Source organism: Artibeus jamaicensis, unplaced genomic scaffold (assembly GCF_021234435.1).
Source record: "Artibeus jamaicensis isolate MK-2021 breed Jamaican fruit bat unplaced genomic scaffold, CSHL_Jam_final contig_415, whole genome shotgun sequence".
In the NCBI taxonomy this organism is placed as follows: domain Eukaryota; kingdom Metazoa; phylum Chordata; class Mammalia; order Chiroptera; family Phyllostomidae; genus Artibeus; species Artibeus jamaicensis.
Window position 1 is genome coordinate 37,391,729 of NW_026521823.1, and position 233,700 is coordinate 37,625,428.

Here is a 233,700-nt window from a genome sequence, read left to right on the forward strand (position 1 = left end):
AGGAGGAGGGTGTGAATTCCTGGGATGAAGTGAATAGTAGAGGGACCAATACGCAAGGTGGGTGGGGGACAAACTGAGTCTGTCACCAGAGCTGTGAGGAGGGGGACAGGGGCTGAGGGAGGGCCCCCTGAGAAGGGCCCTGCTGTGGCAGAGTGTCTCTGGGGAAACCTGGAGCTGTGGGCCCCACAGCTTCATCTTCATTTACGCTTTATCCAGTACTTCCTTTCACTGCCTTAACCATGTTGCCTTTCTACGCTTGTCCAAGGAGGCAAGGAAGAAAAGCCTGGGGGGCCCTCCAACCGACCCACTGGTCTAGTGGTTGACGGCCCTGTGAACGAGGTTTCCGCAGTCAGCAAGGTCAAGAGTGGCCTCGTGTTGTTGTTGTTGTTATTTATAGATTTCCTCCATCAGTGTTTTCTTCCCTCTTCACAAGAAAAAGAAATAAAGGCCGGTCTCATTCCTTCCCACACAAAGCCTCTGTAATACAGCAGAAGTGGCATTTTCACCAGGGAGCTCTCTCTAGGATATTCAGCTCCGTGGAAAAAACCCACTGAAGGCAAAGCACAGGAGGGCTGGGGTGTATTCCAAGTGCTGGCACCGAGAAAAACCCCAGGCTCCCGCGATCTGTGCTGACGTGTGGCCTTGCGGATAAATGTGCCGGCCTTGCAAATCGTCTTCATCTCAGCACGGAGGCTGCGCCGAGTCATTTGCGCTTCTCTGCAGCTTGTCTTTTCTATTTTCATATATGAATTTGTCCTCCTGGAAAATATCAAGGTCAATTTCTGCCATTTGTTGCAAAATGCGGTGGGTTTAACCGAAGGTGATGCTGATCATGCACCCGAATGGAGATCGGGGTATTAAATATTTATTTAAGAACCGAAAACACTTAGATGGGAACACATAGAAAGGCACAAAGTAAACAAAACAAAAAATGTGGAATAAAGTCTGAAATATGTTTCCTTCACACTCAGTGTCACACTGTGGGAGGCAGAAGGATTTCATCTCTGCAAAGACCGACTTGCGGTTAATAATAACAGTTTAGAATGAAAATTTGAAGGTAATACATAATAGCTAACAAATTACATTTTTGAAGAAATAGAGGTTTTTATTTACTAGATGTTTTTCTCTTCTAGAGATGCACATTTTATCTTTGAAGAATAGAAATAACGAATCCAATTCCAAACCTATTTTGCAATGCAACAGAAATTCAGTAAAACCTTAAAATTTGGACAACTTGGTAATCCCTTTTTTTATATTGTCAGGGTTTAGCCCTGGAGTTCCAACAGCTTCCTGGGAACAGTAAAGAGTACAGGCTCAAACGCAGTCGGAAAACGAGGGGTGAAAACATCCGCAAATGGCGTTCACCAGCTCTCTTATTAATTTTGCAAGCACACGCATGTGGGAGCCATCTTCACATTAGCAATCAGATCCAGTAAAACCTGAAGGCTAGAGACCACACGTTGGGGCTGAGGTACGTGATAACAAAGGCGTAACGGCCCGACTAGAAAGCTTTGACTTGGATGCCAGGAGCACATGGAGAAATACCTTGAATACTCCGAGGACGACTGAACTGCAAGTCAGCTAAGGGTGAAACAGAGACACCGTGGAACATGCGAGGACTTAGAGGATTTAATACAAATGCATCCTTTTGTAAATAATATCCACCAAAACAAGGGAGTAACTCAAGAAATAGATTCAGGAAGCAGAGGCTCTGGCGGTCGAGATGGGAAGAGAAACCCTTGGGTGCCACTGGGTTCCTGGCAATTGTTAGAGATGGGGACCAGGGACCCAGGAGGAAGGTCTGTCTCACAGGGGAAAAGGGAAATGGGTGGGTCACGTGGCTTAAAATATTTTTTCAGATTTGACTCCTTCTGGGGACATTTTTATTTTTGTTGGAAGTATATGTAGCATACATGTACCACTTTAATCATTCCAAGTGTACAGTTCTGTGTATTAAGAACATCATGTGGCTGTGTAGCCATCAGTAATCACACCTCTCCAAAACTTTTTCATCTGAGAGACAGAGAGAAACATCCAGTGGTTGCCTCTCATACGTGCCCTGACGGGGGATCGAACCCAGAGATCGAACTCCAGTGGGATCTGAGCCCCGTCCAAACGAATTAAATTTGTATCTCTGAAAATTAATATTGTTTAAAAGCTGAGCGGTGACTCTAAACAGCAGCCAGGATGGGAAAGCGCTGGGGTAAGAAGGCAGGCGAGAAAGAACAGAAGCCCAAAGCAGAAGTGTGTGCAGACGGCAGAACAGGTCAGTGGGGTCGGACGGCCAGGCCGGCCGTGCAGTGTTACGCCACGTGCTTGTCTTCTCCCCGCTGCAGTTTCCGTACATTGGACATTTACATTCCATAACTGGGTTAGCAATGGCTCCATCTTAACGGAGTTGTCCTGAAGATTAAACAAGGCGACACGTGGAAATCCTAGCTCCTGGCACTTAGCAAACAGTCATCACATGTTAGCGTAACAATGGCACTTCAGTGACTTACAGCATAAGATGTGAAGTAAGCAAGTCTTCAGCGGGGGAGGAGCAGGGTGGAAGCATTTCGTACGAACACTGGAGGAAGACAAAATCGCTTCGATGGCCCTCACAGCTGGCACTGCTTCCCCAACACGGATGGGCTTAACACAGTTCAAGGGTGTGATTCAACAGGGTGTCTTTGTTTGTGTATTTGTTTCTTTAATCCTTGATGGAGAAAAGGCCCCATGCCAGTAGATCTGGCTGGCCCGAAAGGGTTTTTGGCTACTGTGGACGGCTTCAGAAAGGGAGTGTTGGTCTGAACACTAGAGCTTTCACGTCCTGAGAAAGGCTCCGCTGAATTCGTGACCAGCCAGGCTGGCCGTCCGGCATACACAGCCCAGTCTACTGCTTGTATGTAAACTTGGCCTTGGAGATATAGCAAGTATGAATCAGAGGGTTCTATTCATCAATAAAATATTGGGAGAAGAGGCAACACCACCACAGAGTTACTTTCCCAGTCAAGTGGAAGAAACAAGAAGGATAGACAGAAAAGCTAGTGTCGGCACCAGGTAATACTGTGGATATATGGCAAGTGCCTGGTTACTTCAGTCAGTGTGGAAAAATCAAGGACTCTTTCACATCATCTATCTTTACTGACTAACGTCTTCAATTAACATATCTCTGCATTGTGTTGGGTAGACGAGTAATCAAAATATGATTAAAAATGTTATAGCATAACAAAAACGGTGCAGTGTAGACTGACAATCAGAACAAATACTGGTCCAGTCGGATCCAATGTCACCTGTAAATACTCAATATATACCTGTGTGCACGCACTATCAGCCCCTGGTTTCCTTTTTCCCCACCACTCCTACATGAAAATGGGCTCTGAGATGTTTTATCTAACATTTCAAGCATCCCAGCTGGCTTTCTGCTCTCCTCATTTAACCACTTCACATCCACAAAAATTTCTCTCTTTTTTGTTTTTGCAGAGATATCTGAGAGAGGAAGAAAAGACTTTTTAAATTATTAATGTTAATAATGCTCTAGGTCCTTTCAAAATCAGTCATTTAAAATACAACTGGAATCACAGAAAACCAGCAGCGTGAAACAGCAAGGAGCAGTAGAAAGGCAAGCTCCACCTCTGACCGATCAGGAGATGTGTGTGTTCACGTGCAGAGCTGGCAAACCCAGTAAAAGTCAGGGCAGGTGGGAATGTTCACCGGCGCAGACCTCAGCGAATCGGCAGAGCCCAGGTGCATGAGGTTGGCCCCTCACGGAGACAAAACCCACGATCTCTTGTCTGAAGAAGTATAGGCACCCTCACTAGCTCCAGGAAGCATGGAGGGTAAAACTGCACAAGCAGTCGCGGATGAGCCACTGGCAGAGAACAGTCCGCCCATCAAACTAGGAGGTACAGTACTGAATTCAGCTGCATAGACATAAAGCTTCAATGACTCACTTACACGCCCAGTCCTGAATATGAACGGGATCCCCACCAGCCTAAAGCATGGCATCGACTCTTTTCCATGTACCTCTGTGCAAATAGCTGCTCCAGAAAGAATTTAACTCCTTCGAAGGTACCATGAAAGACAGAAAAGGAGTTAAACAGAAATTTAAAATGTACGGAAAGCCCTTACACCAGGAAAAAAGTATCCAATCTATGGATTCATGAATACTAGATTCGTGACTCGTGAAGAATAGAAAGAACAATGGAAAATATTACAAAGGCCAGAAATACTAATAAATAGAGAAACAACAATAAGTAATGTTATTTAGACTTTATTTTATGCAGTCAGTCCTCCATATATGAAAGGACCCAGATCAGCAGATTCAGCCAAGGATCAAAAATATATTTTTTGAAGTTACACGGTTGCCTATATGGACTATGTTGTTTGATCTAGAGTGGTTACGTCTGTATGGAATGTGTACAAACTTCTCTTATCGTTGTCCCCTAAACAATACAACGTAAGAACTGTTTACACTGTACCAGGGATTGTAAGTAATCTAGAGATGATTTAAAGCACATGGGAGGAAATGCCCAGATTTCACGCAGATACTACAGCATTCTCTGTGACGGACTTGAGCATCGTGCATTTGGTACCCATGGGGACTTGGAACCAGTCTCCTGAGGGTATCGAGCAGGGACTGAATCAGGCAATTCTGTGAGCCTTGAACCATGTTTTCTTTTCATTATGTTATCAGTAATAGTATGGAATCGTTACTATCTTCATTCTCACTTATGAGATGAGAAAGTTGGGGCCAAAAGAATAAAAAGTCTGTTCACGCGTGAACCATTAGTCAGGGGCGGCACTAAGTCTCCCGCCCAGACCGACCGCATAGTCCTCGAGCTCAAACACAGCTCGCTGTCTGCACACATGGGAGAACCGAGTCCATGATGAAAGCGTCTTTTGAATCTTTGGGGGAAAGGACAGATTATTCAACCCATCATATCTGGTTAAAAAAATAAGGCTGGCTCCCTCCCTCAGATTTACTAAAATAATCAATACCGGGTAGATAAAATATTTAATATTTAAATGACCAAACACTAAAGAATAAATGTGTCATCACCAAGTTATTTGTAATAACAAAATTAAAGTTATCCATTCAATAAGAACTGGACTGTAAACCAGAGTAAATCAATGCTATGGAATACGATAGTCATTTAAGATATTGGGCATTAGAATACCCTCAGGAATGGAATATTACACACCTCTGCGCCCAGAAAGGAACGGAACACGCTAAATACCGTGCGATCGCTTCTGTTCAGCCTACACGTGGACAGTCTGAGCGTGGATGCACGGATTCCCTCTGACACACGCACGAGAACGGGGGCGGCCCCTGGGAAGCGAACTGGGATGGCTGAGGTCCAGAGTGAGAGGAAGACTCAAGTGTCACTCTATGTGCTCTTGGACCTCTGGGATCTGTTGCGGGACACGTGTCATTACCTCTTCACAAATAATAAAATTTAAAACCAGCAACAGGTGAGGACAGTCGGATTGTCCTCTGCGTAACACTCTCTGCCCGTTGCAGTCCGCACCTTCGGTGGGAACACACGGGGCAACGATGAAGCGTAACGGAAAAGGAAAGCACGGTGAGAGAAAAGTGGTTCCGGAAGTGCATCTTTAGGGTTTAATTTTCCCTCGGTCGTTCTCTCTTTTGACAAGCTATGATCACGAAAGGCTTCTAGAAAGTAACACACACTCAAGACAAAAAACGTGACTCAGGCTAGTGGCAGCGGTAACGGCTCACACGCGTGGTGTGTACAGTTAGCCAGACCCAGCCTTTGGTGTCCACGCTGTATGTTGATTCGTCAACCCCTCCCAGTGCTCCTACGTGCTGTGTGTGCATGTTAGCCTCTGCAGTTTTCCAAAGAGCACGTCTGAGTTTCCGGTTGCTCCATCCCTCCCATTTCCATTCCACCGAGAGCTGCCGTGTAGACGAGGGCTGATGACAAAACCATCTGGCCCTGTTTCCACATGCCGGGCAGCATTTTCCAGGACCCCGTCACTTCCCAGGCCTGAACCGGTTCCAGAAACACAAGGTCCTGCCCGGGTGAGGATGGTGGCCCTTGGGGGCAGCCTGACCTGAGCAAGTGTCAACATTCGGAGACAATTGTTGCTGAGGGTGCAATTTCCTGCTTTGAATTCTCCACATTCCTGAGCATTCCCGGTGGGGATCAACACAGAGATTTATCTGAGCCCTCTGGGGTGACGGGCTTGTGAAGATAATGAGGGCACTCTGCTTCCAGCTGATTAGTGCCCTGACAGCCGACAGCTGCCACACAGGGAAGTCCCAAAGTGTGGCACTTCAGGACAATCTCACTCCACATCTTTCCTCCACGCCTCTGTCCCAAGTGCCTGAAATTCCACAAGGAGGCCTTGCTGTCTCTTGTCAGCCAACGCTGCATTTTAATGTAAATTATACACATATAAATATATACTAAATAAATGTATAATCAATATACATCTACATACAGAGAGTGAGCTAACAGTAAACGGAAGAGTGAATTATTTCAGAATAAAAGTGCAGGAGTCAGTGTCAGAGACTTGCCCTGTCCGCTCAGCGCGGCCGCACCACCAGGCGAGTTTACTTAACCTGAGTGTTGCCTCCCCTGCACAGTGGGGCCACTAACCCTCATCACACACGGCTGTTGTGCGGATCAAACACAGACACGCACTCAGCCCACTTGATACAGAGTCCAGCTAAACGTTCCACTAACATCAGTTTCCTCCTACACTTTCCTATGCAATTAAGCCCGTCTTCTTGGCAGGCAGTTCAAGAGCACGTTGCCGAAAGCCAACTCGAGCATCTTACCCGAAACCGGCCTTTGGGGGACTGCCGCCCACACCCTTTTGTTCACTCCACTCCCCTGACCCCGACCCCGTCTACCCACTGCCATTCAGAGCGTGGAGATCCAATCGCACAACCACCGACCGGACGTTTCCTGTCTCTGAGAAAAACAGGCAGAGGCCCAGCAGACTTCTGGTGCCTCCCATTCCCCACCTGTAAATTCCTCAAAACACTGTCCAGTCAGCCATCTTTCAGGGCTCAGAACAAGATTAATAGTGTCAAGTGTCTCCGTTGGCTGTAGCATTTCAGATGAAATAGCGTGTTAAGAACATACGGTCACTGAATCACAAACGGGAGGGAGGCGGCGCAATCTGCTCGCTGTCCATCCACGTGCCTGCTGCCACCTCAGAGGGGTACAAGGACCCACTGGCCATAAGCCAGAGTTTCCCTTGAGTCCAGCAGTGAATGGACAGGGCAGCTGTGGGGGAAGTCGGGTCGCCTCTGGAACCAGGAGACCTCACCTGAGCAGGCCTCAGCAGGACGGTGTCCGAGCACAGCCCATCCTGGGAGTGCTCCCAAACGGCATTCTCAGTTTTGTGTGCGTCTGAAATTCTATAGCTGTCGCATGGAACTCTAAAAAGCAGTTCCATGGCTGGGAATATACCCAAAGAATCCCAAAACACCAGCTCCAAAGAACCTATGCACCGCCAAGGTCGTAGCAGCATTATTTACAAGAGCCAAGGTTTGGAAACAGCCTAAGTGCCCATCAGTAGATGAGTGGATTAAAAAAAAAAAACAAAACTGCGGCACATCTACACAATGGAACACGACACAGCAGAAAGGAACTCCTACCTTTTGCAACAGCATGGCGGGAACTAGAGATGATTAGGCTAGGTGAAATAAGCCAGTGGGGGAAAGAAAAATACTGTATGATCTCACCTATAAGGGAAATTTAATGAACAAAATAAGCTAATGAGCAAAATAGAACCAGAGGCATAGAATCATGGAGCAGACTGACAGCTGTAAGAGCGAAAGGGGAGGTGGGGACTGAGGAGTGAAGGGATTAGTCAAAAACCATGTATGAAGGACCCATGGACAACGGCGAGGAGACTGATTATGGAAGTGGGGATGAGCTGGGTGGAGGGGGACGAAGGGGGGAAGTGGGACAGCTGTAATAGCATAAACCATAAAATATTTAAATGAAAAAATAAATAAAATGTGCAAGTATAAGTGAGTACAATGTGCTCTCTGCAACACCTGCCCCAGTATCGCCCTACCGGGATGCTTTATCCCTAGAGCTGTGATTTTTAAACAGTCCAGTCCTGGCAGCGGTGCACTCCAACCGGCGCCGTGAGCCCCCACTGCCCCTGTCAGGGCCCCAGGCCCTTTTCTGAGCCCCCATCCTCCTTCCTCGCTACTGTGGGCAGGTTACAGCCGGCAGATCTAGGGCTCAACCCTGCAGGTCGCCGGCCTTCCCAGTCCCTCCTCTGCCTGCCCGCCCCCCTGCAGGGGTCCGGACCAGCTTCCTCTGATCTCGGAAGGAAAACCACCCCCATTCTGAGCCTGGTTGCTGGAGGTCACTGATTTCCTCCTCTCCTCTCACAGGCATTCACTGGCTTCCTCTGCTTAGCCTGCTCCCCCTCCTGCCAGCGTCAGGAGCTGCTGCCAGCCCCGGGGTTTCAGCCCGCTTCCCCTTTTCCTGCCCTGGCAGAGCAGGATTTCCTGAGCCAGGGCGTAAACAGCCCTGACCCGCCTGCCTGGGATCGCCCCCACTCTGTCCAACACGTCGTGTTTCCGTCCAGGGGCACGGAGGTCAGCCCGGCTTTGATAAAGTATTTCCTTCATTCCTCAAAGCTGAGCAAAACGGAAAATCCTTTATCTTCCAGCACAAGAGCCCCTGTTCTCTCCTGCTTTCGTTGGAGAATTTTTTTTTTTTGCCTGAATCTCTAAGCTGAAGGATTTAGTAAGAATTATGGATATGTCAGTAGCTAGACAAGCAAGATGTTGCATGAGATATACTATTCCAGCTGGAAGCTCTTCTGAGTATCCTAAATGTTCAAAATGTTGAGTAATTTGAGACTAAAGGATTCTCAGATATACCTGGATGGTGGAGAGTGTCAGTAGACACTTTGAACAATTCAAAATACGTATTGCCTATATGAGAAAACTCCTGAATAGTAACAGAAAAATAAATCACTGTAGAGATATGTGCATTTTAAACCTGGGCGGGTAACCTCTAGCAGTGGAGACAAAGGCCCAGCCATGGCCCCGAGACAGAAGCACAACGCAGCTGGTCGTGACCACAGCCGTGGCCTGAGACTGGCCTTTGCCTGAGTCCTGCCCAGTCCAGGGCAGTTCCTTCTTCCCAGCGCCGCACCCACAGAGGGGTGCCCACGATCACAGGAGCCTGGGGTCACGTGTGAGCCTTTCCGACTCACTTCCTCAGGCATTTCCTGGGGCTGTCAGACTGCCCCCTGGGGGTGGACCCCATACTCACACTCTGGGGGCTCCCAAAGGCCCATCCCTCCTTCAACAGCTAGTTTGGGGCAAAAAATGGCCCTCAGGCTCCTCTCCTGCTTCCCTCTTGGGGAATTTACTTGGAGCAATCCCCTGTTCCCTCCTGTCCCTGGGCTTTGGTTCAGGACACCATCTTCATCCCGACAGGTTTCTCAACTTTGAACCTTTAAAAGAAAAGGAGCTGGAAATCTCATAGGCACGTGGACAACCTGCTATATGGATGATTCATTCTCTCACGGTAAACGTAAAATTCTTGTCATTTAAATTTTTTAAAACAATCTTATTTATTTTTTAGAGAGAGGAAAAAGGAGGCAGGAAAAGGGAGAGACCCACGCCCCCAGTCACCCAGGCATGTGCCCTGACCGGGAATCGAACTGGCGACCTTTTTGTTCACAGATCGGTGGTGAGGCACACTAGCCAGGGTTAAAGTAGATCGATTAACTCCAAGTCATTGAGGAGCCTGCCTCTGTGCTCTCCCCAAAAGCAGGCTTCTTGACTTCTGTGTCCAATGCTTACCACCCACAGAGCAAAATACAGTTCAGTAAACACTGATTGGCTGGCTGTGGTGCCCAGTGGCCACCGTCCCCTCCCAGGTGGCTGTGGTCTCCTCTAGTCTCTCTTGGAGTCTTCCAACCAATCCAGGCCTCTGCTGCTTCTGAACCCTACACTCCTTTCTCAAGGCTGTTCTAAGCAGCACCCTGGCCCTTCAAAGCATGCTTCTGCAAGGTCCCATGCACACGCCACTCTTTGCAGGTGAGGCCAGGTGGGCTGTACCCCGACCTAGGCAGACGGATGCTTTCAGGTGGCTCCTAAAATTTCCAAAAACATGAGCTCCCAGCTGACCATGGAGGTGATGGCAACTTTTGCTGGCACAGCCTGCTCACGAGCAGACTCTGTCAAGGTTGGGTGTCCCTCCCAGAGTGGGCCAAATGGCTGCAGCCCAAAGCGAAGGCTCACTGAGGCCACCTGGCCTCCCTGACCACCAGGGTCACTCCCCAGGCTCCATGCTGCTTGGGGCTACCTCCTGTACGGCTTCCTCGTCCTCTGGGCTAGTTAAGAAAACCAATCTCACTTGGTCGGGGGTTGCCTTTATTTCCAAAGATCTTCAACCGGATGGCAAAGAAAAGGTCCTCTCAGCAAACTCAGAAGCCGAAGTTCCGTGTGAAACGGTATCACTATTCTGTGGGGCTCTGCGTAGCTGGAGGGAGACCCCGTGAGCAGGTGAGCAGTCCTCAGGCATCCTGGGATTGAACCCACACATATTCTGAGTCCAACCAGGGACCGTGTTTCATAATATCCGGTGTCTGGACAGGCAGGGTTTGTTTGAACTGGTCCGTAGTCTAAGAGACCTCTGGAAAATATTGTCTGTTTAGTGTCCCCAGCATGTACGTGGCACTGGCAACTGTAAAACCACTTTAGCACAGAAAAAAACACAGTTCCAGACTCCAAGACCTTCACAGGACACACAGAGGAGTGTAAGACATTTTTAAAAGCCTTATTGTGTTCACTGAGGATGTTAGGAAGGAAAAAGGGAAAACTAAAATCTAAAACAAACCACAATGAAGATGACCCCATGCAGCCATTGAAAAAAGCCAGGTTTGTATGTTGCTGAACATTCGTTCGTTTCTTTAAAAATGCCACACCACTAGCTCAGAGCAGCACGCTTTGGTCAATGAGCATATTTGCTTCTCACAGAGGAGGAACAGCGGACATGGGTTTGAATGTTATAGCTTTGTCTCCCCCTGCAGGAGCGGAGACTGAATTCCTTCCTGTGACTTGAACATATGGAAGGGCTCTAGTGTTGCCATCAAACATTCATCTACAATGAAGAAATAATTGGATCAAAACGGGGGTCGATTAACAGAGATGTCATCACTATGGACCACCATACTTTTTTTGTGACTTCTTACACACAGAGGAAATTTCACAGTCTTCAATTTACAGCTGGATAAACTGTCACAGAGCCTAAGAGACGGGACATCAGCAGCACCCTGAAGGGTCCCGCACGAGCTGCACCCATTTATAAAGCCAGGATTCCAACCTCAGTCTTTAAGCGATCCGTCCGTGCACCCCAAGAGGGAAAGGAAGCCGCAGACCACAGTCGCTGGCCCCCTAAGCATTCCGTCCAGTTACTGCCGGCCCTGCTCTGATGGGGGAAGGCAGCAGCTCCCTGCTTTCTATGGCTCCGGTCTCTTACCGTGGCTCCAAACATGATCACCTCATGCTCAAGTTCAAGGGCGGGTGCAGTACTCATCTCCATTAAGCTAAGATCCTCTCAACATGCTAAATGCAGGTAAACATACAGCACAGATTGAGGTTCAGCCTCGCCAAAACCTGTTTCTGGTATACTGCTTACAAAATTCGGTATTCTGGGGTGGGGGGGGCGGCCTCTGGTCTGACCTGATCCCGATAAGCGTGGGGAGTACCCACGGTTACACAATCAGCATGCGCAACGTTCTACACCCACACCACACGACAGATTACAGGTGGCCCGGACTGCAGCTCCCAACTAAAATAAAGCTGCATCCCGTCTAAGTTGTCCGAAGCTGCCTGTTGCCCGGGGTCTCATAACTATGGTTTCATACCGTTTTTAAATTAAAAAAAATGTATATATTTATTGTATTTAAAGAGAGGGGAAGGGAGGGAAAGAGAGAAAGAAAGAGAAAGATCGATATGAGAGAGAAGCATCGATTGGTAGCCTTCTGTATACGTCCCAACCAGGGATCAAACCTGCAGCCTTGGTGTGCACCATGACCGGACCGAACCCTTGACTTTGTAACGTTCCAGAGGAGGCTCCAGTCAACTGGGCTCCCCGGCCAGGGCTCACAGAGTCTGTTCTGAGTTTCGGTTGTTCCAGACAGGAGAGCACATCCAGTGCCCGTCACCCCCTCACGCTTGGAAGCAGAAATCTGAGGACTTACATGCTGGTAGGCTTCTGAAGGTTTTCCATTTCCCAAAACACAAAACCTTTGATGATTCTTATGCTTTGCTGTGTAATGGGTTTTGTTTTTTTTCTTTACCAAGTACATGTGGTTGCTTGTTTTATAACCACAAAGCTATTTCCAGACTTAGATTTAAGAGCAATTAATAACCCCATCTCTCAATGATTCAGCCTGGGAAGAACAAATTTCCATCTTAATGAGAGGAACCCATGGGCAAAGACCAGACGAGAGGAAGAGTCGAAAGGAAATTGTGAAACTTAGGGAAAGAGCACAGGCTATGTTGTCCATCCAGTTTTTAAAGCACACGTTCAAATAGTTTGTTAGAACATTCCTCATGTTTGCTAAAATCAGTGTCAAAATGTATTTGGATGTTTGTTGCTCAAAGAGTTAAACCAGAGTCCGCAGAGGGAACTGAGGAGGCCGAGGAGCCTGCCGGGTGCTCTGGGGGAAAGGGAGGTGACAATGTGCCTAGTACATGTCCATTGTGGGCACACTCCAGCCATTCAAACTCACACAGAGGAAACCGGGGCCCGGGGTGAGGGGGTAGGGGAAGGATGGGGCTTAGAAAACGAATAAAAGGAGAAAATGGCCCCAGATTCCCTGCTCTGGCTCTCTGTGCCGTGAAAGCCTCCATTGTGGGGAGCTGTAAGTCAAAATAAGAAGGTTATTCAGTGGTTGCAGGCTGCATCTAAAATATGAAATAGTTCTCTTCCAGCTGTTTAGTTTCTCACACTGTAAAAAAAAAAAAAAGCCTCCTCATTAGTGATCACTTTCCCCACCCCACCCCCCGGTGGCACAAGTCCATTTCATGCTTTTAGGGGGGAAAGTGAATTTTCTTAAAACCTCTCTTCTCACAACTCAAGTGAATCTGCATGTTCCAGTGAATCGGGTGAACGTTTGGACCTAATTTCATGTTTGCCAGGAGTCCTCTGGCCCTCCAAGTGTCCACCTCTCCGTCCCTTCTCTCCAGCAGCCCTCTGTGTCCCTGTCCCCACCCCCAGGTCCTTCCCTGCCATCTATTTTTCTTGGATGAGAGTCTCCCAGTGAATAGGGGACATTTGAAGAGTGGGGAAGAGGGGTTGTGAAAGAGACTCAGAGGCCGCCAGGGCCCTTGGAGGAAAATGAATTCGGAACGGCTGGTACCACTCAATAGCTTTCAGTGTTGCCGAGGGTAATGAACATTTCACTTAGCAGCCGCCCCTCTGGTGTCCTCGGCTAATTGGAGCCCATTCTCCAAGAAGAAAAGAAGGGTGTGTGGAGAGCCATCCGTCTCTTCCTGTGCAGACTTCTGTGCAAGGAAAAAACTCTTCTTTTGGACGCTCTGTCTGGTCCCCTGGGGTGTCATTCTTTCATAGGAGCGAACCCACGGGGAAATAAGATGGTTTGCAATCCACTTTACAAAGGTAAATCCTGCATAAAAATTATGTGCGATAACTCGATCGTCACATTCCGCATCCAAACATCTTCAAACATGTAAAATACACAAGTATTGATCCTGCAGCTGAGTCTTCTGCCAAGTTAGCCGAACATGTGGTACCTTAGGAAACTATGGATTGTCTTTTTTTTTTCCATTTCTTCCAGATTAATATGAACTCTTAACCAGAAATAGTAATTTTCATCTGTTGTATTAAAATCTAAATAAGATAAAATCTATAAATTACATCTCCCTGGATACTGCCTATGAAGAGAAGGGACATTTCCTTTCGGGAAGGGCATTGCATGTCTGGGGCAGCACTTAACGCTTCCCGGTGGTCTTGCCTTCCGAGGGACCAGCCCTTATGTTGCTTTATACATTTAAAAACAAAGTTCTGGACTTTTAACTTCATTTGGTCAGGTTTTAGGAGTTGGGTTGTTTGAACACCCTCTAGGATTTCTCCTCTCTTTTTGGTCTTCCTCTTTTCCCCAGTGTGAAGGCTGCAACTATGAGGAGTCGGCAGTGACATTGGTTTCCAGTTTAAACTCAATGTGCTTGTAAGTAAAGAATTCAAGACTCTCCCCTTAGTGAACTTCCCAACATGTGTTCTTGAAGTAGCACTGCGAACTCTGACTGCAGCAGAAAGCAAATGATCTAAGATCCTCCATGGGTTACCATTCTGCTCATTCCTCAGAAAGCTTCTTCCAGTTCAGGAACTATTATAATGTACTAATTGTAGATGATACCTAATAAATATTTATTAACTGCCTGCAGTCTGAGATAACATCTCCAAGGACGGTTTGGTAGCCGGGTTCTCAGAACATTCCTGCAATATTTGTTCCTGGTAGCTCAATTCCCAGAGGTGAGACGGGGTGGCTGATTTTGGAATGACTTCTGGCCCTGGATCACTTTCTGTGAAGCCAGAGACACAGCTCTCAAGAGGTGACTTCAGGACAGAGCCTTGGAGAGGCCCTGTCTCAGTGAAGCCACCCTAGGAAGCTGAGAGAATCTATTCAAAGGTCCCTAGAGAGCTCCCAGGGGCTCAGCTGGGACACATACCTCTGATCTCAGCGGGACTGCTGGATGTAACTAGCAGTAGTAACTGCTAGTTACTACTATACAGTTCTGCCTGTAGAGAAAAAAGGGTGTTATTTGATGAGCTCAGATTCTGGAAGAGTAAGTGCCCAGTAATGGGAAGGACTATTTCATTCAAGCTGCAGAAAATTCTGGTGTGTTCTTAGACGTCTGGAAATCCAGCAGTAGCGCGATACAGCCGCCCCCTCCCTTGGACGTTCTCAGTGAATGGATGCGGATCCCGGTCTTTTGTTCTACCCTGCTTTTTCTGGACTCTGGGCAGACGATACCTCTCCATTAGCACATGACTTCAGACAGGCCTGCTCCAACGTAATTAGTCAATTATAGCAGTAACCGTGTGTTCCCCACTTCCCACTTTTCAGTACCAGGCTTCCTAGAACACCCATTCGGAGATTCGGCAGATCCTTGCTAAGTCACCTCACAATTACTTAGGGTCAAGCTGGGCAGGTGGCCTTCAAGCTGCTCCAACTGAGAAGAGCTAGGCTGGCCCAGGAGTCCTGACGCTGGTCACCCATCGTCTGCAGAGGTGGCACAGTCATAGCCGCTCTGCCCCTGCTCCTGTGCGTTCCCTGCACAACATCATGACGATCCTCTGCTGAAGACCCCGACCGAGGTCCTGTTTCCTGCCAGGTAACACAGAACCTGCCACAGTCCGACCCTGGCAGCTGTATTTCCCAACAAGCTTCACTCATGCTTTCCAACCCAGTAGCACCGGACTTTGTGGGCTTTCCTGGGCAACCTCCTCTCCCACGGCAGCCCCCCTGGCGTCCCCTTAGATCTCATCGCACCCAGGATGTCATCCTCCCGCTGCACCTGACCTCTGCGCTTGCTCCGTTCTCTCCACTGCTGGACCGGGCCTGTACCCCCTGGGTCCAGCAACACCCTCCTAACGGCCCCGCGTGGAGTGTGCCGTGTTGACGGGGTCTGCGTGAATGCTCTCCCTAGGTGGTGAGCTCCTTGGCAACAATGGCAGGATCCTATGTAGCTGGGCATTCCTGGTGTCTGGCAAACAGGGGCTGCTTAACAAATGAGAGAAAGTACACAGAGTCCGGAGCACCACACCGGACACGGGAAGGGATCCACTTGTGTTGTTGTGGTTGTTACTTGGTGCAGGGAAACCAGTGGTTAACCGCTCCCGTATCCGCCAACTAAAACGTGTTGGCTTTCGTCCCGGCAACTAGCGAGAGGAAAAGAAACAAAAAACACACGTAGAAGACAATGAAAGTCTGAAGACACTAAGATAAGACATAAAATAAGCTAAATCGAGTGAGATTCATCAGGAAACTAACCTGAGGAAGGGGAGCCTGATAGATTCTCCTGGCAGAGCAGTCTTTCCTAGGAAAATGGGTTTGAGGGGAGTGGTGAATTACCAGTAAACTGAGTCACTAAGAACTAGGACGGGGGCATGGTGGGCATGGACTTGGCTTCTTGGGGCCGTGGAGACCTCTCCCGACCTGCAGGGGCCAGGCTTACATTTCCCCCCAGACAGAATTGTTTTTCACTCATGTTTCAGAGTATGTGTGTATCTGAACCTTCTAAAGTAGAATCGAGCATCTGTTTAGCAATCTGGGGTCTGTCCAGACACTGAAGTCCTTTTGATAACGAAGTCTCACAACTAAGAATGCTTTGCTTTGGTTGGGCGGCTGCTGCGGACCCTCTGTGCGCACCGCTGTGTCCACTGCGTGGCGAGGGTCCGCAGCGCCCAGTCTGTATGGGACGGGGTGGTGCCTGCGAGTCTGAACTAATAAGCCAAGAGAGCATACGTGAAGTCAGGCCATGGTGTCTGACTTTGGTAATATGTTTTTGTGGTTTAGAGGTTCTTATTATGGTAGAATTTATTTCTGAGGACTTCACTATATGGTAAAAATTAAGTTTTGTGTATTTTTGTTGCCCTGACATACTCTGAGGTGATAAGCTCTTCTATTTGTGTATCTCTATTACTTCTGCAATTCAATGGAAATTCAGTTAATAAGCAATTAATTAAATGTAGATCATTATTTGGCAATTTAACGGACAGCCACTAAATTCAGCTTTTTGCCAGTTTGTAATCTTATCTGTTTGCAATAACTTACCATTGCAACATGGACCCTGGAAGCCAATAAATCTATGCACTTTCAACAGTTGGGGATTTTCAAGTTTCTTTTTAGTAACATTTATTCCCTGTAATTTTCTAAGCGATCGAAACCCATGATATTTTATTATGTGGCTTGGCTTTCACTCTCTACCTTCCAGTTAAATAATATTCTATCAGTAACAGAAAATTTATTTTAAAGGTCAAGCAGTGCAAATTACTTTCCTTTTTCCTTAAGAGCATTGAATAAATTGAAAAAACACTTCAAAAAAAAAACGAGACCAGCCTACCACGGAATGTACAGCATTAGACAACCAGGGTACTGGCTGAGTTACTGGTTGTCTTCTTTTTCATCTTTAATTTCCCTGTTTCATAAAATATTCATAAAAGGCTGTACAACATTAGTTATATCTTTTCTCATTTGTCTTCATTTTTCTGAGGGAAAAGTGCACAATATTAATAGTTACTTAGCTGGCCTTACCAAGCACATGGACAGTGCAAACCCAGGGTGGCTAATATTTAACGAGAACACTGAGAAAATTGGAGACAGGCGTTTTCACTGCAAACTTTTTGTAACACAACCTGATTATTTTGATTAGGTCTATATTGGGAAAAAGAATTCTTGGAGCAGATTGCTACGGGGTGTTTGTTGATTTATTTTTTGAATCAAATTGGTCAGAATACATTTTCTTAAAATAACACCCGTGTACGACATACAAGTTGTCCTTTATTTGTCTTCCTCCCTCACCGCCTCCTCTTCCTCCTGCTTCTCCCCCCGCCCTTTTTTCTATCTAATAGTTCTAGAAACAAAGGCAGACACTAGAAAAAAAGAGCTGGCATTATTATTTTCTTGTAGTCATTTTCTTCAGCTTTTTAAATATAGTCGTATTTTTCCAACTCTTGGTTGATGAGAACTTTTCTGGAAAACCATCTTTCGGAAGTCCAGTTTACCCCAATCTACCCAAACTTCACATGCCTTTTTGTGTGATTCATTTTTTAGGTTCATTCCGAGCAGTGGTTGGACATGGTGGAATAAACAGAAATACCCGTAGGTGTCTGATGTCCATCTCCACCGCACCGAGCCTGGGACAGGGAGTTACGAGAGGCGGCCCAGGGACTGACAGCTCAGTAACTCTCCAGGCAAGTGGAACCAGTCACGACAATGAATGGGGACACACGCATATGTGATCAATCTTTTAGGAAAGCAAGTGAAAGGTGAGGACAAAATTCTAGAAACGGCTCCCTCTGAGGATATGCAGGGCTGGGGTCACTATTCACAGACATGTCCAAAAGGATGGGGCGGCCACCACATAAACTAGCTATGCTACCTCGAACGAAGTAGACATCTCATACTCAAAACCTCATTTTCTAAAGTTACCAGCAGACTCACCTGCAAAGGTAGGATGGGCATACATACCACCTCCACCTGTCCCACCTCCACCACTATAAATATATATTTCAGACCAAGTTGCATGGCTCTGATTATCCAAGTCAGTCCCTCTGGCCCCTCCAACCTAGGGGCCGGCCCAGACCCGCGAGCCTGCCAGTACAGCAAAGGAAGACCAGGCTCCCCACGCAGCCAGCGGCGGCCCTAGGGCGCGGGCTGGCCACCGCCGTTCTCCCTGGCCTGCCGCAGCACTGAGTCACCTGCTGGAGAGGCAGGGTGGAAGGACAGTCAGCGGCCCAGTTGTCCTGGGGGCCTGGCCGGGCAGGAGTGCCACCCGGACACCCACACCAGGTGCCCCGGCTGAGGCCACTGATGTGAGTGGATAATTGCACATAACAGAGTTCAATATAATTGCCTTGGGAGGATGGGTTCCTGAGCCTCGTTCCGTGTGAGGGCGAGAGAGAGACACGTGTTAAACAGCCAAAGAACAAAACTGCCCAAATGAGTGTGAGTGGCAGTGATCTGAGACTGCCCACCTGCGCCACCCTGGCGACAACAGGGGTCTTCTGGATGGATGATTTGTCAAACCCACCTGGGTGGCTGCTCTCGAGCAATGAGGACCCCAAGTTGGGGCTGACAGATGGTCACCAGATCTTTTCTGCCCCCTGCCCTGTCTCCCGAGTGCGCCCTGGCACGGCCCCCCAGTGCGCTGCCCAGTTGGCGCGTTTTGTGCCCGGTGGCCTCCAAGGCAGAGTCCAGAGTGTGACCGGGAAACCTAAACATCAGAGAATGACTACAGCGGGGACAGTCCCAGCAACCGCGCAAGCCTGTGCCCACCTGGAAGGGAGCCTGTCCCGACGCCGTCTTCCTCCAAGGCCCTGGGAGTGTGCGCACCAGCAGGCGAGGCTCCGAGCCCGTCCCGTCCCCGCCCCTAACACGCAGTGAAATCACACTGCTCACCCCGCACAGGTGTGGTCAATAGGTTGCTCCCTAACCTGCCTCCCCCCCTACCCCCAACCCCCAACCCCAAACCCCAATCTAAGAGCCCCTAAATGGAGAAAGAAAAAAAAAGTTTCTCCTGAAAATAATTTTGTATTAGTCCAAGAGCCACAAGCAGTCATGACTCCCTCTGTTCTCCAACGTCCACCGTGCACTCAATTTCGCAATTAGAACAATGTAGTGGAGGAATAAATAGGAAGGACACAGGGACGAGAACTAAGGGGGGTGGAAATGGGAGGGAGGTGGGGAACACGGGTCAGGAGGGGCTGGGATGGGAGAAATAGACAAAAAACTGTACTTAAAAAATAACTAAATAAAATTAAAAAAAATAAAGTGCTAAAAGAAAAGAAAAAAAAAGAACGTAGTCTGGAAGAAGCAAAGTCAAGTTTCGTCTCAGAACCCTCGCACATTTAAAATGCCAAGACTCATGACGTGTTCGCTTCTTAGGATTAGCAAACAGATAAACATCAACAATCCGGTGACAGTGTCAGGAACAGGACTCCACACCTGTGTCAGATGCCTGCAGGCCGGGCTGTGTACTGCAGACTTGACTTAGGCAAGGAGATGGAGACAGGAAGCAGGAGGGGTCAGAGCGGGATCCACAGCTGGCCCACACCTGGGGGAGCCACACGGGCTGTGTCCAGCTCCCCCTGCTGGTAAACCCGGGACTTCGAATGCAGATTTTCACTCACAGGGACAGATCTGTTTTTGTGCATGATTTAATACTCTCTCGATTCCTCAGATAAGTTCGGAAGAGCACAGGAGGAGGAGTATAGGCCTTTTTAATTGCAAGCAATTCAGCCTGGCAACGAGAACCCTCAACCTGTCCAAGTCCCGGACTTCTGAGTCTTGCCAAAATCCGCATCTGCTTCTTCCGTGGAGGCCTGGGGAGGGATGCTGATTCGAGTTCCCACAGAATTGGAAAATCTTGGGCCAAATGCTTAGTTGTAACAAATAAAGAGCCTCAGTTCTGGATAAAAGTCAGGTTGTTAAGATATTCCACTGCTCTGGTGTTTTGTCGCGTTTGGGGGAAGGGCAGGTTATGAGACAACAGAACCCGAGTTCAGCTCCTCTGGATGAAATTCTGGTTATAAAGGCTACTCTTGTTCCCACGGGGTTTTGGGGGTGCAGGTCAGGGGAGGATGCCCATCACCCCCATGCCCGGTTTCCTCGAGTGCCCGGGTACTTCAGGAGGAAGTGGGGAGGCACAGTGAAGGTGGATGCAGGGAGTCAGCTGGGCATCGTGGCTCCACTTGCGTGGTGCCCCTGCTGGGCAGCCAGTGCTGGAGGGGCAGGCAGATGGCGGGCAGATGGGCAAGAAGGGTGGGGGCAGAGGCAGCCCTGGGGAGAGGATCTAGAAGCTAGCAGTGGCCAGGTGGCAGCGGCTGAGACTCGGCCGGGCTGGCACAAATGTCAGGAAGCCTGGAGTGCCACTCTCTGATAAGCGAGCCAGGGGCTGGTGGCAAAGTCCTGTAACAGACCCCTCCCTACGGGTGCTTGGCATTTGTGCCTTAATGGTTCTGGCACCAGGCCTAATTGCTCGGTTAAAGAGTAATTCCTTCATTGCATCCGGAGAGTATCTGTTCACAGCACGCAGACTGTGACGATTTTATGCCAACACTGCGACCACCAAAACTCTGTGAAAACTTCACGGAAGCTATTGGGTGTAAACCAAACTGAGTTTTGTGTTATGTTTATACTTCAGATAATGGGTACTTTGGTGAACGGCGGAATACCCACCCACCACGGACATCGCCTCCTTATTTTGTTCACCATCTTGAAGGGGCGTTGCAACATTCAGTGATAGAAAGGACTCCCCTTGCACTGTCTGGGAAAGCTGGAGGGTGGGCATCCATGTGGGACACTTGCTAATACTGTTAGTGCGGTTATGTACCATAATGCACTTGGAGATGTCACTTCCGTTCATGAAACCAGATTACCGCCAGGGCCTAATACCAATGTCTCCTAGAGCTGAAAGTCATCCAAGTATTAAAGAAAACCAGTCAGAGCTGACAGAACCCGAGTCACCCCACACAGGGCTTGAGGGAGGAGGACAGAAGTAACAGAGTCCCCAGAAAGCGGACCAGCCCGGAGCGGGCCGGCCTCCGGCTGCTGGTGGTGCATGGGCTGCTGACTTGGTGCAGGGAAGATTTCACAGCGTGAGTCCAGGTGACTGGGAGGCTGCGTTTACCAAAGCTGGGAACAGTGAGACAAGGAAGGGCCGGGGGCAGAAGCGCCAGGAGAGCCCAGGCGAGGCTGTTGTGGCTCCCTGGGAAGGTTGGAAGGAAGAAGGGAGCCTAGTTGGGAATGCTTCAGCTCACTGGAGTCAGAGAAAAGGGGGCCTCGGGCACAGGGACAAGGTGCCACTGCCCATGCCCCCCGCCCCCGGCTGGAAGTCTCGTGGTCCCTTAGAGTTTAGGAGACGCATGCCTGTGGGGTACGGAGGAGGGAGGGAGAGCACCAGCTGGGAATCTCTGTTCCGGGGATTTTCAAGTCTGGGAGTCTAGGGGGGGGTCCCAGGAGAGGGTCTCAACTGGACACTCATCAGTTCCCTAGGTGTGTCCTTTCAGGGTGGTAGTCTCCACTGACTGGCCTGTGCCAGGGCCGTGGGTCATTAGTCAGTGCCGCTGACCCTGACTTTGCTGGTTTTCTGGGCCTGGAGCTGAAATACAGCTGAGGCCGAGAAGTTATTATCTCCAGGGACGGGAGGCCAGGAGGCTCTAAACCACGTGGCCAGTGAGATATGCCAGGGGAGGAACGGCCACCCAGGTGGAAGGTCCTATGCCAGTTTTGCCGGTTGCTAGGCACCCGGGGCTTCCCGGCCTGAGGACCATCTGTATCTGGCTGTAAATTTCCCTCGTTGTGTTCAGCTATCTGTTTCCACTTTCCCATTCCATTTGCCAAGAAATTTTCCTAGCTCCTACTATCCTGCCTCAACAGAAATTAACACTATGAATGGTATCTCAACGTGCTGTGAGGATTTAGCTGAATTTATCATGGGACCAAAGCAACTGGAGCTGCCAATAGCTCATATATCATGGGGTGGCTTAATTGGTGAGTATCTGTTTATTTTTATAACTCTGGAGTAGAACCCCGAGGGAGGGATATCATAGTGGCATTATCAGTGAGTATTCTGTTTAAAAAACAAACCTTAACAGAAAATAACATACTTAGAAGTAACTAGTGCTTCAAGGAAAATGTTACAGTTAATAAAATTTAAATATCTAGCCCTGGCTGGTGTAGCTCAGTGGACTGAGCGCAGGCTGTGAACCAAAGGGTTGCTGGTTCAATTCCCAGTCAGGGTACATGCCTGGGTTGCGGGCCAGGTCCCCAGCAGGGGGTGTGCAAGAGGCAACCACACATTGATGTTTCTCTCCCTCTCTTTCTCCCTCCCTTCCCCTCTCTCTGAAAACAAATAAATAAAATCCTTAAAAAAATAAAATTTAAATATATAGAAATAGCCTCAAAACATATAAAGTAAAAACTGAAAATAAATATTAAGAAATCCACAATCATAGTTAGAAATTTTAACACATCTCTCAGCAGCGGATAGAGCCTGCAGATCAAAATTCAGAAGGGCTATACGGATGATCTGAACAAGACTGACAAAATGTATCCTCTTAATGTATGTAGAACACTGCACCCAGGAAGTACAGCACCCATCGTTTTCCAGTATACAGGGGACATCATTTATTAAAATAGATCCTACTGGACAAAAAGTAAGTATGAACAAACATGAAAGGACTGGGGTGCCATATGTACAGGGTCCAGCACCAGTAATGCTGCTTTTTTATTACAAAACCTTTATTACAAAATCATAAGCATGTCATTCTGTAACATAATATCACACTCAAGCACACCACATGGCATTTTAGGTGACATGTTCACATTAAAACTATAAATTATTGCACCCATATTGTTACCCTACCAACCACACTGGAGCAGACCTTCCTTCTGGACCCTGTATTTGCTGGCTATACTGAAATAAATAGGAAATCTTCATATGTTTGGACATACATTTCTAAATAATCCAAGAAGAAACCATAGTGGAAATTAGAAAAAACGTCAAAGTGAAATACAATGAAAGTATGACATAAAACTTATAGCTAAGTCTGTGTTTAGATAGAAATACAAACATATTAAATGAATGAATATATTATAAAAGAATAACTCCAAAAATTGATGGCATAAGTTTTCACTTCCAGAAGGTAGAAAAAGAGCAAATACAATACCAAGAAAAGTAGAAGGAAATAAAAATAGAGTTAAAATCAATGAAATAGAAAATAAACATAAAATAAATATAATAAACTAGATTGTTTAAAAAACAGGCTCTTTGACAAGACTAACAAAGTCTGTAACACTTAGCAAGACTAATCAAGAAAAAAGATAGAAAGAAAACACAAATTACTAATACCAAGTCCACAGACAGTCAAAGGAGGACATTATAACAATAAATTTAGGTAAAATGGACATATACCTTGAAAAATAAAATTCACCAAAACTGACACATGAAGAAGTGGAGTATGTGAATAGTCCTGTATCTAGTTTAAATCTTCCCCACAGTCATCTCCAGGTAAGTTGGCTTCACTTGGATTTTCTCAAATGTTTAAGGAAGAAGTAACAACAATCTCACATAAACTCAGATAACAGAAGAGAAGATAATAGGACCCAGGAGGCCAGTATAACCTCATTCCCAAGATTGGAGAGGGGCATTAAAAGAAAGAAAAATAACAGGACAGTCTCTCTCATGACCACAGATGAAAAAATTCTAAATAAAATATTAGTAAACCAAATCAAGAGATATACACAAACTATAAATTATGACCATTGAGGTTATTTCAAGAATGCAAGGTTGCTTTGACATTCAAAATTCTCCCCAGTAAGCAAGTAAAAGGGAGGGGGACTACATGGTTATCTAAATATATATAGAAAATTTTTAAATAAAATCTAATATTCATTCATGGTTTAAAGTAATTACAACAAGCCAGGAACAGAAAGGAGCTTTCTGAACTTGGTAAGGCTTATCCCCAAAATGTCTACCCAGTGGAAGTTTTCCCTCCTTCCCACATTTTGGAGAAAGACAAAGGTGACCAATGACTATTGTGACTGAATTCATAAAGATTACCCAAAAAATCTACACACAAAGTTTAATAGTAAATTTGGCAAAGTCACTAGTCAACATTAAAAAACAAAACTAAATCCAGTGATTCATGCAAAAAGAGAAAACAATATGATCAATTTAAGATTATCTGAGGAATACAAGAGTGATTTATTAGAAAAACTATAAATGTCACTTACCACATTAACAAATAAAAGAGAAAAACCACATGACCATCTCAATAGATTCTGAAAGTCATTTAATAAAACTTAACACATATTTATAATTAAGAACTAAGAGCATACAAGATTGGGAAAAACTTCCTTCTGGCAATATGCTGAAAAGCCATGGCAAACATGATTCTTAATGATGAGATGTTGGGAACATCTGTCATATCGTCAACAATTTAATAAATCAGACAAAAAATCCGATGTAAGGAAAATGTCCATTATTACCTGTATTAGTTAACATTGCGCTAGAGGTTCTAGCCAGTTTGTTGAGAAAAAATAAAAGGCACATAGATGCAATGAGAGAAGGAAAACTGGTATCCAGTCTCAACCCAAAGCAAAATCATCAGCAGTAACATGAGTTAGAAAGGTGGTTGGATGGATTCTAACCAATATACAAAAGTCTATTCTATTTCTACATGAAGCAGTGAATAATTTTAGAGTATAATCAAAAGTACATACCATTTATGCTATGAATAAAACTTTAAGTTTCTTAGGAATACATATACCAAAGTTTTCTTAGATTTCTACAGAGAAAATTACTGAAAAACCTGATGGACACTACTTCTTTAATGGGGAAAATTTAACACATTGATGATTTGGATTATTGAATATCATAAAGACATTAATTCTACACAAACTGATATATCGATTCAAATTCATCCGACCACATTCCCAGTTGCTGTGGGACTCTCGACGAAAAAAAATAAAGTAGAACATCCTGCCAGATATCAAGACTTACTACAGAGCTTGAATAATAATTAAGACATTCGCCATTGGTGCAGGAATAAATAAACCAATGAAAAAATGCAAAAAAGATCCAGAAAAGTCTGCCCATGTATGGAAGATGGATTCAGGACAGAGACGGCCCCACGGCCCCAGTCATCACACACAGAAGGCAGGGGGCAACGTGGTTCTGCACCGGCCCCGGGGACCTCTGCTGCAGAGAGCCACACCATGGCTAATGATTTCCCACTTGCAAACAGAGAGGCTTCCGGTAAACCCTAAGAGGGTATTTGCACATTTTTTGGTTTCTGCACATTCCATTATGGTTTGTTATTAATATGATTCATTACATTAGTGACCTGTTCCTATGCCTCAGATGAGTAATTTTCTTCTCTGTAAGATTCAGAACAAAGGCATGGTACTTAGAGAGGCTGTTTTCATTTTTATTTTTAACAACAGCTTTCTTGCCTTTGAATATTTGCTTTGCTGACATCTTTAGGAAAAGAAACTAAAAAAAAATTTTTAAGCAAGAAGATTCATGGTCTGCCATGAAATATGCACTGCAAGTCTGTGCAATATCAATCAAATCTTTGGTTTCCATTTTTAATGCTTGGCTTCTACGACAAACGCATTTTTCTACTCCATCTCGGTCCTCATCACCATCACACATTCCGGTCCGAGTCCTGCAGACTGAGGTCCCAAGGATGGCAGCCCCAGAGAGGCCGGTGGCCTTTCCACACAACGTGGGGTGGCGACTCGCACAAGAAAAACTGCTCCTGGTTATCATTTTGCTTTTTGCGAGCAAAAATCTAATGCTTACTCCCGTGGAATTTCAGATCTTGACACTGATGGAATTTAAGTCAATTAATTTCCTGGTAGCAAAGCTATACACTTGGAAAATCCTAGATTGGCTTGGACTTTCGCTGCTGGAAGTCCACGATGACAAGATATTAAAAAATGATATATCCCCTCAAAGCAAGTATTTCATGTGAAAACCCTTGGCCCTGTCAAAAATGTTTCCCAATTCAGCTCATTTTTATAAGCTTAGTACCAGTTATTTTTACTGACTAAATTACCAGTGCTACAGACATTTTTCCTTTTAACATTCACTGGTGTTGATTTAGTTGAATTCGATAGACGAACATGCTATTATGAATATGATTATTATATTCTTAGCTAATATATAGTAACTTTATATTTGGATCTATAAAAATACATATTATATTATCCATAAATGCAAATTATATTATCCATCTCCAAAAGCACATTCTCTCTGAGGAGAAATAAATGTGTATTTTCAAGCTGGTTGCACTTAAATACAATTGTATCCTCCAAATAACCATATGTTGGCCCATCTATAATATTTTATACAGCATATTTAACTAAATATAGAAACAGATTACTGCCAAGTTTTTAACATTATTATGTTAACATTATTATGTGATTGCTTTTTACTTAGACATTTATTTCTCAACCCATATTGTATAAAAGGTAAAAACTGATAGCCTAATACAAGGCTAAAAAGATTTACATCTGCATTTCCTCATTTTACAGTTTTTATTAAAATTTGTATTTAGATCTTTGATATGAGTTAATTTTTGTATATGGTATGAGATATGAGTCCAACTTGAATCTTTTGCATGTGAATTTCCAGTTCTTCTGGAACCGTTAACTAAAATGATGATTCTCTCCCCCATAATGGTCTTCGCCACCATGTGAAAGGTCAACTGGCAACCAATGCATGGCCTGCTTTGTGAACTTGAATTCTATTCCATTGAACTACATGTCTGTCTCGCCAGCATCACACTGTTGTGACCATTGTGGCATTGTTGTGTTGAAACTGAGAAGATTCAAGACTGTTTTCGCTGCTCACGTTCCCGTGTCCCTATTTACTTTTAGGGTCAGCTTATCCATTTCTGGAAAAAATAGGACAGATGGAATTTTGAATTTTGATAGAGATCGCTTGGAATCTGTTATCAGTTTGGAGAGTGCTGCCATTTTACCAATATTAAGTCTTCCAATCCATGGCACTAAAATGTCTTTCTAAAATGGCACTAAAATGGCACTAAGATTTGTCTCCATCACTTTTCATTTGACAGTGTTTTGTAGGTTTCAGTGGACAGGTGTTTCACTTCTTCAGTTACACCTGTTCCTAAGCATGTTGCTCCTTGTGGGGCTACTGTAAAGGGAGCTGGTTTGTTACCTTTCAGACTGTTCACTGCTAGTGTATAGAAGTACAAAAGATCTGCATACTGATCTTCCGTACTGCAATGTCGCCGCACTTGTGAGTTACAGTGGATTTTTTTCCTCTTTAGGATTTTATGTATATTTGACCCTGCTGTCTACAATAGACATAGCTTTACTTCTTCCTTTCCCCAAGTGCCTTTTGTTCCTTTTTCTTACCTAATTACCCTGACTAGAATTCCTAATACAACATGGCCCGGAAGTGGCTAGCACGGACATCCATAGCTTGCTTGTGAGCTCAGGGGGGAAGCTGTGTTTTTCACCATTGAGCGTGATGTGAGCTGCGGGTTTTTCATAAATGTCCTGTAACAGTTTGAGGACTCTCCGTTCTGTTCCTAGTTCACTGTTTATTTTTTTAATCATGAAAAGGTGTTAGATTTTATAAAATGCTTTTTCTTCATCTGCTGGGATAATCATCTTTTTCCTTTCTTCTGTTAATGCATTGATTAACTTTCCTGTGTTAAACAGACCTAAACTGTCCCTGAAATAAATCCATTGGTTGTAGCAGACAATCCTATTTGCTAGTGTTTTAAGGACTTTGCATTCATAAGGGATATCGGTCAGTAGTATCCTTGTGATGCCTTTGCTGGCTTTGTTATATGAATAACAAATAATGCCCTTATAGTGTAAGTTAGAGAGTGCTCCCTCTGGTTTTGTTTGTTTGTTTAACTCTGGGGGTAGTTTTTTTTCAAAATTTGATAAAGATTCATATTACTTAAACATTTTGTAGAATTCATCAGTGAAGCCATGTGAACCTGAAGGTTTTTTTTGTTGTTGAAAATGTAGATTACTGACTCAGTTTCTTTGCTATAGGTCTATTTAGAATCTCTATTTCTCCTGGAATCAGTTTAGTTTGAGGTTATATAGGTATTTGTGAATTTCATCTCTATTATTTACTGTTGACATATAATTATTCATCATTCTGTTATCCTATTTATTTTTGTACGTTCAGTTGTAATGTCGCCTCTTTCATACCAGATTTTAGTAATATGAGTCTACTCTCTTTTTCTTGGTCCATCTAGCTAAAGGCTAGTCAATTTTTGTTTTATCATTTCAAAGAACCAAATTTCCTTTTCCTGTATTTTTTATATATAGGAATATTTTTATATTTTTTAATTTTTATATCAAATTTCCTACAGTTTTTGTATATACTTAAACACCTTTCTACATGGTAATACTTTACCATGCAACACTTCACGGTAAGCACACCCAACAACTGCAGTAACACTGTTCTCCACATGACCGAGCAGGGACCCCTCCCCCAGAAGCATCTTCTTACACGTGTCTTTAGACACTTGTCTGTCTGCACCACATGATGCTCGGCACAAACAGTCTCAGAAATAACACTCTCCTCAACAGCTGTGCGAGAAAAATTTTAAAACAGCATTTTTACATGTGTTCAAATATCTGTATTCCAACATGTGTTACAAAATAGTTTGAACACCCAGTCACTGAAATGTTATTTTTCTGTTCTGTATCTTCTCTATGTCTGTTACAATTTTATTTCCTTTTTTGCTTCTTTCTAGATTTTTATGGTGTGAGATTTGGTTAACTTCTTTTTCTTTAATGTAGGCTAAACACTTCCCTCTGGGCACTGTTTTGGCTGCCTCCTTAAGAATAGACTGCTGTTGCATGCCAAACTTGCATCCATCTCAAAGTTTTCTCTGACTTCCTTTGCGATTTCTCCTTTGACCCCCTGCCTATTTTAAGGGTGTCTTATTGAATTTCCAAATATTTATATCCCTTCTTACTGATCTCTCATTTCATGTCATTGTAGCTGGAGAACAGACCTGGTCTAATTTTAATCTTGGAGATGTGGATTTTGTCCTAATGTGATCTTGGAGAACATGGCACGTGCACTTGAGAGAAATGCGGACTCTGCTGTTGTTATATAGACATCTATTAATTCTAGCTAGTCTATGGTGTTGCCCAAACCTCCTATTTCTTTGCTACTCCTTGTTTTATTGATTTACTTTCTATATATTTTCATTTCAGACTCAAGAACTTCCTCTGACATTCATACAGGCAAGGTGAAGTATTCATCTGGGAATGTCTTAATTCTGCCTGTACTTTCACAGGCAGTTTTCCAGGGTACAGAATCCTAAGTTAACAGCTTTGTTCTTTCAACTCTGTATCACCCAATGCCTTCCAGCCTCTACAGTTTCTGATGATAAACTGGGTGTTGATCTTAATGAGAATCTTTGAGATATGATGGTTATTTCTCTTGCTGTTACCAAGATTCCTTGTTAGTCTTTGGCTTTTGATAGTTTACAATATGTATCAGTGTGAATCTCTTTGAGTTTATCCTACTTGGAGTTTCGTGAACTTCTTGAATATGTATTTTAATGTTTTTTAAGTGAAATTTGGAAAGTTTGCTGTCGATATTCCTTCAAATAATCTTTTGGCCCCTCTCTTCCTCTCTTCCCCTCTGGAGACGCCCACTGCATGTGCACTGCTGATGATGCCCCGCAGGCCCCTGGGAACCTGCTCCTTCCCTTTTGTCACCTGTCCCCCCGTTTCTCAGACGGGAAATCCCAATGACCTCCCTCCAAGTCTGCTGATTCTTCTTCCCGCCTGCGCGGATCTACTGTTGAGCTCCTGTAGTGAATTTCTTAAATTCTGGTTATAATTTTCAATTTGAACATTCACTTGTTCCAGGAAAGGCCCAGAGAAAGAAATGGAAAAGTTCAACTAGACTTTGCCAAATACCTTTCTCTCTGAAGGAAAGAGCTGGCCTGCATCGTCTAAGGTTCTACTTACGCCACTTCAGAACAGTTCAAATGTGAACTACAGAGAGTTATGGCAAATGAAAGTCTTACACTGATGAATTAACACTTATAGTCTCTTACTTTGACGTAGCATCAAGGTTATATTGATACCACGTTCTCCACATCAATCTTCCATTGGTTATTTCAATTTGACCCCATATTGTACTTCCTTTTCCATCAGTACATTTTCTAAAAAATACTTTAAAAAGATGTAAAAAAAAACACTGCTATAATCACTGCTCTAGAAGTAGTTTAATATTTTATTTGGAAAAGCAGGTAAAAGGTCAAATCCACTTTTTTCCTTAGAAAACCAAGGAATTCACTATTAATAAGGTAGTCATCTTTTTTCACAGTAAAAATAAATTATCTAAAATTTAAGCTCTTGATTTATATACTACTTTATTTTCTATCTTTTATATGTCACACAAAGTAATTGAAGGAAAAAGACTGAAAATACAGATTTATAACAAGAGGGAACATTTACTCTTCTTGCTCCCAAAGAATCATATTAATATAAACAATTATGAAGTTCAGATAGATGAATACACCATGTTCTATAAATGCTAATTTGTTACATATTTGTTATACAAATTTTAATTTCACGTTACTGCTTTTCAAAATATCTTAATCCAGTTAACTTCTCCCTATGCCTCAATTTTCTCATTTATAATTTGGTGAACTACTGCTTTCTGTGGATTTACCAGAAATTAACATATTTTGCTAGTAAGAATTCTCCTCAAAATATTCCCAACTAGGCAAGGTCACACGAGAAGTACTAACCTGACAACCCGACTGTCCCCGGTAAGAGGCCTCCACGGACACAGACATCCGTTCTGTCGATCGGCAATGGCCACACTGCCATTTCCCCCCAGTGTCAGAGCAGATCATTATGTCTTTGGTCTGAACTTCAGACAGAAGCTGTGCCTGGCTGAGTTTCGAGTCTGCACTGTATAACCAATACCTATCTTTCAACGTGAGACTCACATGCTGCACACCTCAACCTCACACTGAACTCAGCCCAGGGCATATCGTGTTTCAATGATTTCTCTCTCTTTTCCCCTGTTTTTCTCAGTGTATATTTCTGCCCCTCAGTTCAAGTACACTACTCAGATTAATAACTAATGAGATCAAAAATGAATTTCTAAGTAAAGAGACATTTATTAGGTCCTGTTAAGTTTAACTTTTTATGGACAGTTAATGTAAAATCAATCTTAGAAGACCCCCCAAACCTCTCACACTGCGGGCCCTCACGGCGTTCTACTCCAGAAGAGGGGAATGGCAGGGGCGGAGAGGCGGCCAGCGGAGAGCAGAGCATCTCTCCACGCAGCGGACACAGAGCAGCACTAACGCGGATCCGCGTGTGCTACGTACCCGCACGTTACTGTGACCAAAGAAAGCAATTACTGGGACTTACAATCTTATGATGCAAAGAAAACTGTAATCACCAAAGCTCAACGTGAAGATGAACAGACTAGAAACCGAGCAAACTGCCCCGGCGCTTTAGGGGGGCGGCGTTCGGCTACCGTCCCACGACGGGATCAGGAGAGGAGGGTCTGCACTTGCTGCGGGGACCGGAGCAGAATGCTCTCGGGGTCTCTGTAGCCGCTGGCCGGGCTCGTCACGGCAGCGTACACCTCCCGGTAGGCTCTGCAGACCAGCTCTGTCGACTGCTTCAGGATCTGCTCCCTGGGCGGGAAGACGCGAGTGTGAAAACACAGCCTTCAAACGCTCCCTCAGAACTGGGGGAAAGATCTGTAGCTGAACCTTGCACTGCACATTGAGAATTACTGTTGGCAATTATTATTGAAAATATTATCGATGTGACGGTAATTATCACATTGGTAATGTTAACAATTCCCCGGACTTCTACAGAAGTTACTTATCCTGGTTGGGGGTTGAGAACATTTTTATGTTCGTTATTTCTTTGTTAAATTTTCCCCGTCCACATGCAGGCTTCAGGAGGGCAGGGCTGTGTCCATTCACTGCTGTGTCCTCAGGGCTGCAGGAGCGCCCCGCACGTAGCGGATCACACACCCGCGAACCAGCAGCGCGACCCACCACTAATGCACTGAGTCTGCAAACGGGACCGGTAACACGTCACAGAAAGAGGCTTATAACCACTCAAACTTGTCAACACTTCAAATCCCAGAATAACTTATAATAAACTGCTTTTCTTACTTGTACAAACTGACCTTGTTTTATTCTGCTTTGCCTAATTGTGCTTCACAGATGTTGCAGGTTAATAAAATGAAGGCAAAACCCTTCACCAGAAAAATGATTATGACTCAATTTATTGCGATACTCACAATATTGCGATACTGTTCACTGCAGTAGAATTGGGGCTACACACCACTCTTTGAAACACCTTAGAATCTCCCCTCAAACTCTATCTTATGAAAATAACAGCATCTTCTCTATTCAGTGACGATTCACACAACTGGACGTTCCCGTACTGAGTACTGAAACATGCCTGGGCTGCAGGCCAGTTCCCAGCAGGGGACACACAAGAGGCAACCACACATTGACGTTTCTCTCCCTCTCTCCTTCCCTTCCCCTCTAAAGATAAATAAAATTTTTTAAAAAATTAAAGTCATCACTGCAATCACATGAACCACACTTGATAAGGGACTTCCCTACGTCTAAGAGAAAAACAGTCCAGCCCATCTTCAGCCTGTTGTAACCGATAATTCAATTCTTCCTCCTGTTGCATGAAAATCTGCTTCCTTGCTCTTGTTGCCGCTGTGGGCTGCTCTCTAAACGCCAGGAGACACGTGCACCACCTCCGTGCCGCCGCCCCCGTCCAGGTGTCTGAAGTATCCGAGTCCACATGTCTAACTGACCCATCCCACTTTAATCTCCATGAGGACAGTGCAGACGTCTCCTACATCTCAATCCCGACTGCCCGTCACTCAGAAAGCACGTAACGCACAGCTGGTTGAGCGGACAGAAAAGAAACGGACTGTTGCCTAATTTCCTACTTGTGGACAATTTTGATTTGTCAATATTTCTCTTAAAATTAAACACTTCGGAAAATATGATCTCCTCACTTCTCCCAACTGTAATGTCCTAACGCTTTAATGTGTGTAACCGTGGTTCTTTGTCCCGAACACGTTCCTGATAAAAATACGATACTGAACAACTGACCGTCCATCCACAGACCCTGCAGAGACCCCCACAGTCCCGGAGGCGGCTTGTCTGCACTGCACAGTGAACACACTCCTATTCCACGACACACTCCATGTCACTCAGTATTATGGCTACATAGCTCCAATTATATTCGTGCTAATCTAAAAAATCAGTCACTGAATAAAGATTTTGGAGTGATACACATGCAAGAAATAAGTATGAACAGGGTAAGATAAAATCTCTCAGAGGTGCTGAGGCAGAAAAAAGGTTGAGAACTACAGATCTTCAATACCAAATCTCCTGTTCATACAAATAAATGTTTTTTCAAAGAAATGTGCTTGGTATATAAAAATACGCGGTGCTTCACCAACTAACTGGGACCGAAACGCACTTACTTCACCGTGGCGCTCAGGAGGAGGCTCAGCTGCGGCATCAGCAGGCTGTCGGGGGCGGAGAGGTAGCGATCGAACTGGACCTGGGGACACAGACACGTGAAGGGGACGCGTGCACTCGCTGCCGGGGGCACGGGCATCTCAGGTACCCTGCCATGTCTCTCGGGGGGCTTAAGTCTTAGCCACAGTCCCATATCCCAAATGGCAAGTTCTTTGTGATCAAAACGAGTTATTTCTTAAACATTTTAACTACACTCCCTTTTTAAATTGGCCAATATCCAGCAAGTAGCACCTACTTTTAAAACTCCGAGTCCAAGCCCTTCACCTTCATCTCCCGCACCAAGCTTCTGAGCAGTAATAGAACAAGAAGCCGAGTCACCAGATTTCTAGTCTACCTTCCTCTCTAAAATCCACCGTCTGTCGGTGACAAGGATGTGAGGTCCAGCACGGGGAACCCACGGGAACAACTACGTATCATGCACAGTAATGGACAACAGCTAGTGGGCACCTGAAATATCAGGTGGGTCACTTTGTAAAGTATGTTATCATCTGACCACTATGCTTTACACCTGAAAGTAATACAGAATAACGTTGAATACAAACTGTAATAGAAGAATAAAATGCAAATCGAATTTTAAAAAGAACAGCATTCCGTAAGGAAACCTGTACGGAAACGCTTTATGGCACACTCACCATCGCGGCCTTCAGGGCCACCGAGTCGAGGTTGGGCAAGTTAGCTAAAGCACCCTAAAAAATAAAAACAGGCCAAGAGAAAAGACAAGATGTGGAAAACACGCACTTCTCCTCATTTACGAAATACAGTCTGTTGGTGTCCTGCCCGCATTGGGACGTTTAGCTCATTTCCAGAGAACCCGGGGGCCACTTCCCCCACCGCAGTGAGGAGACGGGGGCCCGCTCGTCCTTGTGTAAGTAGCCCGAGAGCTGTGGGAGTGACGAGCACGTACGGTTACTAACAATGGAAGAACCGGGACACCTCGGACTTACTCATGAGCAAAAGGAAGAACAAAAAGGGAAAGAAGCTCTCAGGAAACGACAACGAGCCACGGAGGCTCTGAGGTTAAACTCGGACGATTTTCGATCGTAGTGAAAAGACAACAGAACTGGTTCCTTGTGGCAGGGACCTGCCTCCTTCTTTATCAAAAGAAAACATTAAGAACTTGGGATTTCTGAGAGCTTCGTTTGGGAACCCTGGGTTGTAAAATATTCTTCATATGAACATGATGGAAGAGCGTTCTCTGGATTTTAAAGATGATGTTTCCCAGGTTTTTGAGAGTCCCCCCCACTCCATCACCTACTCACACTGGGGGTCTGCAACTTAACAAGGTCGTGAGCTGCTGGCCACAGAAGCCTCCACCTCCCCAGAGTCGCAGACCAGGATTCACTACACAAACAGGCACGACTCTGTGTACACAGCGCATCCAATCAACTGACAGTTACCCGAGACACAAATGTTTCCCGAATGAGCAGTCTTCGTGTATTTTATCACACTAATCTGTGTCTGTTTTCATTACTTCGAACCTGGGCTGTCAATAATAAAAAGGGCACTCCATCCAGGTTCGGGGCATGCCAGTAATCGCCCAAGAACTACGAGTGCATTATACCGCTCCCAGCACCAGCCTAGACACACAGTTCATTGCCCCTCACCTACAGGGGAGGAAACACAGCAACGCCATTTTCTGAGTGAAAATCAGCTAGCAAGTGGCGGAGCCAAGGTTCAAACCTGAGTCTAGCTCCAGAACCCAGACTCTGCGCTGGAACGTGCCTTCCATTAGGAACATCTCACACTTACCTGCTCCGGTTTGTGTTGCTGGATGGTGTTATAGATGTAACTCAAGCCTGCTCTAGTTAACACGTAAGAAGCCTGCTCATTTATAAGGGTGTCCAAATGTGCTTCAATCTAAAATAAAACACATAGAAAGAGACTATTTTAAGAATCATAAGACAAGAGAAATAGACTGACTACCTTGCAGTCGCGGCTCTTCGCCACGGGGCTGCTCCCTGAAGTGGCTGTGAGACCAGGCTGTACGGCGCAGGGACTGCCCCCGTGACACAGGCACCTCCTTCCCCTAACGAGAGAGTCCTCTAAAAGGAGGGAAGGTCTTGCTTTCAAAGATGACAGTCAAAGAGGATACCAACAGCAGCCACTCCTCAGAAATTCTGGGCTGCCTCTCAGCTGTTTTACAAGCTGGTAGTAAGCAAGACACGAACAAAGGAGCAAAAACACTAATAAACGGCAGTGTAAAACACAGCACTTAGGAAGAATTCTGGAAGACGAGGACCTGACGTTCCTAACCTCCCCCCACCAACCCACTCCTCCCAGGTTGCTGGAACCACCCCAGCAATCAAACGCGCCCTCTGCAAACGCCTCTGTGCTGTCTTGGGGGCCACCTGATACTCATGGAGGCGAGGCCACAGAAGGGAACTGCCCCTACTAGGGTGAAGTAGCCCCTGGGGGAGAAGTCTGCTGCTCCCTCACTTTCGCCAGTCCAGGCCTGCGAGCTGCGCCGCCGGTCTGTCCGCCAATGACACAGCACTGGCTGCGCCGCCACCACCCGAGTGCCTGCCACCCAAGTCGCTCCATGAGCCGAGCCACAGAGTCACGGCCGGTTTGAACGAGGTGAGCAGGTACTAGGAGAAAGCCCATCTCAATAATCAGACAGGTATCTCTTTGTGAGGCAACGCTACTGAAAAACAAAGTACTTTATTTTTTTTAAGTGATGCCCAAGGAAGTAAAATTAGAATCCTTACTTTACTAGACTTACCGGAAATCTAAGAAAAACAAGACATGCAAATGTGAACATGTAATGACAGGGTTACAGATAAAAATCAAATTAGTATCTAAAAGAAAAATGAAAGAAAAGTAATACAGAGTAAACATTAGAGAAATTGGTTAAAGTAAAGAGATTTAAAAAGAAATTGGAACATAGATTCAGGAGCTAAAGCCAAGGAAGGGCAGGAGCTTCAGGATACAAAAAGTAACAGGAGGAGCAGTGATAATTAACTGAAGAGAATGGAAAACCTAACTGAGCAGAAGAAAGGGTTGAATCTTCTGGCTGAAATGGCTCCGAAAAGTCCAAGATGGAACTAACGGGACAAGGGACACACCAAAAAACATCCTGAGGAAACGGCTGAGCCCAGAGAAAACCCTTACACTCTTCCAGAAGGACGGGACAAATGACCCCACACAAAAGAAAAACACCAGCCTGCACTTCTCACTTGAAACACTAAATGAAGCTAAGTTGAGAATAGAAGAAAGTTAACAGGATTAGAAACGAAGGTCTGAAAATCGAGGATCTTTAATTCAACAAGACAAGCCGCTACTCTGCAGGGTGAACCAGCCCAGGCTCCTGGTTTCCACGTCCTCCTACGGTCCTTCCCCACACCGACCGCGGGCCCGTCCAGGCGGCTGGCCAACAGCCGGGAGACAGGCAGGATGCAAGTACATGTTTAATGGCATAGACTCAGCAGGGCCTATTCTCCTGAAATGCAAAAAAGAGTCTATGAATATTAAGAAATGCAGGGGACTGGTGAAAAGCAGACGACAGCCGCCTGGTAATTACCAGGACATCTTGAGAAAAGATTTAGACAAAAGGAAGAATCTGGAGTTGCATTAGTCATAAATGCAGTAAAAAAATAACAATTTGTAAAAAGACTTTCATTAACTCTACGTTAAAAAGTTATGCGAGAAAGGAAAACTAAGCATACTTCATTATATTTCTTGTCAAACAGAAAACATCGCAGATTTAGACGGAGGCACTCGTCCCCCTGAAAAACCCCAGAACCTTACAAATGCATTTCCTGCTGCAGCCACTGCCATGCTATTTACGCAGTGGTGATGATACAACAAAGTTTCTTAAAAACTGTATGTGCCAAAACCACTGTTTCAAAATCAGAACCCAAGCATCTGGTAAATTTTATAAAAGGCTCTGCTTTAGCCATTTTATACAACCCCAAGAGACACCACTGGGTTCAAGGACTGGAGTGAGTGGTATAAGGAGGTGCGCCGTTTCGCCGGACGCTGGTTCACAAGCAGACAAAAACGCACCTGTCCTCCGAGACATCTCCTGCACTGGCCTCCCAGCTGGGAAACATGGCGTGTTAGCCACAGCCCGAAAGGTGAACTCTGCACACAGAGCAATGGCTCACACTCACCAGAAAAGCTTCTGCCACCATCACAAACCGTGGTTTGGATACAACATGACCTCACCCACCACACAACCTGACTCCTCCAACACGAGACTAAAATAATGAGCACACACATGCATGTGTGTGTGGACAAGTGTGTGTGGCCTTCCTCGGACTAACAGAGGCTTTGCAGGAATTAGGGCGTGAAGCCGGTAACTGAGACCGCATCTCGAAAAAGGACTCCATCACAGTGAGCTGTCACTTTATGGCAAAATCCACCTGAAACTGTAGCATTTCCAGGCGCCGGTCAGTGAATTCGAACATGGCCAGTGTTGTCTTCATCATGTACAGCGAGTTGACCATGAACGTGGCCATGTCGGCAGTGCCTAGACTGCTGGCGGACACAGTGCACATCTGGAGGAGGGGGTCCAGGACACACGATAAGACCTACCGAGGAGAAACAGAATAAAGCGATCTCTTTAACTCCCCACCAGTGACACGGGCCTGGGTTCGGGGCCATTGAGAACAAAGCCAGACTATAACTAGGAGGGGCCACTCACAGAAGCACCTGAGAGCAAGAGCGATGGGCACGATTACCAGAAGGGTTTTTCAAATGAGCATCACTGAGCAAACACTTTTTAAATTAGAGAGAACTGATTTAATATTTGCAGAAAAAATCAGTGAGAACGTTTGCCAAAAATATATGGGTCAAAAATACCCGAATTTCAACAGCATTTCCCACAGAGGAGTAATAAGCAATCATTAAAAATAAATTTATAACATACCTGCACAAAATCAGCTTGGCGGGCATCCAGCGGTACAACTGAAGAGTCGTGAGATGCCAGGACTTCACGCAGCAACGTGAGCGTCTGATTTAAGGCGGAACTTGGCCCAAGATCAGGCGGGGGGAGTTCGACCTAAAACGAGGTATGGTTAGTTATCCACTGCTTACGTTTTCCCACTGAATGTCAGCGTGTAAGTAACTGCCTCTACACAGGTAAACATAACCAGAATTGAATGACCGTTAGTCACTTCCTGTGCAAACAAAAACACATAAAGCAGGAAAAAATGTAAGAGAAACACTCCAGCTCCACACGTCGTGTTGCCCTCCAAATGGGTCTGATCAGTACGGCGCCAGAAGGGAAAGCGCCCCTCAGGCGCTCGGGGGAGAGGACACAGAGCCTGGCCCGGTGCCAGGACGGGACTGCCACGCTCTGCCCTGCACTCTCCTACCAACCGGCGCCTGACCACGCAGCTACGCACACAGCACTGTGACTAAGGAGAAGGAGAAACCAGCGTAGGGCTCGGATGAACCCATTAAAAACCTGAGTCCTTAAAAATTACGTGGAATGTGTTATAGCACAGTTGTTTTTTAAAAGAATAAAACAATAAACAAAACTAAGAGTTTGATCATTATAAACCCATCCCTCTGGTTCTGCCGCATGACACTGCTCGACTTAAAATACTAGCTCTGGTGGGATTCTTTCAGGCTCCGGCTGTTAACTGGTTGTATTCCTTGGGGGCAAAGTTGTTATTTTGTTTGTTTTCATAATTAATTATAGTACCTAACTCAAAACAGCATAAATTTCGTAAGGACAAAGCTGGATCATCAGAGAGTAAAAATACAAGTAAGCCGCTTAGAAAAAACATTTACTAAGAGTTCCAGCTTTCTGGTCTGTGTGTCATTTTAGCCCTGACCTCAATATAGTAAGTCTGGTTTAGTTACACAATTTTGGTTCCAGGAAAACAGTGGTGAATCTCTAGCCCTACTTTCGGGCTTGAGATTCTATCTCCACTTAGGACCCAACGTTTTCTGCTCCCGGAACACAGGCTGTTCACCTGGCTCCAGTTGGCCATCCCAAAATGAATCTGTGTTCACAGGAAGAACTCAGAAGAACAGCGTACGGAACGGGTAAACATCGTGACTCATGTGAAAAAGCAAAACATTAAATGTGAAAGACGTGCGTTCGCGCGGTTTGAGAAATGCTTTTCAAACACACCTTGTCCATCAATTTGCCTGCGTGAAGACTCAGGCTGTTGAAGAATATTTTTTTGCCGAGCAAATGCATTTCTTCGATGGTGGTCAACAACGTACTTGCACTGTTCCCAACGATGCCACTGAAAGCGAAGGATATTTCAGGTTGCAAAACAGGCTGAAACAGCTCAGCTCTCTGAGAAGAATTCTTTAGAAAGATCTAGACTTAAATCAGAGTTTTTATACAGACGGGCACCTGTCAATTGAAAACAATCACACCACTGCCCGTGCCCATTAGTGTTCCACCTCTTTTTAAGTCATTGTTGTTCATTTGTATTTGTAAAAATCATTTTTAAACAAATCTTCACCCGATGATTTGTTCACTAAGTTTTAGAGAGAGAGGGTGGAAGAGAGAGAGAGAGAAACATGGACCTGCTGCCTCCGGTACACGCCCTGACCAGGCCATCAAACCTGCAACACAGCTATGTGCCCTGACTGGGAATCGAACCCGCCACCTTTTCGTGTGCTTCTAGTAGAAGTAACCTCCGGGCTGAGACATCTGGGAGGTGAACACCAGCCCCTGGAAGGCAGGGGCATCGCCGCCAGTCTGCAGGTGGGCTGCCAACTGGTGACCCCCGCGCCCCTCCCTGATCTGCTGGCTACAGTAATCCAGTGATTGGATTTCAGCACCTGGCATTCTGTCCCTGACGCTGCCGCACCGGATAAAAGTAATCTGTGAGTCATTTTTAATCGACTAACATGGAAACTACCAAAAACAAAGCTTGACGGACTCTGTTTTAACACAACTACACACATCACACAGTCCTTCTGATTTAATCTTCACTGTACTTTTCCCCGTTACCATTCAGCCCCTCACCCCACCCTTTGCCAGCCATCCACACACTGCCATGCAGTCCCTGAGTCCTCCTTCCTTACGGTGACATTTATAACAAAGCTCCAATGTGTACCACCAGCAGACATACACAGAGTGAAATGAATGCAAATTTTGGAGTCAAAATTTAAATTTTAAATAAGTGGCTCCTAATCAGATAAAGTAGATTTTATTTAGAGATACTAAGGCAGCTTTTATTTAGAGATGCTAATGCAGCTTTATTTAGGGAAGACAAAGCTGCGGTTCTGTTTTGTCACCAATAGGAAACTAGGTGCTAAAAAAGAATTTGTTATCACATCCAGCACAGGCTACTTCTCTCATTATATCCTGTTCTGAGTACAACACCTCACCGCTCTGGGTGCCACGGATCCCTTTAACTGATCGCTAGAGACTCACACGGTCACGTCCATGGTGTGCGCGTCCCTGTGCGGGTGCGGGGGTCTGGGCTGTTTGCAGAAGAAAGGCCAAGGGGAAGGTCGGGCCTCCCGGAACAGCAGGCGGAAGAGCAGACGGCCGGCCCCCGTCCACCCACTGCTGGGGCTCCACCGGTCCCACCCAGGCGGCCGGCAGGGAAAACGCACACGCACCTCACGCCGTCCTCACTGACACAGGCATCGGGGGCTCAACGAGCACGTTCAGCCGCTCCACTCACCTGATTGTGTGATGGTAAAATTTAAGGAGGTTAGAAATTTTATACAATAAAACCGCTCCAGGTTCAGCAACTATTACTTGTTCAATCCGAACCTATTAAAACATGTGAGAAAAATATTAAACATTTCTGAAAAGCACAGCTTTTTTTCACTAATCACATGTTATGAGAAGCATTAAAAATGGCAACATTTTATTGCTGCAGAAACCACAAAATTCCTTCTAAATAAAGCATTTCTGAATATGAAATCATAGGGGACGGTAAAATAACAAAAACACTTCAACACAGATATACTCTCCAGAAAACTGCCCATCACCTACAGAACTAGGCTCCAGGCAGTTGCTACCAGGAATAATCAAAACAATAATGAGAGCACTTTGAGGCTTTTCACCTGTAAATGATGGAATTTAGTTCAGCACTAAACTGCAAAGAAATCGTTACATCTCTAAAATCAGATTCTCAGTGCAATGTACCCTGCTCTCACACTGAATAGTCGAGAAAGAATGAAAGAAACTTTATCTTTAAACTATTACACCCAGCTTCTTTTTATATTAATTAGAGAATAGAAGACCAGATAAATCTTAAATTAGCACCAACGTATTTGTCTAATTACAAGACTGACCAGGGCTTTATTAGCTCTAGTTCAAGATTAATTTGATCTGTCTCGAGATTAACCAGCAGGAATCTGTCCTAACTGAACACCCCTCACCGCTCTTTCCCTTACTTTCTATTCCCTAATTAGCGAGCAGAACCTAAAGCACGTTGACTTGTGCTTATTCATGGACCACACCTGCTCTGAAGCTGCCGCTTCCACTGCATCTCATTCCCCAACCAGACGGGAGCCCTGTCCTCTGCGTCCTTCCCTACAACCCCCGCTGAGCAGCACACACGCAACAGATGCTCCATAAACGCTCTAAACGCTCTGGAAAGTTGGTTTCTCTGTACGTAGGTTGTGAATGTCACAATGCCAACAAGTGGGATTTGCTAGAATAAGACTTTATAAACGAATGTATGAGCATACCAATAGTTAACATTTTTGATAATGTAACTGTCAATGTAACTGATGTATCTGTTGGCATAAATTAATCTAGCTAATACCACAATATTACAAATCATGAACAGCATCTGAATTTAAAAACCAAAATGTTCATAGGAAAACTTCTTTCTAACGCCAAGGCTTCGATAGGGACTTAAATTATATCACTAATTAACCCCGTCACCCAGTCCCTGCCGGAGACCACGTGCGCTCCACCGCACAGCCGTCTCAGTCGGTCCCCGCAACCCTCGCTGGCAGGTGTTTGTCCAGCCAGGTGCGACGGACGTGAGCAAACTCAGGTGCAGAAGGCGTGGGCGATGGGAAGGGGCAAGCACAACTAATCTGCAGTGCGGGAATTCTAGTTCTGACTTCGAGTTCTCTCCCCTGTACTATAAATAGTATTGGTGATCACACAGATGTACTATGCTTGGATTAAACATTATTTTTTGCTATAATAAATTTACTATACTTGAAGCAATAAAGTAAATGGAATATGTCAGTAAATCTGTTATGGGTTCAGAAATTAGTTACTTCAATTTAATGAACTTTTTCTCAGCTGACTGACAAATTACTATGGGAAACATAATCGGTAATATATGCAAACAGAGAATGCTTCAAGTTTTCTTTCCTAAAGAGAAAACTGACAATAATTATTTTTAAATGTATCTTATTATCCTACATTAATGTGTTAATTTGGCGAAATCACAGCTTTAATTCAAGCCGTTATCAGCATGTTTAAACTCGTAATAAGGCAACCATTTAGCCCGATACCACATAACACACAAAAAACTGCAGCGTTCACCTTCAGTGGCCTGCACACGCCCTCAGTGACGTGCCCGACAACCTCCTGGATGTCTTCTTCAACACCTGCAATGAGTTCTCGAGTCAGAGGAAGACTCTTTCCACAGTGCACTCTGCTTCACAGACACTTACAAACCAGCAAACAATGATGCAAACGATGGGGGACTGGGGGGGGTGGGCAGGGGAGAGTAACGGGGGAAGATGGGGACAGCTGTAACTGAACAATTAAAAAAATCAGTTTATCAACTTCAAAAAATAGTGCATATGATTACTGGCACTAATAACAAACATTTAAATAACCTTATTCATAGTTCATTCAGTTCATATCTCTTAGGACATGACTATTTATGTTAACAGCTGAGCTTAGAGCCACGTCAATTCATCTAACTGTTGATGAACAAAGCGCTGCTTTGTGAGAAACTGAACACATGAGTCACAGGGAAAGACGGCTGTAAAATGTAGTAACTGGAGGAAGAGACGTGAAGATGTATCAGCTTTTGTTCTACGAACACCTCCTCCCAGGCAGTGAGGAACAGCACACTCACCGAGGTCAGAAGATGAACACCACACCTGCGAGCTAATGAGAAAGCTGACATCTCCTAGATACTGTTTATCAAGCTCGGTGCTGGAGACTTGACATTTACTGCTCACAGCCACCTTCTCTGTGTTATTTATTAATGCTTAGAGAGAGAGGAGGGGAGAGGGACAGAGAGCGAAGCACGGATTTGTTGTGCCACTCAATTACGCACGTGCCGGTTGGCTCCCGTGCGTGCCCCACCCCAGGACCAAACCTGCAACCGAGGCGAATCGAGGGCAACGCGCTAACCGACTACGGTGCCCGGCCAGGGTCTGACCCACTTCATTTTTCAGATGGTAAATCCAAGTCCTAGACGAGCTCGGCCACGCCCGCAGAATAACCTGTTTCATGTAACCCGTGTCTTTTCTTCGCACCACTTAACGCTGCCTCTCACATTAACTTCACTGGAACAGCTTTTAAGAAATATACTCCCTTACACTAGGTAATCGGGAACACAGAAAACACCTTTAAAAAGCACAGACTCTGCGTCACTCCAACAGGTTTGCGGCTGGTCTAACCCTCGCATCAAGGAGTTAAAAATGGGAGGTTAGGCCTTGCCACCAATCCACACCTGGCCGCCTCTGCAGAGCTCTCCTGAGCCAGAATGGAGGGGAGCCACGCTACGTAGAGGCCGAAGTGACACCAGTCACCGTGCTTCTCTCCACTTCCCAGCAGAAATAAGACATCTTGCCTGACTGGGGTGGCTCAGTGGGATGGGCGTCGTACCAGGACCCGAAAGGTCCCAGTTCAATCCCTCATCAGGGCACATGTCTGGGTTGCGGGCCAGGTCCCTGGCTGAGGGGCATGCGAGAGGCGACCACACATTGATGTTTCTCTCCCTCTCTTTCTCCCTCCCTTCCCCTCTCTGTAACAGTCATTAAATAAAACCTTTCAAAAGAAATAAAAAACCCAGAACACCTTCACTATCCGTCAGTCCCCTTTACAGCACTCAAGGTAGTCACAATGAAGATCTGTGAGCGAAAGTGTAAGCAACTAAAAAAAGTCATTTTTCTTCCTTGAAAGGAAAGCTGAAACTGCAGTTGGAACATAGGTAATTATTCAAAACAATTTTCACGCTGCCACGTGACCGTGAAAAGGGGGGTGGGTAGTGTGAAAGAAAGAACTAGCAGCGTAATGACTGTAATACGCCTGCAGTCTGTCCCCTCCCCGCTGAAGGGCCGGTGACACCGCCTTTCGCCCTCACAGTGCGCGGCGTGGAGGACCTGGGACAGTGTGCGCCGAGGCAGCGTCCTGTGCGTGACACAGAGGAGCCCAGGCCTGATGCAAAGGTCGTAAGGGGCCACCACGAAGTGTGAAGGGCTGTGTGACGGGGTGAAAGGTGTGGAGAGCCGGCTTATCAGCAGAGACGGGGACACCAGCAGACGGGGACCAGGCAGGGAGCGCACTGTGCACACAGGTGTGAGAAGCTGCCTCCGGGACGAGTCAAGGGCAAGAACAGAAACAGACTCAGCTGTGCTGTTGTCTGCGTTTAGGCGTCAGCGACAACACTTGGGCGCCCACCTTGCGTGGTCACGTGCTTTAAGAGAGCTTCCAGGTGTTCCTTCTCAGACGCGGTCGCCTGGTGGAGCCACGCCAACATGTCTCCCACGTACCTGGTGGAAAAAGCACGCATCAGCGAAGAGTCCCTTCCGAAAACATCGGGCACTCCGACACCGCCCGGGGACCGTACCTCAGAGGGTCGTGGGAGTGCATCTCGATGGGCCTGGGCGTGCCCCCCGGGCCCCCTCTCGTCAGGGCGTCGATGAACCCGCGGACCACGGTGCTCCTTCTGGCCGTGCCGAACTCATCCAAGGTGTACCTGCAGGGAGCGAGTTACAGGAAGACCAGCTGCAGCGAACAATTCGCATGGTGTCTACGACACGCAAGACATCTAACGCCTCTGTCTGCAACTCTCTCAAGCAGCACTGTTTGTAAACAACAAAAAAATGGAAATACTAATTTATCACAATGACAATTCAATCTACAGGCACGTACTGGAGTAATCTTTCACTCCTCACAGGAAGGATGCAGGGATCCGGGATCAACCACGGGGGCAGTGGCAATGAAGCAAACGCCCAAACAAAAGCCCAGCGGCACTGGGCAGAAGCAGAACTCAAGGCTTGGCGGGGACTCCGGGGCTGCCCAGGCCTCAGGGGCCCCCAGGCCCAGGGCGAGACGCTCCATGGTTCACATGAGGCCATGTGGGCGGGCCCCCAGGCCCAGCGCAGCCCTGCAGGCCTAACACAAGCCTTCCCTTCTGCATTGGAAACCTCCCCTCACACACGTCGTCACAGGTCACCACCGAGATCTGCTCACTCTGACTCCGACAGCAGGCGTGCTTCTTAAATTTACGGGCCACCCAGGCAGACACAGCAAAAACCTTTTTCCCACACACGTTTACACGTCATCAATTGTAGTTAAAAATGGGGGGAGACTTTCTGAGGGGAGGGAATGCTTAGAGAAGGAGACTTTAAGCTGGGAGATCGAACAATCTGGGGTAAAATTATAGGAAGACTTGGAGTGGCCACAGGCACCCATTTCTCCAACCAAAACCACCCTTTGTCCCCCATTATCGCCACCACTCCTTAAACCCATCACCCGGCTGAAAGCTCCTTGCATTTTAAAAGCAGTAAAACAGAAATCTTTTCTCACAGCCCAGTGGCAGCAGATTCTAGACCCAATAACTGACAAACCCCTACACAGTATTTAATAGACTAAATATTAAGACTTATTTTGTTACTGTACATATAAACTAAAGTTACCAGAATTTCTCAAAGGTTTCCAAAGGATTAATTTCTTAAGCTACAATGCCTTCTTTGTTATGATTTAACGGATCATATTTTTTATAACACAAGCTGGGAGAGAGAGTATTTTTAAGTAAAAGTGAAAGTGCGGCAATGTGGTTGGTAACTAAATTTTTAGGAATCCGAACCTTTTAAAAAGACTGTTCAGCAGTGACCCATCGCAGCCATTCAAGCTTGTTTTTGGTTAAATGGGAAGGACTCTGCAGTTCCCTGTGGTGACAAGCTAGTGATAAGCCAACACGGAGAGATGTTGAGCTAAGTTTCCTTACACTGTGCAGCTGCCTTGAGTTCACTCTCTACTTTGTAAAACAAATGATAACCAAAAAGATTTCTTACTGCCATTTTCTCCCTCGTGCCCTTAAATTCTAAACATTTTAGTGTGAAACTGCATTTCTTGACCAATTCTAAGAAATAATTTTTGATTAAATGACTACTTATCACAGAGCAAAATTCACAAACTTCCAACTTTTTCAAAATTCACGGACTTCCAGCTTTTTAAATATGGAAAACTAACCCTCACTCTCAGGAGCCAACAGACAGCACTGAATAGACACAGGACTGCTCACCGTGACCAACAGTTATATCAGAAGCCACCTGACACACAGTGGCATCTCATCTACATAATACTATGAAACATCATACACATTAGCACTGATCGTACTGCGATAACAGATACAATTTGAGCAGGAACAACGTGTGCTACGATAAACACTCAGACACCTCCCCGGAGACGGAAGAAAACTTTCTGACCCAAAACAGACTCTTTTCCAATGAAGGTCAAAAACTCACAAAGCTACACTGACAAAGGCAAAGTGAAATTATGTGAATATTCCAGAATGTCTCTAGTAAAATTCTCATTAAAACCCCCATTTTTATTTTATCTGGCTATAGTAAAAAAAAATCTGGTCAAAAGGCAAATTAAAAGATGAAAACTGTTGCTCAACATAAATTAAAAAGTAAAAGAACAGTGTGGAAGCCTCTCTAAGAAACGCGACATTGTGCCTATCACAGTCTTCAGTAATTCACATTCCGAAGGTTTGCCAAAGGAAAGAAGACAACACCGATTTTTCTCATTTCCACGTGTGATCAATTTCTCTGTAAAGAAATCTCTATACTCGATCTATCAAAAGTTAGAAACGCACCGGCAATCCGGTCCAACGGACTGGACATACTGTCCAACGACAACTGACCACGGCCGCCTCCCCGGGGGACTCCAATAACTGCCATTTTTCTTACACACCACACCTACATGTTTGAGACACAACACTGAACAGTGACGCTGTTACACTTCACTTAAATACAGTTCATGTAATGCCATCTGGTGGTTAACATGACACATTCAGTCTTTGCCAAATTTAAAGAATCTACCACTTTGAAAACACACAGTTACTTAACGAAAGGCGGATTTTCTTTTCTTTGGCACTCTCCCCTCCCCCGTGGCAGTCGACTGGCCTTGAACCCATCCTTCTCCACCTGTCTTCCCTCGCTGGTCCCCCTGGCATGCACCCGTCAGAGATCAACCTCCTCTCCTCTCGGTTATGGTCCCGCCCAAGCTGTTCCTGGCTGTCACCACACGCTCCTCCTTGGTTGACAACTTTCAAAGAAGTTTACCCCTTTTCAAAATAGAAATAATAGCTAATATTTAGTGATGAGCAAAGCACTGTGCTAAACGCTTTACGTGGAAAATCTAATTTAATCTTCACAAGGACCTTGTAATACAGGCACTGTTTCTATCCTCGTGTTACAGCCAAAGAGACAGAGGCTTATTAAGATGCAGAGGCCTGTCGAAACGCTAACTCAGAGCCCACCTTCCAAACCACTGCACAGCATGGCTCCTTTCCAAGTGTTGATCAGAAACTAATATCTAGTGAAAATCTATTTACGTGGTAGAATTCGGCTGACCTCTTCAAATGTCCAAAACACACAAAGATGTTTTCTTTAAAAAAAGATTGCCCTTGTGAACAAATATGAATCTGGGGGCGATGCCACACTCACCGAGCTCAGGGAGCTAATGCTCTAATAACGCGTGGATTCCCGTTCAAGCGTTACCACACGGCTCTGGGCCAGCCTAACTCACGGGGTCAGAGACCTGGAACCCCATCGGCACAATTTAAACGTCTTCCCCTCTCGGCCCTCCACCTGCCCCCAGTCTGCCAGGGAAGTGCTGCTACGGGAGCTCCACGGACAACTCCAGGGCAGCCCATGAGCAGGCAGACTGGGGAAATGCCCTCCAACCTGTGCCTAGGGGCGAGGGGCAGTCCACACGCAGGGACACCCTGGTCTCCCCTCCATGCTGCCGCCTTTAGCATAGAACAGGCCAATAAACCCACACCAGCATTGAGACATACACATAATACGAGATAAAAATATCAGTGTAAGTTATTATAAACGTCGCTCAAACTACTGTATTTAATAATACCAAAAGTTAATGTAAATTATCAAAGCAAGAGCAGGGCTTCTCTTCTTTAATTAGGAAAAGTCACCAACTTGTACAAGACAGGCCTGTCCTGCAGGGCTCCCATCGCCTGCGTCACCACGGGAGAGACGTCGCAGGACTCCTGTGTCAGCGCTCGGCACTCGCCTGGGAGACAAGGAACAGACGGCCCGTGAAGTCAGTTAGGTCCCGACTGGGTCTCCGCACACCCGCGTCTAAATCCTACAGCAAACATCGCTTTAACACCCTGCCCGGGAAAACCCGGAGGACACGTCTACCAGGACTGGTTTCTGCTGCCAACCAAGCCCAACACTTAAGCCCACGTATTCACGTCAGTTTGAAGGACCACGGAGGCTGTCTGGTACACCCCAAACTTCTACTTCATTATTATTTTAAAAAAACTGCAGTTCTAAAAAGCCAATCAGTAAGAAGGTGTCCACTGAATACTGCTACGCACTGGGGACGTCTGAGGCAGGGGGAGGTGCGAACACACCACCGGCTCCTTCCCCTACAAGTGAGCTGTGTGCAGCACGCTGAAAACGTGCGTGTGGACGGCTCAGATACAGCGGTAAGGTTTAAAGTGTGGATTTTTAACTTTCAAAAGTCCCTACACCCAGGTTTCTTTACTTCGCTATACTTATTAAGGGTCCACTACATCCAGAGAACTTCGCGCTTGTTCAAGAATCCCCGACTTTCGGTGCACGAGGACCTCACACTCACGCTGCGGTTTCAGCACACGTGCACATCTTCACAGATCCGCACGCACGAGAACGGAGGCACCTACAGCTCCCAGGCGTCGAAGGCCCACAGTTTGGAACCACTAGGTCAGAGGTCATGGGAGCGCAAAGAAATCTGAGGCCATGGCCTTGCGTTTGAGAAAGAAATCTAACTAGACAGCAAAGATATACGTGCGCAAAGAGTAATGACAGAGTGTAAGTTACTGCATGTCAAATAAGTATGTCCAACGCTTAGTGTTCAGAGATGGGGAAATGCCAGTGTAAGTCAAGGCAGTCATGGAGAGTCCAAGCAAATACAGAACCTGTACTCAGCTTCGAAGACTGAGGCATGACTCGTACACGATACACAGAAAGAGTCGACAGTCCCAGGAGGAACAGACAGTGCACACGGAGAGGGAGAAGAAGAAACCCTGGAGGGGTCTGTTCCAGAGGCAGAGTGAGCCTGCTGACCCGGACACCCAGGTCTCCGCGGCGCGGTGCGGGGCTGGCTGGCCCCCCGCCTCCCAGCAGTCAGCTGGTCACACCTTTGAAAATACCTGTGCTCCCGTTCCTTTGGTTTTCACAGGCAATTCTGTGAACTTTCTGAAACAAAACTACAGCAACCATGTGTGGTGTGTGCAAAGTAATGGCCCGCAGAATATCCTCAGTCCCTGGAACCTGTGAATGGGTCACCTTCGTGGCAGAGAGACTTTGCAGATGCAACTAAGGCGACAGAACTTTCAATAGGGCAACTTTCCCAGATTAGCTAAGCGGGTCCAAGGGAACCACCCCGGACTTAAAAGTGAAAGAGGCTGGCGGAAGCCTGACTCGGAGATACAGAGGGAAGAAGACTCACGAGAGAATCCAAGTCAGAGAGGGACTCCATCCCCCGACACCGGCTTTAAAGACGGAGAACTGCAGGCTGAAGCCCCAGGTGAGCCCTCCGTGGCAGCCAGCGGGCTGGCTCAACCCCGGAGCCCCACGCTTCAGGGCCTCAGCAGTGGGGGAGCCAAGCCAACCCCCCGGTGCCAGTGCAGTGGGGACCCCATCGGATTTCTCGACCACCGCACACAAGAGAGTAAGCTGGTGGCGTCTGCGTCACTTGTGGCAACTTGTTACACTCACAATGAAAAATTATTTCACCATTTATAATAGATGTATGTAAGTAACAAGAGATATCTAATCAACTTCAAAATAATCTACATTAGATAAAACAATCTAAAAATACTGACTTCTTTTTCCCATTTCCATCCTTAATCAACATATGGCTTGAATGGTTTAGGTGTTCATAATACAAACATAAAGACAGTATGTTCAAACGTAAAGTTTGTTCTTCCTTTTAAAAACTTTTGTAAATATTTTCTTTATTTTTAGACGGAGAGGAAGGGAGGGAGAAAGTGAGGAAGAGAAACATGGGTATGTGAGAGACACATGGATCAGTTGCCTAGAGCGCGCCCCGAAACCAGGGACCTGGCCCGCAACCCAGTCCCTCAACCTGTGGGTTCAAAGACCGGCCCTCAATCCACTGAGCCATACCGGCCAGGGCTAAAAATATTTTTGATAACTAAAATCAAAATATTATATGAAATAAAGACCAAGTAAGACAAGAAATTCTAACACGGACACTCGCAAACCCGGACCACCTGAAAGACACCACTCACTCTGAGCCCAGCGGTACAGTCTCTCATAGGCTGTCTCCTGAAGCAAGGCCATCTGCTCCATGATCTCTAAGCTAAAAGATAAACAAATGAGAATGTATTCGAACTTAAACTTGTAGCCAACAGCCCACATCTAAGAACCCAGTTATTTCGTTTAATTACAGAAGGATTTGGTTACGTCATGTTAGCTTTTTATCATTGTACAAAATGATTTTTCCACTTTTTATAAGTAAACAAATGTCAGATTTTCTTAGTGTCACTCTGTTATCCAATGGCTGTTTTACTCTAAGCACATCTGGCTATAACCCCTCCTTACCCAAAGATACATAAAGTGAAACATTTTCAGCAAGAACCCAGAATGTTTTTTAAATTTTGGAAATATAAGAGGCAAGGCAATTGCGAACCGAAATGGTTACTCACCCGGCTGTTTGCTGGTTTGTACGCAGGAGAACTTTGACATCATTATGAATCTGTTTTACTCTTCCCAGTGCCTTGAAAAAATCCTTTAAAATTAAGAGTGCAACTTTAAAATGTCAATGTTTTCAGATAAAAGTACGTTACTCTAAAATGAAACATCACTACAAAGGAAAAACATACTTTCACCTACTCTGATCCTTTCTATACTGTTTTCAACTTTCTCTAAATTTTTATATAAAGTGTAATACATTGATTCAAATTTTAAAACATACATTAGTTCAATGTCTACTATATGCCAAATTGTGTGCAGCTGCCAGGGACACAAAACTTAAATGAAAAAAAACCCTGTCCTTAGCAAGTGCATAGTCTAGTGTGAGAGAAACCCAAATCTAAAGATTATGACATAAAGCAAAATATGCTACGTATCACACATCTTACGACTTAATTAAGTGCGGCTTTCTCGTCAATAAAGGTGATGTTTTGTATCTCTTTTGTATACCTGCTGTTGCCCTCACATCCAAGAGCGACTGCAAGGTTGGGTGCATAAAAGATGCTCACTAAATATGCAGGAGCTGACAGCTGCTGGCCTCCAAGCTATTTTTAGGAAAACCTAACTGGAGCCACAGCTTCCAGAGAGCCAAGAAGTGTTCCAAACCTAAAAACAGTGAATGTGCTATTTTTCTTTGAAGAATAAAATTTAAATAAAAGAACATCTCCTCTAATACTGTTTATTATTTCTACCAAATGGAGGAAAGGCGAGATGTCAAATATTTGACATGGAGGAAGTGCCTCAAATGACAAGGGCAGCAAATACTGGTGAGGTTCCTACCCATCCTCTCCCCTCCCCCACTCCCTCCACACAGGTGCAGCTGCAGGTGCAGCTGCAGTCGCAGCCCCTGGGGAGGCCCCGCCCCCACCTCAAGAGCTCTTCATGTAGCTCCTCCCAGGCAGGAGAAGGAAAGATTCCTTCCTGGAAAAACGGAATGTCTTTCAAGTAAAAAATAAGTAAACAAAATGTTTCTCTGTTTTCAGCATTTTGAGAGGTTTTATAGTTGTGTCGATCTGGAAAGAATGGTCTAGGTTAAAAATTAATTAGAGGAAAAACTAAGGAATTTCTAATTCCAGGAAAGACAAAGAGGTGTGAACTAAAGGACAGGTAACCATTGTAATGTCACCGTCCTGCAAACAGAAAGTGCCACGTCACTGGACACTGAAGCGCGACAGAAAGAGACCATCTGCGCCAGAGAGGGGTCTAGTGGGGGCGGAGTCCTCGGATTCCATGATAGGAAATCAACAGAAAATAGTTAACGCAGGTCATTAAAATACATTTTTTAATGGAAGAACATATACTTGATTTTTATAATTGATTTAACACCCTACAGAGCCCCTGCCCCAGGATAAGAGGAGAAAAGCACTAAATTTAGTACAAATAACTAACAGTGGGAAGAGCGATGGGGCCGGGAACAACTGTAATTCAACAATTTTTAAAAAGTTAAAAAAAAAAGACAAAACTAATACTGATCTTTAATGTGTCTGCTTGGGGGACTTACTGCCTTTCCATTCCCACTACATTAAAAGCTGATTATTTCTAACTATAGACCTAGAATGCAGAATTTACAAAAGAAGCATTTAACACAGTTGAAATAGATGGCAGGAGTGGACAAGGTGATGTGGATTTTCTTTAAAAGCCTGGTACTGTGCTTCTTTGTAAAAAGTACACACATACTGCTTTGAAAAAAATAAAACATTAAAGTAATTTAAACTATGCATCTTAATTTCCAAACTGAAAAACATTTTTGATGGTAAAATAAAGTGTTTACTTTTCTCTGTAGCACCCACAACTGCTACCCTTTAAATGACTGTAACCGAAACAAGATACCTCAGTGATGGGTCCGTCTCTCACACCTCGGAGCAGACTCATTTCTTCTGAAGTGAGCTGGAACTTGGCCAAGAAAGCATCGGCCACTTGCGCTCTTATTTCTAACCTTTGACTGTAACATGAACAGAAACAAGCAGTAAAAATCACGCACACTGTGCATCTGCACAGCTTTAACGCAATCACGTCTCTGACATTCTAACTTTAAAGCCAAGGTGTGAAAGATTCTCAATGTCTTCCAAAGTCCCATTTCTGCCTCCAATCCTGGAAGCTCATCGGGTAGGTGATAAAATTAGCTGATAACGTTCCACCCCAGGTACTTGCACACAGTAAGCAGTTACTGATTATGAAGTTCATTCACAAAAGGTCCCTATGTTACAAGTCCTCAGTCACTTACAGGCACCTGAATAGTTCACTTGATAATAAGGTTGTCTTACTGGAGAGAAATATGCCCATTTCCAGCTGTTTTCATCGCAGGCAGTAAAAGTTCCTAAGCCTTTGAAGTTTTCACGTGAAGTACACAACCACCAAATATCAGGTCTGTTGTTTTTTTGTTTTGTTTTTATTTTAGGATAGAGACAGAAGTCAATTTACTAATTCCTCATAACTCTATAAAGTCAGTTCTCCCCTTTTGTCTGACTGGCTTTTTCTGCATACTGTGGCAATAAAAAAGTCTTTTAAAATATATTAACTGAATGCAACCTACTGGGACGAGCTGTAAATTAGGAAAAGGCGCACCACACCCGGGAATGCAACCTGCAAGGGGGACCTGACAGGTGAGGAATGGGAGCTGCCTTCGCACACCCTCGCCACCCCGGCTTCCAGGGCACAGATTTGCAGAGATGAAGCCGTGGGTGTCTCGCCAGCAGTGTTCACAGGGCGGCGATGTTCTACAACCTAGTAACACCCAAAAGAGACTGACCAAAGATGTAAGTGGCAACACTATTTCCAGAGACAATTCAATGTGTGTTATCTCTGTTTTGTTTGTGCCTGTAAGGTTTTTAAGCCACAGTCAAATATCCTGCAGAATAATATAAAAACAGAAAAGGAAAATTCCTCCAGGTGGCAGTAATGTTCCGTTTATATCAAATGATAACTTAAAACACCTAATTAAATCTACACAGATTTAAATGGCATATGTCCTTAATCATCATATTGCTGATTATGCAAATGTACTTTAACAGGTTTTGTTAATACTCCTTTTTAAACTACTTTATTTCACATTAATGTATGAACTGGGTAGTGAGAGCAAATCTGAGTGCATCCAGGGACATGACTCTAGCCAGGCATGAAGCTCAGAGGGGAGAGAGAAGGCTGGAGGTCAGGGGCCTTTGTTCCAGCCCACCCAGCAGCCCCCCTGGCATCCTCGGGTGCACTGTTCAGTTGGTGGCATCCAGTTCCAGAAGCCCCTTCTAGATGGGAAAGAGGAAAGGCAAAGGGAAATGAATTCCAGAAACTCTCACAGGAAAGCAGAGGCGCTCTGGCCTCAGCGGCCTGTTCCTGGGAAGCTCATGCTAATGCCCTGAAGGTCACAAAGCGGAAGAACAAGGACAGGGCAGGGAAGACAGGAGTAACTACGCTGGAGGGTGGCCGGGACGGTGACAGATAAAGAGCTTCCCAAACAAGAAGAAGCCAAAGGAGTTCATCACCACCAAACCAGTATTATATGAAGAAGAAAAAAAAGATTAAAAATATGATCGATAAAATGGCAATAAGTATAAACCTAACAACAACTGAATCTATAAAACAAAGTAAACAAACAAGCAAAACAGAAACAGACTCACAGATACAGAGAACGTTTCGGTGGTTGCAGATGGGAGGGGGTGGGGGACTGGGTGACGGGATGAAGAAGAACAGACTGGCAGCCACAGAACAGGCACAGGGACGTGAAGAACAGCACAGGGAATAGTCAGTAACATTCTAGTATGTTTGCTGTCAGAGTGAAGAGTTTATTGGGATAATCACTTAGGAAGCTATACAACGTCTAATAATCACTTGGCTGTACACCTGAAACTAATATAATAATAATGTATGTCAACTGTAATTGAAAATTTTTTTAAACCTTAAAAAAATGGCAAAAATTCAAGGTGTGGTTCATTTCTTATGTTTTATCTTACTAAGAACACAAGTGTTCTTTAAAATGTTTTATCTTTTTTTTATTTTTCAATTACAGCTGCATAAGTGTCCTTTCTTTAAGAACATGTGGCCCTCACTGTGGTTGCTCCCTCCCATTCTCCTACCTGACCCTGTGCTCTCTCGAGCTCAGATGCTCAGCCTCCCAGCCTCCGCGCTGCTCTGCGTGAACTACTAACACGGAACTGGCAATGGGATGAGGGCCGTCCTGATGTCCTGCCTACGTGTTAATGCAATGGCCTGAGCTGCAGAATGAACGACGTTCTGGGTGTCAGTTCAAATACGGCAGGCCAATGTCGCTGGGGTTCTCTCAGCCCTCTGTCATGCTTTTCACCTCATGGTCACAGAATAGCTGCTGCTGCTCATTGAGTTCCAGCATCTCTTAATATCACCAATTAAATGGTCAGTTTCAGATTTTCTTGATCACTTTTTCCACCGTTGGTTTATTTGAATCAGAGTATTACATTTGGTTTCTTTAACAATATTACATACCTTAAGCTCCAAATGTCTTTTTAGAAGATAAAAATAAATCCTCACTTGTTAAAAAAAATAGCCAAAACTATTTAACAGTTTTGAGAAGATAGGATTACAAGCACAATGTTCTAATATTGCACTTGGAAACACATATATGTCAAAAACTCCATTACAATGCTTGTTTTTCCGTTTTTGCTTTATGTTCCCTTCCTGATGTTAAAATAGTTGCATTCCATATTCATCCACTCAAAAATTTTTTAGGCACAGGAGACACAAGGAGCATAAGAAATTGTCACTGCTCTCGAGGAGCTCAAGTTTGACAGGAAGAGAGAAACAATCAACCAACAGGAAACAAGGGACTGTAACATACACGTCTGTATTACACTCACCTCCAGTCACACATCTAATCAGTGAGCAAATATTAGTGTGCCTACTTATAAACTACTCCAAGAAGAATCGATACCATTAACTTTTGCTTGTATCAGAGAATATTAGTCATAAGTAAAAAATAAGAGAAACTCATTGTAAAAAAATTATTAAAAATCTAAAAATATCTACATTTCTAAAAGAAATCATTTTTTTTTACTTCTACAGAAACAATACCAAAAAAAAGGAATAATCCCTTAACCTCAAGATCAAGCTTAATGTTCCTAAGCTACTGTTTAATGTTTATTTTACTCTTGGACAATAATAGCTCAGAACCTTATATGTTGTATCGATTTTGAATCAGGTTTTTTATTATTTGAACTTTGATTTAGTTTAATCTATCATTTTCTTTCCATTTAATCTTCAAACCAATGAAGAGTGACTACACAAGGAAAAACTTACCTTTCAGCTTGAAGCTTAGTGGTTTTGACTATTAAGTCTTGCGTCTGCTCCTTGGCTGCCTAAAATTGTGAACATATCTAATATCAGTACATTTCAATTTTATTACACTTCAAAAAATGAACAGTAATACTTACTGGAGTTCAGACTCACAGCAAATGAGATCACACTCCAGAACTCAAACGTTTCTATACCACCCCCCGCCCTGCCAGCCAGCACCACCAAGTTCTGGGCCCTCAGACGCCTCATCCCAGATTGTCAAAGAGACGTACTGTCACCTCCCGCCAGAAAGTCACAGTCCCACCCATCTCTACTTGAAGCCATTATGAACCTGTGTTCCTTGCAACCAAATCAAGAGCCCAGCAAATAGTCGGTATTTTTAAGAAAGCAGATTCGAACCGAGATGGTTCAGCAGACTTTGAACTTCTGATAAGGGAGCCGAACGTGGCAGCTCCCTCGGTACTCTTCTGAGACCACCACTCTTTAAATCTAGTAACTGCTTCAAGTGCTTATCTCCCCCAGGGTCACTCTGCTGGGAAGATCTTGTGTTGTATGGTTTTTTAAACGTAATATTTCCTCAATTCATTTCTGCTGGACTTATGGGACATTCATAGGGAAGGTTTACCAAAATTCTACGCAGTGAGATCAAAATATCAAGGCTTCTGGAGTTACCAATATCCGTAAACCATCACGCAAAGAAGTACAAATATTTACATTCAATATTTACATTCAAACTTCCTGCAGAGCACTGTGTGGTAGACGGCCATACATTCTGTAAGCCCACTCAACAATCTCTGAAAGCTCACTCTGTGCCAGGGACAATGCTAAAGCCAAGCCATTCCACAGCACCTGTAGGCGACTTGTCATATCTTGACAGCAGCTACTCATCGCTTGGACGTCTTCATTTATGCTCTCCAGTTCCTGGCAAGGAGAGAGACGGCACCGTTAAACGCACTGCTAAAGAAGTCCTCTTCTCTTCGCCGAATCCTGACTTCCCACCCATGAATTTTTCCACCAAAACACGACAAAAGACCTCACATTTAAGCCTGAGAATGAATAAAGAGTAACTTACAGTGCTAAAAAGATGTATTAAAAAACTAGTATATTCTTCCCCTGGCTGATGTAGCTCAGTGGATTGAGCGCGGGCCTGTGAATCACACGATCGCAGTTCAATTCCCAGTCAGGGCACGTGCCTGGGTTGCAGGCCAGTTCCCAGTAGGGGACTCACCAGAGGCAACCATACATTGATGTTTCTCTCCCTCTCTCCTTCCCTTCCCCTCTAAAAATAAATAAAGTCTTTAAAAAAAACTAGTATATTCTTTGTAGATGGTGCAGCAATAAAAAACAGCAAATATTTAAATTTTTAACACCTCTTTGTTCAGAAACGCCAAGACTTTAAGGAATTCATCGGCTGAGTGTGCAGCAAGGTACGAAAGAGCACAACCAACCGAGCTGCCTACAACAGACGGAAAGTGTGAAACCTTTCCAACCACACAACAGAAATCTGTGCAAACGTTAACACTGATTGTGCATGTGCACGTGTATGTTTACTGACCCAGCAAAATGCCTGTATAGGTGAGAAAAGTGCAATGAAACAACACACAACACCTCCCCACTTTTAGGATAATATGTGCAAAAGAACACAGGGAAGGCCGTGCATTAAACCACTGCCAACGGCTGTTTCTGGGCGACAGGCTCCTAAGTAAATTGTTCTGTTTCCACCTCCAGCCCCCAAACCCACATGAACTTAACCGGTCACTCAGCCCTATCATTTACACCCCTGGTGTATACATCACTGTATTTTCATTATGGGATGATTTTCAAAGATGTCTAAAAGTTGAGAAAATATGAATGCCTAAGTACATATCACCCGATTTCTACAGTTACCAACTCGGGACCACTTCTGTGTCCTCTCCCCCATCTCTTCCTACCTCCCCATCCTCCGCTCCTCCCCTACACACTGAACCACTTTGAATTCCAGATATCACATAATTTCACCCACAAACACACCCATATGTACTTCTAAGAGGATCAAAAAAACACAACAATATTTTCACATCTAAACACATAATGATAATTTCTTGATATCAAATATTTAGTCAGTGCTCAAATTTCCCCACTTGTCTCAATTTTTTTCAAGTCACTCTGTTCAAACCAGGAAGCAAAAAAGATTCACAAATAGTAATTAATTGAATATTTCTCTTATTTCTTAATACACAGATTCTTACTCCTCCCTAGTTCTTTTTCTTTTTTTTATGATTTATTTGTTGAAGAAACCAGTTCACTTGCCCATACAGTTCCTGACATTGCAGATTTTACTGAATGAATCTTCACGGTGTGAACACACCCCTCTGCCCCCTGTATTTCCTATAAACTGGCTATTAGATCTAGAAGCTTGATTATATCTGGTTCAATTTTCTGGCAAGAAGTCTGGTGTTGTATACCTTTATTAATAATCACATATATGGTTCCTCTTTTTGTGAGGTTAGCAGCCAGAGATGACCAAAGGCTAGATCAGGGGTTCTCAGCCGGGGCAGTTTGGCCCCCAAGGGGGCATCCGGCATTGTCTGGAGACATTTTTGATTGAAATAACCAGGGGGAAGGTAGTGCTACTGGCGTCTAGTGAGCAGAGGCCAGGGATGCGGTGGACCCCTCCACAGTGCAGAGGACACCGTATTATGCCATGTGTAATGCACTCCTGTCTACAATGCACACCCATGTTTCTGGCCCAAGCTTTCCGGGGAAAAAAATCTCTCACCTTAATTTTTTAATTCAGTTATTTATTTATTTATATTTAGAAGCAAAATAAGTGACTATATTCCAGGGTATTATTTTGCAGACGGATATTATTATTACTTTCTAGAGTTACACTTCAAACACATAAGCATAAATAAAAGAATCAGAAACATTTTTATAGGTATGTAATTAGAACCACTTATGTGTAATACACATCCTTATTTTCCCCTCAAAAATCTGGGCAAAAAACTGTGCATTATACATGGCAAAATACAGGTAGTCCTCAAAAACGCCAATCATGCCAAGGCTGACAAAGAGTGGCCGCAACTTCTAATCTAATTCTGCCAATAATTCTTTCCATTATTGAACATTTCTATAACGGAAACCTTGCCCTCAACAACTGCACACAGTTGGTGCAAAAGTCAAGATAAATGTTCCTTGTACTCAGCAGTTTTCAAAACAGTAAGTTGGTTCCCGTATATCTCCCAGAGATAACCAACCAATGAAGGTTCTGTTCAGTTTTCAGTATCCTTGTGAATTCACGGTCTTAAGCATGTTTCATGGGCTTCAGTTCACTGAGTTATTCTTACTGCTGCTCAAACCATCCTAGGGTTGGCCAGTGGAAGCCCCTCCAAGTAGCTGCAGTCTTTTTGACACCTTCCCAACAGCGGACTGCTTCCTTGTGGGAAGGGTGTTTGGAAAACACCGTTTAGATGTTTTCCACTCATCACTGCTCCTTCTCCCCATCTTGGTGAACACTACTAAGCTTGCCTTTCAACCTTCCAGATTATTACTCTTGAGTCAGTGAGATCCTACCAAACTGTTAACAATGTTTTTATGAAGTACTCATCGAAATCATGTATAACTCTTTCATACAACTCACACAGAAATACTAACTAGGTAATATTACTATGTGACATAACAACATACTACATCATGAAAAATAGAATATAAAAATAAAAGCATTGTTATCCACTGATGAGTAGACTGCTTACTCGAGTACCATGAATCATTATGGTAGTATTCATAATTTACACATTGTAGCATTCATCTTCATTATTCTGAAACTTTTATAATATAGGATGCATTACAGTAACCCAATCTTAATTATCGCCAGTGGAGAAGTGCTTATCCAAGGAAATTTTATTCAGTGAGGGAATATCACTAGTGGAAAACCATTTGGAGAAATGTTATTTTTTTAATTGTTAAAGAAGCTAAAATTCCTAAGAGAATATCCTATAACAAATGTTATAATGTCCTAAGAACCAGCATTAGTGGAAATCACAGATTCAGAAACCATACTAATCCAAAGACAGACCTAGATGCTTCTGGAGCAAATAGTTACGTTTTCTACTTGAACATGGTATGTGTATAGCAGATATGTCAACCTAATTCATAAGTATACTTAGCAAAAAGCCAGGCATATAGTACATGTTCAATAAAAGCTTAATGAAGAGTTTTCTTACTTCCTTCACCTCCTTGAAAATGCTTACAAATTCTTCGTTGATGGCTAAGCTCCTGCGTTCAATATCGCCACGTAAATTTCTTCGAGTCCGCAAACTGTTTTCAACAAAAAAGGTTGAAAGGGCCTTGAGAGCTTCCAACATCTCCTAAACAATTGATGACAGAAGAAAGTGATCGGGATCAATTTTCAAAGGTTTTCCTCATCTAACCAAAATTCTATAAGATCATTTTCAAATCGTGTGTTTCCATGAAACAACCTCCAAAATGCTGAATGAGCTTCACACCCCTGGACAGGAAACATTTCTGAAACACCATGAGGATTTACTGACTTGTGCATTGCAGCGTCTGAACGAGGTTACTCGCTGCAGAACCGTTCGAATTGCAAAAATCAGAAATAACCTTAATGCTCGATCATTACCACCCCTGACCCCCTTATCCTGCCCTGGGCTCTGCCCTCCTCCCCGCCTGCTCGGACCCCGAACCCGGCCGAGGGGGCAGGGGCTCCACCACTGGGTCCCGGAACCTTTGTAAATAGAAGTAATGCCCAGGGCCTCCCCCGCCCCCCGCAAGCTCGGGCGCGGGGCTGGGCTCCCCTCCTCGCAAGGCGAGGGGCGAGGGGAGAGGGGCGAGGGGCGAGGGGCGAGGGGCGAGGGGCGAGGAACCCGGAGCCGCCCAGACCCCGCCCCGGCCCGGCTCCGCCCGCGGGCCGCCCGCGACCCTGCCAGCCCCGGTTACCTTGTCGTTGTCCAGCCGCGTCTCCAGGATCTTATGCAGCTTCCGCGACAGCGGATTGCTGGTCTGCGCCGAGGCCGCGCCTGCCCCATTGCTGAGGCCGCTGGCAGCCCCGGACGGGGACACCACGACGACTTCCCCGCTGGCCTCGGCCATAGTGCAGCGGGGCCACCCCCAACTCAGGGCAGCGGCCACCTCAGCCCGACAGTGCCCACCTCAGCCCGACAGTGCCCACCTCAGCCCGGCAGCGCCAGAACTGCGCATGTGCAGCGTGTGCTGCCGCGCATGCGCGATAAGAGGTTTTAAAAAAAAGGAAAAAATGGCATGGGATTTAAAGGATTTTGGAATCTTTAGTCTATGAAAGTATGAGCTAAGTATTAGTAAAATAGGCAGAGACTTATGCCTGACATAAGTTCACTAAAAGTTAATTCAAATTAAATTCACCTTCCTTAAATGCTTTCTTTTGTTTTTTTCTTTTTTTGGGGGGGGAAAGTATTGATCGAAGGCATTTTATGAGCCAGATGCTGTGGTAGGCGTTGGAGGATCCATATTTTCTGTCTGAGACAAGGGACTTAATCAGTGTTACTAGACTGTGACTAGTGCAGAAGGAAACAAAGTACTGTGCAGTGAATCTAATGGAGAGAGGGGCCAACTTCACCCAAGAAGGTCTAGAAAGTAATTGACCTTTAAGCAGTTTGCAGGACAGTATGAAACCACAGTCCCCCTTCTCCTTAGCTCAAGATGGCATGTAAGCCTCGGATACCAGATTTGTCCTCTGGTCCCATATTCTCACTGAACCCCACATATGCATACATGATAAAATGGGTTATTTTTCCTACTCATCTGTCTCCCGTCAATTTCATTATTAGACCAGCTGGAAGAACTTAGAAGAGTAGAAGGAAAGTTATTATTTTTCTTCTTCTACAGTAGGTAAGAGAAGAAGAATATTTTCAGGGAAGGAAATGACACTGTTACATCTACTCACAAAACTAGCCACAGGCAAAATGAGGGCAAAGATTGTACTTTTTAACTTTATCAGTTCTCCATTCCTGGTTTGAGGCTTCTCTTCTGCCCTTCCATTAAGAAGTTAAATGCCCTGAAGTAAGGCTGCCCCTATAGGGCTCAAGTCTTCATAGGAAAAGTCCTGCCATCTCTGCTGAAATACTGCATTAGCCAAAAAGTCTGTCAAGTTTTTTTCCATAAAAGACCAGACACATTTTCCGTTTTCACCAATAACTTTATTGATTTGGATATTTGGAGTATGTGGGCTATCTCCCATGTGGTAGAACATTGGTTGTTTTCAATTAACTTCTCGATTTGATTGCTATCAAATTCAACTGGTCTACCCAACCATGGAGCCCATCCAGCAAAAAATCTCTAGCACGAAGCTTCTCAAACCACTTCTGACAGGTTCGACCAGTTGCAGCACCTTCTCCATATGCTGCACAAATCTCTTTTTTTTTTTTTGCATTTCAGTTGCATTTTTACCTTTCTTGAAATAATGAAGCTTAATATGTCAAAAAATGTTGTGTATTTTCTTCGATCCTCAATATTAAAATGGCTACACAAAAATTCACCAATTTTGGTAAGTTTTTTTAATGCATGCTGATATGACAGCTGTCACAATACAATCTAATGAAATTATTTTGAATGAAGTTAAAGACAACTAAACACTACTAGAACCATCTTATGGCAAAAAAACAAACTTTTTGGCCAACCCAATATTAATGGGTTAATAGCATTAGATGCATTTCAACTAGGACTCAATACTTAACATTTCAGCTGTCAGAAGAAATGTATATGATAGGTTTTTGTATGAGCTTCATATATGTAATTTATGCTACTACATGTAACTTTGCCACTTCACATCTTGTCATGTGAAAACTGAACGAATTAAAGAACATTCCATCAAAAGTAAGAATGTCTCCATTTTTAAAAAAATATTTTTATCCTCACCCAAGGACATTCTTTTTATTTTTTAGAGAAAGAGGAAGTGGGGGGAGAGAAAGAGCAAAACTTCATTAATTTGTGGCCCTCTTGTACACCCTCCTGACCTGGATTGAACCCGCAACCTGGATATGTGCCCTGACTTGGAATTGAACCCATGGCCTTTTGGACGACACTCCAAACAACTGAGCCACACCAGCCAGGCTCCCTTTTTTTTTTTTTTTTTTAGAATTTATGAAAAGAACAATGGTTGCTTGCTGGAACTATCATTATAAGTTTAAGGTCAAGGGCTGCTGAAAATTATATCATGGAGTAGAAATTTAATTTTAGACTCTAACTCATGTTTTTTAGCTCTTTCCTATCCCTGGGTGGCTAGTTCCTCCAAATTTGTATGCTCTGCTCAGTTTTCTTATCTTTGCCTGTTGTATCTATCCAATAGTTTAAAGAAATCAAATTTTAACATTTACATTAAGGTTCACATAACTAATAATAACTTAATATGTCACTTGCTAAGAGATACTCATTTTGAATAGAGAACCCCTTTTTAATTCAACGCAAGGATGTTCAGTAGTAGAATTTCTGAAATGAACCCCAGGTTGCTAGCACAGAGGCTCTTCTTCTTTTTTTTTTTTTTTTAAGATTTTATTTATTTATCTTTAGAAGGGAAGGGAAGGAGAGAGGGAGAGAAACATCAATGTATGGTTGCCTTTGGTGTGTCCCCTGCTGGGAACTGGCCTGCAAGGAACCGGCCTGCAACCCAGGCATGTGCCCTGACTGGGAATCGAACCACAATTGTCTGGTTCGCAGGCCCGCGCTCAATCCACTGAGCTACACCAGCCAGGGCTGAGGCTCTTCTTAAAAATCTCTCAAACCAGTATTTTATGTTGATACTAGTTGTGACCCATTATTAAAATCAGAGGCTGCAAACTGGCCAAGTTGGGGCCATTTATGACTCACTTAGCAGGCTCAGAATTTTAGCTAAATCTAAGCCAAAATGAAAAAACTGGTTTTACATAAAAATTAAAATTTCAACCTTTACTTGAAAATAAAATAGAGGGTATTTAGCAATACTGTCCTTGATTTCCACAAGGCAACAGGTATTCGGAAGAAAATACCTCTGCCCCTTCAAACTGGTCATCCGCTTTCCAATTTGCAACAATTCACATCATCCCCTGTGATTTATACACATATACTGAGGTTGAATGTTACCATTTATCATCAAGTGCAATTTGTATTAGAAAAATATCAGTTTTTGTTGGTCTACCAAAAGTGGGAAAATGAGAGACAGGCCACTTGACTTTTCCCATACTTGGGCCTATTCTCTCTCACCCGTCTCTATAGACATTTGATTGTGAGTCTCCTAATTTAACATGCTCATCTGCATTGAGACATTCGGCTAGAAAAAAAATGAAATTTAGAGTTAAATTTGGGTAGAAAAGAGGTCATAAAGAAAGGAGAGATGAGAGCGTCATTTTATACAAAAATATGAATGTATATTTCTGATATTTATGCCACTGCCCCCTACCCCCAATAAACCCACCAAAAGAGGCAGGACAGGGGCTACAGAAGTGCAGCAATTGGAAAGTCGTGTGCTGTGTACACAGAGGGGAGCCCAGAGGAAGAACCCACAAAATAATTCTCGAGCCAAGTCTCAAAGGATGAGAGGGAGTTTTCTTGGCAGAGAAAACTTTATTACTTCATGATGAAGTCTGGGAGTAAATATTGGAAGTCGGACTTCTCCTCCTCCTTTTCAAGTTTCTTTTCTATGGTGTTCTTTACTCTTTACACTGAAGTCCTCACACAGAGGGGTCAGGATAACGTGGGCACATTAAATCCACATTCTCGCCTCAGTCAGTCACCCCCAGCACAATCAGTTCTACTGGAATCTAAAGGGGAGAAAAGTGTAAGAAGTGGAAAGAGCCCCGGAGCCATGAGTCCTGCGTAGGCATCCTGGCGTTGTGATCTCACTGTGTGGCTTGGAGCAGGACAAAGCTTCAGAATCTCTGCATCCTCCTATGTACACTGCAGATGGCAATAATTGCATCCTGTCTGACTCGAAGGGCAGATAGTAGAGGGGAAATCTTACTAAAATATAGCTGCCATTTACTGAGCAGTTACTCTGTGCTTGTCACTATAGTAAGTACTTCACACGTGTTATCTCATTTAGTCTTTAGAATAACGCTGTGGGCCGATACTGTCTCCACTTTTACATTGTGGAGATAGTAAGTTTTAAACAGGCTAAATAATTCGCACGTCTGAGAGGAGAAAAGCAGAGACAGCGCCCATAATCTGCCTGCTCTGCCCCATAACAGGCCCTGCCTCTGGAAGGAGCGTTTCTACAGATAAATCAAATCCAGATCAACCTGTCTTGGTGGCAGCAAGTTGTTCTGCTAAATCTTATACATGTATTTGCCTTTATTATACAATACTACGGTGCTTAATTCAAAACACTCTGGAAAACATCCAGAGGTGGGGAAAACAGTCATTATTCTCTTTAGTAAAGAATGAGAAAAACAAGTGCATTTGGGTTTGTATGCTGTGTTATGAACCCTAACATCTTGATCTTTGTGTGCTACTGGAAATAATCACACCCCAGACTGCATCTTAGAGGAGTGGGTCGGGTCAGACTTTTATTGTAGGTTCCACTACACATTGGCTTCTTTGTTGCTAAACGAATTCTAAGATGGTAGAAGAGAAATACCGCAGAACCTGGCTAAGGGAAATAAACGATCCAAAACCAACAGTTTGGATTCGTTCATTCCACTGGGAAGCCTCATGCTAGGTTATCCCATCACTGATCAGTACGGACAATTGTTATTAAGACTTCAAGGTGCCATTTTTATCTAAGACATTTAGGATAAAAAAAATAGAGGAAAAGTTAATCCGTGGCAAAAATGGTGTGACTTTCCAGCTATAGCCCTGTTGGGGTTTGTTGACCCCAAAAGAAGTTTGTAACATACAGGTTTCGCTACTATACTACAGCAAGGAACTTCCTGGTTTCCGGCCAGATTGGCAGCTGGTAATCACCTTGTGACCCTCATTACAGAGCCATGAAGCTTTTTCTTAGAGGAGAGAATAGGATGGTCAGATCCCTCATTTCACAAGGCTGCCTGGCCAAGGTCAAGCAACAAGGTCAAGGTCAAATGTAGCCAAGCCCAGAACAGTTCTCGCCTCTGCCGCTGTGCTTTGATCTCCTGTTGCAATGCATGCCTCTCTGGTTTCTCTCTCTTCACAGAGAAAAATGAAGCTGGGGAGCATCAATCAAAACACAGATGTTTATTCTCTATGTCTTCTGTGTCGCCAGACTGAAGGCTCCTTCGAATCCAGGAAACTAGGTCTTTCTTCTCTTCACTGTACTATAATTATTTGCTTTCCAGGCAACATCCAAGTTCAAATAAGACTTGCAACACAACTGGATGAAAAGCAGGTGATAAGTGAAAAGGTAAAACTTAGCAGTAGGTGCATTGTGCCTAATTCCTGACTGGGCAGCGTGACCATGACAGAAATAATGGCCATAAATGTGAACACGAAAAGAAGGAAAAGAACATAAAGGAGCTTCCAGTCAAGACAGAACCTAAACTTCCCCTGACCTAGTGCCACTTTTCAATGCCCTCCACCAAACCAAGTCTGCTCCCGGGTCGGTGGGCAGGTTAGGAGCAGAGACCCGAGGATGCTAATGAGGTATTCACGGAAAAGCCAGACCAGGTTAGTCTGAAATCTGACATGCAACTTACACGGAGAAGGAAAATGGAAGGCCCAGTCTCCTTGTTGCTGCATTTCTGCCACCAGGAGGCTTCTGGTTTAAGGAAATAAATACTTTGCATTCAGGAAAAGCACATTCTAACCCAAACACTACCATTCCTTCGAGCCCTACCATGAACTAAAATGATTAAGTTCATTGATTCATTTCACCTCAGCCAAGTGGGCAGATATGATGGTGAAGGCCTCACTCAGGGTAGCCCAGGCCTTGTCTCTGTAAATGGATTATAACAGCACAGGCATCTGAGTCAGACTGGGGTCAGGTTCCTTACTCTGGTGGGGTCTTCCACTCCCCACCTGGTCGTCTTTCCTCTGCTGAACCCTGAGGGTTGCAATCAGGATGCTCAGAAGCCAGCTCTGCCTCCTCCGGGAAAAGAGGAGAAGAGTAACTTTTTTGGAGGCAGGGTAGCAGTATGGTTCATGTTCTTTCTTAAAGCAATCGTAATGTGGGCTCCTTACTCTGATACTTTGGCTCAGAGGCGCGTACAACAATATAAAACTCTAGCTGAAAAGATGAAAAGTTGCTTGTAAAGAAGGACCCTCTGGAACGTGGTCTAACAATATATTTTAAATGACCTCACTTTATATTTCTAAAAAGCAGATTGATGTTTGAGTCAGTTAACACTTGAGGAAGGCAAAACTCCAAATCTCCTCAAAAAGAGAACATTCTTATTTTAAATTTGGTTCGGGGGTGGATGGCATTGTAATGCCTTGGGCCGTGCTCACCCCCAGAGGCGAAGAACTGCAAGACAAACGGAGAAAGCTGAGATGTTCAATTAACACAGAAAGCAGACACTTCCATTTCCAAGAGAAGCCTGGGAAAGACTTGTTAAGTGGTGTAGAAAAAGTTAGGGGTGTAGGAAGCAGCAACTGAAGGAAGATCTGAGAAGGACCCAGCAGCCGTGAAAAATGGCAGCAGGCAGGAAGGTGATGGTACCCCCTGTGACCTTCCCCATGGGGTGCAGGGGAGTTCAGGGAGTGGGGGGGCTCCAGGGTGAGGAAACCCAGGACTCCACTCCAGGTTGTGTGTTCTAAAACGCAACCCCTTTCCCAGTCCTCCTCAAAGTCTTTAAGGAACTGTCACGTGGGGTTCTGACTTTGGAGAGAAAGTAGACGAGGTCTTTTGCCACTTGGGGTACGAGAGCCTGCAGTGACAGAGATATGAGATCAGGGCTGAGTGAGAGAGACAAGCCTCCTCCAGCACCTGCAGAAACGCAGGGGCCTCGTTGGCCATGGGTCTGAGCTGTGAGAGAGGTGTTAAAGAGACAGGTAAGCCCAGGAGAATAGAAGGGAACAGAGAAGAACCCGGTAGAACTTCAGACCAAGTCTGGGTTGTTTTTTACGACGTTCCTTCTACAACACAGATCTGCTCGGTGAATACTTACTATGTCGGACTCCCTGAGGTTTCACCATGCATGTTCCACTTCAGAAACCACTCCTTTCCTTCCCCGCTCTGACCCGAAACGTGCTTCTTCATAAGCAGTTGTGTCCAGTGGATTAGATTTCGTTATTCTCTGTCTCCGAGGGCTCATTCAATTGATAATTGGTTTCTACGTTTCATTAAACATAATCTGGGTTATTTGAAAAAAATTAGGAAATGCAGAAAAGCAAAAAAACTCCTTCAATATTACCACATTTTAATAGTTTCCAAGTAATTGCTATTTCAATGACCTAGTAAAAAAATTTAACTGCCAATCAAGGGGTAACTGATTTTAGCTAACAGCTTTCTAGATATGTAAGGATTTTTCATTCCAAACCTTCCATTTTTGCTATATGGAAATATTTCCAAAGTATGTTGTATAATCCTGTGCCTTTAAGAAAACATAGAAATATATAATGTAGTCTTTTATATGGGGTCTTACATTACTTTTCTCTAACCAAGTATTTATTCAGCACGTTTCAAAGTGCCTCCTACCCACCTCGTTAATGAGGAGGAAGTCTGTCCAGCTAAATAGGGTGAGATGGCTGAACACGTGACACCAACACTGGACAGAAGGGGTGACAGCAGTTTATCAACTGTATATCCCACTGCCCGGGGAGGGAGGTCCCCACAGGGCCTGCAGGGCCGTGCCTACCTTGTACTCAGGAGCAGAGTGACCCAGCAGAGGCTGTGGGAAGCAGGCTTTGTAGCAGCAAGAGGGGGAAGCAGCCCTGCCTGGTTCCCAGGGCGGATGTGATTGACTTGTGTGAATAAGTCTGGGAGCCGGTAGGGAGGTAACCCATTAGGTTGAGGACCTCGTGGGGTGCAGCCAATCTGGCTGATAGGGAGCTTGGTCAGGTGGGCACCTTTCTTTCTGGGTGGGGAGGCCCTGTGAGACACCAAGACCTCAAGGTGGAGACTCCTGTGAACGTTTAGGCCTGACCGCGGAAGCACCTGCTGCATGCTGAGCAGACGGTGTGAGCTAGTTCTTCAAGAGCAAATAGTCAAGTTTGGGGTCCACATTTGCAAGCAAATAATTATCCTGCATTCTAAGGATCCCAACGGTGGAAGTAGCTATAAATTGGTCGCAAGCATAGAGCAAGGCCTGGCTAATTGCCTGCGACAGTTAGAAAAGCCATCATATCAAACACCTGTCATTACTGGAGGTCATCACTGTATTCAAGTTGACAAAGGGTGGGCAAACAGAATTTAGCATCTCCCTGCGTGCAGTGAATGTCCCCCCCCACCCCCACCCCGACTGCTAATGCCTCCGAGTTGACAAATGCATTCCTCCTGGCACACCAACACCCACGCAGTGGCAACTGAGTCGTTGCCGCCCTCTTTGCCCCATCCCTGACCAGACATGACAAGTACCCTCTGTCCGTGCCTTCACGGTGGAAGACTCAGCATAGCTACATAGCCCTGTGTCCCTGGACACGAAGGAAGCCAGAACCGAAAACTAGGAACGGAAGAGGTGTCTTCTCTCTCTGTCGGTCTCCGCCCTTCCCTCCCGCATTCCCTCCCCCGTTCCTGCTCCTCCTCCTCCTCCTCCCTCTCCCTCTGCTCCCACACCTCAGCCGGCCACTGACCACAGCCTCATCACTTCTCATGTCTGCCTGCTGACATGGGCGATGTCATGCGCTGCTCTTCGTGCTATTTTTACATCTTCTGCTTCTGGTCGCTTCTCCCATGCTCTTTGGCTTTCAACACAGACACACTGCTCTCAAGAGGACGCAACTGGCCAAAGAGCGCGCTCTCTCCACTTCCACGTTCCATGGAGCTGGCAAGTCAACCAAGCACAGCATTTAAGATACAGTCCCCCGTGGTTCCACGCAGCGTGCTCACTGCTGAAAATTAGTTCCCTCTTCTCTCCTTGACCCCATTCATGCAGACCTGGGGTTGCTGGCGTCTTAGTCACAGCATAGTAATATGTAATAAATTTTGTCATGTGCTTGCTTTTAGTTGGTGATAGCTTGAACCCCGGTCTCTGGTGGAGCCAGTAAGGAGCACGTTCCCTCCGCAGCCAAATCTGGACGAGCGGAGGGGCGAGTGGCAGGGGGAGTCCACGATACCACAATCCGGACTGAGGAGGGCTGATGTGGAGGGGAAGCTGGAGCCCGTGAGGGGCCTGCTGACCGAGCCTCTGGGCCCTGGACGCGCCCCCTCACTCGGCCTGGACAAGGGGCCTGGCTGGAGTCACAGGGGTGCCCCGCCCACAGCAGAAGGCCAGGGACCAGCAGGCATGCAAGCCCACGTTCTCCCGGCACTCAGGCGAGTGACAGAGGCCACTCGAGAGAAGTTTTCCCGGAGGAGAACCTGAGAGCTGGGGAAGAGGCTCTTCCCTGGGCCGTCTCACAAAGTCTGCGATAGAAATTAGGGACTTTAGACAAATCGGCGTTTAGGTTCCGTTAGCGTTAAAACGCCTAGTCAAGTGTTTATGAAGTTTGGGCTTTCTTCTGTTAGACCATTTTATCGGTATATTCAGTTCTGGAGACACATCGTATTTAGAGAAGAGAAGGACTTAAGGTGTTTAAAATACTTTTGAAATAAATCTTTTTGAATTTCCTTAAAGTTATGAGTGATTGATGGCAAATACTATCCGCAAAAATTCTGTATCTTTCCCTGCGAAGCACTATACTCAACTCTTTACCTATTCTAGAGAATTTAGAAAGAAAACAGAAAATGTTTGCACCACTGAAAAGCCTGAGATGACTTGATATTGTAAGGGGAAAAAAAGAAGACTTTGAAAGTAGCAAAGGCATCACACTGATTCAATATTAAACGTAATTATGTGCAGCTTTAGAATGCTTACCGGGTCGTGCAGAGAAGACGCACATGTGATGTCCATAATGGATTATGGACGTTTTCCATTTTGATGGTTTAATGTGAAGTCTTCGCTATGTTAAGTGCGATTTCACACTTTACATTTTTTCTCATGAATAATGTATTGATTTAAAATTTGTACGCTACATTAATTCATAAAATAATTACGGAGAGGAATCATGTAGCCCTTTGTATTTCCACCGTAATTCTCGAAGTTGAAATGAATAACACAAACAGCAGCCCTGGGACAGCCGGGGCACCGCTCACCCCCAATTTCCCAAGAGTCCCGAGGAGCGCGGCCCTGCCGTCACTAAGGTTAGACACTGCAAGGAACCGGGCTACACAGTTTCTACAAGCAAGAGGCGTCTGCGTCCATCGAACATTTGCAAGGAAGTTCGTAGAAAAAGCAACCCTGTTGCAGCAGGGTGTTGCGACGGCCATGACAAATGTGTCTATAAAACCGGGAGAAGGAACATTGTAAAAGCAATACAAGGTCTCACTCAGAGACCGCTTGCGATGGAGACCAGGAAACCTGAGGGGTCACTTATCCTGAGAGATTTTTTCCCCTGTGTTTGACAGAGGGACACATGAAATAAAATACCACAGTGATACCCATTCCAATGTGTCTTTTAAATTTTTTTTTGAAATATTTTTGTTTATTTATTTTTAGAGAGAGGGGAAGGGAGGGAGAAAGAGAGGGAGAGAAACATCAATGTGTGGTTGCCTCCCACGCACCCCCTACTGGGGATCTGGACTGCAGCCCAGGCATGTGCCCTGACTGGGAATCAAACCAGTGACCATTTGGTCCACTGAGTCCACTGAGCCACACCAGCCAGGGCTAAATGTGACTTAAAAAGGGATATATGAAGAAGGGAAGGGTAGTTTAGGAATGAAGGACAGGAGGAAATAGCATAAAGGAGAAACTTACCGTGATCTCAAATTACTTATTTATACTTTTCTGTACTGAAGACCGTGATGCCTGTTGTTCAGCTAGGGGAGCATGTCTCGGGGTCTCGGAGCATCCACACGGGAACAAGAACTGATGAGCTCCATGGCCAGCAGCACTCAGGGAAAATCCTTCCGCCCTGGCTGTTTAGGGCCTTTCTCATTATCCTCCAGTTCTCTTGCACCTTATACCTTCCTGCATCTCTCTCCTTGCTGGCCTGTATTCAAGGTGCCTCTTGTACGGGGCCAGCTTACGATGACCGAGAATGTCTTGCCTTCTCTGATTTCTCCAAGCTACGACTTTAAGGAGCCATGTTTTGTAAGCTGTGTTCTTCACTGTTCCTGTTTCTATCGCCCAGTTCTCAGGAAGGTCCATCCTCTCTAATGCACACTGGGGACCGTGGACGCCCACGGCAGCCACCATTTGCTGGGGGTTCAGTTCTCCCATGGCACCGTCCTGTCCTGTCTTTGCGATGCTTAGTCCTCGGTGTTCTGTGTCAAACCCACTTCGCCGTGGGCTGGCTCCAGGGCTGCAAGAGCGCAGTTGGTTTGAACAGTGCAGCGGGCCAGTTCTCACTGCTAACGACAGGGATTTAAACAGCTAAGGGCTATTGTCCTCCTTCAAGAGCTGTGTGAGGGTAACACAGATGCCAAGTATCCAGACTCTTCCCACTGTTTCTCTCCTTTACTCTTACTGTGCTGGCTTTTGTTTCCAGCCATGTCACCTCATGGTTGAAGGACATTTCCATGCTCCCAGGTATTTTAAAGTCAGGCGGGAAGAAAGAGGAAGTGGGGGTGATGGTACCAGCACCCCCCCCCTTTCATCTTATTGTCTATGGCTCTCACACAGTGACTCAGACTTCAAGGGAGGCTGGGCAATGGAGATTTTTGCTTTCGCTGCTTCTATTGGAGGCAAGGGTATGGACGAAGAGGGTTGGAGATGAACATTGTGTCAGCCAACTGGTAGTGTTTGCCACAAATCTGAACCAAAGAAGTCCTCTGCTAAACTCTCTCCAATGGTCAAAAGTGACTGGCTCCATGGTGTATCCGTATATTCCACGATCATACTCCTTCTTTACTTTCATGTGGCATACCCCATTTCTTAAAAAGTTTCATTCCCACCCTGTAGGCTGCAATAGAACAAGGTTAATAATCACAGTGATACTCATTTGCTCATTAATACCTCAGCTAATGTTGAACTACTAAGTATCTATCAGGGAATGCAGTCTTCCCCAGAGGCCTCCTTGGTGACCTTGTTGGCTAGAACAAGGTCATGTTGCCCCCCTAGCTCTAAGAGGGATTAGAAAAGTATCCCCATGAACGAGGGAGTGTAGGTTGGGAATCAATACTGGGTAGATGGCCAAAAGTGTTATCAATGGTTTGCAACTTTCCTTGCACTTTTGCATCATGATTGCGTCTCCTGAGTCTGCGAGACCACCCTCCAACCACTGAGAAGCTCAAACCCAGGACAAGAGGTAGAAATGGCATCTGCAGTATGGGAACTTCTGGCTGGGAAATCATTCAAAGATCCTTTGAAGGTGAAAATTTAATGAAAGGGTTTTCATGATATAATGCATTCAGCCTTTCAAGTACGCATACAACAGCCCAAAGAGTAATAAGGAAGATTTTATAGTTTGAGAAGATAATTACATGGTGGAATGAAGGGACAAATCAGGATACCTGGGTTCTAGGCTCAGCTTTGGGTAAGACACTGGAAGAGCCTCTACTTCCTCATCTATGAAACTATGCCCTTGAACAAAGTTAGATGACCCCTAACCCCTTCTCACATATGAGTACCTACCTAATGATGATGCTAGAAGTCATGAGATAGAAGAGTATTGAAAATCATCTATTCTAACCTCTTTTTACAAATGAGATCATTTAGGCTCTGAAGACCGTCATTTGTCCAAACTCACTTGTCTGAGTTAGAATTTGAGTCCTGATATATGACACACTATAATTTCACAAATAACTGATCTCCGCCCGAATAGATTTTTTTAAAAAAAAATGCAGCCTCTTCCTCTATCCTTCTTTTTCATCTTAGGCAAAATCTCTCCAATAGCATTTGCTCTGTTTAATAGAACACAGATAATGAAATAACCTCTCCGTAAAATAATAATTGTGCCTTTCTCGTGGTTTTTTTGCCCTTCTTCTTTGTTGAGGGATAGATAAAGAAGTAATCGGTTAGGAAAAGTTAGTGAAGTGAGTAACACAGCAAGGGGCTAATCCCAGCCGCCCACTTCAGGGCCCGAACCCTTCTGAGCACGGGAAAGGTCCCAGAGCCACGTCCCACGCAGGCTGAGTGAAGGGCCAGTCAGCACCTCACCATCACAATTTTGGGGGCACACGGTCCCTAAGGAGAGTAGGAGGGCGTGTCGTGTAACTGGAAGCCAGTTACTGTGCTGTCACCCAAGTCAGTGTCCAGTGTTTTGTACCAGACAACATGAATCACTTCAGTCGGGGCTTCCCAGTCTGAGGTCCAATGTTGGGCTGCCGGGGACCAGGGACCCATCTGACATTTCACTGAAACGTTTTTCCCCACCTTGGTACTGTGGACATTTCGGGCCCAATAACTCCAAGGCGCTGTCCTTCACATGCCAGGGTGGTCAGAAGAACCCCTGGCCTCTAGCCACTAGACACAGGGGTAATAACACCTGCCTGGCCACGGTCATCAAAAACAGGCCCGTCACCCGCACCAGCTGTGCGTGGGGAGCGGAATCTCGCTTCTCCCCTTCGAGAATCACAAACTTCATATGTACGTGCAGTTTTTTCCGTCTGGGAGGCTTACCAGTTGCGTTGTACCCTTACAAGGGTCTATGCCCTGAAAGGAGCCAGTAACACACAGCCTTTCAAAACAGTGATGGAAGAACGCTTGCCTCCTGTAAGTACACCATTGTGGCCAGATCTGACGGCCCGGTTTGAAAATGTACCATGAGAAACACACACCTACAAATTTATTCCTTTCAATTACCCCAAAGAAGCACTTCACAAACTATATCCGGGGACGTGCGTGCTTCAGACACGATTATTCCCCGCGGCGTGATTCTTAAAGCACTGCCTCCAGCAGCGACTTCCGCAGTATCCTACTGAACAGAGCCACGAACTTCCAAAGCGGTTAGCGCTAATGACAAAGGAGCGCGCACACACACACATACACACACACACACACACACACACACACACACACACGCTCAAGACTGGAAAGGAAGTGAAACATCAGTTGTTTCTTAGAAAAGAAAGCCAGTGGTGGCACTGACTGCAAGATTGATTGGAGGGATGGAAGGGAAGGGAAGGAGGGGGAGAAGGTGAAAAGACAGGGAGAGAGGGAGGGACAGAGAGACAGAGAGAGAGAGAGAGAGCCACATCTTGAAAGAAGTTCCCAAAGGGGCAGAGTCTTGGGCGAGGCTCTTGCTGGAGTCTCTCCCAACCTCCTCCCTGGCTGGTCTAGAAAGAGGGCTGCCGGCCTGAACCCCTGAGCCTCGGGCTGCCTATTTCTCTCTCGTTCCCACGCCCGCATTGTGCGCCCCCTCCCAAGTGACCACCTCCCAAGGGGCTTCTCGAAGCTCACTTGACCCCAGGCTTCCAGGCCCTGGCTCTCATCTGCCGGCTCTAACGGCGGGAGGCCGCTGGGACTTAGACCCCAAATACCAGACCCACAGAAGCAAACGGGAAACGCGTGCTACTCGGGAGCACCCCAGAAGACAAGCAACTTTCTCCCCGACTTCTCGGTCTGCCCGCCTCCCCCCTCTCCCCTTTGAAAGTGTCGCAAGGAGCGGAGAGCAGGAGGGGGGCTCGGGCCCGGGGAGGCGCCCCCGGGGACGGCTCCGATCCCAGCGGACGGAGGGGCGCGCCCCTCCCCGCGCTCTGGAAAGGTCCCCGCCGGCCGGCCTCGTCCCGGGCCGTTGGCTCCGGGTCCGCTGGGCGCGAGGGGAGGGGACAGGAGAAAGAGGAGGGCCGGGCGGCCGCGGAGGAGGCGGTGCGTGCCGCGCCTGCCAAAGCGAGGTCTTCGCCTCTGCGAGCGAGTCCCCGAGCCCCGCGATCCGCCGGAGCTGCCGCCGGAGACCCGCGGGGCGCGCTCGGGGCGCACTGGGGGCGGCGCAGCCGGTCCTCCCGAGGCGCCTCGGCAGCCGGCCGCTGCCCTCGCCCCCGAGTCTCCGTGGCCGTTAGGGACCCGGCTAAGAAGGAAGGACGCTCCTCCGGGCGGGGGACGTTCCGCCCGGAAAAGACAGCAAGTTGAGTGCGCGCCCGGGCCCAGGGACCGAAGGCGGCGCCGCCCGCCGGCCATGTGAGTAGAGCGCCCGGCCGCCCGCGGGGCGTGGGCCCCGCTCCCTGCTGCCCGCGGCCCCGCACCCCGAGTCGTGCCGCCCCCGGGGTCCCGACTTCCTGCGCTGGGTGCCCGCCCGGCTCCCCCAGCCCGCCGCGGCCGCCGTGGGCGTCTGCCTCCGGGGGTGGCCGCCTTCCCATCTTTGTCCCCTCCCTTCACAGGCCGGCTGGAAAACGCCTCGCTCCCTCTTTTTGGAGCGGGGACCCTCTGTGTCTTCGGGTGTGGGCGGGGTGGGCGAGGCCGCGGCAGGGGGCTGATGTACAGGAGCCAGTCTCCGTGGCCCCCCGGTGCCTTGTCCTGCTCTCGCTGATGGCCCTTGTCACCCCCACTCATCTTCCCCTGCCTCACGACCCAGACAGACAAGTTTAGCCGCTAACGCAGACGCTGACTGCAGTTGACAAGATTTAAAAAAAACACCACACTAGCCAGATCTCCCCTGGAGTGATACAGGGACTGTGCAGGGGGCGGTGGGTGGAGAGGAAGCCGCGGAGGCGAGGCTTGGGAAGGAGAAGTGAGGGAAGGGGACACTCGCTGGGGACGCTGCAGGCTGGAGTTGAGAGTTCTGGCACTGGAACTCGGGGGTGCGTGGCCTTTGTGCTTTTGTATGTATTTTGTATATGGAAAGAGTGGGAAATGATTCAGGAACTCTTTTTGAAAGGGAGGGAGGTGGTGGTCGTCAAATGCATGTGGAACTATGTGAAAGATTTTATTAATTTATCTCTAGAGAGAAGGGAAGGGAGGGAGAAAGAGAGGGAAGGAAACATGCGTGAGAGAGGGAGAGATACATCTATCGGTTGCCTGTCCTATACGCCCAGTCTGGGACCCGAACCCGCAACCCAGGCCTGTGCCCTGACTGGATCTCCAACCAGTGATCTTTTGCTTTTCCCGGAGGATGCTGAGGTGCCTGAGCAGCACCCGCCAGGGTGCAGGTGGAACTATGTGAATGACTGGGGTTGAGTGTACAGTACCAGAGAGTATGTGTTACTTTTCAATTAGACACTGATGACCATTGACCCGGAGAGACAGTTCCAGTAATTTTATCAGAACCAGTGAATCAAAACTGCAGCTACGCAGACAAGTTCTGCACCGTCTTTCCTTCTTCTGCTCTAGGAGGGGACAGTCACAGTAGAAGGGGTTCCCAAATGCCACCGGATGGGCGCTGAAAGGTCAAGAGCTCTATCCGTTCCAAGTGTGTAGATGTTCCATAAAGTTTGTTCCATTGACCGTGCTTTGCGGTTGTGAAAATTATCCTAATTATTTTACGTGGGCTCCCGCAGGGAGTTAATGCACCCAACGGGACACCGAAAAGTTAACGACAAATCATGAGCATGAACTTGCAAACCGAGCAGACAAACCATGGTGTGGTTCATTTGACTATGATATTTGGAATTGTGTTTACTGCCAATAAAAATGCTACCTAACTTTTAACGTGAGTCTGTGAAATGAATGCACTTGTAAATAGAAGTCATGCATATATATATTTTTTTTAAGTAAATAGCTGTCAGAGTTCATTTGGGAGCATTTATAGGAGATCAGGACACGGAGGTTTCAGGGAGTTTGACAAAACTTGAATTAAAGAGACGTTTATAGAGAACGTTAAGTTCTTCCCACTTTGGAAGTCTTGAGGCAAGTTTGAAGGCGTGTTAATTAAAAGGTGGGGAGCCGCTGAATTGGTGTTATCACTTCACTACAAACCCAAGACCCTCACTGTTTCTTGTTCTCCCAGGGACTGTCACTGCCCTTTCTGCAGCGGAGGGGACATGGGGGCCCAGGAAGACTGAAGAGCCGTGCTCTTCGTGGACACTGCGCAGTACAGGACAGGGGACTGTCACCCGCGGTCCCCGTCCCCAGTGGTGCGACACCTTCACCCACTCCTGCAGCCCCGGCAGCCCCAGCACAGTCCCTCTGTGTCCTCATCGCCCCGCCTGGAGAAAGATGGCATCCAGCCTGACCTGCACTGGGGTGATCTGGGCTCTGCTCTCATTTCTTTGCGCCGCAACCTCCTGTGTGGGGTTCTTCATGCCTTACTGGCTCTGGGGGTCCCAGCTGGGCAAGCCTGTGTCCTTCGGCACATTCCGGAGGTGCTCGTACCCTGTACACGATGAGAGTCGGCAGATGATGGTGATGGTGGAAGAATGTGGGCGCTATGCCTCCTTCCAGGGCATCCCCAGCGCGGAATGGAGGGTCTGCACCATCGTGACCGGCCTGGGCTGTGGCCTCCTCCTGCTGGTGGCTCTCACGGCCCTCATGGCCTGCTGCGTGTCGGAGCTCATCTCCAGGACGGTGGGGAGAGTGGCTGGAGGCGTCCAGTTTCTGGGGGGTAAGTGACTGGCTACACTTGATTTGTTTGCCGGAATCCCAAAGCAATATTGAAAATTATGTTCCCGTTGTCTACTGAGATTATTATAACTGACACTTGGAATGCTGTAGAGAAAGAGACCAAATGGTTTTGGTGATAGACAACCGGAGTCAAAGGTTTTTTACCAGAACTGCTGACCACTTGGAGAGTTCTTCATTTCCGTACGTCCTTGGACACACATGCACCATTTGCCTGCTATGTGCCACCTACGTGCGGCAGTAGCATTTAGGTCCTTTATGATGTAGCAGGGGAGACAGTTTGCATTGCATCACTTCTTGCTCTTTGTGTCCAACAGTAAGTAATTAGATTTTCTGTGTCTTACGGGAATTCTCAGGTCTTGCATGACGAAGACGTCAGAGAAAAGTAGAAAAGGCTTTTGGTTCCACATAGTCGTCTTAAGTCTGTAATTCTCCGGTAAAATCGACTCTTACCCAATCTTAAACTCTGTTTCTAAATAAGTGATTACTGCTTTAAATAAGAGATCTGTTTTATGGTAAGAACTGTGAATTTCACTACAAGGATAGCTGTAGGGCCTCAACTGCCTTGTTAGGGTTTCATTTCCCTGGGTACCCCTGCTGTTAAGGGGGAAAAAAAAGAATATTTAGCAAATGATGTGTGCTTGTCCAAATGGACTGGATAGTCTCACTAACACCAGAAAAGGTTTGATTTTTACTTGGGTTTTCTCCAACAAGTACTGCTTCAATATCTCCAGTCATATGGTTTTAATTATACTTTATATATTTTCCGCTGTGCCTTTCACCTCTATTTTTCAACCTGAAAGGCTGAACTTGTCTGATTTATAATCTGCCCTGATGAACTATGACAACCTCCATAGATAATACAGAGTGAAGGGGGAAAAGCCAGGAAAATGTGTAAAATATATTTGTAACTTCATTACAAAGGAAAAGTCTGTTACTATTCCATTTGCTGTTTTCTTCCAGTCTTCTGTGAAAAACCCAGAAGAAAACAATTAAAAATGGATAGTTTTGAGATGGAGTCTACATATTGGAGAAGCCCCAACAGCTGATTTCAGATTATTTAGTGTAAAACTTTCAATAGTGTTTTCGGTAAAAAAAAAAAAAAAAAAAAAATCTCATGATGAAACTGCAAGTGGGCAAAGTGTTGTGTTTGGAAAGAGGGGATAAAGTTGTCTCCAGTTCTGTATTTCCTCACCGGATGTAATTTTGTTTTCATCTGTTTTTTTTTCTCTGTAGTTTTCCATCTCACGCTGCCCTAGAAGGCAATTTGGGGCACTTCCCCGCCTTTCTTTATTGCCTTAGTGTTTGCATATTGACACATGCGCGTGCTACATATATTCGTACAGAAATACAGCACCGCTGCTATGAAACAGAAAAGGCCTGTTGGAAGTTGCAGTATAAATCCAGGGTTTGAAAACTTGTTGATGCCGTGGATGTTAAGAATAAAACGAATGCCAGGAGTATTTAAGTCTTTTTCGTCGAGAATACACTTGATTGGCTGTTTTGGTTTCACTTGGCTCTGGAAAAGTGCTTAGGTGGTTTCTTTTTCGCCTCTTAACGGTGCACGTTACGTCCCTCTCTTCCCCTTCATCTCAGGGCAGGGACTGCTATTATTTCTGGCAGAACAGGAAAATGCTTACAAAGAGAAATCATTTCTTATTGATTATCTTTAAACATACGATGAAGGAAGGCAACAGAAAGCGAATCTGAGGCCCATGAGATTTATGCTTCCTTCTGTAAACTGTGTATAGATTTTCTGGATGATCGTACAGAGCTAAATGCTTAACTTTACAGAAAAACCCAAGGAGAAAGACCAAGGAGGGAAGTTATATGTATATGTTTAAAAGGGACTGGCTTTTTTCTTTGTGTGTGCTCTTCATGAACCCTGGCTTGGTAAGTGTACTGACATTAAGCTAAGAGTGTAATGTATGACCAACGGTTGGTATTCTCTCACTTCCCATATATATTTTTCATATCTGTCAAAAAAAAATGTCCAAATGCAAAACCTAAGAGGGTTTTTCTGAATCGAAGCTCGTGAGGGCTCAAGGAGGTGAAGACACCCTACTGCTCAAAGTGATAGTAAATTTAGAATTAGAAGATAACTTGAATTATGGAGAAGGCTTTGGGAAGTCTGCCCTTAATTGCCGTCGTGTCATGGTAAACCAGCTGACAGAAGCAAAAAAAAAAAAAAAGCATCAAAGAGAATTCCTCCTGTTGTTCGTTTCCTAGGGGGTTGTGTTTTTATTCATATCCACTTCAGCGGCGAATCGTTTCATTTTATGAAATGTTTCCTAAGCTGGGTGGGTTTCATGAAGATCGCAGAAGCCCACCGCAGTGAGTTCTATGAGTTCCGTGAGTTCCACGATGGCAGAGGGCAGTGCCTGGGACCAGAGTCAGCACGGAGGGTACGGGGCCCTGGGGCGGGTGCTCTTGCTAAAAATGGTTCCCCCGGAGGGTTATGTTTAGCTAAAGTTAGGGCCGTTCCAGCAACAACAGGAAGCGGCAGGGTGGCAGAGTCCAGAGTCATCCTGCTTCATGCCAGCTGCCTGCTGGGTCCAGCGTGCACACATATGGTGTGGCATCGGGCAGCAGACCCCGGCGGCACTTGGGGACTAGTTAAAGGACAAAACGCCAACCTCAATTTTGAATAATCCTGCTATGGTTGATTAGAGGTTAAAATGTCACCCGTCGGCCGACAGAACAATACAAAAGGGGACTCTGCCCCCGGACAGTTGCCACCTAGGGGAGGACGCTTCCTGTGACTTCCTCCGAAGTAACTCGAACATAAACTTTGCAGGCCACCGTCTCCCTCTTATATTTTAAGTCGTATTTTTTGTCATCGTTTGTAAAAACAAGTCTGGGTTGAGTTTTTACCCCTAACTGAGTTTTTAAAAGGCGTGTTGAAAGCCTTTGGGAAATAGAAGGTATAACAAAGATGTTAGCGTTCGCATAGTGTGGGCACGTGCTGTGAGCAAGTGGAGGCTTTAATGCTGTTTTTGTTTGTCGAATAGAAAATTATGTGCTTTCCAATACTGCTGTCGTCGTTAAGTACTGTGACGGAGATGTTGATGGGTGTGTTGGTAAAACATGTTATTTACATGCTCTGCCAATGAAGCCTGTAGTAAGAACGTCGTGAAGACACCGTAAGGAAGTTCCATCCACTGGGGCCCGTGAATGCCAGCATCTGAATTTGCCGATTTCAACTCCGGAAACTGTCGTGGGGAGGCCCCGGAGAGAGTCCCAGGTTGAGAGCAATCCGCATGTGGTGTGGATAGGCGCCCCACGTGTGCAGAAGATGGGTGTCGAGCGCGCCGCAGCGGCAAACAGCTCTTCTTCCAATGCAGACACTCCCGTGTTCTAAGCAGCCGTGGGAGAACATCTCCTTGGTTGGTGGGTAGTGTAGGGCAGCCCAAGCCAGGGATGCTGACAGTTTCTCTGAGCATCACTTCCTCTGTCGCTGAAAGCATCCCTGCCTTTCCAAGGCCCCCTCACAGCGCGATCCCACCTGGGCCTGTCTTTCACCCCTTCAGGATGAGGGCCTAGGACCCCCGCCCCCACCCCGCTTTAAACCTGACCTGTCAAAGGATACGCCTCCCTTTACTTTTCTTCCTACCCAGGTTCTCTGTCAAGTGGCAGCTGAGGAATAAGATACAGGATGTGTTGGCATATTAATGAGCAGAGTGGCTTTATAGTGACAGTGTCTTAACTGGAGTCGCTCTAATTTTAGGAAACCCAGGCCTTTCTGGGCCAGTGGGAAGAGCGGGCAGGTCTCTTGCTGCACTGTCCACAGCATCTTGTAGATGCTTCATTTGGCTCCCTCTCACCTACAACCTAAGGTGCCGGTGAGTTGTCTAGAAATCCAGGCCAGTGGTTCTGAAACTCTAGCATGCATCAGAATCACCTGCAGGACTTTATAAAACACAGATTTGGGGGCCCACCCGGGAATTTCTGATCCACTAGGTTTGGTGGAGTGAGGGGACCGAAAATTCGTATTTCTAATACAGTTCCCAGATAACGCTGGTTCTGAGACCACTTCCTGTTCTCAGTTAACTGTTTCATGTTTTTTAAAATGTGACTTCTGGTAGACAGTTTACTTCCAGAACTCAGTTCTCTCTCTTAATACATATCATATACATATTATAAGATATTATATATACATTACATAATCTGTATCATATATGTTCTTTCATTTACCATTATCCTTTACCAGAAACAAGATTTTATAGATGGAGAACTAAGAGGGAACCTTAATACATCCTCTGTAGCTCTCACACAGTGGATTTTCAGTGAGGAATTACGAACTGAGAGACATGAAGACCATACTGTGGACCACAAAGTCCGGCCCGGGCAGCCCTTGGCCAGCTCAGTGAAGCCATGCACATTTGGGAGAAGTGGGATGACGAGGCCAGGAAGGCCTGCAGGAACCAGCCCGTCTAAGCTGCTGCCGCTGGGCAGGGCGATACCTGAACCAGCTTTGAATAAGGGCAAAGCCACCTGGTCTCAAACATCCGTAGGGAAGATGTGGCATTCTCACTGAATAATAGTAATTTCCAGGGCCACAGATCACACCTGCCACCACACCTGCCTGTCCCACACACACTGATAATAAAAAGGAACCTGCTTGAGATGGAGAAGGCAACAGGGTGAGCAAGGTCTGGCCAACCAGGACTGAGTGGGGGGGACATGTGGGGCAGACGGCCAATAGCCTGCGCCACACACAGCATGTGGCCTGGCTCTGCTTTTGTTAAAGGCACTGATCTTTAATAACATCTAAGGCATGACATTTTACATGGTTGTGCCTAATGATGTTTTAAAATTATATTTCCAAAAAAACCATTGTCACCAGGTTTGGGGGGTTTTTGTTTTGTGTGTGTGTGTGTGTGTGTGTGTGCGCATGTGCGCGCGCGCGTGAGAACTTGGGCTTTAAGCCTTAATTTGGAAAGTTTTTCATGGTTTTCAGACTTTCCTACAAAGCTTCCAAGTTCTGCATATGAATAATTGATGTCAGAATTCAGCACAATATTCTTTTAACTCTGTAGTGGCCCTAAAAGTCACCTAAGAGTTTATTCCACGTAGGGAGTCCGAGGCCCTGCCCAGAGTGTCTGACTCAGTGGGCCTGGGTGGGGCCCACGAGAAGCACTTTCCACGAACCCCCCTCGGGTTCTGGACACATTTTGAGAAAGGTGAGCCAATTTCATTCAGTAAAACCTTCCAGGACATACACTTGTATCAACTGTTAAGCTCTGTGTGGATTATCAGTCCCGTTCCGTCCAGTGTTGTTATTTGGGGATAATGTGCTCTCAGCAGTGAGGAGCAGAGTCAGAGCGGAGTGGCTCCTAACTCTGTTCTCCTTTAAGGCGCTTTGCCGACCTGAGCTGGTCCTGGTGATGGGCGGCCCGGAGGCGGAGTACCCACATCTTTTCCATGCTATGCTTAGATGGAAATGCTTATTTTGACGTGTGACTCCAACTGCAAATTACCAGCCGGCTGTTATTCCAGTGCTATGTTTTGCATCCAGGGCCCTGAACAGGGAGCTGTGGCCGGCTCGAGGTCCCTGAGGATGTGCTCAAATCCCTGGTTTCTTTACTGCCAAGTGTGCTCAGTTTTTCCTTATTCCGAGTTACTAGTTTTTACTTCCTAAGACTGTGTCTCTAAACTCAAAAATAATAATGATAATTATTCTCAAAACTGGTGGAAGAAGGAGTTATCCATTGCACTTGAGTCTGTCATGTTTGAAGCCATGCAAGGTTTATTTTTTGAATTGTGTAGATTGTTTTATTTCCTTAATTCTTGGCATGATCAAATCTTCCTTTTCTTGATGCAGAGTTTTTCTAAGAGACTCGTTTGATGTTTAGCTTTCTTCCCTTTGGTAGCAGCAGCTGACACAGCCACAGCCACGTTCGGCTGAGGCCAGGGTTACTAGGGACAGTCAGCCTCGCTGACTCACGGGCTGCAAATGGGTCCGCAGTCTGGCAAACTCATGTTGTTATTCACAAAGAAAACCAACAGAGGAACGTCAGTTTGTGACTCTTCCTACTTTAAACACTTAAAACACACACCCAAGAGCTTTACATCATTTCGTGTTGCAGTTTCGAATCATCAGTGTTACACGGTCAGTCCTCCAATGCCCCTGCTCCCTTCATTTTCCAAGAGCAGTGTGTCGGGCATAATGGCAAAGGATAGCGGAGTCCGGTTCAAAAGTTCTCCTTGGGATGTCTTTCAGGTCCACCTTTGGGTGCTCTGAAGGTGTCACCCCCAAGTGTGTTCTGGGGAACACCGATTCCTGGGTGTCCCCACAGGCGTTAACAGGAAAAGGCAAAATAATTTGGGAAACGAGTAGGTCTGAGGAGCACTTAGCTGTGGAATTTCATAGATCTCATCGCAGCAGAACTGGCAGAGCCTTTTAGTAACTTGATGGCCTCTCACCAACCTCCTTGGGGGGAGGGGAAGGGTACACTGTACACTAAGTGTAGTATTAAGTGTTTTTCTAACTCATTTGGGCCCCGCACGCCAAAGGGACCAGCGATCTGTGGAATCTATTCAGTTCTCATTTCACCCCAGTGAGGCAGGTAATTTTTTTTCTTTACAGCGGAAGCCACTGCATTTGAGAGAGTGACGCCCCGAGTCATCCATTAGTTATTGGCTGAGCCGTGAATACTGTCACCATAATAGAGTATTCATTGAAATTCCCGTTGTATTACGTATTGAATTCAGAATTCCTGACCATTTTGGATAAGACGTCCCTTCACGTGACGTTTATAATGTATCTGTGGTCCTCAGTTTCTGTTTGTAGTGCAACAGAACTGCTTGGAGTGCTGTGATAAACTAACTAATTCTGCCAGTTCTCGAGAAGTAAGCACATGATAGGTGGATGTTAATAATGTTCTGTGTGGTAGGGAGACCGCGAGAGCAGTAGGCCGACACACCTGACCCAAATGAACATACTGTCTTTTAAAAATTACTTAACAGGAGAATCTGCTCTTTCATTATTGCACGCTGGCCAGGCTTTCTAGTGCACACGCCTCACTGTCAGAAGCCTTCGTAATAATGCTCCGTTAAGAGTGAAGATGATGTTAATGCCGGAGGACCCTCTCCTTAAATAACAAGACCCACAGCCTCCTGCCTTTCTTTAGAAGTGAAGGATGATGTTCTGGGTTGTCAGTCTTGATCAATAAAATATTAAGATCGAAATGAACAGAGTTCTAGCCAGATCACTCTGTTGGAGCCTGGTGGTTTCCCAGGGACTCCGAGTGGTTATTTTTAGAAGATCACAGTGTCAGAGTCACTTGGCCCCAGTTCCAGAACATTGACGTCGCTGACTCATTAGTGGGGGATCTCATTAGCCTCTCTCTTCTCTATATGGTGGACATCACACCACTTCGTGACTTGCTCCTGGAGTCCATGAAGCTCAAATCCTACTGTCAACTCCAGAACCGACCTGTGTATCATATTTTTTAATAATCAGGCAACACCGAGTACCTTGATGGTCAAAACAGGCCTAAAAATAGTGTTGGATAAGAAGAAAGCTCCTTTCTCTGGCTCGCTGTTTTTCTTGTATGCCTCCTCTTCAAACAGAGCAGGAACTAAATTTATGTTTTCCTTCTAGCCCTGCAGTGACTAGAATAGCAAACAACAGCTTATATTTTCAATTATTACTGGAAGTATTATTTAGTTTCAATTATTTATTAGCCATATTTTTGTATCTGTAAGGTGTGACCTTGTTCTTCTATACCTCACAGAAATACTTCAAAAGTGAAATAAAATAATGTTAACAGATGGGGACATTTAAAGCAATATCCCCTTAACTAACGTGCCCTGTATAATGTTAGTCCTTTGGAAAAGCGTGTTCTTCAGTTACATGTTGAAATGCTACCGTATAACAGGTCTTCCTCTTCAAGGACATTTTAAAAGCCCTGAATGAGTTTTACTTATTTTCTGTAATAAAGGAACCAACCGCCATGGTTTTCACATTCCTGTTCCCCACAGACTCATTCGGTGAAATCCCAATGCCCAAGGTGATGACGTTAGGAGGCAGGGCCTTTGCCCAAGGTGATCGGGTCATGTGGGTGGAGCCCCCAGGAGTGAGACCAGCGCCCTTACGCTGGAGGGTGGAGAGAGCACCCTTGCCCTTCTTGCCATGGGGGGAGACAACAAGGAGTCTGCGACCCAGAGCAGGTCCCTACCCCGCTGTGCTGGTGAGCTGATCTCTGTCAACCTGGTCTGTCCTGTTTCGTTACAGCAGCTCCAATGGACTAAAATAACAGCTTCATTTTAACACTGTTTTTCAAAAAGTAATATGGAATGGCAGAGTCCCCTCCACCTGAAATATGCATTAACACCCATTTGAATTAATGGCCCACAGAACAAGCTTTGGGAAATGCTCAGTTTTACACCGGGGGATAGTGTCTATGGGCGCCTAGCAGTATTCATGGAGGGCCTACGACACACCAAATACGGTGGTAGGTGTTCGGATACAAATGGAGACAAGGGCTCTGCACTTCAGTGCACAGCCTCACGCAGGAAACCCACGTGAGAGCTGTGATCACAGCCCAAAGACTCATGGCACAGGCTCACACTTCCATGTTTGCCATGCACAGTGGTGAGCAAGGCCCACTCAGCAGCCAGGTGGGGCAGTCATTGTGCACTCTGCCCTTCTGCTTGGCCATCCATGTCAGGAGATGACAGCTGGCATCTCAACAACATGCAGCCGGTAGAGGCGGGGACAGCCAGACGTTTCTCCCTCTCTAGCTATTTCCTGGGCAGTACCTTTGACAGCAGTGGTCTCTCCTCCCAGAAGTTTTCGAAGCCAAGGACTTAGGAAAAGATCTTATGGGAGTTCAGGGACTGGCAATCGACCAGGTGTGACTTAGGGAGGATGGGACAAAGGGTAAAAGTGGAGGGGACAGATGGAGTCAGGTTTTGAAGGTTCCTATTTACATTCCATGCAATGAATGGAACGAACTCTATAGTTAACCGAACTTCAGCTTTTGAGTGGCTGTGGTTGACACTGACTTAGGAACTATGCAATCTAGTAACAGTGGAGAGTGAAGATTGATTTGGGGAACTCCCCAAACCAGAAAAGGCAGTGAGCGCAACCAGTAGAGTAAGATGCAGAGAACCTCGTTAAAGCTGTGGGAATACAGAGAAAAGGATTGTGAAGACGTTTCTGAGGGAGAGGCTGGTAGGTCTCGCTGCCCCTGTCTTTAGAGGAACAGGTGAATGAACGAATGAATGAATGCCTCGGTCGTTCTGTATTTCTGTTCATGTAAGAAACTAGGCGTTTTCATTATTTTCTAGCTCTCATGATTAAGGAAAACATGACTTGCAATAATACTGTCATTCCAACATAATTTATAGTTCTCATATATGTGTTATATAAAATCTTTGAGAAACAGAAGCGTGTCTTTGGGTTCTAAAACAGTGCGATTTTGCAGCTGCGCGTCATCCTCATTGGATATAGTTGCTCCTAGTAGGGGCTGCTGTGTAGGAGACACGACCGTGTTTCTCCAGGTTGTGTGGGCCGGGCCCGCACACAGCAGGTGCTGGGCTCCCTCCAGCACCTTGACGTTCCAGCATGTATGTGGCGGAGGCGGGGCAGAGGGCACAGTCAAATTTGGTGTAGCTTTTCCTTACTCCGGGCCACAGTTGGCTCCTCGGGACAATCCAAGGCTCCCACATTATCTCTCCTCCCCTACTGTGTGTGCACAGGGGTCTTGGATTAAAAATAGAAGATTTTTCACGTTCTCTTCCATGAGGCTAGGACATCATTTTTGCTGCTGGTCATTTGATTCACTTTTCTTATTTGGCATTGCAATACCTAACTTCAATGGAAAATTATAATTTTTAGAAATTAAGGCAATGTCTTTCTCATCTCCCTCGTCCCTTCTAAGAACTGAGAGTTACTTCTCCTGACAGTGCTCTGAGGAAGAACATCAATTCCAGCCTTAAGGGAAGTTACCCAGGTATTTACAAGGCTTAAAAGTGTAGCCATACTGCATGCAACAACATGAAGAAAAGTTACTGTGGTGCTTTTTGTTCGTTTATTCAACAAGTGATTTTTAAGTGCCTACTATGTGCCAGGTTCCCTTCTAGGCACTGGAGCTAGAATGCTGATCAGACAGGTGTGGATCGTGTCTACCTGGAATTTTAATAGGAAAGATGAACATGAATCAAATACTCCCGCAGATGAATGTACAGTTACAAGTGCGCTGAGTGGTAGGAAGGAAAGGGGCACCATAGGCAATTGTGTCTGGATGGGGTGCCGGGGACAGTTTCTCTGAGGATGTCAGGTTTGAGCTGAGACCTGAAGCACAGAGAGGCAGGGGGGGACATGTCCCAGGGAGGGACCATCGGGGACAAAATGCTCAGGGTGAGCCCGCAGAACAGGCAGAAAGCAAGAGGCAGAGTGCAGCTAAGGCTGGAGAGGTGGGGCCAGAAGGGTTAGTGGTGAGGACGCTCATCAGATAAGAAACCCGAGACCAAGAGGCTGAGCGGGAAGGGGCTGTTACCCTTGTACAGAGGAGTCTGTTCATTTAAGGCAAGTGAAGGGGAGGGAAGTGGTAGTTGGCTGGAAAGTTCCTGGACGCTTTGACCTCTAGCCGTCCTTCCAAGGCAGAGGTAACCAACCATTGCCATCTTTCGAAAAGGGAGAGTCATTATGGAATTTCTCTGTGTATTGTATGTGTGTATGAGTTAAGTGATACTGATGCCTAGGTATTTTGTTCTGGGGTACAACTGTTAAAAGTTTTGTACCCTTCAAACAAACGGAATGGAATAAAAAACTAATGGAAAAAAGCACCCATAATACAGTAATTTTTTATGGTGTTGCATCTAGTTCCATCACGGCATTTTGTTCACTTTTGTTACTTCATTTTTGCAGATGTGTGGACAGTGTCTTTGTTCTCTGATCGCTTTAACCCCCTGATGGCAGAGGCCTCTTCTGCCTCACTTACCACACTATTCCCAGAGCCCAGCAAAGTGCCCGAGACAGAGCAGACAGTAAAAGTTTGCCGTCTGTCTGATACTTCACATAACATGGTCTCCTTGGAAAGCTGCCGCATACGTGTTTTTAATCCGGTTCAGCTTTGCAGCCATCGAGCAAACTCCTGTTTTGGAGAGCGGCAGGTGCTGAGCCTGGTGTTGAGTCCTGACTTGAAGGTAGGTAGCGTCTGGCTTCAGGAGGCGCAGACTCTAGGACCAGGAATTGTATGGACAAATGTGATGCGGATGCTCCGATGATTCAGGGAGCTGGTACCGGGTTGATGTGCTCAAGGCCCTGCAGGACCGCATCCATATTGAACAGGCTGCGGGACAGGTCGGCTGCTGCCAGCCTCAGCCAAACACAGCCGCAGACCCCGGGTGCCTTCTGAGTCGTCAGCATTGCTCATTGAAAAAGCCAAGAGGACCAGATGGCTGAATTGGAAGCTCCGTAATGATTTGCTATGGATTGAGTTCTTTTGTGAAATACTTTTCTATTTCTGGGGGAGGGGGGTTGTCCACTGAGGCAGCTACACGGCCATGGAATTGCAGTCCCCTCCTGCTCTCCTGCTGTACAGGATTGGCTCGCCCCGCTCTCCTGGTTTTCCTGAACCTCCAACCTCCCCACCCCCGCCCAGAAGGTGAAGGCTCACCCAACTGCACTTCCCTTGGTCGGGCCTTGCGGACCCTCCCTGGGGGTTTGTCCAGTGAGACTCTGGACCCTGGGAAATGCAAGAGACAAAGATACAAAGGATGGGAGGAAAACCACCTGTGGGAATGCGCGTCAGTGGCGGCTGCTCCGTTTTTTGTCTCTGTGAGCATCCTAGAATGAGGCTTCCCCCTGGAGACTGGGGTGCCGGCTGCTGGTGTGGCGGGGGGGCAGGGTGGTGAGCAGGGGCTGGGCAGGTGTGGGTCAGGTTCCGGTGGGAGTTGAAGGTGGAAGGCCAAGTGGCCGGTTGGAAACAGGGGCCAAAATCTCATGAGAAAGAACAGGTCATATATATATATATGAATTATATATTTAACATGAAATTGAATGTATAGATTCAATTCATATGTGAATATACATATAATATATATTCAATATTCAGTTGAATAGATATTCAATTCATATATGAAAATATACTTTTTCATATACATCTATGAAAATAGTATCTTTGAAAACCTTCATGTGAGAGTGTTACTTCATTTACTCTTTTTTCTCTTATTGATTCCAGAGAGAGGGGAAGGGAAGAGGGAAGAGAGGGAGAGAAACATCGACTGGTTGCCTCTTGCACATGTCCCAGCTGGGGACTGAATCCGCAACCCAGACCCATTCCCTGACTGGGAATCAAACCAGCAACCTTTCGGTTTGTGGGATGACACCCAACCAACTGAGCCATACCGACCAGGGCTGCTTCATTTACTCTTAAAAAGACATGGCTTTTGAACCCTGACACTTTCCTTTACCATCTAGCTGTACTGATGGGAAGGCAAGCTCCTAGCTCTGTATAACGCAACCAGCAGTTCTAAGCCTCCCTTAGGATGGTGTCCAGTGCGTAATAGCTACTCTGCAGGTGGAGCAGGATTCTGAAGTTTGCTCTTTGAAGGAATACGTCCTATTTTTCTGGCATAATGACAAGAAAATTCAGGTAGGGAAAAAATCATTCTTCATGATGTTCACTGCCATGAAGAATCTAGGCGTGGCCATGCAGTGAACAAGCAGAGGTGTGAGGGTATGTGTTTTAACCTTTTAATTTTTCTGTGGTTTGGGTCTCATGCATAAAGATGGTATTTGATTGAATATTTTGCTCTCCTGGTGAAAGGCAGTCTAGTCTGTTCATTTATCTCAGCCTCCCGCTGGTGGCTCTCTGATTGTAGTGTCCAGGGAAGCACCATTTAAACCTCAGCTGCGCTGTCTGTTGCTCATGGTGCCCAGTAGGTTCCACTACATCACGCAGCCATGAGCTCGTCCTCCCCTGCATGGGCTGTTTCACGTACATTGGACTTCAGCGAAGCCCCACACACCTGAGTCTGGTGTGGCGTGGGCCTTGCCGTCCAGTCAAGGCAGACCTGGCAGTCTGGTGAGATTTGAAGATGACAGAGAATATTGGACAAGGCAAATGTTTTGATTTCTCTCTACGTTCTCTATTTAGCTGATTAAGCCTGTAAATTGTGGCAGATTGTTTTTGTGGCATTACTTACAGCCTAAGATCAGAATATCAACAGGTTTTTCCCACGTGGGATGCTTCCAAATTCCACATGCAATCAGATCCCGGAAAAATATGTTTCTGTAACACCAAATAAAATGAAACGTTAGTACTTTTTTCTTACATTAGCAAATCTCCAAGTGCTGCCTTCTGTTCGTGTGTTCAGCCTATTCTTCAGCCATGTGGTGTTCTGCAAGGCGAGTGAACACCGGGTCTGGACAGATGGAGCTGGATTCTGGCTCTCGGCAGCTCCACGGCCCTGTTTCCAAACTCAGGGGGTTCGCCACTTGGGGTGCTCCGTTCAGGAATGAGAGGTGCTTGGTTGCCTTGGCCAGTGTGGCTCGGTTGGCCGGAGCTCTGTCCCGTTCAACAAAAGGTCACGGGTTTGATTCCAGTTAGGGTACATGTGTAGGTTGCGAGTTCGATCCCCAGTTGGGGCACATGCAGGAGGCAACCGATTGATGTTTCTCTCTCATATATATGTTCCCCCCTTTCTCTCTCTCCCCTGCCTGTCCCCCACTTCTCCTCTCTCTGAAATCAATAAGCATGTCCTCAGGCGAAGATTACAAAAAAAAAATAACGAGTGGTTGTCAGCAAGGCCTTTTATTTTTACTTACAGCAAGTAAGGAGATGGGGGTTTCCTATCCAAAGCTCTGTCTCCCTGAAGGGAGGCTTAAGCACCACTTGTATGTACTAGTCAATTACATAGTGATTTCTTCTTAGTAGTTGGCTACACTCATCCAGTTGGGTTCTTGCCCAGCTTCCCCCGTTTATGGCAAAATATTGTACTGCATGTTAACACTGAGCAAGAATAGCACGTAGTGAGCATGACCCAGAGCTGGAGGCTCTTGTCCTGCCTGACAGTCCCGGGGAAGGCACTGACGCTCGGCTTCAGTTCCTGCACCTCGAACTCACAGTCACACTAACTCACTGGGTTGTCGTGACGGTCAAATACGTGCGAGTCACACAGCGTCGGGCCTGGAAAACCAGGTTCCCAGGGAGTGGCGGCTATTCTTAATAGTTAACTTCAATTTTCAAACTTCAGCTTACCTGAACAAGTTTATATGCTTCATTCTTTACACAACTATGTACGGAATCTCGCGTGGTGCTGGGCAGCATTCCAGATATTAGGTATAAAGAAATGAAGCGGGCTCAGAAATGACTATAGAAACGATCAGGAAAGAACTTTGGCTATGCCGCCATCTACGTCTAGCTTGCTAGGTACCCGGCTTCGTTGGCCCAGCCAGTCTGTGAACCAGCAGGGCTCTTCCCCACAGGCTTTCCACTGGCTCCGTGTGACTGCCACAGATCGCACATTTGGGGTGCAGCAGACACATCTCTGTAGAGATTCTCAGCATGTGAACAAGTGGGTTTCTTCTTCTAGCATGTGCCCCCGTATTGTGGGTTTGCTTCATCCTGGTGATTCTTTTATACCACCTTAAACACTCCATCTCTTCTTTGATCTGATCCCTCATATTCGTAGCCTGGCTACTACCCGTCTGTATTTGTATCCCTCGTGCATAACCAGAGGCTAACTGAAGGTAAAAGTGTTTCGAGTTCAAGTCTGCTTTTAATGTAGCCTTTTACAACACCCCACACACTCTTGTGCAGATTTTCTCAGTGAATCTGACAACCCCGCTGCAGCCTTGCACTTGAAACCGTGACAGTCTACTATGGAGGAAAAAACAAGTAAATACAGTTCAGGCGTGTGAGCCAGAGAGCCGTTTATCAACTCCTGGCTCTGGTCACTAGACTCCCCCTTGGAAGGACATCATCGCCGTCCCGCCAAAAACAAGCCTCCATACTGAGTTCTTCAGCTGGATCGCTCTTTTATCTTTGCAAAATAATCCTGCCGGCGGCCTTTGCAGGTGACGTCGAGGTGAAGTTTCCTAAGATTGGAGCTCAGGGAGGGGGTTTGGAAGCTCTCGTTTCTGGTCCTCAGGGGATTTGAACCAAATACAAGGAAAATACCTTTGAAGGTTATATATAACTCTTAAAAAACTGAACCAACTATATGGTAAGAGAAAGATAAAGTGCTTTTTGAAATGGGAGATAAAACCAGGGCAGGAGAATGCACAATATAACAGTGAATTACTTCGCTGTCAGAGGCTGGATCCCGTAGAACGACGAGAAATTTTATTGTCTTGAACACACCGTGAAAAAGTTAGTTAATAGGTAACTGGATATAACTGAAACATGCCACTACAGTGGTCATCATCTCTGAGTGGTCATTAAAAAAACACTTGGCATGGAATGTTGTTCTCAGGCCGTGTCCTGGGGCACGGCCTTGGTTTCAGGTGGCTCGGGAGACCTGTGCAAGGCGGTGACTGTCATTCGCCTGGCTCCCTTCCTGCACACCCGCCTCCCTCCACAGCATCCCTGGTCGCCTCCGGAGGCATCTTTCCGGCTGTGGTCATGGCCCTTCAAAGCCCTCAGAGTACCTCGGCCACTCCCGGGGGATAAAGACCTTCTACAGCGCGCTGCTAAGTTCCCTTTGTCTCGTCACCGTGCACCGACACCCTTCCTGGGCACTTTGCTCAGGCGGCCCGAGCTTTCTCATGGTTCTTGTGCTCTCTCGCCCCAGTCCCACTTCGGTTCCTGTGCAGAAACTATTTCCTTCGCCTTTCTCTTCCCCTTTTCATAAGCCCCAAATCTACTTGTCTTTCAAGGCCAGATTAGAATGTCGACTCCTCCAGGCAGTCTTCTCTGATTGCACAGCTGGAAGGGACCCTGCCTGCCGTGAGCATCCTTTCAACTTTATCAACATTGTACTTTCTAGCGGAGGCCCGGTGGGCGGAGCACTATCTACCGCCTGCGATTATCAGGCCCCTGCTATAATGTCTCGGCACGCCCTGTACTTATCACAGCTGTTACACTTATTTGGCTGATGATTTGCTTAGAATCATTCTGAAAAATTTTAAATCTGTGTCTCAGCTGTGCAAGGTACTAATTTGGGGTCTGTGCTCTCTATGTGACGCTGTGAATTAACCCCCCTTTCTTTTGGCCAGGTCACTTCTTGTGTCCAGCACTCGTGCGGTTACCAAACAAAAAAGGGGGTTCAGTTGTCCTCTGCCACAAAAGGCCAACTCAAAAGGCATTGGCTGGTGAGAAAGGAAGGAGGTTTTTATTCGTATGCTGAGCCATTGGGAGAATGGGGACTCCTCATCTTTGAGCTCATCTCCTCTGCAGAATTCTAATAAAGCCTAGCCACCCTCAGCAAGACCAAAACGAAAGCCAGTGCCCAGAGTTCCTGCTCCAGTTTAAAGTGCCGTCCTTTGGAGCGCTCCTGTGGCTGCCAGTAGTCACCCAGGTGGCTCAGCTTGTTCCCAGCTGATGCCTGGCTCCAGGCTCCTTCCAGGAGGCTGCGTGTGGGGCCAGCACAGCCATAAGCCAGGCGGCTGCTAAGGCTGCAAGGTCATGTGCTCCCGGGCAAGAGAGCACAGGAACACACTGGCGATTGCTCCACCAGGTCAAGGAGAGAGACAGACAGCCAGACTTCCTCCTGCAGGCCGTGGGCCACATGACTACAAAGGCCACATGGCCCAAGCAGAGGACAGGTCAGTGCAACACTGGGGGTGCAGGTCCTGAGCAATGACCAGTGAGCCAGACAGCTGAGCAAGAGACAGTGTTTCTTTGTTCCCCTGGGACTACATTTGTTTTGGGTGTGGCACAGGCCAGGTGCTCTCCTGCACTTCAGGGGGCTGGCTGTGGGGGGTGGTCTGCCTTCCAGCCACTCCTTCCTTTCCACAGGCCAGGCCGACAGATCTCTCTGGTCCAGCTCCTCCGGGCTGCCACCCATGCTGATGGGGGAGACTCCTACGGCACTGCATCAGCTGCGTGCCTCCCATGCCCCCCAGTCCCCACAGGCAGCGAGTTATCTGCACTCGGCACCCACCTGCAGGGAGCCGCAGAACCAAAGGCTTAAGTAAAGGACCCTGGAAACTGCAAGGCCTCTCAGGCTGTGCCGGGGCCACCTCAGCAGGTGGGGCACGGCATCTGCGGCCAGGACCCGGACTTCTGCACAGGGCGGGGTGAGGGGAGGGAGGCAGACCAGGGCGCAGAGCATACACAAGGCACACTCTCTACTCGGCACTGGGTCTCACGGTCCCTCGGAGGTGCTGGGAGACGCTGTCTGCACCACGGCCCCGGGCGACTCCTGCGGGCATTCTTTGGCTGCACGCCCTCTGTCCTCAAACCTCCGACCTAGTCCCAAGGAACGTGACTCAGCGCACAAACAGCTCCCAGGTCCCATTCCCACAGCCTGGCTCTGTCCCCCCAGCAGCCCCGGCTGCCCCCGCCCTCAGCCTGCCCCCAGAAGTCCAGATGGGCTGTCCGTAGGTGTCCACACCTTACAACAAAAGACACACGCATGGAATTTTCTGTGTTAGGTGTCAGTAGCCTTGTGCTTAAAGACCTGCTTCGATGTACACATGTCTGATCAAGTTGATTTCAAAGTGTCTTCTTTACCTGTCCCTATTGTAGTCCCATTCCAATCGCAGGCGACGGTGACGTCGTCAGTCACTGAAAATGGTGCTGTACAGAGGTCACAGCTACCACGTCACGTCGATGTAGTCATTTTGGTCCTTAGCACGGTGCTTGTGTCCCCGTCACCCCACGATGTCGAGTCAGCCGTGTGCTCCAGACAGAAGTTGAGTTGGCTGTTCCTTTCCTGCAAAGAAAAAAGAGAAACCGTCGGCGACAGGGGCTGAGAAACGCTGCCACTGTCCCTGTGGAAGGTGGCGAAGGTACTCAGAAATCTCCTCAACTTGGACTTTGCTGACCAGGAGCCTTTCCTATCTGGCCAGCTGCCAGGACGCTGTGGCTACAACGTGAGCGAATCTCACCATCACCTCGAGGTGGTGAGGGGCAGACCCAGCAGCCATCAGGCTTGTTAGGGTCACCCAACACAGTCCATCCAGTGGGACAGCCACTCAAGGGGTGCGGAGGGCGTGGGACGTTTGAAGCAAGTGGGGCACCGGGGCTGTGTGTGTGTCACGACTCACTCCCTCACTCGTGTGGGAAGTGCACGTGCTGCTCTTTGCCCAGTTTGTCAGACGATCTCCTGGTGCCATGAACTGCGACTGGCCCTCAGCACTGACACCGGTTTGGCCTGGAGGAGCAGCGTGTCACTCAGGTCCTGGCCTGGAGGACAGAAGGGGACGGGGCGGGTGGGGGTGGGGGACGACTAAGAAGAGCAGCCAGGTGGGCCGTGTTTGTCCAGTGGAGGAATACTTCCGTTTTACATGCCACATGGAGTTTTTGTTTATAGTCCTGAAGGTCAGGCTGGGCGCTTAAATATCTTTCTTAGTTAAATGTTATTTTCCACTCTTTTGTTTATTTCTTTCGCCTGCTAACTCCATGAGGGTAATGAATAGACCTGTCTTCTTAGAGCTTCTCACATTTTTAGCACACAGTAGGTCTCAACAAACAGCTACTGAGTGAGTGAATGGATGAGTTCTTCTCTGTTAATAAGTAGATAAGGACAATAGACTCGCATCTCAGGCAGGACTAGTGAGGCAATTTCAGGGGCCACTGCAAAAGAAAAATGCAGCGCCCCTTGTTCAAAAATTTCAGACGGTGGCAGTGGAGCATGGAAACCACGTGACCCTGTGCGGCCACATATGGAGCTGCCCCTCCCTCACGCAGAAAGGAGCCTGAGGTTCGATTCCCCATTTTGCTTATTTTTGCTTGTGAACTAAACGTGGTCTCTTGTTTCGTCTGTAATTAATAGCCCAAATGCTTGCCTCTGTCATTCCTAATGACAAAGAGAAAACAAGTACTAGTACCTGTCACACCACAAATTTGAGTCAGTGCTTAATGTACCATCTTCAAAGTCAGCCTGCGCCAATTTTCTTAGTGTAAAACTGAGAGAGGTAAACTCCACCAGCCTAAGCAATCTAGTCCCACCACAGCCCTGTCTGTTCCCGACTTGGACTGCGCTGCATTCGTAAATCATTTGACCCAAATTTAGCCTGTAGGAGCTCTGGTAAAACTCAGTGAAAAATGAGCCGATTTCCTCTTCAGTTTGGAAACGCAGAAACAAATGCCGTACAGGATTGCCAGGGAGTCGCTGGTCCCAGGGAGAGGCCAGAGACACCCTTGCATTGAAGCAATCCCCTGGGGCAGGTTTAGGTTTAGTTTAGGAGAGAAGTGGAATTGTAATAAAGCCGAAGGGAGAGGTACGCCCACCAGGGCTCCTCAAGGAGCACATCTACCTGGATGGCAAGTAAATGTCAGCTGCTCTGCGGTCAGTCTGCACGGATTTAGAAGCAAACTGGCGATTTCTAATGAGACGTGTTAGGACAGATCATCCTTCAGCCCCTGAAAGCGCCTCTGACGACCATTCTGCTGTGTGCACCCGGGCCACCTGTGTCTAGGTATGAGCTCCAAGGACCGACCGTGCACACCCAGGCAGAGGGACCGGCACCCTGGAGGCAGGCGCTGGCCCACTCAGGACTGTCCTCGTGCCCTCCCCACCTTGGAACTTTGAACTGTTAAAATGGCAGATTGCTACTAGTGTCCTCTGCTGCTTTTTATCCTTTCATTGCCTACCTTTGTGGCATATCCTTATTGCCAAAAGGTCGGCCTTTTGGAATTGAAATAAAGCTAAAAATAAATCTGGCCACCTGTCTTTGTTGATCCCTGGATACAAAGGTTTAGTAATGAAGGGGAAAGATGTTGTGGCTAACCTGATACATTATGACTGTCTGTGGGTGTTCACTGTGCTGGTGTTAAATTTATACTGATAGTGGTGTGCTAGGAAGCTGGAGAAAAGTGTCGTTTTAAAAAAGCATTGCTAAACTGTGCAATGCAAGTAAGCATACCAGCAACTTCTAAAAGGACTGTCCCGAGGGCATTCGCTGGGTCACCAACCAGGGGTGATGAACACGTCGGCCCCTCGGCCTTCACACCTGAGCTCCATGCCCCCCCCCCCGCTCCTCCCCGAAAGGCAGTGTAGCTTCACCCACCCACGAATGCGGTTGCGTGTTTTGTTTTTTTCCTTTCTATTGAATTGGTGGGGGTGACACCGGCCAACACAATGATACAGATTTCAGGTGTTTAATTCTGTGACACAGCATCTGTACGCTGTGTTGTGTGTTCGCCATCCCACGTCGAGTCTCCGTCCACCACCATGTACCCACCCTGTGCCCTCCTCCACCCCTCCCCCCACCACAGCCAATACACTGTTGTTCCTGCCCATGAGTTTTCTCTCTCTTTTTTCCCCTTAATGATAGGGGAAATTTCCTATTTGTTATGTACCCCATATGTTGTTATGTTTAGAACTATAGCCCTGGCTGGTGTGGCTCAGTAGACTGAGTGCCAGCCTGCGAACCAAAGGGTCACTGGTTCCATTCCCAGTCAGGGCACCCACCTGGGTTGTGGGTCAGGTCCCCAGTAGGGGGTGCAGGAGAGCCAACCACACACTGATGTTTCTCTCCCTCTTTTTCTCTCTCCCTTTCTCTCTGTCTAAAAATAAATAAATAAAATCTTTAAAAAAAAAGAATTGTATGCCATACATTTTTAGAAATTTTTAAAAACAATCAACATGGCTTTGTTTAGGTAAAAGCACTACGCATGCAATACATTTGATCTCAATTTGATTGTTCTTCTGTATGCGGGTATAAGCCAGAAAATTGGCTATTATTAGACATTAGATTGTTTCACCTCTAATTTCAGTAACATCATCACTTTTCCATGAATTCTCTCTTTGCCTGTGGCTCTGTGACCTGGTGGCTCAAAGACTAAATTTTTCTATTTAATTGTTATTTATGTGGGACGCAAATACTGATCTGCTCTAGGAATTCCTTGGTCTGTGGTATAATAAATATCATTGTCCTGTGTATGTCTTTTCCATGATTGAAAGATTACATGTGGAACCTCTTACATACATAGTCACAGACATTGATTCTTCAGCCTATTTATAGTAGGAGGCTTCTCTTGAGACTTCCTAAAAGGAGTAAGTTTGGCTAAAATTGGGACTATTTAAATAGTTAGTTTTTTCCTTTTTCTTACTTTCCATCAAATGGTTCTGTGGTTGTAGTGATGGGAATGAAGGTTCTTGTTTACTGAATCTGATTGGATGAGGGGATAGAGAATGGAAACTGCAGGCAAATCTGATTGGATGAGGGGATAGAGAATGGAAACTGCAGGCAAAAGAAATAGCAGGTTTCCCTACTTGGAACATTTCTCTTCCAGAGATAGGATCATTTATTTTAGGCTATTTCTTTTTAAAAATTATTTTAAACTTTATTTTTATGGTTGACACTATTATAGATGTCCCCATTGTCCCCCTTTGTCCACCTCCCCCTAGTGCCTGCACCCCTTCCCCACTATCCATCACCACACATAAGCTTTCCTTGTGTGTTCCTTGGCTAATCCATTCACCTTCTTCCATCCAGTCTCCCTTCCCTCCTCCCAGCTGACAGCTGTTCCATGTGTCCATACCCGTCTTTGTATTTTGTTCATCAGCTCATTGTGTTCATTAGACTCCACATATAAGTGAGATCACGCGGTATTTGTCTGTCTCTGACTGGCTTATTTCACTTAGCACACTAATCTCCACGTCTACCCACGCGGTCGAAAAGGGTAAGAGTCCCTTCCAGGCCATTTCTTGAAACGCTGAAAAGGAAAACAACAACAATGGCAGGTGCCCACAAGCACGCACACACTCTTGTCACCAGACCGAGAGCTGATAGTCCTGAAAAAGAAACCAGATTATATCTGCTAGGGCTTCAGTCGGGAGGAAACCGTGGTTGCCCACAGATGCTAATTGTGCGGTGATTTTCTTGCTCAATTCTTTGATTATCATCCTATCAGATAAGCCTCCATCCCCACCTCCTCTTTTCTTGACCTGTTTTTAATGAATCCTGCTGAATATTTTAAATTAGATAAATCTCCGCGGAAACGAAGGGTTTCAGCTCCAGATCTGGCGAGTTTGTGGTTTGGAATTTTCCTCGCTCCAGGTTCTACAGCCTTCTGGGAACATGGAAGGGAACGCAGGAGGCAAAACGGAGAACAGTTTGCTTGTTTTCATCGCTGACATCCTGATGCAACTTTGGCTTTTTGGGTTCAGTCCCTAGAGACGACTTGGCAGACACAACATGAACAACATGGAATTTCGGTTATTTTGGTTAAGGGGGGGGTCTGGAGTTAGAGTGCTTTGGGTTTTAATCCTTATCCTCTATTACTTATTTTGGTGAGCTTAACCCTGAGGCTGCTTCGAGGAACTTGGACTTTCACTTGATATGTGGTACAGAGTTGTTGTGGTATTGGTGTTTCAGGTAGACCACCTTCTGTAGAATAGATTTATACTGAGATGTGATCAGGGTACAGGATCATAATGAGATTAGCGTCCCATTTGGGTGAGAAGAGATGAGGCCATAAACTCAAGTAGTATTGCAGTGGAGAACAGGACTTAGAGTTGAGTATATGCAGGATTTCAATCATCGGAATAACTCTGTGGTCATGTTGCCAATTAAAATAAGTTCAGTCCTGGCTGGTTAGCTCAGTTGATAAGAGTGTTGTTCCCATGTGCCAAGGTTGCAGGTTTGATCCCCCACCAGTGAGCATGCAAGAATTAACTATTCGAGGCACAAATAATTGGAACAGCATATCAATGTTTCTCTCTCTCTGAAACGTCAATAAATTAGGCACTCAGGAGGTAAAGATGCTGAGGGGTACTGATGACGTCAATTTTGGACACGGATGAGTTGGAAAACTGCCGTCTCACAAGCAGTCAGACACGTGGTCGTGTCTGAAGGAGCAGAGCATGGCAGGACGCAAATTCTGTCCTTGTAGGTCAATTGTGATACTAACGCTGAGTGAGTGAATGAGGCCGTTCAGGAAGCATGTAGGAGCCAATGGACTGACCACTCACATAGCAGTTGCCAAACTTGTAAGGTGTATAAACGTGACTTTACCAGAGTCCAGAAAACGTAAAGATAAAAATCTTTTTTTGATGGTAGAAGAGATAAAGAAAAGTTTAAAGGTTAACATGGGATGGGCCTTTCAGGGTGAGGGGAATTTTAATAATGGCAGGAAATTAAAATGATACTGTAATTAATATTAAAACATTAAAAATGCCTTCAGGAAAAGAGTTCATGAAGGTGAAAAATTCTGGGTGAGTTTGGGAAACTGCACATAAGGAAATTGCACAGGAGTGAGGTATACAAAGGATTAGAGAAAGATTATGCCTGAAAGCTAAATTGGAGCCAGAACCTGCGCACACGAGTTTTTATTATGACATTGTTCTTCCTTATATAGATACTCAGTAAACTTGCAGGTTCGGAAAGGGCAAGGCCCGTACGCGGACACATGTCTCCCAGCATCCTAGATGGTCAGGAGCCCTTGTGTTTGAACAGGTGCCTGGCTTCCAGAATTTGCTCCATCTGTTTTACACCCTTCTTAATTGTGAACATTCCCATGACTTGATTTTTTGAGCTTGGACTTTCCTCTAACTTACGTTGTTTGCACTTGGGCCCTCTGTGCAAGAAAGAAGACGAAGACATCAATTTACTAATAGCACTCTCTGGTGATAATTTTTCCATCGGTTTTGAATCCACTTTACTATCCTACCTTCCAATCTACATTTTTCCACTTTGACCACAAAGAACACAAACATTGTCAAATATCTTGCAAAAGCCAAGCCATATAATGCTTGTAACATTTTCTTAACTTACCAAACCTAAAAAGGAGGTGAATTTAATACAGTTTATTCTGAGCGACACAGGCCGTTTTTCTGGTAATCTTGAGTAAAGGCTAATGATACTGGCTGAACAAAACAGACAGGATCTTCGCTCTTGGTTTTCGCTCTGAAAACCAAGATCAGGCTTTCAGAGCCACTGATCTTACTCTGTCTGGGTTTCAAATTGCAGAGCAGTAATGAAAACCATATGTAAAATGTTTCTAAGCCTCAAAAGGAAGGGGGAGTCGCTCAGGTTGAGGAAGGACGATGGAGAAGGATGGGTGAGGGTTCCACAGAAAACCACTCTGTGGAATCCTCTCATCACTCCTTGATCTCCAGCATCGAGGACCTGCCCCAGACAGGGGAGCGGTGCTGGGGCAACTCAGGAGCCAGAGCCTGGGGCTTCGGGATGGGCAGGAAGGAGTTTGGACTTTTGGCGTCCTTCAGTGGGAAAGTGAAATACAAACTATGAAAACAATGTCCCAGCACTTTCCAAGTTTAATTTTGGGATAATTTAATTTAATTTCTAGGATGAAATACTCTATATACAGAATTACGGAAAAGCTGGCTAGTTGAAAAACATAGCTTTTGAAAATGATTTGAATTTGTTTTATGTACTCACATAAGCAGATATGTATGGTGCTTTGCTCTGTTTACATACTTGTTGTTGTTTTTCCACTTTTCTTTAAACTGAATTGAAAATGATAGGTAAACATTTTGAGAACCAAGCTGGTAGGTCATTGTCTTGAGTATACCGAGCATCTTTGTTCTAAAGCTCCAGGCAAGTTCACCCAGCGTTCACATACCACAAACAGATGTTTATCCCGCCTCAGTTTATGTTGTATATCCTATTCTGGGGTTTCGTCAGCTTCTTATTGCTTCTCTTTCAACTTTTTGTGAGACACAAGATTCTCATTCCCAGTTGTTACAACAAATATGAGCAGACAAGCCACCTATTTCAAGAAACGCTTGGATGTCAGGAAGTTTTCTCTAGCCCATGCTAGTTTCCTGTATAAAATGTGTTTGTCTTTTTGTCTTCTTTGATGTTTCAAACTGGCAAGAAAAAATAACTCTCAAGAAAGTAACTCAGAGCAGGGTCGGGCCTGGTTAGTACTTGGATGGGAGAAAGTAACTCAGGCCATTGTTTTAGTTCTTCTTACAGTGGAAAGAAAGTTCTAGTCATGAAACATTTTCATTACTTCAGAATAGAGGCTGGCAATCTTTTCCTGTGCAGGTTCATGGTAGTAAATATTTTTGGCTTTGTGGGCCCTGAGGTCTCTGCTAAAAGCACTCAACTCTGTCTTTGGGGTGAGAAAGCAGCCATTTGTAAATGACTGGGAGTGGCCGTGTTCCAGTAAAACTTTATTTACAAAAACAGACAGCAGGCATTTGGTTTCTGCTCTGTTGGCTGACCCCTGCTCTAGAACAGGGGCTGGGAAACTATGGCCCTCAGGCCAAAGCGACTTGAGACCTGTTTTTGTATGGCCATAGATTCGAGAATGGTTCTCACAGTTTTAAAATCTTGTTTAAATAAAAAAAAAGAGAGAAGGCGGGGAGGGCGAGGAGGAGGAAAAGAAGTGACAGAGACTGAATGTGGCCCACAAAGCCTAACATATTTTTTGTTTGGAGTTTTATGGAAAATGTCTATTGACTCTTGCTCTAAAAGACTGTGTAAACCAAAATTAATTTTAGACTGTAATAAAGAATAAATGTAAATTATTTTATTAACTTCAAAAAACTTTTAAGTGGATTATAAAACACAATTATGTATTCCTTCTTAATTCTGTGCCTGAAATTTGTAGTCTCCTGAGTTTTATTTAGGACAGAGCGTGCTCTATTGATGTTAATGGAAATGTTCTTTGATGCTAGCCAAAAAAAAACCATACTAGTTAACATTAATTCAGTGCTTACTATGTGAAAGGCACCATGAGAAATGCTTAACATATATTTTCTCACAAGGATTCTAAGAAATATGTGTGTTTATAAATTCTAGGTCAAAAGCTGAAGAGATCAAGATACAGAGAGTAACTTGTCCAAGGCACCAAAGCCAGTTAATGGCAGAAATTGAATTTGAGCTTAGACTTCCTCAAGTAGAGGTCAGGTTCAGTTTTTCTTCTTTGTCTTTCAAAATGAACTCTTATCCGTTATTCATCAATCTATGTATCAACCTATATATCAATCTACTACAGCATCACTTTTTGAAAGTGATGCTGCAGTAGATTATATTAGAGTCATTGAAATACTATTTCTGCTCTCTAGGGATTTATTTTCTTTAACGGATGCTGGAAGTATCACAAGTAGAAAGATCAGTTGCCTTCATAGACTGTAAGGGGAAAGGAGGAGATAGAAAATTAGCAGTCAAATATGAATTGTTCTTCTTTACAGCTAAATAGGATGTGTACTCTCGTAAGGAGGGTGAGCAGATCCATTTGAAGACTTTTGCCCCATTTTCTTGTTTTTCCAACTGGATAAAATCATGCATTGACACTTTGAGCTCAAGAGGCATATACTTGATATAAAAAGTATTTACAGTTTCACATGTTCTCAGAAGCACTTTTTTGCATTTGCTTTGGATGTATTTTTTAGTGTAATAGTTTAAAAATTGAGTTAAAATAACTCTGGCCAGGTAGCTCAGTTAGTTAGAGCATCATCCTGATGCACTGAGGTTGCAGGTTTGATCCCTGGTCAGGGTATGTGCAAGAATCAACCAATGAATGCACAAATAAGTGGGACAATAAATTGATGTTTCTCTCTCACGTGCACACGCTCTCTCTTCCTCTCACTGTAAAATCAATCAATAAATTTAATTTTTTTAAAAAATTGAATTGAAATAGAAACAGAGTGGCTTTATGACCTTTCTACCGATTTGGATCATTTTCTTTGGCACCAGGCACCCTCATCACACGTTTGTGATCCTCAAATGACCGTGTGAGCTGGGTTGGTCTGGCATCCCCACAAGCAGTGGGTGGAACTCATCAGACCTGGGAGCCCGGTGGAGGGGCTGAGGCAGTGGGTCAAGAGGACTGGAATTAGCTCAGTTCTTAAGAGTTCACAGTGGTCATTCTTATGCAAATAGTTCTCAGGTTTTCACAGTGAGGGCTTGTCAGCTTCATACTCTGCCAGAATTTTGTAAGAGTTTTACCAGAATAGACAGAATGTCCTTTTATAGTAATCAAATGTTCATTCAGAAATAAGCCAATTAATGCATACTGAAAAACCCACCACTCCCACCAAAATCCCATTGGAACTGCCTGTCACTTCCTGCTTGGACTCTTTGTTGATTTCCCCTTCTTCAAGTAGCTTCTCTTCCTAGTCTCTGAGACCCGTGTCAGCATTCCATCTTGTTTTAACAACTACACAAATGTAAAATTCACAACACCATAATTAGAGCGGGAGCTTAACTTTGCACTGCTTAAGAACTATATTGTCGTGTAATTTGTCAAATATGAATTGACCACATAGGCATAGGTTGATTTCTGGACTCTCTGCTATGTTCCATTGATCTATATGTCTGTTCTTATCCAAATACTGGGCTGTTTGGATTACAATGGCTTTGTAGTATAGTTTGACATCAGGTATTGTGTACTTCCATTTTTATTCTTCTTTCTCAAAATTGCTAAGGCTATCTGGGGTCTTTTAGTTCCATATAAATTTTTGGAATATTTACAATAGATCTGTGAAATATGCCATTGGTGTTTTAATAGGAATTGCATTGAGTCTATAGATTGCTTTGGGGAGTGTGGACATTATAATGATGCTAACATGGTTCTTTCAGTCCATGAACACAGTGTGTTCCGCCACTTATTTGTGTCTTCCTCAATCTCTTTCTTCAATGTCCTATAGTTTCCCACCTACTGGTCTTTTACCTCCTTGGTTAAATTTATTCCTAGGTACCTTTTTGTTGTGGTCATTCTGATAGTTTATTATTGGTGTATAGAAATGCCATCAACTTCTGAATGTTAATTTCATATCCTGCTTCTTTGCTGAATTTATTTATTAGCTCTAGTAGTTTTTTGGTGAGGTCTTTAGGGTTTTCTATGTACAGTAGCATGTCATCTGCAAATAATGAGAGTTTTACTTCCTCCTTTCCAAGTTGGATGCCTTTTATTACTTTTTCTTATCTGCTTGCTGTGGCTAGGACTTCCAGTACTATGCTGAATAAGAGTGGTGAAAGCAAACATATCTGTCTTGTTTCTGTTCTTAAGGGAAATGTTTTTTAGTTCTTGCCCATTATGATATTCTCTATGAGTTTGTCATATATGGCCTTTATTATGTTGAGGTATATTCTCTCTCCTACTTTCTGAGAGTTTTTTTTATCATAAATGGTGCTAGATTTTATCAAATGTTTTTCCTGCATTTATTGACACGATAATGTGATTTTTCTTCTTCATTTTGTTTATGCAGTGTATCACATTTATTGATATGCAGATATTGTACCAACCTTGCCTCCATGGGATAAATCCCACTTGATCATAGTATATAATCTTTATAATGTATTGCTGGATACTGTTTGCTAATATTTTGTGGAGGATTTTAATATCTATGTTCATCAGGTATACAGAAATGCTACCAATTTCTGAATGTTATTTTCACATCTTGCTACTTTGCTGGATATTATTGGCCAATTACATTGGCCTATAATTTTCTTTCTTTGTAGTATGTATCTGGTTTTGGAATTAAGGACAATGGTGGCCTCACAAAGAGCTTAGGGTATTTTCTTCCTATTGAATTTTTTGGAATAGTTCAACAAGGATAGGTGTTAGTTTTTCTTAGGATGTTTGGTAAAATTCCCCTGTGAAGCCATCTATCTGGTCAGGCCTTTTCTTTGTTGGCAGGTTTTTGTTGTTGTCTTTTTCTGCTTTGGTTTCACTACTTCACTAGTTGTAACCTTTCTAGTCAGGTCTGTGAATCTTCCTGATTCCATGTTGGAAGATTTTATGTTTCTAGGAATGTATTAGTTTCTTCCAGATTGTTCAACTTGTTACAAGCATATCTTTTAAACAACATCAGTCATTCTATCTTTGGAATATTCTTAGAGCATTGGAATGTGGAAGAAGTGCCTCTTCTTTATGCCTTGGGATTGCCAATTATCCAGAGTGATTCCTCCGTGAAACTCTTTAGTTTATTGTCCTTTATTTTATTTATTATTGAGGGATGCTAGCTCTATAATATGAAGATATAAAAAGGTATACAGGCAGGTTTGACTGAACTTGGCCCCATGAGGATCTTCTCCGCTCTGTCTGGTTTAGAACTAGAGTACAGCCTCACAGATAAACACTATCCACGGGTAGAGTATGCAAGTGGTATTCTCACCCTTTTATACACAAAGGCTTTATATTTAAATAAGCAAATTTAATCTTTCATCAGTGTTTCTCTTAAGGTCCAGCCCCAATTCACGTGCCCATGGTGAGATGCTTTTACCTTGTTTTATATTTCCCAAGGGCGACAAAAAAGTGCTTTGTTATGTGAGTCACATCTGGCGCCACAGTGACTCTTTCTGATGGACACCCCATCTCCAGGTGGGCTGGCTACAGCTGATGTATCGCAAGCAGCATCCAGGACTGTGGTCGGGGCTCTCGGGTTTTTTACTGCCTGGGCCACTTACTGCAGTTTGGAAATGCGAAGGTACGCAGACACTTGTTCTGGCTCAGCCTGGTTGACCCCGTCTAGATGGATTGGGTGTGGATAGACAGACAGGTAGATGTTTGATCTTCTTCCTCGACTTCCTTCACTTGGAAGGGATTATAGTGCTCACCTCATTTAATCCTGTCAGTACGCCTTAGCATTTTTAGCAACTACTCTTCATTAAGCATTCTGTATTTATAAAGGCATACTAGCCGCTACATTCAGACTATACTAAATAGAGTGGAAATCTTGCCTTGACAACTTAATCTGCTGATCTGGCTGAACACATGCTGTAATGCATACAGAAGGAGAGAAGGAGTAATAACTCCTTTTTACTCCTTTTTTTTCTTTTCTCTTCTTTTCTTTCCTTTTCTTTTTCTAAAACGCCTCCACTTCCTGGATGTAATGACTGTCCGAGGCAGGCAGCTCTCCAGTGCAGGGCTAATTGCAGCCCCTGTTTACAGAACATTCCCCTTGGGCCCTGCACGGTACTAGGTGTTGCACCGCGTGGTGGCCTTTTGAGAAGATAAAACAAGCATCTGCTCTCCTCCTGGACAGCCGGAGGGGAGGGTACCGGTTAACATCCCTTTCCAGGGGAAGAAGCCGAGAAGGAAAGGAGCATGTCATTTCTTATTCTCAATTTCGTTTCCGGCCTGCGTTAGCTGTTATGGTTTGTGAGCAGAAATCGTGACTATATTCTGTTACCCGGGTGGGCATAATAAAATATAGTCATGACAATGGATTAGTAACTGTTGAGGAGTCAGAACCTCTCAGTCACCTGAAGAGATGCTGCTCCCTGGAAGGCAGAAGTATGTTCCAGGTCCAAACATCACTCTTTGCCTGTGTCTTTTCCTCGTTAGCCAGGAGGGCATTAAAATACGCAACAATGCCCGCTCCTGGGAACACCTCTGTGTTGCTGACTTGTGAGATTTTACCTTCTAAGGACATTTTTGGTCCCTTGTCTCATTATCAAGCACCTACATTGAACTGTATAAAGTCACTTATCAACCCAGCAGACTCATTTATTTCAGTCAATCAGGAATGTGTTTGCTTTCTTCCTCCACACAGAGATATCTCCCTGTGTCTGTTTCTGTCATCGGCAAATTCAGTGACTCCAGGGGGGTGGGCCAGCAAGGAGGGGGCTGCTTGTCTGACCCATCCTTCTGCTTCTCAGCCCCCTTTTCTTTTTATTTCATCCTGATTTTAATTTTTATTTAACTGAGCCCTTCACTTTGGTCATTGTTGCTTCGCTGGATAATTCAGAGGTGCGGTATGCGGCTGTCCTGTGATGTTGATGACTCATTCAATGAGAAACTAAGAAAACGTTATTACTCCTTCTGCATGCATTATCAGTTAGCAGTCACCAGCTTTCCGCATAAAATATTTTTTCTTCAAACACCCTCCATTTCCCCTCTGTGAGACTTTATTCTTCTCTTGGTGCATGGGGACGAATTACATTCATAACCACGTTAATGATAATGGGAAGCTTGTGCAAATGTTTGATGCATGAAAGCTGAGTGGCAGCCCTGGGGACCCCCTTTCCTCTGTCACCTTCCCAATTCTGTTTGGCAGCGCGGACTGTAGGTCGGTTACAGTGCCTTTCCTTGTATTTTTCTCTTCATGGTACATGTGTAGCATACACGCACACATGTGCACACATGTGCACACACAAGTGTGGTCTTAGGAAGTTAACAGATACACAAAATGAACTAGGTGCTCACGTGTGATTCTTTTCCATAGAGAGCCCGACTCTCCACCTGAGTTCTTGGCTTCTCTTTCCTACGTTCGTCCACTGCAGCCCGGGCTCCCAGCACGGCCCTCCTCACACTGGAGGGGGTTTGCTGTCCGTGGATCAGTAGCCCCCTGAGAGTGGAACCGCTGTGGCTGCCTGCCTCTGTGCCATACCACGTGGTCCCCAGTGGGTGCTCAGTGCCATGTGACTGCCTGATAGACAGATGAGTGAATGGACATCAGAGTAAAGTATCTGCTGCTCCTACCTGGGCAAATTCTAGTGCTAAAATAAATGTCACATGAGCTGTTGGATAAATATTTGCTCTTATGTATAATGCATAGGATATATGTAGTATAGGGAAATGAAAAGAATTCAGAATTTGAAGTTAGAAGGTTTACGGCCACTTTGTCCTACTAGTAACTGGCTGTGGGGTTTTAGGACATTTTCGTGACATCTCTAGCCTCAGTATTCTCATCTGTAATATGGAGAGAATAGTTCCTAACTAGAGGGCTGTTGTGCAACTCAAATGAGATCACACATTCACTGTGATTCAGCAAACATTGACTGAGCAGTCGCTCATTGCTGGGCTCTTGCTGAGGTCCGAGGATAAATAAGACTCCACTGCTCTTACCCTGAAATTCATAGACTGTGAGACTCCTAAAGCGCCCTGAGATCACGGAGCGCTCGTGAGCGAGGTTGGTGCTGTCGGTTTGCGCAGCCGCTGAGAGCCCCAGGGGAAGCTGGCACTGCAGGGGCATGGACCGCACCCCGCTCAGGAAGCCTTTGAGAGAGGCTGGCAAACCAGTATGAATGCAGGCTGGCAAGGGCTGCTGCCCTGGCATTCTGCAAGCATGATGAGAATGCAAGGAGGGAACAATCAGCTGGTGCTGGGGAGAGAGGATTGGGCAGGTGCAGCGCACTAGAAGTGGGCCAGAAGGGTCCTGAAGAGCTGGGGTTGACTTAGCAGGCAGAACAGTGGGAAGGCCTTTGGTCAGAGAGAGAGTGGTATGGATGTGGTTGGAGCTGGTTGAGCACAGAGAATTGGGAAGGCAGAGGAAAGGGAGGGACAGGAGGAGGAGGCGAGAACATTCACCTGGGCCCAGTGGGTCCAGTCTGCCAAGCTAAGGCCCTGGGCTCAGTGCTGGAGCCAACTTGGAATCACAAGGTTTAGCAGAGACGTGAGGTGGTGCCTAGAAATCTGCTTTGAAAGTAGCCAAATGCTGTGTCATGTTAGGTGATGTCCACAGCTGAAAGGAGACCGTGACCGACTATTCCCAAGAAGCAAATGAAAAGAATAAGATTGTAGGTAAAAGGCAGGGTTTCAGATTTTTGGAGGCAAGCAGCGGGAACTGAATTCTGGCCCCTCCAGATGGATTTTATGTACTGACTATATGACCTTGAGACAATTCATTTCCTCTCTGAATTTTAGTTTTCTTAGGTACAATATAGAGGTAATCAGTACTGTCTCACGGAATAAATGTGAAGGTGAAATGAGGCCATTTACTTAATTCATTGATATACCTTGTTTGTGCAAAGCATTCAGTTTGTTGTTAACAGGGAGTTTTTACTAACTCATTGTTATCAATAATGTCGATTTTGAGCTCATATAAACTCTTATCTAGGAAATAACTTAGTGGGTTTGGATAGTTACTATGTTAATAGATTGCCAAGTGTCTTCTCTCTTGTGTGGTGTTTGATGCCTCTGAGACCAGTTGCTCAGGTGCTTTTGTGGGTGGCAGAGATTAACAATTGTCTGATTGGACAGTGCGCTCTCTGTCTGTCTGTCTCTCTCTCTCTCTCTCTCTCTCTCTATATATATATATACATATACATGAACAGCTCAAAATGACTATGTAAATATCATGTAACCACCAGCAAAGTGAAGATACAAATATTCTTAGCACTCCAGGAGGTGCCCCAATCCCTCTCTCCAGATAGCCATTCCACGCATTTTAAATGAGCATCTACTATGTGTCAGGACTGGAGCAGATACAAAGATGAATGAGGTGCTCCCTGCTCTTTAGCAGATCCGAGCTCAGAGATGGAAGCAAACCCATGAACAAATAATGTGATAACTATTCTAATAGTGGTGCAGGACAGTGAGAGCAAAGGGAGCTAATGCATGTCAGCTGGAGGGCTGCAGAAAGACTGTGCCCGTGAGAGGAGAGTTTATTGGAGTTGAAACCTGAAGGACAGCAGAAAGGACTGGTGGAGGCGGAGCTAGAAGGTGGGGCCTCCAGGTTAGGAGAGCACCCTGAGTCAAGGCTCAGCGGCAGGAGTAACGGTGGCAGGGGCTTGTGGAGGGGGGACACCAGTGCATGGCTGATGACATCACGGTGCAGAGGAGCAACCTTTGGAAATCCTTGAACCCCAGAATGATGAACCGTGCCTGCAGGATTTCCTTTGGTTCATTTTTTTCTGTCTGAAAATTGTCATAAAGAGCAAATATGGAAAAATGGCAGAAATTGATTTGCATTCAAGCTGCGTCTTTACAGCCCCCCAAACCAAACTACCCCTATTTCTATGTGACCATTTTCTCAGCGATGGTCCAGCTGGATGGGGGGCAGAGGGTGCTCTGAGGAACGATACTGGGCCACCCAGAGGCAGTTTAAGCTTCCATGCTGTGACCCCCACGGCTACCAGTGATACAACCTATGAATTGCCCAACACATAAACCTTTACTAATCTTGTCACATTTACCCATCTTGTACAGAAAGTACACTTCTCACGTGATTTTCTCGGCAGCAGGGTGCTTGCTAAGTATCAGCCGTTCTCTTCACTTTGAACTTCCACTCAGAACCGAAATGTGTATTTTAGTTTCCCTCTCTGTTCATGTGTGATCTCGTGAGAAAAAAATATTCTAAAGGCTTTTGTTTCACCTCTCTGTCTTGTTTCAACTTCAGCTGTCTTTTATCTAGGTTAATAAGGAAAGAGGTTATCCCAAATGACCTAAACAGAGGTTTGACAATGTAAAATAATTTGAAAGGAGTGTAATTTTATTATTTGCCCACTAAAACAATGTTTTCAACTTTTAGATTAGTATTGTCTAGTGGAAGCCTCTTTTGCAGATACAACTACATTAGAATTATGGTATTAATTGCTAACTCCAGAGCTCCCACTGTGGGTTGGGCCCATCCTGTGAATGGATCACACATGTCCCTAATGATCACATTTCCCATCAAAACGTCCTTTCTGCAGGGTTAGGGCAGAGATAAATCTCCCTCCCTCTCGGCAAATTTACATGAATTTAGGACACGAATTGTAGAAATGCGATAGTATTTCTAGTAATGTAAATTTTATTTCTTAGTTGGATATAATACTTAAAAGCAGATTATTTAAAAATAATATGTGTCTATGAACAACTTTCTAATAAGACTTTAAAATTGTAGTTTCTTTTTATATCATTTCTGGTCAATTTTAATTAAAAATTCCAAAATAATTCATAGAACTAATAAAAGGACTCTAATGTGATATTTTTTCATGAGTCTCCTACTTTACTGCCCAATTTGAACCATAAACTATATTACCACAAAAATGTAGTTCTATATATAGCTTTGTATTTTATTTCAATTACTTTTATGACCTTGAAACTTGGCAGGGATTCTACTCTTCCACTTCGACCCACCCCCCACACCCATTTCCAAAGAATTTATGGGCTCTCTTAACTCCATAGTTTTTCCCTCTAAAAATTTAAATCATGATTTTTTGTTAATAAAGCATCTAGATAGCATGAATTTTCTCTAAGTTTCTTATTCATCATCTCTATGAAACTCTTTTAGAAACTAAGTCTGTTCGAGTTTCACACTATACCACATTTATAAAAATTTATTACGGGCAGGTTTAATGGCAAAGCACAAAACTGAATAGACTAAAACATTTCATTATGTGGGGTGGGGTAAAAGTAGGTTTATGGTTGTTTGTATGGAAAAATAATACAATAATGAGTAAGTAATAATACCAGAATAAACTGTTTAGCGTACTCACAACTGTTAACCTACTTTTGATCTCCCCAGTATATCAACTTTTGACAGGGAGTCTAAACCAATGTGCGACTGAATTACTCCTCTAAATATTTGTCTTGCTTCTATACTTCTCCTGTCATCCTGAAGAGAAATCTGAGTTTGGGGGAATCACTTATGAGCATCCAGACAGACAGACACCTCTGGTGTTTTCACGGAACCTATGCCTACTTGGTGAGAGATTCTGACCTCACCTCTGCTGTGTGCAGTTTCACTGAGGCCATGGATGAGAGTTTCCCTTGACCCACGGGGAGCCCCCCTGGCTAACTGGGCACATGCGTGCTTATTGTGCAGGAAAATTTGATTGGCGGGGTACCCAGAGTCCCGAGAACCTGAAAGAGTGACCTGTTTGGTTGCACCGGTGCAGGGAGGTAACTTTTCCAGTTGCCTTCAAAAGTATGTCAAGTACAAATCAGTTCCAGAGCCAGGGACCCCTTGTGCACTGGGGTCTGAAGAGACTTTTTAGGGTTGAATTTTATGCTGATACAGTTATTTTGCTTTATAGGTACATTGATTTTTTAAATAAAATTTCCAAGTCACATGACAGGGAAAAGATTAGCTGTGTAGCAAATAACCTGGCAGCTATTAGAGTCTCCAAGTGAACAGGTACCATATGCAGCTACCCTGCTACAGGGAAAGGAAAAACGGAGCCGAAGACAGAGGTCATTTCGTGTCGTACACTGTGGCCAAAGATCAAATTTGTTAGAAGCCCAGCATCTATTTTTAAATGAAGGAGTATATCGGGGACTGCAAACTGTGGCTTGTAGCCCCCCTTTTTTGAATATCTTAAAAAATAACATTTTTATGCAGCCAGAAGAAAATTAATATACCAAACAAAATTAATAGTTATTTCTTCGTGTAATTTGACACATTACATAAAAATTTTAGTTCCCATAAAACTTTCTGAATTGTTTTTAAAATATAACTTATCATTGGTCCGAGCCAGAAGCCAGTCTGGGACTATGCGTTGCACCCCATGTTCCTGTCTCTCGGGTCTCCTTAATGGAAGATATGTCCTTTTTCCCTGACATCGACTTCCCGGAAAAGCCAGGCCACTTGTGCTATGGGACGGCTCACCTTGTGGAACCTATCTGATTGCTCTTGATCGGCATCATCTAGCAAGTTCCTCGATGCCCTGGATTTACCGTAAACTGGCCATTAGATCTCAGCTGAAGTCATGTCGAACATGATTGTCAAGAACTCATGAGAACTGGTCCTCAAATCTGCACCAAATCTGAAGGTTGATGCCACTGGTGTTTTAGTGGCACTAAGACTGACCAAGTTATCTTAAAAATAAGAAAAAGGACATCCAGGAAGTAAAAATATAATGCAAGAAGTAAAGACTTAGAAATAGAACTTGGAAGCGGCCATGGACTCCCTGCTGTCTGCCCCAGTCCAGGCTGCCCTTCGGCCTGGTAACCTGACCTTGACTCTCCATTGTGTTTCTACGTGGTTTTGTCCCTGGACCACACTCTGACTTAATGAAGTTCCATAATAATAGTTTAGTAAAATGGGCTTGGACCCAGTTTCCTGACAACTGCATTTTGAGTTTGGTGTTTGAGCTGTTGAGAGTTTTGCTTTGGTTGCATTTCTTCTTTGTTTATCAGTGAAGTAATATGAGAGAAAAGGAGCAAAAGGATAAAGATTGTAAAGGCTAATCATCACATGGAAGGAAATTGAGAGAAGCTGTGGCTGAAACTATCATAAATACAGAAATCCAATCTGTAAGTTAATAATTGCCTTTGAGTGGTTTCCACCATTTCAAACTGTTGAATGGGCTTTTAAAGCATGGAGATTCCCGGGTGTAGAAGGAGCAGGGCCTCCTTCTTGGACATGAGACAGCAAACTGTGAGGCCCGATCAAACTCTGGAACATGTAATCCTGAAAGACGGACTTTCATCGTGTTGGTCTGAGTTCTCCATTGTCCCGTATAACTGTTACTTCCTTGGTTTATGGTCTTACAGTTTTAGCCCCAGCAGAGTTTCATATACATCCTCAAGACAATTTCGGAATTGTGCCGTGTGTATGCTCAGGACTGTGAACTTACAGCTGCCCGAACCTGTCCCGTTATTTTCAGGCAGGAGTGTGTGTATGGCCCTTGAAGGGGCAGGGATGGGGTGAGAAGTGGGAAGACACTACGGAGAACAGGGAATGAACTCAAAAAATCCCACCAGGTGCCAGGCTCCCATCGGTAGGAAGACAGTTCATCAAAACGACAGGCGCAGAGGTCTGAGTCCATTTCGGAAACAGGCTGAACAGCCTCGTAACCGCATCCGGGAGATGTCTGGGCTTCCCTGGGGTCGGAATGTGTTAGAACAGGTGCAGGTGGGAAACGGCTGAGGCTCCGGAGCTTAGAAATGAAAAATCACACTTCATTGTTCTAGAAAAAGTAAGTTGCCTAAGAAGAAACTGCTGGTCGCCTGCTGGTGACTTCTCCCGTAAACCAGAACTGGATTCATTACTGACTGACTCCCTAGAATGTTAGTTAAGTCGCATTTTAACTGCATTCTGCGGGTCTTCCACAGTCGGACACGGAAGAGATCTCTGGGTTGGGAGGGAAGGTCCCGGTGAGTGGTAGGAGAAGGATCGGAGGAAGCGGGGAGAGCCGCCAGCAGGGCAGGCTTTAGTGTGGCCCCTGGGAACGGAGGGGAGGCCGGAGGAGGCTTGGGTGGGGAGAGCGGCAGAGCTCAGTGCAGTTCTGAGACGGCAGCCACATCGGTGGGGAGTCCTCGAGCACCAACTGCCCATCGGAAGAGACCTAAATGAGGCGGGAATGGCTAGCACTAATATTAATTGCCTCTGCAGTACTCAGTCATGGGCTGCGGGAGCACTGGGGGAGGCATGGCTTTGGCATTAGTGCAGAGGGCTTGAAGGTACAGTGACCAGCGTCCACTCTGTGGACCCCGGCCGCCCACCCACCCTCTTTACTCTTGGTTGCCATGCCCTTGTAGCTGTCACTTGGTTACATAATTAAATTTTAAAAAGAGAATGACATTTTGCAATGCATACTTCTTTCAAATGCAACTTCAATCAACAAGAGAGAGCTATCGACATTAGAACGGGTACAAATGACAAGCAGAACAAAACACAGTCTTTCTGTGCTTTGGAGGAGGTAATTCTGTTAAAGAGGTAATTCTATTACCTGTGCTCTACAGGTAATTCTATGTAAAACTCGATGCATTTTCTCTCAAATGGTTGAAGACCTAGAGACATTTGAAGGGGAAGAGAGATCTGGCCTGAGGGGCTACAGAAGGTTACAGTCGCGTGAACCAGCTGAACCTTCCAGGGGGTGTGGAGGGCGTGGCCTGTGCCCGTGTAGACGGACTCACAAAGGCCGTGCATGTTGAACAGTCAGGCATCTGCTTTGAACCGTGAATCATGGGTGCCCCGGGGGGAGGGGAGTATAAAATGTTTTGAGTTATGAATCTCGTTCTTAACCTCGAATCTTTTCATCATATGAAATTACATAAAAAACAGCAAATGATAGGTCTGTGGTAGAAACTGGCTAGCTGTAGTATTTGGTATTTCAGGAAACTCTGAAGCTGTGCTTTCTAAGTGACAATTCAAGATAAAAGGGTCACACGGGTACGGTGACATGCCCTGCATCGTGAGGTTGATGAGAAATGGGAGTCTTTACTTGAAACTTGAAAGAAGTATTGATGAAGCTCTGAGTGAGGGCCTTTGGTGCTGTCTCTGGTTTGTCTACATGACCCCTCTGAAAGGGTGCAGGTACCTTGTGCTGTGAAGGTAAGACAGCTGTTAATAGAAAGGAGCAGAATCAGTGTCTATGGAGACACAGTTTTAGGATCACGTAGAATTTGGTCGCGGGCCTGTGTTTTCGGATCCTGCCTGGGTCCCAGCAGGCATCTGGTTAGGGGTCCAGTCGCCTTCGCTTCATAGCTCACGCTGCACGTGACCCAGTTCTAGTCATCCTCCACGCCGGCTGCACAGTGAGCTCCCTTCGGACACCGCGAGGTACCAGTGCCCCCTTCCAGCATTCTCTGAGGACACACCCTGGATCCCTCTGGCTGCCCCCGACACTCAGGCTGGTCACGACAACCACCGGGCGCCGCGTGCTCAGGTAGCTTCGCCCTTGGCCGATTGATGTGATGCCCTTGAGGTTGGGTCTTCTCCTCAAGAAGCTCAGACTGTAGCTTGGAGCCCCTTCAGATCTTCTCCCCCCTGCACTAAGTGTAGGTCATTGAATCTTACATAGCCCTTTCAGGAGGGAAGGCGTTCATTCAAAGAGCCCCACTGAAGACTGGGCTGCTGGGCAATACCCTCCTGGCCAGCGAACGTGGATCCGATCTGCCAGCAGACTCTGAGACAGCCCGCTTTCCACTGAGAGCCCTGATCTGCAAGGCCAGGAACCCCTTCTAGCACGGGCCCTTCCTAGAAGCCTCTCCCCGCCTGTTGGGCTCAGCGGTTAGTGCGGGAGCCTGGAGCACCACGGGTCTTCAGGCAGTGGCGTGAGGGTTAGTGATGTGCTTTGGCTAGAGGCACTCACTCCATTTCCATTTTTTCTTTGTTCCTAAGGCCCAGAAGCCTAAGTATTAGGACTTGCAGGTGTTCACTATTTTATAGACATAGAAGGAGAAAGTAGGGGGGGTACCCAAAGGTCACAGAAAGAGGAAGAATGAATTAGATCTTTCATTCTTAGCCTTGATGACATACGTCTCCTAGATCACCCTTAGCTTCACAATTTTAGCTGGTGTAAATGCTTGGGAAAAATTACTTGTGTTCAATAAGTAAGGATTTTATTTATCTATTTACTTATTTATAATTGAGGTATCATTGAGATACGATGTTTTGTTAGTTCCACATGAACACAGTTCAGTATTTGTATACATTGCAAAACGGTCTCCACAATATTTCTATTTAACGTCTGTCACCATACATAGTTACAGTTTTTTTTCTTGTGATGAGGATTTTGTTTGTCTGGTAAAGCTGGGAAATAGGAACATTCCCCTGGTCTAATTTATCCGATCTCAGTTGCGGATGGAAAGGAAGATGTAGAGAGGGACCAGCTTCCAATGTTCAGAGTGTTTGGGGACTTTGAGGCTGACCTAGTCCATAATTTGAGGGAAAAGCCCCTGCTAGCTTCACTGGAAAATTCGTGTGTTCAACAGCCAAACCTGAGGCAAATAGATTAGTGACTCTTTAGAAATGGCCTTATCGTTGACTATATCATTAGCACACTCCTGAAACATATTTATATTTGAATTGGACTTGCAAAATTTATAAATTTATGTCTGTAACATTTCCACATGTTTTTAATCTATGGTTTTAAGGCAACATAGTAGAAAGACTTATTTTAATGACAGTAGTTTCATTTTGGTAGAATTTTGCTGATCTACTGAGACTTGATTATTTTAAAGTATGTGGTTTTCATGAATGGATTGCTATTTGTTATTGTTGTGTGTTTGAAGGGAATTAGATAGAACCTGGTTATGCTAGAGTATTCAAAAAAGTCACTTAATAGCTTTGAGTACCATCTGTCTGCCACTTGAACCCTTCTGAGTGACAGCATCCATTTAGAGTGATATGCAATGATTTGGCAAATCTTTTGACAGACAAGTGACCCTGTGGCCTGCGACCTGTGACCCTGAGGTGAGACAGCCAGTTGAATCAGCTTGTGGAAATCACCAGTTGGGGGAGTGGGGGGTAGTTGTGAGGAGTTTGGGTTCGCTGAAAGGGGGCATTTTGGGCTGCCTCACAAGCTTTCTTCATTACGTGTGTTTGCCCACAAGTGACCATTGCTAGTGACATGAATGTTTCTTTAAAACCACCCGGACTGGCTGTATCACAATCAACATAATAAACAAAACTGGATACATCATGTAAAACTGGTACCATCAAGCTCAAAAATCCAGTTTGAACTCCACATCCAGGTTTCTCTGAACAGCTTTTTCTGTATGCAAATGGATAATATACTTAGCCCTACTACACTCTTAGCACGTGTAGACATAGTTTTAGGGTTATGTAAAATTTGACTAGTTCTGACAGTATGAAGCAAGATCAGTAGACATAAACCAACGTTTTAAAACATTTACATGCCTTAAATAGTTTCTCACATGCCATGGCTCTGACTTTCCAGGCAGCAACTCTGCTTACTCAACCCCGGATTTAGTCATTCGTGTGCATGTCAAAATCCACCGAGCCTGGATGCCACTGGATGGTCAGTTCTCGGGGCGTTCTTGTCCTGAGCTGGGCTCTGCTCCTCCCTGTCCCACTGCAGGGAGACACGCCTGTCTGGGCCTCAGTCTGAAGACCCTGATTCATTAAATCACAGATGGGTGCCTAGGCATCTGCATTCTTTCAAGCTCTCTAGGAGATTCTAATGTACGCCAAAGCCAAGGAGCAGTGCTGTCAAAGAACTCAACTAAGTACCAGGCAGCATGGCCTTTAGAATGTTTCCATCCCTGAGACTCCGTATAGGTCGGCCCAGTGCGAGGGGTCAGAGCGGTTTAGAGAGATTTAGAAAACTTAGGAAAATGAGAAGTTAACCACCAGCAAGTACACACTGTAAGAGAACCCCTACCATTCACAAGGGTATTCTACGGGGCTATTTCAGATAGAAAGCTTCCCCGCCACATTCAAAACATAAGTTGTTCAAAAATACAAAAAGAGTGACAGAGTGTTTTGAGACCCAGCTACTGGGGACTGGCGCCAGACTGTCCCAGAACCCCTGTCTTTTACCAGAAAAGTTGGCCCAGACCTCAAGTACTGGCTCTTTAACACTCGAGAATCTGGGACAGCTAACTGTTCATTTGCATTGTTGTTGTGAATGAGGAAGCTCTAATACAGTTTCATTCAACCGGCGGGTCCTGGGAGATTTACTGAATGGAGTCAATCACGCAGGACTTTGGGTTTGAGCACTCTGACCTTTATTCTGAAAGCAGGCGAGTCCAGTGAAGCGGGGGGGGGGGGGGGGGGGAGCCTGTTGGATTTTTGCTTTGCGAAGATCACCTGGAAGGAACAGTGTGTGCGTTGTGTGACCTGGAGGAGGGGAAGAGTGCCGTGGCAAGTGGGAGTCCAGCTGATGTTGGTGGGTTATTTCAGTCGTCCTAGCGAGACGCAGTGATTCTGGTTCCCCTGAAGCCGGTGGGTGGAGTGGAACATATGCACAGCGGCCACGTCCTTTACCCTTCCAACCTGGGCGTGGCGAGGGTGAGAGGGGGGCCCCGGACCACAGCCACCCTTTGGCACTGTCCCAGACACACAGGGACATGTAACGGCCTTAGGTGTGGGGAAAAGAGAGACAGTTTCGTAGGGTTTTTCAAACAGTCGGGAAAAGCTGGACAGACATTTGGATCTGGAAGCTGTCTGGGGCAGAGACCTGCATCTGGAAGCTTCGTGCAGATAGGGATTATAAACGTTGCTGTCTGCTTTACCTGACTGAGGTCCTTTCAGATTTTGAATAAAGAACGAGGAGTCAGGACCCTGTGTCTATTTGTGAAATCAAAGCAAAAAAGTATGTTTTTTCACTTGGTCCTGAAAATCTGGAATGCTTGGAGCATGAACAGAGAAGTTTTTTTCCCTCCCCTCCTATTTCATGAATGTTCACTGGGTTAGTAAGTGGTATCTTCATTTACCTTTCTTATAGTTTATTTTCTCCTCTTTCCCATTAGCAACTTGCATTTTAAATATTCTAGAGTACTCAGGAACTAACTGTATAATTTAGAAGTGTAAAAGTTCTCATTACCCCCCTACGGTCTACAGTAGTTTTCTTTGGGATACACCAAGCCCTTGTCAAGCCTTTCCCTTCATCCTAACCATGGGAGGTTTTCTTTGAAGCAATTTCTAGGAAAAGATATTATTTTTAGATGAGGTAGGGAGATAAAAGAAAATTTTAGACCACCTCTGTCCTTAAAACTCCATAGCACACTCTATTTCTGATATAAAACCTCTAAACTGGTCTTCTGTACTAGGCTGTACATCGAGAGAACACCACGCAGGCTGGTTTAAGAGACATTGCGTAATACGGCCGACAGTGAAAGTGATGCAACTCGTCTCTGGGCCTGTACTTTTGTTGTTTGCTTTGTGCTTTGACTCTTGTCTTTGGGATTGAAAATTACTCTGGAAAGCTCATCACAGTACATTATTAAATCCAGCCTCGAATTTTCATCAAGGTTTTTGTTTGACTCAGTTTTACTGTTGGGCTAGTTGAGGCTTACAGAGGCCAAGTGCTGTGGCCAAAGGGTCAAGTACATCCTCCTCTTAGATGAGTTCTCTTCTAGCCCCCGGTGATTCCTGCATTGTATAGATATTCATCAGTCTGTTCATTAGCAGCCAAGTCATCCTCATTGTTCTCTCTATCAACTGGCTGGCTGTGTTTAAAGCATCCTTCATACCAGGGCGACTTCAGGGGGAAGCCTGCTTGTTCATTCGTTATCTTTTATCTACAAACGATGAACAGATAGACATCGGTTAGGATAACCCCCTGCCTGGCGGACTCGGCTGTCTAGGGATCAGTTCCCCAGCAAATCCGGCCTCGTGCTTCCCCGGGCTCAGCATGCCTGGGTGGGGTGGAACGACAAGGAATGTGCTGTCTGGTATCTGAAGCTGGCAGGGCACAGGGCAGGGTGGCCTGCAAATAAATGACTTCATTTCAGGGGTGCGGAGCCTTTGCCAGGAGACACATATTTTGCATTCATTTCCTAGAGGCTGTTGGAAGTGTGGCAGAGTTGCTAGATGTTTGTCGCTGCTGCAGAAGGGCTTTGTCTGCCGGGTACCAAGTGCGGAGCTCCAAGGAATCCAGCTGGTTCATAAGGATCAGACGATAGAAACTCATTAATTAGCCTGCACCGTCTCTCGCCTTCCAGGGTATGCTAGGTTGCAAAGCTCTTTGAAAAACTCTGCAGCTGGAATTTAATTTAAACATGTTAGCATAAATAAAGAGAAGGGTATACTGTAATCATACAACTTCTGAGGTGTGAATGCATATAAAACCTTACTCAAGCTACAGGTTTTTGTTTCTCTCCGCAGCAATTATTTTTGTGTGAAAGCAAATGTCTTGTGCTACTGGTCTCCCTTCTCGGGTAATCCTGCCCTTTATTTAAGCGCTTCCTTCCGTTCGTGTCTCTTCCTTCCTTCATCCCCACTCTGGGAACACACACCCGGTGCTAAGGAGGTCTGAGCGCTAGCTAGTCACCTGCCTCGGTACAGATCATGGGGAGCAGCTTGGGAGTCCTGTAGGACAGAGATCAAGTACAAAGGGAGAAAGGTCATTTTAAAGCAATGCCTTCAAATGATTAGCAAACAAAGGCAAGCGTTTAGGAAGCTGTTCAGCTGGAGAGAAGTCCCCAGGAAGGAGAAGGCAATGAAGGCAAATGATGACAATAAAGCTTCAGCCCAGGTATTTGTTATGTCAGTTCCAGGGACTAGTGGCCAGTGTGGCGCAGTGTGCCCTGGGGACATGTGTGCTTGAATGCGTGACCTTGTTTCCTCATGCTGCTGTATAGCTTCGTGGGCCCCTGGCTTTATTTTGGTTTCTGAAAAAATTCTGGACCCTGAGCGGAGAAGGAGGTGAAGCTAGAAGTGGCAGCGGAAGGGAAGGCACCTTACGTCCTGAAGGCAACAGGCCCGGCCCCTGGTGTGGGTCACTTTGTAAGTGGAACCAACAGGCAGCACAGCGCCGGGTCAGGAAAAGCAGTGGGGGGACGGGTAAAGCAGAACACGCTGCTCCGCGAGAGAAGTTAGGAGAGCTACTGGGAGCGCGGCCACTCCGTGTGAAGTGGATGCAGGTCCTATCACGTGACTGGACTTCCACGGCAGAGGCTCGGTGCCCGAAAAGGTACATGTAGGACTGATTGGGTAGCTCTGTCCTGATTCGACCCATTCCTGTTTGTTTGTGATACGTGCGGATACACAACACCCGGGGGATAGGAGTCCCTATCCGTCAGCACGTCACTGGTTTTCTGTCGGTTTTCGGCTGGCGGGAATTGGAAACATTTACTTCAGTCAGTTGTGTCCTTGGTCGGCTTCTTCAGCTTTGGGAATATTGACTTTCTTCTTTTCTGAGCAAGCAGGGAAATGCATTTGCATTTCAGTCGGGCTCCGAGGCTGGTTTTGACGCTCTGCTGAGTTGGCAAACCTCGTCCCTGCCCCTCTCCATCCCAAGGCATTCAGTGAACCTTGGCCGAGTAATAAGGAGCTGGTCCGGTGGGTTTCGTGGCTCCCATTTCTTTGGTACATGCTATTTTCACAGGTATCACGGTGTTCCTGCATAGGTTACTGTGGTCCCCATTTGTGACTGGATCCCAGCAATAACCTGCTCTAGAGCAGGTAGGAGTGTGCTGCCAGGGGACCAGGCCACTTTCCTTTTATCCGTGTAAACAGTGGGGAAACTGATTAGGACAGACTCTGGGTCGCTGCCCTGCAGAGCCCCAGGGGCAGCTGCAGGATGGGCAGGCTCTCAGGTCGCCTGTGGCTCCGCTCCTCCTTCTAGTCCATTCGTAAGCAGGAAAAATGGGAGAGGGGAGATGCAAAATGCTGCGGCTTGGTGAGTTATTAAAAGTCATCTTTCCAATCATTCAGTTCAGAGCTGGAGGACATAAACCCAGTTGCCGTATTTTGCTGTGTATAATGTGCGCCCACGTTTTTGGCCCCAACTTTCAAGAAAAGAACCTTTCATTTTAAATTTTTAATTCAATTTTTTATTTATATATAAAACCAATTATCCTATTCCAGGGTATTGTTTTGCATACATATATCATTACTGCTTTCTTGAGTTATACTACTTTTAATGCATAAGCATAAATAAAAGAACTAAAAACATTTATGTAGATACAGAATTAATACTATCCATGTGTAATGTGCATCCTTATTTTTCCCTAAAAATTTTGGGCATAAAGTTGCACATTATACACAGCAAAATACGGTATTTTATTTTATTTTTAAATTGAATATAGGGGTGACACTGGTTAACCCAGTTCTGCAGTTCTCAGGTGCACAAGGCCACAACACGTCTTCTGTACCCTGTATTATGTGTTCATCAGCCCTAGTCAAGTCTCTGTCCATCACTGTTTATGCCCCTGGGCCCACCTCCACCTTCCCCATTTCTCCTTTCTGCCCCTACCCCCACCCCCATCGGCAATCCCCACATGGTTGTTCATGTCCACAAGTTTTTTGGGGTTTTATCTCAATCCCTCCACCATCCCCATCCCAGCCTCCCAACCATTCCCTACACAAGAGACAAGTCCAAAGACCAAGTCTGATCCTCTTTAGCTACGGCAAACTTTACTGAGTTACTTACACTTGGAGCCAAGGAGCGTCATCTGTGTAATAGTAGGATTGACTACAGTTGCTTTTGGAGGATCCCCCCCCCATTCTAACACTGAATCATCTATAAAAGAAGGTAAAGAGCTACTGTGAACATAGATAAAACAATAAGGCCCATTAAAGAGCTGTATTTCATTAGCCCTTTTCCACGAGGTTTCTTGTGTCTCTAACAGTTCATCAGGAGTTTCCTTTCTCTCGGAACCTCCTCCTGTCCCCCCTCCCCAATTTTTTTTATGATTACTGGTTCTAACTTAGAAAAAATGGAATAAATTCATACTGAAGCTATTGAGAGCCAGGACTAAACTGTATATGTTATTTATTCCATGATGTACTAGTACAGTCAGGATCATATAATACATAGTCAGTAGATACTTCCAGTGTGTGGCTGGAGAAAGGCATTCTGGGAACAGATGAGGGCACATACATGCCGTGATTGATTTTGAAGGATCACAAAATCCTGGGCTTGGATCTTAACTTAAAAGGTGTGTGACCTTGGGCAATAAAATGTATTCTCTCTGAAGCTCAGTTTCCTACCTGCAAAGTGGATATAATACTTTCTTTATAGAGTTGTTGTGAAGAACAAATATGGAACTATGAAAGCTCCTACTACAGTGCCTGGCACATAGTAGGCGCTCCATAAAAGTACAGTTTACTTTCCTTATTTTTACCTTTCTGCACAAGCTAGTTCCTATGCATCCTATAGAACACACATACTAATTTCTTTACTCTCAGATCTTTCTGTTTTTATGTAGTTTTAGCCCTTAAGACTTTCAAAGACCATTTTGAGATGTTCTGATACAGAAAGCCATGGAAGATTTCAAATAGAAATACAACCCAGAAGCAAGACTGAGTATAGAAGATGACCCACTCTTGGGAGTGCAAGAGCTGGGGACAGAGCAGGCCTTAGGGTCTCAGAATCCAAGAATTGCCTTGGGTCAGAATTCCACGGATGCCATCAGAAGAGCAGTCAGTCCTGCCTGCTTCCAATGGGAAGCTACTTGACTTGATCTGAAACCACTATATTCAGCCGAGGACCAACATCCTCACAACCAGTATTTCCAGTTAGTAAAATTTTAAGCTTCTTCACTACTATTCTGACAACACCCAGCACATACTGGCCATTAGTCAGGACAACTATGACCTTTCTAGTGGCCAACAGGAGAGAAAGGAAAGGCAGAGCCATGCAGTGCATGAGCGGCTGGGCCTTTCCAGCACTGACCAGCCCTCCAAACCCTCCAAGGGCAAGGGATGGTCCGGAGAACAAAGCAGGCTGGACCACGGCCTGGACCCTTATCCTTCTTAAGATGCCGAACATCCCAGGCTCAGTCAAGCTGCCCAGTTTTTAGAACTGGAGAGCAGTCTAAAGATGCAGCTACTTTGCAAAACAACTTCACAGACTAAACTAAACAAAGAGAATAGTACTGGCACAATCATTTTGTCGCAGAGAGAGAATTTGATTTTATTTCTTATATATTTTGCATACTACGAGAAGAAGTAATGCAAGGCATTACTTGGTTCTGAGTTACGTAAACAGATGGGGCGGTGGAGTTAGGGTGAGACAGGAGATGACCTGAAGATAGGGTGTCAAGCATGACGGGGAAGGTAAGGATTGGGAAGCTGTTGAAATCTGGGTAGATATTCGAAACTGAATATGCTCCCTATCATTATTAAGTTTTCAAATGAAGGAGCATTTTGACCACTCATCCCACTTCAAAACCAGAAAACAATATAGGGGTTAGTGGTGGTCTCAGGGAGTTGTGACCCACTTGGGTGAAGAAGAAACTTTTAGAGAACCCGCAGGCATTGGCCGGGTTGGGTGAGAAATCTAACAGGTAGCTGGTGCTGGGAAATACTGAGGGAATAATCGGGAGTTACCATGGAGAGTACAGGGACGTACCCAGTGTCATTGTCATTACCAAAGGCCACTTCTCCAGGACAGCTCTGCACCTGTTTTTGTTCCACGAGTCACATACCTAACAGCAGGCGAAGTCTTACGCTGTGGGGCACTAGAAAAATAGGTAGCAGATACCTTTTCAGTTTAGTAATCTGTTCCTATCCACAGGGATACCGTACGTTCCCAGACCCACTGTGGCTGCCTGAAATCATGGGGAGTACTGAACACCATATATGTTATTTTTATACATACCTACCTATGATAAACTTCGTTTATAAATTAGGCATGGCGACAGGTTGACAACAATAACTAGTCATAAAATAGAACACTTATAACAATATACTGTAATATCGCTGTGTGAATGTGGTGCCTCTCTCTCTATTAACTGATTTGACAACCGAGACAGCTGCTAAGTGACCAGCGGGCAGGGAGTGTGTACAGACTGGAGACCATTCACATTCCAGGCGGGCCAGCGTGGGAGGACACGAGACTTCATCACGCTACTCAGAATGGCGCCCAATTTCAAACTGTGAATTATTCAGTTCTGCAATTTTCTAAATACTTTTAGACTGGGGTTAACTGCAGGTATCTGAAGCCACAGAAAGCAAAACTGTGGGTAAGGGGTGACTACTGTAAAACTCTTGATCCAAAGAGAACTAGACTTTAAATTGGTAACTCATTCTAAAATAGCACTAGAATTCAGAGAGAAAGGTACTTCTCAGTTTTCCTCCTGATCATTGCCCTTTCTTTAAAGGCTTCCACTTGTTCACAGAAGGAAAATAATATGGCTTGAGGTTGTGCCTTTTTCATAAAGCAACATTTCTGTAATTATTCATGAAGTCAAGCTAATTGGTCTAGAAAGTTCTGGTTTTTTGCTTCCTGTCTTCGGGTGGAACCCTTTGTTCCTTCCTCTTGTGGGTTTGTCGCCGGGGCGGGGATTTTCCTTCTTTAACCAACTTGAATGGATGGATGCAGGTTAGGAGCAGAGAGAGCCCTGGCGGCTGCTGAAGCCTTAGGGCAGTGGCAGGAAGTATGTTAAGTCTATTTTTCATGCTTCACAATTCATTCTTATTTGTAAATGTTTAATCAGGAATGATGGTGTTATGACACTGTGTTATTTTTTTTAATAAATTTGGTAAGATGTTAAGATTTGATATGTTGGGAAGTGGTTACAGAAATGTCAATTATGTAAATTCATGACTTTCTGTATATTTGAAATAATTTGTGAGAACATGTTTTTAAAATAATAAGGATACCAGTCATTTAATTTCAGGTTTAAATTGCATAGTTCAAATGGCAATCTTTCTCTTTGACTACTTTTGCTTGTTTTATTTTACTTAACTTTTCCTCCCAGGGAACAAAATCATCCATTTCTGTAAAGAATATTTACTTTCAGCTAATTCCTAAAACTCCTAAAACTTGTTACCTTTTTCCCAGCCTGTCTTCCTTCTTTTCCTTTGGAAAAATGCACGCTGATCTCTTGATTAACGCAGGGTTTGGGGAAGAACTTGAGTTACAGATCCAGTGGTTTCGGACTTCTGTGAAAGGCAATTTCCCAAACACCCACCCTTCCCACCTCTCCACGCTACGGGGAAAATCCTGGATCAGCAGGAGAAACAGGTGATTCCGGATTCTCAGTTTCCAGGGACCTTACCCCTGGAAAGGGACAAAGAGAGGCTTGCTCTTCCTGTAGCAGTTGTCACAGACTGACATGGCCACCCCAGTTTGCCCCTGGAAAATAGTGTCCTGTGTTTTAATTCAGAGAAAAGAGATCAAGGTAAAGGAAAGGTGAGGAACTTGAGTTACAAACCAGCCGCACTCAGAATGTATAGTTGGACAGAGTGATTGCACTCTGCCTCAAACCGGTGGTGCTGTGTTTCGATTTGATTCCCTCCTAAGGTGCCTTGACCACACAGAACTCCGTGACGACATGCATTGGCCGGGCTGCCCCTCACTGCTGTGCTCTGCAGGGGGGCCAGTGGCCCCCAAAGCCGGGCGACTGCACCTCCGCCGGGACCCTGGCTGAGCGGAGTGTGCTCCTCTCATGGAGCCCATTCTGTTTCTTTCAATGTGTTCCTCTAATATGGTCCGGTCTACGCTATTTACCATCTGTATTTTAAAATCTCCTATTTATTGATCACCTTGGCATTCATAAAAAAATTGATAATATTGAAATAGAGGGATGCCTTGAAGTAGTCAAAAATTAACAGTCAAATATAGAATAGTGAAATTAAAAATAATTAAATAAGATATATATATATATATATATATATATATATATATATATCCTCCAGGGGAGGGGAAGGAAAGGCCTGGATTTACAGCCAAAACCTGGGCTGGGATCTTGAATCCGTCCTTGACTCGGCTGTGAGCAAAGTGCATCCTTTGAGCCTGGTTTCTTTTCTATAAAATGAGGTTAGCGATAGTCATCTCACACACGGATAATAAACTGCAATGTGCAAACTGTTTGATGAATATGAGACATTATTATGAATAGTACTTTCAATGTTTATCAAGCCGATGAAAGCTGCAGCAGTTTGGAGCGGGGATGTGGGACCCCTGTGGGCTGGGAGGGACGTGACAGTGGGCCCAGAGGACAGAGGATCGTTGGGGATGTTTGTCCTTCGCTCTGAGATGGAAAACGTTACCTGACCATTGCCAGATCACTCATCACCCAGGAAAAGCAGGGCTGCTGCCCTCCTGTTTGGGGGCTCCAGGCCCCAGCACACAACACCCCGGGTTAAAGCGAGCCACAGAGCCGGGCTCACAGGGCTGTGAGGTGTCTCGGGCCTGCCCCAGTAGATGGAATTGAAGCAGAAACAAGCAATAAATTCTTAATGGAATGCACACATTATGATGCATCGTGCTATTTCTAAACAAAAGGCATACCGTGCGTTTTCTCTGGAAGCTGAAATACTTTTATTTATACTTACGGAACAGTGGCCAAATATCACTTGGATAACATAAAACACTTTTATAAACATAAAAATGCTTATAAGAAATTATCTAGAAACAGGCATACGCTGTTGAAAAACACGCGGTTTCTCTTCCCGTGACGCATCCGTTCCTTGGACAGCCCAGAGGGGGGACATGGGTGCAAAGCACTGAGCCATTTAAAATCCAAACGAGGCCTTAATAAGGGAATGTCGTGTTTCATTTCAAAGCTTCTCCTCGCCTGCTTTTCTCAGGCTGTCAAGTGAAAGAGAAGGCAGCTTCATAATTACACAGCTGCCTCAGCTTCGGGTTATACGTTGAGATCAAAGATTCTTTCCCTGCACCTTCCCCTCGGGTTCTCTCCCTCAACGCCTGTCCCGCCGCCTTCCCCCCCTGCCATCCGGCCGCCTCCCAACCCCCGCTTTCCCCGTACACTTCCTTCTTAGGGGGATGACAGTGATGGAGCTCCGCTGACCGAGTTGCTGAAAGGCGGTGACTCTTACGAATGTAAGGGGCGAGAAGCAAAGAATAAAATAAAATTGAAATAAAAATAAAATAAAAGGCAAGTGTGAAATATTTCTGAGTCGGGTTGTCATCCGAGCCTGCCTTGGTGGAAAAGTAGGTGATTTGGGGTCTCCACTGTTCAGCAGGGTGAGAAATCCAACAAAACTTCACCCCATGGCTTCCCATGGCTCAGCGTGCTCTTCACTGGACACGATTATTTCTCAGCCTTCGTTAATAACTTAGCAGCAGTAACCTCGGGTCCTCTTTCAAGTTTCTATTCACAGCAATTATCAGTGCGCTGTTGTTCGCAAAATAGGAATGAACCCACGAAGCCGGCGCTGAACTTTGGCAAGGACCGCACCGTCCCCAGAAAGTGGTGCTGTAACAAAGAGAGTGTAGCAGCCCCTGTGCGGAGTGAAGCTGTTGTTTTCATCTCGTTTCCTGCAGGGACAAGCTTGGTGCTGCTTTGTTCGTAGGAGACGGTTTCTTGCCGGGTCACTTGCGTGACCTCCAAGGTGGTTGGTCAGTTGTGATTGCGGGCTTGATCGGGTTTGGTGGTGGAGGGCAGAGGGAGAGAGTGTTGGAGATTCTCTGCGATGGCTGGTGGGGTCTGAAGACACTTTGGGGCATCCTTTTGTGAGAGTAAGGTGATGCATCCTTGAGAAGATGGTAATGTTTTGTTTACACTGTAGACAAAATATTATTCTGACCACGCATACAAGTGGACACTGTCACTCAGTCTACCATCGGAAACCCAATGGGAAGAGTTTCTTCACATGTGGAAGGAAACGAGGAAGTTGTTTATTCTCCACCTGACACGTGAATCCCTCCCCAGCCCCCCGAATCTTAGTTGGAATATGTTCAGTGAGAGGGAGCTCATGACCCATTGTCACCGGATAATTCTCTGAGACAGTTCATCTTGTCCCCACACTGGCATGGTTGCATGCACAGCATGGAGGCTGCGTTGCAGAAATACAGTGTTTTATAAGAATGAATTTTATAATAAACATCTCCATTGAAAAAAATATACATTTTACTCTAGTAGGTCTGGGGTGAGGCTGGAAAACAACATCTTTAAAAAGCGCCAAGTGATTCTTACTTGCACTGGGGTTTGGTAGACCAATTGTAAAATGTAAGAGAACAGCCCAGGGTAATAAACTCATTTCTGTCACAATCCGCATACCTGTACGTCAGTCCTCTGCCCAGAACCCGAGTGACTCCCAGTTTCACTCAGCATGACAGCGAGAATCCTTACAGCGGCCTCCCAGGACCCCGTGGTCTGGCCCACTGCTGCTGCCTGCACACAGTCGTCCCCTCCTCACTCACCCAGGAACTTCTCTCTCGGTGCCTGGCACCTGCTCTTCCCTCTGCCTAGGACACCCTTCCCCTAGACACCCCCGGGGCCAGTTCCTTCACCTCCTAGAAGTTGCTCGGGGGCAGCTTCACAAGGCTGACCACCCTGTTTGAAACTGCACCCACCACCCATTCCTGTAACTCCTAAAATAGACATGAATTAATTACAATGAATTTAACTGCGACTAAGATTTCTACTTTTTCTTAGCAACTACAGAAAATAAAAGAACTTCTATTTTCCTCAAAGCTCAGGCTTTCTCCCTAGATATTCCATTTTTAACTTTGCACAGACATGCCCTTTTCCTCTCTCAACATGCTTCTCCGGGCACCGGTCTAAATTACTGATGGAAAGAGAAGGGAACATCATCCATTTGAGGGTGGATTGGTCCACCAACCTTGGAGGAAACATGAGGTTAAGTTAATGGTCTCAGATCGACCGAGTACAGATGTTATCAACACCGAAACGTGCCAGGCATCACGGCAGTTTCCAGCTCTGACAGAGTGAGATCTGGGTGGGATACAATTGCCAGTAGCATCGCGGTGGGTTTCACAGCAAATTGGTGCCAGAGCTGTGTTAAGTCACACGTTCTATATGTGCAGGAATGGTGTGGCCCCTTGGGGAGATCGAGGGAGGAACTACAGAAAGAAGTGAGAAATGTTTTGACTCGGGGAATGAAAGATTTAGCGGAGAGAAGAGAGAGAGGTGCCCCTAACCCCAAAGGCTCTCAGGCAGAGGAAGGATTCAATTTCTTCTCAGAGGCTCAAGAATGCAGAGTTTGTTCAACTGATTCACACTGCGAGAGGTTGGTGTTGGCTTAGACGGGAGAAGAATCACTTGGCGCTCTTTAAGGATGCTGTTTCCCAGCCTCACCCCAGACCTACTAGAGTAAAATGTGTATTTTTTTCAGTGGAGAAGTTTATTATAAAATTCATTCTTATAAAACACTGCATTTCTGCAACCCAGGTTCCACACTGTGGATCAGTCACACAGCCACACCAGTGCGGGGACAAGATGAACTGTCGAAGAGAATTATCTGATCCGGTGCTGGGACAAAGGGTTCCCCCAGCACACACTCCTCCCGGAGCAGCTGGCCCTGGGGCTCCGTGGGGGGGTCTGCTCCCACCCTCCTGAGCCCGAGGCCTGAAGGGGCTGAGTGCTTAGGCGGGATTCCTTGGACACTGTGTGCCCACCTCCGTAGCTCCCCCCTGCCCCGCCCCAAGCAGTTCATCCTGGAGGGAACAGCAGGTTGAGGTCCAGGTCTAGGTGGAGCCCCGCCAAGCTCAGCAGGATCTAAAGTCTTTAATAAACCGCTCAGGTGATTCTTTCGTAAGCAGGAGTGTTTGCAAATCCCTTACTATCAGAAAGATCGGAGTTCGGTTCCTGCCCTTCCTACTAGCAATGAGGCATCGGTCAGCTGAGGTCACCTGGAGCCATTTTGAGGTGCTCGTTAGCAACCTACAGCAGGCAGTTGACACTCCCGTGGCTTTTCTCGAGTGTAGCATTTCCGCCTGGAAATAACTGGTGACGAGTTCACAAGGGAGTCATTTGTCAGAAAACGAATTCTGCCTGCAAACAGTTAGTCCTACCGAAGGTCTACCAAGCTGTGTGCTGGCTCTTCTCAGGAAGCCCCGTGGGCCTGGTGAAGTCTGGAAGCCCAGGTCCCCTTTGGTCTGCCTAATTAGAGTGAAGCACGAGGAAAATGTTAATTGCTTGGTTCTTGGTTGCTGTTTCACTGTGCATCATGCTTCCCTGCGCTGGCTCACGTCAGCTTTTGGACACAGGGCTGATGCCCCTTCGGAAACGGCCACACTAGGAGCGGGGTCCCAGCCAGCCCGGGCTCGTCACGGGGGTGAGTGAGGGACAGCTGGGGACAGCAATGTTCGCCTCTGGTTTTCGTGTTTTTGTGAAATGCCCAACTAATCCTCCTCCCTGGTGGTAATGTGGTTGAGAAGTTCATAGTCAGAGCCTATGAGAAGTCTCAATTGATTTTCTAGGCACAAGTGATTTATAATTGTCAGGGAGAGAATACGGGACTATTTTAAGCCCTGTGTCTAACTTGTTTTAATGCTCAAAACTTTCTAAAAATTGAGTTTTTATTGAACAAAGCTCAAGGGGAAAAAGTATGTTTTCTGATACAAGGAAAAGCATCTGGGTTTTCAAAGTAAGGCATTTGCAAGCGTTGTTATAGGACAGAGCGATAGAGTGAGACCTTAGAAAGGGCCATCTTAGACTAGGCCAGCACTATAATGAAAGCTGACTTCCTGTCAGACATGTTGTGGCCGAGTGCAAAGAACCTGGAGAAACAAGCTATGGGAGGGCAGGTGTTGGAAAGGGGGAGCTTCAGCCCCGGGCTGCAAGGAGACAGCAGTGAGAGAGGCCAGAGAAAGGAAGACCAGCCAAGAGGCGCTGGTCCCCATGCAGGTTCAGACTGATGAAGGCCAGGCTTGGAGTCATTGCTGCAAAACCAGTGAGGGTGAACCTGAACCATCCTTGTAAAGAAATAATGACCCTGATTTTTAAAAGAAAAATACGTCTTGTCATGCTGGGAACCCAGGAAAGACATTAGTGACTGTCCCAGTGGAGTGAAGAAGTTGGGAGTCACCACAGCAGGTTTTTGTGCTGCGGGTGAGAGAGCCGAGAGGCACCGTCCCCGCTGCAGCCAGAGATGGAAACTTCACACTTTCACTCCCTGCGCCTTTCCTTAGTCCCTGAATTCCTAACACAGAGCTGGCGGCAATTCCGTGCGCTTGGTCTTGGGAGTTAAACTAGCTATTGCGAGGCTTGTGTATCCCCCACCCCCAGAATAAGCACGGGGAGCCCAGCTCAGTTCGGGCGTCCTAGCCACAGCCGCACACTCCCCTTTCTCCCACTCTCAGTCGCTGCTCATCGTCAGTCCCTGATTTTAACCACCGCCATTAATAAATCTCGGGAGGAAACGTGGGCTGACGTGACTTGCCAGAATTAAAAAGCATCCTGATTTCCCATCCATACATGAGTGGAAAATGTCCGCACCTTTGGAAGCACAACTGCTGGACCCTGATGAACCCCCGTTAGCCAGGCTGAGGCCACATAGTAGGTGCTGCAAATGCTCTTTATCTCAGTGAGGGGCCGACTGAGAAGCAGATTTTTCAGTTAATTCTCCATCAGGCATCTGATAACTCAGACCCTGGGAAGGGCACCTGTGCTCTGCAGGTTTTTTTAAGAACCAGACCACCTCCTTGTTGCAAAATGGCCTGAGACGAGTCCCTAAAAACAGAGTAACATACTCAGAACATAAAGTGACTCTAAAATGGTAAATGCACTGGAAGTTAATCGAGCTTCAGAGGGAAACACAAACGTTCGGTGGTCTAAAACTGATACGAACTCTAGGTGGGGCTGATCGAGCCTGGCTCACTGAGGATGCTTCCCTTGCAGCTAGGAAGAGCAAAGCTTTACGAGTACAGACTAGCGCTAACATCAGCCAGTGTCTTCGTGAGAGTATTAATCGCGGTGGAGGTGGGAATTCAACCTGACAGCGTGACAGAGGCACTGACATCAGAGTTACGAAGTCAAAAAGATTGCCACTCAAATCAAATCAGAGGCTATTACTGTCATCTCTGGCACTCTCGACACTATAAAAAGAGCGGAGAAAATAAACCCTACATTCAACACTTGTGTGCTCCCCCACCCCGGCTCTGGGATTGCTGTCATAACACCAGAAGATCATAGGCAAAACCAGAGCAGGAAGGCTTATCACCAATGGACTCCTATAAAAATATTAAAAATGTATTCATCCCAAACTACTTTTTCCATGGCTGTAATAAATGAAAAGGCATCTTTTTTAAAATCCTCATCCAAGAATATTTTCATGTGCTTTTTTAGAGAGGAAGGGGAAGAGAAATATCGACAGGAGAGACGCATTGATGGGTTGTCCATCTTGCTCACAGACCTGGGATCCACGCAGGGACTGGGGCTTGTATGCTTTCGCACCTGGACCAGGGACGCACCCACAACCGAGGCTCGTGCCCTGACCGGGAATCAAACTGCAGTCTTTGGGCTACAGGACGATGCTCCAACCACTGAGCCACACCGGCCAGGGCAATACAAATGTATCTTACTGCACAACAGAAATAACGTACGCTAGTCAATTCGAGCCAAGAGTTCTAGGGGGAAAAAAACACACTTTGTTCTTCTTAAGGGTTTGCTCCTTATGCCACTGGAGGACATGAACTTGGACCTGGGAATTGGGTAGAGCTCTCCTTTCTCTTCCTCAGCTGTGGTGACGTCAGCACAACATGCGTATCAGGAACAAAACCAGCTCTTTCAGATCCCTCTCATCTTGACATTTTCCCTCTCAGGCTGTTCTCAGGCAGTGCCAGGAAGGAAAGCCCCGCGGTTTAAAGTGGTTTAGCCGTCACCCCGCCTCCTGCCCGCATTACAGTAAATCCCGCCCACAGGTCTGCCTCCTCGGATACCGCAGCAAGTAGGAGTTTGGCTTAAAGCCCATTGGTAGATTTGGAAAGCAGTTTACTTGCCAACAGGATGAGCGAAAGGGCCTGTCACTAAGTGAGGTCTTCCTCCTGACCTTGAGGTGTTCAGGTTTTCTGGCTCCGCCCTGTAGAGCCTGCAGTTGGAGATGAGTGAGGCCTCTGGATTCTGGACTGGAGAGTGCTGGGATTCGGTGAGTGTGGAGGTTTTCTGGGCCACCGGCACCCCGGAGCTGCTGCCGGTGCTGTGGCCTTTGCTTCTGCAAACTGTGCCCCACTCAGGGTTCACGGCACAGTGATGACCTTTCTCCATGCCTGGTTTGCCAGGGGAACTGCCCAGGGAACGAGGGACCCCCTGGGTCTCCGCAGTGGCCAGCAGGGCAACCACCTTTCAAACGGGAAACACTTAGCCTTTCCACCGACAGCAGATCACCTGCCTTCCCACAGCGAGTGTACTCAGTCCGGCCCCTGGCGAAGACGCGTGCTCTTGGCCACGGCTTTCTGCTGGTGAGGTCCCCATTCCGTCTTGTGCCAGAGGGCTGTCTTTCTCTGTCCTTCAGATACTTGGTCCTTCTCTGCATCTGGGAGTAGAAAGGCCACTGCAGGCATGCGGTTTGAACTGTGGTTCTTGAAAGAGGCTTCTTTCGGGTCTGTTATATCACATTCCACAATGCTGGGCTGAGCGAGGTATCGAGGGATTGGGTTGGCCGAGCTCCCCGTCTTTCTCGCTTTTCCCCGCCTCCGCCCTCTCCATGGAGTTGCTGTCAACCAAATATGCATCATGCACGTACCAGCCACTTTATATCCATTATCCTATTTGACCTACACGCTTGCTCTGAGAGGTTTTCTCTGTTGGCTCTAGAGGAAGAAACTGGAGCTCAGAAAAGGAAAGTGACTCCCAAGGTCACCTAGCTGGTAAGCAGTGCAGCCAGGATCTAAATTCTAGGTCCCTCGGGTCCCTGAAGTCTGAACACTTTCCACAATGCTATCGGTCTCAACCCTGGCAATGCAGCAGTGTAACCCGGTGAGTGACCAAAAACTCCTGGAGTTACACCCACAAGCTTCTCATTTCTCCAGCCCAAGCTTGGTGCCTGGCTCAGTTCAACATTTTGAAGAAACGTAGGCTTGCAGAACGGAAGTACCTTGTCCTGGGTCCCGCTGGGACCAAAGTCCAGGTCCCCTGACCTCCAGGTCATCGCTCCATCTAAGCAGTTCTTTAGCTCATGAAACAGAAGACACTGTCAGCTTTGCAAAATAGTCACGCAAGGTCTGTGCAGTTTCCTAGGTCTTCCTGCGGTTAGTACTTAGTTCCTGATGTCGTTGTTTTAATGATGTTGGCATTAGTTAGTTATGATGTGAGCATCGACCACAACCACCGATGAGATGCCACAAAACCCTCCGCAGCAAAGGACATTATCAGCACTGAACTCTTCGTTGGCAGGTATGTTTTCACAAGAAAGGAGGGACGGGAGTCTTTCGGCAATTTGGAGCAGATCACACTTGAGAGCAGGGGCAAAGGCGTAGGAACCACATCAATGGAACAGGTTTCTATTATGGAAGCTCCTGTCTCCATCTTCCAAATTCATGACAAAGGATGTGGAATCTGAAGCACCAGCTACAAAGTCCCAGGTGTTGGGTCTAAGTAATGGGTGTTGGTGACACTTTATTGTTGAAAATGTGCACGATGATTAATATCTAAAGACTGCCTTAAAGGTAATCAGCGCCATTCATTGCATGGTCCCGGGGCTGAGAGCTCATGACACCCTTCAGGAAGTGGGAGTCCAGGGACCGGCACCTGGACATAGTCTCATGGGATCACCTGTCAGCACAAAGTGCATTACCAGGAACAGTGCATTACACCATCTGACCTGATTACGGCTCCGTCGGTGGTGAAGGTTTCCTTCATGTGGCTGTAATAATAGAAGCAGGTTCATCTCACCTGAACCTGCCTTAGAAGCCGCCTGTTTGATGGGGAAAGAGGATGTGATGGGGGGGTGGGGGGAAAGGAGGTCACCTCGATGGTGCTAATGGTCGGAGCGGGACAAAGAGCTGGAATAAGAGGGACAGTCACCAAACCCATTTTCCATGACCTGGTCTCAGCTCTTCAAAACCGCCACAGGCGCGCCATTCACTTGGATACTTTTATCATTCTCACTAAACTGGACCAAAGAGCAAAAGCAGCTAAAGAGAGTTTTTCCTTTTTATGTTACCTAAAGCCTTGTCCACCTAGTAACCTGCCTGCACTTGACTGTGCAAAGCCTCTCATGCAATTCTGTGGGCCGTATACAGCATCTGGCAGATGGAAGGCCTGCTTGAGTGTGGTTGGTAGGGCAATAACATCGGTGTGATAATGTGTAGGGTTAATGTGGACATTTCACCTGAAATGTCCTATGGTGCACTTGCGTGTGAGATTGTTATGTTACAGAATTACATGCCTATGACTTTGTAATCAAAGATTTTGTAATAAAAAAGGGGCATTATTTGTGCTGGACCCTGTATACTAATTACCATGGAAATTCGCTAACTATTGTTGAATGCTTTTAAAGCATCAAAGCCCAGTATGATTAATTGGTAAAGCACTTCAGTGAGGTGTGTAGGTGTTGAGCCCTGTTACTGTTGCATTATCGTCCTTATTTCATTCACAGTTGGACACGCTGAAATGCAAGTGCACAGCCCAAGGTCACACAGGAGACCGGCGGTGAGCGAGGGCAGGGCTGGAGCAGTACCGGCTGGAGCGCCTTTGTCTACTACACATGGAGAGATCGCTCTTTGCTCTACTAAACATTAAGCCCAAAAGGCGCTATAAGGTCTTGAGGATTAAGGAATCTCGATTCCATATTGTTTGTTTCTTGAACAAAGTCGTCAGGTCCTATAGCACAGTCCAGACTGATGGTCCACTGATCACTTTGAACAATTTTTGGGAAAACAGCCTTCCCAGAGTGGCCTTTTTAGTCTGTGTGAAAATTTCCCAAAGCGTCTCTGATGATGTGCTTAGTGTCTGACAAACAGCTGGCATTTCGTTGACCAGTGAGTGAGCGCCATGCCTTTCATTGGCCACAAAGGGCAAGTCGGCAGCTCACTGAGTTGAGTGTTCATCTGTGTAGGCTGAGGCTGCCTCAGGACATTTTGCATGAGAGTCTGTTGCATGCTGATTACCTGCCATCGAATGGATCAGCAAGAATATCCACCCAATGCTTAGTAATATTTTTTATAAACAAGGACACGATTTCAATTTTTTGTGATGTGTTCTAAATTACTGGGGCAGAGAAATTCAGTGGGGAGCTAAACTGTTTTCTCCTTTGAAGTTAGACACCCTGACATGTTAGCGTTTCTTTCTGTTTTATAACAGAGGCTCAAAGGAACCCCGCTCTGCAAGCTGGTGGGATTGCACTTGCACTTGGAGTGACAGGTTGCAACACCTCCCTTCCTGACAAACCTATCTACAGAGTGGAGCAAGCCACCCTGACCGAGGTCCTCACAACGGCACTAACAGTCAGTGAGCCCTTGTGGTGGTCCAGCTCACAGGCCAGCGGCGGCTCCCAGTGGGCTGATGGGACGGACTTGTGTGCACACTGACCATCGATTAGTGACAACGTAGGGTTGCACCGCATTTTTTAAAATATTCACTGACACTGTCTATACAATACCAGCTCTCGTTGGGGGCAAACACACTACCATCCCTCCACACAGCAGCTGCATGGCCGTAGCTGGCTTTTCTGTAGAAATAACACTAAAACCAACAAAAACCCTCCGCCATAACAGGGGCTCAATCAATGGCACTTACTGAGCACAGCACAGAAGCCCATGAGGGATGGAATTTTCAGGTCCTTGTCCCACACCAGGTTCCTTCCCCACCCTCCACTGATTTTCTTTCTCATCAGGAAAGAAAACAGGAACAGGAAATGGCTGCACTTGACCTGGAGAAAGCAGCATGCGGAGGGTCTGGAGGTCAGCCAGTCTTGGATGTAACACTTCTGCTGCCACTGACCCAGCTGCAGGGCCTTAAGCAGGTTGCTCAGTCCTGGGTCTGTTTCCTTATCGGTGAAGCAGGAGTGATAATACTTATCAGTAAAGTAGGAATGATAATACTTAATACTTATCGTAGAGGGTTGTTGTGAGGATTAAAAACAGCGGAGGTGCCTTAAACAGCTTAGGACATAGTAAAAAAATCAATGAATACCAACCACGGTTATTACTGACCATAATGGCAGGAGCCACGTGCTGGGTGCCGAATGGGCCACACAAACACAGATGCAATGGGAGGGCGAAGCAAACGAAGGTTCTTTCTCTGCAGTGTCTATATTTTTAAACATTGGGCTCATCCATCATTTTCCTTTAGTTCCATCTTTATTTCTTTAGTTCCCTGGAAATGTACTGATTCTCAGAGCTGCCTTCGTATTAGCCAGTTTCCCATCATCCCCCACAGTCAAAGCCAAGGAGCATAGAAATACCTGAAACTCCAGAGCAGATCATGGCAAAATCTTGTTTCAGTCTAGCTGGTGCCAGGATGCTAGCAGATATGTAATAAGCAACAAAGTGAGCTGTTTTTTAAAAAAAATCTTTCCCTATTTCTTTTCCATCGTTCCGTAGTGCTGCCAATGATTTGCGAAACAAATAAAAGTTGCCTGCCTTGTTTTGTGGGGGAGAACACACTTCCCTTGAATCACTTATAAATTAGATCACCAACTACAGAGTACTTGAAAAATAGCCAAGCCTACCTCTCTGAATCTAATATACAAATAAAATTGGTAGAGTGCAAAAACGCCTCTACGGCACTGTTCGGTTAGAAAGTGGCGGGGTTCGTAGTTCAAACTGGGAGCTACACCCAAAATAGTCCCATTTGTGTTTTGTATGTAGCACCATCTTTCTCCTGATGATCTACCTCCTTTTGCATTTTGCTTCATCTGATGCTAAGTGTGGTTGGTATTCCCTGAGCAGAGCTGGCTGATGAGGGGAGAACCACCCGAGGGATGGGAGAAGCCTTCCTGGAATTGAAAATTAGACTGTGGCTTGCCTGTAGATGAAGCCTGCCATGTTGGGTCACTCGTTTTCATCACTGTCAGTATCTGTCAGCGCTTTCTTGCTATACCAGGAAGGGGAGAAAACTCCATCGGTCATTCTGGAGGGAAGGGCCGCGGTGGGCGGTCCTTCCCACACAAATCTCTGGAGAGCTTGCCTACCGCACAGAGACCTGCACCCCCTCATTTTGACACTCAGAGCCCCCCTTGCCCAGGTGAGAAGGAAATCTGGTATTTAAAACACATATGATGGACTACAGCCACCTACTATGATGTTTCCATTCTTTTAGAAGAAGTTTGCGTGAGTGGAAAAGAATCTATGAGTTACGATAAATCATCCCTGGGCATGAGGGGAGGGAGGAAAAGAATAAAAGAAGCCGAGAGAAGGAAAGGAAGGAAAGTCTGCCGACTTTCTATCCGCGGCAACTTTCCCCCAGAAAAATCCACACCGTGTGCTTATAATACAGGGCACGTGTCCATTTGAAGAAGTTATTTTTCTGACCTGCTTTTCCACTCATTAAATTTTCTTACAACTGCAGCAAATGACAGTAAAGCAAAATTTAGAAAACTGTCTTTGAAAAGGAGAACTACGAAGAACTTGTGTCATTGTATTCCTGCCGGTGAATCGCTTTAAACTGCCAACAATGACTTCTTAGTCAACCAAGATGATAACGAGGAATTCTTGTGGCTGGGATAAGTAACATCCTTCTTGCCTGTGGAATACCAGACTTTAAACTACCTCGATCTTCTAAAGTCCCCTCTCCACGACTGTCTTAGCCACTTCCTGCTCCTCAGCCGAGAGCCAGCCCTGTCTTCTTCCTCTCTGACTGCCTGTCGGTGTTTTTGTAAAATCCTAAATTGGGCAGGTCTACTTGGATTCTGGAACCAATGAAGAAAACCGCATCAGTATTTCGTCTAAAAAGTGAAAGGAAATCAAATCTATGTCAGTAAACGGTGTGTTTCATGACATTATAAAATGCCTCAGCAGAATTAAATATAAAGCAGCAAGACGTGCTTTTCAAAAAAAAGTAAAACAAAATAAAATTGTGAACAGATAGACAGGAGTTAGGGCTAATCAAGACCTATCATTTTTGTATATGGGACACCTTTATGTTAGACTTGAGTAGGGCCAAAGAAAACCCCTGTTTTCTGGTTCAGTCCCAAAGTCACTGTGGATCGGTGGGGCTTCACTAGTCCTCGCGCCAACACAAGACTGAGAAAGAAACAGACAAGGCGGAGGCATTGTTGACATCCCGAGAGCCAGGACACGGCAGAAAGTATGCCGAAAAGAAAAATGTTCCCATTTTAAAGTGTACGCTCAAATAAATCACTTGGGTAACATTACTATTTCTAAAGTCTTCGAATGTTTCCAGCTCGAGATGTTTTCTTTCTGTACTTTTCTAACCCGCTCATCTTTGAAGAAGGCCTTCTTGACACTGACACATTAGGAAGGATCTGTGCCAAAATATTGCTGGGGGGTTTCTATGCTTGTGGAATTCGGGGTGGAGTTTTCCTTTATTCTTATTTATCTATATTTTCTAGTTTATTACATTAGCTCGTTTGCAGGGTTCACAATAACATGGGAAAGTGCTAATTTTATGCTGTGAGATCAAAAGACCAGGTCATGACGTACAGTATAAACATGCGTGGGCCCACGAGAAGGCATTTTTGGCTCTTTGGTAGCCTTTGGCCTGGCACTTGCGTGTGGAAGCGTGCTTGTGTTAGTGTCGGGGGCCTGTCCGTGTCAGCCTGCCCTTAAAACACGCTTTCTGACCCAATAATGCTCAGAGTGCTGATGACTATTTCTATCATCTATTCCCACTTTGTCCTTTTTTAAAAATTATTATTTGTCTGTTTTTCTGTTCCAAAGTGTTATCACACAGTAGCTTTGTAGTGACCTTGAGACAACTCTGGAAAGTTCGACAGTTCCTGCCTTACCTTGTGGTCAGTTGAACTCCCCTGGAGAAGGGACCAGAGGCCTCCGCTATGGATTTAGATAAAGTACTTTTACATCAGCCTCTGCCAAGTGGTACCTCAGTGCTCAAAAGGTATTTTTGAAATCATTTCCTGTCTCACTCTAAGAAAGACACCTGTGCCATGTTGCTATTTCTCTGTTCGTAACCACTCTGAGGTCAGACGTGCTTACAGACAATTCATGATCATGACGAAGTTGAGGGGCAACCCTCTCCTTTTAATGAGTTGACCCATTGTTAAATGCGAAGCCGTGAGGAAATGAGAAACACATTGTGCGTTGCTGTTTTCAGCGCAGACACAGCTGTCAGAACACAGTGGGTCAAAGTGCCCCCCATAACTGTGGGGTGGTACGTGGCAGTGCATTTTGTACCAGATGGTGCAGATGGGCCACAGACACGGCAAACACCCTCCACCGCCACCGACAAGGGGGAACTGGAAAGCCAGGTGGGAAGGAATGGAGCCAGCTATCTGGCACGTAAACAGTCACTCCCAGTGGGTCAAAGACTTGACTGTAAGACCGGAAACAATAAAATACACTAAAGAAAATGTAAGTACTAAACTCATAGACTGGGCTCTCAGAGAGGTTTGTGTAAACTTGACCCCAAAGGCAAAGGGTATAAAAGCAAAAATAGATGAATGGGACTCCATCAAACTAAAAAGCTTCTGCACAGAAAAAGTAACCATGAAGAAAACAAAAAGGCAACCAATCAAAGGGGACTTGATATTTGCAAACAATGCCTCTGATGAAGGGCTGAGATCCAAAATATATAAAGAACTGGTACAACTCAACAACAACAACAACAAAATCCAGTTAAAATAGGCTGGGACCCGAATGCACACTTTTTCTGAGAAGTGTTTGGGTGATTTTCCAGACATTTTGGATGTCCAAGAAGACAACCAAAATGGCCAACAGATATATGAAAAGATGCTCAACATTACTAACTATTAGAGAAATGCAAATTGCCACAATGACATACCAACTTGCTCATATAAGAATGGATATTATCAATAAGACAAGTAATAACAAGTGTTGGAGAGGATGTGGAGATAAAAGAACCCTCATACACTGCTGGTGGGAATGTAAACTGATACACCTCTACGGAAAGCATTCTATAGGTCCCTCAAAACATTCAGAATAGAGCTACCACGTAACCCAGCCATCCTTCTGGATGTCTACCTGAAAACTTTGAAACCATTTTTCCATGAAGATGTATATGCACCCCTATGTTCATCGCAGCATTATACCTGGTGGCCAAGACATGGGAACAGCCAAGTGTCCTTCAGAGAAGACACGGTACATGTATACCTTCCATGGAACACTACTCAGCCACAAGAAGGCATGAAATGCTGCATCTTCAACAACAGGGTGGATCTCGAGACCACCATGCTCAGTGAAATGAGTCAGGTGTCAAAAGCCAAGGACTATATGGTTTCACTCATAGTAAACAGAAAGTGACAGACAAAACAAATGTGGTCATAAAGATAGACATCATAGGGGCAGGGATTGGGGGGATGACGAAGAACGTAAAGGGGGTGACATATACAATGATGGAAAAGAGTAGACTTTGGCAGGTGAGCACACAGTGCAATACACAAATGATGTATTATACATTTCTACATCAAAACTTATGTGATCTTTTTAACAAAGCTCATCAGTAGGTTAAATTTTTTTAAATCTCCCATTATGGAAAACAAGTTATATGGAATAACAAGTTATATGGAAGTTATATGGAATAACTTCTACAATATTAATGATAATGCCTTGGTTAATTTATTTACAAGGTTGACCATCATGTCCCTAACAATCTATATAATACATGTGGTACAATATATACATAACTCTCACTACATAACATAAACCAACTAAACTCGAACTTGACCAAAGATTTGTGTGTTCTAGAGAAACCAATATGTAGGGAGTTCAGAAATGAACTTGGAAGGCAAAGAGGGTTGAGAGAGTCTCTGAGGCCCTGGGACGACATGGCGCTGCTATTCTTACAGAACTTTCTGGCTGGGCCATGTGGACAAATGGCTTTTTAGGCATCACTCCTCTGTGCATGGGGAAGCCACAGCCCTCTCCTTTCTGTCCTCACCAGGCCTCGACTTATCACGGTGCCTCGAGCTTTCTAGGGAATTCACATGAATGCCTTCTAGGAGAAACTCCTGAGTCAGAAATAATTAGGACAGAGAGGAGGGAACGGATTCCAGTGATGTTTTCCAGGTGGAAAAGTAGAAATGATAGAAATTCACGCCTCCGCAGTCCGGTGTAATCTCTCCTCTCCCAAGGGCTCAGCCAGTGCTTCCTTCTCCTGGGCACACCTAGCTTCTGTGACCGCGCTGAAGTTGCTGGTTTTCTTGGTGGCTCCCTGGCTGGTCTCTAAGTCCTTCCAGGAGAAGGACCCTCTTATTTTACTTTGTAGCCCAGGGTGCCTAAAATAGAGCTTTGCTGGCACATTGTGGTTGCGCAGCGAAGATTTATGGAGCAAATGTCTTCAGATCTGAAGTGGGGAGTGAGAGAGAAAGGAACACCTGGAATGATGATCGGGTTTCCATTTGCAGACCACTAATTGAAATGTTTGCTGTTATTATGTGATGACACTTTATAAATGGAAAGGCGTTATCCAAAACCTGAGTGATTATTAAAGTTGTTTTGAAATCAGGATTTATTTCACTCAACTTTTTAAAAATTAACTTCCATGTTTAGAAAGTTGTTGGACTAAGGATCAGGCTTTCCTGTGCCGTTTGGCAGAAGGACTATAAAATCTTTCACCCGTGTACCGTGGAACGAGAACTCAGAGGAGCACCCTTCCTCTGCTTAGTAAATTGGAAGCATGTATGGAACTGAATTGCAATCCTCCAAGTCACAAAAGAAAATAAACTCTTGTTTTCATTTACTGACATTGTTTAAAGCCTGCATTTGTAATGAAAGTAACTTTTCTTTTTAATTTAGTTCTTAGAAGCCAATGTTTAGTTATCAGATAGAAAACAGTGACACACACAGTGACACACGATGGTGGTTAAGAAGTTGACTGAAAAATGTCAGAATAGAAACTGACAATAAACGGCTAAATATTCAATTAAATTGAATTTGAAGTTCCTTGTTTTCTAAATTTGGCGGGAGCTTTCACATGGTGGATGCCTTTCCTCTGCACGTCTTTGAATGTACTCAGCACAGTATGTTACAGTTGGTATCAGAGCTTTTGAAGAATCGCAAATCTTGCCCATTTAGTTTAGCATACTTGTACCAAAGGAATTTTTCATTTTAGCTGGGTATTTTGACTGTTACTGTACATGTTTTAAAAATGAGCAGAAAGGAAGGAGGCCCAAGATTGCAGTGGAGTAGGTGGAAGCCACACTTACCTCCTCCAAGGACCAAACTGGAATTAAAACTAAATTATAATACAAAACAGTCACCCTGAATAACCAAGTAAAGACAAGTAGAAGAGAAGTATTATGACTAAGGACTTGCAGAAAAAGCCACATTGAGCCTGCCCCAGACAGGGTGCCGAGAGCCAGTCACTGGCAGCATCTGACATTGGTCTGCACCAGCTTCCTTCCCAAGAGGCCCCAGAACAAACACACCCAGCTGCCAGCTTCAGACGACATCAAAGCAAAATCCAATAAGCTTCACAAGTGGCATCTCCGAAGGGTGATCTCAAGAGGCACCAAACCCTAGTAAAGCAAATTTCACTTCATGTGATCAGCACCCACACAGCACCTTGTACACTGTGATTGGGTAGTGCCCCCGAGGAAGGGCCTGAGAATTGCACCCAGCAGCACCACGGGTAGGACCCAGTCACGGGATTTTAGAGGACGCCATCACCAAGCTCCACCAGGCAAGTCTTCTGAGCAAAAGAAAACTCTGCTCGACCCTGTTTCAGTGAAAAGCCCTCTCTCACTCTCTCTCTTTCTCTTTCTTTCTCACTCTCTCTGTCACTGCAGCTCACTCCTTTCCTCTTTATGTTGATTCAGAACCTGGGATTCTTATAATGTGCTGCCTCTCTTTTCCAAGGCAGCCCTAAGATTCCACCCCTGGGAACCATGCAGGATAGGTTTATCTATTGTTTCTACAGATGCATATTTCAGATATTTTCAGACAGACACCATGAAGTAATTCCCCAGCTTGCCTGTTCTAGACAAACATCCCTAGTAACGCGCTGCCATTGGCACGTCCTAGTAACTAGCTCCTGACCATTCCTCCTGGAGCCAGACACCAGGATATGATCTGAGGATGAGGGACTCTCGTTTTCTCAAACCTAAGATTGTGGTAATTGGGCATTTGAAATCTCTGAATAGGTTGGGAAGGCAGCTCCTAAGTGAGGGGAGTGAGTTCTTTCGAGTCCACAGAGACAGGAAGAGCCTAGAATTTGTGAGCACTCACTCATGTGGTGTCTAGGGACTGCCTGGCTGAATGTCTTGTTAGTGATGGATGGAGCTGCCACTGGCTCTCTCAGGCCACTCTAAACATCAGCATCAATAAAGTCATCTAAATGCTTCAGAAGAGAAGTGATTACCAAAGATTATTGCTTTATGGCTGCAGTCAATAAACTGGTTTTTCTCTTTATGGTTTCTGATTTCTACGAAATCCCCCATGAGAATAGGGAATCTCTCTAATAATCAAATCTTCAACCCTTCCTTTATTGCCATAGCAACCAGATCTGTCTTTACTGCTCAAATTAGTTAATTAATCCTGGTCCCTGATTTATGCTGTTTGACAGTAGCCATCCCTGAAGATTACTGGCCCTTTGTTCTCCTTAGACCAATAAATGCCATGACTGGGAGACAGTATTCCTAGATAAAATATACAATGAGTTATCTGAAGGACTCTCCTTCGATATGAGAGTCTGAGATCTCATTTCAGGATAATTAGTTTGAATAATAGGTAAGGCCGTGTTGTCACCCATTGTGCTTTAAGGAGCAAAACAAGTGCGCAACTTCCAATTCTCTGAAAATAGGCCATATATTTTATTTCTGTAGTGACTAAATGTTTAAAACCCCAATCATGACATTAGGTTTGAGTAAAGACTATTTTTTCATGATACATTCAGTCTTTCAAATGTTACAGAAATAAAATCATACTTAGGAACTTCATTAGTTAAGACACTTCATTGACTAGAAGTAAAGAACTGAAGATATGGGCTTTATTACATTTTTTGTAACAGTTTGGTATTAAAACATGTGGGGTTTTTTTACATATATTCCTTCATATGGAGTCAACTACTACAGTTCAGCCAAATTCGGTAGTAATAGTCTTCAGCCACTTGAGGGTTATGAGTTTATCTTCAGTTTCATCTTCCATTCCAGTTTAGTTAACCACTCGTACTTTGTTTTTCTGGGTCGCATGTGAAATGATGGCTAGCACTCGCTGTTTTGTGTAAGGTATGTTTGCTGACATTAGTTTCTCCATTCATTGATTTGTATACAAATCACCACGAGAAAAATTTAATTGGCCCCAAAATGTCACTTCTAATTTGCTACAACCCATTTATTCTCCCTGATGTTTCTGTGCTGCACTGGAGACTTTTTAAATGTATCGCTCCTTTGAGTCCTAGTTCATAAACTACTTCGTGGCTGAGCTCATGAGAAGGAAACGTAAATCACTGACCTACTTGAAAACTCAACATTGTTGAACGTTTCCTTAGCTCATATTTCTCTTTGTGTCTGGCAGAGTTTTCATGGTGTAGGGTTTGTGACCACGTAAATTATGATGCCACATCCCCGTTCTCACCATAGCCTTGTCAACAGCAGCATGAGGGTGACCGCATCACAGCCAAGGTCACCATGTCCAGCCAGCACCAACATTTTAGGATTGCTCACCTTGCATGTGTAGAAAACCTGCAGCCGACTTGCAGAAGTAGCAGACTAGCCTCAGGCTGCACTTATCTGGGAATGAGCAGGGCTTGTTCATTTGCATGTGGCCAATTATAACAGGGGTGTTATACCACAGACACCCTCTGGAAGCCCATTACTACCAGGGAGTCCCCCCTACAGAGACTCAGAACTGTGAGGTTCCATATCTCCCCACTCTCCTTTCTCTTAACTGCCCTGAAAGTCTCTGGCTGAGATCTTCACACCTTTCCCACCCAGCTGTAGAGTCTTCATATCTACTCATGGACTGTCACTGTCACCCACCTGGAGTGTAGGGCACCGTGACCTTGACCTCTACCCCAAATTAATATTTTTATGCAAGGTATGCATTAACAGGAAACTTGGGATAGATTAGATCACTTCCTATTGGATAGTTTTTTGGTGTGTTACAGAATTTTAGAATCGGTGTTAGTGCCTGGCCAAGGCTACCAGATCCCACGAGCACCAGTGAAGTCAACGTGGGAGGATCCACTGGGGATCTGAGATCCACCCCTCACCCTCCAGCACTGACGATGTGCCATCAGTGAAGGAAATGTCTCTGTGGTTGAGGAGAAGCTGTAGGGCACATAGAAGTCCTGTGAGTCTGAAATCAGCGAGCCAGACTCACACCAGAAACACACACGGAGTGAAGGCAGGAGGCTTTGCTGATTGGTCCTGCCCACTCATCACGGCCCAGAACTTTTTCCGCCACCAGCCATGATAGCAGCTCTCCATCTGTGACAATAGTGATGACACCCATCTTAATGGCACTGCCTTCGATGGCTCTGCAGGCGAGGTAGAGGAGGAATGCAGCTGTGCAAGACATCCGGTGCCTTTGGGAGCTACTTTCCCTTCCTCGACATGGGACCCCTCGAGGGACCCCCTGGGCGCAGCACCAGCAGGCATCGCCGCAGCCTGGCTTGGTCCGCCTTTCCTCTGGGCTACCCAGGCTAACACTCCCGGCCTTAACCCGCAGAATGATCCCAAGCCTTTCAGAGGTGGCTTCTCCTCATGAAACTTGAACTCCTGAGGCTTCCTGAGGGTCGGACTAAGCAGAGGAAAGGATACCACTGGAACTTGGGGTCACACGGACTTGGGTTTGATGCCTGCCCCTGCCATGTACCTACTGCTTGGAAGACTTACCTGGATGTGGTGTCTTATCTGTAAAGGGGTGACAGTACTATTCATTCCCCACGTCGAAGTAAGACAGTAATGGAAAGTGCATCGCCTAGTAGGTGTTATTTATTTGTTCCTTAATATAGATTTTTTCCCTTTTCTAAAAGTTCTCAAGTGACATACAACTTTATATGGCTAGGTTGCTGGAATATGGAAATATTTGTAGGGAGAAATGACTTTAAACATATTGAAAATTATGTGACTGCGAGCACAAGCTGGATATTTTCAATTCACTCAAATGCCCCAAGGGCGTGAAGCATGTGATATAGCAGGTGACGTGCTAGGGGGAAAAGGTAACCAAAGCACAGGAATTCAGCGGAGTCCAAAGGAAGCTCTGTCCAGGGAACGCTATTTTGCGGTGACATTTTGATCAATAAATCCCTGGGAGAGCGTTTCTGAGGGGTGAGCCAGCCCTTCTCCTTCCTCTGAACACAGTGCTAATTTCAGACGGGGGAGCTAAGGAGGGAAAAGGGGTCAGTGGCTGAGAGTCCGCTCCCCCCTCAGAGAGTGCGAGGGTGCCCCACTCAGTGAGAGATGGCCGGCTGCTGCTGGTCAAGTTCCCTGAGCCTCTGAGTCTCGAAACCCAAGAGTCAAGTTCCACCACGGCTGAGCCCGGACCTGAGATGGGAGACTGCCTTAGCCATGGGGCTGCTTTCTACAAATCCTAATCCATCCTTCTGTCTGTTGTCATCAGAAATTTCTAAAGAACATTCAAAAAAATCAGGGATTAAAAGATTGTAATAGTTAATGCTATATAGGGCAAATCCTGTGGTAAGTTCTTACTATGAGAAGGAATTCCAACTGGAAGTACCACTGTGTGCCTGGTTTGAGACTTTTTTTTTTTTTTTTTTGAAGAGAAGGAGAGAAACATCAGTGTGAAGAGATACATGATCAGTTGCCTCTTGTACAACTGAGGACCTGGCCGGGGCATATGCCCTGACTGGGAAATTGAACTGGTGACCCTTCGGTTCGCAGGCCAATGCTCAATCCACTGAGTCACACCAGCCAGGGTGAGGATTTTTAAACACACATCTTTCAGCAGCAAATTTCCAGGCAGATATTTTTCTTGGCTTTTACAACTATCCCTCCACCTCCACCCTCCTCTGATCCCTTCCCCAGGTATAACTAGTAAGGGTCTGTTTGGGGTTTTTTTAATCCTTCCAGGCATAGACTAGCCTCGGCATCTCTGAACATATACCTCAGCTATGAGGAAAAACTTTCCCAAAGGACAGTGACTTGTGATGATGTTCAAGTTCTCCAGATGGGCTCTTTGTTGCCTGGGGTGTCATGCTCTTCTCTCCTTAGCCTGCACATGTAGCCGTGAACATGGACTGTTGAGCATGTTTGGCTTTGAAGCACTAGCAGGACCACAGCGGGGGTCTTTTCTCTCCATTAATATTTTCAAAGAGCACACTAAATGCCTGCTCTAAGGGCGCGAAGTCCCATGAGCATCTGTTAGGAGTTTGAATCACCAAAAAGCCTGACTCAAAAAAAAAAAAAAGACCCAACACTCTTTGCCTTTGTGTTGCCATCAGAAACTGCATGTTAAGTGCCCGCAATGTCCTGGTTGGGTTCTATACCAGGTAACTTAAAAGAACCAGCTACCAGTCTTTGAGAAATCATAGTGTACAGTGGCTGAAAGATGCTGTGAACCTCGGCTAGCGGCTTGTTCGTGTTCGTTTCCCCTGCAAGTGGACACTGGCACACACCTCGCCTGGCAGGCCGCACCTGCAGTATTGGCCCCAGGGTCCTTGTTGGTGTCTCCTTTTGAGCATCACTGGGAGGCACTAGGAGAAGGGAGAGAAAGAAGCTCCAAGACAAGCAGGCATGTGATCCTTCTCCCTCTGCTGCCCACAAGGACTGCAGTGTCTTACTGATTTTATCCGGGGGCTCTTCACCATCATCTTACTTGAGGTAGTCAACCATTGGATGCTCCGGTCCTCACTTGTGTAAAGGTGCGTGTAAGCTTTGCTCTTTCTGGAGCTGCCACGTCTTCCAAGGTTGTTTCACGTTGGTGACCACGCATCCCATGTGATGCGATGTTTGGTTGACATGCCTGTCCGTTTGCGGACATCGATTCGTGATAGCATGAAAAGAGAAATGTCAATAGGCACTCGAGGGCTTTATTCAATAGCAAAAGGTAAATTAAGAAGAGGAGGGTTAAGGTCTATAGAGGTGTATATTTTATTGAAAAAAGATCTTATATCACATCCTCTCTGGGGATTGTGAAAATCTCAAAGTATGCCGACATGCCAATGCCAGTTAGCCTATTTCCAAACCTACTTTAAGTGATCTCTTGAACATCAAAATCTTTGCCAAAACAAGGCACATGTTTCTGAAACTGTATATGTTTTAGGCTGTTAAGAGTTTTTGTTGTTGCCGTAAGTGGTTTTCCTTAAATTCGCATGATTGCTTTGACAGTCTTGACTCCAAAGGGCCCCCGGGCTCTCTTGTTACACTGAGTTTTAAAGTCCCAAACTGAGTTAGGAAGGCATTTAGAAAACAGGGAGATAAATAATGTGTATGACTAGAAAAATACTATCTTAAAAGGCTTAAATTCCCATAGGAAAGAATGTAGCAAATCAGTTTAGAAGTATTTTGAAATCTTTGAAAAGAATTGTAAAACATAATGTTTACATTTAAATGTCCTCAGAAAAGAAATTGAGTTATTTAAGTTTAAGGAAGCCAAATTTTCAAGATTTTAGAAGGTTCCAGGAAGGTTACATTTCATAGAAGAGGGTGGAAAAATATGTCAAGAACCTCTTAGAAAAAAGTTGTTCCAATTATTTCTCTGGTATTTCCTTAAAATACTTGGATCTTACAACAAAAGAATGTACTGGCAGACTCCTATCTCAACATTCCCATTGAAATTTGGACTCCTTAACCCTCTCTGACGATTCTTTTTTCTTTCCTCATTTGTACTCTCCGTATTTTTCTTTCCTCTTCTTACCTGCCCTCCATGGCTTCTGACTCTGCTGGCTTTCATTCATCTTGATGTTTGCTCTCACATCTATTTTTCTTTGTGCTTTTCTTTGGACAGCATTCAGCTCTTCCTCTGCTTTTTCCTCAACGTCTTTTATGTTTTGGCGGGTCCTCCTCCCTGCTGTATTTGCCCGGGGTCTCTCCCCTGGTGGGCATTGCCCGCTCGTCCCTCCTCCCTCATCCAGGGCTGGCTAATGGTGGCCTGCCCCTGGAAATCTGCAACAGGGGCTAAGTTATTTCTCCATTTGGGGATCAAATGGGCCCAGAAACAGCTGTTATTACTGTCCTTTTCTGTGCGAACATGTTTTACTCATTTTCCGAACGTTTTTTCCACAAAATAAAATGCTACTGGATGACGTTCATCGTGTTGGAAGGTAGTGTGCTCGGACTTGACTTCACGTTTCAGGGTCCGGATTTCTGATCACTCTCCTCTCAAAGTCTTACCTTCGCTGTGTTGTTATTCCATAGTCATTTTCCCAGGAACTGTGTCATTTCCTTCACCAAAAGGCAGCGGGTAAAGGAAAATATTTATGTCATTTTAAGTTTTCTTTGTTAAGGTGTTTTATAAAATAAAATTCACCCATTTTAAGGACCTGGGTTGCTCCATTTTGCTGATGTATGTAGTAGTATAGCCAGACCACCATCAATGTACAGAGTAACCCCCTCTTTCTAAGAAGGATCCTCAGGCCCTGGGCCATGTGACAGTGGTGTGAGTGCCGACCTGTCCACCAAGAGGTCACCAGTTCAACGCCCAGACAGGGCACATGCCTGGGTTGCAGGCCAAGTCCCCGGTTGGGGGCATGTGAGAAGCAACTGACCTATGTATGTCTTGCACATAGATGTTTCTCTCCCTCTTAAATAACAAAATAAAATCTTTTCATAAAAAAGAAAAAGGTTCCTCGTGTCCCTTCATTGTCCATCTTTTCCTCCACCACTGAGCGGCTTCTTATCCTTGTGGGTTTGCTTTTGGGCAGACTTAAATTTTTATTTCTCTGGAATTGCTCAGGCATACATCTTTAATTTTGTAAGATGTCACTCTGTTGTTTTCCAAAGTATCGGCAGGATTTTTCATTCCCACCAGCAATGTGTGAGAGTCTCACTTCCTCCGCATCCTTGTCAGCACTTAATATTGTTGGTCTGTTTAACTCTAGCCAACCTAGTAGGTGCGTAGTCATATCGCACTGTGGTTTTAATGAGTGGTAATGTTGAATATACTTTCATGTGCTTATTGCCCATTTATATACCTTTTGTGAAATGTCTGTGCAAATATTTTGCTCATTTTTAATTGGATCATCTGTCTTGAATTCTTTGTATATTCTGAACACATTGTCGAACATACATTTTGCAAATATTTTCTCTCAGCCTGTTGCTTATATTTTTTCTTAACTGTATCTTTCAAATTAAAAAAGTTTTAGCCTTGATAGAGTCCATTTTATCAATTTTCAAAAAGGAGTCATGCTTAAGAAATATTTACTTAATGTCACAGATTTTTTCTTTTCTATTTTCTTCTAAAATTTTAGTTCTTGTTTTTAGGCACACACACCATTTAGACTAAATTTTTTAATATAATATGAAGTTAAGAGTCAAAGGTCTTTGGTTTGCTTCTCATGAAGATATTTGGTTGCTATAGCACCATTTGTTGAAAAGTCTCTTTCCCCCATTGAATTATTACCTTGGTGAATTATACTGATTGAATTCCTGGGATAAACCCCACTTGGTCATGATAAATTACATTAATATTCTTTATTCAATTTTATAATGTTTTGTGAGGAATATTGTTCTGTTAGTTTGGGGATCTATTGATATCTGGGCTGACTTAGCATCAGGACGTCCCTCGTCTCAAAATGAGCTGGAAGGTGCCCCTTCTTCCCTTCTTTCTGACGGAGTGAGTTAGAATCGGCATTATTTCTGTATTTGTGTTCACAATGCAGAGAGGAATTTAAAGAGAATGCTATACTGAGTGTGGCTACTCACATACCTCCTTCAAACCTTTTCATCTCTGGGCTTGGTCTAGACTCCCTGGTTGAACTAAAGTGACCCGTGGGGAAATATGTTGATCCCTTGATTTTCCCAATGTATCGAACATCCATATTTTGCTATGACCAACTTCTCAGAAACTTGGGAGTGAAGTCAAATCCTTAAGTAGCCTTTTTCTAAACAGTCCTCTGGAGTTTGGAAGAGAAGGTATATCTTGCAACAGGCTCCAACTTCCGCCAGCCACACGTGTCCTCAGGGAGTTTGCTCAACAAGTACCTTCAAAAAACTAACACTTGTCCGGACGTGAAGTTAACTATGGCTTTTGCCTTCAGGAAGCTTCTTTCCTCATCCTTCTCTTGCTTGCTAGTAGACCGTTCTCAGCTTGTTGGCCACACTGAGTAACTCATTACAGCTCTTACCCCGTTCCTACAATCTCCTTGGAAATATTTCTGCCCTTTGTAGCCTGATTAGGAGCTGGAGATTTTTGGCCTGCCTGTGGGTCTCAGAAGCATGCGTGTGTACACATGCACACCCACACACTCCCAAACGCAGATGGCTCTTCGTAAATTGGATCAAATGTCTATGATTACTTTCTCCTATGTGTTTTATTTCAACAGCAATACTGATTGTGTAATCTTAATGGGGTTAGGAAAAGCAACTCGTTTTTCTCTGCTCTCTCATGTGGTAATCTTACTTGCCACTGGTGACTGGAGCAAATGAAGTCAATACTTCGTAACGTTTGATAAATACTTTACGTGTACTGGGCGTAATCAGCCAGAGACTTTGGAGCCTTGCTCCCTAGTGAAATAAAATCGGGTTGTTGTCCTCGTAAACTATGTCTCTTCCTCGGGCTCCTCAGCAGGGGTCATTGCTGCTGTGCCTAGCGTGTCTATAACTCTGGAACTAATAAAACTCTTGCCAATGTAGAAAAACGCTCCTTGTTTTTAACAATATAGAAAAGGAGGATGCGTTATCCAAATGGTTTTCTTTCTCATGGACTGCAGCGTGCATGGTGCACCGTTACTTCTTCGACGAGAGCAGAGCTCATCCTGGCATGCAGCAATTTCAGAGCACGGGGCATTTCAGAGCTGGGAACTGGACCTTCTCCATCTTCGGTGTCAGGAAAGAACCCAGACTGGGGGAGGGGCCTGTCGCTCGCCAGCTGGTGGTAGCTCGGCTGCAGAGTTCTGCGTGCGTGGGCCCCCTAGTGAATTTTTATTAAGTGATTTAGACGTTAAACACCACTTGATTTTAACTATCAGAATCTCCAAAGTGAAGGAGAAGAAGAAAAAAGGGAAGGACAGTGTGCAATGATACAATGACAACGTTTATTTTTTTTCCAGATGAGTTAAAACACCAGCCATTATATGCACTTGACCTCTGGGATGAAAATACTGTATCTCCACTCTTCAAACAGTATCACTAGGAGGCCAAGAGTGATGACTACGCATATTATGAATTCACTGTATCTATTAAAAGTGCTTTTAAAAGCATCGGTGTTAACTGGGTGGTGCAAAATGGAACTGTAGAAAGAAGACTCAGTTTTATCTTTAAAGGGAACCCAACTCTCACCCAGGCACCCCTTAACTGCGACTCTTATGGACACATTTCAAAAAAAAGAAAATCAGATGGTGTTGAAATGTGTTTTAAAGTATAACTATAGGTTTCAATAGTCTTGGTTTTATTATTCTGGGCTTTTTACCTGTCTTGAAGAGGTATAATAACTTACAACAGAGTCAGATTAGAAGGTTATACTGGTAGTTTGAGATCTAATGTTCCTTAAATTCTCAACTTTACATCAGTTATTGATTATCCACAGGGATGGAGAGAAGCTGGATTGGACCATCTGAAGCAGCTTATAATTCTAGAATCAATTGCATTTACTTGGAGGGGGGGGGTGAAGAGAAAAAACTGAATTAAAGCATATTCAGGCGTGTACTTGTAGACACCCAAAACCTCTGGACCTGGCCTTGACTTCGACCTTTTCTCCGTTCCCTCTGGTAGTTGATGGTCCAGTGTTTGGAAGAGAAGTTTAGCTTCTCGTCTTTAAACATATCACACCCATGACTTGCTTGTTGAGGCCTTTCTCCAGTCTTGGTGAAGACTGCAGTTGTCTGTCTGTCTATCTGTCTGTCTGTCCTGTGCTGCCGGTGTTGAGTAAATGTGATCAGGTAGCCAGTGAGGTGGCAGAAGGAAAAGTACTCCATTACTAATCACATGTCTCGGCTTTCATGTCTCTTCTTGGTTCATCAGCTTTCACTCCTTAACAGGGATAATAATACTTACCTTGCCAGTGCCATGTGCCTTGATGAAAAGTAAAGGAAATTGTTAACCTAAATTTCAGCACTGTAAAAAAACACGATACATAAAAGATTTTATTTGTTTTTCAAGATAAAGTGCTGTATGTTTTCAGCTGAAAAGCGCTGCATGTGTTTAAATGCACATCATGATACAGTTCAAGACTTACCATAAAAACACTAGACAAGCCTAAAATTGATGTAACTTAATTAGCCCGATGCTGCCTTTTTTCTGTCCTCATGTACATTTAATGACATGTTGCTTAGATATTTTACTCGAATAATTAAACTAGCCCTGTCTTAAGCTATAACAGCAATGCCATCAGTTAAAGTGAAAATGTATTCTCTTACTTGGAAGAATGACTCACCTCCCACGGCAAAGCCAGGGGGGAAAAAAAAAGAATGGGCTTGTCTGCTCCACTTCCTGGTGGGCCTGCTGAGTGGAGTCAGCCGGCCTCTCTACCCTCAGGGCCCTCAAAACACTTCTGAACAGTCAGGTCAGCGTTCCAGGCCGATGTGTCCTCGCCAGCATCTCAGTTCCCCCGGGCTGCCTCTCACACTCGGCCAGCTCTGCCTTTCTGCAGGGCAAGGAGGTTATAGTCTCTGGGGGGAGGAACCTGGGACAGATGGACAAAGCTACGGGATGCATGGGAGAGATAAAGAACAGCGCCAGCTGGGGGCGGAGGGGGCATGCCAAAGAGAAAAGACTAGGCTGTGCCGGTACTGAACGGCCTCTCCAGGTGATAAAATCAGTGGGTATCGCTCTTTTTTTTTTTAATTTTAATTTTATTTTTAGTCAGAGGGGAAAGAGAGGGAGAGAAACATCAATGTGTAGTTGCTTCTTACACGCCCCCTACTGGGGACCTGGCCTGCAACCAGGCATGCTCCCTGACTGGGAATCAAACTGGCGACCCTTGGGTTTGCAGGCCCGCACTCAAGCCACTGAGCCACACCAGCCAGGGCTAGGGTGTCTCTTTTTTTAATTCTGCATGTATTCACTGGTTAGTATTCCTGCTGTTCTTTTAGCTGGAATCGGCCTTCAACGTCCTCCCTGAGTGCTGGAAGGGGATCCTTATGGAGGTGGCAGAGCAGGGATATGACAGAGTCGTCCTGTCTGCGCGTCATCACGATGGGCCACCTCTGAGCTGTACATGCACGTATATACACACACACATAGGTACTGATCTGAGCCTTTCCAAAGAATGTCTTCTAAAATGCATTAATAACTTCATGACTTGTTCAATGGACTAAGGAAACAAAATATTGACTTATCCAGAAGAACTGGAATGGCCTTCAGGTCTTTGGCTATGCACATCCTACCTGCGGGCCTGGGTGTCTCACTGCCGTCTCCCCAGACCCGCGCGTTGTCGGTGTCAGTAAACGGTCTGCTTCTCCTACTGTGGGGGCCGCCATCGCTCTCTGCTCCCAGAGAGCCACAGCAAGCCTTGACCCTGCCTGCTTGTGGCTGCTCACGGGTCACCAAGCCCATCGTATTTTTTAGGGAAAGGGTAAGCGCAGATAATCTGTGAAGCAGAAGGTGCCAGGGCCTCTTCTTTCAAGACATGGTGGAGAGTTTCATTGCTTGAAGTTTGTGATTTGACTCACTGATTCCACCTTCCAAATATGTGAGATAGATAACTATTTATAGATAAATGAGAGGAACCAGGGATGGCAAATTCAGTGCAGAGCAGGTAGAAATTATCGAATTATTCCATGTTATAATTTAAAAATCTTTTTGTTTATTTCACCTGAGAATCATTGCACCCTTAACCATTGGCCTTGGGTGGACTTGGCAGTTGAATCCCGTGTACAGCTCTTGTTTCTCGGTTGGCACAATACCATTCAGTTTTCAGGACAGCTTCTAATGACGTCTTCAGGGATGAGAGCTTAGTGGCCTGGGTTGTTTGGCTCATTACCCCTGTATCCCTCTTCTACTCTCTCCTAAAGCAAGCTCCAACATATAAATTAAAGGTAAGGCACTGTGTTGCCCACATTTAGGCTTTTATGAAATTTCCAACTTTGGAGCAAATGTTAATATTTCACAAAACAAAATATTTGCCATGTTTTTAATGGCAAAGCTGTAAATCAACTTTTGTAAATGATATGGCAGAAAAATGATAGTGCCTGCAACCTTGAGAAGGCGCCGTTCCTGTCGACATCACTTCCTCTAATCTCCAGTACCCTGGCCACCGGCACTCCTGACTATGGCGTCTGGAAATACGGTTGTGACTCTAGACCTTTCTGTGAGTAGAAATTTCTTCATTAACTTGTGTAATTTAGCATTAGGTATCAATTTCTGGGGTTCGCCATTAAAGTGCATTTCAAACATGTGTGTATTTAGTGCATATTTAAATGTAACTACCATGCCCTGGCTGGTGTGCCTCAGTGGACTGAGTGCTGGCCTGCAAACCAAGTTTGCCGGTTCAGTTCCCAGTCCAGGCACATGCCTGGGTTGCGGGCTGAGTCCCCAGTTGGGGGCATGCACAAGAGGCAACCCAACCATGATCCTTTGCCTCTGGCCTCTCTTCCCCACTCTCTAAAAATATCTAAAAAATAAAATACAATAAATATAACTATCATGAAATAGTAAGGAGTATCACTGGTTGCTGGTACAGAGGATTGGTCTCCAGGGGACCCGGACTCCTGTTTCTATGGAAGGCATTGAAGGTCACTGCAAACTCTCTGGGGGTCCGCAGCACTCCCCTTTTCTCTATTAACCCCTTGAACTAGATGCACGCGCATGGCTGAGGCAGCTTTGGGAGGCGGGATGTTTTGGAGTCCCTGTTTCCCAGCTCAGGTGATACCCGGTGCCTCTGCTGCCTTGACTTTGCAGCTCTGACTGGCCAGGGTCCCCTCAGGCTCCTTTCCTTACAAATGTAATCCTGTTAGTTCTTTTCCCTTCAACAAAACAGAGCATTGCTATCCTTTTCTGTCCTGAAATAAACTCATTAAGGAATGTGTTAAAGCTTTCCAGTAAATTCCTTCTGTGATAAGCAGTTTAAATATTTCCAAATGATTTTGTCAGATTAACATCAGGAAGTTAGACCCCATCGCCTTTCTGGAGTTAGAGTTCTCCTGTGAATTATGATTGGAACAAACACAAATCATAGTAAAAAGAATTCTAGCCATGTGGTTCTTCTTAATAAGCTTTTTCCATGTGTAACTCTAGAGTGACCATAGACATTGTAATAGGGATTTTTTACCTGAAGTTTTATACTGTTTATAGGAAATAAGAGTTGAGCTATTGGAGCAAATGATGAATTTCTAGTGTGTGGGAACATGGTTTGACTTTTCGTAATTACAGAATCTATCCCACATACCCTAGTATTCAGCTAACATTCTCTCTGCCTCTTCTAGGTACAGTCTGGACTCTATACGCTTCCTTGTTTTCCTATGTGGTAAATCAGTGAGCACAGTGCGATCCATGCAGGCAAGGCTCCTACACAGGCCTTGGGACTCAGAATGTCAGCTCAGAGGAGGTAGGAGCTAAGGCCACCCCATGAAAGCCTATTTAACTGAACGTGTCCCTTGAATACCCATTCTATCAAACTTGGTCTTCTCGGAGAACATCGTTTCTGTGAAAAGATAGACTTCTAAATTCAGCATAACCAACGAATCTGCTTTCACTGAAACTGGGAAGCTCTGAGATCCAGGACTTCCTACCGCCCACTCCCGAGCTGTGGGAGGGGGCTCCAAAGTCTGCACTGGGACTGCTGTGGCTGGGCGTGGCTGGAGCCTGGCTGCAGTGGAGGAGATTGGGAGTTTGGCAATGAATGGGGTAGTACCAGGAATTACAATATGGAAAGGAAGGAGATGCCAGGGGGGTTGGACCGAGGGAGAGGAATGCAGGAGCAGCCCAGGAGGAGTTCTCTTCTCCTCCTTCCTCCCTCCCCTTCTCCTTTCCATTTCACACTTCCCAGCCCTTGCAGTGGTATGGAGCGTTTACGGAGGCTCTGGAAGAGCAGGGACGTAGTGACTGTACTAAGTGGAGGATGTGGCCCCCTCGTCCTGCTTTCTTCTCATGTCCTCTCCTGCTTTGCAAGAACCCAGCCCTTAAGTGACTTTGCTGCAGGCGAGAAGCCGGTGGGTGGGCTTGTGCTGTTGGGTAGCCCTGAAGTCCAACAGCGAGGACTGGGGAAGGGAATTCCTTGGTCAGGCTTTCTGGGCTTCCAGACCTCATTAGAAAGTGTGAGGTGCTATTGCTTCTTATTGAAGACACACTGTCTTCTACAGGCTATGCCCCGACTCAACTACAAAAGGTCTTGTTTTACCTGTGGGTTAGAGGTCAATGAATCTGATGGAAAATTGGCATTGTGTCCACTATTCTTTTAAAACCCCTGACTTCTAGGTTAGATAGATCATCTTCAAAGGAAAAAGAACGAGAAAAAATGATGTAGCAAAGCATAGGCATTATTTCTTCGAGAGCATCAACACAAGACTATAATGTTCTCTTATAGTGTCTGTCTGTTGGGTGGGCTACTCAGAGGGCCAGCCATGCACTGAGTGCGGGCATGTGCCTGTTAACTCTTTGCTCCTACACAAGGTCAGCTCAGGTTTGTGGTTTGAAAGGATGTAGACCCTAATTTGTTCCCTTAATAGCCTGTGGCTAATTAACCGACTTGGTTAGAAATCAGCCCTCGGGAGCTTAAGGTCAAGGGTTGCTTTCCTTGTGGACCCGTTTATCTTCTCTATTTCATGGTCATTGATTATGCTGCTAATCCCTATCCAGGCGGCTTGCAAAGTTCTGTTACTGATTACAGAAATCAGGTGTGAATGCATCAAGCACAGCAGGTCAAAATGACAGGCCAGCAGTTATGATCATCACGTTCGCCATAGGACAGGACCCAAACAAAAATTCTGGTTTTGTCTACTAGAGCACTAGGCATATGTTTCAGTTCTCTAAACTTAAGTTTTTCTACAAATGGAGGAAGACATCAGGGGAAGCTAAGGGGATTATCAAGATGTTAGATGTTACTGGAGGGCATTATGCCAAATAAAATAAGCCAGGCAGTGAAAGACAAATACCATATGATTTCACCTATAAGTGGAACCTAATGAACAAAACATACAAGTGAGCAAACTAGAACCAGAGATTTGGATATAAAGAACAAGCTGACAGTGACCAGAGGGAAGAGGGGAGGGGCATAACAGGGAAAGAAGGGGAAGGGGAAGCAAGAAACACAGAGGACTCACCAGCACGGACAACTGTGGGGTGGGGGAGACTGCCTGTGGGAGGGGAGGGAAGAGGGTTGGAGTGAGCAAAGGGGAAAAATGCAGGGCAACTGTAATTGAACAGCAATAACTTTTTTTTAAAAAAGATGTTAGCTGTTATTCCCAGGATGGGGCACGATCTTTACTGACCCTGGCTCAGCTCCCATGGGGTACACTGTCCGCCCCACCAGGGTGCCCCCCACTCCCCGAGGCTCTACTGCTGTAGATGCTCAACCCCCTGTTCCCTGCAGGAGTTCCCATTGCTGCTGTCTGCAGCGGTAGACCAGCAGAGCTCGTCTGCGAGGGAGGGCCATTGGTCTCATGGTTTCATTTATTCAAAAGCACCCTTGAGCCGACAAACTGGTTCTGAGTGGTGGGAGGCTCCCAGGTACGTCCACAAAGGTAACTCAGCCTGAGCTGCTGGAGGAAATCGTGATGATGGTCTGCAAGCTGTCTCTGCATCTCCGAGTTCCTTCCACGTTGTCAGGGCTTTGCAGCTAGTTCTAGTCCTGAAGTCATTTTCAAGTTTGTGCTCCTGAGTAACTACACTGCTTGTTTCCTCCTTTGTGAATTTGTTCATCTCCTAGGGGAGGGTTGGAAGTGATAGGGACCAGGAAGAAGACTAGGCACACTGATTATAAATAAGATCAATAAAATATACATGATGGAATGTTGCTTTGTAATTATTCCCTTCTAAGATGACTAGCTCTTTTTTCACAGAGAGAAAATATGCAAATATGATGCTAATTATGAAGATCCATCTGTTACCCTTAAACTGCCATGGAAAAAAGCCTAAATTTAAAGCCGCTCCACAGCACTTTGCCATGTTTGAAGTCCCGTTTTTGAGAAGCTGCTTCCCTTCAAACTAACTTTGATGTCCTCTAAGGTAGTAGGTCTTCTCAGAGGGTTCTGAGCTACCCTATTCTTCCTGTACCACTTTTTGTTTGTTTTCTTCTATAGAAAAATGTGATCTCTACCGAGTAGGTAGTTCCTGGACAATTGAATAACGCTTTACAAAGGGGCTACCAAGTAAATTATGAGAAGCAAGTGTTAGGTAAGTATCCACCCCTGAGTACTTATTCAGGTCGTCTCTTTCAATACCTTGCTAGGCAGGGATTCCAAAGAAGACTTTGACAAAAGTGAGCTGGAATCTGCCCTGACTCCAGCTCTGGGACTGGGCACTCTCCCTCCCTAATGCAGGTGAGGTCCAGTGTAGCCTGGGTGAGCCACTCATCTGACCCTACTCACTCTTTGTTTTTAACTGGTGGAACTGGAAAAGTCCTTTCCAACAGGCCTTTACGAAAAGTCCGGAGTGGAAGAGGCTCTCTAAGCATCATCAAACCCCCAAGTCCATTCCAATCACCCATTTCCATTACACGAGGTGACCTTGTGAGGCCTAGAGATCTATTTGCTCGTTACTGACATGGCGCTGCCCCGAGAAGATACTTAGCACATCTGTCACTTGAAAGGGGAGAGAAGAGAGCTTTGGCACAGACACGGAGCCACTACAGCAAACTCAAGTCCTGGAAAGAGCCCCGGCGCTGCCCCCGCACTGAAAGCCAGGGAAGGCACTTTCAGAAAGCGAGTTGTCCGCAGCACCAGTGCCCCAGAGGGGTGGTCCAGCTGGTGGCAAGGCAAACATTCACAGCACACGAAAAGAAACAGGGCAGAATTTCAGGGCTCAGAGACGCCTCTGAGAGCGTTAAGTACGACCCTCCCGATGTCCCACACCCCCTGGGAAACGGAGGTCAGGAAAAGCAAGGCACCTGGGCAAAGCCAGACCACCAGTCAGCAGCGGAATCTTTACCTGGGCTTGGTTTTGTATCAGACATTATGGAAATGCCATTTGGGAAATTGACTTATTGAGTTATAGCAATCTTCTAAATGGATACCGATGTATCAATGCACTTTACAATAATCTTTAAAAATTGTCTTAAATAATTAAAATGTAAAACAGTGTACAATAATTTAAAATTTAATTTATGAATATAATAATGGCTTTACCAGACAGGTCTTTTGAGAAGATCCCAAGCATACTGTGATGGATACAAATTTTCCAAATCTTATTTTTGCTTGAAAGTGCAAATGTTACCGTTGGCAAAAAAAAATACTGTTGGCGCTGGGTTCACTTTTTCTTAACTGGGAAAGAAAACATCTGCCCAATTTTCATCTGAATAATACTTTATCATTGGTTGTTTCAAATAAACATGTTTCATGAAAAAAAGAGGCCAGTTAAGCTTGAAACCCAAAACAAGCGATTCCACCAGTGCTTCGCCTCTGTCGCACACTTCCGTGTGCTCGCTTCCTCGCTCTTGCACAGAACGCTTTTAAAAGGCCACGTAGTCAAGGGTTGGTATTTAATGAAATCATTCCCTTTTACTTCATCAAGGATATTGTTAAGTGCCACTGGCATTTTTCAGTACCAAGTGTGCAGTGGTCAATACAATAAGGCTGCCAGTGCACCTCAGTGTGGCTGCTAGTGCACAGTTTGGTGCAACCACCTCAACATGCTCAGGTGCCTAGGGGTTCAGCCCCGCCTTGATTTGCACCATTGGTGCAAATGTCAGCATGGTAGAAATGATTCATAAGATTTTAGAGCTGTGTCTTTTTTTTCAGTTTTTTTATTGTATTTTTTCCATTGCCATTTATCCCCCTTATACCCACCCCCCCGCAATCACCACACTGTTGTCCGTGTCCGTGAGTCCTTTTTCCTTTTTTCTCCATCCCTCCTCCCCCGACCTCCCCCTGCATTAGCTACCAGCCTGCTTTCTATAAGTCTGTCTCTGTTTTTCTTGCTAGTTCAGTTTGTGCATTAGATTCCACATACGAGTGAAAGATTTTAGTGCCATTTCAAAAGCACGTTCAACCTCATGAATCCCCTGCCAGTCAGTGCTCCACAAACAATGCTTCCAAAGCCACCACGAAACCCTGAAATTTCACAATTAACTTCAGCTACCTCTTGTCTGGGAGGCAGTTAGCTTTTCTAGAACTGTAAAGACTTTTGTTGGGTTGTATTTCTAGAAATGAAATCGCTGTATTAAAACGAACACTTCACTGCCAGCCAAGATGGAGACGCAGGTAGACACACTGTGCTTCCTCAAACAACCAAAAGAAGAACAACGACAAATTTAAAAACAAAGAACAACCAGAACTGACAGAAAATCTAACTGTATGGAAGTCCAACAACCAAGGAGTTAAAGAAAAAACACTCACCCAGGAGACCGGCAGGAGGGGTGGAGACGGGCGGCGGGGTGGAGAGGACTCTCAGCGAGGTGGAAGCTGGCGAACTGTCGTCCCACATCCACATGCAGGCAAATCGGGAGGAACGACTGGTCAGTGAGACAGACCCACAACCCAGGGCTCCAGCAAGGAAATAAAGCCTCAAACCTTTGACTGAAAACACCTGTGGGGGTTGTGGCGGCGGGAGAAACTCCCAGCCTCACGAGAGAGTCTGTTGGAGAGACCCACAGGGTCCTAGAATGTGCACAGACCACCCAACTGGGCACCAGCACCAGAAGGGCCCACTTTGTTTGTGGGAAGCAGGGGGAAGTGACTGAAAACCAGCAGAGAGCGGAGCAAGTGCCATTGTTCCCTCTTGGATCCTCCCCCACATACAGCGTCACAATGTAGCAACAGGTGTTGCCCGGCCCTGGTGAACACCTGAGGCTCCACCCCTTACCACACAACAGGTGCCCTGAGACAAAAAAATAATGGCCCAAATGAAAGAACAGATCAAAGCTCCAAAAAAAAATACAACTAAGCGATGAAGAAATAGCCAACCTATCAAATGCACAGTTCAAAACACTGGTAATCAGGAGTTCACAGAATTAGTTGAGTATGGTCACAAATTAGATGGAAAAATGACGCTTACGCTAAGTGAAATAAGGAAAATGTACAGGGAACTAACAGTAGCGGGAAGGAAACCAGGACTCAAATCAATGGTTTGGATTAGAAGGAAAAAAGAAACATTCAAGCAGAACAGAATGGAGAAACAAGAATTCAAAAAAATGAGGAGAGGCTTAAGTACCTCCAGGAAAACTTTAAATGTTCCAACATCTGAATGATAGGGGTGCCAGAAAGAGAAGATGAAGAGCAAGAAATTGAAATTTTACTTGAAAAAATAATGGAGAACTTTCTCAATCTGGCAAAGAAAATAGACTTCCAGGAAACCCAGGAAGCTAAAGAGTCCCAAAGAAGTTGGACCTTAGGAAGCACACACCAAGACACACCATAATTACATTAGCCAAGATGAAAGATAAGGAGAGAGCCTTAAAAGCAGCAAGAGAAAAGGAGACAATTACCTGTAAAGGGGTTCCCATAAGACTGTTGGCTGATTTCTCAAAAGAAACCTTGCAGGCAAGAAGAGGCTAGAAAGAAGTATTTGAAGTCTTGAAAGGCAAGGACCTACATCCAAGATTACTCCACCCAGCAAAGCTATTGTTTAGAATAGAAGGTCAGATAAAGTGCTTCCTGGATAAGGTCAAGTTAAAGGAGTTCATCATTACCAAGCCCTTATTATAGGAAATGTTCAAGGAACTTATCTAAGAAAAACAAAATAAAAAATATGAACAGTAAAATGACAACAAACTCACAATTATTAATGACTGAACCTAAGACAACGACAAAAACAAAAATGAACTAAGCAAGCAACTAAAATAGGAACAGGATCACAGAAATGGAGATCACATGGAAGGTTATCAGCGGGAGAGTAGGAGGGGGAGGGAGGGGGCAGGTACAGAGAATAAGTAGCATAAACGGTACATGAAAAATAGACAGGGGGAGGTCAATAATAGTATAAGAAATGTAGACGCCATAGGACTTTTATATGTATGTACATATATACATCATGCATGTCTGTATACATACATATTACATGTATGGTGCATGTGAACTAAGGTCAGGGAATGTGGGTGGGAGTGGATGTGCAGGGTAGAGGGGAATAAAGGGGGAGAAATGGGACAACTGTGATAGCATAATCAATAAAATATATTTAACAAATTAAAAAATGAACACTTTTCAAAACTTTTACGGCATACTACCCAATTGTCCTTTAGAAAGTTATACGCATCAGCCACAAAATTGCGTGCATTCTTCTCACATGGCTTCTCGGTGATGGTATACAGTTTCACGTCTAGAAAATATTGAACTTGGTGCCAAAATGGTGAAGACACCTGTGCCAATTTGATCACCACGTAACAGGTGAGGGGAAAACACTGAAGGACCCTCTCGGATTACACGCTCCAAGGAGAAACAGTGCTCACGCCCTGGACCGAGAGCCGAAGCTCGTTCCCTGGATGTTTATTAGCTGTGTGACTTCGAGTGAGTTGCTCACCTTCTCAGATCTTCCATCCATAAAATGTCAACAATGAATTTCCCACACAGATGTTTGCTTTAGGGGTTGAAAGAGACTACGTGTGGAAAATGCCTGATGTCATTCCCTACCACCAGCAAGCTCGAGAGTGTTCAATCAGCCAAAGTGGTTCAAGTCATAACAACGTGAGAAAACTCTTCCGAACCCAGGACACTTTCCGCGCCCGCAGCTCCCTCTGTTAACCCGTAGCCACCTCCAAACGTGCAAATCAGAGAGCCATTGACAGAGGCGTGGCAGAGGCTGGGAAGGTCAATGGGAATAAGAAGCCCCATATGAGCATCTGTAAGAGTCACCAGAACAAAAGGAAGAAGGTCAGAAGTAGGTCCAGAGAGCCAGGGCAGCAGGAGCAGGAAACTGATGTGCGGGAAGGAGCAGAAGAACCGAGACCGGGACTGAAGGAGGCCTCGGTGGCTGCGGGTCATTTGGGCTCTCTCTGGCTGGCGCAGCCGGGGTATGGGGACACAGTGCGACTTACAGGGATTCCTGTACTTTTAGGCTGAAGGGGAATTTTTTGACCAACATGACTGCTCTGGGTAGCAACCCAGAACTTCTGATTTCCATAGAACCCGAGGTCATTCTGTTTGCACTTAACTGGCCTGTTTTGTTACCACCCCTGGTATCATACTGGATGTTTGGTGATAATTATTTATCTCTGAGTGTTAGAATGACACAAATTCTTTCTCTAAGCTCCTCTGTTCAGATCACTCACTTTCAAACAGATGCACGTGTCCAGATGTCAGCGACCTTGTCAGGAGTTTCCTTGGCCCAATTGCTGCTTTTAGATATTTGTTAATGACTCATGTCTATCAAAGGAACATGTGTATTACATGCTGTTTACATAAAGTGCATTAAAGGAAGAGTTGTGTGTGCATGTGTATCATATAAAGCTATATCATATAAAGCTATAAAATTCTTAATTACCCACGGTTTCATGGGTAAACACGATGCTTAAGTTTATCTGATTGCACCTTTTAAATAAGTGGAGTTTATTGTTCGTCACTTATACCTAATAAATCTGCCTCAAACAATGTAAGGGAAGAAAGTAAAACTAACTTCAGCAGTTCAAAAAACAGTTCAAGATGCCTGCCCCTATCACTTTTAAGAGTTTTGGGAAATATTCCAGGAATGCATAGTGCCTTTTCGGTTTCATATTAATTTATTGAAGACAGGCATCAGTTAAGATAGCCACATAGATGCCGGTTCTCTGAAATTATAGCAGGAAATTTTCATCATTTTCAAAAATTGCATTGATTTTTTAAAAATTGATTTCAGAGAGAGAGAGATTGAGGTCAATTTGTGGTTCCACTTACTTATGCATCCCTGATTGCGTCTTGCATGTGCCCTGACTGGGGATCGGACCCACAGCCATGGCACATGGGGACATCGCTCTGACCAACCGAGCTACCTGGCTGGAGCTGTGAGTCTTTATTATTTTTTAACTCTGTAAAAAAGTCCCCATGATTTTCAATTGGGTGCTTTCTCACTACCTATTTATATGAGTGTAGACCGGCACATAGACAAGTGGGAGGTTTTTCTGTCACTTCACTTGGCATTTTTTTCCACTGGTGTTTCCTTCACATTCACACATCGGGGCTGTTTGCCTCGCAGCCCACATCCTCACCAGGACACTTCTGCTAAGAGTGTGGTGTGATTCTTGGCAGCTTTGTTCAGCAGTCTGTGGATAACTATTTGCTATTTCTCGTCTTCACCTTTTTCACTTACTGAAGCATTCTTATTTCAACTTTATCCCCCTAAATTGTGAGGTGGAGGCTCACAGGTGGAAAGCTCCTTTTTCTAACTTTCACTGAATTTCCAGATCTAAGGCCCAACTCTTTTTAAAAGCCATTTCATTTTATTACCCAGTTTCAATAATCTTGGTTTCATTCTCATATGAATGCATGAGACGCTGTAGGAAAAACCATAATTTTACATAACTATTTTGGATGTGCTTTTAAAATTGTGTATATTTATGCTGGTTTAAAGGAACTTGACAGAGGTTTCCCTTCCTTCTCTCCCACTGCCTTTACCGGCACTCACACCACTGTCATCCCTGAAGTCTTGCTAGAGTCTTCCTGGACAGGTTTCCCCACTTCTAATTTAAGTCTAGACAGGGGGAGCATTCTGTATTATCATCATGTCACAATACTGCGGAGAGTCCTTCTACAACAGGGGTCCCCAATCTCAGGGACAAGGACCGGTACAAGTCCCAGCCTGTTAGGTCCTGGCCTGTTAGGTGAGTTTGAAAGGAATGTGCTCGAATCATCCTGAAACCACCCACCCCCACCTCCTGGACCGTGGAAAAAATTGTCTTCCACCAAACCGGTTCCTGGTGCCAAAAAGGTCGGGATGCTGCGTTTACAGCATTCCATCGCTTTGAAGAAGGAATGCAGACAACTCAACGTGACTTCCCTAACGTCCCGCATACCCTGGAATGACTTTATCTCGTTCCTCTCTGTGCCTGCCTCACACGTGAGTCGTCCTCCACAGCACTTCTCCCAGGTCTGTTTCACACATGCTCATCCCTGGGTTGGGGGTGGGTCAGTCTTTCCCACCCCCCATGCGGTTGTAGCTTGGCCTCCAAAGGCCCATGTACTCTCACCTGATGTTTTGTCACAGTTACACGGTACGATTGTATAGAAGGTAGCAATGACATGTTTACATGCACAGTTCAGTCTGTGCAGTAGAGCAAGACTTTAACCAAATGTTTTCCCACACAGTGATGGACAAGGAAGTGGACAAGTTGTGGGGCAAGGAGGGGACCTGAAACTCCAATGATGAATTAGACACTCAAGAGTTCATTTTATCCATGAGACAACAGATGATTCTGTGGGTCCCACCAGAATGTGGAATAAATTAAAGGAAATAAAGGAAATGAAGGTTCTCTGCTGAGATAATTCTCAGCTATAGAAATGGGTATTTGCAAGCTTCCATGTAGGCTGAAATTTGGCCCCTACTGTGTGTATGATTTTGAAGATTTCATTGCATTGTATGTTTGAAAAGTAAATGCTTCAAATATCCCTGAAGCAAGAGTTAACTAAAGTCATTTGACTTAGGGAATTGTTGTTGATATTCCAACCAGGTAAAATCTTGTATTATGTCTGAGATAATCTGGGTACTGCAAAAGCCCTTTGAGAATAATAGATGTGTAATTTGTGTGTATAATCGACTTTTTGGCTCCAATAAAAGCCACCAAATGAAGTTTCTGACTCAAATTAAATTGCCGAGGTAAAGGGCTTTACTAAGAGCTTTCCACATAAAAGGGCATATTTTAATCAGGAACTTGCAGCTGTCACCCACTGTATTTTCTTGAAATGAAATACACCAGCATCATCGTTAGGTATTAGAATTAATAATACCTAACATTAAAACATACAATGTCCTCCACTGCCGTTTATATAGAAGACCATGATAGCAGCATAACTCCTTTTATAACTTGCCATTTCCTGCAGCTTGCTGCCAGGTTATTAGTCCAACTTTATCTCTGACAAAATCTGCTAAAAGGGACAGGAGACAATGTCATCTCCTGGAGATTTAATCCAAACACATACATACAAACACACATATGCAATAATAAACAACCCAAACCAATTGTTTATATTTACTACATCCTTTATTTTACTCTGCTTGCCAAGTATTAAGACAACCAGTCTACCTAATAGTCTTCTATGAGTGCTCAGATTCCTTGGGTTGGCTTTGCATTTGAATGCAAGGTGGTGCAAAAGTAGGTTCACAGTTGTGAGTATGTGAAACAGAGTTTATTCTTGTATTGTTATGTATTAATTTGAGCTTGGAATTTTGGACTTGGAACTTGGAGCCTTGGAATCTTGCCAAGTACCTGTCCACTTAGAAGTGATAATTATTGGTGTGAAACATCTGATTTCATACCTTATAAAACACAAGGTGGAACAGTGGACTGTCACAATCAAATCATCTAAATGACCAGGAGAATGGTTTTTAAATTCTTTCAATGTGTGGGGTTAGTCATAATGCTGGGATCTATTTCATCAGAGTATGGGTGTGATTGGTGTTTTATGAACCTGAGGCTTAAAGATTTATGAATTCAACCTTTAGAAACATCTGTATGAGTAATGGTAAATCATTAGTTATATTTTTAAACAGGCATTATCACAATTGAGAATCTTTAAACCAGTGAGCAAATATGATATTCAAATATCACTTTTTGAAGTGCATTTTGAAGTTTTGCTTTCCATCTGATGGCTTTTCTGCATGATTGGCAGCCCGTTTGCTGGGGGAATAACAGACGGGAAATGGCCGTCCACACTTGCAATTTAGCCTCTTCGTGATCTAACAGGCAGGTGTTAGGTGTTGCTGCCACCAGGAATAAGAAGGCCCTCCTGGCAACGTGGAAGTGATAATGCACAATTCCTGTTTGATTCTCATACCAAAGTGTTCTCTAGTTTTGAGGGAAAAGCCCAACAACTCAGACTCAGAATTTAAAGGCAGGATATTGCCGTTAACAAGAGAGCTCTTTTCAAGACAAAAAAACTTCAGGACTACCGGAACAAATTGAGAAACTGCTGAGCAAATACAGACTACAGTTTCTCAGGGTTTTAACCTGCTTACAATGGTTTGCTGCGTTATCCCAGGCGGGTCCTCTTTCCCCATTTCCCTTGTTCATCTCCCTCAAGCATCTCTTACAATCTGAGTCCAAATACAATTCTTGCAAGCCTTTCCAGGAACCTGCTGAGAGTGTTCTCATTTCTGACCCAGTCCACCTTCTACAACCCTGCTGGAAGCCCTCGGGCGTTCTCTTCCCCACCTGTCACGGGGCCCAGCTCCCTTAGTACTTGTGAGCTGGTTCTTGGAGGTGGTCTGGGGTTACAGCTAAACATAAACGAAACTCTGTCATTTCGATGTGTTAAGAAAACTGGTGGGATGGGTCCCAGTTTCTGGCTGTGAGCGCTCTGTTCTTTTCTTCCTTTAAAACAATTCTTATAAATAGCAAAGTCCTATTTTTCCCCACAATACTGTCAACATGGATCGCTACTTAGAGAAAGAGCACAGAGAGGGTGAACCTGTAGGAAGGAGTTGGAGGCATTGACTAGACTTGGCTAGGCAAAGGCACACTCTGTCGAGCATCGCATGATAACCCAGACCATAATACTCAGACACTCCAGAGTCTTTGGGGGGAACGCCTCCTTCCTGAGGGTGTGGTTTGCCTCAATTAGACGGGGAGCTATGGGGGGAGGTGGGTACCCAGTCCGGAGAGTGTCACCGAAGGAGGCTTACCTGATGCAATGAAGCCCAGGTGCCAGGACAGCTGCTGGTCCAGACCTCCCGGGTTCTCCGTATTTTAAAAAAGCACCTTTGGTAATCTCGTTGAAAATCATCACTCCCTCCCTGTATCTTATTAACAGTCATAGATGGTGTTTGGGGCTTTAAAGTAACTCTAGAAAAAGTTTGAATGCATTCTAATCTACATGGGTAACCTCAGACTGGGAAAATACCCTCAAGAAAAAAAACAGAAAAGTAGTTTGTGGACGTTTTGCAGGCAGAGAAACATGGCTGCATTTGCGGACTAGTATGTGCAGAACTCAGAGTAAGTAGAAATTCCAGTAGAAATTAAGATTGAGAAGGAACAGTGAACTTGAATCACTCCGCTCAAGCAATTGGAAATATAGCAGCTTTAGTAGAAGTCAAAACATTGTAATTAATTTTACAAGACTAACTCAACGTTCAGTTTACATACAGGGAATGAGGCGTTTATTGGTCATAAAGCTTTTTACTTAGCATTTTTAATTAATAAAACACATTTATTGGAATAAGAATTAGGTAATTTATGGCACATTTTTGTCCCAGAGAAGGGGGCGACCACCAAATGTGCTTTGAAACCATTTCACCCAAAGACGCCTTCACACATTCCTTCCTTTCTTTGTTCGCGGTGACCGAAACGACTTTGACCCTAGCCCACCATGCTCCCAGACCACTGTGCTCCCATCAGCGACATCAGTTTAAACCTAGAAGGAGAGATGAAATTGTGCCTGTACTTTACAAGAAACAAGAAGTCCCAGAATAGAGAAACAATGGGTTATTATGTCTCACTTAGTTCTCTCTTGCAAACAAGATCAAGGTCAGTACAGAAGGGAGTTCAGCGTGACCTGGGTTGTCAGGCACTGTCTTCGTAAACTAAGCAAGTGGATTAGCACAGCCAATGTCTGAAGTGCAGACTGAGTCACCTGTTGACAAATCGGGATGCTTAATCCACCCCCTAACTTTCTTTGGAAAAGGGGTGTTGTGTTGTAGAAACATTTCAGGACAAGTGAATCTGTTGATGGCTGGCTCTGGCCATTGGGCAGCAGCTTGCACATCGCTAAGGATGGAATCCGTTCCCCACCCCACCCCACCCCGCCCGTGCCGGGCTCCTCTAGGCAGCTCAGGATGGTTGTGACTGTCCCCAGGCGGTCAAGCCCACAGGGTTGGGTAGCTACATGGGTATTTTATGTTAATGCCCAAGTATGAGACAGGAAAAGGTGATGCTGTTTCCTCCCCCAGAGACGAGACAGCATTGTGAGACTTCCGTGACCAACTCAGATATTTTATTGCGATAACGGAAGGACATGCACAGCTGCTACTCGGAGCGGTAAGGAATGCTGCCTTACGGGGGCCTCGAATGTGCGTGGTCATCATCGACAGCTGCGCGCGTTCCGCCTGATGGGGGCTTCCGCCGTGTTTACTATGCGGCCCCTGCCCTCGGCCGATGCCACCAGCATTCTAAGCAGATTCCTGGATACAATGTAGGATAGACAGAACCCTTTTAAAGACAGAGGGTAACACAAATGTAGAAATGGCCAGTTCTTTTTAGCCTGACATTAGCTCTATTGCATCATAAAGCAAACAAAAGCTTTACTCTGTTCTTTAAAATTTTATATGAGGAATCTGAGTGTATGTCTCACCAATCAATTATTTCTTCTTGAATCTATTAAACATCATGTGGATAAACGTGGACAGCTACATTAATTTGTTAAGTTCACCAAACATTTAAATATCCCTGCAGCATTTCCTCTCAAATCTCATAAAAAAAGAATAAGCAGGTAATTCAGCTTTTGCTTCTACAATATTTAAAAAATAGACAGACGAAAATATATAAGCAATTGTCAAAAAAGACTTGTTCGTTCATTCATTGGGCCCTTTGTTTGTTCAGTCATTCATATGTTTATTTTGCCAGGGACAGGGCAGAAATGGGCTGGTGCTGTGGGAACAGTAATTGTGGGTTTGGTTGGTTTTAATTAGGAGCTTATCTTAGAAAAGGTTGTGTAATCTCCTCGGCCAGATCTGCCTCGAGACTGGGTGAGGGGACCCATGAATGAGCCCTCTTTCTCTCCCCCATAATGCTCTAAAAAATCTTCCTACAATACTGACCCAGTGACTCCAAATTCCATGCCTTTTTTTGTCCTTTCTTTTGCTTTCTAAACATGTTTGTGTTATGAATCATACTCACATAGGGGACCCATTCACAACGGGGTGGGGAGTGGGAGTTGTCCCTTGTCACCAGCTCACCGAATTGGAATGCAGCCCTGAGCTGACCCAGGGGTTGTGTTGGGCTGGACTGGGCCGGGTGAGAGTTCATTGACGTGCTGAATATCACAAAGACTTAATTCTGTGTTGAAAGGGTTTTTTTTTTTTAAGGAGGAGGGGGAGAGGAAAGGAGAGAGGAATAAAGATGAGGTCTGGGGAGCATGATTGATCCAGCTAATGAACTTTTGCAAAATGGCTAACGAGGAAGAGTCTTACAGGAGGAAACTCAGCCATCCCCCTTGTCTTTGACCTTTGGAAGGGGAAAGAAGTTAGATGAGCTGTTGGTTAAGTGACAGGGGGGCCACAGAGATACTTTTTAAAAGTTAAATAAAAACTCCCACCTTGGCTTCTAATTCACACTTTTAGGAATGTTGGCCTTTCTTGGAATGACTGATGCCGCCCGAATCTGACCTTGTTGCTCTGCGGGGTCCCCCATCTTCCTCCACACCACAGCCCCCCACAGACACTGCCTTTTGGGGGAAAAGCTGGGGATTTGGTCTTTATGGCCAAGTCCACTCTCATTCTCTCTCCACAGAGATACAAATAGGCCAGGGTGATTCATGGGAGACGGGAGACTCTGATTAGAAGTGTCACAGATGCGGCCATCCAGCTCCAACTCTGTCTCTTCCTGCAGTTTGCCTGGTGGCCCTTCCGATTTGGTGAGGCAGAGGCAGGACAGGAGACATCCGCAAATGGCATTTTTGAACAAAAATGGGTTCATGTTTACGGAGACAACCTGACGTGACTGCACAAAATGAGTCCGCTGTTAAACACTCGTGACAAATGTTTCTTCTATTCCCGTCGTAGGCCGCAGGGTAAAAACAGGCGCAGGGCCTGGCAGACCTGAGGTTTTACCAGCTTGAGGAAGAGTTGATTTGCATGTCATTTACAAATTATTCCTGCCACCTTTGACACCGAAGTTACAGAAGTGTAAAAATCAAGTGTCTTTACAAGTTCCCTGTGTTTTATGTTCATCAAATTGCAGAGAGAAAGCTGGCGCTTTCTCCTTTTTTTGCAACTGAATAATGCATCATACATAACATAAATAAATCCTATTCTGTTGTTTTCCAACTTCAAACTTTAGATTTTAATGGCCAAATAGTAAGAGGTTGTATGGCAAAGGAGCGTGAGGCGAGAAAACCTTTCATTCTGCATCTTTTTATCCCTGAAACTGTAGATCACAAGTGTCCTTGTGTGACACCACGCGTGGGCAGTACCGTTACCTTCCACTCTCAGCTGAGAAACTGTAAAGGGAATGAACTGGCCAACCAAGGTGCCAAACATGATAGAGTTAAATGTCCTCCTCCCTTTAACTTGTTCAGGGTTATCATTCATTTAACAAAGGTGTGCTGAGTGTCTATGCTGTGACAGCCATCGTTCGAGACCCTGGAGGTATGTAAATTTGCAAACCAGATCAAGACACCAGATACCGTAGGGTTCATACTCCAGGGCAGAATCTTGGTCTCAGTCATAGGACCTGTTGTAAACATTCAGATTTCCCCCCTGAATCTTCTTATTATTCTGTTTTTTAAAAATCCTCACCCAAGGATATGTTTATTGATTTGATAGAGATTGAAAGAGAAACATCAATCGGTTGCCTCCTGTACACACTCCAACCAGGGATCGGACCCACAACCTTTGGGTGCCCAGGATGACTCTCCAACCAACTGAACAACCTGGCCAGGGCCCTCTCCTCACAGACTTCAGTCGCTATGAGTTTTATGTGCCACCTTCACTGCAGTCCACGCCTGCCTGCCGAGTGCTCTGTTTTCAGATGTCACCCGGGGAGACTACGTAACCTCACCCGCTCCCCCCCACATTCATCCTGCTTCCGATCAGACACTCCCCGTGGGCGGAGAAGTAGAGAAGGGGCGACTGCAGGGTCCTTCCAGTTCTTATTCTGTAAATACCTCGGTATCAAACATCCACCAGCTACGTAAGGATTGTTCTCTTCTCTCCTCATTTCTCAATGTGTTTACCAAAAGCTAAGGAGATGACTGTGAATGGGAAGGACGTGAGGAGTCAGATTCACTTAGATTATGAAGCTTGGCTGCTTGTTTGTTTTTTATTCCCCCATGTACTTATTTATCCATTTATTTCTCCCCCAGTAGACTTTTGGTTACTACAGACTATGTGGCAATCCCTGACTCTGCCACTGAGCAAGGCAAGAACAAATGGGACAGCCAGCTGCCCTCTGGAACTTCATCTGGTGGGGGACCTCGATGTGACTTCGCAAACACAATTCTTGCCTTTGAGTCATGAAGGGCGTCGGTGTGTCTGTGGCTGGCTTTTGTATTTTTAAATATGTTTATGGCTCGTTGTCCTTGCCATCAGAGGACTGTTCCGTGAGCACGCTGATTCCAGATTCAAAATATTTGGCCCATGTGTGCAGTGATCAGATGCAAACACATACTCCCACACAAAAAGATTTATTTTTCCACAGCATTGCTGAACTGATGTTTCCTCAACTGTCTGGTACAGCCATATAGCAATAGACCAGCTCTCCAGAAATCCGACGAGATTCATGCCCAACTGAATTATTTCATTCTGGGCTCCATGTCATTGCCTGGAAATGAACAATAGACCATTTCACCACGGGTCTTTGATCCCTCCAGTTCAGTCATGGTATTTTTCCAGATGTTTCCGTCCTGGGTTGCTGTTACAAAAAAGCACAACGCAAGCTAAGCCAGGCCAGTTGGCCTTTCCCGGCTGGGCTGAGGAATGTTCTGTTCCCCAAATAACTTGATCTTGTGCTACTTGAGGGTTAGGAAGAGGGAGAAACACACACTAAAATCTGAGCAAGCCCTTGAATTCTAAGTCCTTTCAAGAAAAATGCCATGCCCCGTGTCTTCACGAACGCATGGTTAAGGTCTTGTTCCAGTCAATGATTGCTGGTTTGAAACAAGACAGTGTGCTGTTTTCTTTCAGTCTAATTGACCTCAACCTTTCCAATAGTCATGGAGAGGCACTTGAGCACCTAAATGCCAATAGTCATGAAAAAACCCTTCAAGTGCCAAGGGATTATGCCATGTAGGTGTTTTGGCAGAACACACACAAACTGTTGACATTACTATGCCCTTGATCAAAGTTTCATAAGCAAAAATTTTAGGGCATGTTTTAACACAAATGTCAAAAAATGAGCCCTCAGCGTCAGGAACTTGAAATATTATATATGAAATTAACTTGATTGCACTGGAAATAAGGACAACAACAGTAGGAAAAAAAGAGTTTCCCAAAAGAGATTCCCCGGATGCTCGCACACCAAAAGCAGGGACTCTTTTGCTGGCTGCACTTCAGCCAAAATCAGCATGAAGACCTTTTTCCGATGCCTGGAGCACGTGCCCTAAAGCTGTGTGTGAGAAGTTGGAGGTAATTTCTTGGAAAATGCCAAGAAGCAGACTCCTTGATAGGCGACTAGTAACCTGTGGCTAAACTCCCACACTGGACAAAGTCGTTAGGAAGACTCTGGTGTATGAATATCGACACTTCCATTCTCACAACCAAAGTTTACGTTATTGAGGCTTTCTCTTTGGACCTGTGCTATTACTAACACATAATACTATTTCCTGTACTTGAACTCAAGGTAGGAAGTAGCTTTAGACATGCCTGTGTACTCTGTGATTTAGCAATTTCAGTTTTCAGTATACTCCCAACAGCCATATGTAGATTTGTGAATGGGAGGACATGAATGAGAATGTTCACAGAAGCATTTTCTTGTAGCAGACAAAAACTCGAAACTCTTGAAACGCTTATCAACAGCAGAATGGATAAATTGTGACATATTCGCACAATGGAAGGCAGTGACAATAAGCCAATTATAAAGACACTCAGCAATATGGATAATGTGAACACCTCACAGACATACAGTTGCGTGAAAGAAGCCATACGAGAGTACATAACGTATGATTCCACTTGTATAGGTACGAAGACAGGGACAACTGATCAGTTCTGTTAGAAGTGAGGGTAGGTGTGGCTAAAAAGGTGCAGCTGTAAGGTTTCTGGGACACTGGTCACATACACGCAGGAGTGAGCAGTGTCGCTGTATTCTAGCCCACCCCATATTTTAAGCACCCATGATTTTACTAATCAAACGCCCCACCTCTTACATCCATTTTGCTAATGGTAAAAACTTTGAAGGGTCGTGTGAAGAAAAAAATAACTAAAGCAAGTCTGTAGCAGCCACCCTGGAATGTGGCCTCCTGGGGAGACTGCAGCTAACGACAGCTGAAGTGTATATTCCTAGTTAGAGTGAGGAATTGGCCCCGTGTTAGAGCAAAGATAATTCACACCCGTAGGTCATACAGCCCGTGCGGAACTATGTTTATTGTAGGTAATTTAACATTATGGAAAAAGTACAATTGGCCTTTCGTTCAAATATCCCTCTGGCAGATGTGTTCACCCGGAGGATGTCCCTATAAGAAACCACCTATTTTTAATTCTATGGTTTTAATATGTAATATTTGCTTGAAATAGGAAACGTTGATTGGAAGCCAAGCAGCTGTGCTGTGCTATGAGGAAGTTGTTGTGGATTCCGGCCATTACTTTTTTCCCCTTCAAAGATTAATAGAGGACAATGACTTCCTGATTCAATAATCTTCAGCGAAGAGGGAAGTAATGAAATGTTAACAATCTTTGGAGCCTTTGCTCTTGGAAAACCTCCCAAAGCCACCTGTGCTGACCAGTGCTGACCAGCCACCAGTGCTGACTGATGGTCTCAGTAGGGCTGTCCTCTGGGTGGTTTTGCACAAAATTCTTGTGTTTCGGTTGTACTAAAAGTAGCTGTACCTCCCCAGGCTGTGGCGGAAAGCATCTCTTGGGGATGTTATTTATACTTTTTTTTTTCGATGCTGGAACATTCTTCTTGTCTTTCATGAAGTGAAGGTCTTTTGCAGGTTTGATCACTGTTGCAGGTGGGAAATGGGAGAGAGGATTCGTTTTCCTGAATATTTGAAGTGGATCCCAGACAGAGGGTTCATTTCAAAGTTACGGTTATTTGTTTTTAAGTTCGGTGGCGGTGCTCCAAAGGAGAGTTGGAGACCCCTCTCTGTGCGAGGTTGCGGGGGAGCTGCCATCTCATCCGCTGTGGTCTCACCATGGCAATCGGAATAGAATTTTCAGCTCCCTGAGCTCCCTCTGAATTCTTAAGGAAGCTTCCATGGCACTGCTGGGGACAAAGCGGGGGCCTGCTGAAAGCCCGGCCTGTGAATACATTTGGCCTCAGGATTGTGAACCCTTGTGAAAGACTTTTTGTCCCCTGGCTCTTTTTTTTTTTTTTAATCAGTTAAAAATCTTTTTTCTTTAGGTGATATCCTTAGCATCCAAAATGTGAAATAGAATTCAGATAGACAATTTTAGCTTGCAAATGTTATAGGTAAAATTATTGTGTATCTGAACAATGACTTCCTATCTAGCTAGTCTTTTAAGAATTTTGGTTTTTTACGTAACAGCTCTCCTGATTAACATGTGCCTCACACGGGATGCTGAGCACACGGCAGAACAGGATCGCTGTGTCCGGAACAAAAATGACAAACTCTCCGGAACCTGGCTCAGGGGCCTGGCCATGCCATTGACTGGCACTGAACAGTATCGAATTGTTCTTTTTCTAAAACATGACTGAGGCCAAAAGGAGCCTATTGTTTTAAAACCACTTATTTTGGATTGTTTTTTTTTCTTTTTATTATTTTCCATTTATTTTGAGGTGGGGCAGGGGCTGGGTACATTATGTGTGAACCAAAATCCAGTTGTAAATACTATTTTGATAAGTTGTCATGCCAGGTTTTGTACAGTGGGGGGCAGACCTCTAACCCGATAAGACATATGAGAGTGTCCAGGCTTAGACGCCACGATGGCCCAGAATGCCTGTCAAGGTCAATACTGTGTGCTATCTCCATGCATCTTAATTTGAACAACAAAGTGTTTAGATGTCAGATCCAATGAACCAAGGAGTTATGACATCTTTAGAAGCATGAGTCAAAAGCCACTTTGGCCTGTAGATCTAAGTGGTGTTGTCCAAGCCGCCTGCTGCAGACCGAGAATCCCTCCTATTTTTTGGAGGGACTAAGCCACCCACTGAGCCGCTCTCCACCGAGGCACCCTAACCTGCAACGACTTCTATTGTCCTGATGGTGCTTTACAAAGCATTCAGGTTGTTCTGGGTGGAACAAGCCAAAGGAGAAGTCCTTTAAAAGACAATCAGTTTAGCCAATGTCAAAGATAATACGGCACAAATTTCTCATCACTTTCATTACTATTAAAACCAGTCTCTAAATTACATTTCTGGTGGTGCTGCTGCAAACTCTGAACTGTAACTGTTTCTTGATCTTTATTTTTCCATCTGAAGTCGACCAGCAGAGTGCTATTGTCCCAGGTTCTGACCTTTGTCCACTTCTATTTCACCCTGAGTTTTATTTTTCAGTATCTTAAGCCACAGCAGCTCAGTCTGGTCAGAGGTAAAGAATAAAGTGTTTATGGTACGTTTGGTGCAAAATATAGTAAAGCACCATAACAAGAATAGAATTGGCCCAAACCGTGAGAGGATGCATTATTTATTAAAGCATTTTAGTTTCCTGAAATGAGAACTGGGAAATCTCTGGGTGCATATAATTGGCCATATGCAAGCAATAGTCCTGGGAGATCTGCATTAGAATCAAATAAATTACACTTAATGAAAGTGATTATACCAGGAACTTCATAACATTGTTCTCAATTTGAGGTTGAGAAGATACCTTCATGATTACAGAATAATTCTCTGGCCTTCTGAACCGACAGGCTGGGCAAAGATTTCTGCCTCCAGTAAGGGAGGTTAGTGTAGTCTGTGGATTAGACCATCGAGACGTTGTCATAAATACAATAACAATTTCCAAAAAAAACCTCAGCTATTCCTCAGCATCATTGAATAGTTTATTCAATAGTTTTTGGCATTTTTAGGCTTGCATATATATTGTTACTTAATTTCCATTGTATTTCAAAAAGCATTGGAGGAAGCTGAGTATAGACACCCCGCTTTACACTGCGGCAGATACAAAGAGAATCCAGTAGCCTCCGGCATCTGCTTCTGCTCCTCGGTTCTCGTGCAGAAGGAAAGCACAGGACCAGGCAATGTGTCCCCAGCTGGCCTCCTTCCCTTAGAGCTGAGAAGGGAAATGCTCCTGTGTCTACAGAGAATCTAGCACTGGGTATGAGGCTCTAATAATTGGTTTCTTATGCAGCCATTGATGGCCAAACAAGTCAACTTTTGTAAAGTGGTCCTTGAAGAAAAAACAAACAGGTCATAAATCAGTTATTATAAGTCACGGGCAAAGGTATGTGTTCCGTGCAGTTATGCATACAGATGAATCACTGACTATAAAGGTGAAACACCCTATTAGACAAAGTTTTACTGTGTGGAAAAGCATCGCTTTCATGGCATATTATATTTAATTCCTGTTTGCAGCTCAGATCTCTCTTTCAACCACCAACAAATATGTTCAAGTCGTTTTTCCATAGGAAATACCCAGGTTTGACGACATGAGCGAATTCTTTTGGTTTTCAATTTCTGAGATGCTTAGCCTATTGGCACTTATCCGGGAAGGATCAAAAAAAGTTAGTGAAGATGTTCATCACTCAAAGTCTGGAAAATAGAGACTTGCACAGGATAGTTTGCCGCCTGAGCCTGTGTCAAGGTTAATGTCATGCCGAGTTATGTTTAGAATGTGGGGTGGTGCCTGCTCAGAGCCTTGCTCTGGAAAAGCTAGGTTTGATTCCACCCTAGACATTCTACAGGTGGGGGACCTACCCAGTGTTGGAGAGACTGGGGAAATCATTAACTACTTGGTCAGCATGTCGTAAGAGAAAAAAGTGGGGGTGGGTTGGAGAGGGAATCTGTGGAAGCCAATGAAGAAACTGAGTATCGGTGAAACCCAAATAAACAAAATTGAAACAGTGAAGGATATTAGCACTTAATTTAATGAGGGCGTCAAAATCCTGTCAGTGGAGGGAAACTCAAGAGAGACATGACTTTCATCGGGAGACTTGGACTGAAGATCGCCTGGGCTGCAGGCATGTTCTTGCAATCCACGCTGGCCTACTGCCCATCCCAGCAGAAGTTCTAGGGGATGCTAGCGACAAAAATTACACAGTGCTCCTGCCGTCATGAAGTCCGCCTCTCAGTTAAAACCTGCAGCTGTTATTCAGTCACTTCCAGTGGATGACGAAGCCTCAACAGTCTGGCCATCTGTGTGTCACTGTGACCCCAAAGTTGTTTGAAGCCATTTGCTTTTTTCACAAGAGCGCTTTAAATGTACAGTATTTAAGAAAATCACCCTAGAAGAGTAATTGTTTTTAGATAAGGAAATCTGCAGGTTGGTGGCAGCTTAAAAGGTGATCTTCATTGAGCCATGTGACTCAATTAAAAATCGGATAGTGGACTCTTTATTCAGATTTGTGGTTTTAAGTTGAAATATTAATAAAACAATACTAGACTGTCTGAGATAACTGGAATTCTGCTATGTTTAAGGTTTAAGTTTATAGTGTACGAGAATTTACATGTATAGTAGTTTGTACTCCAACAGTTGAGGCAGTTCAGGAAATTAAACATAGTCAATTTGTAAATGTAGCTTAAAATGTTTAAGGAGCTTGATTACAGCATGATAAATCGGACTAGTTATTGATCAAAGGTCACTTTAAATAATTGTTAAAATTTGCTAAATTTCAAAGGAGAGAAGAAAGAGTTTACAAATTGGATTAGAAAGTTTGGGGATATTTATTTTTTTAAATAACTTTTAGATCATCTTAACTACACAAAAATCACCCTTGAGGATACTAAAAGTCACACTTGAGTCCTGGCAGGTCTGGTCCAGTGGATTGAGCACCAGCCTGCAAACCAAAGTGTCACGGGTTTGATTCCCAGTCTGGGCACATGCCTGTGCTGTGGGCCCGGCACCCAGCTGGGGGCGTGCAAGAAGTACACATCGATGTTTCTCTCCCTTTTCCTCTCCCTCTTGTCCTTTCTCTAAAAATAAATACAATGTTTGTTTAAAAAGTCACACATGATACTATTCTGATCCAATGCTTCCTCAAATAGTATATTTATTGCTCATTGAAAAGAAAGGAACCCAACTGGACCACATTCCCCGTAACAATCTCAAGCCTCAAACGAACCGAGTTTCTTCTGCATTATCCGGATTTCCCAGCCACCCTGAACTCCTGGGAGCTCGGTTACAATGCAGAATCATAAATCAACGTCGGCCATGCCCACGGGGCCTTTTTAACCTTTGCTTTAATTGGGTGAGTCCTGCCTTTAACTCAGATTTAGATTAGAAAAGGGGCTGCCACGACCTCCCAGTATTTTTGGCTAATGTTGCTTGTTCTTTCCCTCACCACATGCCTTCTTCGCCCTGCAGCTCCTTGGAATCCATTCATCCTTTCTCGGGGCTGTGGCCTGTGAAAGGTACTTTCTTGGCAGAACCTGCTTATGTCGGGAGGCAGAAGGGCCTGAGAGCTTCTTCTGGTCTGTTCGTGTATGTGCTGACTTCTTGAAATTGACAAGAACATTTATGGCCCTTGTCCCTGATCCTGGTTCCTGCTCAGTAGTTGTCTGTTCATGCCGGAGGCAGGAACTGTGGTTTGTAGAGACAGCCCAGAAAATGTTTATATCATCAAGGATTTGGGGGGAAGATAAAAATGTGAGGAGAATAAATACCTTAGAACACACAGACAAGCCTATGTCTTCTAGCACAGCTCTATGATTTATCAGGCTTGTGATTTCAATACTATCCTGAACGCTCGATCAAAATTAAATAAAGATGACCATCGGTTTTCAAGATGATGGCATTTTTTTCCAATTTTATGAGTAAGTCTAATTTTCTGATTCTGATCAGCCAAAGGTTGCTGATTTAGGAGGACACTGCTCAAAGACCAGGGAGCCTTGGCACTAGCGGAATTACAACCCTGAGAGACAGAACACTGGGGTGGGCAGAGACAGCCCGGGCTGTGCGACTTAGGAATTTGACTGTCCGTGTCCGGCTTCATTCATGTCTAGGAAGACCAATAACGCTATACGTGTGTTACTCATCACCTTGCGCTCCCTATTGAAGCCCTTGTTTTCTGTATACAGGGTCTGACAGAAGTAAGGCCTGCTCGAGTGGGGCTGGTAGGGTAATAATATGGGTGTAATAATTTATAGTTTTAATGTGAACATGTCACCAAAAATGTCCTATGGTGTGCTTGAGTGTGATGTTGTTATGTTACAGAATGACATGCTTATGATTTTGTAATAAACCGGGGGTGTTATTTGTGCCGGACCCTATATTCTGCTGTGTCCCGTTCTCCTATGATTTCATATGCATTAATCACACTTAAAAATAGATTACAAATTCCCTTCTACCATCCCAAAGTACCCATGAAAAGACTGGTCACCCAGATAGCACTCACATATTTGGTGAGTTGGTTAGTTTTCAGTGGGGGAGAAAGTCTCCGTGAGAAGACAAGTACTGAGTTCACTGATTCATGCATTTTGCACAACTATATACTGAGTTCCTCCTACGAGTCAGGCACTGTCCTCGCTGTTTCAGAGGCTGAAATGAGAAAACCAGTAAAGTTCTTGGCCCTCGCAGAGCAGACGGTCACGAGGAAGACAGCTCCCAAACAAAAACAGCACAGCTTGTGATAAAATAAGAAACTTACAGAGAGCCATGAGACAGGAAACTGAATTACAGAGAAACCTAAATTAGGTAGAGTGATTAGTGGTCTCTGCCAAGAAAAAAAATAACGCTGAAACCAGTGGTTCCCAAAGGGCTGCACAAATGGAATCAGCCAGGGGGTCTTTGAAAGATACTGAGACCTGCCCTGACTGGGGTGGCTCAGTAGATTAAGCGCCAGCCTGCAAACTGAAAGGTTGATGGTTCAATTCTTGGTCGGGGCACATGCCTGGGTTGCCGGCCAGGTCCCCATCTGGGGTCTTGTGAGAAGCAACTGATAAGATGTTCTCTCCCTCTCTTTCTCCTTCCCTTCCCCTCTCTTCTAAAAATAAATAAATAAAATATTTTTTAAAAAATACTGAGGCCTGGCTCCCACCTCCAGAAATTCTGATTTAATTTGTATGGGTGTGACCAGACTACGGGACTCTTTCAGAAGTTGTCTGGGCGATTCTAACATGCCGCAAAGTCTGAGAGCCAGTGACTGGTGCCTCGACCTGAAGAGTGAGTCAGAATTGACCAGGGGAAGATGCATGGAGGCGAGAGGGATCGGACACTCACAGACGGGACAAAAGCTCCTGTGTTGAATCAGGGTGAGAGGGGACTGTCGCCCACTGACCTGAGTCGTTTTGCTCATACGCAACTCTGAGGTTCATTTTGTTAGATAGTAGCAGCAACCAAGGATTTCCAAGTAGGTCAGAGAAAGCCACCCTCTCACCACCTGGCTGCTAGGTTCTAGATATGTGACTTGCACACAAAATCCGCCAGGCCCTTATTTCATCAGTGGCCATTTGCAGAGTAGGCACAAAACAGTTCGTACACGTTGTTCTTTGAGCCCCATAGGGTCTCACCATCTGCATTGCTGGGTGTGCTGACCTCACCTTGTATGGAAGGTTTACTAGAGACAAAACACCAGCATTTACAAATGCAGGATGTACAATTCCAGGCCCTCTGCTTGGCATCAGACATCAGAAGCCCTTCTAAACCAATGGCTGGGCACAGATCCATCTTGGGCCCAAGCCACCGACTCCATCCCTCCACGCGGGGCCGGGACTCATGCCTGAGGCTTGCAGAATCCAGGCCCTCTGGGTCCTGAGAACTTCCTGCAACAGAGAGGCATGGCTGACTTATGTTCGCTCATGTATACGCTTTGAAAAGCTGAAATGACACCTAATGAGATCCTATTATCCCATCTGTGGTACTAATGAACAAAACATTACTTTCACCAATAAAAACCTCTTACTGATATTTATTGGCAGTTGGCACTGTTGGCGCTCTTGATGGAGATACAGATAATAGCTGGGCACATGGCAGCTGCCTCTGGACAGTGGCTCTTTTAAATCGGCTGTCACCTCGCCACCTGGCCTGGGCATGAAAGTTTAAGCCAACTGCTCTGTGTACAATATCACCCTGATTATAATGAAGCCGCGTAAAGGAAATTAGACTTTGTAACACGGGAGTGGTGGTCACCCCTGAGCCCAGAAATCCTGGAACGGAAGCAGGGATGAAATTCTTCACGGATGAGAGAGCTGTCTCTAATTACCTTCCCTCCCGGGCTGTTTATAGAACACAAGAGCTCACCAAGGGCAATGACATAGATGTGAGAAGAAAGGAAGAAGTGGAGAGCAGCTCGGCGCTCCCTTTTCTGAACTGTCTAGCTCTGTGATGACTGGAATTGCCACCAGACAAAGTCACTTCTCTCGGCTCTCATGCAATGTACGGTTCCTACTTTTCCTTATTTCTCAGTATCTGGGGGTTTAAGTCTTCTCAGAACTCTGGCATGTAGCTATCAAATTATCTTGTTCTCTCTCTGGGTCATTTTATATCTGCTGGAGGAATTCTTTCCAGGAACCTTCGGCTTTTTTTCAGTCAAAGGTTCCTGGAGGTGCCATGGAACATGGAGGTTCGATCATGTTATGATCGAACATGAGGTGCCACGTTCGATCATAAGACAACCAAAGTGGGGAGTGGAGTACCCCTGGGGTCACAGCAGCCCCCGCCTCTGCTAGACGGGGAGACCTACTTTCTTCCCGCAGTCAGCTCGAAAAGACCAGGCGGGCATTTTTGAAGTCTGTGTTCGGTCCCTTCTGACGCCGCTAGGTTACCGAGCCTCAGCGGGTGACAAGACCTTCATGTGGCTCTGAGCCGTGAAGATGTGTGTGCCGCTTTCTCCAGTTCTAGCCACTCTTCTGCTTTTGTTGCCAGAGGGTATTTTTGCCTCCGGAGAATCCCAGAGCTGCTTGTCTTCAGTCAGCATGTGCTGAGCTCTTCGTGCCACAGGGGCGTGTCGTCAGTGGGAAGGGAACAGGGACCACGTGTGTCCTTTCAAATGTTCCTGGAGCCACATTTTCAAAAGCAAAAAGCGTGAAATTCATATGTATTTTTGCAACCCAGTGCATCAAGTATTGTCACTTTAACACGTCATCAATATAAAAAGTTGTTGATGAGGTAGTTTAATTTTTTTCAAACTGAGTCTTTGAAAATGTTATTTTACACTTTCAGTTGTATCTCGCTTTGGATTGGCCACAGTTCCGGTGCTCGGTAGCCACACGCAGCTAATGGCTATTGTGTTGGACAGAAGTCTATGTGATAGAGCTAAGAAACTTATCTGCATTATCCATTTCTATTCAGCTTCTCTTTTGGATTAATTTTTTTTTAAGTATATGCCCAAGCCCCGACTGGCATAATTTAGTGGGTTGAGCACGGGCTGCAAAGCAAAGGGGTGCAGGTTTGATCCCCAGTCAGGGCACTTGCCTAGGTGGCGGGCCAGGTCCCCAGTAGGGGCCATATGAGAGGCAACCACACATTGATGCTTCTCTCTCTCTTTTTCTCTCCCTTCCCCTCTGTCTAAAAATTAATAAATAAAATCTTTAAAAAGTAAAGTAGATGCCCAGATCCTTTCCTGTTTTTTCCAGTGGTTCTGATGACCTATATGATGATGTCTGAGACAGCAGGGTTAGCTGAAGGGGAGCTAATGGTGACCCTGAATTCTTTAGCCCCTCGCTGTATCCGTTTGGGTTGTTTATAGTGACATCAAAGTGATAGCATCAGACTGAGGGCTCATGCTGGTAGAGAATCGGCAAACTGGTCGGGAAAGATGTGAGAATGATTATTCAGTCCAGCTCATGCAACTTTTGTGAAACCTGAATTTTAAAAACTCAGAAGGCTGCGTGAGTGCACCTCCAGCAAGCTCAGAGCCGTGTGTGCTGCTGCTCTTTCTGCTGTAACTCCAGGCTAATAATAAGTACTGGGCAGAACAGGCACAGATGGAAAGTGTGTGCCTCCCCCCTGCAGAATCTAACAGCGTGAGGTGGTGAGGTCATCATTCCGCCCCGCGGATCCCACACCTTTTTTATCTGTAAGATCGTGAAGCAAATGACAAATGTCCCTTCATCAGTGAAAACAGTGAAGTTCTCCATCTTGAAGGAGAGAAATAAGAAAGGTGAACACACTACTTCTTTGCTTTTTCTCTAGTTTCTACTTTCATTGTCATTTACAGAAGAGGGTTCTTACCAATGAGTTAAGCACTCATGTCCTTGTTGAAAAGTCCCAATAAACGTTGTGAAATCACCCACATTTGAAAGGTCTGTGCAGGCTGTAGAAATGCGGGACTTGAACCCTCAGTGTGTCTGTCACGAGTAGTTGCAGTTGTGGGACAGGGACTTAATGTCGCATCTCTCCGTAAAGAAGTAATCCCAATTAGCTTTCTGTGTACTCATTTTTTTTTACTTTGTCTTTATTGTATTTTATTGCCATTTAGTCCCCTTATACCCACGTCATTCTGTGTATTAATTGAGGACAGCATGTGATTTGTTTTAATTATATTTTCTATAACAGTTCTCGTTGTTTATTTCATTGGTGGTTAAGCTTGAAAATAGGCAAAGCTGAGACACGAGAATGAAAAGGAATGAAGGACATTTAGAGGAAACACAGTGGTGGATGCTGGCAGTCCACGTGGGCTGGGAGATGCCAGGAACATCTTACTGGTACCAACCATCCTTGCAACAGCCTGAAGGGCTTGACAAGTGTCCCCTCTGAAGCAGCACCGCCCAGCACAACTGTCTGAAAATGATGGCGATGCCTATCACTTGCGCTGTCCACTGTGAGCCGCTGGCCACGTGTGGCTGTGGGAAGGCTGCCAGTCTGATGAGAACCTGAATATTTAATTTGCACTTTGACTGAACTCAGGCCAATTGATCATGATTTTCCAGCTAACATTAGCAGAAAATACCGACTGAAGCCAAAGGCATCGCATTGAGGTACATCTTGTTGCCATCCCTCATTTTAAATTTGATTGCTGTTCATTTCCACTGCGCTTCGGGTTTGCTTTCCTGGATCAGGTTTTGTGTTGTGCATTTCTGTATTTTAACCCTGGGAGTCTTAGTCCTCTGAGCCCCAGAGCCCCTTCTGTACCACTCGCTCGCTGATAACGACGAAGTTCATCTTGTCCAAGATGCCGGGGGGCAACGTTACGCAACATCGGCCACACCTTCTGCCTTCCCGGTGAATTTTGTTCTTCTTCACAGTCTTGTCTTTAGAGAACACTCTCTTTTCAAGTCCCTACACTCCTCCCCCTTACTGCAAGCCTGAGTTAACAATTCCCATCTTGCCTTCCCAGTTCTGCTAGCCTAAGCCTCCAATGAATATATCCCTGAATTCACACTTTTTGATAAGAGTTTAGGAAGGATGTGTGCATCCCCCTTCCAATTTTGTGTCCTTCCTAATGGTCACTTTCATTCTCTAATAAGTGCTAATTAATATATTTTTCTTGCTGGGTTAGTATGTAACAAAATGAATATAACTGCAATGAAAATAACTAAACCACTATCTTAAAAATGAATGTAACAAAACTACTGCCCTGTGTTTCTCAACAAGATGGGGGCAAGTAGTTACAGAGCTTGGTATAAGCAGCAGAATAAACCAGACTGAGGGTTGAGCTCCTTCGTCTGGGACACGTGTGCTGGAAAGCCCTTGGTTAGAACTGTGACAGCATCTGCAAAGCCTCAGGGTTTTAAAGACTTTAATTCTTACGCTTATTGGTGTCCCCAGGAAAGACTTCAAGTTGTGGGTCGGGGTGGCCACCCACGTGTCCGATGACTCAGTGACTGTGAAATGTCGCTGCTCTAGGAGAGGCTGGTGGCGCTTGGCTGAATCCCATCTACCCACAGTATCCAGGAGGACAAGCACAGGCTGACCAGACTTCCCGGTTGGTACAGTGTTGCTCTTGGCTGGCTGAGTCCCCTCCTGCACAAAGCAGTCAGCACCAGAGTGGCTCCCTGTCGCCCTTTGTGGAAGAGCATTGAACCCCAGCAACGCAAGAGGACGGATTTTAACGTTCCTCTCTGTAGCAAGTCCCTACCTAGCGCTCTCAATAGGTTCTGATACCGTAAGTAAAATGACATATACTGAAACCGATTTTCCCATAGGCGGGTGGATATCGACAAGAGTTAAGTTCCCCCAGGGACATTGAAAGAAATATTATTCAGAGAATAATGAAACTGCTGCCTTTGGTAAATTAGAGGTAGAGTCTCAATATTAGGGAATCCAGTGTTACATGCTTTTTAAATTTTTTTAAAGTTTTATTTTATTGATTTGAAAGAGCGAGAGAAACATCCATTTGCTATTCCACCCATCCATGCACCCACTGGCTAATTCCTATGTGTGCCCTGACTGGGACTCGAACCCGCAACCTTGGCATATCAGGATGATGCTCCAACCTACTGAGCTACCCAGCCAGGACTGCATGCCCCTCTTTTAAATTAACTTCTTTCTCCAAAGAGCTCAAGAGAATGTACTGATCCTAAACCTTTGCCTAACATCCATGAAGGTGCTTAGGAGATACGATGGCTCACTCAGAAGCTCAAATAAAAAACAGGCAAAGGAGAGCGGCCCTGCCTCACAGAGCGGGTGGGGCCAAAGTGCCACCTCTCGGGTCTCCCGCATTCTTCTTCCTCCCCATCACGCGCGCGCGCGTGCACACACACACACACACACAGCCAAGCACGCTGCGTCTCCTAGACCTCAAGATAATTCCGGTGCTAGGGCTGTTAAAGAAATGGTGGTTTTGGAATAGACTGGGCCTTTCTGAGCAACCCCTCCCAAAAAGGGGCGGGACTTGGAGTAGATTTTCTTGTATTCCCCAGGAGCTCCCAAGAATAGGTTATATGGAAATAGGAACATCAGCTTCAAAATAAAAGTATGTCTATTGAGAGAAGAGAACTGGAACAATCCTGAAAACAAGAATAAACAGAGCAAGTGGCCAAACCTTGGGAGGCCAGAGAAAAGGGGGACATGTGACCTTACTTGACCTTCTTCATGGATGGCTTGCATGGGGTGATTAAGTCTATACATTTCTTTGAGGCCTTTGGAGAAAGGCACTGTTTAAATACAAGCTATGATCACGCAGCTTGCCTCCCCTGTGTCAGGCACGCATGGTTAATGGTGTCTGATGTGTGAGTTACACTTCTTCCAGGTTATAACAGTGAGGGTCCTGGGCGGCCTTCCCTCTCGGACCCGGCGGTAATTTATAGGGCTGCGGGGGATGCCTGGGCACCGGCTGCCCCCCAGAGTCTCAGCACTGTGCTCAGAGAAACCGGAGCCTCCCTGAATGTCTCTTCTTGGAGGCACTTTCTTAAGAGACCTTCTTAAGGTAGAGAAGTGGGAGCAGGAGTTGGTGAGTCAACTGAGAAAATCACTTTCTACTTCCTGTCCATGTACTCTATCTCCTTATTTCCTGAGAGGTTAAAAAAAAATTAAACAGAGCAGAAAACATTTTTGGTGGTGCATATTAGTTTCCCAGGACCGCTTGAGGAAAGGACCAAACCGGGAGGCTTAGAACAACAGACATTGGCCTCTCGTAGCTCTGGAGCCTGCGGTCCGAAATCCAGGTGTGGGCCGGGTCAGGCGCCCTCCGCAGGCTCTGGGGAGGGGTCCTTCCTGGCTCCTTCCTGCCCTTTGGTGGCCTCAGACATTCGGTGCCCTTCGGTGACACGGCCAGCTGCGTCACTGCATACTCGGCTGCCCCGTTCACGTGGCCACCTTTCCCTCTGTGTCGGGGTCGCTTTGCATGGTGGCCTTCTCTGAGGGACACCAGTGACATTGGAGTAGAGGCCCACTCTGCCCCAGGGCAACTTCCTCATAATTCATTACATCTGCAACTCCCCTATTTCCAAATAAGGACACATCCCCAGGCCCCAGAGGTTATCCGTTTGGGAGAGAGAGAGGCAAGTCGATCTAAATACCAAGTCAGGGTGGTTTTCAAAGACATTGAGGAGCTGAACCTTTTCCTCTTATAAAATACCACGTGGGCGCCTAGGAGTTGAGTGGGCCAGCAGCCCTGGTGGAAACAGCAGCGGAGCCTGGGCTTCTCCAGGCCGTGGGTCTCCTCGCCCCTCGCCACCTGTGTTTGTGCCGTCTAGGTACCGAGGGGGTCTCCCCATCCCCCCCACCAGGCTCCAAGGGGCCCAGCAGAAGCTGTGGAACTGCATGTTCCATTCGGTGCCTTTCTCAAGTCCAATTCTATGTCTTCATAGCTGGCAGCTTTAAGGAGCATAAATTCTGAAAATGCCTGTTTATGAAGCTTGTTTGAAAGCAGCCGTCTTCCCAGTGTTTATTGGTTTTAAGTACAGGAAATAGAACTATACCGAAAGCAAACTCCCTCCAGCGGCTGCTCGGACAGAGGGGGGCAGAAAGCTTTCCCGTGGGTGAAAGTCTGAGTTTCTCTCCCCCGGCATGTGAACGCCCCTGTGGAATCTTGGTGTACAGCACACTCTCTCCGGTCTCACTCTTTCCTTCCATGAAAACTGGGGAAGCAGAAACTAATCCTTGAAAACACTGACGCAGACTGATTCACCGCCACTGCCATCCATCCTGCTCGGCATCACCAGTTCCACCCACAGAACCAGTCACTTTGGGAGAGAAACTCAGGGACTCCTACAAATCCCAGCCGGAAGGAGGGAGCACTGGGGACCAGTGGCCCAGGCTCCTGGAGAGAAGGCAGGTTTGCTCATTGGTCCTTAGGAGACTGGGGTCTCCCGGGGAGAAATCACTCTACTTTCCAAAGGCTAGAAGGCTGTTGTAAGAGCGGGGTTTGGGAAAGAACACGCAGAACAGCCCGAGGGGAAAGTCCGAACTTGAACTCCATAAAAGGAGGCTTTCAGTGGTCTCCGCTGATCCATGTTTTTTAGAAAATTGTTTTGTCTCGGCCTGCCTGACGGTGATGCTATTGCCAGAACCAGCAACGAGAGGGAGGCGGACATTGTGTTGCGGTCTTTGCCGTCTCCTGTGAAGCCCAGGGCAGGGCAAGTCATGCTCAACAGCCTTGGCTCAGGGGCAGGAGGCATTTCTCTGAGGCTCTGTTCTCTCTCTCTGCAAACCAGCTAGAAATGTTCTCGCCCTGGAGGAAGCCTTCCAACCTTGGAGGCTGCTTGGTGTTAGCATGAGTTGGAGAGAGGGCAGCCTGGTGGGACTGGGGGCGGGGTGTCCCTGGGGGGAGGCCGTTGGGGGACCTGGGTCTCCGCACAGGGGAGCACTGGATGACCCCTGGGCCTTTTGGAGTGTGATGTCAGATCTGGCACTTCCTCTTCTGTGTGACAACGCGGTTTGGCAGAAAAAGCTCTGGGCAGAGGGGCCCTTTCCTTCCTGACTCCTGTACGTCCCCGTGAGCGCGCCCCTCACCCTGTGGAGCTGAGGCTGGATCCGGAGGTTCATTCTTTGCCAACCGGCTCCACACTTACTAGGAGGGAAGCGGGTGGTGTGCAGGTGTGTGTGGAACCACAGGACAAACCCCGAGGGTCAGTTTCACTTCAGCTCCCCAATTTCCATCTGCACAATCTCAGAGTATTTTTCTCACTCCCCCCGAGAGAACCCCATCCCCACCTTAGCCAGCACCCCTCCTCCGCCCACAACCCCGCCGTCTTCCTGCCGCCTCTCCCTCCAGTCCTGGCAACCGCTCATCTGCTCTGTGCGAAATACATTGGGAAAATCCCGCGGTAACTTCTGAGATGGCAGCCGGTGCTCCCATTGTGGAGCTGGGCGGACTCAAGTCAGGGGGGACCCCCAACTGTGTACCGTGTGAGGCGCGCTCCCGCTGGCCTTCAAGAGTACCGTGATGGCCACGTTTGAGAAGCACTCGATTGTGTCAACTGGAAGGTTGCCTTCAGCTCTGATGTTCGGGAACTGAGTTCGCAAACAGCAACTTAGTGATCCCTTTGTCCGCTAAGTAAAGGCCAACCTCCTTGGCCCAGGGTTAACGACCTTCTGCAAAGGTCACTGGCCCTTTCTCAACCACTTGGCCATTACTCTGCTCTCTCGATTCTCAACTGAGTCTAGTTTCATTTCCCCCGAACCTGCCCCTGCCTGTGTCCAGGCCTTTCCTTCACCCGGGATGACTACCTCCATCTACTTAGAATTCCTGATCCCACCTTCTGCTAGTTCTGCCACGTAAGATGCTTAACACGCCTCCCAGGGTAATGAATCTATTTGAAAAAGAGATGAGTGGCTTCATGGTGATCGCCTGTGTCAGTGTTTGCAATCCTCAGAGATTTTTTTCCATTGTGAAATACTTTGTAACCCTATCTCCGGGTGGGGCTCCGTTGGTTGGGCCTTGTCCCACCAACTGGAAGGCCGGGGGTTTGATTCCCCGTCGGGGCTCACGCCCGGGGGCAGGTTTCCTCCCAGCAGTGCCTCTCCTTCTCCCTCCCTCCCCTTTCTCTAAAAATTATTTTTTTTAATTAGAAAGAAAAGAATATCTAGACCTTAATGAAAAAGTGCCATATCACTTTCTCAGTGACAGCCTTGTGTTCTTTACAACACAGGATACTCACGTGACACTCTCTGCATTACATTTTCAAAAGTATTTTAAATTCCTTTGCCTGAGTCCCGGGCCTCAAGCGGCGCCCTGCGGCGGCTGCGGCTGCACAGAGGCCTCCTCGATGTCAGGGTGGGGACCGTCACCAGCTGTTCCTCTCATCACGTGTGGGTGTCACTACTTTTTAAAAATACGCCTGGCGTTTTACTGTAGTGTTGTCATGGGGCGCTGATTGAAGTAATTAAGAACCTGAGAAATGAATAGAAAGGTAAGTCGCTTCTTACCCTCACATTTTTGAATAACAGCTTTATTGAGATATATTCACATACTGTAAAACACACACACACACACACACACACACACCTATTTAACATGGGCAGTTCGATGGTTGTCGTACATTCACAGAGCTGTGCAACCATCACCAGGATTTCAGAGTATTTTTCTCACTCCCCTGGAAAGAACCCCATGCCCGCCTTAGCCAGCACCTCTCCTCCGCCCACAACCCCGCCATCTTCCTGCCGCCTCTCCCTCCAGTCCTGGCAACCGCTCATCTGCTCTGTTTATGGGTTTCATGTGAGTGGATCATATAGCATGTGGCTTGTTGTTACTGGTTTTCTTTATTAGTGTTGTGTTTTCACGGCTCACCAAGATTACAGCATTTCAGTGCTTCATTCTGTCCACGTAAGAAAGGTTCCAACACGTGGAGAATTTTTACAAGACTTTACTTCAGCCCAACTCATGACATTTGCCCAGGAGCAGGACCTCAAATGCTCCACGGAATAACGGTTTTGTAATTCCTCATATTCATTGGCAGTTAAAGAGGGGACATACAATTGCATGCAGGTGGAAGGAGGGATTGCATTGTAAGGTAGTTAAAAGTATGTGCTATTTTTAAGGAGGTTACAGCTAAGAAAGAGGGGGGTCTGAAAAGAAGCGTTTCAAAGGTATGTTAACGCTGATGCATAGGATCTGTGTGTCGACAGGGCTTGCTTAAGGCAAAGATAAGCCTTTTTAGTGAAGTTTTATTCCTGAGAGGCTGCTACCCCCATGACTTGCCCCGTGAGGAATTTCTAATCCGAGCTCTCTACGGGGTTACTTTCCACAGAACCCTTCCAACCACAGCTCCCCATTTTGGTCATAAATCGCCCCAAAGAATGCACTGACGACCAGTCTCTTGGCTGGGTACTGTGGTCTCAGGGGACCAAGAAGGCTCATTCCTAGGAAGTCTCAGTATCAACATCTTCTTGTTGACCACTGTGGAGGGGGCAATGCCATAACCACGGTTCCCAAAAAGAGAAGGGCAAGAAAACGGAAGGCTGTCAGGTCTTACGACTTCTATTGCCAATAAAGCACTCGGGACCATTTGCATCCTGTGAACTGTGAGCCAGGGATCCCCATTCAGACACACCTCTGGGACGGGCCAGGGTGCAGGAGCTCCTGAACCAGATGGCCGTGGCGTGGCCCCAACCAGATGTGTGCAGGCTGAGGGTCAGCACTCCCCTCACCTGCAGGCGAAAGTGCCACTTAGTCAAAGATGCTGACGATCCAGTCCCACCTGTCTGCGACTGAACCTGGATTGTGGGGGGTGAGCATGAGACATTGGGGTGGACTCATCCACGCCCTGGGAATACAGCAGGTAGAAAAGAGACCTGGACCAGGTAGAACCCAAGAGCCTTGGGCTTGAACCAGGCTGTGTGTCCTTGGACATGCCTCTTGCATCCTCTGCGCATCAGTTTCCAGAAAGCACTTTGAAAGGAGGTGTGGTTTATGAGAGAGACAGCCTCACTAAGCCTCTTCCTGAGAGAATGCTTAAGTAGCTTCCCCATTATTGTGCTCAGAAGGTCTGAGGAGTTAAATACTGGCCCTCTCGCTCTTGTTCACTCCCCACCAGCGGATTTATTTTGTTGTTACATTTGGTAAAGGGACCATTATCTGGGTCTGAAAGGAGACTGATATCATGTGCGGGAATTAGCATATGGAGACTCGAAACTGGAGAAGTGCCAGAGTCTTCCAAAGGGAAGTCCAGATAACAGGCTGCGAGACTGAGCAGCTTTCATGGGAAAAGTAAAGAAAACAATTTCCCTCGTTGCTGCCACTGAAAAGAAGATAAAGGAGCTGGAGGAAGGATAAAAGTATCCACAAAAAAACATAAAAGATGCATTCATGGGAAAAGCTGGTTTGATCACCAAAAGGGCAATAGGTGGAAAAAATCACACTATTAAAAAAAAACAACCAACTGTGGAAAAAGAATGGAGAAATAGTCATGGAGGGGGAAAAAAAAGTGAGATCACATAAAAACTTTGCAGGGCGGCCTGGAAAAAAGCAAGGCTTTTCGAGCTAAATGTGAGGACTGTATTCTCACTGCTCTTGCAGAGGAATTGGCCTTGGGTGACCAGAGGTCCGGCTGCCTTTTGGCAGGAACCCAGTTGTTATGTTAATGTGTTGCTGGCTCGGCGTTAAGTACAAACGGAGAATAGAAAGTGTTTTACCGAAGGGAAAACTCCCAGCATCGAGTTCTTTCTTGGACCACTGAGCTCTGGGCCAGCGTCACACCTCATACTCAAATCTAAGACTGAATCAGTGTCAAGGCAGATGCTCCCAGCACTGTGCAAAGACAAATGCAGCTTCAAACAGGGACTCTCTCCCGTGGGTGGTTTATGGGCCGGCAAAGTGTACTCGACTCAGATTTGGGCCCAGGAGCCCACGTGGAGCCTAAGGCAGGCGTCTTTTACAGCGCAGCACCCCCGCCCGGCCCCAAGCGCCACCTCTGAGCACTCAGTACCTTCTCTGTTAACACTCGCTTGTTCTAGGAGGCTGATTCACTGCCCTGGCTCTTCAAATATTTTAATTGTCTTGTCCAGGGCCAGGCCCAAAGCCTGGGGTGCTCAGGTTGAAACTGCGTGATGGTCGATGTGATAATCATCTTTTTAATTAAAGAATTGTGAAGTCACTTGTCGGATGGTTATTTTATCCTTTTTAGGTGTCAGCGTCTCTCTAAATTCCTGAGGCCGCCCACACAATGATCTTCCCCTTGGTTCCTTGCTCCTGATAGCTGATTTCAGCGAGGTACTGGGTAAAAACTAAAGACTGAACTATTTGCACTAATTTTGCGATCTATTCATGACCCCTTGAAAGTTACAAAGTGTTTAGAATTGCAGAATATAAATTGCTTCTGAATTGCAAATGAGCCCGTAGCTGCAAATGATCTCCTACCTCCACCCACCCACCCCCTTCCCACCTTCCTCAGGTTGTTTCCCAGCCTGGCAGCTTCTTGTCTCACTTCCACTCCTGTGCACACAATTTCCAAAAAGCTGACAACCTGTTTTTTTTCATGATGTCTTTTTTGGCAGTGACACAGGAATTTGGCTAAAATGCCCCATAATTAAGTTCCTGTGGTATCCACAAAGTTTACAAATCTAATAAAGAAAATCCGCATAAATGGCATTAAAAAACTTGTGAGCCAGAAGATTCTAATGGAGCCATTTGCTTCCCAGGGGTGAATTTGTCAACCACAGTTATTGAAACTCACTGTGTCATTAAGATATCATTTGGGAAACCAGTTTAGATTCCAGAACATTCTCTGTGCCCTATTTCAATGTACAAGAGAAGGTCGTGCAAGAGAACTTTCAGCCTGAGAGAAAGTCTTAGGAGTTTATCTGAGCAAAACTAATGACAACTGCCAGGAAGCAAACGCTCAACAGATTGAAGAAATGCTCGGGAGAAGGGTGGTTTTGCAGCTTATTTTATCCATTGGAAGCCAAGGAGGAGACGTAAGGAGGGCACGTGAAATCCACTGGTGGTAGATTAAGGGGCTGGAAGAGCGAAGCGGGGGACCCCTGGGACTGGACCAGGAGCAAAATGGAGAAGCACGTGCTGCTCTTCATTGTGGGTGCAGGACGGGGGACAGTCACGGCAGACGGAGGCGGAACGAGAGGACAGTGCGGCCTCGCGCTGGCCGTGCCTTCCGGGGGCTGGAAGAGAAAATGACTCTGACCTTTTAAAGGTGTGTCGTCTGAGACGCATGGAGACAACAGGCAGTGTCAGAGGTAGAGATGGACCTTTGTCAAGGAAGCTGCAGGCCCAGGACGTGACTCCCCTCCATGACTTGCTGCGAGGTAGGAATTTTTTGTTTTTAGATTTTTATTTACTTATTTTTAGAGAGAGGGGAAGGGAGGGAGAAGGAAAGGGAGGGAAACATCAATGTGCGGTTACACTTGTGGTCCCCCTACTAGGGATCTGGCCCACAACCCAAGTGTGTGCCATGACTGGGAATCGAACCCACGACTCTTTGGTTCTCAGTCTGCACTCAATCCATTGAGCTACACCAGTCAGGACTGTTTGTTAGGAATTTTTACATTCAGACCCTGTGTGGCTACTTTCCATCTGTGGGTTTATAAGGCTCATCATGTGGACCTCCCCTGACCTTGTCAGATTCAGTGTGCACCCCGCTTTTTTATTTACGAGTGTGGTATCTAATTGGTATCCAATTCCGGGGAATTCAAACTACGTGTCCATCAAACATGGATTTCTACAACACTGTCCAAGAGTTAACAGTGCTAAAACTGAACAGTGGCAGAATTTTTCCACTAAAAAAAAGTGTTTTCATATTTATGTCTGTCTCTCGCTTCACAATTTTCATTGTTAAGTACAACTGGTAAAATGCTAGCTGACTCCAAGGTAAGGTCAGTTAACACTGGAAGTACCTCTTCTGAAATCCACATTCCGGGACAGGATAAGGAGCAGAAGTTCCCCAGCCGGAGACCACGGCCATAGAGGTTGTTGATGCAAAGCTTTCTTTTTTTTTTTTTTTATGCAAAGCTTTCTAATGTTACTATCCACACTTCACCCCAAGGTTTAATAATTGGTGCAAGTTTTACACCAATTATTAGTGGAGTTTTAGTGGAGAAAATGGATGATGCTCAGATCATAGGGTAGATCTGATGCTCAGATCAATGATAGATTAGCCCACTAAAGGAACCACCTGGGATATTTCAAGTAGGAAGCGATGTAGCCACTTGGGATATCAAGTTTCAAAGACCTATTAGAAGGTCTGGGGAAGTGAAGTTCAGAGACCAGTGCAGGAATTGAGCCAGCGCGAGTTTGAAAGAATCTATGGTTGATGATATGCCTTCCTGGGTGATGCCGAGGGTACGCCAGGGAGCCCCTGGCAAAATCACGCCCCCTGTCTGCAGAAAGGTAAGCCCCAGGCTGCAGCTGCCCACGGGAATACGGCTTATCCCTCTCTTTTACCTGCTAAATCCCGAGAGTGGAAGGCCTCTTAGGGACAGAACTGAACCAGAATTCCTGTTAGGAGGAGAATTTTGGAAACGTAGTTTCCTGGCCTCTAGCTCCACCTGGAAGGGGGAATCCAATTGAGCAGGGATGACTTTGATTGTGAGCACGCAGCATCAGCCCAGGGTATGAGAACCCAGCCAGCCCAGTGCCCTTCTGAAGCGGTGCGTTAGATTGAGAACAGCCCTCTCCAATAGCACTTTACCCAATTATGAAAATGATTCATATCTGTGTACCCAGCATGATAGCCACTAGCGCTATGTGGCTATGAGGCACTTGAAAACGTGGCTTAAGCAATTGAAGAATTGAATTTTTAGTTTTGCATAATTTTAATTCATTTGAATTTAAACTTAAATACCTACGCGTAGCTTGGGATTACTGACTGCATTGGGCCACGCAGGTCTAGAACTCTCTCTGGTCCTACTCCCTCTCCCACTCCATTAAATGGGATTTATTGCCTGATCTGCCCCAAAGCGTCCCTGATCCTGCTGTCTGAATATTTATTGCACTTATCGTGTGTCAAAGGTACTTGTTAGAATCCGGGGTATTCAACCTGTGGCCCGTGGGCCACATGCAGCCCAGGAAGGCTATGAATGCAGCCCAATACAAAACTGTAAATTTACTTAAAACATTATGAGATATTTCTGTGATTACATATCACAGTGTATTCCACGTGTGGTCCAAGACAACTCTTCTTCTTCCCGTGTGGCTCAGAGACGCCAGAAGGTCCGACATCCCTGTGTGATGGAGTTAGGTGGCGGGGAGAGTCTCACTCAGCTAACAGAATTGGTCTTCTGACCACTTTTCAGGCCAGCTTGCTAGCAAACATCTGTTGTGTATTTGGCTGAATCCCTTCTGTGATTTGCTTTCACTTGAACACACAGCGGTAGCAAGGGAGCTGGGGAGACCCCTGATGTTTGCCCACAGAACCTAATCACTGGGACAGCCGACTAGCCAAATCAATTTGCAACATACACTTCTCTCCCAGAATGTCTCCTGGACCTCCGGAACCCGCATTATCCCCGCTCCTAGCGCACACTACCAGACGGCTCATGAAAACTGCGTAAATCCGCCTATGAAAATCCACTTACGTAAAAACCCAGTTAAGGCTGCTGTCCCCCACGGGACACTTACTTTAATGTGAGCAGGTTTACAACAGGTATTTTTTATTTCATACATGTAGCATGAGTTTTTCCGGGTATAAAATTGCTCCCGATTTCTATAGCTGAACCTGCATTTCCACAATTGCACCCTGACTGCCAAGCACTCTGCCCCCTGGACAGCCTCGGGCCCACTTGCTCCCCCTGCAGGCATCTATAAATTCCCCTCTGTTGACTTGCCCAAAGGGCCCAGCATCCTGTTAGACCACAGCAGGTGCTTTCGTGAGTACATGACACATATTTTTCTGCCATTCTGAAAAGAACATTAGCAAAAGAGACTGTTTATCATTTGTTTGCCAATCAGATAAAGAGGAAACGAGGGTTTCAATGTTGGCATTTTTCCCTTGTTTTACACTTGAGCATTTCCTGGCCTGGCTGTCTTTCTGCATTAAAAAGTTGCTCACAAGATCTCAAAAACTGGTGTTACTTATTAATTCAAGAAGTATCATGGAAATGATGCCATATTACTCATTAAACATTCATGGAATTCGGTTTACACAAACACTCACATCCCCATTAATTATCTCTTTACTTGGTGGTAGATAACACTAGCTTGTTGTCCTCGGAATGCTTCATAAATTCTATCATGGGGGGTGGGGGTGGGGGGAGCCTAAGGCACCAGTCACTGGGGCATTTGTTTAGTCCGAGAAACCTCCCATTACTGCTCTCTAAATTGCTCTTCAACCTCCAACCAAGATGGAGGCATAGGTGGACACACCCTGCCCCACAACCAAAAGAAGGACAACAACAAATTTAAACACAAAAGACAACCAGTTTGTTGTCTCCCAGTCTGGAAGAAAACCAAACTGTATGGAAGTCCGACAACCAAGGAGTTAAAGAAGACACACTCACCCGGACCAGCAGTGGGGGCAGAGATGGGCAGCTGGGCAGAGAGGACTCGAGGTGAGACAGTGGCTGGTGGACCTAGGGGTTGGGAGGGGTCCTACATCTGAGTTGGGATAAACTGAGAGGAACAACTGGGGAACAAGACAGACCAAAACCCAGGGCTCCGGTGGGGAAATAAAGCCTCAAACCTCTGACTGAAAACACCTGTGGGGGTTGAGCAGCAGGAGAAACCCCCAGCCTCACAGGAGAGTTCATTGGAGAGACCCACAGGGTCCTAGAACATACACAAACCCACCCACCCGGGAATCAGCACCAGAAGGGCCCAGTTTGCTTGGGGGAAATGGGAGAAGTGACTGAAAGACGGCGGAGAATGGAGCAAGCAGCACTGTTCCCTCTTGGACCCTCCCCACAGACAGCACCACAACGCAGCCACGTGGGTTGCCCCACCCTGGTGAATACCTAAGGCTCTGTTTCTTACTACAAAACAGGTGTGCTGAGACAAAAAAAAAAAAAAAAGGCCCAAATGAAAGAATAGATCAAAGCTCCAGAAAAAATGCAAGTAACTGACAAAGAGATAGCCAACCTGTCAGATGCACAGTTCAAAACACTGGTAATCAGGACGCTCACAAAAATGTTTGAGTGCGGTTATAAAATAGAGGAAAAAAATGAAGGCTATGAAAAGTGAAATAAAGGAAAATGTACAGAAAATCAACAGTGACAGGAAGGAAACCATGACTCAAATCAACAGTGTGGACCAGAAGGAAGAAAGAAACATTCAACCAGAAAAGAATGAAGAAACAAGAATTCAAAAAAAATCAGGAGAGGCCTAGAAACCTCCAAGACAACTTTAAATGTTCCAACATCCAAATCATAGGGGTGCTAGAAGGAGAAAAGAAAGAATAAGAAATTGAAAACTTATTTGAACAAATAAGGGAGAACTTCCCCAATCTGGCAAAGAAAATAGATTTTCACAAAGTCCAGGAAGCTCAGAGAATCCCAAAGAACTTGGACCCAAGGAAGCACACACCAAGGCACATCATAATTACATTAGCCAAGATTAAAGATAAGGAGAGAATCTTAAAAGCAGCAAGAAGAAAGCAGAGTGTTACCTACAAAGAAGTGTCCATAAGACTGTCATTTGATTTCTCAAAAGAAACCTTGCAGGCAAGAAGGGGCTAGAAAGAAGTATTCCAAGTCATGAAAGACAAGGACCTACACCCAAGATTACTGTATCCAGCAAAGCTGTCATTCAGAATGGAAGGGCAGATAAAGTGCTTCCCAGATAAGGTCAAGATAAAGGAGTTCATCATTACCAAACCCTTATATGAAATGTTAAAGGGACTTATCTAAGGAAAAAATAAGATAAAAAATATGAACAGTAAAATGACAACAAATTCACAACTATGAACCACTGAACCTAAAAAAAACAAAAACAAAAACAAACTAAGCAAACAACTAGAATAGCAACAGAGTCACAGAAATGGTGATCACATGGAGGGTTATGGGGGGGGAAGTAAGGGGAGAGAGAGAAAACAGGTACAGAGAAAAAGTGACATAGATGGTAGAAAATAGACAGGGGGAGGTTGAGAATAGTACAGGAAATGGAGAAACCAAAGAACTTATATGTATGGCCCATGGACATGAACTAAAGTGGGGGAATGCAAGTGGGAGGGGGTGTGCAGGGCAGAGGGGAATAAGGGAGTGAAATGGGACAACTGTAATAGCATAGTCAATAAAATATATATATTGTTAAGAATAAATAAATAAATAAATTACTCTTCAGTCCCTGCCAGTGTGGTTCAATGGGTTGGGTTTCGTACCACAAATCAAAAGTTTGCCAGTTCGATTCTTGGTCAGGGCGCAGGCCTGGGTTACAGGTTGGTCCCCGGTTGCAGGGCACACAAGAGGCAACCGGTCGAAGTTTCTCTCCTTCTCTTTTTCTCTCCCTTCCACTCTCTCTAAGAATAAAGAAATAAATTTTTTTTATTTCTTTATTTGCGATTTGTTTTTTCTAACTTTTTCTTTTTTTCCTTTTAAAGCAGGCTTGAAATTATTCTTGGAATCTAACCTCAGATGGCTTTCCGAAACAGACACCATGCTCCTCTGTTTTAGTGCTAATAACAATTCCCCTCCTGCTCCCCTGAGGTGGGGGTACAGGGATCACTGCTGACGTCCTCTCCTCTCCTCTCTTTGCAGGCTTGCTGATTGGTGCTGGCTGTGCCCTCTACCCCTTGGGCTGGGATAGTGAGGAAGTTCGGCAGACTTGTGGCTACATTTCTGGCCAGTTTGACCTGGGTAAGTTCTCTTTACAGATGCCACCCCTTTAGAAAAGAACCTATCTGACCTTTCGTGGGAGCATGAAGTGGAAAAGGAACGGGGAACCAGAACACAGACTGGTGTAGCAGCCAGACTCGTAGGTAACGATACCCGCACGTCTATTTATCCTTCTGTTCTGGTGAAGATCTGTGGGTAACCTGTTCCCCTGAACTACGGGAAATAGTGCAGATACAAAAAAAGAAATAACCCTTGCTCAGAAGTGTTTCTATTTATGGATCAATTCATTCAACATCATGGAATTATGATTCATTGCAAATGCTAAAATTAACTGTCTATGAATTCACGCTCTATCTTCGAAATTAAAACAAACAAAACCACTAAGGAAATGATAAGGGTTATGGGATCTATAGCAATGTCCCTCCTGGGCAAGACAACTTTATGAAAGGGATAAGGATCAAACTGGGTTTGGGAGAAGTGACATGTATGAATTACCTGGCAAGAGGGAGAAGGAAGGCTGGGGGAGGTCAGCCGGACACCAGAGAGAAACGAGGACTCGCACACTGATGCAGGGCCCACGAATTTGCGTACTAAACAGAAGGTTTCAGATATTTTTCTCCTGTACATGAAGTGTATTCCACTCAGCAAACTGTGAATTTGTTTCCATGGCTTTCTTTATAATAAGTCATAATGATGGGATGATATTTCGCTGGGTTGGCAACCTATGTTAACTACTCCCTTAGTTCTTTCTATTCCAGCTTCTGTCATTTGAAGGCAGGGTCTACTGAGTAGTTTAATGAATAGTTCTCAGGATGTTTTTCTAAAATTGGCGTTACTAGACCACAGACTACAAACCCATAGGCCACGCTGCCAAATGGTAACAAGTGTATTTCCCCTAATGGGTGGATAGACGCACTGTTTTTCACTGTCGGTACATGGCGAGTGACTAACTTAAGCATCCACTTTCCACATTAAATATTTCATTCTTACAAGAAAATATTTGAGGGAATTGGTCTAATGGCAGTATCACCATTTCTCAAACCACTGCAAATTATTTTTATGTCAGAACGTCTAATAGAAAAACGTTTTTCTATTACAAACTGAGAAAAATGGACAGATGGAATGTCACGCCAAAGGTCTGTGAACTTGAAGCCATTTTCCTTGGCCTCAGTGGGTGACAAATACCCTGTCTCCCTCAAAACAACACTGGCTCTTTGGCAGAGAGGGTGGTGCCCCCAATACCACCTGATTCACAGGAACAGAAAGTCGGGGCATCCCGCCACCTGCTCTCCCCCACTTGGTGACAGGACTTTCCTGGGTCTGGATTGGCCTGCACTTGCCATGAGTTAACAGGAGAGAAAGAGGCAGGCGCAGAGCAGACAATCGAAGCTTGGTTTTGTGTTTGTGTTTGAAGAGCAGACTGTGTCCAGGAGATGATGTCTCAACGCAGCGTGCGGCGTTTTCCTTTTCTGGAGCGTGCGGCCTTCCTGGCTGTTTCCTGCAGGCCTCCACTTGATTCGAACTTGGCTCTCACCCACCTCTCCCGTGCTGTGTGCTGCTGTGCTCAGTAGCAGGTTATAAGGAAACCCAGATCTTGTCGTTTTGCATTCATTACCGCAGCCCAGTGTTTTACATCTCCTCAGCACGGTGGATCTAAAACTGCATGGAAATATGTCAACTTAGCCTAAAAAATAAAAACTGCTTGCCTCCTGACTGGTGGTAATATAATATCTTCAAGGTTTTTTAACTCCCTGAAGCCATTTGAGCGATTTAAAAACTGTGGCATCCTTTTAATTTTTTCCTTTTTCTCATAAAATTTCTCTCAGATTGCATGCTAAAGAAAATAAAAATGGGCATCTGCAGATGAAATGAGTTTCTAGATTCCCCGAATGGGTATCCTGAGTGTGTGGAGTCAGTCTTCTCTGGGCTCCTATCATTTTTGCAGACCCTTGTCTCGACATTGGAGAGAAGGGGTGAGCCACCGGACTGCCTCATTTCCTGTCTTTGAGAAATTGTTACCGTTCCCCTGAACGATGATGAAGCCCGAACTCCCGTAAACAGGTGCAATCACAGATCATGGAGCAAACTTGGGGGCTGGGGCCCCCGCATGCAGGTGAGGGGGAGCATTCTCAGTAAGGGGAGCCCCGGGGGCCCATTTTCAGTGGCACCCCCACTGCTTGCTGCGGCCACACCCTGCCTCTGCGCCTTCTGAGAATCCGAGCTGATTTCTGGAAGGAGACAGTGGGTGGGCACGCCTACCCCTCAGAGGCTGAGAGGTGTTTGTGTCATTGAGATCGGTGCCCTCCTTATTGTGGAACATGGGGCCCTTTCTTGGCACGCTATCATGGAAACGTTGTTACTCTCTTTCTGGCACCTCCTGAAGGAAGCCATTGCTTCTGTTCCCATGTGAAGGATAATCCAAGGAGCTCATTCATCACTTACTCAGCCAGCAGACATTCACAGGGTGCTATCGGTGTGCTGGGTGCTTGAGATGTGGCACCAGAGGTCATTTAAATAGACGCTGCTGACTGCCCTCCGGGAACTTGAAGCCTAGCAGGGGAGGGAGATGTTCAGAAGGATAAGACACCTGGTAGTGCAGGAAGGAAAGTGTTGGGCAATGCAGCAGGCATCGCGGTTGCCTCGCAGGTGTTAGTCCCCTCTGGTTGGTGAGTCTGAGCCAGAGCTGTGCAGACGTCTCTGTGAGAGGCAGGTGAGTGAGTGTTTTCCACTGGGCGAACCACATGTTCTCTGTTTGCACCACTCAGCTCCGCGGCTATAACGTGAAAGGCACTTCCTGTATGTTTGGGCACGAGTGTGTCCCAATAAAACTTTATTTACAAAAACAGGTGTTGGGACTGTAGTCTGAGGACCCTCATTTCAACCAATGTCTTTACTCCGGTTGTGCTCATTTATTGACCTCTTCTGCTCTCAGGGCAGCTGGTCAGGGCCTAGGTCGGTCCGAGACTCTGCACAGAGCAGCTGCGTCCAACATGCCAACTCCAGCATTCTTGCTGCTTGGAGTTGGAAAGTACGGTGGCGAGCACTGCCCATTCATCTTGGTTGTCCCACCTCCCAACAGTACCTCGGGATGGGGTGAGCTTCCCCCCAGTAATGGACTACAGGTGTCCATCACCACGTGTCCACTCTTGAGTGAATGGATGCGGCCAGGGAAGACCACGCCCTCACTGGCTTCTTCCAGCCCAGGCTGGACCTGTTCGGAGTTTTGCAGAAGCAGACTTTACTGAGCAGTCGTGGTGTGTGTGTGTGAGGAAGAAGAGGCAAACAGGAGAAAAGGCCCCTGTCTCAGAGTGTCTTTTGTTGGACGTCAGTGCCCTAAAGTCCATGGTCATGGTCAGCGATGGCTCGTATTTTCTAAATGTTAACAATGGTGATTTTATTTATTACTTTTTAAGAGAGCAAAACAGCCCTAGCTGGTGTGGTTCAGTGGATTGAGTGCTGGCCGGCGAACCAAAGGGTCGCTGGTTTAATTCCCGGTCAGAGCACATGCTGGGTTGCAGGCCAGGTCCCCAGTGGGGGCACAAGAGAGGCAACCCCACGTGGCTGTTTCTCTCTCTCTCTTTCTCCTTCCCTTCCCCTCTCTAAAAATAAATAAATAAAATCTTTTAAAAAAGAGAGAGCAAAACAGTACAAGTGATAAGAATACTACATAGTGTACCACAGCATCTTCACATAATAAAAGCCCGAAAGAGGTTCGCTACTATTATTCGTATTATTCTTGCAGGACCATGTTTAGGGACCATCTGGAATGGTCAGTCTTTACTCTCCTTTTTACATTTCACAACTGTACATTTGGACTCACACATAAAGCCTTACTAATCACATCACCCAACTGATTTAATTCAGGCTTCAGAGATATTTTTATCCACCAAAGACTTTCTAATTATATCCTGATGCTTAAAATTTTAATTCATTTGTTTTGCTAATTTGCCGAGTTGAATTGGAGCAGTTCGTGCTTTCATTTTGCTATTTAATTTGATCAAGAAGCCATCGTGCTTCCTGTTCTTGAATTTGTGCCCTTGGCTTCTCAAGAACAAACACCATAAACTCTGAAAACTGAGAAACTCTTCATGTTGGAAAAGATGGGAGCCTGTTCTTCCCACGTTCCGGTCCAGTGAGGAACTCTCTTCTCCAGGCATCCCAGCAGTGACTGCCCCCCCCTTTCACTCTGGGACTCCTGACTCCTATGGCCCCTTCTCTCAAATCTGATTGCATTTGAGAAGAACGGATTTACAAGTTACAGGCAAAAATGGGAAGAAAAGGAGAAAATGCGTTTTCTGAGCTTTCTGAAGCTTGGCAGTAGTGGGTGCTTCGTTAGCTGGGTGATCCAGCTCCCCGTACAGAAGTCTGTTTCTGCTGGTGGCAACAGAAGAACTGTTGTCCACTTGTGTGACGTTTAACTGGAAGGCCCTGCCGGGTGGCCCCTGGGCATGGGAGGTGTGCCCCAGAGTGGGACTTGCCCAGCAGGTGCTTACAGAGAGCAGTAGTCAGAGCCCGTCACTTGGTTTCTGGGAGAGACTCCTAATGCCAGATGCACTCTGGTCACTGCTCAAAGTAAGTGTGTGGTCCCACTGTGACAGTGCTTTGCGGAGAACTGGTCAGTAGTAAGGTGTGTTTCATGCACTGAGATTCAGCCAAGAGGGGAGTTTTCAGAGCAGCCCTGCATCTCCCCTCCTCCAAGACTCTGCGTTGGATCTGTCCCAAACCTTTGACAAGTCACCGGAAGCCATGCAGCAGAAGCCCGCATCCCCTCACGCACAGCGCTAATGCAGGGGGACAAGAGAGGGGGGCCAGGAGAGCTGGGTGAGCACAGGGGGACCCACGGGAGCCCTCTGGAATTTGACACCAAACGATCCCAGGAAGTTCCCACGCACAGAGGAAGCCCAGCCCGGCCCATGGTGAAGAGGAAAGCCTCTGTCCCTTTGTGTCACCCTTAACGCTGCGTCCCTGCCACGCTGTCCTGCCTCACGCACTCACGGCTGGACCTGCCTGGAAACAGCTCGACTTACACATGAAAACCCTGGGGCCTTTCCGCTAGAGAGCACGTCCTTCACTTGTGCGAAACCTTCCCATGTATCCGCTGGGAAAACCCCTTTCCTTTAGGGGAGTGTGTAACCACTCCGCCTCGCGGGCCGAGAAATACTGCGGAGGAAACCGTGCCTTCTGGCCGCGTCCTGCTCCGGGCCCCCGTGGGGGGCGTCCGGGAGAAGATGGGGCCCTGTCCCTGTCCACTTGAGTACACTTGTACTGCACACATGGCCTCTTCACTTACCATTTGGCACCATTTATGATTCATGCCTGAATGTCTTCTTTGCTTGGGTGGATTTAATCTGTAGGCTGTTTGCTCCGTTGTTTGTGGTTGGCCGTGGTTGGTGGGAATGGCTGTGGTTGGTGGAAAAGGGCTGTGGCCAAATACAGGGACCTCCTCGGTGACCCTGCTGTGTGCTGGACTCAGCAGAGCAACACGTACAGGTGGCGTGGGAGAGGTGACCAAACACCTGCACCAGGAAACCACACCGTAAAAACCGCCAAGTGCAGGTTTCTCATTTTCCGGGCCAAACGGCCACCACATTTTTGAATCCTTGTTCTTTATACTTAAAATATGAAACCTGCCCACTAACTTTCTACAGGAGCATATGTCTGCTCCTGTAGGAGTATATATATGTGTATATATATATATATATATATACACACATATATATGCATATACATATGTTCACATAGAGTTAAATTTTTTATATTTGCTTGATTTTGATTTGAAATAATTTCAGATTTATAGAAAAGTTGCAAAACTAGTACAAAGACCCCCCATGTACTCTTCCCCAGATTCCCTTCACGTTAAATTTTGTCATATTTCCTTTGCCCTCCCCCGCCTCCTGCTGTCCCCCCCCCCCAGACATGGCATCCCTTCCACCACAGGCAGTTAAGTGCATAGCGTCTTAAATTAATATTACTTTACGTAACACTACAATTACCAAAATTAGGACATTATCATTGATTCCATACTTTTCTCTAACCTAGAGACCTTATTTGACATATTTTAAGTAAAGAATTATGAATGAAAGAAATGGAATTTGTTTTTCTCTTACCAGGTAGTGCTTGTTCTGGACTTTAATTCTGATTTATGGTTTTCCATTTGCAAAAAATAACGAACGTAAAGTAGTATTTAAAATCTCCATACGCTCAAAACTAAAAAAAAGAATGCTTGCTAAGTATACCTACAGTCTGACATTAGAACTTATTAAGATTCCAGAAGTATTAATAATTATAGTACTAGTAGCAATAACAAAGAGAGCTGTCTTTTCTCCCTGATGGACAGCGTGAACTCAGTGTGAACGAACCAAATGTCAAGTCCAACTGCTATTCTGGGTGTCCTTCCCTTTGATGAATTTGAGCAGCTGAGAAAGTGTGAGACTGTGGATCCGTGCTTTCCGATAACCACCCCCCCCCCCCCCGCCCAGTTGGCGGCCAGCAGCCTCTCCTGGGAGACAGTGACAGCCCTTGGGTAAAACTCTTCTGTCCTTTTTTCCCTCAGCTCCTCATCCTAAAGTTGGAGCTGGAGCATTTCTACCGGGCGAGAAAACCTCACCAGAGGACATTCAAATCGTAACTCTTTAGCAAGATTTTTTGGGGGAATCCAGCAGAGAAATTTACACCATCCACTAGAATTGAAAGAATTTATCATTCAGGAAGATTTTTTCCCCTAAAATCTGAAACCCACAGAACATGTTCTCGTGTTTGAACGTGGTCACTGCACAGCCAGCCGTTGCCTGCCCCCACCCCCTCACCTGGAGAGCCCCTCCTCACTCCTGCTCCAGCTGCAGAACGCAGGCAGCTGGAGTAGATAAAAGTTACAAGGCTGATATATATTTTCTTCCCAGAACTTGCTGTGATGTATCTCCTTGGACAGCACTGTTATGAACTTCTTGCGGATACGTATCTTTTGCAGAGAGTAAATCCCTGCCCCCTCTTACCGGCCTGGTTAATTGGAGCGGTAGAACCTCCCCTCACTGCCCCCAACCCCAGCTAATGCCACAGCTTGAATGTGCTGGTCCCTGACAAGGGGCACGCCTGCATTTCGTATGGTGGCTCTGTACATCCCAGTTATCTCTGTGCAGAAATAAGGCAAACAGAGAAGGTAGTGACTCTAAAAATGTCTTGCCGCCTGTTTTTTTGGAAGTGGTGTGGTTCCAATGCCTTTAAGCTAGAACATCCCACGGGCGGGGGGGGGGGGTCCAACCCACAGCCTGCAGGCCACATGTGGCCCAGGATGAGGCCCAACACAAAATCATAAATTTACTTAAAACCTTTTTTTAGCTCATTAGCCTTTGTTAATGTTTGTGTATTTGACGTGTGGCCCAAGACAACTCTTCTTCCAGTGTGGCCCAGAGACGCCCAATGGTTGGACACGCCTGCAAGTGAGGCATGTACAAGGTGTTTTGGGGAAAAGATATTCAGCTTCCAGTGGAGTCCAGTCGCCTGCACCTGGGAGAGAAGGGGCAGCAGAGGCAGAAAGATGTTGTCCACGTAGCACATTAGAACCGAGGGCCGTGGTTCCAGGGGAGATGAGCTGGACCAGTCCTGCCCCCTGTGTTGCCATTCTGAAAACTTAGGAGGCTTGAAGATGGCCGCCCTTTCTGGGACATTGTGTGCCCGGACTCGGTGCTGGTCTTTGGGGGGTTCTACCTTTCCATATAAGTCTGCTTTGTCCCCTCTCAGGAGGTACTGGTGGGGCCCGTGACCAGGCTCTGCCTGTGGACTAAACTCCCCGGAGCTCATGTCTGGGCGCCCATAGAATATGACCTGGAGCTGCGTGCAGAGTGCCCTTGGGCAGCCACGTGAGTTTACACCTCCAGTAACAAACAAACAGCCCTGGCTGCTGTGGCTCAGTGGATTGAGTGCCGGCCTGAGAACCAAAGGGTCACTGGTTTGATTCCCAGTCAGGGCACATGCCTGGGTGGCGGGCCAGGTCCCCAGTAGGGGGCGTGTGGGAGCAAACACACATTGATGTTTCTCTCCATCTCTTTCTCCCTTCCTCTCTCTCTCAAAACTAATAAATAATATCTTTTTTAAAAACCCAAAAAACAAAACCAGAAACACGTGAAGAAGCTGGGAACAGAGCCAGGCCCCACCAACTTCCCTCCCTCGGCCCTTTCACTTCTGCGTTTTTCTTCTCGTGCCCACCAGTCACTTCTGCTGTCCCTCTAGTCTCTTTCAGACCCACAAGGGACCCTTTTAATTAGTTGTTCCCTTGAAAGTTTGAATTAAAGTTTTTGTATGCTCGAGGTCAAAGGTTTAAAACCGGTTTCTTATTTTACTGGAGACGGCTTTGTTCAGTGACTTCACAATAGAACCAATGGAATCGGTCCCATGACAGATTATTTTGTTCTTGGTTTTAAACCGTATGCAAACAAGAAGGCCTGACTATGGAGAGGCAGAGGGAACTTACTCAGGAGGAGAGAGATCGGCTGGACTTTTGTCCGTGGTATTGAAGTGAACAAAAGGTTTTTCTCTCCCCCCTAGAGAAATACTTTTTAAATCACACTGGACATTCATTGCTCATTTTGGACCTCAATCCATTGCTGAATTTAACCCACAAAATGTATAATACATTTCCTCTCATACAGAGAAACTTGCATATAAGTGTATTTAGTGGCAACAGTTTGTGACGCCCTAAAACATCTTCTTCGCCTATGGTATGCTTTTTTTAAAATAGATTTTATTTACTTATTTTTAGGCAGAGGAAAAGAAAAAGAGAAAGAGAGGGAGAGAAACATCAATGTGTGGTTGCCTCTAATGAGCCCCCTGCTGGGGACCTGGCCTGCAACCCAGGCATGTGCCCTCACTGGGAATCGAACCAGTGACCCTTAGTTTTGCAGGCCAGCACTCAATCCACCGAGCTACACCAGCCAGGGCCCCTATAGAATGCTTTTTAAGTAGCTTTATTTCAAGTGTTATTCTGTCTCATGTTCACTTGCTAAACAGTAGGTCTGAGTTGACTACATGTTTTATGACCCAAATGAGAAAACCTTCAGAAACACAGCCATTCTTTAAAATTGTGTGACACCTACACACTTAGCAAGCCCAGGAGTTGGATCTTCCCCCGGAGGAGGGTGGGGCGGGGAGAGTGGGTGACGCTGCCCCCGAGGGCTCCAGTCTTGCTCTGGGTCCTTCGGGGAACAGCCGGGTTGGGGTGGGCGGGCTGGGGTGGTTCAGTTTCTGACACCTGAGGTGACTTCACAGACCCTCGCTGTGATGAAGAAAAGCAAGGAAGATTTTGTTCAGTTGCTCTCTCGTCTTAAACTGAGTTCCCCAGAGCAGACCCCAAAACGAGGATTCACGTTCGAGTAACCACTGGAGCGTGCCCCGGGAAAACTGGTGAGGAGGCGGGAAAGCAAGGGAGGCAGGGAGTGAAATCCGAGTGAGGGTGCGCTCTTGGGGATGCCCCGGGCGGGGAGCGGGCTCTCCTGCCCCGGCCCAGTCCCTCCATCAGTCCGTCGCTGGCTGCAGGGCAGGCCAGGGGGCTCCTCCGCTCTGGGAACCGGGGCCAAGCAGCCCCCCATCCTCACAGGTCCTCTGATGGGGTCTGCACATCCATCTAAGTGGTCAGGAGCAAAGCACAGCGGAAGTGGAAGGATGAGAGCCCAGAACCAGCAAAGCAGTCTGAAGGCGCTGGGTACCACAGGTGCCCTGTCTGCTGCAGTGCCCCAGGCAGGCAAAGGCTCCGAGAGTTTCAACTGCTGCTATTTCACTGACTTCCCTGAAGAAAACATGTTCTGCTCGCTGCCCTCCTTGGTCCCCCAGCAGTCAACTCTGCAGTGGCTTCTTTTTCCATCTTTGTTCAATACACGTGGTCACTGTCACATGTACTACTCTCAGCCTATGAGCCTCACCAGCAATTTTTTTCACACAAGTGTCCAAGAATTAATAATGAGTGGCACCCTCTGCTTTTCACGTCAGGCTCTGGAACTGTTTGTCGGTCAATACCTTGTTATAACGGACAATTGATGCTGTTCTGTGTGATGGACCCTGAGCTAAATGTCCCGACCACAAATTTTGCCGACTTTCTGAAAGCTTCTAAACCATGTGCCATCTCTTAGCGGCCTATTAATTCTCCATCCTGGATTTATTTAATACAGCTAAAAAAATAATTCAACATGGAGACTATTCCTGAGAGTCACAGCCACAGTGGCTTGAGGTTATCAGCAAATCTGGTCCATGAAGTGGATTCTGTTACCTTGAATCGTTCTTCACCATCCATCGGTGTTAATGGAGGTCATTGTTCCGGGGAGGCCGTCCCTGAGGTGGAGAGGTGACCTTTCAGGATCTGGCATCCCATTCTACTCAGCCCGGTCTGCAGGTGCCTGCAAATGCACTGTGACTGCTCCTGAAAGTCACTGGCAGAGCAGGACCAGAGTTGCTCTCAAAACAACATTCCAGAATGACCCTCTTTTGCAGGGGATGGCTCTCTGCCTCCCTGGCTTTCTATCTTTTCATTTTTCTTTTTCCTCACTTTTCACTCAACGTTGATTGATTGAGTGCCTACCATGAGCCAGGCACGACTGGAGGGGTACAGTAGGGAAGAAAATATGCAAGATCTCCCCTAATTGACACTGAAATGATAAACACACACACACACACACACACACACACACACACACACACACACACACACACACAGGGTATTTCCAAACCATGGTCAAGTGCTACACAGACGGTCAAGTGGAGTGACGGACAGAATGGCTGGTGAAGCAGGTGCGGGGTGGGAGGTGTCTTGGTAGAGGTGTCACTTGAGAAGGAGCCAGACCTCCAGTGACCTGGAAGCAGAGCTTTCTGGGTGGACAGAAGAATGAGTGAAGCACCCAAGCCAGCAGTGAGCCTGATGTGAGCCAGAGAAGGCAGCCACTGCAGCCAGAAAAAAGACGAGAGGGCCCTGGCTGGTGTAGCTCAGTGGATTGAGCATGGGCCTGCAAACCAGACTATCGTGGTTCAATTCCCAGTCAGGGCACATGCCTGGGTTGCAGACCAGTTCCCTGCAGGCCAGTTCCCAGCAGGGGACGCATGAAAGGCAACCATACATTGATGTTTCTCTCCCTCTCCCTCTCTCCTTCCCTTCCCCTCTAAAGATAAATAAATAAAATATTTTAAAAAAAAGATGAGAGGGAAGGTGGTTATGAGGTCTTGGTGGAAGGCAGATACCAGCTCCTTCAAGGCCATTGCAATGAGATTGGATTTTGGAGACTGCATTAGAGAGTTTACGTGAGAGAGTGACGTATGATGATCAATTATTTAAAAAAGCTAGCTGTCTTCACTGGGGGTGGTGATGCTGTAAGTAGAAGCAGGGATGCGGGAAGCAGTGACGGCAGGTGAGACCGTCCGGGCGGGCGCTGCAGGCATAGGTGACGCGATGGGCTTTGCAGGGAGAGGCAGAGGACTGGCCGCTTGCTCACAGCACGTCCTTGGTCAGGTTGCTGAACTTTCCTTGGCCTCAGTGTTCCCATCTGAATGATGGGGATGAAACTCATGTGCCTATCACACCGAATTCTTCTGAGGATGGCATGCATTCCTCTTTACTTAATGTAAAGCTCTTCTACCCATTTAGAGCAAATAGCCATCTATAATCAAGTCAATAAACTGCCTTTTTAAAACTATTGTTATTATTGGACATGCAAAGGGGGAAATCAAGGATGATGCTTAGGTTGAGAACGGAATGACACAGCTTATCATCTGAACTATAAATGCCCCAGAGAGCTTTCGAGATGCGAAGGTCCCTCATCAAATTTTGCCACTCTGTCGTCAGAGTGACAAGAGGATGACTCACTGAACCTCACCGCACCTCACCTTCTGATCTGTAAACAGGTCACGCGCTGTCTCCCTCTCCAGGCAGCAACACTGCAGGTATGAAGTCAAGGTGCCTGCTGTGCCTGACAGTCTCTGTATCGCTCAACAGGGAAGTTGTTAATGAGCAAGGTGAAAATACCTGACTTGTATAATTAAAAAAGAACGTGGTTTCTAACCTGTGATTTATAATATGTTCAGTAACTATGAAATTCAAGTATCTTTGGTGTATTGTTTATGTCTAATGTAATACCTAAACAAGAACAAAAGAAAATTGAGGAAAACGGTTGTTGGAATATTTTGTGATCAGATCATAAAACTGAAAGACTGATTGAAACTGGTGCAGCCCTGGCTGGTGTGGCTCAGAAAATTGAGCTCGGGCCTACTAACCAAAGGGTGACTGGTTCGATTCCCAGTCAGGGCACGTGCCTGGGTTGCAGGCCAGGTCCTCAGTAGGGGGTGTGAGAGAGGCAACCACACATTGATGTTTCCCTCCTTTTCCTTCTCCCTCCCTCCCCCTCTCTAACAATAAATAAATTAAATCTTAAAAAAAACTGGCACAGAAAAGACAATATTTAATGAGAGATACAGAAAACTTCCTTACGATGCACACACAAAAAAATAACTTGGATGACGTAAAAAGGAGGAGGAATGAATACAGAAGCCCGTGTAATGATCTCAGACAGGGCACTTTGTCAATGACTTCTTAGTCTTTGAGTTGTACAGGTTTGAATACTTCCTATGAAGTTGCTTCCAAGTTTTGGCAATTATGGATAAAGCTGCTGTTAAAATCCACGTGCAGATTTTCATGTGGACATAAGTTTTTCACTCCTTTGGGTAAATACCAAGGAGCGTGATTGTTGGATCGTATGGTAAGAATATATTTAGTTTTGTAAGAAACTTCCAAATGTTTTCCAAAGTGACTGCAATACTTTGCATTCTTATTACCGATGTACGAGCGTTCCTGTCGTTCCACCTCTTCGTCAGCACTTGGTGGTGTCGATATTCCAGATTTTGGCCGTGCTGATAGGTGTGTAGTGGCATCTCATTGCATTCCCCTGATGAGGCCTGTCGTGGAGCGTCATTTCATGTGCTTATTTGTGCCCTGTATGTCTCCTTTGGGGAGGTGTGTGTTAAGACATTTAGCCCATTTTAGCCCAGGCATCGTTGTTACTTCTAGTACTAACCCAACTCTGAGCAATTGGGACGCCTGTGGACCCTCGTTATTATGGTCTCATTTACGTGATGCTTTAACTTAAAGGGGAGTGTTGACCCCATGGGAACCTGGGAGTTTTCCTCTCCACCCGCATGAGTCATTTAGCAGTGGCATGTCAATAGTAGTGGTCACCTCAGCATTATCCTTCAAGTGGGTCCCCTCCGTGGAGTGGCCCTTTTCAGAAGGGGTATGTCTATTCTGAGTTTTCCCCAAGATACCACAGGGTGCATATGATTCTGGGTGATTTAAATTGGAATTAATAGCTTCATCTCTTCTACCCCGATCATTGCCCTTCTTCCTCTAGTCACAAGGCCTGTGGCCGTTGGAGGCCGGAGGCGTGGGCCTCGAGGCCTTTCTGCAGTGCACACAACCACCATGCTGGCTTTTTCCGGTCTCCACACAGCCTTCCACATGCACTTTCCTTCCACGGGACTGAGTACACCCCACCGACAGTGGGTATTTCTGACTCACTTCTCTCCGCAAGGAACTTGCACACATGGGAGAAGTCCCAGATTCTCCCACAGAACCGTCCTGATGCACCTGCTTTCTCTCCCCTCTTGCGTCTCTAGGTAAGTGTGAGATCGGCTGGGCCTACTACTGCACGGGAGCGGGGGCCGCCGCTGCCGTGCTGCTCTGCACGTGGCTGGCTTGCTTCTCCGGCAAGAAACAGAAGCAGTACCCATACTGAGACGGTGCCCCCGAGGACAGACCCCCCGAGAACAGACCGTGGCGAAGAAGGGCCAGAGGGACTTGGAGGACTGAAGCATCCAGCTGCTTTCAAAGGTGGAAGAGTGGTTCTAATTCATACAATGCTGTTGCAGTGACACCAGGCAGAGTCGGAATCATTATATAACACTGAAGGGTTGTACGAGATTTGGAAAAGACATGAGAGCATGGGATGATGGTAGCAGAAAATGGACCAAAGGCTACAAATGTTGTGGGGGTGTTAGGTGTCTCTATTCCACAGAGTTGTTAATGTAGAACATAGATGCAGGCAAAACGAATCTATATATGCAAACAGAGGTTTGGGATTTTTCTTTTTTAAATAAAGACTCAGATCACCAAAGGGCTAGAAGGAACAGTGTTATGGTGGGAAGCCCGGTACCTCTCAGGGGTCCCAGGCAGGCCACGGCGCATCTGAAAGCACACGGGCACACAGACACACAGACACATCTGCATTCACACACACGCCCACACGCAAACCTAAAAACTGTCTCAAAGACCGCACGACAGGTGTAGCTGTGCGTTACTCTGTGTTCCTTTTAACATGCATTTAAAAACTGTATTGTCACTTTATAAAGCATATGTTAAACCTAATAAATGGACCAATAAGCCACTTTATCAGTATTTTGTATATTGAGCATAAACTCCTTATGCCCTCAATGTCTTTTCAGTGCTTATGCAGACCTTTAGAGTTAGGCCTTTGTATTCCATTATTATTCAACACTATGCTGTATTTCTCTGTAGCTTCTGCTATGCTATTCTTATGAAGTAAAAGGCATATTTCTGTCCATTTTCCAGTCATTAGATCTTGTTTTTTTTTTGGGGGGGGGAAGGGTTCTCCATTTTTATACTGCGCTGTACCACATTTATTTCCATATTCATTTCATTAAAAGCCAAAAAATTGCTATTTTGTTTGTATTTGAAAAGCTCTGTGAATAAATTCTCTCTTTGATCAATAACTAAATGAGTCATGGAATATTAACTGATATGCTTCTGTAATTTCATAAATACAGCCTTTCAATTCTAACAGTCCTGTATATGTTTCTTTTCCTTTGAAGGCCTGACATTAACTCACTTGATAATTCTCACACCAGGTATCGTTCTCGGTACATGGGATTTTAAAGGTGAGGATAAGATAGTTCCTGCTTTCAATTAAAGTTGAGTCCAGAATTCTGACTTCCCATTCCTGGCGCTTCAGTCATGACCCAATTTTTATGAGATGAATTTCATGTCTATTTTGGAGTAAGTGTGAGATGGGCTATATTCAGACGTGGTCTAGGGCAAGGAGGGCCAGGTCATGGTCAGGAGGTGTCAGGGCCGACAGTCCCCTGGACAACAAGCTGCAGGTGACTTGCTCCTTTGCTTTCCACATGTGCTGTATTATTTCCCAGTGCTTCTGTGCCAGGGCCATTTCACACCTCTCTTTGGGGAACCTTGGCCCTTTGAGAAAGATTGTTTCACACTCTTGAGCCCAGCAGAAAGCCTTGACTACAGAGAAAGATTGAGACCCTCCATGACTCCCTCGCAGAACCAGATCTTTTATCAGGCAATGCTGGCTAATCACATCAGATCCTGAAAACTCAGGCACAGTGAGTTTTGAAATGATAGCCTTTTCGTGTTTGGAAACTGAGCATTCTGGCTGTTCATACATGTAACTCTATTTTCTGTTCTCTCTCTAGATATATCAATTTAACTTGAATATCCAAATATCATGCTTGCTTCTAGCACTTTTATTTTAATTTATGTTTTTAATTCAAAGATTTTTAAATTTTATTTTTAGAGAGAGGGGAAGGGAAGAAAAAAGAGGGAGAGAAACATTAATGTGTGGTTGCCTCTTGAGTGCCTCCCACTGAGGACCTGGCCTGCAGTGCAGGCATGTGCCCTGACTGGGAATCAAACCAGCAACCTTTTGGCTTGCAGGCTGGTGCTCAATCCACTGAGCCACACCAGCCAGGATAACTGTGGGCACTTTTAATCCATGCTGTTGCTTCCAGGGTGAGGACTCATGCTGCCCTGCAGGAAAAATGCAAGGATTTGGCCAATAAAATTCTGGGCCGTCTGAGGCTTTGTTGCTATGGTAAGAGTCCCTCTCTCCCCAAATGCTTAATTCCTAATGCGCTGAATGTTATTTGATTGTGTCTCATCCACTGAGCAGGGGACTCTCCACTCCGTGGTTTCCTGCAGAGAAGAGAAGATGGCACTTGGGTCCCTCAATCAGGCCATCATGTTTATATGTTGCCTGTGCTTTTCAAAACTTGTTTTTCCATGGCATTTTGCTGTGGGAATGGTATGATGACTGCGTAGCTCCCATGATCAAGGTGGAATTCTCTGTGGAATTCATTAAAGTCTAATTTCTTGAAGAGCTTCAATGACAACATCGCCATTTCTATGTGGCCCTTATGATGTTAGACGTTAGATTGAAAAGTTGATCAGAAGTCAAATAATAAACCCTTATAGCTCACATTCTAACTATGTAACATGTAATTTTTGAGAGCAAGCAAAGGATATTTATCCAGAGCTTTTGTAGCAAGAGCGGCCTCCGTCCTCACAGTGTGTGGCAGAGACATGGAGGAGGGCCGAGGGCTGGAATCCTTAGAGCAGAGTTAAGGAGGGGCCTCCAGGTCTGCCTGGTCCTAAGCCTGTTGACTCGGTGGAGCTGGGAGCAGGCTCCCTAGAAACAGTGATGTGCCCTCCGTGATTGACTAATCACGGGTATTTGGCTTCTTCTTGTTAGTCCCAAGTTGGAAGTGGGGACAAAAACTAAAACAAAACAAACAAACAACAACAACAAAAAACAACCCTGGAAATTATTAATCAAACCTTGACTGGTTTGGGCCAATAGGGTTATTATTTGATTTCCTGGGTCGGTTACTACAGACCGTAGGTTGGTTTCCTGGACTGGTTGCTGCAGGTTGTGGCTGAATTTTATTTTTTATCTATAATCTAAATCTTACCTGTTTTTATATTAAGCTCTCACTCTGGCACCATTCGATTAGGTGGGTTATAACATGGCTTTGAAACAAGACAATGAATACATACTTCTGTGTACTTCCCACATAAATAGTTGAATAATTTTTAATCCTTTTTATTGGTGGGTAATTAAAAGAATATGTCTACCAGATTAATGGCCACATACCAATACTAGATGTGGTTATTTCTTTCAACAAAAGAAATCACATTTGGACTTCTGACCAAGATGGAGGTATAGGTAGACACACTGTGTCTCCTCGAGCAACCAAAAGAAGGACAACAACAAATTTAAAAACAAAAGACAACCAGAACTGAGAAAATTTAACTGTATGGAAGTCCGACAACCAAGAAGTTAAAGAAAAAACACTCACTCAGATCTACAGGAGGGGCAGAGAGGACTTGTGATGAGGCAGCAGCTGGTGGATCGGGGGTCCCACATTCACATGAAGATAAACTGGAAGGAACAACTGGGGAGTGAGACAGACCCACAACCCAGGGTTCCAGGAGGGAAATAAAGCCTCAAACCTCTGACTGAAAACACCTGTGGGAGATGAGGTGCCAGGAGAGACTCCCAGCCTCCCAGGAGAGTTTGTTAAAGAGACCCACAGGATCCTGGAACATACACAAACCACTCACCCAGGAATCAGCACCAGAAGGGCCCCATTTGATTGTAAGAAGCAGGGAAAGTGACTGAAAACCAGCTGAGAATGGAGCAAGCAGCACTGTTCCCTCTCGGATCCTCCCCCACATATAGCGTCACAACACAGCCATGTGGGTTGCCCGCCCTGGTAAACACCTAAGGCTCTGCCTCTTACTATGTAACAGGTGTGCCAAGACCAAAAAAAAAAAAGGACCAAATGAAAGAACAGATCAAAGCTCCAGAAAAAATACAACTAAGTGATGAAGAGATAGCCAACCTATCAGATGCACAGTTCAAAACACTGGTAATCAGGAGTTCACAGAATTGGTTGAGTATGGTCACAAATTAGATGAAAAAATGAAGCTTACACTAAGTGATATAAAGAAAAATGTACAGGGAACCAACAGTGGTGGGAAGGAAACCAGGACTCAAATCAACAGTGTGGACCAGAAGGAAGAAAGAAACATTCAACCAGAACAGAATGAAGAAACAAGAATTCAAAAAAAAAAAAATCAGGAGAGGCTTAGAAACCTCCAAGACAACTTTAAATGTTCCAACATCCAAATCATAGGGGTGCCAGAAGGAGAAAAGAAAGAATAAGAAATTGAAAACTTATTTGAACAAATAAGGAAGGAGAACTTCCCCAATCTGGCAAAGGAAATAGACTTTCACAAAGTCCAGGAAGCTCAAAGAATCCCAAAGAACTTGGACCCAAGGAAGCACACACCAAGGCACATCATAATTACATTAGCCAAGATTAAAGATAAGGAGAGAATCTTAAAAGCAGCAAGAGAAAATGAGAGTTACCTATAAAGGAATGCCCATAAGACTGTCAGCTGATTTCTCAAAAGAAACCTTACAAGCAAGAAGGGGCTGGAAAGAAGTATTCCAAGACATTAAAGGCAAGGACCTACATCCAAGATTACTCCATCCAGCAAAGCTTTCATTTAGAATGGAAGGGCAAATAAAGTGCTTCTCAGATAAGGTCAAGCTCAAGGAGTTCATCATCACCCAGACCTTATTATATGAAATGTTAAAGGGACTTATCTAAGAAAAATAAGATAAAAAATATGAACAGTAAAATGACAACAAACTCACAGTTATTAACAACTGAACCTAAAACAAAAACAAACTAAGCAAACAACTAGAACAGAAACAGAATCACAGAAATGGAAATCACATGGAGGGTTATCAGTGGGAGAGTGGGTGGGGAGAGAGGGGAAAAAGGTGCAAGAATAAGTAGCATAAGTAGTAGATAGAAAATAGACAGGGGGAGCTTAAGAATAGTGTAGGAAATGTAGAAGCCAAAGGACTTATATATATGACACATGGACATGAACTAAAGGGGGGAATGTGGGTGGGAGGGAGTGTGCAGGGCAGAGGGGAATAAAGGGGGGAAGATGGGACAACTGTAATAGCATAATCAATAAAATACTTACAAAAGAAATCACATTTGGAACAACAGCATCCTAGAGAATATCACTACCCTATTTACCCATTTTTTTAATTTATTTTTTATTTAACTTAATGGGATTATATTGGTCAATAAATTTCTATAGGTTTCAAGTATAAAATCCTACAATACATCACCTGAACATTGCACTGTGTGCTCACCATTCAAAGTCTAGTCTCATCCATCACCATTTATTTCTCATTTACCCTCTTCCACCTGCCCCCCTCTACCCCTCCCTCTGGACAACCAGCATACTATTCTCTCTGTTCGTGAGGGTTTTATTAGCTTAATCCCTTGAGCTACTTCATGCATTCCCTAGCCTCTGTCCCCGCTGAGAACTGTCTGTTCTCCCTATCTATGAGTCTGTTTCTATTTCATTTATTTTGTTCATTAGATTCCACATATAAGTGAAATCATATGCTATTTGTTTTTCTCTGACTGGTTTATTTCACTTAGCGTAATACCCTCTGTGTTCATCCATGCTGTCACTAAAAGTAAGATTTTCTTCTTTTTTTTTCCCCTTGGAAATTTTTTCTTTTCTTCTTTTTTAATGCTCTCTGATTAGGTGTTTTCTGCTACTTTGTCTTCTAAATCCATGATTTGATCCCCTACTTCATTCAACCTCCTGTTTATTCTTTCTAGTGTGTTCTTTATTGCAGATGTTGTATTCTTCATTTTTGACTGGTTCTTTTTTATGGTTTCTAAGCTCTTTTTATGTTTGCTATCTCTTTGTTAAAGTTCTCACTAAGGCCCTTGAGCATCCTTACAACCATTTTTTTTCACTCTATTTCAAATAAATTGCTTACCTCCATCATTTCATTTAGTTCTTTTTCTGGAGTTTTCTTTTTCCTGTTCTTTCATTTGACACATGTTTCTTTTCTCTCCATTTGGCTGCTTCTCCATGTTTGTTTCAACATATTAGGTAGATCTGCCATGTCTCCCAGTCTTGGTGGGGTGGCCTTATGGAGCAGGTGCCCCGTGGGACCCAGTGGGGCAGTGTCCTGGATCGCCTGAGCTGGGAGCTCCAGGAATGTCCCTTGCATGGCAATCTTCACTGTCCTTATAATCCTGAACTGCCTTGATCTTTAGGAAAAAAACAAAACTTTCCAGCCTGGCTGCCTTCTTGTCAAAATATTCTTGGAGATTTTATGCAAGGACTAGTTGGAAGTGCCCCGGGTAGTGGTTTCCAACTCTGGCTATACCCAGAGTTACCTCAGGGGCTTTTTGAAGTACTGGTGTTTGGACACCCTCCCCGCAGAGACTCTGGTTTAAATGGTCTGGGTAGAGCCAAAACTCCATTTCCCGGGGTGCAGTGTGAACCAGGACCAAAAGGCATTGGCCTGTGACAAATACTGGCACATCCCTGAGCTCTGACCTAGCAGTGTGACAGTTTTTTGTGTCTGCTTGCTAAATATACGCTGAGTGGGATTTTGTTAGAGACCTGCTCTCACTGTAGTATTTTGCATGGAAGCAATGTTTTGGGGAGACAGAATGGACAGCCCCCCTCCTACTTTAAGCATTGGAGGCTTCCAGAACTTAACAAAGAGAACAGCATTTGTCAGACAGTCACACTGACTTAGGTAAGTTCACAAAACTGCCTTCCCAACCCTCAATTTCCCCTCCCAAAAGGCTTCCATTCTCAGTGGGTGAGGGGCTGAAGGCCATGGCCCAAGCTAAATAAAATAGCAAGGACTGGGTTTGGGGGTCTGGGGGGAGGGAAGCAAAGACTAAGGGAAGAAATAAAATTAAATTCAGGAATGTAGATGCAAGGAAGCCATCTCTCTGCTGGACATGAATGTGGACACATATAATTCAGGGGGCTGCTGGCCGCTATTGTGGGAACCCAAGGGAAGTGGGTCTAGGAAAAAGCCTGCACTGCAGATGCGGGATGCAGAAAACAAATCGATGACAGTGCTGCAGCACCAGGCAAGCCTTACCTGGATGTATCGTTGTCAGACGAGGACCTGCCCAAAGCAGGTCGACCTCGGGCCGAACTATAGAGTGAGGGCTCTCACCTTTGTGCAGGGAAGATCTCACAGCATGAGTATGGGTGGTTTGGAGAGGACGTTTATTAAAGCTGGGCCAGTGAGACAGGGGAAGGTCCCAGGGTAGGAACGTTGTAGGAAAGGAGTGAACCAAGGCAGGGCTGCTGTCAGCTCATGGGGGAGTCAGAGAAAAGGGGGCGCTGGAGACAGAATCTGGGGGTGAGCCTGGAGCGGGCTGCTCCTGCCTGCTGCTTCCCTGGTTGCACGTCTTGTGGGGACCCTTACAGTGGAAGGGGAAGGAAAAGGTTCCTGCCGAGGAGGAGCGTTGCCCTGCTGTAGAGCGAGGTCCCACCCCGTCTCCGTCCTCGTCTTTCTCTCTCTTTTGCAGATGTTAAGACCTTTTTTCTTTTAACAATGGAAAGACTAGTCTTGTCATAAAATAATGAGACATGAACACAGACTCATGAAAGCCAGCCTTGGAAATTCACGAGTCAGACGTTTTTAAGTCAACAAAACTCAGAAGCAGTTGCTTTCAGATGTTAAACCCGCTGATTTCATCAGGCCTGTGCTCCAAAGGGAACTTCAGACCAGAGAGCTACCTACGAAGCAGTAAACACGACAGAAATTGTCATTCCCCTTGTCACGCAGAAGAGCCATCTGCTCCTGAGCTAAAGCCATTTCCATTACATCTACCAGCACGCTAATTACGGAACGACCACAGCCTGGCGAAGCTGCCAGCTGCTCTGACGCTCTGTATCTCTGTCTTTTTAGAAGGTTAGGCAAACATTTAATTAAACCCGCAGATGCCGTGACTGCTCTCCCCACCAACACAGCCACCTCCCCTTCACCTGGGAAACCATCTCGCATGAGCGTTTTGTAAGAGACTTTGCTGAAATGTTTAACGCCTTTATGCATGATTTAATTAACTGCTTCAGTAATTACATCAGGGTGACTTGAACCTGACTCCCCTTGGGGGTCTTGTGTCTCCTCGCAACTAATCAAACACCTCCCCGGTGGTGCCCTTATTTGTGGGAGTCCAAGTTGAAGAAGGCTTGTTTACATGTGGGTGTCCAGCCTGTCTCCATGACATTTTACTTGGGCGCATGGGTTTGAATGCATTGGAAAGGCCTCTTTTGAAGAGAAGTAGTGAAGTCCGAGAGGAGATGAAAACACCCCACCAAGGTTTGCTGGTTACGGAACACTTGCCCGTGATCAGATGGCACCGTGGGCCTCAGCTGGGCCTCCGCTCGGCCTCCCTGCTCAGCAGGTCCCCTGAGTGTCCTAGTGACCACACTGGTGAGCCAGTTTGCCTAAAACAGATGGCGGGACATGGCAGTAAGTGGACGACAACCATCCTCTGCCTGGATTTGTGCTGAGTCCATGGCTTGTGAATCATGTTGCTCAACCTCTCTGTTTCTGATGAGGGCGCACAATTTTTTATAATACCACACAGTTACATCTCTGGAACACTGAGCTCTCTGGTTTGTCTGTATTTGATGAAGAGGATGATGATAGGAGGGAATTGCTCCATCTAAGCAGTGGGTAAATACAGAAGTATACTTAACAAAATAGGTCTTCACGTTCCTTAAAAATCGGTTCTGTCATCTGCTATTTTTTTTTTTACATTGCCGTGTCTGACTTCTGCACTGATTCCACTGATCTCCTTCCAGCACGCTTATTTCTGTAGAGCTATTTTTTTTTTTGACTGGTGCCATCTGTCATTGTAACTCATCTTCCCTGCCGAGTGGCTCTGCATGTGGCAATGACTGGTTGCTCCGTCCCTTGGACCTCACAGTTCTCCCCGACAGAGCAGGACCCCAGTAGGGCGGTACGCAGGCCCCTGAGTCATCCATGTTCCCTGCTGAAATGAAAACCTGAGATGGGAAGCCAACCAACTGTGCTTCTGTTTCAGCTGCGGTGGCGGTGAGGACTGTGTGCGCATGTGTGCACACGTGTGTGCATTTGGAGAGAGTGAGCTAAGTCCCACCGCTCAGCAAAGCCAGAACAGATGGTACTGTCAGTTCCAAGCATGGCACAATCACACAGCCCGTGAGCACTCCCCAGCATGGCTGCATTCACTGCCCTCAGCCCCCCTGGCGTTTAAGTCCCCCGAGCTCCGAGAGACCCCAGGGCACCGCACTCCTCCAACCCATAGACATTCCTTCACTTTCTGCCTTTTCTCCACATTCCTTCCCACCCCCCACCCCTGATCCATGGAGCCAGTTGGGAATGAGCCTCAAATGAATTTTATGAAATCAATGTTGAGTCATTGGCTTTCTAAGACAAGGGGTTACTGACACATGGTGGAGCTGGAATTAAGCAGGCGGGACTCGTTGCAAAAAATGTGAAAATTATTTAGTCACTCAACAGGTGTAGCAAGTCCTCAGTTCACATGGTCCACAGCTTCATAAACTATGACTTCAGGTGAAATGATGTACCGCGAAATCAATTTTACCACAGGCTAACTGATATAAAACAAGAGTTAAAACATCACCAAACTTCTGAATAAAGACCCAGAATACTTCTAATACTGGGCATTGAAAGAAATGTGACCTACACATATGTTCAAAGAAAAATGAAGACAACCAAGGAGGGTTATTTTTTTTTCCAGATGGCTTATTTTGGCTTAGGGTCGTAGGGGGACTGAGCCTCTGAGGCCACTCAGGGTGCAGGGGGCCCCACCCTGGGCCCCACCGGACCTCCTTCCGTCCCAGGGCGCTCACACACCCACCCCCACACTCCCTCGGGCTGAGACCACCTAGACCTCCAGTTGCCCCGGGCCGGCCAGTTCACCGCACTGTGGAAGGAAGGAAGAGTTCTCCCATGCTGTCGGGAGACTGTGCAAACTCCCCACAGAGAGCGGCCCTGCTCAGGATGAGTGTTTTCTAATCGGCAATATTACACAATGACGCTGAACAGAACACTGGTACCTGAGGACCTGCCACATGTGAAAATCTCCTCCGATGGGCAAAAGCTTTTGTGGAATAGGCGATAACATGTTTTTAAGTTTCTCATGCCAGTAATAAGTCAGGGGAGACAGACACACAACTTGGCTAAAGCACAAGTTGGAACGCAAACTGTAGAAAGTGCAGAAGTTTAAATGGATGACATCACCGCTAATGGAGACGACAGTAGCGATTGGGGTGGACCTGGAAAGAGTGACCCTGAAGTCACAAGACAAGGGGCCAGAGTTTACTCGTGGTTCGGTGAAAATCACACACAGGAAACTCCAGTAATTCCTGTTTCCACCCTTGCCTTCGAGGCCACAGACACCGGAAGTGCAGGTAAACAGCATCTGTCAGGCTGTCACTGCTCGCTGCCACTCCAGCAAAAGGAACTTGAAGCCTTCTTCGCTGACGGTCTTACAGACTCAGAAACTGGGTTATGGTTACCTGCGGTCATCAACCTTTGCTTTCTCTTCTGCTTTCGTAGGTGTGCTCCATATTTAGACCCGATTGCCTGTACCAATAGGTGAAACTCAACAATTTAACTGAACTGACTTACTTTCAAAACTAAATAAATGCATCAATGAAATAGGGAGCAATCGACCAACTTGGCTTCTGAAAGCGAATCCACCACATGGGGACGGAAGCGAATCTGTAAAAGAGTTGAGTAGATGTATAGAATATACGCACATCACTTTAAAATTTGGAAGCAAAGCATAGAAGGAAGTGTTTATAACGCTGAGAGCGGCTGCTGCTAGAGAGAATGCAGTGACAGGCCGGGAGGGGGTGACTGAGAACTTTCCTTTTTGGTTTTGTTAGCTTTTGAGTGCTATTTTGGTGACAACACAAATAACTGAAAATGGCACAGAGAGCAAAGAGATGGTTACAAAACAGTCACAAGGACTCAAAGTCCAGCCTGGGGAATACAACCAGTGCTGTCGTAGCAACTCTGCATGGTGCCGGGGGTGCCGAGTCATCAGGGGACCACTTCGTAAATTATACGACTGTCTAACCACTACACTGTACACCTGAAACTAACATAAAATAATACTGAGTATCACCTGCGATTGAAAAATAAGATCCACAAAATTTACAGATGAGAAAATAAGACACAAAGTCTATGCAGCCACCTCGTCTGCTAGCTCTTCGGGACGGGCCTGATAGTTCTGGCTGCGCTCACGCCTCCACACCAAACATCTGCAGCTGCCTGTCACTCAGGACTCTCAGCTGTGCATTCGACAGTGCTTACATTTCAGACCAGGGGTCCCCAACCTGGTCTCAGTACATGAAGACACCCCCTTCTTTCAAAGAGAGGCAGGATGGACAGAAGCTGAGAGCACAGACCTTAGAGAGGGGACCTGGGTTTCCATCCCGGCTTTGTCACTTCCTGGCTGTAGGACCGCAGGCCTCCTGACCCACCTGCCTCCCAGCGTCATTCTCTGTCCTGTAGAGATCATAACAGAACTTAGTGCCTTTGACACTGTTAGGAAAGTTAAATGAGTTCATTTTTTAAAATGCTTAGAATAGTGCCTAGCAGGTTAAATTCATAAAATTTCACAAGAAGGTAGTACTTGTCCTTTTGAATCTTTATACTTAAAGTTACATGAATTCAGTTATTATAACTATAAAATATATAATATTCATATTTGATTATTATATTATAAATAATACTTTTGTTCATTATATATGGATCTGCACAGTTTTCAGAAGAGTATATCCGCAGGACATGCTGTTACCAGTTCATAAGCTGTTTGATGTGCGTAAGAGTTTGCAATAAATTTGGTGAGGTCTGGAATTCAAAACATACCCATAGCGTCATAATTGACCCCCAGTGCATGTAAAGTAGAACCTATAATTAGACACTTTAAGCTGATTAGAATCCTCCCAGAATTTTTGTGGTGAGGCTACACTAAGACAAGCCCCCCCACTCCCCACACCCGCCGGAATCGTGGTCCAAGATGAACCTGGGACAGTTAAGGAAACAAACCTCAGAGACTATGGGAGTTTAGCCCCTGGGGAGCTTAAGATAAGATATTGACTAGAGCTAATGGGAGACATACTCAGAATATATTTGCCATTAAGGAAGCTTAGATCTAATTTATTCTGTTGCCCGGGACTGACTGTACTCAGAAGGTGTGAGGCATGGAAGTGGGACTCGGTGGAAAAACAAACGGTGTCCCTTAGTCTCTTGCATTGTCTAGGGGACAAGGCCCCCTGTTTAATGAACACAAATATTCTAATCTCTTCAACACAAACATCCCTATGCTGTGGAGGTGCAAATCCTGAAAACTGCATTAATTCATTATTTGTTTGCCTTCATTTGTCCTGATCCAAGTTTATCAAGCGACATTCTAGTGATAATCTGGCTTTCTGTGTAGGTTTCTCCCTGAGTGAAATCATGCTTATCATAAGAGAATAATCAGTCTTCTGGGTTAGGCAGCAGTTGGTATGAATGAATTTTTTAGCATGAGGCCTGAGGGAATTTTCAACCTGTCCTGAGGGGACGGGACGCTGGAATGAGGGGCAAAGGTCCTCCTCCTCATTCCCAGATGTGGTCCGTGGCCGACATCTGTCCATCACATCTTTGATAACACAGCTTGGTCTGATACAGGACTTCCCATCCCCCATGCCATTATAACTTCGGGTTTTCCTGGTAGGTAAGATCCACTTTGACATTGTTTTCCCCCAGAAAAGTGGACTAAGGTATCATTTTGGCCTTGACACCCAGGTCTGATTTTGAATATGTGTTACGACGACCACTTTAACTATTTTCATTAAGTACCCCTTACATACTACATTGACTCGCTCATTCAACAGTCATCTTGAACAATGAGCAGCACGTTTTGTTGGGACATGTGTGATTATAAAGATGGCGAGAAAAGTGTGGAAGCGGCCCAAGCGTCCATCAGCAGTTGAAAGGTTAAGCACATGTGGTCCATACATACGATGGAACATTACTGGGTCTTAAAAAGGAAGGAAGTTCCGACACGTGCTACAGAGTGGGTGAGCCTTAAGGACACTATGCTAAGGAAACATGCAAGTCTCGAAAGGACGAAGACTGTATGATTCATTCCATTTGTATGAGGTACCTAGAGATCCAGATTCCGAGACAGACAATCCAGTGGTGATTTCCGAGG

At 45.5% G+C, this 233,700-nt stretch overlaps 2 protein-coding genes across 2 annotated transcripts; one reads left to right on the top strand and one right to left on the bottom strand.

The window, feature by feature from the left end:
- Positions 1 to 31,388: 31,388 nt before the first annotated feature.
- Positions 31,389 to 62,343, bottom strand: COG6 (component of oligomeric golgi complex 6). The gene is made up of 19 exons (XM_037129660.2): positions 62,121 to 62,343; positions 61,388 to 61,531; positions 58,035 to 58,106; positions 57,189 to 57,247; positions 53,757 to 53,868; positions 51,881 to 51,963; positions 51,464 to 51,534; positions 49,140 to 49,233; positions 45,539 to 45,667; positions 45,370 to 45,461; positions 43,273 to 43,337; positions 41,438 to 41,529; positions 39,919 to 40,036; positions 38,704 to 38,835; positions 38,198 to 38,365; positions 35,583 to 35,690; positions 34,466 to 34,519; positions 33,776 to 33,855; positions 31,389 to 31,940 (listed from the first exon to the last, which is right to left on the bottom strand). Exons 1-19 carry the CDS (start codon positions 62,271 to 62,273, stop codon positions 31,793 to 31,795), a joined length of 1,974 nt encoding a protein of 657 aa, XP_036985555.1. The 5' UTR covers positions 62,274 to 62,343; the 3' UTR covers positions 31,389 to 31,792.
- Positions 62,344 to 76,977: 14,634 nt separating this feature from the next.
- Positions 76,978 to 221,475, top strand: LHFPL6 (LHFPL tetraspan subfamily member 6). Its single transcript, XM_037129647.2, has 4 exons — positions 76,978 to 77,296; positions 79,062 to 79,655; positions 206,698 to 206,796; positions 220,417 to 221,475. Exons 2-4 carry the CDS (start codon positions 79,271 to 79,273, stop codon positions 220,533 to 220,535), a joined length of 603 nt encoding a protein of 200 aa, XP_036985542.2. The 5' UTR covers positions 76,978 to 77,296; positions 79,062 to 79,270; the 3' UTR covers positions 220,536 to 221,475.
- The last annotated feature ends 12,225 nt before the right edge of the window (positions 221,476 to 233,700 follow it).

Excerpts from the sequence above, each read along its gene's own strand:
- COG6 (XM_037129660.2), bottom strand. The coding sequence starts at position 62,273 with ATGGCCGAGGCCAGCGGGGAAGTCGTCGTGGTGTCCCCGTCCGGGGCT. Across the intron at positions 43,338-45,369 it reads AAAGCACGTGACCACGCAAG|GTGTTGAAGAAGACATCCAG; the intron begins GTGGGCGCCCAA and ends AACTCATTGCAG. Across the intron at positions 31,941-33,775 it reads CTCCTGAGCGCCACGGTGAA|GGAGCAGATCCTGAAGCAGT; the intron begins GTAAGTGCGTTT and ends CTTCCCGCCCAG.
- LHFPL6 (XM_037129647.2), top strand. The coding sequence starts at position 79,271 with ATGGCATCCAGCCTGACCTGCACTGGGGTGATCTGGGCTCTGCTCTCA. Across the intron at positions 79,656-206,697 it reads AGGCGTCCAGTTTCTGGGGG|GCTTGCTGATTGGTGCTGGC; the intron begins GTAAGTGACTGG and ends CTCTCTTTGCAG. Across the intron at positions 206,797-220,416 it reads TTCTGGCCAGTTTGACCTGG|GTAAGTGTGAGATCGGCTGG; the intron begins GTAAGTTCTCTT and ends TTGCGTCTCTAG.